The 263,755-nt window shown below is 48.5% G+C and overlaps 9 protein-coding genes across 14 annotated transcripts in view; 6 read left to right on the top strand and 3 right to left on the bottom strand.

Moving 5' to 3' along the window:
- The window catches only part of Anpep (alanyl aminopeptidase, membrane), a 25,602-nt gene extending 8,374 nt beyond the window's left edge, over window positions 1-17,228 (top strand). The window contains exons 5-21 of the mRNA XM_075952754.1: window positions 1,200-1,326; window positions 1,412-1,566; window positions 1,708-1,821; window positions 1,919-2,062; window positions 2,199-2,264; window positions 2,372-2,437; window positions 4,110-4,285; window positions 4,457-4,542; window positions 5,316-5,452; window positions 5,540-5,595; window positions 6,642-6,789; window positions 11,533-11,624; window positions 12,194-12,304; window positions 12,438-12,605; window positions 13,332-13,472; window positions 13,826-13,907; window positions 16,674-17,228. Coding sequence (XP_075808869.1) covers window positions 1,200-1,326; window positions 1,412-1,566; window positions 1,708-1,821; window positions 1,919-2,062; window positions 2,199-2,264; window positions 2,372-2,437; window positions 4,110-4,285; window positions 4,457-4,542; window positions 5,316-5,452; window positions 5,540-5,595; window positions 6,642-6,789; window positions 11,533-11,624; window positions 12,194-12,304; window positions 12,438-12,605; window positions 13,332-13,472; window positions 13,826-13,907; window positions 16,674-16,823 — 2,019 coding nt within the window. The 3' untranslated portion in view covers window positions 16,824-17,228. The remainder of the gene's footprint in view (window positions 1-1,199; window positions 1,327-1,411; window positions 1,567-1,707; window positions 1,822-1,918; window positions 2,063-2,198; window positions 2,265-2,371; window positions 2,438-4,109; window positions 4,286-4,456; window positions 4,543-5,315; window positions 5,453-5,539; window positions 5,596-6,641; window positions 6,790-11,532; window positions 11,625-12,193; window positions 12,305-12,437; window positions 12,606-13,331; window positions 13,473-13,825; window positions 13,908-16,673) is intronic.
- An 8,313-nt stretch (window positions 17,229-25,541) lies between these two features.
- Window positions 25,542-27,981, bottom strand: Mesp2 (mesoderm posterior bHLH transcription factor 2). Its single transcript, XM_075952468.1, has 2 exons — window positions 27,148-27,981; window positions 25,542-26,331 (listed from the first exon to the last, which is right to left on the bottom strand). The coding sequence occupies exons 1-2, from the start codon at window positions 27,979-27,981 to the stop codon at window positions 26,062-26,064; spliced, it is 1,104 nt and encodes a 367-aa protein (XP_075808583.1). The 3' UTR covers window positions 25,542-26,061.
- An 18,082-nt stretch (window positions 27,982-46,063) lies between these two features.
- Mesp1 (mesoderm posterior bHLH transcription factor 1) lies at window positions 46,064-47,382 on the top strand. Its single transcript, XM_075952461.1, has 2 exons — window positions 46,064-46,753; window positions 47,044-47,382. The coding sequence occupies exons 1-2, from the start codon at window positions 46,079-46,081 to the stop codon at window positions 47,107-47,109; spliced, it is 741 nt and encodes a 246-aa protein (XP_075808576.1). The 5' UTR covers window positions 46,064-46,078; the 3' UTR covers window positions 47,110-47,382.
- A 4,115-nt stretch (window positions 47,383-51,497) lies between these two features.
- Window positions 51,498-87,294, bottom strand: Wdr93 (WD repeat domain 93). 2 transcript variants are annotated; one of them, XM_075952477.1, is made up of 18 exons: window positions 87,149-87,294; window positions 81,922-82,259; window positions 81,170-81,362; window positions 79,578-79,642; window positions 75,061-75,139; window positions 72,238-72,353; window positions 69,720-69,758; window positions 67,005-67,040; window positions 65,569-65,653; window positions 62,146-62,317; window positions 60,440-60,507; window positions 59,882-59,968; window positions 58,355-58,474; window positions 57,229-57,442; window positions 55,187-55,250; window positions 53,910-54,066; window positions 53,374-53,578; window positions 51,498-51,784 (listed from the first exon to the last, which is right to left on the bottom strand). In XM_075952477.1, the coding sequence occupies exons 2-18, from the start codon at window positions 82,219-82,221 to the stop codon at window positions 51,688-51,690; spliced, it is 2,097 nt and encodes a 698-aa protein (XP_075808592.1). In that variant the 5' UTR covers window positions 82,222-82,259; window positions 87,149-87,294; the 3' UTR covers window positions 51,498-51,687. The 2 variants fall into 2 exon arrangements, with proteins under 2 accessions (XP_075808592.1, XP_075808593.1); XM_075952478.1 differs by lacking the exons at window positions 51,498-51,784; window positions 53,374-53,578; window positions 53,910-54,066; ... (5 more) ...; window positions 62,146-62,317; window positions 65,569-65,653 and adding an exon at window positions 66,246-66,319 and having other exon boundaries at window positions 87,149-87,239.
- Window positions 87,295-87,341: 47 nt separating this feature from the next.
- Pex11a (peroxisomal biogenesis factor 11 alpha) lies at window positions 87,342-94,030 on the top strand. The gene is made up of 3 exons (XM_075952758.1): window positions 87,342-87,535; window positions 89,849-89,964; window positions 92,115-94,030. Exons 1-3 carry the CDS (start codon window positions 87,480-87,482, stop codon window positions 92,681-92,683), a joined length of 741 nt encoding a protein of 246 aa, XP_075808873.1. The 5' UTR covers window positions 87,342-87,479; the 3' UTR covers window positions 92,684-94,030.
- Window positions 94,031-96,391: 2,361 nt separating this feature from the next.
- On the top strand, window positions 96,392-110,930 carry Plin1 (perilipin 1). Its single transcript, XM_075952405.1, has 9 exons — window positions 96,392-96,506; window positions 97,119-97,177; window positions 100,837-101,041; window positions 103,220-103,302; window positions 104,590-104,842; window positions 105,349-105,521; window positions 107,973-108,176; window positions 108,646-108,891; window positions 109,621-110,930. Exons 2-9 carry the CDS (start codon window positions 97,133-97,135, stop codon window positions 109,957-109,959), a joined length of 1,548 nt encoding a protein of 515 aa, XP_075808520.1. The 5' UTR covers window positions 96,392-96,506; window positions 97,119-97,132; the 3' UTR covers window positions 109,960-110,930.
- Window positions 110,931-117,282: 6,352 nt separating this feature from the next.
- Window positions 117,283-134,088, top strand: Kif7 (kinesin family member 7). 5 transcript variants are annotated; one of them, XM_075952499.1, is made up of 19 exons: window positions 117,283-117,375; window positions 118,793-119,144; window positions 121,195-121,395; window positions 121,730-122,123; window positions 122,255-122,774; window positions 123,340-123,456; window positions 123,945-124,160; window positions 124,912-125,051; window positions 125,452-125,567; window positions 125,698-125,847; window positions 127,206-127,408; window positions 129,259-129,456; window positions 129,642-129,767; window positions 129,922-130,098; window positions 131,052-131,267; window positions 131,895-132,101; window positions 132,687-132,885; window positions 132,979-133,125; window positions 133,218-134,088. In XM_075952499.1, exons 2-19 carry the CDS (start codon window positions 118,817-118,819, stop codon window positions 133,583-133,585), a joined length of 4,023 nt encoding a protein of 1,340 aa, XP_075808614.1. In that variant the 5' UTR covers window positions 117,283-117,375; window positions 118,793-118,816; the 3' UTR covers window positions 133,586-134,088. The 5 variants fall into 5 exon arrangements, with proteins under 5 accessions (XP_075808614.1, XP_075808612.1, XP_075808611.1 ...); XM_075952497.1 differs by having other exon boundaries at window positions 125,695-125,847; XM_075952496.1 differs by having other exon boundaries at window positions 124,909-125,051.
- Window positions 133,973-172,416, bottom strand: Ticrr (TOPBP1 interacting checkpoint and replication regulator). The gene is made up of 22 exons (XM_075952494.1): window positions 171,683-172,416; window positions 167,842-168,121; window positions 166,044-166,270; window positions 164,367-164,601; window positions 162,052-162,181; window positions 159,591-159,730; window positions 158,000-158,218; window positions 155,857-156,008; window positions 154,295-154,395; window positions 153,539-153,632; window positions 153,370-153,449; window positions 152,977-153,204; window positions 152,455-152,551; window positions 147,963-148,020; window positions 146,584-146,745; window positions 144,134-144,224; window positions 142,568-142,626; window positions 141,410-141,541; window positions 140,347-140,504; window positions 136,666-138,751; window positions 136,415-136,540; window positions 133,973-135,406 (listed from the first exon to the last, which is right to left on the bottom strand). The coding sequence occupies exons 1-22, from the start codon at window positions 172,343-172,345 to the stop codon at window positions 135,297-135,299; spliced, it is 5,628 nt and encodes a 1,875-aa protein (XP_075808609.1). The 5' UTR covers window positions 172,346-172,416; the 3' UTR covers window positions 133,973-135,296.
- Window positions 172,417-194,168: 21,752 nt separating this feature from the next.
- Rhcg (Rh family C glycoprotein) lies at window positions 194,169-211,144 on the top strand. Its single transcript, XM_075952631.1, has 10 exons — window positions 194,169-194,355; window positions 201,189-201,375; window positions 204,464-204,614; window positions 206,857-207,004; window positions 207,773-207,939; window positions 208,671-208,808; window positions 208,979-209,115; window positions 209,396-209,520; window positions 209,741-209,814; window positions 210,956-211,144. Exons 1-10 carry the CDS (start codon window positions 194,169-194,171, stop codon window positions 211,136-211,138), a joined length of 1,497 nt encoding a protein of 498 aa, XP_075808746.1. The 3' UTR covers window positions 211,139-211,144.
- Window positions 211,145-263,755: the final 52,611 nt, after the last annotated feature.

Here is a 263,755-nt window from a genome sequence, read left to right as displayed (position 1 = left end):
AGGAACCAAACCTGGGTCCTCTGGAAGAGCAGCAAGCACTCGGGCTCTAAACCTCTAAACTCTCTGCCTCTTAAGTTTGTTTTTTTTTTTCTGAGACAGTCTTTGAGTCTTCTGGTTGTCCTAGAACTCACTCTGTAGACCAGGCTGGCCTTAAACTCACAGAGATCTGCCTGCTTCTGCCTCCCGAGGGATTAAAGTTGTGTGCCACTATGCCTGGCCCCCTTTTTTAAAATTTAAAACAATTTATGTGTGTGGGTGTTTTGCCTATATGTAAGTGTGGGTACCACTGCCATGCCTAGTGTTAGGGTTACTATTGCTCTGATGAAACACCATGACCAAAAAGCAAACTGGGGAGGAAAGGGGTTGTTTGGCTTACACTTTTACATCTTAGTCCATTACTGAAGGAAGCCAGGAAGGAACTCAAGCAGGGCAGGAACCTGGAGTCAGGAGTGGATTCAGAGGCCATGGAAGGGTGCTGCTTATTGGCTTGTTCTTCATGGCTTGCCCAACCTGCTTTTGTATAGAATCCAGGACCATCACAATGGGCTGGACCTGCTCACATCAACCACTAACTAGGAAAATACTTACATTTTGCCTACAGTCCAGTGAGAAATGGAGGCATTTTCCCAATTGGGTTTCCTTCTCTTAGATGACTCTAACCTGTTGAGTTGACATAAAATCAGCCAGCACAGCCATTGAGCTATCTCTCCACCCTTCTGTTTTAAATTTTGAGATAGGGTCGACTAATGTACACAGGCTGCCCTTGAATTTGTGACACTCCTGCTCCTAAGTGTTGAGTTTATATGCATATGATATCATGGTTGGTTTTCTGTTTAATCTAATTGGTCTCCTTCCTGACTTATCAGGGACCTCCAACTCATTGGATTGTGGGATTCCACTGTCTACTCTCCTTGAGATCTCAAACCTGGGGCTGGAGAGATAGCTCAGTGGTTAAGAGCACTGCCTGCTCTTCCAAAGGTCCCAAGTTCAATTTTTAACAACCACATGGTGGCTCACAACCATCTGTAATGAGATCTGGTGCCCTCTTCTGGCTGCAGACAGACATACATGCAGGCAGAACACTGTATACATAATAAATAATTAAATAGATAAATAAGACCCAATCTCTCTCTCTCTCTCTCTCTCTCTCTCTCTCTCTCTCTCTCTCTCTCTCTCTCTTTCTCTCTCTCGTTCTGCAGATTCAAATCTGGGCTCGGCCCAGTGCCATCGATGCGGGCCATGGTGATTATGCCCTGAATGTGACAGGCAGCATCCTAAACTTCTTTGCCCAACATTATGATACACCCTACCCTCTACCTAAGTCTGGTGAGTGACCATGGGGCCTTCACGGGGAGGTAATGCTAGGATCCCCACCCATGCCCGCCCACTCTCACGTGTCTCCCCTCCACAGACCAGATTGCTCTTCCTGACTTCAATGCTGGAGCCATGGAGAATTGGGGGCTAGTGACCTACCGTGAGAGTGCCCTGCTCTTCGATCCCCTGGACTCCTCCATTGGCAACAAGGAGCGAGTGGTCACCGTGATTGCTCACGAGCTGGCCCATCAGGTAGATGACTGTGGGGGAAGCAAGAAGGAGCAGAGGCCTTGGAGTGTCCAGTCCTCGCTTGGCCTGTGCCTAGTAGATGCTTAGCTGCTATTAGTGATGGTAAGGCCTGTGACACTCAGCAGACTCGCGTGTCCCCTGCAGTGGTTCGGCAACCTGGTGACGGTGGCCTGGTGGAACGACCTGTGGCTGAACGAGGGCTTTGCCTCCTACGTGGAATATCTAGGTGCTGACCATGCAGAGCCCACCTGGAATCTGGTAAGCCACCATCCTGGGAATTGGCCCGAGGTGGGAGTGGACTGCCTAGGATACCCCTCCTGGGCCAGTCGCCTGATGGCATTTGGGGACTTTGCAGAAAGAGCTCATAGTGCAGAATGAAGTGTATAGTGTGATGGCCGTGGATGCACTCGCCTCCTCCCACCCGTTATCCAGTCCTGCCGATGAGGTCAACACGCCCGCCCAGATCAGCGAGCTGTTTGACAGCATCTCCTACAGCAAGGTGCTTCTTGGAGGCCCTGAGAGGCACGGGCTGTGGGGAGGGATCTATCCTGCAGGGAACCTCAGCACAGCCGCTGCTCTGGGGATGTCTGTCCCTGGTAGCTTGGCCTTCTGAACTTCCTCTCCTCCTACCCCAGGGAGCCTCAGTCCTCAGGATGCTGTCCAGTTTCCTGACAGAGGACCTGTTCAAGAAGGGCCTTGCAGTGAGTATCGCTCTAGGTGGTCCCTCGGCATGGTGGCTTTTCCCTCAGCACAGCCCTCCACAGCCCTGGGGATCACCTAGCCCTTACCAAGGTTTGTTGTTCTCCAGTCTTACCTCCATGCCTTCGAATACTCCAACACCGTTTATCTGGACCTGTGGGAGCATCTGCAGAAGGTGGGTAACATGCCTTCTCCACCAAAGTCCTAAGGGGACAGCATGCGTGAGACCGTGCCCAGCTTCCCTGTTCACAGTCCAGGCAAACTGTTGGGAGCCTCAGTGGTTCGTCTATAAACTGGGTGTAAAGATAAATCCTTAAAGGCAGTGGGTAAGGCCCCTGCTCACTGTTCACTTTGGGTTCTTTTTCTTCATTTTTTTAGTGGGTTCTCTTCAGTTGGTTTCTCTCATATTGGTTCTGAGGCAGGGTCTTTTTTCTGCATGAACAGTCGACTCCCTGTCTCACTTACGAGTGCTGGGATTGCAGATGCTTGCCAACATATTCAGCTTTTTATTGAGACAGGGTTTCTCTGTGTAGCCCTGGATGTCCTGGAACTTTCTCTGTAGACCAGGCTGGCCTTGAACTCGGAGATCCTCCTGTATTTGTCCCTAGAGCATGTCCTACTGGCCTGTGCCACCAGAGCTGGCCTACTTGATGTTCTTGCTTAGACACGCCATGGTGGGCCTCATGGGGTCACTTAGTGCTGAGAACATGAGCTTCAGGGCACCTATGTCCAAACTACTACCTCTATCCCCCTTCCTCTTCCTTATCTCCTTTTCCTCTTTCTTCTGCCAGAACTTTGGCATTTAACTGACTCAGCACTCCTGACTGCCCTGTGGCCCTCCCTACCTGGTACATCCTTGCATATACCAGCACCTTGGATGCAAACTCTGACCCTCTGTCCCTCCCTGCCTCACATTCTGTCCCTCAGCTTCCAAGCCCTCCTGTCTTCCCCAGAGGCCCCTCTCCTCCCTGCCTCTCCTTAGGGCTGGAGTCCACCCTGCACATGAACCCCCATCACTTTGTCTCCCCCCCAACTTGCCTCCCAGTCTTGTGTGAACTTTGCCCACCCCTCCTCAGCCCCACCCACCTCTCCTCATCAGTGTTTCCTCCTGAGCCCTAGGGCCCCTATCATCCTGCCCAACCACTCCCTGACTGCGGCCCCGTCTGTCTGGGCCCCAAGGCCATCTCTCTGTCTATTAACCACCCCCCATTCTGGCAGCTGACTGGGTGGTGCTTCATTGGATCCTTCCTCCACCACTTGCCTTCCTGCCTTCCAGCAAAGCTTGCTCCCTTTCCCTGTCTTCTGTGGCTCCAGACTTCCCCTGCCTCAGCTTTCCCTTTTGACAGCCCTGCCTCTGCCTGGCTTTTGGGGATTCGCGGTTTTAGTTACTAGCAGATGTCTTTGGCTTTTTGCTGTGACTATAAACGTGGTGCCCATGCATTTGGGAAAGGATGAAAAAGATCCACGAAGACAGTAACAAGGGCTATGGCATCCCCATTCCCTCCTATTGGGGGACCTCTCCTCCACACCCCACAAGCCCTGTCCCTTGGCCTGCCTGTGACACTGGGCACTGCTTTATCTCTCTCTGTTCTCAACATTCAGAAGGTGTCCTGGCCATGGGTCACACCCAGGGGTGTCATCAGTGTGGTGTCAGCTAGAGGCAGAGAGGTTCTCCAGCTCACTCAGCACTGGGCAGACAAAGAGAGGCAGCGCTGATTGGGGTCCCTTGTCCTCCGCTCCCCTGCCCTGTATTAGGGGCACCATAGACTTAGGCTGGCCATAAGGCTGCCTGGGTGTTAGGCACAGGAGGACGATGGTTTGTCAGCCACACTGTGTCCCTCAAACAGGCCGTGAACAACCAGACAGCAATCAAACTCCCAGGCAACGTGAGTACCATCATGGACCGCTGGATTCTACAGATGGGCTTTCCCGTTGTCACTGTGAACACCGCTACAGGAGAAATCTCCCAGGAACACTTCCTCCTTGACCCTGATTCCACTGTTACCCGCCCCTCCGACTTTAAGTGAGCACATAGGGTGACAAAGGCTTGGGTCCCAGGGAAGGGTGGACCACAGGAAGGAGATCATGTGGGGTCAGGAGCACGGTGACACTTGGGATCGACCTGAGAGGGGTACCCATGGTGTGTCCAAGAGTTGCCATCATCACTGACTGGCCTCTGGGTCTCTCACTGCAGCTACACGTGGATCGTGCCCATTCCGTTTCTCAAAAATGAAGCGCAGCAGCGGCAGGAGAGTCACTACTGGCTGGAAACCAAGAGAAGTAATCCAGCCCTATCTTATCTGCTGGCTCCTGGCCCGTGTTCTGGGAGGGGGGGTTATGGGAGAGCTGAGGGAAGATTACCTTCATTATTTCACTCCACAAATGGAGCTGATGCCTTTGTTTCCACTTCACCTTGCTTCTGTGTAGTCTTGGGCAAGTTACCGACCCTCTCTGGCCTTTACTTTCTTTTTTTTAAAAAATATTTATTTATTTATTTATTATGTATACAATATTCTGTCTCTGTGTGTCTGCAGATCAGAAGAGGGCAGCAGATCTCGTTACAGATGGTTGTGAGCCACCATGTGGTTGCTGGGAATTGAACTCATGACCTTTGGAAGAGCAGGCAATGCTCTTAACCACTGAGCCATCTCTCCAGCCCCAGGCCTTTACTTTCTTTTCTGTCAAGTTGACTACATCTGCTCCATTGAGCTGTGTGAAAAGGACAGTGATTGGCAAGTACAGTAAGCTGCCTTATATGACCAGGCACTGAAGAGTCGAAGGTGAAGGCCAATCACAGGCAGCAGAAAGGAAGGCACACAATTAGAAACATCCAGGAACTCTCTGACAGTCTAACTGTAGATTCTGGCTGGAATGACCAGGTGGTGGGCCAGGAATCAGGATCAGGTTCCATGCAAAGGCCCAGAAAGTGAACTGTGTCCTACACAGGCTACCCGTGGAAGTTGGCTAGGTGAGGTAGAGGCTGAGAGGAGGCTCAGGGTCCTTCATGACCTGGGCACACTCCACTCAGTCCTGCCCTTGGCCCTGCTCCACAGGCCAGAATGACACCTTCAAGACCTCTGGAGCCAATGAGTGGGTCTTGCTGAACCTGGGTGTGACGGGCTACTACCAGGTGAACTACGATGAAGGCAACTGGAGGAAGATTCAGAATCAGCTGCAGTCAGACCTCACTGTAGGTATCCCTCCTGCCCTGCCCCATGGGATGATGGGTCATCAGACCGCAGGGTCTGCCCCTTAGTCACTCGGTTTCCTTTTCTAGGCTATCCCTGCCATCAATCGTGCACAGATTATCCACGACTCCTTCAACCTGGCCAGGTGAGTGCCCTCCTGGCTAAGGCAGAAAGAAGCCTGTGACTGGACCTATGTTCTCCCTGCTGTTCTAGATGCCCACCAGGTGCTGTGCCAGGGGTCCCTAGAGCAGCTTCCTGGGGTCCCCACATGACCATTTCACAGAGAAGGATTTTGACAGCGTAAGAACACCTTACCCCAGGTGTCACAGCAGCCACAAACAGGCCCATCCCGCTCTACCGTCCACTTCCTCCCCACAGCCCCAGCTTTCCAGAGTGCTGTGTGCACACCAGACCTACACTTGGTGCTTTTTTAAAAATTAAAAAAAATTCTGGGCTGAGCAGGACAGAGCGGCAGAGCTTGGGCACAGCGATGTTTTTTGAACACTTTCTTTGTGCATGGTGAGGTGCTGAGCTCTTTGACATGAGTGACGTTCCCCAGAGACATCTGGGGACCCAATGCCCACACATGCATAAGCCAGAAGAGGGAGGAAGGGTCCCGCTAGAAGGATCTGGAGAGATGACTCGGTCAGTAAAGTGCTTGGCACTCAGCATGAGGACAACCAAGTTCAGACTCCCTGAGCCCATAAAAGCCTGGTGCAGCAAAGTACTATAGTAGTGTGCCATAACTCTAACACTGTTGGGGAGAGGCTGGTTCCTGGGCTCACTGGCCAGCCGGCCTCATGGACTCTGTGAGTTCTGGGTTCGGTGAGAGACCTGCATCTCAAAAAATAAAATGGAGAGTAACGGTCATTGAAAAAATATGATGAAGAGGCCGACGTTGGCTTCTAGCCTCCACATTCATAGAAGCATTCACACATACCCACAAGCACACACACACAAACAATTATTATAGTAAAAACTAAACAGAATAAGGATAATAGATGAGAAAACATGACTGACGGGGCCCTATTGGTGGCACCACAGAGCACCTGTGTCACCCTTTCCCCCATGGAAAATATGAAGGCATCAGGGGACCCAGGCTTAGATGTGTCCTTGAGAACCTGAGCTAGGGTCCCCAGGGTGTAGTTGGGTTGGGTGGGTGCTGACCTGGGCCTTCCTGTTTGTCTCCAGTGCTCAAAAGATACCCGTCACTCTGGCATTAAGCAACACCCTCTTCCTCTACAACGAAAGGGAATACATGCCCTGGGAGGCTGCTCTGACCAGCCTTAACTACTTCAAGCTCATGTTCGACCGCTCCGAGGTCTACGGCCCCATGAAGGTATGAGTTGCTACTTCCCGCGTCCGAGTTAGACCGCTGGGAAGGTTCATTACCTGTCCAAGCTCTTTCAAGAAAATAAGTAGGTGTGGGTAAGATGACGGAGTCAGAAGGATCTAGAAGGAACAGGCCCAGAGAAGGTTAAAAGAGTAGACACCCCACCATGAAGACAAGATTCCTAGAAAAATCTGCCCATTGGAAATATGGGAAGTTACTGCTTTGGGGAGGTCTGGAGAGGACATCGCACTGGAAGATAAAGGCCTGCCTGTCTTACCAGCCAGGCGCCTTAAACAGCTGTTGCCAGCAGCACTGGTCAGCACTGGTATGGATCTGACCATCACAGCCCATCCTCCCAGGCTGGCAGTAAGGCACTGGTCTTACAGGCTTTGACAGTTCATAGCGTGGCTTAGCTATGTGGAGCTTCCACTGGAGAGACGTCGGAGCTGGCTCAGAATGAAGTCACACCCATGGGATATTCACGGCATCCTTCATAAAAGAGCAAACAGCAGGCAAAGGAATTCTTGACCTGTCTGATAGCTGGTATCGGCTGAGTTACACTGCGGTGCTCATTTGGTGGAGTCTTAGCTCTGTAGACCACATTTAAGAGACTTGTTGTTGGGATTTGATTGATGATTGTGTGTGTATTTTGTATGTGTGGAGGTCACAGGTCAATACCATTTTGGCTAGCCTGTGTTTGTCCACTCAGAGCTGGGCTCCCAGGCATGTGCTTATATGGGATCGGGGATTTGAGTTCAGGTCTTCATGCTTGGGCAGCAAGCACTTTAGCTCCTCCCACCTTGCTGTTTGGGCTCACTGACCCTGCAGCCCAGCTCCTAGCCCTGGGATTGCAGGTCTTGGTGATGTGTCTGTGTGTGTTTGTCTTGTTTGTCTGTGTGGTGTGTATGTGTGTGTGTGTGTTCTGGAAAGTGAACTAACTTATGTTTGCATGGCAAACCCTGATTAACTGAACAAACTCCTTAGCCCAGTTTTTGGCTGTTTTTTTTGTTTTTCTCTTTGTCCATTTTTTAGATATTCTTTGTTGGTTGGCCTGGAACTCCTTTTTTTTTTTTTTTTTTTTTTTTTTTTTTTTTTTTTGAGATAGGGTTTCTATGTAGCTTTGGAGCCTGTCCTGGAACTAGCTCTTGTACACCAGGCTGGCCTCAAACTCACAAAGATACACCTGTCTCTGCCTCCCAAGTGCTGGGATTAAAGGTGTGCACCACCACTGCTCGGTTGGCCTGGAAGTCTTTAAAACTTTTACATTTTTTAACTTTTTAAAAGATGTACATATATATATATATTTATGTATTTTTTTTTAATTTTTCGAGACAGGGTTTCTCTGTAGCTTTGGAGCCTGTCCTGGCACTAGCTCTTGTAGACCAGGCTGGCCTCAAGCTCACAGAGATCCACCCGAGTGCTGGGATTAAAGGCATGTGCCACCACCGCCCGGCTTTATTTATTATGTATACAGTGTTCCGTCTGCACGTATGCTTACATGCCAGAAAAGGGCACCAGATCTCATTATAGATGTGGTTGCTGGGAATTGAACTCAGGACCTCTGGAAGAGCAGCCAGTGCTCTTAATCTCTGAGCCATCTCTCCAGCCCTAATTTTTAATTTTTTTGTGTATGAGTGTTTCTCCTGTATCTATGTTTGCACACCATGTGTGTGCCTGGTGCCCAAAGAGACCAGAAGAAGGTCTGGGGTCCCTGGAACTAGATTTACAGATGGTTATGATCCAACATGTGGGTGCTGAGAATCAAATTCTGGGTCCTTTGGAAGAGCAGCAAGTGCTCTTAACCTCTGAATCATCTTTTTTTTTTTTTATTTATTTAAAAGTAACCCACTATCGGCTTAGGATAGCAAATGCCTGTTTTGGTAAACGGAACTTTTTTGTGCTTGCCCAGGCTCCTCTCAAACTGGTGCTGTAGCACCATCACAATACCAGCATGCAGCATACGCCTGGGGTCTGGATGCCCTTTGGAGCCAGCTGGAGTGCTGTGTGGGCACCTGTGTTCCCCTGTCTAGGAAGGTTTTGTGGACTGATCCCATAGGAGGGGTCGTGCCTTTCCTGGTGTCTTCTGCCACTTCCAGGACTGTTGCTCGGGCCATGCACTAGGTCTTCTGATTGAGAGGCCCTCTGCTTCCTGAATCCCATGGCTCCCTTGTCTATTTTCTCTCAGGGAGTACATGGTCTTGAGAGTTTGGAGGAAGGATTTGTGAGGGTAGGTTTTCTCAGGCAAGTTGTCAGGAATGTCTTTTGTTCTGCTTTCACACTGAGCTGAGAATTTATCTGGATTTGGAAAATCTCTGAATTGGAAATCATGACCCAGAATGTCTAAGGTCTTGATCTGTTGACACCAGGATTCTCATGTTACAGTTGAAAAGTCCAGAGCTTTTGTCATTTCCAGTTCTTGGTATGTGACCAGTTTTCCTTCCTGGAACCTTCTGGGCTCTTCTAGCAGTCTTGGTGGGCCAGTCTGGGTCTTGCCAGCTTGAACACAGATGCGCTGTATCAGAACTATTTTATTGTCCCTCTGAAATTCTTTCCTGTCTGTTGTCCATTTCCGGTCTTTCTGGAAGTCTGAGTAATTCCACTTCTTTCTCTTGCTTTGGCCTGGTTTTTATGTCCCTCCTACTTTCCAGCTTGGGGACTCTTCACTCTCCCTCAGGGAGGGTCCCCCTCACCTGCGGGATGCTTCCCTCTCATTCCTGTCCCATACAGGGTCTTCTCGTCTCTCTTGAGGGCGGTTATTACAGGGCTTGTGGAGTCTCCTTTTCCCTCTGTTGACTTGTTTCCTCTAAGCTTTCTGTTTGTTTTGGTCTCTTGTCAAGTTGGAGGCTGAGAGGCAATTTTGGATATGAGGGTGAGGCAATAAACAGTGACCCGAAGCCGTACCAGAACTGGAACAAAAGGGCGTGGTGGTGCTCACCCTTATCCCAACACTCAGGAGACAGAGGTAGAAGGATCTGAGTGTGAGTCCAGCCTAATCTACAGAGCAAGTTTCTGGCTAGCCAGGGCTACATAGTGAGATGATGATGATGGTAGTGATGGTGATGATGGCAATGATGATGATGGTGATGATAGTGGTGGTGGTGATGATGGTGGTGGTGGTGATGATGGTGGTGGTGATGGTGATGATGGTGGTGATGATGATGATGATAAAGACAACAACCAAAAGGGATTGGAAGCACCATAGGAAGGTGGAAATAGCCATAGGTCCTAAATGTTCTCTCAGGATTGTCTGGCTTCCCTGGCATGGGACTCTGTTGTATATAGTGAAGTTGGCAGCGCCCACTCTTGGGGGACAAAGTGGCAACTGATGGAAACCTCTGCCTCTGACCTCCTTGTAACCCTTCTCACTGTGTGTGGTGCCCAGCACCCCCAGCCTCTCTGGTCCAGCATCTCCTGTAAATGAGGGCCAGCTGCCACTGGAGTTTGACTTACAGACTTGGATTCCAGCCTCTAGTACTCACAGCCCTAGTCTTACCCCAGGTTTTTTTAATTTTGAGCCTCATTACAGCAAGTTCTTTTTATGTTTTTTCTTCATTTTTTCCTTCCTTTCTTTTTTCTTTCTTTTCTCCTCCTCCTCCTCCTCCTTCTTCTTCAGATTTATTTATTCAGTTATTATGTATACAGTATTCTGTATGCATGTGCATCTGCAGGCCAGAAGAGGGCACCAGATCTCATTACAGATGGTTGTGAGCCACCATGTGGTTGCTGGGAATTGAACTCAGGACCTCTGGAAGAACAGCCAGTGCTCTTAACTGCTGAGCCATCTCTCCAGCCCCCCCTCCTCCTCTTCCTTCTTCCCCTCCCCCTTCCCCTCTTTCTCATTCTCCTCCTTCTCCTCCTCTTCCTCCTCTTCCTCCTCCTCTTCCTCCTCCTCTTCCTCCTCCTCTTCCTCCTCCTCCTCCTCCTCCTCCTCCTCCTCCTCCTCCTCCTCCTCCTCCTCCTCCTTCTTCTTCTGCTGCTGCTGCTGCTTTTTTGAGACAGAATTTATCTGTGATTCCTTATCTGTCCTAGAACTTGCTATGTAGACCAGGCTGGCCTGTCTCCCAAGTGTTGGGATTAAAGGTGTGTGCCATCACCGCCTGGCTAGCAAGTCCTTTTCTGCAAAAGCTTGGTGGGCAAATCCTTCATCTCTACCAGGCTGGGCCTACCTCCTTCCTCCCTTCCCAGTGGCCCTGTGTTGGCATCACAGCCACCACTGTCTCTCCTGTAAGAACAAAGATGTTCTTGGGGAGGGGAGAGGTTGATTCCTTTTACCATTGAAGAATGGCTTCAGTATGTCACAGAAGTCAGTCTGCCATATCAAATCAGAATCTGCAAAGGACTTTAATAACAGTGTGGGGCTGACATGAGTTAGATAAAAAAAGAACAGTGCACAGAATTAGTACAGCTAAGAAAGGAATGCAAGAATAAGAGGGGATGAACTTGCTGGCTTGGAAATTGTAGTTTGGGTCTGTCCGCTGTGTTTGCACATCTGTGTTCCCTAAATTGCTCACAATAAGAACAGGAAGGGAGACCTGGTGTTACAGTGATGGGTGGATGACGTGGGTTAGGACTGACCGGATTTGAGGAGAAAGAACACCAATTCAGCCATCTGAAACCTAGACTGAGGTGCTGGCCTTGGGCGCAGCCTGACTTCTCCCTGACTGCCAGTACCCACTGACGCCTGCAGAGACTGCCAGCCCAGGCAGGTGGACATGGATCCTTGACACTGCTCCTACATTCTTTCCCCAGAAATACCTGCAGAAGCAAGTCGAGCCCCTCTTCGAGCACTTCAGAAATAAAACCGGCAATTGGACCAATCGCCCAGATACGCTCATGGAACAGTAAGTGTGATTTTTATGAGCCCGGACCTCCCACATGACCTGAGAGCTGAGTACACTACCTGGAAGTGTTCTCTGGATCCTTCCATGTCTGACCACCAGCCAGGAAGAGAGCCCTCCTAACTAAGCGCAGGGAGCTCTCTTGAGAACCCACCTGGCCTGTGGGCTCTTTTAGCGTTTTGGGTTTTGTGGGTTTCTTTGTCACAGGGTCTTATGTAGCCCAGGCTGGCCTGGAACTTTTGATCCTCCTGCCTCAGGCTCTCAAGTGGTAGAATTACAGGTGTGCATCACCACCCTCAGTTTGTACAGTGTTGGGATCAAACCCGAGGTTTCCTGATTGCTGCAAACGTCTACAAATTGAGCTACGTCCCCAGTCCTAACTTCATTAACAAAGACTCAAACCGAAAGCCTGAGGCTACCTTGGGAACCCAGAAATCACAGGCAGGAAGAAAGCAGAAAAATCCCTAAAGAGTCAGGTGGACCAGAGTCTTAGGGCCCTGGCTGTGTGGTGTTGAGAGGTCTTGGTGGGGGTCCGGGCAGGATGTGCTAACCACATGTCACCCCTGGGACAGGTACAATGAAGTTAACGCCATCAGCACGGCCTGCTCCAGTGGCCTCTCAGACTGTAAGGACCTGGTTTCTAGACTTTATAATGAGTGGATGAACAATCCTGCTGTTAACCCGTGAGTGTTCCCTGGCTCCTTCCCTGCCTGTCCTCTTCTGCCCCTTGGTCTAAATAGAGCCCCTGGCCAGTCACTGGCTACTCCTTGCTCCCTATTCTCCATTGATCCTTTGCTCCCGACTCCCCCACGCCAGTATCCACCCCAACCTTCGGTCTACTGTCTACTGCAATGCCATTGCTTTCGGCGGTGAGGCTGAGTGGGACTTTGCCTGGGGACAGTTCCGGAACGCCACTCTGGTAAACGAGGCAGACAAACTCCGAACAGCCCTGGCCTGTAGCAGGGATGTGTGGATTTTGAACAGGTGAGGACATGGCCCCACCCACACAGACTCAGCCAAGCCTCTGTACTCCTCTTCCTACAGCCTGGCAGCTTTGTGCTGGTGAGGACAGAGAAGCTCAGACACAAAACATTAATAGCCCAATGACCACAGGCTTAGTAAGTGACTGAGCCAAGACTGGAATACAGGGTTAAGGTCAGGGTCGGATCCCTAACTCTTAACTGCTGTGGACTCTGCTGTGAGCATCAGGGCAAGGTCTCCTGCACCTCAGTGAGGTCTCTCCCACCCTGGTAGCCCTCTCAGAGGCCAGACCTGCAAAGTTCCAGAGACCACTGCTAGAGATTGTTTCTGATCCACAGGACACTCATGACCCCTAGATCCATGAGTGCTCCCTCAGCGTTAGTGACAAACCATTCAACTGAGTCTAGTTTCACGTCAAAATGAGGAGCTGCCACCCTACCTGGTGTGAGGGCTGCAATGGCTTGAACTTCTTCCTTCCTTCATCTGTTCTCGGGGAGATGTAGGGCGGCACATGCTTGCATGGCCACTGACCCTGTGACCCTGTGTAGGTGACTCAGTTTCCCACCTGCAGAGGAGGGGTAGCACTCGGGTTGCCCCACAGCCCTTCACACATCAAAGGGATGTTGAGCAACACAAGAGGCAGTGATTGGGTGTGAGACATCAGGCTCTCAATCCTGTATCATGGCACCACAATTCTCAAGTGGTCCCTACCCTTGCCTCCTGCTGCAGGTACCTGAGTTACACTCTGAATTCTGAGTACATCCGGAGGCAGGATGCTACTTCCACCATCATCAACATTGCCAACAATGCGGCTGGGCAATCTCTGGTTTGGGACTTTGTCCGGAGCAACTGGAAGAAGCTCTTTGAGGAGTGAGTCTGATTGGGGTGTTGAACTACCAATGGCCAAGGCTGGGGTTGCCGGGGTGATCCACACGCCTCCCCACCCCTGTGCTGGACTTTCTTACCTAGAAAACTGTAGCCAGGGGGAAAATCTCCGACAGGGACAAGGAGTCAGGGACCTACAGCCTGAGCTGTGTTCAAGACTTGGCTTCTGCATGTCCTGGCAGGGTCTCTTTGGGATCTTGGGGTGTCCATTTTGTTTAGTCTCCTTGTGTCTTCTTCAAAACGGATGTAAAATTCTATAGTTCCCTGACACTCGCAGAGATTGTCCCTTAGGTCTCTGCCCCTCCACTGCTCACACTCATCCTTCCCCCACCCCACAGCTACGGAGGAGGATCTTTCTCCTTTGCCAATCTCATCCGGGGAGTGACCCGGCGCTTCTCCACCGAATATGAACTGCAGCAGGTAAGGACCAGACCTGTCCCGTCCCAGGCTCTATTTGTCCCAGTTGAAGGTGGTGGTGTCTACTCACAGAACAAGGACCAAATAGAGAGACTTTGTATATATTAATGTTTCCATTTTAAAAAAATCTTGAATTTTAAAATTTAGTCATTGATTGATTGCCTAGGCTAACCCTTAGCTCCTAGCCTTAGTCTTCCGAATAACTAGGATTGTATACCTAGATTCCCTTATCTAAAAATTGAGTTACAATCCATGTACCATAAAATTTACCATTTTAGGTGCTTTCTAGTATAAGTTTGTACAAACCAGTCTTTGCCACCAGCTCCCCAAAGAAATCCTCTAGTTACTAGCAGTTCCTCCTCCTTTCTGTCCCATCCCCCTAGCTCCTGGCAATCACTCATCTACTTCACTTTTGCATTTCATAAAATAGAACCATGAAATTTCGTGACCTTTTTTTAAAGCAGAATTATGTAATATGTGACCCTTTCATGTCAGGTTCCTTTCATTTAGCATCTCAGGTTTAAAAGGTTTGTTCCTGTTGTAAGACGCATGGTTCCCTTGTATGGCTGAGTAGTGTTCCCTTGTGCCGATGCACCACGTCTGTTCCTCCACTCCTCAGCGGATGAGCTTTTCAGTTCTTCCTTTTCTTTTTTTTTTTGGCTTTTATGAACAGTGTTGCTGTGAACATTTATGCATGTAGTTTTATACAAACATGCTTTCATTTCTCCTCGGCGTATTGCTAAGAGTGGACTTGCTGGGTCATTGCTTTCCTTCACGTTTAGCTTTTTTGAATAAATGGCCAAAATGTTGTCCGGAGCAAATTTACTGTTCCAACATTCCTGCCGACAGTGTAGGATGGTTCTAATTTCTCAGCGTCCCTGGGCGTTGTTATGGTCTTTTCTGGATGAATAATGAGGGGAGCTTACTGGCCGTCGGCATATCTCTGGAATAACTTCTGTCCGTGTCTCTTGCCTGGTTTGAAATTAGGCTGCTGCCTTTTATTGCTGTTCTGTGACCGTTCTCTGTGGGTTTTTAATACAGCTGCATGGTTCACAAACATCTCCCCCCGTTCTGTGGGCTGTCTTTTCACCTTTGATACGTACATATTTCTATTTTGTTTTGTTGAGATGGTCTTACCATACAGCCCAGGCTGGCCTTGAACACACGATCCTCCTGCTTCTGCTTCCCACTTGCAGAGACTCTTTATTTATTTATTTTTGATTTTTTGAGACAGGGTTTCTCCGTAGCTTTTTGGTTCCTGTCCTGGAACTAGCTCTTGTAGACCAGGTGACCTCGAACTCACAAAGATCTGCCTGCCTCTGCCTCCCGAGTGCTGGGATTAAAGGCGTGTGCCACCACCGCCTGGCAGAGACTCTTTACTTTTTATGAAATTCAGTTAATTTGTTATTTTTCTTTGCTTATACTTGAGTGTCATATCATTTTAGGCCTGTGTGTTTTAAAGAGTTGTTTTCTTTTCTCATATGTAGAATATTTTAAAAGTGTATTTGTGGTACTGGTGCTTCAACCCAGGACTTGACATGAGAGCAAGCGCTGTACCACTAAGGTGCACCCCTACACCTTTGGTTTTGGGTTTTTTGTTTGTTTTCTTTTCTTTTTTTGTTTTTGTTTTTTGGCTTTTTAAGACAGGGTTTCCCAGTAGCTGTAGCCCAGTCCTGGAACTCACTCTGTAAACCAGGCTGGGTTCGAACCCACAGAGATCCACCTGCTACTGCCTCCCGAGTGCTGAAATCAAAGGCGTGCACCATCACACCTGACTCAGTTCTTAAATTTTCTGGTGCTGTTCTAAGGGGGCAATCGTGTCGCTTCTCAGGTTGTCATGGCTGTTCCTAGGTGTACCGCTGATGTAGTGGATTGTGAAACCTTGCTAAATTATTAGCTCTCACAATTTTCTTTTATGTCTTCTGGTCCTGGGTATGGAAGCGAGGGCTTCACACATGCTGGGCAAACTGTCGGTGAGAGGTACCTTAACCTGAGTTCTAACAGTTCTTTCGCGGACACCTTAAGATTCGGTGTGCACAAAACCATATTGTGAATGGATAGTAATAGTCTTCCAGCTGGGCGGTGGGGGCACACACACGCCTTTAATCCCCACACTCAGGGAGGCAGGGGCAGGCAGAGCTCTGTGAGTTTGAGGTCAGCTTGGTCTACAGAGTGAGTTGTAGGACAGCCAGAGCTACACAGACAAACCCTATCTCGAAAAACCAAAAAAAAAAAAAGTCTTCTACCCCACTTTATTGAAGTGATTTATTATTTTAAAGTGATGAGGGCCTCGATCAGGCTTGTGTGCTCCTGAGCTACACCCCCACCCCTGTATCTACTTCTTTGTAATAAATAAATAAATAATAAATAAATAAATAAAAGCTACTTAGGCATTGAAGCCACTGGGTCATCAGAGGGTCAGAAATTCCCGCAGTTGTTGCTCCTATGTGGCACCTTTCATTTGCTCACTACCGGGTTGAGATTCTTAAGCTGAAAGTCAGGGCCAACTCATTGGAATATTGTGCAATGGAGCCCGATACCCTCTTTACAGATTCCACCTGGGGCTGTGATTTCCCCACTTCTGTGTAGAGAGTACTTCTAGCCCCACGAAGTGGTGAGGGATTTAGTTCCTTATACAGGGAACAAGACACGGTCTCCATCCCCAGGGACCTGTGAGAGGGTGAGAGGATGAGAGACTGGGAAAGCCCCTCTCTTCTCAGGGCTGAGTTTGAGAGCCAGCCCAGACCTGACGCTTTGTTTTCCTGGCAGCTGGAACAGTTTAAGGCGGATAACCAAGATACAGGCTTCGGCTCGGGCACCCGGGCTCTGGAGCAAGCTCTGGAGACGACGAAAGCCAACATTAAGTGGGTGAAGGAGAACAAGGACACGGTATTCCAGTGGTTCACAGCAAACAGCTAGGAATGAGACCTGGACCTGAGAGCCACTTGGTCCCTGCGACACCAATCAACTCTCTCGGCAGTCTGTGCAGGGTCTCTGTCCTCAGCGCACCATACACCAGCATCCTACCCTCAAGGACCCTGTGGAGCCAGCCTTGCTTCTATTGGTCAGGCTGCTCTGACACCGCCCAGCCCTTGCCCCTCATGCCAACTCTGCCCCAGGCCCAGGCCTCTGGGGCTGATCTCAGGGAAGCCCAGCTTTGAGGCCAGATTAAGAAGACTTTACTGGACCAACGGCTGCCCGGATAGAGTCACCCTGCACACATTACCGCTTTCCCCACAGGACCCAGAACCAAAGAATCAACAGGGCACCAAGATCTATATATATTTTTAAGAGAAAATGTAAATAAAGAATTTCTAAAATCAGCTCGCAGACTTTTGTCACTCACAGTTGGGGAGGCTGGAGAGGGGAGCTGGGGGAGCATGCTATAGGGGAGTGGAGGAAGGAGCATGCCTCCTGGCCCCATACAGTGTCTTGCAGCCGATTCCAAGGACAAGTTTTTAGGGTTGGGCCCTGAGGAACCTCCTGGAAGTTGAGGGGGGTGGGTATGGTGGTTCCCACAGGATCCTCTCTACCAGATCTCAAGGGGGCAGTGTGCTGGGTGTGGCCCTCCTATTGTGGGCACTCAAAGAGACACTGGGCACCTGGGAATGGGGAAAAGGTATAGTAGAGACCCCAAACCTAAATGCTGAGTCATGACCTTGGGCATGAACCTCCTCTCCAGGCTCCCAGGTCGATTTTCTGGGGAACCAGAAGGGCTGGGCTGCTGGGTGAGGAGAACTTGGGAAGACTTGAATGGAGAGTGGCTGGAGCTAAGGACAGCCTCTTGTGCCAGACACATATTGGCCCCTGGGGATTGCAAAGGCGCAAAAGCACCAGGCTGGGCTGCCCGTCTCTATTTACAAATTTAAAAAATGAGCAAGCAAGGCACAGTGGCCCACTCTTGTTCCCAGTTCCCAGCAGACAGAGGCAAAAAGATCAGGGGTCAAGCTAGGCACAGTGATACACTCTTGCTCCCAGCAGACAGAGGCAGAAAGATCAGGAGTTGGAGACCAGCCTAAGGAAACCCTATCTGACGAAGGAGGGAGGGAGAGGGAGAAGAGAGAGAGAATTAAACATAATAAGCACACTGGGAAGTACTGATAAAGGGCCCCAGTGCCTCCCAAGTCCATCTCTGTCACAAGCTTTAGGAGTGAATGAATGAAAGAATTGGGGCAGCAGGCAGGAGGGGGTCATTCATAATTAAGTCATCTTAGTCCTAGGTATGGTATGGGGATCACTGCCTTTTCTGGTTCAAAACAATCCAAGAAGTCCTTTGTGCTTGAGAGGAAGGAGCTGGCTCTGTGTGAGGACTGACTCGTCGCGGACTGATTGTCTCTGAGGCTCTGCCTGCGACTGGATGAGAGCAAGACGCTGGCCTTGAGGAGAGGTGAGATAGCTCAGGCATCCCTCAGATGCTCGAGTGACTAATAGACCTGCGGGCAGAGTTCAGCCGCTCACATGCCACCGCGCGCGTGTGGAGGACAACTCTGTGGGGTTGGTTCCCTCCTTCCACTTTTACTTGGGTTCCTGGGATCAGACTTTGGCCACCAGGTTTGCAAGGCCACTGAGTCAACTCCCTGTCTCCCTAACTCTTTTATTTGTGTTTTGCTATCTGCGTGTCCAAGACCTTGTGTGTGTGCAGACGTGTGTGAAGGTCACAGGTGGTCTTCCTCTACCACTATCCACCTATTTATTATTTACTTATTTTTATTTATTTATTTGTTTAATTAGTTTTTTTTTTTTTGACACAGGGTTTCTCTGTATAGCAGCTCTCGCCATCCTGGGATTCCCTCGGTAGACCAGGCTCTCAGAGATCCACCTGCCTCCATCTTTCGAAGGTGTGCGCCACCTTCGTGTGCGTATTTATTTATTTTTTGTGAGACAGCATCTCTTACTGAATCCAGAGCTCACCTATGAGACCCGCAGTCCCTTCTGTCTCTCCCTCACAGAGCTGGGGTTATGGGTTTGCAACACTGTGACCAGCTTTATGCATGGGTGCTGTGTCGCTGAACTTGGATCCTCATGTTTGTGAAGCAAGTGCTTGACTGACTGAGCCCCTGGTCTGTCTCGTAGCTTTAAGGAAAAGGAGACAGATGGAGAAGGCAGGCAGGGCTAGTGGGCTTTTTTTCTTTTGTTACTGTGGGGTCCCAAGCAAGGAGTCAGTTCTTTTTGCCAAAAACAGTAACATAGCCCGGTTGTAGAAAGCTCACACAACCTTAGCCCAACCAGGCCCTGCTGGACGGTCTGAAGGAAAAAGGTGACTGACAGCCACAGGGGACCTTGGGACATCAGTTATTACCCACAATCATTACTTCCCAACAGGAATCCCTCTTGAAAATCAATCAATCAATCGATCGATTAGTTTGTAGCTCTGTATGGCCTCCAGATATAGATAGATAAGGCTAGCCTTGAACTCACAGAAACTGCCTGCCTCTGCTTCCCGAGAGCTGGAATTAAAGGCTCGTGGCGTGAGTCGTACCGCAGCTGTTATCTTCTTGGCTGCTTTAGTGTGGGTGTGTGTGTACATGTACACGTGTGTGCACGTGTGTATCCGCGTGTGTGTTGACCAGCAGTCCACAGTGAGTGTCTGTCTTTCTGGGTTGTTCTCCACCTTATGAGGGCCTCTGAAGTCAGTCTTCAAGGCTGAGCAGCAGCAGGCACTAGCAACTGAGCCACCTCTCTGGCTTGTCGGTGACTTTTTGACCCGGGAGCAGGAGGGACAGGAGTTTAAGGTCATGCTTAGCAACACAGCAAGTACCACCAACCCTAGCCTCCTCTGGCTCCAAGCAGCCCTCTTTCCCAAGTGAGAAGGGGGTAGTCAGGTACTGGGGTGGGGAAAGTTCCCAACTTCTCCCCTTCTATCTGCATATCAAAGGGCGAGGAGGGGCAAGATCCTGTGGCCTGGCCTTGGTGAGGGGCCCTGCCGGAGGCTCCCTGGGCTGCCCTAGATTAAATGTCCGGACTCCTTCACTCTGCACCAACCCTTCCTGACGCCAGTACCCAGCAGCCGTGGCTAGCACTTGACCTTCTGGCGTTCAGCTGGGGGAGGGGTCAGTCTCACTGTTTCAGGTCCCTGTGATATCACAGGGGAGAATTGGCTTATCAGCTGTCTATCAGCATCCCCTCTTTCTTAGCTGATGCTAAATGATCATAAACTATCTTAACCTGTGTTTTTTTTTTTTGTTGTTGTTTTTAATTTGACTTTTTCAGTGCTGTGGACCAAACCTAATGCACGCTAGGCTCGTGCTGCACTGTGGAGCTACACAGCCACACTCATCTCAGGTTTATAGATAACGTAGCCGAGGCCAGAGAGCTTAAGTCGTGACTCTGGCGTAGGAGCTGACCTCTGACTCGATCGTCAGAGTTAGTAGTAACCGAATCTTTTAGCTGAGCCAGAGTCTGTGACATCCACGTTTACAAGCTCCTGTTCCCTGTCTCCTTAAAATGCCAACATTCATAAGGCTCTGTGTGGCTGGAAGATGTCAGTCCTCTGAGATGCAGTTGAGATACCCAGAGCCAAAAGCCTGCCCACAGGAGTTTAGTTAAGGTCCCAGAGAAAAAACTCACTAGAATGCAGGCTGCCTATGGCCTGTCCAGCCTCTGCCTGCCAGGGGACAGACCATTGCAAGCAGGGATGAGGATGCTTCCAGCAGACAGCAGCAGTCCCAGGGGTCTCAGAAAGTGTGAGATTCAAAGACAAGGGATGGGTGGGGAGACAGGGAGGAGTTACAGCTTTGAGAGGCAGGGCTGAGCCTACCTGCTTCTGTTGTTCCAGAAGCATCAAGCTGTCTAGCCTCCCAGGAAACTCCAGCCTGGCGATTGGTTGGATTGATTGAGGTGCATGGTCCCCATAGGAGGTGGCCTTCGAGGAACACATGGAAGAGAGCTGTGGGCTGAGGCTGCCAAAATCCAGAGGATGTTTGTTTCCAGTAGCAACTTGTAGGTGGATCTTCTGCCTCTCCCACTCCCCGCATCCCTTTGGGCCTCCATGCTGGGGACTGAGGCAGGAATGATGTCTTTCTGTCCCTTTGGGAGCTCATCCTAAGCAAGCGTCAATCACAGGAAGCTCTGGCACTTGTCCGGTTCTGCCTTGAGGCCAGATCTAGGGAGACAGGTAGCCCAGGTATTATGCCCCGAGTCCTCTTGGGAAGGAGGGAGTGGCAGACTGGAGTCAGGTGCATGGTGCTTACACCTAGCTGGCAGCTATGGGAAGTTGCTTTCCTCCCTAGATCTCTTTGCTCAACTGGAAAATGAAGGCGTATTGGGCGGTGGTGGCGCATGCCTTTAATCCCAGCACTTGGGAGGCAGAGGCAGGTGCATCGCTGTGAGTTCGAGGCCAGCCTGATCTACATGAGTGAGTTCCAGGACAGGCTCCAAAGCTACAGAGAAACCCTGTCTCAAAAAAGAAAAAAAAGAAAAAAGAAAAGGAAAGAAAATGAACGGAAGAACTATTGAGTCCAATCCTGTCTGGACCTCAAAGTTCCTCTCTAAGTGGGACACTGTGCCCAGGTGGCTCAGTATCCAATTAGTTTGGGAGTCACCTGACTGGGTCATAAGTGCTGTGACCTGACTCAGCTACTTCATTAATTAAGCGGCCATCATCTTCCATCTGAGAGACTGGTGGGGTCTATTATGATCTCCACTACACATTTGGAGAAACAGACACAAAGGACTTCCATAGCTCACCACAGTTACTCAGCAAAGAAGAGTTGAGTGTAGTGTGCTCTGAAGTAAGCCTGTGTGTGAGTGTGCTTGTGTGTGCACACATGAGTGCATGCGTGTGTGCGTATGTAGGTGTGCTGTAGACTTTTTCTCATCTTTCCAGGATTAGTGACAGTCCTTAAGGACTGTTAGACCCTGAAGCTGGATCTAGACCACTTCTAACAGATGAGAGAAAAAAGAATAGACCTCTAGTAATCACCTAAGCCAGTTCTTCCTTTAGGAGAGGGGGAAACTGAGGCTCAGAGAGGGAGGGTGGAATATTCCTTTACACTGTGTGAATATGTGTCACTGTGATTGGTTTAATAAAGAAGCTGACTGGCCAATAGCTAAACAGGATAAATTTAGGCCAAACTGAGAATGATGGAAGGGAGAAGGGTAGAGTCTGGGAAAGTTGCCAGCAGACTGAGAGAGAAACAAGACAGGCACGCTATATTGAGAAAAGGTATCATCAAGACATGTGACAGAGCATAGATAAGAAATATGGGTTAATTTAAATGTTAAGAGTTAGCTAGGGCCGGGCGGTGGTGGCGCACGCCTTTAATCCCAGCACTTGGGAGGCAGAGGCAGGCGGATCTCTGTGAGTTCGAGACCAGCCTGGTCTACAAGAGCTAGTTCCAGGACAGGCTCCAAAACCACAGAGAAACCCTGTCTCGAAAAACCAAAAAAAAAAAAAAAAAAAGAGAGATAGCTAGTAACAAGCCTGAGTTATTGGCTGAATATTTGCAATTAATATAAGCCTCAGTGTGTTATTTGGGAGCTGCTGGTGGGACAGAAACTTGTGCCAACAAGGGAGTAATTTGCCTGAGGGCATGTCAACAGACAACTGGCTGCCATATAGGGCCAGGGTCCTCACATATGGGAGGCCTCATGTATGGTCAAGATCCTGGTCAGGGAATCAACAACTTCCTCCCTTCCCTCTCTCCACCTAGGCTGTTTGGTGACTTGTTTTTGATCCAACTGAGCTACATCCCCAGTCCTAATAGCTCTTTTATTTATTTTTTTTAATGAAGTGGTGAAAGGACCCAAGATCTCCCCTGGCCATTTCACCCCTCTGTAATCTACCTCTGTAATCTACTACCCAGGAAGGCTGAATTCCTCATTACGAACTCACAGGGTTCTACTTAACCTTTGAGATTCCCTCTTCAACTCTCTGCTCTTCCCCAGCCAACTCAAACATTGGCTGCTTCTACCCGCTAGTAGATCATCATATCCACTTGCTGAAGATGGCCCAAATCCAAGCGACAGGATTGATGGTCTAGAAACTGAAGAATGAAATGGTCCCCAAGCCCCTATACAATCCTTATCTTTACACATGGAATCTAGGGGCTGATTATGGGGCTCCCTATAACTTGCCTGATTTGTTGGGGAATAATTTTCACTGGCACTTAACAACAGGCTGAACAGGGGCCCCTTAGCACTGAGATTGAAGCCCCTTGCTGTGATTTAGATTTTGCATGTGCCCTCACAGGTCCATGCATTGAAGGCTTGGTGCCCTGGAGGGTACTATTGGGAGGTGAGGCCTTGCAAGAGGACCTGAGGCTACCTCTCTTTGCTTCTAGTTCCTGGAGTGAGTGCCCTGCTCTGCCATGCATTCTTGCGATGACCTCTGTCCTCATGAGGTCAAAAGCAACTTGATCTAGACTAGAACCTCCAGAACTAGGAACCTTTTTTTTTTTTTTGGTTTTTCGAGATAGGGTTTCTCTGTGGTTTTGGAGCCTGTCCTGGAACTAGCTCTGTAGACCAGGCTGGTCTCGAACTCACAGAGATCCGCCTGCCTCTGCCTCCCGAGTGCTGGGATTAAAGGCGTGCGCCACCATCGCCCAGCCAGAACTAGGAACCAAAATTAATGTCCCCCCCCTTTTTTTTGAGACAGGGTTTCTCTGTGTAACAGCCCTAGCTGTCCTGGAACTAGCTCTTGTAGACCAGGCTGAACTCGAACTCACAGAGACCCACCTGCATCTGTGGGATTAAAGGTGTGTGCTACCACTGGATGGCTAATGTTCCCTTTTAAATGTAATTACCTCTTGTGTTTTGTGATAGTGACAGGAAGCAAATGCAGTCCCTACCATCTAGTACCTCAGAATGGGACTGAATTTGGACACAGTTGTTTTAAGAGGGAATTAAGATTAAATGGGGAGGAGGGACTAGGGAAATGGCTCAGTCAGTAAGAGATCATTAAGAACCTCTTCAAGCCTGAGGATCCCCAGGACTCTTGTAAAAAGTTAGACATGACGGGTTGTGTCTTTAGCCCCAGCTTTGTGAGGCAGAGACAAACTGAACCTGAGGTGACCAGCCAGGCTAGCCCAAAGAGGGAGCTTCTGGTTTAGTGAGAGAGACCCTGTCTCAAGACTGTAAAGTGCAGGCTAGCCCAAACAAGGAGCTTCTGGTTTAGTGAGAGACCCTGTTTCAAAGCTGTAAGGTGCAGGCTAGCCCAAACAGGGAGCTTCTGGTTTAGTGAGAGACCTGTCTCAAGGCTGTAAGGTGGAGAGAAACAGTTGAGGAAGAGACAACCTTGGTCCTTGCTCTGGCCTCCTCATGTGGAGTGTGTGCACACCTACACATTCACATTCATACAACCCCCCCCACACACACGTGAGCACGCATGTGCACACACACACATAGCATGACTGGTATCCCTGTAAGAGATTATAACACAAATAAAAGGAGGGGGATACCTGGAAGCTAAGGGGAGAGGCCCCAGAAACAGCCAAGCCTGCCTGCACTTTGGTCTTGGGTTTTCAGCATCTAGAACTGACGTTAAGTCTCTGTCCTTCAAGACACCCAGTTGGTGTCTTTTGTCATGGAAGTCCACACAACTAAAACTGGGCCTAGCCAGAAGGGGTCACTCAAAATCATTTGAAATACAACAACAAGGGCTGGAGAGATGGCTCAGCAGTTAAGAGCATTGCCTGTTCTTCCAAAGGTCCTGAGTTCAATTCCCAGCAACCACATGGTGGCTCACAACCATCTGTAATGAGATCTGGCGCCCTCTTCTGGCCTTCAGGCATACACACAGACAAATACATAATATATAAATAAATATTATTTTTTTAAAAAAGAAATACAACAACAACAAAAAAGTTTTTTGAAGCACCTGGGTCTTTCTATATAGTTCTAGCTCCCTAGGAACTCACTATGTAGACCAGGCTGGCCTTGAACTCACAGAGAACCACCTGCCTCTGTCTCTGGAGTGCTGGGATTAAAAGCTTGAGCCACCACACCTGGCACCACATTTCTTTCATTTCTTTCCTTTTTTTTTTTTTTTTTTGGTTTTTCGAGATAGGGTTTCTCTGTGGCTTTGGAGCCTGTCCTGGAACTAGCTCTGTAGACCAGGCTGGTCTCGAACTCACAGAGATCCGCCTGCCTCTGCCTCCCGAGTGCTGGGATTAAAGGCGTGCACCACCATCGCCTGGCCTTTTTTTTTTTTTTTTGTTTTTGAGACAGGGCTTCTCTGTATAGCCCTGGCTGTCCTAGAACTCACTTTGTAGACCAGGCTGGTTTTGAACTCAGAGATCTGCCTGCCTCTGCCTCTCAAGTGCTGGGATTAAAGGTGTGCACCACCATCACCCGGCCATCACATTTCTTATAACTTTGAAAGAGCCCTACCTCACAGTATCTGGGCACCTAGTATCCCCATTCAGCCCTGTTTATCCAGGACGGCACACATGCACCCTGAAGCCATCTATCACTGTAGGTCAGGAGCTCCTGGCCCCTGTACCCAGGCACAGCAAACACAGTCAAACTGACAAGCTCATACCAATCTTGGCAGGCCTGGATTATAGAAGGGGGGCAGTGGCAGGCTCGTTCCCCTCAAAAGAAATACTTCCTTTCAAAAGAGCAATGAAAATGGAAGCTGATAAAAGAAAATCAGAAGCAAACAAATTTTTGTTGGCTTACTTTTTAATTATGAAACAAACATATAAGATTCCGGCCAGCTGTCACCAGCAAGCAGGGCATGGTCATGCTCTATTGTCCAGACCTAGAACACCCCATTCTCAGAGCAGCTTAGACTCCATAGAGCTCGGAGCCATTAGAACAGCAGTTCTCAAAGGGGGGAGGCAGTTTACAGGGGTCACCTAAGACCATCAGAAAACATAGGTATTCACATTATGAATCATAACAGTAGCAAAGGTACAGTTACGAAGTAGCAATGAAAACAATTTTACAGTTGGGGTCAGCATGAGGAACTGTGTTAAAGGGCTGCAGCATTAGGAAGGTTAAGAACCACTGGTCTAGGACACCTAGGAGTGAAGGGCACTGTCACAGCCCCCTCCAGTCAGGGAAGGTACCTACTATCTGTCTGTTCCAGACAGGTTCCATGAAAGGCACCACCTGGGGAAAGGGATTCAGGACTACAGAAAACTCAGAACGTCACAGAAGCCGCAGACGAAGGCACTCCCAACCAGTCCCGCCTCCACACTGACAGGCAAGGCCATTAGTAGAAGATATTCAGAGGGGGTCCCTCCAGGTCTTCCTGCCAAAGTTCAGGACAGCTACTGAGTTGCAGGCCTGAGCCCGGGGTGGGGCTGGGCACAGGGAGCCGGAAGGCTGGACCGGAACCTTGGTCCTCGGAGCTGGAGAGCGCCTCTGCATGGTGGTCCCAGCAGCCCCGCTGAGGTTGAGGCTGTAGTCTCTGGCACGAAGGGCGGGGCAGGAGGGGTGGGCTTCCCAGGGACAAGCAGGGTTCTGGAGACACGGAAAGACTCTGCAAGAGAGACAAGAAGGACTTATTCCCTGGCCACTGTTTGGAGATCTCAAACCTGGCTGTCCCCCCCCACGCCCCCTCCGCGCCCCGGAGTGCGGCTGGTGGTGTCTGGATGGCCCCAACAGGGCAGTGGGGTGCAGAGAGGTCAAGAACACTGGTTCTGGAGACACACTGCCAACCTTCAAATCCTAGCTCTGCTCCTCACTAGCTATGAGAAGTCTCTTCATCTCAGTTTTCCCACTTGTAAAATGGGGATGGATGCTAATGCTTCACAGGGCTGTATTAGAAGGGATGAATAATCAGACACAGGTAATGTACAAAGAACGGTGTCAGCAAGCACTGAGCGCTCAGTAAAACTCAGTCATTAATAGAATCTTTTATGGACCACAAGGCGTTCACAAATGAATAGACCTCAAAGAAAACACAAAGGTCCCCAACGCCAGAAGAATCTATTCAGGAAGTGCTGCCTGTACCCCCGGGGCTCAATCCTGCCCTGAACTTAGAATTTCCTGGCATTGCAACCCCTCATCTTCCACCCAGGCCTCTGTGTAAATCCGAGGGCCATCCTCTCTTCCCCAGGCTGTGGAGACTGTTGTAGAGCAGTGATGGTCACTGCGGAGGTGGCTTTAACATCCCAGGGACTCGTCTTCTCCCCTATAGCTGTCAATAAAGCTCCTTCCATCCTCCCCTTCACTAGAGAACCTGGGACCTGAAAAGTTGGAGACCCTGTACAGGCTAGAGACCATCCAGCTACTCTATTTGCAACCGAAGCCTGGGGACCTCCCTGGAGAAAGCGTCAGGAGCCCTAGGACCTACCTGGTACACTTCAGTCAGCTCTGCGGAAGCAGTGGATGGTGACCAGAGTCCAGTCTTGTTGCTAGGCTCTGGGGATGTCTGCACACCAGAATAGGCTTGGGGTGGTGTCCAGTGAGAGGTGTCGGGGACTCTTCCTAAAGACTGGTTCAAGGGTGACTGTATTTGGGGACAATAAGGAGGTGTCACCCAGGGATCCACGTTGGAGATCCTGCTCCCAAGGTTTTCAGGTGAAACTCGGGGTCTGGGACAAGCGGGAGGGGACACCCAGGACACCCCACTACTAATGGTTGATCCCAGGCCAGAGCCAAGCAACTGAGCCTGCGACTGGCCGCCGTCGGGGCACAGAGGGCATCGGTGAGAGGACGCGGTGTCTGCGCTCCGTCGGCGCCTGCTCTGCAGACTGTCCTCGCTGAGGCCCAGCACGGCCGACAGGTGGCCGATGTAGCGGATGGCCAGTCGCAGCGTCTCGATCTTGGTCAGGCTCTGGCCAGCAGGCGCCACAGACGGCGGCAGGAAGCGGCGCAGTTCTTGCAGCGCGCGGGCGAGCGTGCGCATGCGCAGCTTCTCCCGCTCGCTGGCGCTCTGCCGCTGTCCTCCAGCAGGCGCGGGGCGCGCACGTCGGGTCGCCGTCGGGGCGGCCTGGGCTTTGCTCGAGCTGCGGGCCAGGCCCGTGGACTGCGAGGGCCGGCGGGCGATGTAGCAGGGACACGATCCGGATGAATCCGAGGATGAGGCCGGGGACGTGGAATCTGAGTGCTGGGTCCAGCCCCAGCTCTGGGAGAAGACCCAGTGGTCGAGGCCCTGGAGGCTCCGAGGAGGGGGTGACTGGGCCATGGCTGGTGTGACTCTGGGAAGCTGGACCGGTCACCTTCAGGCCCTAACTTTTATCTGGACCAAAGGTGTGAGGTGGCCCCCTGCCAGGTTGCAGAGAGGTGTCAAAACCCACAGAGCCCAGGGAAGGTCTGGGCAGGGGGGGCCCTGGGAAAGCGGGCCCATTTGCGGAGGTGTGGATTCTGACCCCTTGAAGGCTCTAATTGAGGCCCCTGCTGCCGGGAAGTGTGGGAGGGACAATTCGCATCTGGATGGAGTTGCTAAGCTTCTCACTGAGCCCCCACCCGCACTCCGCCCAGCTACTGCAGCTCTGAGTGCCCAGGAACCCACCGCCGCTATGGATGACCGGTCCACGGACTGCAGGGTATCTGGCTGTCCCTCTTGCGCCTCCTTGGCCCACTTGAGGAGCGGTCGCCCTTTATCATTATCCTGTGATGAGCTATTCCTAGTAACGTTTACCCAGTGCTCTCGGGTGCGCTGCATGGGACTGGACCAGCGACAGGCCCAGTGGCAGGCAGGACATATTAGGGGTTTCCTCGGTCCCCACATTAGCTAATTTGCTGAGTGACACTAAGAAAGTCTTCTCATTGACCTCAGCTCTCTCTACCCCCTAAAAATGGAACCTGGGGGGGAAAGAATAGGCAGTGGAAGGAAGTGGGTATCCAAAGCTAATTATGCCTTGTGTCACCTCGACGTCATCTAATGCCTCTGAACTCGTTTCCTCCTCATCTCAGCAGTGATTGCTGCAGGGTGGCTTCTGACCCTGCTGGAATGGTCCTGAAAGCCTTGCAATGGGTCTTCAGTGCACCTGCTACTTATAAAGAAGGGAGTGACAGTCAGGTGTGGCGGCGTATACTAGTAATTTAGCATTGGGGAGTCTGAGGCAGGAGGATGGGGGGATAGTGTGTGAGGTCAGCCTGTACAACTCGTTAAGACCTTGTCCGAGAGCATTTCTCTTCTGCAGATACTGTAACCGGGGAGGGGGCTATAATCCAGGCACTTGGGAGGCAGAGGCAAGAGGATCAGGAGTTCACGTCCATCCCTACTTACACAGAAAGTTCGAGGCCGGCCTGGGCTACAGAAGCACCTGTCTCTAGAAACGAAAACAAACGAAGCCCATGTGCGAGCGTATCAAAGCGTTTATGGGCGCTCTTTTGCTGTTATGCAGGGCCCTCAACTTGCCTGAGCTCGTCCTTCCGGTGGGTGAAACAGGAGTGAGTAGGACGGCTGTGGGAAATAACTGAGTTAACAAAACCTAAGACGCCAGGCTCCCTCAGCGACACTTACAGTTTAAACAGGGCGCCCGTGTCCTGCATGACCTCCGGGAAGGGGCTAAATGAGAGCGCCTGGGACAGTTGGGCCTTGGCCACGGAGGCTGAGCGGTTGCCGCTGGGCCTTGAACCAAGAGCATTGTTTGATTAGGGAGAGGGGACATGGAGAACATGCCAGAAGGGTAAGACCTGGTGGTGGGATGACAGGGTGCTGCTAGGGCAGGGGTGTGAGGGCCAGGCACACCTTGAATGTAATTATATATATATATGTATGCATGTGTGTATATGTATATATATAAATATATATCAGTAAGTCAAGGTCAGTGTGACCTGAGTACTTAAGAGGGGCTGGAGAAATGGCTCAGTGGTTGAGAGCATTTATTCTTACAAAGGACCTGGGTTCGACTCCCAGCACCCACATAATGGCATATGACCATCTGTGACCCCAAATCTAGAGGATCCAATGGGCACACATGGTGTACATACATGCACGTGGACAAAATATTCATGCAAACAAAGTAACTAAATAAAAAAGCTTTAGTTCAAATAAATTTTAAAAGTTTCCAAGAACTGATTTAGCTGGCACAGCCTGGAGTCAATAATGGCCATGTAAAGGTTCCTCATTTCGCAAGTTAACTTTTTATCATGCGAATTACATAGCCAAATATTTCATGGCGAGAGATGGAACCCTGACAGATTAAGCCACCCCTCCCCAAGGCCCTGTGACTCTCCAAACTGACAGCTCTAGGTGGTCATCCATGGTCTAGCGCAGTCACGACATCTATGTGAACTCAGATCTCCTTAGGAAGTACACAGTACTGACTAGGTGTTGGGTCAGTTCCCTGGAACTCCTGAGTTGAAAATACTCCTCCTCCTCAACGTTGTGGAGGGCAGGGCCTTTGGGAGGTGACAGGGCCTGCAAGGGCTCTGCTCTCCTGACTGAATTTGACTTTGTTGAAAAGGCTAGTTCTCTGCCGTGCTCACTCTGTTTGGACTTGGGATGGCTTCTGCCATAGGATACAGCCCTCGCGGCATATTGGCGCTGTGCTCCGGAATGTCCCAGCTTCTAGAACGGAAAGACACAGTTTCTTTTCTTTCTTTTTTTCTTTTCTTTTCTTTTTTTTTTTCTTTTTTTTTTTTTTTTTTTTTGAGACAGGGTCTCTCTATGATGCAGCTCCAGATGGCCTGGAACTCATTGTGTAGACCTGGCTGGGCACAAACTTGCACCTGCCTGTGACGGAACTAAAGGCATGTATTACCATATCCAGCCTTTTTGGGTGTTTTAAATTTGAGACAGGGTCTCACTATGTAGTTCAGTTGAACCTCCTGGATTCGAGTTCTGTTTTCTCTTTTATTTCCATCTCTTTTGTTTGTTTGTGTTTCGAGACAGGGTTTCTCTGTGTTGCTTTGGAGCCTGTCCTGGAACTAGCTCTTGTAGACCAGGCTGGCCTTGAACTCACAGAGATCAGCCTGCCTCTGCCTCCTGAGTACTGGGATTAAAGGTGTGCGCCACCACCGCCCGGCTTTATTTCCATCCCTTGATTTATCTCATTGCTTCATTTTCTGGGAGATTCCCTGCATTTTAATTTCTATCTTTTGAGTATGGGGATGAACTCAGTGGTTGACCTTTTTCCTGGATGTTCCAGAACCTGGGTTTCATCCCCAGTACTGCAAACCAAACAACAAAACTGACTCTTCCTTTCTCTGTCATGTTTTGAACTTTCAAAAAGCTAATTAAAAAAAAATCTTAAATGTTCTTCTCACCTTCCCCAGACGAGGTCTCTCTGTGTAGGTCAGGCTGGTCTTGAACACACAGAGATATGTCTGTCTCTGCCTCTGCCTTCCAAGTGCTGAGATTAGAGGTCTGTGTTACTGCACGGTTTTGCCCTTTTTATAATAATTGTCTCTGGCAGGAACTGACTGGGGCCCTGTGAGAACACACTGATCCTTCTAAGGACAACCCGTCCACTTCCTGCAGGATACCACATCTTAAAAGTCCCCTCCATCTTCATGCATTGAGCTCAGGTTGGACTTAGACTTGGGACTGATTCTCCTGCCTCTCTCTCAAGTGTTGGAATTATAAGTCGATGCCAACAGATCAGTTTCCATGCCACCTCTAATCATTGCCACATTGAGAATCAAAATTTAGGGCCAGGAGGAGGTGGCACACGCCTTTAATCCCAGCACTCGGGAGGCAGAGGCAGGCGGATCTCTGTGAGTTCGAGGCCAGCCTGGTCTAGAAGAACTAGTTCCAGGACAGGAACCAAAAGCTACGGAGAAACCCTGTCTCAAAAATCAAAAAAAAAAAAATTCTAACTTGGGAACCTGCAGGGATATACTCATACCACATCCGATACGCCACAGCAGCCCTGAAAGTCTTCATGACTGACTGACTATACCCTTTTCAGTTTAAAACACCCTGATACGTTTTTTGGGAAACAGGTTCTCAAGTCCATATGTCTGTCCTTGAACTTGACGATCAACTCTCCTATATTCACCTTCCAAGCACTGGGATTACAAATACGTGAAACCACGCCCAGCTCTAATTTTTTTTGGGGGGGGGACGACAGCACATTTTGGATCAAGCTGCCTCATGGAAATACAAACTTACGGAAATGCTCCTGCCTCAGCTTTCCGAGTGCTAGGGTCACAAGTGTTAGCCGTCACTCTTTTTCCCTTAGCTATTTGAAAATATACAATTAGCAACAATTACCGGCTACGAGATAGAGCCTTAGATGTTAATTCTACCTGCCCAGCTGTGGCTGCTCCATGGATACCTTCATCTGCATTTGCATCTGGAATTTTAGACTGTGGGACTGGGATGTAGCTCAGTAAAGCGCTGGCTAAGGCCCTAGGTCAGGTCCCAGAACTGCAAAAGCGGTCACTTGAAATCTCAGATAAACATTTCTCGTGGTGTTTCTAATGCATGCCTCTCAAAACAAAAATCCCGCCGCCGTTTACTACTTATTTACTCGGGAGTGTTCTGCCTAGCCAGCTAGACATGCAGTCGCGGAATGCAGTGTGTAAACTGGCCTTATAATCTCCAGGAAGTTCTGAGTTTCTGACGTTATTCTACCCCTCCTCCGACCTGCAGAGCCAGCCTAAGGGATTTCCTGTGAAGGCATTTGGTGAACCCCGAGAGTCTACTGGCAGCACAGAGCCCCGAACCTGGTACGTAATACTTTCTCTTCTCCGGGCTAATTTGGCCCACGTCTATGGTGTGGGCTAGCTCCAGAGCCCAGGCCCTAGGGCTTTAGAGCATATTTCGAGAAGATGTAAAGCGGCCCAGCCAGACTCGTGAATCATAGGGCACACTCTATGTCGGCCTTATTTGTCCAGGGGTAGATGAATGTCTATCCTTCACCAGCCTCTATTTGGTACAAAAAGACCGTGTGGGTCAGTGGTTACTGCTTTGGGCTATAGCATGGGGCCTGGCTTAGGGCCCCAGTTACACCCCTTTCCAACTGGTTTGGGTAATTTAGTTTTTTTGTTTGTTTGTTTGAGACAGGATTTTTCTGCCTCCCAAGTGCTGGGATTAAAGGCTTTTTACTACCATGCCTGGCTCTACTTTTTTTTCCTTCTATGGCTCTGGTCTCAGGATAACCATTGGGGGAAAATCACATGGCCTGGATCACATAGCTGATGTACTTCTTCCAGGACATTCAGGGCCAGAAAATGAGTCAAGGGGTAGATTGGACCATGAGGACTCTGGTCTCCTTTGTATCAGCCCTGGCAGAGGGAAACGTTCTGGTCTCTGGAACTCTCAGCACTGACCTTGGTCCACACTCCTGTCCCCTCGTGTCCATCCTCAGCACACATTGTCCTGTGGTCCCCTGAGCAACATGCAGATCTGTAGGTGCTAGCCAGCCAGAAAAGACCAGAAATGGAGACTCAGGGGCCAGGTGGTGGTGGTGCACGCCTTTAATCCCAGCACTCTAGAAGCACAGGTAGATGAATCCCTGTGAGTTCAAGGCCAGCCTGGTCTACAAGAGCTAGTTCCACAACAGCAAGGACTGTTACACAGGGAAACCCTGTCTTGAAAAGCAAAACAAAACAAAACAAAAAAAAGAAAAAGAAAAAGAAAGAAAGAAAAGATATGGAGACTGAGAACCACTTCCTGCTGGGTGCAGGGTTCTCACTCAGGTATTGGAACTGTCTGCTCTTTCCCTGGAAGCCCTGGAGCGCTGGAGCCCTGGAGCCCTGGAGCCCTTAAGCGTGTTGTTCAACACAGGTGTGCCTGAACCTGGTATTTCCCCTGTGGTAATCTGTCCTAGGCCTGAGCCTTGCCCTCCAGTCTTCTCTTCGTGAGTCCCTCTTGTTATCTTCCCTGCTGTGTGCTGTGGCTGAGAAGGTTGGGGCCTGGGCCTCAGTGTCCTGGCTGCACAGGCTCCCCTCTTCCTGTGAGGGGAGGAGGAAGAGGCTAGATCAGGCCAGCAGAATCAGCAGAATGTTCGTGGTCTTCGGGAGTGTAGCAGACGCTGCTCATTACCCACACTCCTCCGCTTTAACCTGCTTTCTGTTTCCTTACTAACGGGATCTGTGATGCCGTGGCTGTTGGTAAGGCCTGGTATAGCCTGGTTTCTCCTGCACATTGGAAGACCAACAAGATGTCAGTGGTTTTCATTGGCTCAGTCTTCTGGGAGAACTTAAAAATGAAACAAACAAAACACAGGGGTCTTACTATGTTACCTCGACTGGACTCAAACCTGTGATTCTCCTGCCTCAGCTCCTGCCTAGCTTGTGTTGGAAAAATGCCCCAAGACTCGGAGGTACCATCCTGTGCTTATCCCCCTGTGTTCCTGCCTTTTTGTTTTCTACCTGAAAATTATTCAACGGCTGGAACCTGAGCTAACCAGATCATTCCAAGGCAATCTCAAGGGCAGAAACCACACACCGCACCAAGGATGGATGAGCCGAAAGAAACCCCATCCCTGACAACAACATGGAGTGCCCTGTTGCCTCTACACTGCTCACCCCTGAATTTCCTTAATGTGAAAGAAAACAAACCACTATGTTAAGCTGACATTTTTAGTGTGTGCTTGGCTTTCCTCATCAACAGAGGGGCCAAGTCATCTGGGTGAAGCTTGGTCAAGTGGATTCATATCAGAGTTAGTATTCTGGAAGATGCTGGGGGCATGTTCACCCGGAACAGGTCTCTAGTGATATATATGTATACCATAGGCTCTACAGCCCAGGCACAGATAGGTTCTGATCTTGAGCAGTGATATGGCTTGATCTAATTTAGAGTGAGACCCGTACCCAGGAAATGATGGCTGCCAGCCAGGATCCAAAGCCATCACGACAGGCTGGCCTGTGCCCCCGTTAGCCGCAGTTAGATGGGGTGCACAGAACCGCATGAGCCCTTGTGAGAGAGTTCAGATTCGGGAGGCATCGGGTGAGAGGCAAGCAGCGCCTGTGGAGAGGTGGTGCTGGGTGCCTTCCAGGTGCCAAGGGCACGGAAGCAAACCTCAAGCCATGCTGGAATTGCCAAGAAGGATGCTGGAGTTCTGACGCCAGCCCAGGCTATGTACCGGGTTGGAGGCTAGCCTAAGCTACAAAGTAAAGGCCTATCTCAGAAACCAAACCAACCTCAGAGGAGGGGCTACGGAGATGACTCTGTGGCTAAGAGCATGAGCTGCTCTCCCAGGAGACTGGCATTCAGTTCCAGCCCCTACATGGTGGCTCACAACCATGCGTAAATTCAGTTTGGATGGTTGTGAGCCACCATGTGGATGCTGGGAACTGAACCACGGACCTCTGCACGAGCAGTAAGTGCTGTTGACCACCAAGCCAATGTTCCAGTCCAGCCGCTGGCCACGAGCTGCCTTGTGAAAGGTGGAGTGGCCTGACCCTGAAGGCGATGGTGACGGGGGCCTGCAAGAGCTAGGCAGGTGACTGTCACAGAGTAGACTAGTGGGTCTGGAGCCGATGAAATTCCCCCCAAGGCCCAGAGCCAGAGAGAGGACCCTGGGGAGTGCCAAGTGGGAGTGTGCCGGGGTCCACCTGACACTGTCCCGCCCTGTCCTGGCCGTGCCTGGGGTCCGTGGCCCTGCTGAGCCTGGTGTCAGGTCTGGGACTCTAAGACCACCATCACTTTTGCCCTTTCAGCTTGGGTGAGGTTGGCACTGCGAGCCAGGGAACCTAGGTCAGAGCTGTAGGTGCTGGCCAGCCAGCCAGATCAGACTAGACTAGAAATCGAGGCTCAGAACTACTTCCTGTTGGAGTGGGGTTCTGGCCCATGTGCCCAAACTATTCACTGCTTTTCTTAAACCCCTCAGCCCTCCAGCATCCCCCTGAACACAGATGTGCCTAAACCAGGTTTCATTGTGCTAGTCTGCCCACGAGCAAGTGAGGCCTGTCTTGCCCTCTGCTAGTCTTGCCTTGTGAATCCCCCAGTCATCTGCCCTGGTGTGTGCTGTGTGCTATGCTACTTGCCTCAGACAGCAGGGAGACCCGGCTCCAGCCCGCCACCCTGTGCACCTTTCAACGGGGCCTCGCACACCAGGTGTCCTGAAGCACCTGGATTGTGCTTCCATTTCTGGCCCTTTGCAGGAGTGCATTAGGGTAGCGTGTGCACACACGTGGACATACGCATGCCCATGTGCATGCTTGCGTGTGTGGGTGGGGGGTGATGGTGGTGAGGTGTCTGGTCCAACCTGTCCTTGATGGCTGTACATACTTAGGAGCAGATCCAGGAAGCTGAAGCCCTGTTAGGGCTGGCCTGTGACTGTAAGTCTGGCTTCTCTGCCTCCTCCCATGAGTCTCCTGCCCCAGGGTGTCAGGCTGTGGGAAAAGGGAGGGCAGGAGGGCAGAGCACAAGCAGGTGGGCAGGGGCTGCAGGGCTGGGTGGTATTCTCATTACTGGCCAGTGGAGAGAGCCAGCCTGGGCTCCCTGTGGGCCAGGTCACTGGCGGCCTTCACACCTTCTGGCTGCCTGTTGACACGAAAGGCTGCCTCCCTCAGGGCAGAAGGTGTTAACTTGGGAACTGGAGTGTGCACGGGCCTCCAAAACAGGCGGCAGAGGCTTCTCAACACCCCAGAGAATCCTTGGGGCGGGAGCCAGAGGAAAGGCAGGGCTGTGTCTTTGGACCAGAGATGGAAGGTGTCCCTGGGCTCTGAGTCAGCCTCTTCTGGTCCTGGGATGCTGTGTTTGATGCTGGGCACAACCAAAGAAGTCCTGACAAGGCACCACCAGTGTCATAGGGAGCCCCAGAAACTGACAGCCACCAGGGCAAGGCCACAGAGACGCCCCAGGGTCTGGGTGTCTCCTGCCAGGATTCAGAAGAGCCATCTTAAGCACTTTTGAGTTCAAACCCCACGGCTCATCCGACAGTGTCGTTCTTGCCCACAGAGGTGCTATCATCTCTCATGGAAGGCCTCTAGAGCCAGACTCACAGGCGCTTTATAACACCAGGGGCAGGGCTAAGGGACAAGTGGCCTGCTCTTGAGTGTCACAGCCACCCTTGACCCGCAAGGATGACGCGACACCCGGAGCTCTTCTCACTGCAGTTTTATTCAGGACTTTATTCACAGCAATCTTTCTCCTCCTTCTTCTCCTCTCTCTCTCTCTCTCTCTCTGGACAAATCTCTCCCAGACCTTAAAAAGGCATGGGCTACCAACCCTGGATTGCCAGGTGGGCACTGCCCATAGGCCCACGCATATGCAGGGAGCTGATAATCATTACGTGATCATAGCATAGGTCAGGCCTTAGCCATCTCAGGAGTTGATTATACATCTCCATCAGGTGTGACTCCACGCAGCTCGCTACACTTGAGTCTGAGGGGGACCTGGTATGCAAGGGGCCTGAAAATCAGGAAGGCAGTCAGGACCTGGCTCCGTGGTAAAAGAGGACCTGAAACGGTCGATTTTCTGCAGGGAGAGGGGTTGTGGACAGAATAAAAAGTATGAGACAGACCTGGAAGTCAGCCTGGGTGGGGAGGGCCAGGGGTGCTAGAACCCCGGGGACAGAGTGGGGAGAGGTAGGACATGGTGTGGTTAAGCTGGGTGGGGTGCTTGATCTTAGGAAGGCCATGGACCCACGGGATATTTTTGGAGGGGGACTCGGAAGCGAAAGAGGCGGGAACTGGCTGGAGCTGGAACAGGGCAGGGTCCAGTGGGTCTGGGCCAGGATCAGGGCAGTGTGTGTGGAAGGGTGTGGATGAGAATGTGCTGGGTAGGCAGGGAGGGGCTGGGGTCACAGGCCTTGAAGGAGCTGGGGTCACAGGCCTTGAGGGAACTGAGGTCACAGGCCTTGAGGGAACTGAGGTCACAGGCCTCAAGGGAGCTGGGGTCACAGGCCTTGAGGGAGCTGTCTCACAGCCAGGGCTTGGAGCCCACCCTCTGCTTTCCTCTGCCCAGAAGGCTAAGCCAGGCAGGGCAACAAGGCCGACTGGAGGCAGCTCCTACCCAGGGCCAGCAGAGTCTGGGTTTGAGTCTCAGTCTCTGTGAAATGGGGGGGATGGAGCACGCACTAGGCACCTTCTAGTGTTGCAATGGAGAGAGGGACAGGGGTGATGGTGGGGTTCCACTCTGCTGGACAGCAGGGGCTACAGTGTCCGCCCTTTCTTTCTCCTCTCCCATCTTCTCCCTTTCCCTTCCCTTTTTTCTTTCTTCTACCAAAGAGATACACAGACCTTACAGAGCAGTAAGAAAGCACTGGGGAAAATAAGCGCCCGATTTCTATCCACCCAGGGGGAAGCTCTGCCTTGCATACCCTGTCTCAATTGTAAGTCTCAGATACTGGGATTAAAGGTGTGTGCCACCATGCCTGACTGGGGTGTGTGTGTGTGTGTGTGTGTGTGTGTGTGTGTGTGTGTGTGTGTGTGTGTGTGTGATTAAAGGCATGCACCTCTACCACTTGGTTTGTTTTCTGTTTTTAAAATATGATCTTATGGGGGCTGGAGAGATGGCTCAGCGGTTAAGAGCATTGATTGCTCTACCAGAGGTCCTGAGTTCAATTCCCAGCAACCACACGGTGGCTTACAACCATCTCTAATGAGATCTGGTGCCAACTTCTGGCCTGCAGGGACACATGCAGGCAGAACATTGTATACATAATAAATAAAAAAGTAAGAAAAAAAATATGATCTTATGTGGCCCAGGCTGGCTTCAAACACTCTATACCTGAGGATGACCTTGAACTCCTGATTCTTCTACCTCCACAGACACAGGCTGTGTGTGTGTGTGTGTGTGTGTGTGTGTGTGTGTGTGTGTGTGTGTGTAGGCCAGAGGCCGACACTGTCTTCCTCAACCATTTCGGGTTTCTCAGTGACTACAGAATTCTTGGATTCAGCTAGACTGACTGACCATGAAGACCTGGGGATCCTCCTGTCTTCACTTCCCTAGTGTGGGGTACAGGGGCATGATGTCTTAGGTGAGCTCTAGGGGACCAAATGCAGGTTGAAGCAAGTATTGTACTGACCGAGCCATCTCTGCAGCTCCTGGCTTTTTGTCTTTTTGTTTTGTTCCGTTTTTAGTAAGGTTCTAGTATATTTTCCATTGAAGGTTTTTCAAATTTTAATCCATTCATTTAGTGTGTATGTGTGTGAGAGTGAGTGAGTGTGTGAAAGAGGGGGAGGGGCATGGCCCATCTTGAGTGTGCAAGTCAAAGGACAACTTGCAGGAGTTGGTTCCCTCTTTCTACCTTGTGGGCCCTAGGCCTCAAACCTAGGTTGTCAGGCCTGGCAGTGAGCACCTTCTCCCACTGAACCATCTTTATGGCCCTGTATTTCCCTACAAAAAGCAGAAGAAAAGTAAAAATGCCATTGAAATAGAAGTCACAATTTAAGATTTTGTATATTACATTCTTAATTTTTAAAAAAGGTGAATCTTCAACCTAAAAATTTCTAAGCCTTGTGACTGTGCTACAAGACTGTCACTCAGGAGGCTGAGGCAGGAGGATTGCCATGAATTTGAGCCTATCTTGGGCTACAGAGTGATATTCTGTCTACACAAAGCTCAGTGCTCTACCGTGCGGTGGCTCCCTTGGTTTAGGCCACTGTATTCTACATGGTGACCAAACTGCCTGTGTCATGTTTGGAGACTGTATCCTGACAATCCAAGGACATGCGCACAATGAGCCTTGAGGATTCTGTCTCTGAGTTTGCACATATACACTGTAAACCCTTGCAAAACACACAGCCCTGCAGGCTGCTGGCTGTGCAGAGCTGTCTTACAGGCTTGGAGCCACAGTCTTCCACTGAGTGGCTGTTTCTGCATCCGAGTTTGTCGCTCAGCACGCCCACACCTGCCCCCTTACTCCTTTCTCGTCAGGACAGGTTCCCATCCAGAATGGCTGGGTAAGGTGTGTAGGAAAATGTTTTGAAACCTCAGGGCAGCCCACTCCAGCTCCAGAGATGGGTGGCTGAGGCCAGCAGCCTGGCCCCTGGCCACCCTCCATGCCCTCCCAGGGACTGGGATTGGACATAATCTGAGAGGTAAAGAAATCTGCGTCAGACCCAGGGCTGGCTCTGGACTTGTCTGGGAGAGGAACCTCAACAAATCAAAGGTCAGTCCACCAGATCCTTGGTTTTAAGAGCAAAGTGCTGACCCCACAAGGCCCTTCTCCTTTTTTCTTAGTCATGTGACAAGTCTAAGCTCCGGCCTCTTCCCCCTATTTGTTCCACAGCCCATTTGGCATGGCCGGAGACTCCAGCTCTTTCCTGGGTTTGATGCCAGGTACCCATGCCATTGAGACGGAGTCTTGGAGCTAGCTGAGGGCCTTGGTTAGCCCTGGAATGTGGTGTGGGATCCCCACTCCTGCTCCTGTCTGTAGACCCCTTGCCTGATGCTTCACTGCTGTAGGGTGGCGGGGGAGGGAACAGAGCTCCCCAAACCCTCCTCTTGTCTGAGTGACGCCCTGTCCCATCTTCCTTCAGGTGGCAGGTGCTGGGGCTTTGAGGAGCCCTCAGCTGCATTCCTCATGTTGGCAGTTGGCCAGGTCTGCAGATCCTCCTGGACCTTTCATGCTATTTGCTTGTTTGTTTGTTTCTCTGGAGATGGGGAGCCCAGGCTAGTCTCAAACCGACTGTGTAGCTGAGCATGACCTTGAACTCCTGATCTTCCTGCCCACACCTCCCAAGGGCTGGTATTGCAGGCACAGACTACCAAGCCCAGCTCTTTCTCTGCTTTAGCTGGACCTAGGGTTGTGTGTTCCTAATCTCCCTTCTCATTTCTCTGGGCCCCTGTCTTGCTTTGCTGTCTGCATATAAATTCGTTTTTCCTGCCAGGTCGATGAGCAGACAGGTTCACAGAGCCCACCCCAAAGGCATGGTTATCCCTCCTCACCCCCGCACTCTCCCTCACCCATCTCACCCCACCCTAAAACATAACCTCAGCTAGGATTCCAGCAAAAGTCTAGTGGCTGGAGGAAGGTTGACCTGGTCAGGTTTAAAGCTTCCACGACGTTCCGTGTTTGTAATCCCAGCACTCAGGAGTCGGAAACAGGAGGAATTTCCCAGAGTTGAGGCCAGTTGAGGCCAGTGTCGGTTATATATATAATTTGAGGCCATTCTGGCTTCCTTAGGAGGAGGAGACCTTGTTAAAAAAAAAAAAAAAAGCACCGACAGGGAAGTAGAAAAAGACAAGATGACCTGAGTAAATTGGGAGCATGGGGACCTTGGGAGAGGGTTGAGGGGAGCAGAGAAAAATGTAGAGCTCAATAAAAATCAATAATTAAAAAAAAAGCATCAACAAATAAATAGCTTTCAAGTGGCTGTACATCGCCCTCTGCTGGCAGCAACTGGGAAGGCACGAACGTAAAAACATCCAGGCGCCGGCAGAGGTCTCCACAGGGAGAGTACCTGATCCCTTTAGAAGAGGAAGCGAGGGGGCGTGCCACATTTCCTGCGTTCATACGTGTTTGCGTCTTTGCTCTGGGGATAGCTAGCTCAGATCCTTAATCCTTTTATAGCTCAGTTTCTCCTCTTTTCACCCTAAGGCCCAGACCCACCCCCAACTTACCTGGATGGGGGTCATATTTATGACCCCCTAAAGAGAGAGGTGATACCTACTCCCTCCGTATTATCAGCCAGCCTCAGACCCACGGGGCTTCTGGCATTTCCTCTTGAGCCTTTCCGGGGGTGGGGAGGGGTGATCTGCCAAATCTCTTTCCTCTTTTCCCACCCCCTCCCTCCTCATCACCCCTCTGCTGCCTGTGGCTGCCACTGGCTGAGCATCCAACTGGCCCACGACCAGATAATCAGATTATCCCGGGTCCAGAGTAATATATTCCAGATGGTGTGCCAGCTCCGTGGCTCCAAGAGCTAAAGGTGTGAGGAGGAGGCCCGTGGGGGTCTGGTTGGAAGGGCTCTCCTGGGAGCCTCAGGAACCTCGGGGAGCCTTATCGGCGGCCAGGCTTGTGGGGTGGCTGATGGGCAAGGAGGTACAGGGAGGGGGAGAGATGGAGGCCTCTGTTGCTGGGCCTTCTAAGTAGATGGGTCCTGAGTCATTTATCTGTGACCTAAGGAATGAAGGTCCAGAGGAGGGGAGGGGCTGGCTGCTCTCTGGTTCTTTTTCTGTCTCTGGATCTCTGGATTGGAGGTGGTGCTTTCGTTATTTTGAAGCAATTTTAAAAATATTTATTATTATTAATATATGTATGTATGTATGGACTGTTTGTGTATAAACACACACACACGCACACACACACACACACTTGCAGGTGCACTGATGGCATTCTTCAGGACTTGTAGGTCCTGAGGGTTGAGGATTGAACTCCAGCTGCCTGGCTTGGAAGCAAATGACTTGACCCAGTGAGCCATCTCACAGGCCTGGGGTTTTATATTCTTGGATTCTCAGGCTCCATCCTGCAGAACTTCTGGCTCATGTGGTCCTGGCCTGGCTGTGTCCTGAAACCTTTTTCTTTTTCTTTTTTTTTTTTTTTTTTGGTTTTTTGAGACAGGGTTTCTCTGTGGCTTTGGAGCCTGTCCTGGAACTAGCTCTTGTAGACCAGGCTGGTCTCGAACTCACAGAGATCCACCTGCCTCTGCCTCCCGAGTGCTGGGATTAAAGGCATGCGCCACCATCGCCCGGCCTGAAACCTTTTTCTTCCCATGTCTCCTTGGGGTTCTGAGATGTGAGGTTAAGGGCCTGCTGGGGATTTGAGGGTCCCCAGAATTAGGGGCTGCAAAGTAGTTTTACATAGCGCCTTTGATTAGCAAGGCTGTGTCAGAGGGGCTGGCGGGGAAATGAGGGCACTGGGGTTGCAGAGTGGATGGGAACCAGGATCCAGAATGAAGGCTGAGGTTGGACCCTGAGCCTGAAAGGGGGGGGCCCTGTCCTGCCTGTCCCCCTACCCGGCTGAGGCTTGAACTTTCACCTCTGTTTTGGTGGGGTGGTGGCAAGGCCTCATTTCCCAGCCTTACACATTGGCAACCAGGGGAGGCTCGGGCCAGGGGAGCAGCAGCCACTAGCTCTGGCACTTGTCAAAACATAGGTCCCAAAAGTGTGAAGGCCTTGGCCCAGCAGGGAGGCTGTATGGGCCAGTGCAGCCTGCAGAACTCATTAACTCCAAGCAGCTCCCAAATGAACCCGCTGAAGACAGTGGCCAGATAAGGAGATCAAAGGGGCAGAGGAAAGTGGAGGCTGGGACTGCCCTTGCGGCAACTGGGCCCTGAGGTGGTTTCCCAGAGACCATGGGGACAACTGGGGGGGGGGGGAATAGGAGGGAGGCACTCCACGAGGCACTTCAGTGAATTAGTCTGAGGACTCAAGACTTCAGGGACGGGTCGGAGACAGGTCCTGCCATCTGCCCTGCCTCTCAGGCAGTCCTGAGTCCTTCACTGGGCCTTTTAAACCCCTCCTTCATCTCTGACACCACATCTTATCCCCACTCACTTTGTACTTAATAAAATAGAGTTCACTTCAAAGCACCGTTAATAAGAAGCAAGCAGTAAGCAATGCTGGTCTGGTCTGGAGCAGGCAGGCAGAGGATCCAGAAGCAGGCTGGTCAGGGAATTGGCTATGCCCTCTGGACCGGGGCATCTTTTCATTTGAAACTATGTGTGTCTCAGCTTGGGCTAGACTATAAGGGTCAGGCACAAAAGCAAGTTCACAGCGTGAACCCCACTTCTCCACACCCCAGTAGAGTACTGTTTCCTAGGGTGTGACTGTGGGCATGTACCCTCTGACAGAGGGCAGAGGGAAGGATGGAGAAGTGTTTGAGGAGGCAAAGGGCAAAGAGATGGGAGTGGGCAGAGATGCCCAGAGAATTGGGTACCAATCCTTGGGGTCTTCACTGCAACAAACCATTACCCATCCAGAAGATGTATGGAACCCCTGGGAGATCTGAGATTCCATTCCTCTGAAGAAAGGTCATAGATGTAAGGCCAGACACCAGGTACTTGGTGGCCTGGCTGGAGAAGAGATGATGGTCATAAACTGTGCACTAGGTTAACGACACACACTCACACCCAAGGGGCTCGGCAGGCAAACCAGACACTTTGCTGGGTGCATGCTAAGCAAGTGCTCGACCAGCCCTATTTTTATTTTGAGACAGAGAGTTACTAAGTTATCCACGCTGGCCTTGAATTTACTCTCTAGCCTAGCAGGACTTTGTGGTTCTCCTGCCCATCAGGCGCAGGGCCTTGGTTCTGAGATACGCCTCAAACTCACTATGTAGTTGAGAATATTTCTCAATTCTCTCTGTGTGTATGAGCACCTGCGTGTCTTTGGTGTACTGCATGCACAAGTAATGTTCAGAGGCCAGAAGAGTGCAAACCCCTGGAACTGGAGTTCCAGACAGCTGTGAGTCACCATGTGGGTGGTGGGAATCGAACCGGGTTCTCCAGAAGAGCAGCCAGTGCTATCTATCTATCTATCTATCTATCTATCTATCTATCTATCTATCTATCTATCCATCCATCCATCCATCCATCCATCCATCCATCCATCCATCCATCTATCTATCTATCTATCTATCTATCTATCTATCATCTAACAATCTAACAATCATCTATCATCTAACAATCTATCCATCTAACAATCTATCATCTAATTATCTATCTATCTATCTATCTATCTATCTATCTATCTATCTATCTTCCATCCATCTGGTTTTTTGAGACAGGTTTTCTCTGGCTTTCCTGGACTCAGAGATTTGTCTGCCTCTGCCTCCCTAGTGTTGGGATCAAAGCTGTGAGCCACCACTGCCCAGCTGAGCAGCCAGTGCTCTTAACTACTGAGCCTTGTGTCTAGGCCAATAATCTTGATCCTCATCTTCTGGTCTTTCTGTCTTTACCTCCCCAGTGCTGGAGTTACAAGCAGGTGCAACTCCAGGGCTTCCTGCTGGCTAGGCGAACACTCTACCAACTGAGCCACACACCTAGACCTCTAGTAGGTTTTTTTTGAGACAGTTGTGTAGCCCAGGATAGCTTCAAATTCACTTTGTAGCCAAGGCTAGCTCAAACTCCTGAGCCTCTTGTCTTCATTTTCCAAGTTCTGGCATTACAGGCATGTATTATATGCCCAACTCCTTGAGACTATGTGAATAAGCATGCTGCATGTAAGTAGGGACAGTTTTATTTCTCTTCAACAGTTTTATTTATCTTTATATCTCTTTCTTTCCCAACCGAGACCTTCCATCTGGTACAACACTAAACAGGTGTGGAAGAGCAGACATCCTCAACAGCCAGGCACACTAGCTCACAACTGCAATTTCAACACTCAGCTGAGGCAGGAGGATTAGGAGTTAAAGTTCAGCTAGGTTATAGTTAAGTTCGAGACTAGCCTGGGCTACATGAGACACTGTTTCAAAGGGGGGGGCACTAGAGAGACAGAGCAGCAGCTAAGAAGAGCACACGTTGCTCTTGATGAGACCCTAAGGTTCAGTTCCCAGAAGCCACCTCAGGCAGCTCACAATTGCCCGTAACTGCGGTCCTGAGGAACGTGGCATCTCTAGCACAGATGGGTGCACATGTATACATATACAAAATAAAAATGAATCTTGGAAAAAATGGAAGACATCTACAAGAACCAACAGATAGCATCCTAGGAAACAGTGGGATTGCAAGACTGCCATGGACAGGGGATGATTCCTGCTTTTGGTTTGCTTTGAGACAGGATTTCATGCAGCCCAAGTTAGTCTGGATGATATATAGCTAGGACTGGCCCTGATCCTCCTGCCTCCACCTCCCAAGTGTGCCACCATGTCCAGCTCAGGGCTGTTGAGTTTTGCCAAACACTAGTCACACGAAAACTGGGAAACTGACCAAGCTCCCCATCTCGTCAAGACTAGGAATGACTTGTAGTGTAGAGTGCAGGCTCACCTTTCCCCCTGCTCAGACAACCCAGCAACCTCACCGACTGAGATCGTTTCTTCACTGTGCCTCCCAAGCCTGGACATCAGGGAAGGGCTACAGGCCACCACCAAGCTTCTGGGGAGGAATGGGCTACATTCTCTCCATGTCTAGAGGTTCCTACCCTAGTCCACAGTCGGCCAATGCAATCCAGAATCTCGTTATACAATTTGTAAATGAAAGTGATGGGGGAAAAACTGCATATTATAGGAAGGCGTACCCTAAACCTCGGAGTTGAACTTCCGTTCTCTGAGTGTTTATTTCTACTTGCAGGGCTGGTTCAACGCCCTGGGCACTGCAGGTCATAGACGCCTGTCTTTGTAACGCCCCAAATACGGCCCAGGTAGGATAGACTGAACCAAGCAAGGGGTCCTGCACCTTAGAGCCCCTGCTCTTAGTTCAAAGGGTCAGCCCCTGCCCCCACTCCTGGCCCGAGCCGGCTTTGATGTGCTGATGAGTTCTGGAAGGGGCCACTTAACACCTTGGGCTCGGGATAAAGCTGCCGCGGGGCCAACGGACCGGCCTCCGCTGCTATGGCTCAGCCCCTGTGCGCGCCGCTCGCCCAGTCCTGGATCCCGGGTCCCGCTCGTCGGCCCCCTCAGATGCCTTCCCACCGGAACAGCGTCTGTTCCCCGGCCTGGTCCTCGGACTCGTGGGACGGTGCCCAGGTCGGCAGCCCCGTGCCACCCTGCGCCCGCCCGGTCCGGCGCACTGGGACCCCCGGCAGGCGCGGGACGCACGGCGGCCGCCTGGGTAGCGGGCAGCGGCAGAGCGCCAGCGAGCGCGAGAAGCTACGCATGCGCACGCTCGCCCGAGCGCTGCATGAGCTGCGCCGCTTCCTGCCGCCGTCAGTGGCACCAACCGGCCAGAGCCTGACCAAAATCGAGACGCTACGCCTGGCCATCCGCTACATCGGCCACCTCTCGGCCGTGCTGGGCCTCAGCGAGGACAGTCTCCGGCGACAGCGGCACGCAGACGCGGCGTCACCTCGAGGCTGCCCGCTATGCCCGGACGGTGGCCCGGCGCAGTCGCAGACGCTCGGTTTGCATCTGAGTCCGGCCGCCTGCAGCGGGGTGTCGTGGGGGTCCCGGTCCGCGTACCCTGATCCCCGAGTCGTCGCGGAGCCATGGGACCCATCGTTCCTGTACGCTGAGACAGAGACAGCATCCTTGGAAAGGCAGGAGATGGAGCCCAGCCCCTCGTCTCCGGTTAGTAGCCCCTTCCTCGCGCCGTCTTGGTGGCGCCGCCTGCTGTCGGGGCGACGACGCACAGCCCCACAGCGCGGACCATCTCCTTGCTGCACCTCGGAGGGCAGCTGACCTCACCCGACCTCCCTAGCGAGCATCCCCGCGTTCCCTGGGTGCCCAAACGGGGTGGGAAGTGGGGGACCGGCAGGGATTAAGGTTGCTTTGCTCGCTCGATGAACCTGGAGCACGTGAGCGCTTGGACCTGGCCCTGGGGCAGGTGCTGACTGCGACGCTATTCACTCTTTCTGCAGCTCTTCAGCAGCGACGTGCTGGCTCTGCTAGAAACTTGGACGCCGCAGGAGTGGCCGCCAGCCTGAAGAGTCGAAGGGACATTGGATGACTGGCACCCTGTCTGAGCACAGAGACTTTTTTCCTTTTGCCTCCGCACCTTCGAAGCGAGTATTTCCTGGAAGAGGCACCAGCAATACCAACGTGGGCATTCCCGGGTTGGGAGCCTCATCTAGAACGTACCTTTTCTGCCCTCTTGGAAGGAGGGACCCATAGGGTAAACTCTCTAAAATGAAGCAGGAACAAGACTCTGCTTGGTGTATATTTATTTATTTGTGAATAAACCGTCTGTGCTGGTGTCATTTGGCATTTGTGTATCTGTCAGTCCCCTGTCCTGTCCCCTCACCCCGCCCCACCGCCTCCGCCGCCCCTCCACTAGAACCTCACACTGTAAGGCCCAGGCTGGCCCAAACTCATGCTGGGATTATAAGCAGGAACCCACATATCTTGCTGGAAGTTCTGCTGTGTGGTAGGAAAGCTAACGGGATTGTTGAGAGAGGGTTTTGTCATCTTCAGCCTGGAAACACAGGCCCAGAGTCCTTTCTTCTACCCCTATCCTGGTCAACCTGTGTCTTGGTTACCTTTGCGTATGTTTAACAAAAGCGTAAAGGTAAGACTCAGACCCACGTAGGGCCTGGGCATTGGAGGGCTCAGCCACGGGAGGATAGTATCTGTTCACTCTGGGCCACTGGGCTGCAGCACTAGGGGCGCTGCCCCTCCCACGTGACTTGGAGACATCAATAACACTGGTAGGAGAGCTGAGTTGGTGTGATCATGGTTCCTTGGAGGCCTGGGCTAGGGTGAGGTGAAGGAAGGACTTTGTTGATTGCTCACCTGTGCTGATGCAATTCAGATCAGGAAGAAGCAACTAGAAGAGAGGCACCTGGAGTTCATTAAGAGAGAGACTGGCATTAACCAACCAGGGGGTTGCAGAGAGCAGTCCTATGAGGGCTCTTGACTCCTAGTCGCGGCTACCAAGGGCTCACTCACAGGCACAACAGCTCTCTCTCCTCCTCAACTGTCAGAAATTTGGGCCTTGGTATTTGTTTTTTTAAATAAGCATTTTATTGAGATAATGTCCCCAAACTCCAGGTCCTCCTGCCCTCGCCTCACAGAAGTGCTGTGGTGACAAGCAGCAGCGTGTTTGTATTAAAAAGCACAAGGCGACGATTTTGGCGTATTCATAAGAGTTGTGCAACTATTCTCACTAATTTTCGAGTAGTTTTATATGGATGCTGTGGTGTACCTTTGATCCCAGCACTCGGGAGGCAAAGACCCGGGGTTTTAGGATGGGGAATTAAAGATATTAGCAAGTCTTTTCACAGATAAGTGGAGCTCATTGCCAGCCCCCTTCCCCGCAGAGGGCCTCTCCTCTGAGGGGCCTGGGAGCAGCCCGCTGTTTATTAGCACCTGGGTGTGAATTTTCATTAACAGGTCCCTGCTAATGGTGGCTGGGACACAGGATTGTCAGTAGAAAAGGGTCACCTCCCACTGCTCCCAGGCCCCTTCCCCGCTTCCTGGCCCAATCAGCACCTGGAGCAGACTCCAAGTGTCAGTTCATCATGAAGACCACAGCCCAGGAGGGCAGCCCCGAGGCAGATGGTGGGGGAGCCTGTCGCCCTGGTTCGCAGCCAACCTAAGAGGTATTGCAATTACAGGCCCGTCTTACTGATGGTGGGCAGCTGTGAGGAAGGATGAGGTTCACAGGTCCTACAGATGCCAAGTGTCTGCTTTGGGATTGACTCTGGACTCAACTCCTTCGAGTTCTTTACAAGGTCTGGAGAGGTCCAGACTCATTCCAGGAAGCAGGGCACATGCACATGGGTACCAACAAGGCTAGGGGTAGCCCATTCTGAATCCCGCTGGCTCCAGCTGCCTTTCTTCCAGTGAGGGAGCTGCTTTCTCCATCTAACCTAGTTAAGCGCACTGACTGCTTTTCCAGGGAAGCTCGGTTCTGTTCACAGTACTCACCCAGGAGTTCACAATTGTCTGTAATCTCAGTCACGGGCTGTAACTGGAGTCTGACGCCCTCTTCTGGCCTCCGCTGGTACCAGGCGCGCTTGTGGTAAAGGTAAAACACCCATACGCACTAAGAATAAAAATTAATATTTAAGCCATTGTTTTCTGAGGACATAAGAAGGATGCCGTCTGAAGGCGGGGCCAAGGGAGGGGGGTGGCGGTAGACAGTGCCCTCATCAGCAGGTGATAAATGGTTCCTGAGCAGACCCAAGAGTTTGGCTTAGCGTCAGGTAGAAGAGAAACGGGTTGATGGGGTCCTCGCAGAGAATGAGAAAGTGACCACCCTTAGACAAGCGGCACGTGGCTGAGATCACAGGTTTTCTGGCCATGCATGGTGAATAGGGGCCTTCTACATGGGTAAGGGTGCAGCAAGCTTGTGAAACCCAGAGAACTGGAGAGCTAAGGGTTAGCCTCATCTCGCCACAACGCCGTTTGTCCTGGGGGGGGGCAGGCCTTATGGCTTTATGTACACCTTCCCTCTGGTACCCGTCACACTGGGCGGGGATGCTGTATTAGGTTTCGTGCCTAGGTGCCGTGCGCATCACCCTAGCGCTGCTCTCCTACTGATGTTCCTTGGGGCCTCTGTCATCCAGGGGAAGACCCTCTCTTGGGACCGCCAGCTTCCTCCTCAGCGGATGGCACACTGAGCCCTCCTAGCCCGGAGAGGGCTTGGCCAGGTCTTGCTGGTCCTTCTAGATGCCACACCTAAGTCCTTGGCATTTCCAGCTCCCTCTTCCCTTCTACACACCGGAAGTAAGAGGGCCTGTGTCACTGGCAGACGTGACAGTGTAGTCGTAGCTGGCAGGACACTCTTCTCAGGATACCTTCCATTTACCTTATAGAGCTCTCCCTCCCCTGGGCAGATTGAAGTTTGGGGGACAGACCTCTATTGTCCCTCCAGGGATAAACATGCACCACAGACCCGTGTCACCTACATCATCATCTGACCACATTCAGGCCCAGAAGAGGCAGGCTTGGGACTCAGCTAGAGCCACAGGAAAGGGACATGAGCCGTGTGTGCTGTGTGCATCCTTTCCCAGGCCACTTTTGTGTACTGGGTGCCATGGATGTGGTTTATACCTGGGTACTGTGTGTGTCCTGCGTGCTCACCCCAGGCGAGAGCTTAGCTGAATGGGAATAGGGCTGAGAGAGATGCGGGGAAACTCCCATGCCAGGTCCACGCTCTTCCTGGGGCTCTAGAAGGGTCACTCCTAGCTGGCTGCTGTTCCAGTCAGCCAAGCCCCTTTGACTGTGACCGTGGAGGTAGGTGGCTGGCTTGCAGGAAAGGTGATTCGACTGTTGGGGGTTGCTCCAACCTGTATAACCTGTGTCTGCGCTTTCCTCTGTACATCAAGGGCAGACATAAGGGTTGGCGGATGAAGCACGCATGTCGCATGCCCCACGTGAAGCCTGGCTCTGAGCATTTGGGTCCTGTGCTGGGTTAAGACTGAAGTTCCAAGGCTTCCACCTCATCTCAAGGAAGCACTGTTAGGGAAGAGAGGGGCGAGAGAGGGAGGAGGGAGGGAGGGAAGGAGAGAGGGGAGGGAGAGGAGGGAGGGAAGGAGGCTGGAGGGGAGGTAGTAAAAGGAGAGGGAGAGGGATGGTAAGAGGAGAGGAGGAAGAGAGAGAAGAGTAGGAGAGGGAGGGAGGGGAAGGGGAAAGGAGAGGGGAGGAAGGCAGGGGCTGTGTACTGATTCTCTTTCCCACTGAGAGGACGGAGTGTAGTGTTATCCGGGGACATTTGGGTGGTCGGTGTCAGTGCCAGCCAGGGCAAGGCCTGTGCCCCACAAGACGAGGTGAATGGGAGCACAACGAAGTAGCAGCACAGACCGGGGTGGGGGGGATCCCCTGGCCTAGGGCCAGCCTGTGAGGTAGCCTCCTACAATTCTCATCATGACCACATGGTGTCCTCAGAGAAACACATTTCCCTGAGCAACAGGGAGTGTGGCTTTCCACAGGGAAGGGCGATTTCTGGAAAAAGAGACCCGAGCCTCTCTGTCCTCCTCTAGCGGTTTGTCTCCCACCAGGTCCCAACTCTCTGACCCCGCCTCCCATATCTGCGTGGTCTCCCCTCTACTCCGCTCCACTCTCCTGGCCCTCCTTCATTTTCCTTCTTCTGGGGCACCTCACCAGGGTCTTGGTCATGCTAAATATATACTTTTCCTACCGTGCTACGCATCAGGCCCAGGCCGTCAAAGAGTCTGTGAAGAACTGCTTCGAGTGGGTAAGGGTGTGGAAAGAGAAGAGGCCACACGGTAGCTGGCAGGCTGGCTGTCTTACTTGAAGGAAGTGACTCCCCTAGGCCTATGGAACTAGTGGTCCTCACTAGACTTGGGGAATCCAAGAGCTGGGCTCTGCTGGGGTCAGGGCTAGACGGCAATGATGAGCCACACGCACAGCAGCTTCCAGTTTCTTTATTTGACCGATACATCTAACTCCACGAGGATTTAATATTCGAGGGTTCTAAAATCTGTTGGCCCCGCTGGCTCCAAGGCTTGGAGTGTGGCTCTCTGTCACTGACCTTTTGCCTTGCAGGGTCATGGGGAGTGGCTGTCAAGGTGGAGGCTCCTGCGGAGGTCCCAGAGTGGTCACTTCTTTAAGTTTTCTTTCTGGAGAATAACGGAGTACCTCCGCAGCCGTGCCCACTGATCACTCCCTTTCATCTGGGTCTTCAGCTTTTGGAAGCTGAGGGCCACACAACCATCAATGAGAGCTGTCCCCTGGTCCCTGGCTGACCCTGAGCATTCAGGTGGGGAACTCTGAAAGATGACACACTGGCTTTATCTCTGTCCCTTCAGCCTGACAGACCTTTCCTGAGAATGGCAGGCCCGTTGCTCTATGGAGCAGGCCCAAGGAAGATGGGTGCCTAGAAGCCCATGTACAAACAAAATACCCAAGGGAATCATTCAGCCTTCTGAAGGGAAGCGATTGTACTGCTACAGCGCCATTCCTAAAGCAGACTGTGGCTCACAGCTGCAGAGGTCTGTGGTCAGCTTTTAAAAATGAGAATTCAGCCCGGCCAGTGGTGTTCCACCCACGCCTTTAATCCCAGCACTTGGGAGGCCGAGGCAGGCAGATCTATGTGAGTTAGAGGCCAGCCTGGTCTACAGAGCAAGTTCCAAGACTGGCTCCATAGCTACTGAGAAACCCTGTCTCGAAGGAAAAAAAGAAGAAAGAAAACAAGCCAAACAAAGGGGAGAGGGCATTCAGGGGCTGGGGGGGGATTCAGGGGCTGGAGGAGGGATTCGGGGGCTGGAGAGACTTCTGGTTCTGTTCCTGTAGTCTGTGTGGGAAAGGGTAAGGACAGCGGGGCGAATGGGGGCTCAGATGTGCCTGTCACCAGACTCTAAAGTTCCACCTCTGAGAACCTGGCCTGCAAGGAAGGCTAGCCCACTTAGCCAAGCAGCTTCCAGGCACTGTGTGGTGTGTGGCCTGTGCTCCCAGGAGCCCCTGGCTCTGGTCTGGAGTTAAGAGGACAGTTGCTGGCTTGTTTGCCCGTATGGGAATATGCTGACATCATCTCCTGAGGAGTCTGTGCCAGGAAGAGAGGGGAAGCCAGGAGGCTGCCACCAGGTGGAAAAGATGTTGAAGGAAGCAAGCTCGGGGCAGAAGGTGCACGGGGCCGTAGGCTAAGGAGCAGTTCTCAGCCTGGGACCTGGGCTAGAAATGCCCCAGCTAATTGCATGTTTCTGGCTTCTGTTAAGCTGCTTGTTTGCTTTTCTTCCCCCTGCAACTGCCAATCAAGATGTAGTTTTTCTGTGTCCATTGCCTTTAAAAGTTCCCTGGAAAATGCTTTTGAGGCTGATTTATGAGAAGTGTTTTTCTCTAAACTTAATACAGACTCTCAGTTCAGACTTTGGTCCTGCTGATTGGCCTCTGGGTCTCTATCCCCAACATATAGGTGTTTTGTTGCCTGCATGTCTAGGACCAGTGGAGGCCAGAAGAAGGTATCAAATCTCTGGTACTCCAGGATGGTTGTGAGCTGCTATGTAAGTGATGGGGATAGAATCTCGGTCCTCTGGAAGAGCGGAATCTCTCACTGGCCTAGCACTCACAGAGTGGGATAGGTTGGTTCATGTGGTAAAAACACTTCAGTTAGCAGTAATTAAATATGGAAAAGTTCTTAACCACAAACCATATTCAGTGACGGCTCACCAGACACCACCTCGTGGCTAGGTGGGGTCTCATCAGACACCACCCCACAATTGGGCGGGGTCTCACCAGACACAACCCCACAGTTGGGTGGTGGGGGGATGGGGGGCGGGGGATCTTACCTCGTCTGGAGATTCTGCTCACATCTTTTCTCCAGGGGCAACACCTGGGGGAAGGCCTGGTTACATTCCAAGTCCTTTTGAGAAATGGTACAATTTTTGGAGATATCTTCCAGGAGGGAATACTCCTCAAAATTGAAACAGAAAATAGAATCTGGGGTGCCCTCGACACCATCAGTATGTGTGGTGTTACCATCCAGGTGGGCTCCTGTGAGGAGAGGAGACCATTGTGTTCAGTGTAATTGTCTCTCCATGGGTGTAGGGTCTTCAGGATGTGGGGCTGTTCTCTGGCTATGGAGGCTGGCTTACCTGGCTTGTTTGGGGAGGGAATTACTTAATCATGCAGAACAAAGACCTTGCCAGCATTTTATCAAAGAACATTGTGGGAACCAGGCTGAAGTCTCTTTTGGCCTGGGACAGAGGGGGCTGAGGAGGCAATTGAGAACCGCTGCCAAGCTTTTGTGAGCGGTCAGGAAAGGTCAGGGAAGAGTATAGTAGACCCCAGCACTAAGTGGCTGTCCTCAGATTCCCTTCCATACCATGAAGCAGAAAATAGGGACGGTGTGGAGACACAATGAAGAGCGGCTTCCAGGGCATCGTCTGGTGGTGGTGTACGGGGGCCGCAAAGGCACAGATGACTTCAGCCTTGGTCACGTCCATGAGACTTATAGAGTGGTTCTTGGAAAAGATGAGCACCTAGGGAAGAAAGAGAAAGAACTCTCAGAGTTGGCTCTCACAGAAAGGCAGAGGGTAGAGGCCACATTGGGACTCTCTTCCTACCTCTTGGCATCTGCCCACTTCAGACATAAGTTGCCACAAGGAAAAATCTGGTTCTCAGTCCAGGGTGCTGCCCTCATTCCCTCCCTGCTGGCCCTGGGCTTTCGGGGGCCCTTCCTGCATGCCCTTGGGGTCCCTCTCTGACACTTATGAACTCATTCTCCTGGTCTTGCCTGTCGGGTCCGCTCATCTCCTGGGGACTATAGGGACCCAACAGGACACTAGCTTTGACAGTGATTACTAACTCCTGGTGGGCACAGAGCGGATATTTGTAAACTCATGTTCCAAGAGCCACCCTGGGCCTTGCAGAGCCTCACCCACTGCCACACCATACCAGAAGTCACAGCCGTTCTCACTAACCTCTGTCTCTGACCCTGACATGATTAGGGAGTCAGCAGAATGTGGCAGGACCAGCCAGCATGCCCATTCTCCAGTACACCCAGAGGCAGGTCAGCACATGGTTCTAGTTCCTCTTAGAAGACGATGCTCCCTGTTTCCACCTCTCAGTGCTGTGGGTCTTATTGATGGGAGGGATGCCTGCATCCTCTGCCAGCACACAAAGGCTGGTCCTTCCGCCCCATCCCCGCCCTCTTGCTCCTTCATACTTACTGACCTGAATGTTGGTTAGTACCTTTTGATACTGTCTTACTCAGCTTCTCTGGCTCTGCTGTCCCCTCCTGTCACACTCCCCTCCCCTCTGCAACTTCTGCATCAGGTGGTCCCTCCTCTGTTACATTACAAATTAGGTCTGAGGCAGCTGTTTGGTGCTGTGTGTCCTGATGAAGTGTGAGCGCCGTCAGGGTGAGGACATTCTCTTTGGTGTGTTAATATTTACTTGGTGCTTGGGATTGAATCTGGAGCCTGCTAACATTTACTCTGCTGCTGATCACTACCCCCACCCAGCCTTGGGGTTTCTCTTCCATATCCATATCCATTTACATATCCAAAGCAAATCCAATGCCTAGCATGCAGTAGGCTGGCAGCAACTGTTTCTGGAAGGGATGATGAACACACTTATAGAAGATGACCAAGGACCTACCATGCCAGGTAAGGCTGGGACCGGGGCCACTGTACAGATGGCTTCTTCCAGGTGCTTCGTGGGCCTATGGGGCACAAAAAGGACATTCATTCCCCTTCTGTAAAGGTTTGAAGCTTTTATTATCTTCTCCTAGGTATTATTTCCATTTTGTGTATGAGTGCTCTACATACACGCCTACATGCCAGAAGAGGACATTTGATCCTATTACAGATGGCTGTGAGCCACCACGTGATTGGTGGGAATGGAACTCAGAACCTCTGGAAAAGCAGCCAGTGCACTTAACCACTGAGCCATCTCTCCAGTCCCTAGAGAAACAGTTAATGTATACCAGTAGATATATGAAGTAGATATATTCATAGTAGCAAAAGAAACAAACAAATAAACAACAGAACCAGGAACAGTGTAGATACTCACCAGCAGGAGGCTGCTTAAGCAGCAGAAGATAACACAATGGAAACTGAACTGGATGGAGGTACACACATGTGCCCACATGTATAGCTTTCATGGTCAATGTGATAAAGCAAGTCAGAATAAACAGAATAGATAGAAAGCAAATTGAAGGCTCATAGAATATGATTCCACTCATAATTTCCTAAATACACACAACTTAATGCATTGTGTAGAGGCAAAATCATACAAAGATGGTAAATCCTTAAACCAAAGGAATGATAAGTAAAGGGAAAAAAGGTCTGATGGTGCACACCTTTAATCCCAGCACTCAGGAGGCAGAGGGAGGTGGATCTCTGTTTGAGGCCAGCTGGTCTACGATGTGAGTTCCAGGACAGCCAGGAGTGTTACACAGAGAAACCCTGTAAAAAAAAAAAAAAAAAAAAAAGAAGGAAGGGAGAAAGAAAGAATAGGAAAATTATGTGGAAATTGGGAAAAATCCAACCCAAATATTTAGCAGCAACTCTCCTAAAAACTGGGGCTGTAGAGCTGGGTCAGTGATTAAACACACTTGGTTTTCCAGAGGACTTGGGTTGGGTTCTCAACACCCATGCGCTAGCTAACAACAGCGCATCACTCCAGTTCCAGGGCATCTGAAACCCTTTCCTGTCCTCTGCAGGTGCTAACATGCACACAGTGCACAAACATACATGCAGCCAAGCGCTCATACACGTAGATAAAAATAAATTTTTATAAAAGCTAAGGAAAGCTAAGGAAACAAAAAGTTTCCCACTGTTTGAACATGGGCGTGGCCAGGGCACGTGCCTCTCTAGTAAGATCTTAGCAGACCTCAGGAAATCCAGAAGTGCGAGAAGCCTGTGTACTTTGCTGTTGCCCCCTCTCATGGATGGGCAAGCTTAGACCTGCATGTGAGGAGCCTCGGGCAGCCGGCAGGAGAGAGCAGGAGGAAGGGAACCGGTGTTTCCTGGTCAACAGCCTGCTGGCTTCCATGAGTGGGAGAGAAGCTATCCTAGGCCCTAGCCTGTGGATGATGAGCCCCCAGTGGCCTGCAAGCACCTGTGCAAGCTAGGTAAGGTCAGTGGAGACCTGGCCTGGGCTGACTGCAGGGGGTGATGCTGAAGGACTGCTTTCTGAGGCCAGTCATATCAGGGGAGATTTGCTATGTGGCAGCTGACAGCAACCTTCAAGGAGAGAGGAGGAGGATGTGATCAGTTCCCTGGGGAACAGGAGATGATCAGTTTCTGCTGGGCACAGACAGTTTATCTCATCGCGCGCACACTGTATGGATTCATTTATATGCATATAACATTAAAAAAAACATTTTTGAGACAGGGTCTCACTATGTAACCCAAGCTCCTTTGCTTCCTGGATGCTAAGATTAAAGGTGTGTGCCACCATGCCTGGCCTTATTTTTTTTTAATTTTTTTCTTAAAGATCTCTGGAGAAATTGGTGAAAGTTATTCTAGGAGAGCTGAGCCTCTCTGTGGTCACATGGCATGGGGAAGGGACAGTTTTTCTAGAGATCTGTGCCCTACCCACATGCCACTGTGCTCAGGCACAGGAGGGTGGCGGGTATGGCTGTGGGCACTAGGCAGAGGCTGCCAGTCTTTCCTGTCTGACCCTGAGCCACTGACCTCTCCACAAGCACCTCGCTGGTGGGCCCCCTGGTCCCGCTGGCTGTCACCAGGTGGAGGGAAGAATCAGTGCAGAGCACCACACACATCATTTCCGACTTCACGGGGCCTTCTGGATACACGTTCCGTCCTTCATGCACCAGGAAGAATCTTAGGAAGTGAATGCTTTGGCAGAAACACCCCTCAGGCAGAGCAATGACCCCAAAGAGGAATCCTGGGGAGAAAAAAATTGCTCTAGCTGATCAGAAAAGATGAGGTAGCAGCCATGGGTTCTAGTTCTGTGACCAGGAAATGTGTGAGGGGCATGTATCAGGTAAGGACCAAGTCAAGCAAGGTGCAGCCTCTGCAAAGGGGAAACCCAGGCCAATGCAGCAGAACCATCGCAAGGAATCTTGTGCCTAGAGAGGAGCTGGGGGATGGAAGACCAAGGCCTTGGCCTTGGAGGGGAAGAAGTAGCAATGGAATGGAGGATCTACAGCCCAGCTGACCTACAGCTGCCCAAGGGATGACACACAGCACACAGAGGATGTGGCTTTAGAAACTGTATGTGTGTGCAGCCAAGCAAGCATCTACTGATATCCTCCCCTTGGGTTGAAAACAAGCTGTTGGCTATGGGGCTGTGAGTCACTGTTGATTCACGATCCCTGTTGAAGCCTGGCTCGTGGATCCTTCCAGATGTCAACATCTCTGCATATGCCAGGCTGGACCAGGAACCTGGACCACTGCTAGTCTTGCTTTGGCTGCCTTCTAGGTCCCTAGCTCTAATACCAGCAGAGTTCCTGCTGGTTGGCATGGGGGCAGTACAGCATGGAAGAAGACCTGCTTTCTTTGAGAGCAGGGGCAGAGGCTGCAGGACCTCTCAGCCTGTGCTGGGAGCCATATCTTCCCTGCAGTGGAACAGGGGAAGCGATGGCTGGGTTCTCAGGACCTGATGCACCGCCAGGCACAGAACCAGCTCTCAATGACAACATGGCAATAGAAGCTAGTGTGTTCCAGGAAGGAAGAAGGGGAAGCAGGCCCAGCTGCCCCAAGAGGACTATGAACATAGATGAAGGAATCCCCAGCTCCTGGAGGCTCCCTGAGGAGACCCATCGGTGCTCAGTCAGGGGAGAGATGGGGAACTCACCTTCGGCCAGGTTCCACAGAGTGAGCACACCGTCCTCACAGGCAAGGGCCAGGTAGGAGGAGGAGCTGCTGATCTGAGACACTGTAATGCGCGCAGCACAGGGCCACACGTTCTCGCATTCTAGAGGGAAGAGACATTTGCCAGGCCCCGCCCCGCCCAGCGCCTCTACCAGGGGAATCTGAGGCCCAGACTGGTCTATCCAACGCAGGCTCTGAGCACTGAGAGCCCTTTGTCTAGACTCTCCACTTCTCTTCAGTACAGAGTAAAATAAGTCATAGCTAACATTTAGTGGCTATTTGCTGGCATGCGCGGGACATAGGCTTCTTACAGGTCACAGGTAGCATTTCATTTAACTTTCAGAAGAGTTCTATGCAGCAGATCCTGTTACAACTGCATCGCATAGGTAAGACTGAGAGATAAACAAGCAGCTTGACTAAAGGCCGTAGCCAATCAGTAGACAAGCGGGGAGGAGGGGGATTAGAAGCCAGGCTGTCTGCTAGAGGAAAGCTAGTCCTTCTGCATGCACACTTAACCCGACCTCTCTCTCTCTCTCTCTCTCTCTCTCTCTCTCTCTCTCTCTCTCTCCTCTCTCTCTCTCTCTCTCTTGAGACAGGGTATCTCTGTGAAGCTTTGGAGCCTGGAGCCTATCCTGAAACTTGCTCTGCAGGCCAGGTTGGCCTTGAACTCACAGAGATCCATCTGCCTCTGCCTCCCTAGTGCTGGGATTAAAGGCATGTGCCACCACCGCCGGGCTTTAACCTGGTTTTGGAAGCACAGCATGAATGTAAAAAGCACAGGTGCCAGGGGGCTGGAGAGATGGCTCAGTGGTTAAGAGCACTGATTATTCTTCCAAAGGTCCTGAGTTCAATTCCCAGCAACCACATGGTGGCTCACAACCACCTGTAATAAAATCTGGTGCCAACTTCTGGCCTGCAGGGACACATGCAGGCAGAACATTGTATACATAATAAATAAATATTAAAAAAAAAAAGCACAGGTGCCAGCCACTCAAGACCTTATCCTGAGCGGACTGCACATAAGGCTGTGTCTGTGGATGTGTCCGGCATCACTACCTGTATTATAGCTTCAAAGGGCTTTCCTATATTGAACCCTCTGGATTTTGCTACTTACAGCCAATACACTCAGCTTACAGTGATGTATATATAATATATATATATATAATACCTCAGTTTTGTTTCAAAGAAAAAAAATTGGGACGGGAAGCAACTGGCCTGAAACTGAACCTCTTACTTACACTGGGCTGGACCAAGCGCTGGCCTTCTGAAGCCAAACCCACTCTCCATTCACATCACATTCTGTAGGGCCCTGTGCACTGGACTCTGAACACTGTCACTACTGACAAGAAACATGACAGTCAGGGACAGACCCTGAGCACCCACTGAGCACCCCACTTCTGCCTGCACAGCTCTGGGTCCCTCAGGGCACACTCTGACAGCTCAGCTGGAGACACACAGGCTCTCAGAGCCCCGCGCTAAGGTACTGTCTCAGCCTCGGCGGTTAAAGTACCAGTTTTATCCTTCAGAGTTTTGTTCAGCGAATAGAGGAAGAAGTTATGACTGCCAGTCCAGTGTATGCTGAGGACAAGGGCTGCCCCTGGAGGTGGGAGAGAAGAAAGGGCGTTATTAGACATCAGGGAGCCTTTGGTTTGTGTCCCGCCTGTCACGTCTGGAGTGTTTCGTTCTAATAGGTTCCTCTCGGCAGAGAGATGGACTTCCCAGGAAGGACAGTTGGTACCTCCCTGGAGGCCATTTCTAGCATAATAGGCTACAGCTGCCTTTGGCTGCTTTACATCTTCTAGAAGACATCCACTTGGATGTCAGAGTTTGGTCTGGTTGTTACGCATTCATAACCAGAAGCAGTGTGACAGACGTATACTCACACACCCTTCGAGGGCGGCCTCTCCCTGAAGTCCTGTGCCTTCCATCGTAGGGAAACTGGGCTCAGAGACACATACCCAGACAGACACTGCCAAGCTACAGCTGGCAGCCTGATTACCACCTTCGCCATGTGGCACACCTCCAGGAAGCCCCCTTCCCAGATGACTACTGTCCCGCTCTCACTTACCTGGACAGATCTTGACATCCATTGGCACTGGGATCATGGAGTGAGTAAGGAAGTGGAATGTGGCCGTGCTGGGAAAGACAGACAGGAGTCAGAGCCACGTACACCCCTTGGCAAGAAGAGATCTGGCACAGTAAGTGACTAAGATCAGAATGTCTTAATTTCTGGGGATGAGCCTCCCAGATCCTCACGACAGCCGCATGTTGGGACTAAGGGGCCACACAGACCTTGGTCACAGATGAAGACAGTGAAGTTGTGGGTTACTCATAGGCCAGCAGGGTACGGCTGGAGACTCAGCCAAAGGAACGCCCCCCCTATACACTTTTAGAAGGCCTTGTCTGTCTTCAGAGGAGATCTCTTTTTTAAAAAAAAATATTTTTTATGGTTTATTTAACTTTATTTTATGTGAAGGTGTCAGATCTCCTGCAACTGGATCTTCAGACAGTTGTGAGCTGCCATGTGGGTGCTGGGAATTGAACCTGGGTCCTCTGGAAGAGCAGTCAGTACTCTTAAGCACTGAGCCATTTCTCCAGCCCCCCAGAGTAGATCTCTTAAAGGCCAGACGTGGGTGACATTCCATAAATGCTTTCTCACCAGGGGGTCACAACACTCAAAGTGTGCTGATAAAATGGCCCTTATTTGGAGTGCTTGTGGATTTTTATGGTATTCCCACAGCGAATAATACATGTGGTCCCTAAATATCTCCCTGGGCAGAAGGAACTAAGTGGGCACCATCAAGCCAGGCAAGGGTCTCAGCTCACAATAAAGGGCTGCCATCAAGGCTCAGCCTTCAGAATCTATATCCTGAGGTGAGGACAGCAAGATGGAGAGATCTCAATTGACATGTGAAAACAAGATTGCTCCAAAGTCATACATAGCTTCGAGGCAAGTTGGTTCTTAAAACCGCGGGAACTTCAGACACTGGGCTCAGTTCTGACCATCAGAACGTGGGCTTGCCTGCTGACTGAGGTGTGAGCATATGCTAACATACTCCAGCCCCTTCACTTTTTTTGTTTTGTTTTGTTTTGTTATCTTCTCTTTTTGTGCTTTTTCCTTTTTGGAAACCAGGAAGAGACAGAAAAGATGTCATGCACATATCTAACTCTATCTCATCTCCATAGATACATATGAAGCTCCTGCTTCTTTTCCCTTGTCTGAGGTGCTGGGCTTTGAACCCAGGCTTTGGACAGTGTTCTGCTGAGTCATATAGCTATTCCTTCTTTAACATTCTAGTTCCCAGCTTCCATTCTAGCTCTATTTAAACAAGCCCCATAGAACATTTTACAAGGATCTGCAGGGGCTGGAGAGAATGCTCACTGGTTGCGATCACTGTTCTAGAGCAGTTGGGGTCCCAGCACCCCTGTGATGGTAGCTCACAACTGTCTATAATCCGGTTCCCGTGGATGATCTGAGGCCCTCTTCTGATCTCCATGGGCACTGCATGCACATTGTACACAGACATACATGTAGGCAAACACCCATGCACAAAATTTAAAAAGTTAATTAAGTAAAATTAAAATAAACTTTTAAGAAGAATCTGCTGAAATTCTCCCAAGCTCAAAGAGGTTTTAGAGGGGGACTCATCCAGGATGCTTACACAGGTGCAGTGGGCACAGAGCCAGCTGCAGCTCTTCAGCTCTGCAGGAAGCAGGGCCTGGCAGCCTCCTCCCCCAGGCTCACCTGAATGGCTCCTCCTCCCCCATGCTCACCTGAGCGGCTCCTCCTCCCACTCCCCTTCCAGGTACTTCCTGTAGGAGGCACAGAAGATCTCCATGTGCTGTTCCCACTGCACATCCTTGATGAAGTGATTCTGCCCGGAGCCCAGCCCACTGTAGTCCTCTATCTTTGAAAAAATCTCCAAGGGGCTTTTAAATGTGGTACCTGGATTGAAGAGATCCCAGGATTCAATGAAATCCTGTTTCCCTTTGCTGGTTCCTTCAGAAGCCTCACCTCAGAAACCCTCAGTGGATCTGTGAGCCGGGGATCCAGCCCCGCCACCCTCTGCCTTTGATGCACAGGCTCAGAGAGTCCAGGCAAAGGACAAATGTTCTCCCTCTCTGCACCTCCAACCTGGCACCCCAGGCTTTCTGCAAAAGGGCCAAGGAAACGCCCATGGTGTGATAAGGCCTGTGCTGCTGTTTCTCCAACAAAGAAAGGCCCCAACCTGGCAATGACCATCACTTCCCGCTATTCCTACGCAGTCTTTGCCCTCCTCTGCATTCTAGAGCTAGGAGTAAAACCCAGGATCTCATGCCCAGCAGGCAATCACTCCCATTAAAACATTCCCAGTCCACTATGCCGTCCTGTGCCTGTGTGCATGTGTGCATGCGTGTGTGTGGTGTCTGTGTACTTGTTACTATAGGTATGTCTGAAGGCCAGAGGTAGACGACAGCTGTCTTTCCTTGATCATTCTCTACCTTTAGTCTTTGAGACAGGGTCTCTCAGTGAATTAAGCTAGACTGAATGGACGACTAGCTTCAGGGATCCATCTAGTTGCCCTCACGCCCTCCCAGTTCTGGGATTATAAGGCACACACCATCACACAACACTTTTTTTTCTTTTTTTTGATTTTTCGAGACAGGGTTTCTCCGTAGCTTTTGGTTCCTGTCCTGGAACTAGCTCTTGTAGACCAGGCTGGCCTCGAACTCACAGAGATCCGCCTGCCTCTGCCTCCCGAGTGCTGGGATTAAAGGCGTGCGCCACCACCGCCCGGCCACACAACACTTTTTATGTGGGTTCCGGGGATCTGAACTCAGGTCATCAGGTTTACACAGGAGACACTTTACCTACTGAACTATATCCCAGACCACTACTGTCATTCTTACACAGGTCTCTTGGTATTTACAACTCTTATCTATCTATCTATCTATCTATCTATCTATCTATCTATCTATCTATCTATCTATCTATCTAATCTATCTATCCATCCATCATCTATTTATCTATCCATCATCTATCTATCTATCTATCTATCTATCTATCTATCTATCTATCTATCTATCTATCTATCATCTCAAGACGTGATAGAGAGTGACCTTGAACTCAAGGTCCTCGTGCCTCTGCCTCTGTAAATGCTAGGATTACAGATTCATCTTTTTTTTGTTGTTTGTTTTGAGACGTGAAAACAGGTTTCTCTCTGTAGCTCTGGCTGTCCTGGAATTCACTCTGTGTAGACCAGGCTGACCTTGAACTCACAGAGATCCCCCCCCATACACTCCCCCAGTGCTGGGATTAAAGGCCCTGTGCCACCACTGCCCAGATGGTTAATCTTTTCTTAATTACTGCAGTTTTACAACAAACCTTTAACATTTTTATAATATATATGTATTTGCTTTATGTGTGTGTTGCCTGCATGTATGTATGTGCACATGCATTCTTGGTGCCCACAGAGGTCAGAAGAGGGGGCCCGATTCCCCGGAACTGGAGTTATTAATGGTTGTAACTGCCGTGTAGCTGAAGGGACCCAAACGTGGGTCACCTATAAGAGCAGCAAGTGCTCTTAGCTACTGCTCCATCTCTCCAGCCCTTGTAACAAATGTTGTGAGTCCTATCACTAATTTCTTTAAAAAATTTTTAATGACCTTTTATTTTCCGCATGTGGTGTTTGGCCTGCATGTCTGTGTCGCGTGTGCATGCCCGTGTCCATGGAGGGCAGATTCGGTGTCAGGTCCCCTCTGACTGGAATGAGCCACCATGTGGGTGCTATGAAGTGAACGTGGTTCCTTTGTGAAAACAACACATGTCCTTACTGCCGAGCCACATCCCCAGCTTCCACTAATATTATCTTTTTAAGTTAATGATATTCTTTGGCCTTTGCATTTCTCTCTGATTTTTTCCCAAAATAATTTATTTATTTTTATTTTATGTGCATTGATGTTTTGCCTGCACATATGTCTGTGTGAGGGTGTCAGATACTCTGGAACTAGAGTTACAGACCATCATAAATTCCCAGGCGGGTGCTGGGAATTGAACCCTGGGTCCTCTGGAAGAGCAGCCAGCGCTCTTACCTGCTAAGCCATCTTTCCAACCCTTTCTCTTTGATTTTTAACAGCTGCAAAGTATTCTTATGTATAAATTTTAACTAAAATAGATTTTACCTACCAGTCTGCTGTCCTTGTCAATAACACTATGAAGTCTACGGGTGTAGGTAAATATTTTTATTGGTATGTCTTTAAGACCATGTGGGTGCCAAGATACTCCATATTCTCCGCTTATAATGGTTCACTGCTTTCCTCTTCTTAGCCAGCTCTTACTTAACCTTCTAGACTTTGCTCCAATATCCCTTCATTTGATAAAGCCTTTGTTTATCCCTGGGCAGAGTGAGACGTTCCTTTCTGTTTTTACAGTCCTAAATGTTTCCAATTACTATACTTAAAATACCATACTGTGGCTTCCTTACACTCTCCCTTTGTCTTTCGGATCTCCATGCTTGTTTGCAGGCATTAAGCAAGAGTGATAATAACTTATATACAAGTATAGGAATGAGTTAATTCTTCCTAGCAATCTCTTTGATCTCCTAATTCTGTTTTTTTTTTTTTTTTTTTTTTTTTTTTTTTTTTCGAGACAGGGTTTCTCTGTGGCTTTGGAGCCTGTCCTAGAACTAGCTCTTGTAGACCAGGCTGGTCTCGAACTCACAGAGATCTGCCTGCCTCTGCCTCCCGAGTGCTGGGATAAAAGGCGTGCGCCACCACCGCCCGGCTCTCCTAATTCTGTTTTTTAAAGATTTATTTATTTATTATGTATAGTATTCTGCCTACATGTATGCCTGCAGCCAGAAGAGGGCACCAGATCTCATTACAGATGGTTGTGAGCCACCATGTAATTGCTGGGAATTGAACTCAGGACCTCTGGAAGAGCAGCCAGGGCTCTTATCCTGTGAACCATCTCTCCAGCCCCAATCTCCTAATTCTACCAATATACTGAATTCTTGTAATATTTGTGCTTCCTTTTGGTTTTTAGTCCTAAGGCCTCAGAGTTTAAAAATATTCCTCTTTAGAATTGTGCATTTTAATTAGTTATTACTGCTAATAAGTAGGAAACAAGAACATGAAGTAGGGCTAGAAAGGAAAACAAAAGGAGAGCCAACAGCAAAAAAAACAAAAAACAAAAAACAAGTGCTACCTCTTACTTACCTGTTATGGGCTTAGGCGGTTTAATCTTCATTACACAAAATGGAGGACTCAACTTAATGTCAGTTTTAAAACAAATGTTTAAGTCCTAAAATAAAGCAAAGGCACTATAAACTAACAAAGGAGATTATATGGAATCATTAAAATAACCACTCTTAAGGATGCCAAGAAAAAGAGAAAAATGAGCCGGGCGATGGTGGTGCACGCCTTTAATCCCAGCACTTGGGAGGCAGAGGCAGGCGGATCTCTGTGAGTTCGAGACCAGCCTGGTCTACAGAGCTAGTTCCAGGACAGGCTCCAAAGCCACAGAGAAACCCTGTCTCGAAAAACAAACAGAGAGAGAGAGAGAGAGAGAGAGAGAGAGAGAGAGAGAGAAAGAGAGAGAGAGAAATGAGAGCAGGACAAGTAGAAATAAAAAAGAAAAATGGAAAACTCAAACTTGCCAATAACAACATTAAATATAAATGCTCTAAATACTATACTTAGGAAGCAGATATATCAGTTCTGACTGCTAGGTGGATTCACTCATTCTTATATCCCTGTGTTATCACCAATATTTACTGAATATGCATAATGCACCAAGCACAAAAATAAGAAAGACACATTAATGAAAATACAAACTTCAACCATATGATGTCAAAAACAAACTTTATTTAAGCCAGCACTTGGAAGGCTGAGACAGTAGATTATGAGTTTGAGGCCATCCTGGGCTACAGGGCAAATTTAAAATCAGCTTCAGCTACACAGAGAGATGCTGTGTCAAATAGACAGAGAGAGAGAGAGAGAGAGAGAGAGAGAGAGAGAGAGAGAGAGAGAGAGAGAGAGAGAGAACCCTACTTCAATTCTCAGTTTAAATATAAATAAACATATTAAAAATAAAACTATTAAAACTGGTGGTCTATATTAACTCGAAATAATTAAAGGAAAGCAGGGGTGGCAGATACTAATGTCTGACTTGGGTTTCAATCAGAACAGCCTACTCAGAGCCAAAGAGTACATGAGTAAAGTTAAAATGTTAGTTTGTCGGAAAACATAGCTCCTCAAACAGTTCTGCATCTAATAACAGGGTTTCAAAATACACAAACAAAACCTCACAGAAGGGAGAAAACAAGTACAGCCATAGAGATGCCACTTCCAAATGATGGTAGGATGAAGCACCCAGACATGGAAGTGAAATACAGCGTGGATGTAGGAAGAAAAGTAAGAAGGATGCAGAGGATTTGAATCATTTGTCCAAAACAAGCAGAATTTACCATCTTTTCAAATGCATTTAACAATATTTGGGGCATAAAACAAATCTTAATAGACTTGAAAGGTGTCACACTGCAAAAAAAATCCAGTAAAATATTAACAAACTAAAACTAGCAAGCTGTGAAGAGTCAGTCTTGACGATAGAATAGCACAGGACTGGGGAGCTAGTTCAGTGATAAGGTGTTTACCTGGATTGTATGAGGGCTTTGTCTTGGTCCCAAGTTCTGGGAAAAAAAAAGCACAAATAATTCAGTAATGTTATGATCAAGAAAGAGAAATAGACAAAAGAAAAAACCACAAAGGAAACATTTACACACATATCTTTGTTGCTGGTGGTGGTGATGGTGGCGGTGGTGGGATGTATGCATGTGTTTTGAGACAGGGTCTTACATTTAGCTCTGGCTGTCCTGGAACTCACTATGTAGACCAGGCTGGACTTGAACTCACACTGATCTGCCTGCCCTGCCTCCTGAGTGCTGGGATTAAAGGCATGCTCTACGCCCAGCATCACACACATATCTTTATGAAATAGAATGCTTACATAAAATGAATTATCACCAAAACTGACTCAAAACATTGAAAAAATAATGGACTGAACAGCATAGAAGTTGAAAACATAATAAAATTCTTTGCTGTTAAGTAAGACCTCAAGACTTTCACCTAAGGGGAAGATATACAGCTTACCTTACAAGGAAGGCTAGCACATCGTGACACTGGAAGCTGAACAGAAAACTATCCAGACAAATTCACACAGAAACAAGAAGCCAGCTTCATGTCTCATATTTAAACTTGAAAATACCTGTGAACCTAGGATTATTGTGTGTGCGCATGTGTATGTGCGCGAGTGTCTGTGTAGATCACCCAAACAGAGCACACTACCGAACAGCTCAGCACAGGCTACGTAGCCAGCCCACGCTGGGTAGGTGTTTTTTATTTATTTGTTTATTTTTGTTTTTATCAATTTGACACAATCTAGGAGTCATTTGGGAAGAGAGACCTTCAGCTAGAAAATACCTCCATCTAGGCATTGCAATCCCTGACTTCAAACTCTACTACAGAGCTTCAGTACTGAAAACAGCCTGATATTGGCATAGAACAGGCAGGAGGACCAATGGAACCGAATAGAAGACCCAGATATCAATCCACACATCTTTGAACACCTGATCTTTGATAGAAGCAAAAAGTATCAAATGGAAAAAAAGCATATTTAACAAGTGGTGCTGGCATAACTGGATATCAACATGTAGAAAAATGAAAATAGACCCATATCAATCACCATGCACAAAACAAACTCTTAGCAAGCTGAGGCTGGAGGATCAGGCCCAGGCTGAATTAGACACAGGCTAATTTACTGCCTCTCTTCAACACTTTTAGTAGGGACCCTGGAAAGCCTAAGAGAGCAAGAACAAGAAACAGAAAAGGTTGTCAGGACTTGTAGCTGTGGTTATGTCTACAAGATACAAAGTTATTAGACAGCAAGCAAGTCATGAGAAGAGATATAAACGCTCAGTAAAGAGATCGGCAGGGCCAGGATGGGAGGAAGAGAACAAGGCGCTCACAGCCCAGCAGGGCCTACAGGGACTCACAGAGGCCTTCGTTCGGATGTGTGAACTCACTATGTAGACTAGGCTGACCTTGAATTTTCAGAAATATGCCTGACTCTGCTTCTTGAGCTTTGGGATTAAAATTGTGCACCACTGGGTGGTTGCAGTGCATGCCTTTAATCCCAGCACTCAAGAGGCAGAGGTAGGCAGATCTCTGTGAGTCTGAGGCCAGCCTGGTCTACAGAGTGAGTTTCAGGGCTGGTTCCATAGCTACTGAGAAACCCTGTCTCGAAAAACCAAAACCAACCAACCAAATAAATAAATAATGTTGTGCACCACACCATGTCTGACTTCTTGTCTTTTTTTTTTTTTGCCTCCCCAGCCCTGAACACTTCTCTCTGGAGGAGCCTCAACCATTGTTTACGTCTTGAAGAATGTTTCTTCTCTGAGAGAGAATTTCATGTACCACAGGCTGGCTTCATAATTGCTCCATAGTCAAGGAAGACTGAGAACTCTTGGTCCTCCTGGATGGCCCTCCCAAGTGCTGCAGGAGCCTATGCCTCCATGCTGTCAGCTAGTGAGCCAACTTTTCCAAGAGTGATGTTGCCATGTGTTGTTTAAGTAGCTTGAGACTAAGTGTAACTTCAAGGGTGGGAGAAAGGACTCTCACGAGGGACCCCATTTCAGATGTTTGTGGGTCCTCTGCTAAACCTTAAGAAAGGGTATGTATACTCCATGTACCCCAGCACAGGAAGTCTGCACCATCTCCCAAAGCATCACAAGATGAAAATGAACCCCACAGCTCTCACTTGACTTGGTGGACCACACTGTCACAGTGGCAGGGGCAAACCCAGGTTTCATGGGGTCCTCTTTAAGGCAAAGAACAAAATCAGGACATGGTAGTGTGTGTCTGGAATCCCAACACTGGGAGGCAGTGAAAGACTGATAGTTTGAGATCAGTGTGGGCTACATGGACACCCAGCCTCAAAAACAATTTACCCATAAAGTTACCAACCCAGAACACCCACAGCCACTCTAACCCACTGCACACGAGGGAGATTACAGCATAGGGAAATGAGAGTCTCAAGGGATGGCGATGAACAATACTTTGGGGGCTTGTCAGTGGTGGGGCTGGGGCTGAGCTCCTTGAGCTTCAGACAAACCTGCCTCAGGTCACATGGTTTGAGGCTGTCTTCAGTGGTTGTAAGATTTGCGATTAAGACCCAGAGATGCTGGGAGCAGGGCCCCAGCAGGACATGTTAGCAGTACACTTGATAGAGGATGCACTTTTCACTTACGGGCACGACCCCTTCAAATGCAACTTAGGTCTCTCTGAAGACCGTCTTTAAGGGTCCTTACCGTTTCCACACACTCTATAGCAGCAGGCTCAGGAGTGCTCTGAGGAAGGAAAGAGGAAACGGAAACAAATTTACAATAGGTTTGATGGAGGAAGGTCATTGGTTAAATTAAAAGAAACTGCTTGGCTCTCATTGGTTAGGAGATAGGTGGGAGGAGTAAACAGAACAAAACGCTGGGAGGAAGAGGAAGTGAGGTCAGACTCCACGGCTCTCCTCTCGCGAGCCCATGCTCCCGGCTCCTGGGCAGACACATGCGATGAAGCTCTGAAGCTCCAACCCAGGATGGACTTAGGCTAGAATCTTCCTGGTAAGACCGGTGCTACACAGATGATAAGAAATGGGCTAGTCCAGGTGGGAGAGTTAGCCTAGAAGATGCTAGGTAGAAATGAGCCAAGCAGTGTTTAAATGAATACAGTGTCCGTGTAATTATTTCGGGTCAAAAGCTAGCCGAGCAGGCGGCTGGGGTGTTGGGGGGCGCAGCCCCGCCGTTGCTCTTATTACTACATAGGTTTGATGTGTGTTCCTGACTCCCTGTTATCTTCAGAGATGTTCTTTCTCCCCTGGTCCCATTTTTTCTTTTAAGAAGTGAATTAACAAGCTGTGTATGGTGGCGCACACCTTTTAATCCCAGCACTCAGGAGGCAGTGACAGGCAGGTCTCTGTGAGTTCGAGGCTAAACTGATATACAGAGTAAGTTCCAGGACAGCCAGGGCTGTTACACAGAGAAACCCTGTCTGAAAAAAACTAAACAAAACAACAAACAGTAACAACAAAAAGAAGTGAATTCATGGCGTACACAAGGAGGTTCAATATCTGGGCAGTCCCCTAGCCTATAGGGTTTCAAGATGTGACCTTTAAGGTTGGAGAAAGTTGAAGTACTTAGAGACTATAGGTGTGGGATGAGTGGATCCGTTAGGACACTATTATAAAAATGAATGTTGGAGAAACTTGCAATGAGTATTTCTTTAATTTTTTATTATTTTATGTGATATATATTTTATTATATTGTAATTAATTTTTGATAAATTAAATTAAAATTTAATATCAAATTAAATAGTTCAATTAAAAAATTTAATATTTAAAGAAATAATTTAGTTTAATAATTAATTGACTTTTATTTATTTGTAAGAAGGAGCCTTGTGTGTGCCATGGTTGGGTTGTGGGAATCAGAGAATGACCTGTGGGAGTCAGTTCTCTCCTGCCATGTGGGTCTCAGGGGTCAAACGCAGGCTGTCAACTTGTCAGTGTGTTCCTTTTTCCACCGAGCAATCTTCATGGACGTCCTTTTCTTTTTTAAATTGACACATGTATAGAGCACCATGGGATGTTTCTGCACATGGTTATATTGTGTTGTGTTCCTTTTACTTTTCTTTTTTCTTCCAAGACAGGGTCTTACTATGTAGCGCTGGCTGTCCTGGAACTCACTATGTAGATTGGGCCGGCCTTGAACTCACATCCATCCACCTGCTTCTTCCTCCCGAGAGCTAGGGTGAAAGGAGTGTGCCACTATGCCCAGCAGCCTCTGTTGTGTTCCTAAAGTGAACATTTCTGATTTGGGAGATATAGCAATGATGATAACAGTTTATATTTAAGTAACTCCAAATATAACTTACAGTAAAAGATCTATCAGCTGGGTGGTGGTGGCGCACACCTTTAAATCCAGTACTCAGGAGGCAGAGACAGGCAGATCTCTGTGAGTTCGAGGCCAGCCTGGTCTATAAGAGCTAGTTCCAGGACAGGCTCCAAAGCTACAGAAATACAGTACTGTCTCGAAAAACAAAAAACAAAACAAAACAAAACAAAAGATCGACTACTGTTACATGCTGGTTGATTCTCAGTACATTAAGAAAAAAAAAACAAAAAACAAGTGAATACCCAGGCAGTGGAGGCAGATACTTTTAATTCCAGCACTCAGGATCTCTGAGTTCTAGGCCAGCCTGGTCTATAAAGAGAATTCCAGGACAGCCAGGGCTATACAGAAAAACCAAAAACTTGTCTTAAAAAAACAAAAATCAATCAATCAATAAAATTTAAAAAGACAGGCAGTGGTGACACACCCCTCTAATTCTAGCATTTGGGAGGCAGAAGCAGGCAGATTTCTGATCTTGAGAGTGAATTCCAGGACAGCCAAGGCTATACAGAGAAACCTTGTCTGTATTACTACACTCTGGGAGACCCTGAGTGGACCACAAAACCTTCAAGGATCACTTCAGAGCAGGAGAGGGAAAGTTATCTCTGGGGCAGGAATCAGAACAACCCCCCATCCCCCACGAAAGAATTGCCTGTGTGCCGTCTCAGGGGTAGCAACTCCAAGTCAAGAGGGACCCTGAAACTTGGGCTCCTCAAGATACCTTTAGTGACAAATATTCTATCTAAGGTAAATCAGTTCTGGAGACAGTCACTGTTCCTGCTGTCATCTGTCAAGCCTTTCAGTGGCCTTGCTATTTCCACGGAGGATTTAGGGTAGAATTGGGCTAAGGGCGGAGAGAAAAGCAGTGATTGAAAAAGCTGTTTCCTACCAGTTGCAGCTGCTTGGTTTTTTTCTTTGGATTTTGAGCAGACTGTGGGTGCTCCATTTCCTTTATCCAAGTCTCCTTGGGCAATTTATACACTTCCAGCCAAATATCCCCAGCTCCTGCGTTGGGAAACCAAACAAGCAAGCGTTAAGTAACTGCTAGCAGGCGAGTTTCAGCTGAAGAAGGTGTGTTTTCTCAGAAGTGCTGGCCTGCAGAGCCAGAACCTTTGCAGCAGGCACCCATGGAAGAGAGGCTTGCACCAACTGAAGCACTGGCTATGGCCAGCCCTCACTAACTGAGCAACGTTTGCATGGAGAGCTGACCCCTTACGCCACGGCTATCTAATGGAATCAGGGGCTTTTCCTACAACACTGACACAATGCATTTTTAATCAAACTGTCTTCTTTGCCAAGTCCCCTGATTTCTGTGCAGCAAACAGTCAGTTCTACTGGCAGTCTGCCCTAGAGTTGACATTGCCAGCTAGGGAAGGAAGGTGGCACATCTGATCACAGTAAGAGAGTCTTGGAGCAATGGAAAGGTTGGAATTCTTCCAGCCAACCTTTGAGATGATGATCTATGGGAGGCTATTGGGCCTTCTCCCAGTGCAAGGCCCAGTTGGGAGAGGTTGCTCTCCCACGAACTGGGTCCTGCCTCAATGTTCCATTAAGACTACAGTCATCTGGACACTTCCGGTTTCCAGAACCATGATGGAATAAATGCCCATCATTCTAAGCTGCCCACTTTGTGGTACTTTGTTGTGACAGCCCAAGAACATGACTGCATGTATGTTTGTACATCATGTATGTGCCTGGTACCTGCAGAGGCCAAAAGAGGGTGCCAGATCCTCTGGAACTAGTGTTACATATGGTTGTTCGCTGCCATATCAATACTGGGAATCCAACCTGGGTCCTCTGGAAGAGGATCCGGTGCTTTTAACTGCTGAGCCATCTCTCAGGCCCCTACCATGTTCTAAATTTTCTAAAATCTCAAATCTCTATCTTCCTCAAGCATTTAGTATTTGAGGGCCCGTAGGGGACAAAAAAAGTATAAATTCAGACTCATATAAAATATGTTCAAATATTTAAAAGCTGAAAATCAAACCACCAAACATTTGAATAAAATATGTTCTGTTTACACAGGCATAACTGCAGCTGGCAAGATGGGCTACAGGGGCTAAGACCGGCAGGTAATCTTAGATATCTTAATTCTTCTTAAAGTTTTACCTGCCAGATCTCTGAGTTTGAGGCCAGCCTGGTCTACAGAGTGACTCCCAGGATAGCCAAAGCGACACAGAGAAACCCTGCCTCAAAATACAAAGAACAAAACAAAAAAGTTTAGCCACCAATCTTAGCACCCTCTACACACGTCACAGCTGTGTAGCTTGGTGTTCTTGTGGGACTCCTAACAGTGGGAATGGGGCTGTTTCTGATTCTTTTGCCTGCTTTTGGGACCCCCTTCATCCTACTGTATTGCCTTGTCAAGCCTTAATATGAGGGGAGGTGCCTTGTCCTTATTGAACTTGGTATACTTGTCTGGTTACATCCCTGGGAAGCCTGCCTTTTTCTGAAGGGAAATGGAGGAGGAGTGGATCTAGGGGAGAGAAGAGACTGTGAGGGAAGGAAACTGGTCAAGATGTAATATATGAGAGAAGAGTTTAAAAAAAAAAGAAGGAAAGAAACAAGACAAAAAAGATATCTGTATCTTCTCAAAGCTGCTCCTCACATGTCTAATTATTATAACAGTGGTTTCAACAGAAGACCACATGATCTTTGATACTCCTGCCTCGGGAGACACCTACATCACCTTCCTCTGAATGCTGTCTGGACTTAGGGACTTGCTCCTTGAAGAGAATAAAAAGGAAAACAGTGAGCTAGGTAGACCTAGAGTGACAGCTACTCTGGAGGGTGAGGTAGGAGGATTGCTTTGCTTGTGCACAGGATTTTGGAGCCAGTCTGGAGGAACCTGTGAACTAGGCTAATATGAGCAAAGGCAAGTCAGCTGGGACCCTACAGTTCCTGAGACAGTGTGCTGGTTTCCCTAAATCTCAGCCTCAGCTGGGCCATGAGAAAAAAGGTAGACACCCTGAAGTGAAGGGCACCCAACTTGCTACTTGGTTGATTCTCCTGGAAAATGTCAAGATAATGGAAACCATGCAATGACCAAGAAGCTGTCGCAGGAGTACACTAGGGGGACATGTGACTCCATGCAATATTGTATCTTTGCCTAAAACAAGGAGAAAAAAAATAACAAGAAAAAAAAGCTGAAGCGATGGGAAACCTGGTCAGTAGGGGCTAGTCAGTGATCTAGTACCATTGTTACTTGGCTTTGTGTCCACACTCACGTCATAGGGTAAATGGAGGCTAGTGAAGAATAGGGAGGAACTATGTCTGGCTTTGCTACTGTTCTGGTTTTATTTTTAAGGCTTTATTTATTTCCTGTGTATGAGTGTTTCTTCTCCAGGAATGTCTGTACACCACCTGTGTGCAGTGCCTAAGAGAGGGTGTCAGATATCCTGAAACTGGAGTTACAGACGCTTGTAAGCTGTTATGGGGATGCTGGGAATCAAGCCCTGGGCCTCTGGAAGAACAGCCAGTGCTCTCAACTGATGAGCCATCTCTCCAGCCCTTGCATTTTTTTAAAATTGAAAGTTATTTATTTTGTTTGTTTGTTTTTTTGAGTCAGGGTCTCACTATGTAGCCTTACATGCATGATCCTTCTACCTGAGCCTCCCTGGTGCCACCACACATATCTAAATCTAGAATTAGTCCTAAATAAAAGGGAGAGACACAGATCAGAACCTCCCTCACAGCTTTTGGGTGAGCTTGCCTTGGAAGAGGAATGCAGCGTAGTCCCCGGTCTGAGAGAGTTCTGTCTTTACACAGCTGCTTTGCTTGCTGGCATCATCCTGAAAAGAAGAGATGCCGAGAGAGTGAGGGCCATGCTGGGGAGGAGGGATGCAGGGGTTCCTGTGGGGCACACCTGGACAGGGGTCCTCAGAAGCCTGCCATGGTGCAGTGCCACCCATCATTTTGCATTCCCCATCTCTGCCCAGGAACGGGACAAGACAGCATGTGAAGAAATGGGACTTGCTGTAGACACCGTTCCTCGTGGGTCATGGGATGCCATCTGATGTGGTTTGCAAACCCTAAAGTCAATTATTCAGTTTAGTCAAGGTGAGATCTCTACGATACTGAACACTGGTGCTTGTTGGACAAGCCTCGAGCTGGAATAGAGCAGAAGCTGGGTGTAGCCTTGGAATAAAGCTCCTTCAATCTGGGGCCAACTGAGAGAGGCTGGGAGATGGGTATGCTACCTTGGAGGAGCTTGAGAGCTACTAATAAAATAAGGCAGCTAGACTAGTTTTATTGGTGATCTCCTTAATTTGTTTAAAGAGTAAACAATTTTTATTTATGTATCTCCATATCTATCAACTTACAGCAGAGATTTTGCAAACCTACAAAATGAAAGTGGCATGACCAGCCCCCACGTGGCTCTCATGATGCTCCACTGTACCCGTACCAGGCTCCATTGGGCTACAGCGTAGCTCCACTGTGACATAAAAATGCGCAATCGTGACACCATAATACAGCACTGTTACCTCAAAATGCTGACTTGTGCCAACACAATGCTTCATGACAACATTACAATGATGCATTGTGACATCTCAACTCTTCATTCTGCAATCTTAACGCCGTTTGTGATGTCACAGTGCTCCACTGTAGACATAATATTGTACTGTGCCACCACAATGCTGAATTGTTACAAGATAATGTTCTATTGTGTCATTAGAATGTTTCATTGAGACATCACAGAGCTAAATTGTGTAATCAGAACGCTGCACTGTGGCATTACGTCCATTGTGTGATGACAATATTGTTTTTGTGTTATAACGATCTACCATACAACACAAGTTTGCATTTAGACATAATAATTCTGCATTGTGCCATTACAATATTCAATTTTGTCACCACACTGCTGCATTGTGATGTTATAATCTCCACTGTGACATCACATTGTATCCCAACTGATGTCACATTACTTAACTGTGCTGTCACAATGTTGCACTGGACAATTTGTGATGTAAGGTACATTAAAATGCTTTCTTGAACCATCAAAATGATGCATTGTGACATCACTGTCCTGCACTGTAACATCACAATGACGCATTGTGACATCACTGTTACTACATTGTAACATCACAAAGATGCATTGTGACATCACTATCATGACTGTAACATCACAAAGATGCATTGTGACATCACTATCCTGCACTGTAACATCACAAAGATGCATTGTGACATCACTATCCTGCATTGTAACATCACAAAGATGCATTGTGACATCACTATCCTGCACTGTAACATCACAATGACCCATTGTGACATCACTATCCTGTACTGTAACATCACAATGACGCATTGTGACATCACTATCCTGTACTGTAACATCACAATGATGCATTGTGACATCACTATCCTGTACTGTAACATCACAATGATGCTTTGTGACATCACTATCCTGCACTGTAACATCACAATGATGCATTGTGACATCACTGTCCTGCACTGTAACATCACAAAGATGCATTGTGATATCACTGTCCTGCATTGTAACATCACAATGACCCATTGTGACATCACTATCCTGCACTGTAACATCACAATGACCCATTGTGATATCACTATCCTGTACTGTAACATCACAATGATACATTGTGACATCACCGTCCTGTACTGTAACATCACAAAGATGCATTGTGATATCACTGTCCTGCACTGTAACATCACAAAGATGCATTGTGATATCACTATCCTGCACTGTAACATCACAATGACCCATTGTGACATCACTATCCTGCACTGTAACATCACAATGATGCATTGTGACATCACCGTCCTGTACTGTAACATCACAATGATGCACTGTCCTGCACTACAACAATATTACGTTGTGAGTCCACAAAGCTCCACCATGCCACTGGAATGCCCATTGTAGCATTACACTCCACTGTGACAATTTCCACTGTGTCATCATGATGTTGCATTGTGACATCACAATTTTAGTTGTATTTATTACCGTCCAAACCCAAGAAATTGGTAATTTTTATTTAAGTTCCCCTAATGAATTCCTAATTAAAGCTAATTACTAGTCAGTTTTTCAGTTTCCTCAGTTGCCTCAGTGAGGATATTAATATCTTTCACAATTGCTATGTTCAGATCACAATCAAAAGAAAGCCCATCAGGCACTGTGGTGCACACCTTTAATCCAGAGACACGCTGATCTCTCCAAGTTCAAAGCTGACCTGGTCTACATAGCACATTCTAGACCAGGCATGGCGAAATAGGGAGACCCTCTTTCAAAACACAAAAACAAATAACCAACAAAAACTTCGAAGTCCATGGGTCTGGAAAGACGGTTTAGCTGGCAAAGGGCTTGCCATGCAAGCATGAAGACCCGAGTTTGGATCCCCAGCATTCATGTAAAATTTGGATATAAATTGTCAAAACATAAAGTTAATGATGATGACGATGAGTTGGGGGAGGCAGTGTATGCCTCTAATCCCTGTGCTGGGGAGGCAGAGAAAAGAAGACCCTGAGCTTGCCTCTCCAGGTGGTCAAATCAGTGAGCTACACACAGAGTTAGTGAGAGCCTGTGCCAAACTAAGGTGGAGAGTGGTTGAGGAAGACACCAGAAGTTGTCCCCTGGCCTCCACATGGGTGCATGCCCATCTGCACATACATGTACACACATATGAACACACACAAGTCAAACTGCGCTTTAAAACCTGCAATTACTATGGTTTTGAGAACTTATTAATGAAAAAAATACTGAGAAGTATAGTTCTTTCTGAATGTCACAGTGGAGACACCAACTCCTGAAAGTCATCTTCTGACCTCCACATGTGTGCAGTGACTCTGCTCTCTCTCTCTCTCTTTCTCTCTCTCACATGTGTACACAAACACACACGTGTACACACACAAAATCAACTTCTGCTATTTTCCATTCCATGATATATGCATATGTACATATATGTATATATATATTAATGTGTGTATCTGTAAGAGTATATGCCATGTGTGGTGTGGGTGCCCAAGGAGGCTAGAAGAAGGTGTCATATCCCTGGGCTGGCATTTCAGGATGGCCTGATGAGGGACTGGGAAGAGCAGCAGGCACTCTCACTGGCTAAGCCACCTGTCCATCCCCTGCATTTGCATCCTTCAACCCCTGCTATGCCCAGGGCATTTTTATGGCTCAGTTCTAAGGTTCTGGAAGTTGATGACATACTCTCACATCCCTTAGTGAGATCATATCTGTCCCTAGACAAAACTTCCATCCCGTCTCCCTGACTGTTGTGAGTCTCCAAGAGCTTCACAGAGCCTGGCAAGCATCACCTGACTGCTCAGTTACCATAGCAGCCAGCATTTCCCAGAATCCATGGCAGTTGTAGACTAGAGTTTCAGGGAGTCTTTCTTGGCATGGGATTCATTTTCTTGCTCCTCCAAAGATTCTGCTCCCTTTTTTGCATCTCCATCCTTGAGCAGTTCTGGGTTAGTCACTGCCATTTCTACACTGTACTCTGGGGCAGTCCCCACCTTACTGGCTGACCAGAAAGCCAGCTAAAAGAAAGGCTTTAAAAAAAATCTAGGATAGACAGTTATTATTAAAAGTAATTTAAAAATTTCTAGAGGTTGCAACACCCATAGGTTTGCGATTTTCCTGCCCCAAGATGGAGGTGTTTGCAACAACCATCTGGGAAAGAAAGTTCATCTCAAGTACAACCCCAATGCCATCTGGGACCGGAGGAAACTGGTAGCAGCCCACACTGGTGTCCATTGGAGTAAGATCGGTCTTTAAAAGTGGAACACAATTTTTAAGGACCATATGTCTCAGGAGATCATAAATCCATGACGGGATAAAGCAGGTGCTTTATTACAGAAAGAGGGGGGTTTGTTTCCCCTGCCCTGCCCTGCCTTGCCTTCCTCTCCCACCTTCTCTTGACAACTATTATGGATGCCCATTTTAAACAAGTCACATGAATTAAAAACTTAAATGCAGGGGGAAAAAAGCAATTTTAAAATTGTGTGTGTGTGTCACAGTGAGAACTGAAGTCAGAACTCAACTTTTGGGAGCCTGTTCTCTCCTTCCACCACGTAGGTCCTAAGAACGCAGGTCATCGGGCATCAGGCTCTGCAGCAAGCACCTTACCATCTCGGTCCCATTTGGTTTTAGTACAGTTTGATTTGCTGCAGCTTCATACATCCTGGATACAAGCCTTTATCAGTGAGTGCCTTGTGTTGCCTACTTGATGTTCCCCAGCCAAAGGTGAAAGAACAGGGACTCACCATTTCATTGATGGCTTTGATGAGAAGAAGACTGTCTTTATACAAGTAAAACAATCTCACAATGCCTGAAACAGGAACATAGAGACTGTGAGCCCAGGAAGCCAGGCGGGGTCGGGGCATAGTCTCTGCCTCTAAGCTCACTGCCCCATGCGGCCTATGCTGCTCTGATCCCCCAGCAGTCCCCACATTACCTTAAGATCCTCAGTCTTCTTTCCCACCCAGACCCCTCCTGCCTAGCTAGTGTTACCCACATTTCCTGGAGGTCTCCTGTAAGCAGGCCAGTCACAGCACTCCCAGTCCCTTCTTCACACTGCCACCCAGCTGTTTGCTGTGAACCGTTCCATGAGCCTTAACCCCCTAGGCTCCTCGTGCAATTAATGCTGTTGAGTTCAGGATGCAATTGTCACCTACAGTAACTTCTTACCTACCTCCCTCCCTTTCTTCCTTTTTCCTTTTCTTTCTATCTTTTTTTTTTTTACTTTTTACGTTTATTTAGGAAGTTATTCATAACCTGCCTTTGCACCCATGATACAAACTGACCACATAGAGGTGTTTGGCCCACTGTGGGTGAATCTAATCCATCCTAATAAAGATTCATGGGACAGGTATTCTGTGACACTGTACAAGGGTCCCCAAGGCAGTCTGCTTTCAGATTCATCAAAAGAAGATAACACAGACATGAAACTATCTGTATAAGGGATCATAATGAATATGGCTTTTCCTTTATCCCAAAGACCCTGTGTTTTGCCCAGCCAGATATCCTGCAGGCATCTCAAATCTGTGTGTTCAGACGGACTTTTTCAATTCACATGACCCGAAACCTTATTCTCCTATCATTCTTACTAAGCTCATCCAGGTATCCAACGCAGGGAGGAATCTTCACTGCCTGTGCTGCCCAGTACGCCTCCTTTACCACAAATAGGTTTAACGTTAGGTCTTTTTGGTAGGAAGGGTAATTGAGATAGGCTCTCATGTAATTCAGCATGGCAGGAAAACTATGTAATGGAGGATGACCTTGAACCGTGCGAGTGCCAGGTTGCATGTATGAACGGCTACTCATCACCTTGTCTATTGTATTCCCCTTTCCATTTTAAGAAATTTAATTTTTTTTATCAGAACTTATTTATTATGAGAGGGGGCACTCATGCCACACAGGCATGTGACAATCAGAGGACAACTTGCAGGAGCCAGGCCCCTTCTACCAGGTGAGTGCTAGGGCCCAAAGCACAGCACAATAGCAAGGCAATCCTACCAGCCCTCTCATTTCATTTCTAAGTTTTTTGTTTGGAGCTAATTTTATTCTAGAGGAAAGGTGCAAAAACAGAACCAACACTCCCTTGTATCTTCCACCTCACTTCAGTTAAATCCACAGCTTGGACCATCACAGAACAATTTTTCCTTTATTGACCCGTCCTGGCTCAGACCTTCAAATTTCTTCAGATTTTCTCTCTTAAATGAAAACATCAGTCCTTCCCACAAGTCTCCCCTCACTCCTCCCTCCCCCCCCTCCCCCCATACTTGAAAAAGAAATTAAACTGAATACCAGTCTACAAGCACTTATAAATTAATCTAAAACTGAAGAAAAACAATACCTATTTCATCCACAGGAACAATAAGTACTTCGTTGCCCAGATCCGTGGCCCAGATGGAAACAACATCAACCTTAAACTTCTCCCAAACATACATTCTTTTGAAATTGTACAGATTATAGATGGAGAATCCTTTGACTCCTCCAACAAACAGATAGTCTTGTGAAACAGCCATGCCGCCAGGCCTTTTGCTGAGCTGGGGAAGCACAGACATAAAAGGACCAAACTGAGTCTTTCCAGCTGCCGATGCCATCGAGCAATCTGAGCTAACTTTTCAAAGAGAGCTCATCGTAGGCACAGCATCGCCAAATGTGTGCCTGTTGAAAATGCTTGCCGTAAGCATTTCCCTTTGGGGGGCAGTAGCCAGGGAAAACAAAAGTTGAGACTAGATAGATATTCTGAACGTAAGCACACCTACAGGTCCTCTGCTGTATTAAATCTAGTGTCCTGTGGGAAGAACAACATCTGAGCCACTGACAGGCCTCAACTGCCAAGTATGGAGGGGGCCTGATACATTAATGAAGCTTTTCAGTGTCAATAACACAGCACAAAGGGCCTTAGTGCAGTCAGCTAACCATAACACCCCACTGCCCGCAGACCACTGCCAGCTTTTTTTCTTTTACCAAAAGCAACATGCCTACTATCTATTAAAAAGGCACATGTGCTGTTCATAGAGCTCGGTAGGAATTCCTCCCTTCCCTGAATCAGGCATTTCCATTAACATTGAAATGAAAACCAGGCACCCTCATTCATACCTGGATCTCTGTGACTGGAGGGTAGACAGTGGGCTGGATGCGGTTTTTCTCAGTTTCCCGGACAGCTTCTCTCTCTTGGATAATTTCCCACGAGTGGTCAAACAGCTGGTTCACTAGCTTGTTGATCATTCGGTAAGGCTGAGGCAGGGAGTCCAGCTCTTGATCCACGTCCCTGAAGACAAAATCCTTTTCATCATCCTTAGGCCAGTCTGCCTCTGTTGGAGAGGGAATCTCCAGTGGTCCCTTGGCAAACACAGACAGCCTGACTTTCTGAGCCTGACTTCCTTTCGAGGATGACATCTCAACAGGTGGCAGTGAGAGCTTCTGGGAACTCCAAGCTGAGAAGCAAAGCGAGAGGAGAGACTTTGAGAAGAAGGTAAATAAGAAGCCAGGCTGTCTCAGACGACTTCCTTATGTATCATAGGATTGCTACCACATTCCAGGGATATGGTCTTCATAGTCACGTGGGCATCCGAAGGGACAGGTACTTCCAGACTAACCCATGATGATGTGCACTGATGTGGAAGAATTTGTCATTCTGTTGTCCTTCTTCCCCTCCTGATAGAAGTAACTATCTTGTGTTCTAAACCGAACCCACTTACAGCCAATACCTTTCCCTGGTTGTCTGCCTTTGCAGATGGCTCTGGTTAAGCCACTGAGTCTCCCTCTTTCTCTCTCCTCAGGACCAGTCAGATGTAGCTTAACACTTCCAATCTTGGTGGTGTAATGTGTTCCCTCATCAGGAGCTTTGTGGGTCCCATGCCCCGTGTCCTGCATCTGTGAACTTCTTCAAGAGTCTACAGAACTATCTCGGGCATGGAAAGACAACTGACTAAAAAACCTGCAAAATCAGAATAATTAGATATTTCTAAAGTAGTTATAACTTAGCATCTCTTCTCTATATTTCTGTATGAAGTAGAAGACTACGGGAAGGGAAAAAATAATCTGTATTTCAAAAGCTTAAAAGTTGTGTACCATTCTGTGTAAAAGAGATTTCAAATGTTAATTACATTTTCCTACTTATTTGTGTGTGTGTGCTCACATATGTGTGCCATAGTGCATGTGTGGTGTGGTGGATAGGTACGACTCCCATTGACCCCCATGTGTTTGAATGTTGGCCCATAAGGAGTAGCATTACTAGGAGGTTTGGTCTTGTTGGAGTAGGTGTGACTTTGTTAGAGGAAGTGTGTCACTGTGGGGGCGGGTTTTGAGGTCTCATATATGTTCAAGCTATGCCCAGTACACAATCACTCCTGCTGTCTGCAAATTAAGATGGAGAACTCTCAGCTTCTTCTCTAGCACCACGTCTGCCATGTCCCTCATGATGATTGTAGTAATAGGGGCGGCGGCGGGGCTGTGTCCCCAACACCCCAGCCGCCTGCTCGGCTAGCTTTTGACCCGAAATAACAACACACAAACTGTATTCATTTAAACACCGCTTGGCTCATTTCTACCTAGCCTCTTCTAGGCTAACTCTCGCACCTGGACTAGCCCATTTCTTATCATCTGTATAGCACCAGTCTTACCGGGAAGATTCTAGCCTAAGTCCATCCTGGGTCGGAGCTTCATAGCGTGCATCTTCCCTGGAGCAGGGAGCATGGCGTCTATCTGAGGCGTCTGCTCCAGAGAGGAGAGCTGTCGAGTCTGACCTCACTTCCTCTTCCTCCCAGCGTTTTGTTCTGTTTACTCCTCCCACCTATTTTCTAACCAATGAAATGGGCCAAGGCAGTTCCTTTATTAGCCAATGACCTTCCTCCATCATTTCCCTTTTTCGATTTAAACAAAAAAAAAAGGAAGGCTTTAACTTTAACATAGCAAAATTACATATAACAGAACAGTTATCAAGTAAAAATTACAATAATCTTTATCATAACTAAGGAAAACTATAACTATAGCTAACTATTCTTAACTCCATCAAAGACTCCAGAAAGATACAATAAGCAAACAAGAAAAAAAGCAACTTTTAAAACTCTAGAAATGACAGAGACATCTCACTGCCTGGACAGTCACCCAAAGTTTCTCTGTACCGTTGGGGCATCCATCTTCAGCCTTCAGGCCCATGGTATCCAGCAGACATTTCCATAAAGCAGGAAAATTCAAAGTCAGTTCAGTCACTATCTGTTGTGTCCTGCAGAATGTCTCGCAGACTCTTTCATGAATCAGGAACCCCGAAAGATCATCTCACATTAGGCAAGTTCAGTAGTCCTCTCTGCGGGTTCTTTGTGTCCAGTTTATGCAATAGTCCAGGCAAGAGCAGTTTCTTGCCCAAATGGCTATCAAACTCCATAAGGATCCTCTTCGATGCCCATCTTCCTCTTGAAGTAGATTGGTGCTGCCAGGAGCAGAGTGTCTCATTGTCATGAAAAGTCCTATATCATAAATGATGGAGGAAGGTCATTGGCTAATAAAGGAACTGCCTTGGCCCATTTCGTTCTAGCCCTTACTGGCTAATTCTGATATCCCGATCAACCCATCTCTAATAATCTGTGAGCACCGGTCTTACCGGGAAGATTCTAGCCTAAGTCCATCCTGGGTCGGAGCTTCATAGCGTGCATCTTCCCTGAAGCAGGGAGCATGGCGTCTATCTGAGGCGTCTGCTCCAGAGAGGAGAGCTGTCGAGTCTGACCTCACTTCCTCTTCCTCCCAGCGTTTTGTTCTGTTTACTCCTCCCACCTATCTTCTAACCACTGAAATGGGCCAAGGCAGTTCCTTTATTAGCCAATGACCTTTCTCCATCAGATGATAATGGACTAAACCGCTGAAACTGTGTGCCCAATTAAGTGTTTTTCTTTGTAAGAGTTGCCATGGTCACGGTGTCTCCTCACAGCGACAGAAACCCAAACTAAAATATATGAGAGTTCAGGGAACAACCCTGAGGAGTTGGTTCTCTCCATCCTCATGAGTCCTAGAAATTGAACTCAGTCATTAGGCTTGGTGACAAGTGCCTTTACCCACTCAACCATCGTGCCAGCCTGTCATGGCTTTAAAAAGCATTTGATGACAAAATTATGAGACATTTTAAGATGCTTAACTCAGGGCAGCATAGTCTTCTGTTGATAAAGTAGCTGTGGTCTATGGGGGTCCTATAAAGACCCTGCTGCCATCACGGTCTTTCCCTACATGCTGGAGTGCATATACGATGCTTCCAGTATGTGATGGACAAGGCTAGCTGATACAGGGGCAAGGACCACTTGAGGGCGTTAGTGAGGACAGTCAGCTAAACTCACACGGAGCAGGGACTACTGTGGTTTCTTTAACTAGCTAGACTAGACAATCTCATAAGTCACAAGCAGTGGATAGAGCATTCAGAAGGGTCTAGACTTGCTAGTGGGAAACATAAGCCCAAGAGGGAATTGTTGCATCAGAATCACACACATGAAATGATGTATTAGAATGTAGAAGGCCAAACAGCCTTTAACAAACTTTATCTCAGAGCAAAGATTAAACGGAGAGAGAGAACTCATTCACGGGTTAGAAGATTCATTTTGTTAAAATGTCAGTTCTCCCTACATTGACTATACATTTGTTATAATCCATATGATAATCCAAGCTGGCATTTTAAAAAAGAAATTAGAAAGCAACTTGATAAGGCCGGAGAGATGACTTTGCAGTAAAGAACGTTTGCTATTTTTTAAGAGGACCCAAGTTAAGTTCCTACACCCACTTCAGCAATTCCCATTCCAGGGGCTCCAATGCTCTCTTCTGGCCTCTGAGGGTACCAGCATGTACAAGGCAAACATGTGTGTGCATGAACACACACACACACACACACACACACACACACATACACAATTAAAGATAAAAATAAATCTTTAAGAAAAAAGAAAAAGTGAAGCCATGATGTGGGATGTCTTTCCATATGCTGTGAATATGTGCTGCTTTTATTGGTTGATGAATAAAGCTGCTTTGGCCTATGACAGGGCAGAATAAAGATAAGCAGGAAATCCAAGCAGAGAGACAGGGAGAAAGAAGGCAGAGTCGGAGAGGTGCCAGCAGCCACCAGAGGAGTAATAAGCCAGTGTATTGCCAGTCACTGTCATGTGGTGATAATCAGATTATTAGAAATGGATTTGTAGTGGCTTAGGGCTAGCCACTAAGAAGCCTGAGCCGTCGGTTAACAGAATATAACTAATATTAAACCTCCAAATAATCATTTCAAAAGTGGCTGTGGGGTCTGGTGGGTGGGAGAGAAACTGTTTCAGCCTTCAAGTCTTAGGGATAGGTCTGGGGCAGGTAATAAAGATAAGAAAAGCAGAAAAGGGGAAAGCCACCTTATTTCGTGGCTATAGAGAACAATCTTATAAAATTACTTGCAAGCGGCTACTTGCAGAGCCTTGAGTCTTCTCACTGGCTCTCTGAAGCTCCAGTCCCACCCTCTCTCACCACGTGGCTGCTTAGCAACCTCCACTGTGAAAAAGCACAGCTTTCTCTCTTCATCATCTCTCTATACCTGGACACTTCTGAGATTTACACTTTGCCTGCTCTGTTGTTTTTCTTTCAAATGCTCAATAAAATCGCCTTCCAGTCTCCTCCCTAGTCTAACCCACAAAAGGGAGCCTTGATGTCTCTGGAAAGAGTGCCAGCCAAGGGAGGGCTGTGCACTGTGGCCCAGGTCGCTGCAGGGATCAGTGAGGTGAGGTACAGCTGTCTAGAGACGTGTCACTGAGAGGTCCCAGCAGAGATGCTTTCAGAGAAGACTGGCAACTCCCACGTTACCCCATCCTGAGAAAACACCTCTGGGGGATCCTCTAAGAAGGCAGGGTGACATGACTGAGTCTGTGTTTCAGCAGAATACTCCCACCCTAGTCAGCGGAGTCAGAGATGGGAGGAAATAATGGGAGATGAGAGAAGCAAACAGAAAAACAGGGAAGGGGGAAGGAGGAAGCAAAGGTGAAGAGAAGATTACAAAATATAAGTGAGGCCCCATTTTCCAGTTCCACAGCAGCGCGATATCACTACGATCTCCTTCGCCTGCACTTTGTTCATGTTGAGCCTAAAGATTCCCTCAGGAAAGAATCATTAGGGTTTCAATACTCCTAATAGAAAATTCTCTCACTTTTCCCCACTCTCCAGCTAGAAATACCCTTTAGGACTGGCTTATCTCTGTCGCCTGCATCACGTCAGGCCAGAAGCAGGGAATTGAGGACGCCTGCGGTCTCCAAAAGAAGACTTCTGGGTCCTCTGCCTGAGAAGACCATTCAGCGTTCCAGGTGGGGTTCATGGGTACCTGAGCACACCGGGACGCCCGAGGCAGGGAGCGGATTGACCCACTCAGTGCCTCCACCTGGAAATGAGGCGGGAGGAGGCCACTACAGCTGAACTGGTGAGACGTAGCTTTGCCCGCGGCTTGGCATCGCCTTAGCAACTACTACTTCCGGTCCCTACCGGAAACCTAAAAAGCCGCGCTTCCGAAGGTGTAAGTCCGCCCCCGTGTGGGCGGAGAGACCCGGTTCCGCCCACTCCACGGCTGCCCTGTCCCCGGCTGTCCCCTGGGACCCGCGGCGCCCCAGAGGACCCACGAGTGAGCCGGGTGCGACGCGTGGCCGTGGGTGGCAGCCATGGACGCCTTCATCCGCTTAACCAACCAGAGCCAGGGCCGGGACCGACTTTTCAGGTGAGTCTGGTGCCGTCGGCCTCCACCCCTGTCCGGTCCGGACCCAAGATTTCCTCCTCTCCTGGGCTCGGAGAAGGAGATAACAGCCCTGTAAATCGAGGCACGAGGACGCGGCCAGCTCCCACTTGAGGGAGTTGGGACCCGAGTCCCTCCTCCTCCGAAATCCAATGGGGCTGTGCGCGCCCGCCACCTCCGTGACAGCAGCCTATGACAGCAGCTTATCTCCTGACTTGTCCCCAGAGAGGGAAACTGAGTCCCCAACGGGCAACATCTTTCCTAGAGATTTCTTTTCGAGAGAAACTTTGGGTTTCTTTTGTACCTAAGGAAGCAGAACCCCTGCGGCTTGGAGCGCCAGATGAAGTACTCATGGAAAGACAGTTGTATCTTCTTTATCTTCCACTTGGGCTCAGCCTGTGTCTTGGAGACAGAGAGTTAAGAAGCTTTGTAAACTGTAAGAAGTACAGTGGAAAAAAACGTTTGGTCGATACTTCCAAAGTACATGGTGTGGTTTTGAAAGCACCCATGAGTGTTTGAAACTAATCCCCCTTCATTTTTGTTTTAAAAGAGAAATTTGTCTGAGTGGTGCTCAATGACCATTTAAAAGGAAAGGAAAGGAAAAAAAATAGTTTTATTTAACAGCCCTTTCCAGGTGTTTGTGTTCAACCTCTAATGTACACTAAACATATAAGAAAAGCCCTAATAGACTCCAGGAGACCAACTGTAGAGCTGCTCAGCCCCGTGGAGGAGACACTTTGACCTCCCAATTTCACATCTAGGGAAACTGAAGCAGGAGGTTAAGAAGAACGGAACTGCAGAGCCGAGAGATGCAGGTCCACACGGTCCACTCTAGCGCCTGCCTCTTAACTTAGTTATGCTGTCTTGCGTCTGACTTGATAGGTTTTCAAAATGATTGAAAATATACATGCTGCTCTATCAAAAGTCAAAACACAGAATTCTGTTGTGCCCAGAATGTACCCTGCCATGCCTTTTAATAAAATAGTAATTTTGGATGTAGGTGGACAACAAAATTTTACTTCCCAACCCCTTTAAGGATCTGTGTAACCATAAACAAGCTAGCGTTCCTAAACTAATGCCTTGGTTTCAGACCCTCTCCTGTTAGACCAAATCTGAGAGAGGAGGATGTATTGACATGCACAGTTTGAGCCCTTTGGCCAGAAGTGGCTTCTGTCTTCTACTCTCCCTTCTTGACTTCATTACCCAGAAGTAACTCATCATCATACCATTTTGGGGAGGATTTATTTATTTATTTATTCATTCATTTATTTATTTATTTATTTTGGAAGAATCTCACTCTGTGGCCCAGACTGCCACCACAATCCCCTTGTCTCAGCCTTCTGAGCACTGGAATTGTAGGCACAAGCCACCAGCCCTGTGCCAGTTTTGCTGAGAAGAACACTGATACCCTACAGGGACTCCGGTGCAGTTCTAAGACAGCAGGGACCAACCAGCACCTACTGATCTTCGTTTGTTGTTGTTCTTTGTTTTGTTTGAGACAGGGTTGCACTCTGTAGGCCTGGTTGTCCTGGAATTCTGTATATAGACCCGGCTGGTTATGACTACCTTCCTCTACCTCCTGAGTGCTGGGAATAAAGGTGTGCACTAACTACCACACCTGGCCCAGAACCTGCTTTTATTAAGTAGGCTGCAGATGCATTTGGATGTTTGTGATTCTAATTTATGGTATTCGTGGCCATGTCATTGTTATTGTTACCATTGTTGGTGTGATAATAATCACTGTATTGAATGTGCAGTATTATTAAACAGCTGTATGTAAAATACTAGTTGGTTTGAAGGACAAACACTATAGGTGCTGATTTGTAGATTGGTGTGTCTTTGGTCCTTTAGTCTTAAAAACTAAATATGGAGACTGGTTTTTGAGATTGTGTCCTGTCGCATAAATAGTAAGTTTAAACTATGTGGTAGAAACGATCATTTTGGAAATCGGATCTACCCAGGGGCAGATAGCGAATTTGGACCTTCACGGAGCTGAGAGACATCTCTGTGCAGCTTTTCACGACATCCATCTTCCTGTGCCAGCAAAGGGCTTTAGAGTCCTCTTTCCTAACCTTTGTGTTACATTTCCATTGCATGTTCACCCTTTGGCCCTCCTGTGTAAGGACTATTGCAGAATGTTGCTTTTGTAAGAGCTGCAACATGAGAAACCTTCCCAGAAATTTGGCCTCAGCACGATGTTTCTCTTTGCTTTTAGAGCATATGTTCCTCCTTCCCTTCATGAATCAAATTTTATTTGCTTTGTAAACCATTTTCCTCATTTATTTTTTTCCATTTCAGAGCCACTCAACACGCATGCATGTTGCTTAGATATTTGTTAGAATCTAGAGCTGGCAAAGAGGCGGTGGTAACGAAGCTCAAGAGGCTGGAGTCCAGTGTGAGCACTGGCCGTAAATGTAAGTACCTGTCTCTCAAGGGACAGCGGCTTCTGGTTTAAAATCCTTAGCCTCGGCCCCTGGAATTGACAACGTGCTTTCAAGGTCTTCATTTCCACTCGCCCAAGTCTACGGTGCAGCTGGCAGTAGTCCTGCTGGGGCTCCAAGGCCGAATGCTTTGCTGTGGGCCATTCACAAATGTCTTCCTCTGGTCGCATTTGATGCCATACCATAGCCTCCTGCATAATCTTAGCCTGTGGGGCACACGGTGTGCTGGTTCACTTCAGTTCTAAGAGTGTCTTGGCAGTGCCCACATGAGCTTCAGTCTAGCATGACCCCTGCAGTTCTGTAGACCAGGACAGCCATATCCTAGCGCACATGCCTTTTCCTCCTCCAGTGAGGATCCGTGGGGGACCTGAATGGACACATTCTCTTAGTGTGTCAGGTAGCTCCACGTGAAAGTCAAAGAGTGATGGCAGGGGTTTTCACCCATGGCTACACCCTATCAGTCATCCTGGGAGAGCCCATGCTTCTTATAACAGTTGCATGCCTGACTCCATTGTGTGATGCAAAGCAGATGTTTCGACAGTAGATCAGCAGATATACTAGGATGAGATGTAGACCATCCCATATTGATGAGTTGTTCGAGTACCTACTTAATAAGTGAGCATTCCTCAGCTTTATGGGAGAGATAAAATAACATAAATCCTATTTAGTGCCAAATATGATGGCTGGGAAAAAAATATTTTGAAGGAGGTAGGATTTGAGGTGTGGCTGGAGAGACAAAGGACTCTGAAAGGGAGGTTTCCCCTAGCAGAGGCTCAGGACTGCTAGGTGCTAACTGTCCTGGAGCGTCAGTGTCAACCCCAAAACCTGGTTTGGCAGAGAGAGAAGACTTAAATAGTCAACAAAGTTGGGTAAGATTTCTGGTTGTCTTTGAAGGCTAAGATTAGAAATTCTGTAATAAATGCTCCAGAATGTCATTGCTGAAGTGTCCCCTAGAGTTTCACTAGTCTTGAGAGGCCAGAAGGTACTTACCCAGTATCATTCAGCCAGCTGGCCCACGAGCTGGAATGAGAACCCGAAACCCCGGTTTTGAAACAGTCATTTCATATACTGCTCCGTGCTAGTTAAAATAATGTCAAGTGCTCTTCTGAGATTGTGTTTGGAGGGTAGCTGCTTCGGGCAGTTCCTAAGTCCAGGAAATACAGGTGACCCCCAATTGACTAATGCATGCTTATATAAGGGCATACATTGCAGTGGTTGGCTAGTTTATCTAGGTGCTCCCTGTGAGTCCTGATCACCGTAGCCCCTCAGTCCTACCATTTCTCTGTGCTCTTCGTCCGTAGTGAAGGAAGATGAACTAGAATGACCCTCAAATGATACTGCTGCTTTGCCTAAGGCAGCCTTTTGATGGTGTCTTAGTCACTGTTCTGTTGCTGTGAAGAGACACCATGAGCAAGGCAACCGTTATACAGGACAGAATTTAATTTGGGACTTGCTTACAGTTGCAGGGACTTAGTCCACGGTCATCATGGACGGGAGCATGGCGGCAGGCCATGTGGTAATGGAGAGTAGCTAAGAGCCAAGAGAGAGATCGGGGGAGAGAGAAGAAGAAAGAGAGAGAAACAGAGACTTTGGACTGGCCTGGGCCTGGGATGGGCTTTTGAAACCTGAATGCCCACCCCTAGTGACACTTCTTCCAACAAGGCCACCCTTCCTGATCCTTCTAATACTATCAAAGAGTTCTACTCCCTGGTGACTAAGCATTCAATTATGAACCTGTGGGGGCGGGCAGCATTCTTATTTAAAGCACCACAAATGCGAAATCAAATGTGTAAGAATGTTAAGCCTGGAACTCGTGTTAAGTACGCTTGCTTCTAAAGTGTAGAGGTTAATACTCAAACACAGTAACACACACCCATGATTAACCTGGTCTGGAGTATCCTGGAAATGAATGTTAAGGCACACCTTGGAATGGGGGTGTCAAATTGTAAAGGTCACTATCTTTTGGGCTTTTCAGGATCACGGTAGGGCTCCTTCTTTCCTCAGCTAGGACTGTGAGCCTCAACTGCGATCAGCTGCTAAGTTCTAAATCCTTAACTCATCTCGGGGCTTCTGCCTCCCATTAAGAACTAATTAAGTACTGATCCTGTGGCTTCTTTTTACAGGGTTCAGACTAGGCAATGTGGTTCACGCCATCCAGGCAACAGAACAGAGCATCCAAGTCACGGACCTAGTGCCCCGCTTATGCCTTACGCTAGCCAACCTGAACCGTGTGGTTTATTACATCTGTGACACTGTCCTGTGGGTGAAGAGTGTGGGTCTGACCTCTGGAGTCAACAGAGAAAAATGGCAAATGTGGGCCACCCGCCACTACTACTACTTCCTCCTGCTGAGCCTGGCCCGCGATCTGTATGAGATCTTGCTGCAGATGGAACGAGTGGCCCGGGACAGGGCCAAGAGAGAGAAGTCATCCCGGGACCCTCCTGGGTACAGCGTGGTCACTGAAGACATGGACTGGCTCCAGTCCTTTCTCCTACTCCTATTCCAGTCTCTGAAGCGGCATCCCCCCTTGCTCCTAGACACAGTGAAGAACTTGTGTGACATCCTCATCCCTCTGAATCACCTCGGGATCTACAAATCCAATCTTGGTGTCGTGGGACTGGGAGGTCTCGTGTCCTCCATGGCCGGGCTCATCACCATAGTGTATCCTCAGTTGAAACTGAAGACCCACTAGGTGTTTGGAGGCTTGAAGGCTAACAGCTTAGTGGAGCAGACGTCTGTTTTTGTCCCAGGTTTCCCTTTGCTTGTTTAATCATGTGAGAAGTGGGACCAACAATGGCGTGTGCAGACCGATACTTTGTTTATATGCTGCAGTAACTTCGGGATTTCTGAGTATTTTCCCTTCAGCTAACATTACTGAGTATTTTTATATGCGTCGTAAGAGCTTAATGTTTGCTGAATGAATAAAAATGGAAAGGAAAGAAATCATAGAAGACCCAAAGAAACTAGAACTGTGGATTGGTTTGTATGGGTCCTTGATTTCATCAGAGTGGGAGCATGGCACTCCTGGCTCTGGTTAAGGCCTCCCTTTCCCTCCCATCTGTTATTCCGACCCCTGACCCCACAGGCGTCGGTGTGGGATGGAGGGGAGCTGGGCTTGGAGCCTCCTAACCTGTTGGCCCTGGCCGTCGCTGCAGTGTGTCCTTACTGTGTCCAGAGGTAGACTCAGGGAAGTGTCAGGACCCTCGGGGTCTAAGTTGTGTCTGGGTGGAATGCTCAGGTAATACTGCGGGTCAGCGAGGGTGCAGCGGAGGAGACGGAGGTGAAGGTGGATGGAAGGTCACTGTGGTGCCTGTTACAAAGTCTGTGACAGATGAGGAAATTGACACTAGCAAAACTGAAGTCAGAGGTTCGTTCTGGTTCTTTCCAAGGTGATTCCTCTACCATATCATAACCGTCAGCAGCATTTCCAGGCTCAAGAGTCCTTTGCCTTTTGCCCCTTGACATGCCCCACCCCCCAACACACATACACATTCCAGGCCTGGAACTTTCACTGATGGTTTCTGTCTTAGTCTGTGAAAAGAAAATCTAGACTTAGCCAGATTGATTTTATTTAAAGCTACATAACAGTTGGGGCAATTCCACAATAATTTTCATCAAAATGTGAGAATTAAAAATTTCCTGTCTTTGAATGTAAGAATGTCAGTTTTCTGTGATAAATCAGGTTTACTCAGGACAGCGGGGGGGGGGGGGGGGGGGATGGGAAAGAGCAGTAGGGCCAGTGAAGAGTACATGGGCACACCGAGGAGTCCCCGCCACCAGGCGGCTGTGACAGCACCTATAAAGCCATATAAAACCATCATTTAAATGGAAATGAGAACCACATACTGAATAACCGCTTCCCGTGAATGTGACGAAGGTCCTTGAAAAGGACTCGGGTCCTTGGCTCTCTGTTTTTAAAATGGGTGACAGGAGAAAAGTTTGGGGGAATCCGAGAGAAACTAGAGTGGCTAAAACAAGACATGTCTAAGTAGCTACTTGTACGGTAACATCGATTATGTCTAATAAATTTCTAAGCAGAGTTGACTGCATCTGTGAATGTGTCTGGGATTGGAGTGTAGAGTAAGTGAGCTGAGGAAGCTCGGGGCTGGCAGGTGCAGGCTGGGAGGACGGCACAGGGACTATGGATGTCAAAGCTCTTGGTTGAAAGGTTCCCTTGCACACTGTCCAGACCACCCCTGCCAAGGTGCTCCACCGTAGCCTGGCCATGGCTGCCTAGCTTCTTCCTGGAGAAGCCTGCCTAGAGTTCATAGCAGTGTGTTGCAGATATTGGTTTTGGTCCTTGGGTCTTACACAGTGGAGAGGATGGTGGGCGGGTTGGGAGCTACCATCTCTAGAGTCTGTAAACTCCAACTCCATAGGGCCCTGCTACCTCATCCTTGTATCATTCCCCTCTACTAACCTCTCCTCCTGGGTCCACAGTCCTGAGGGGCTGCACAGACCAGCACACTCACAGCTGAGCAGTGCTGCTGAGGGCTGGCTCCACAAGTGTCTGAGTGTCCTGTTCAGCTTGGGGACCCGCCTGTGCACAGACTGGCCAGGATTCCTGGGCTCCTGTAGTGGAGGGAAGGGGCCAGCATGAGATAGCTCAGCGCCTTTCCATCCCCCAGTACTGCTGGATAACTGCCCCTCCCCCCCTTCTCACCTCTCACCCACTTTCTAGAATCCCAGTGGAAGCAGTCAAAGGACCAGCTTTGTCAGCAGAGCTGTTAGGCACAGAGCCCTCTAGCCCCTCTGGCCCAGAGCCACCGCCCGAGAAGGCAGACTGCCCTTTAACCTGGGCCGTGTCCAGATGCGAGCCTTCCAGATCATTTGTCCTGGACCTTGAAGTGAGAGCAGAGGCCACTTTACACACACGCGTCCCTCCTTCGCCACAGCTGTCTTACAGCCTAAAGGCTTAGACCAAGGTTGATAAGTATCAAAGGCTTCGCTTATCCATTACCTCTTTTGGAAGCTCCTCGCTCCACATTCCTCCCTTTCCTGACATCTTGTTCCCTGGTTTATTACACGAAGGATAAAATTTACTACCAGAGAGATAAATCTGTATCTATTTCTCATATCCTTATTTTTTATTACATTTATTTATGTATCGGTGTGTGTGTGTGTATGTGTGTGTGCGTGCGTGTGTACATGTGACTCAAGTGTCACAGCATGCATGTGGAGGCCAGAGGACATCTTGCCAGAGTCAATTCTCTCCTACCATGTGGGTTCCAGGGACTGAACTCAGGTGGTCAGGCTTAGTGGCAGTCACCTTGACCTGCTGAGTCATTCTGCTGAACCTACCTCCTGGTACTTTTCTGTTCTGTTATCCACACTAACTCAATAGAGTCAGCAACATGCAAATCTGCTAATTAGGAATGATATTTCGTGTTGTCCTCTCATTTTGATATAAGAGGCCCTTTCTAGCTGGTCGGAAGACACTGGTTGGGACCACGGTGTTCCACCTACTTTAATCAGGAACTAAAATTTGAGCTTCCTATGTGGAGGAAGGAATGACATGCACTGATAGTTCTTGACTGTCTGGGTGCTATTGGTTGGCAAAACAAAACAAATCCAAACTCAACACCATCACCTCTGCAGACTTAGGTGAACAATGATTCTCCTTCTTCCTGTTCTGGAGGTACCTTAGGCTAGGTAAAGTTTCACCCCGCCCCCTTTCCTCAGTGCTGAAGATCAAATCCAGGGTCTTCAACGCTAGGCAAGCGCTCTGAGCTCCGCCCCCTAGCCCCTAGTGTGTTGAGTCAAGCTCTTGCTCTGTAGCTCAGGTTGCCCTCAAATTATCAATCCTGCCTCAGCATCCTGAGTGCTGGGGTTACCGGCACGTACAACCAGCTTCAAAATGTTTTCTTTAACTTTCGAGATTTACAGAGGTCAAAACTGTTCTCTCAGAGCCCAGATTACTGCAGACTCAGCTCTATCTGGGCTTCTTTTCTGGGAATTTATCTTGATAGTCATAGACTAATACAGTAAACTGAACCCCATCCCTGTGTGGGTTTGAATCGTGCTGTTCAACAGTCATCCTTGCTAGCAAATAGCAAAGCATGGGAGACACTCTATGGGAGTACGGTTGCATAGAAACTTTTGGGGGAAGGGACCAAAGATTGGGGACAGGGACAGAATGGCATGGAACTTTGATCTTAGGGGTTTAATGGCACAAATACTAGTGCCTTCTTTATGGAAAGCAATTTTTGTCCGTTGAAAGCCAGAAATATTCTGGAACTACTGTCTCGGGGCTCTGGCACAGGGCTCCATCAGCTCTGTGAGCAACCTTGTCATTGGCAAAGCATCCCCCATAGAAGCTAGGGTGAGCCCAGGGGACATCCTGGGTCAGACAGCTATGGCAACGGGCCGGCCCAGCTTTCTCTTCCTCCTTGCCCTCCTCCAATTGGGAGGTCTGAGAGGCATTGCCCAAGATTCCCTGGAGTGGCTGGAGGTGCTTCTGTGGAGGAGACTTTCCATAGCTGGGGCTTCTGAGACTGAGGTGGCCGTCCGCTGCTGTGAGTGTGGGGGTTCTCGGGTGTCTGCCTTACCCTGCTGCTTTCTGAGTGTTAAAGGGGAAGGGGCTGGGAGAAAGAGCAGATGGGAAAATTCCGAGGGGCACAGTGCTCTGCAGGGAGACCACTGAGGCAAAGACCAGAGCAGAGCGGCCATGGGCTTACCCAGAAGACAGTTCTCTGGGAGGCTTACCTAGCTGGCAAGAGAGGGAAATGGTAATTAGCTAGAATTTTGTCATGAAGAAAGGACTAGACTCTACCTGACACTCATTCTTCAGTCTCTTTGGGACTCTGACTTAAGAGCCCCAGCCTTCATCCTAAACTTTTTCTCTCATTCTCTCCTTATCTGTATATAATTACCTGCAATTTCTTTTATCTTGAGGCCTTAAAAAAAAAGCAGACATCAATTTTGAGCAGACTATGGAGCTCTTTTTGAGCAGAATAGGAGACTCGTTGTGTTGGGGCTCCAAGGAGTGGCTCTTGTATGGGACATTCGTCCTCCACCTAGGGCAGCTGAGCTCCCGGATGGCTGGCGGGTGGCTGGGAGAGGTCGGGAGTCGCCCTGCGGACTGCAAGCCTGTGGGCTTCTGATGGACCTGGGACTCTGCTTTGCAGCCTGAAGAGTAAGGATGGCAATGAACAAGGGCCCGACCCTGCTGGATGGAGACCTCCCTGTAAGTAACCTGGCCTCTCATGTGAGACGGGGAATGGACAACCAAGGGAGGGGAGCGCAGAGAGGGAGAGCCAGGGAGCCTCAAGCAAGATGAGTCTGCCTTACTCTCTCGACTACTCCTGCCCTTGCCACCATTAGCAGGGGTATTTGGGGGAACTGGGGGAAGAGACGATGCCTATGAAGGTCTAAGAGCCTTGGAGAGAAGGGTAGGAGGGGGAACTGGAGAAAAGAGACCAGGCCTACGAAGGTCTAAGCACCTCGGAGAGAAGGACAGGAGTGTTGGCTGGGGGTTAAAGAGAGACAGGGCAAGAACTCACCATGCCTTAAACCCCAAGGCAAAAGTGCACCACTCAGGAGGACATGCATGCCATACGGAACCCATGCATTCAGTGGCCCTGCAAAGCCCTCACTGCCTGTGCTGCCATGCATGGGAATAAACAGGACACACAGTGTGTCCATCATTCATCTCTGGCCTGGTTTTCACCATGATTTTAAATAATTCTGATACTTTTCTAGGCCCTTGATATGTTTTGCTAAAACCTCTCTGATTTGGGTACAGTTCAGATAGTTATGAGCCTATCAGAGACTAAACTCATCCTTAATTAGACTTTACTGAACCTTCATTCTGGGGATAGCTGCCTTGTTTTGTACTAAACCGTAACAGGGGTGAAAATGGGTTGCAAGAAACGCTAAGTCTTTAAGTTAGTTGTTTGTTCCATGCCCAGCCTGTTTTTCCTTTAACCTTGTCCAAAACAACCCTTGAAAGTACTGTCCAAAACATTAAGGAGAATATTTCCTCACATTCTCCAAACCCCTTTCTCTTTCTGATATCTGACTCACCAGCAGAATGATATACTAAAATAATATGGTTTCTTTGTCCCAGAGCCCAAACTGTTCTCCTTGATGGTTCTGCTAACTTGTCCCCCTGCAAGTAGAGCCCGTCACAGGGTGCATCTGAAGTGATACAGAGCTGGAGCAGAGGGGTCAACCCTGGAGAGCTGGCTTGTATTACTTTTTGAATGGACAGTTCTTAACATTCACAAGACTAGGCAAAAGGATACAAGGTCCCAGGTAGTTTTGACTCATTGGCCAATCTGCCTCATCCTCACCCAATCGTTACTTTATTTTATCTTAATTTATTTGGAAGCAAATTCCATATAGTCCATTTCAAACCTGACTTGGAAACAGTCCAATATGGTGAACATGCTTCTAATCTCAGAATTTGGGAGGTAGAGGCAGGAGAACCAGGTGCTGGTTATAGAGTGAGTTTAAGGCCAATCTGGACTAGATGAGACCCTATCTTTTTCTTTGAGACGGGGGTTCTCTTTGTAGCAGTTCTGGCTGTCCTGAAAGTCACTTTGTAGACTAGAATGGCCTTGAACTCACAAAGATCTGCCTGCCTCTGCCTCCTTGTGCTAGGATCAATGACACGTCCCATCACAGCCAATGAGACCCTGTCTCAGAAATATACACACACTAGGCAGTTTGGATGCTCACCTTACGAGACCTGGATAGAGGTGGGCGGTCCTTGGGCTTCCCACAGGTCAGGGAACCCTGATTGCTCTTCGAGCAGATGAGGGAGGGTGACTTGATGGGGGAGGGGGAGGGAAATGGGAGGCGGTGGCAGGGAGGAGGCAGAAATCCTTAATAAATAAATTTAAAAAAAAAGAAATACACACATACACACACACACATATCAAATCAAACCTGACTGACTACCTGGCTCTGCTACTTACTATCTGTGTGATCTTGGGTAAGTCAAATCTTATCTCTGAATCTCAAATACTTGAAACAGCAAATGACTGTTAGGAATGAGATCAAGGCGCCCTGACCAGAGTGCTGGAGCATAACGACCTTTAGTAAAGGTCGCTTCCTACCACACAGCCAGACTTTAAGATTGGACTTTTTCTCCTCTCTAAAGCTTAATTATGCAACTGCGGACAAAGCAAAATGCTTTGGTAAGAGTAGGACATCCCAGTAAGAAGAGAGGACCACAGTGCACCCCAAAGGCTCAGACTCACTGGAGTACCGGCTTAAGAGAGGCTGTGTCAGATCCTAGAGTGTCATAAGGAAAGGGTCACAAGAACATCGTGTGACACGTTTATAAGCTAAGATAGAACGTGTAGCTGTTTCCTACGGAATAGGACCTTTGCAGGATGTCACTGACTGGAAGTGTGTGAAGGGCTGACACACAAAAGCTGAAGGAGATTTGTTTAGGGTTGTTCCAGTGGGGCAGGGGCGGGGTGTGGAGGCAGGCTTCAGCTCAGCAAAGTTACCCTGCAAGGGCACCAGCCGCTCTGTGAAGGCATCAAGCCCACCAAGGAGATAGCCAAATACAAGTCTAGTGAGACTTTCTGGAAAGGATTCTTGCTAAGGAGCCCCAGGAGGCCTCAGATCTGCTAGTCTGTGTAGTCAAGAAGAGCCCATGGGCAGTGGTGGTGCTCTCCACTAATCCCAACACTGGGAGGCAGAGGCAGGCAGAGCTCTATGAGTCTGAGGCCAGCCTGGTCTACAAGAGCTAGTTCCAGGACAGGCTCCAAAAGCTACAAAGAAACTTTGTCAAAAAAAAAAAAAAAAAAAGCTAGTTCCAGGACAGGCAGGGCTAAAAAACAAAAAAAGCAAATGGACGGATCTAGGAAACATATTGAGTGAGGTAACCCAGACCCAGAAAGACAAATAAAATACGTACTCACTCATAAGTGGCTTTAATCATAAAGCAAAGAAAAACCAGCCTACAATCCACAACCCCAGAGAAACTAGACAACAAAGAGGACCTTAGAGAGACATACATGGATTTAATCTACAAGGCAAGTAGAAAAAGACAAGATCTCCGGAGTAAATTGGGAGCATGGGGATCATGGTAGAAGAGGGAAAAAGGGAGGGGAGTAGAGGAAAATATATAGCTCAATAAAAAAAAATAAGCAAACAAAAAGTAAAGAAGAGCCTATACTTTCCACGAGGCACAGCTCCTTGTATGGCTCATGTCTCCAGGGTCAAGCTTTCACACAGGCGCTGGGAAATAGAGGACATTCTACTGGAAGAAAGGAGGCATACATGCATAATCATAGCAGGGCTGCGTAAGTAGGGACAGCCCAAGGACAGACAGAGCCACAAGGGAGGAGAGTCAAAAGCTGGTCTTGGTGGAGTCAACACAACAGTAGTTCAAGGTCATCCTTAGCCAAGTAGTGAGTTCAAGGCCAGCCAGAGCTACTTGAGACGCTGTCTCACAGAGGAGGTGAAAGTGAGATAAGCAGAAACGGGTGTGGGAGGGATGGGCAGCCTATTCGGCAGTGGTCCAGCACTTTTAGACCTGGGCCCAGAATCTCAGAAAGACCATGAAAGTGTTTAGATGAAGCGACCAGTTGAAGGGGGACTCAAACCCTCAACAAGTACATCAACTTGGCAGTCAGTCTAAGAGGGGTGAGCTGGAATTTGGTTTGGTCCCCAGAGAACACAGGTCGCCTCAGGAGTTCCCCAGAGTCTAGGTAGTGACCAGGAAGGCATTGCAGGCAGGTTTTCATTTTCCCTGCGGGCTCCCTCATGGTCCCATGACTGAGTGCTTCCCTTAGACCTGAGCCATGTATGACCTAGCTAGGCTCAGTTTGTAGGGAGGTTAAGTGGGGGTGGGAGGCTCTGACTCTTTTTTTTTTTCCCTCACAGGAGCAGGAGAATGTGCTCCACAGAGTCCTGCAGCTGCCTGTGGTGAGCGGCACTTGCGAATGCGTCCAGAAGACCTACAACAGCACCAAAGAAGCCCACCCCCTGGTGGCCTCTGTGTGCAATGCCTATGAGAAGGGTGTTCAGGGTGCCAGCAATCTGGCTGCCTGGAGCATGGAGCCAGTGGTCCGCCGGCTGTCCACCCAGTGTGAGTTCTCATTGAACTTGGCAGCAGCCTGCCCGCCCACTGATAATCATTGCGTGTCTGCCCGCCTGCTTGTCAGTCTGTCTGATCATCTCACAACTTGTTTATCCACCTCCCTGAACAACTTCCTGGTCGTTTTGTCTGCAGAGATAGAGGTATAGGTGCAGCTCTCTTTGTTACTATGCATGCCTCAACTGTAGCCCGGCCTAGGGCATCCTAGGCTAACAATGAGTCAAAGAATTTTCAAGGGGAAAGAAGGGTAGAACTATGTGAGCAGTGGTGAGAGGGGAGCCTGTGGCAGGGCAGCTAGCTAACCCGACTCCAAATACAGCAGAAAGAGCAGTGTCATGAACCGGCGGAGTCTCAATGAAAGCCACTGTTAGCAGTGCACAAGGGCACCAAGCAAAGATGATGGTGGTGAAGATGATGATGATGGTGGTTGTGGTAGTGGTGATGGTGATGATAACGATGATGATGGTGATGATGATGATGGTGATGATGATGGTGAGGATGATGATGGTGGTGATGATGATAGTGATGGTGATGATGGTGGTGGTGATGATGATGGTGACAGTGATGATGATGGTGAGGATAATGGTGACGGTGATGATGATGGTGGTGGTGGTAATGGTGATGATGGTGATGGTGATGATGATGGTGAGGATGATGATGATGGTGATGATGATGATGGTGATGATGATGGTGATGATGATGATGATGGTGATAATGATGGTGAGGATGATGATGGTGGTGATGATGATGATGATGGTGGTGGTGGTGATGATGACGATGGTGATGATGATGATGATGGTGGTGATGATGATGATGGTGATGATGATGATGGTGATGATGATGGTGATGATGGTGATGATGATGATGGTGATGATGATGATGGTGATGATGATGGTGATGATGATGATGATGGTGATAATGATGGTGAGGATGATGATGATGGTGATGATGATGATGATGGTGGTGGTGATGATGATGGTGATGATGATGGTGATGATGGTGGTGGTGATGATGATGGTGATGATGGTGGTGGTAATGATGATGGTGATGATGATGGTGATGATGGTGGTGGTGATGATGATGGTGACAGTGATGATGATGGTGAGGATAATGGTGACGGTGATGATGATGGTGGTGAAGATGATGATGATGGTGGTGGTGATGATGATGGTAATAATGGTGGTGGTGACGATGATGGTGGTGGTGATGATGATGATGATGGTGGTGGTGGTGATGATGGTAATGATGATGATGGTAATAATGGTGGTGGTGATGACGGTGATGGTGATGATAATGGTGATGGTGATAAATACCACAGGCTCTAGGCTAGCCTTCATGGATGCCCTCATTCTGTCCAATCTGAAGACAGCCAAAGTCATCTGAGCTCTTTGCTGTTTCAAAGAAATATGAAAGAGTATCTATAAACACTCTTTAAACCCGCGCAGTCTGTGACCTCGACCATACAGGCTGCATTCTCAGCAGACCATGGGCAGTCTGCCCCTGGAAACATCTGCATCCCGGGGCTTGTCCCACTCCTCTAGGGCAACTTCATTCTCTTCCCCATGGCTCCTTTCAGCTGCAGCCATCTTGACAGCTGGGGGTTAAATCTGGGTCTAGGGACAGTCTGGAACTGCTCTAGCTGTGGCTGAATCCATCATCTCCAGGACTAAGCAAGCCCAGGCCTGGTCCCCCTGAGCTAGTGCCAGGGGCCTGGTGCCACCTGCCTCACTCCCACATGCATTCTCTCACTTCCTCACAGCCTTCCGGAACACGGGATGGGGAGTCTGGGAGGAGAGAGTGCAGTCTTTGGTGGCGCTTCATAGAGTTTCCACCTCTGCCCACTCCAAATCTGCTCATCCATTCCCGCTTTGCAAACACAGAGGCTGACGGTTCTGGCTCCTGACAGGAGGGGGCAGCAGAGAGCTGCTGCCCAGGGTCCTAGGAGTGAAGTCCTTGTTCACTGAGCAGGTGTAGGTCTTACTGAGTCCAAAATGACCCTGCTCTCAAGGAGCCATAAGTACATGGGTACTAAATACAGCAGAGTCCAGATGACCCGGAAACAGCAGAGCTGGGATCTGTGGGCCCCGATGTGCTTCCTTTGAGACAGAGGCCACTGTTATTTCCTCCGGAGGGGGCAGAGATCATCCCAACACAGCCTTTCCCTCTCAGTCACAGCTGCCAATGAGTTGGCCTGCAGAGGCCTGGACCACCTGGAGGAAAAGATTCCAGCCCTTCAGTACCCTCCGGAAAAGGTGAGTCCTCCCTCTTCCATGATGCTCCATATACTCCACTGTGACCTCCTCTCAGGAAGGAGAGCAGCCAACGCCCTGGCTGTGTAACTTTCTGTGTTCATGGGGTGAGCACCCTGTTAGGCAGAGGGAGACCCCTCTTCCTCTTTCTGTGGGGTCAGGTAGAGTTGGGGTGTCTGGTATAGCAGGTATATGCCTCGGACAAGCTTAGACAGACACTTTCAGGGTCCTCAAGAGGGAGAAAGGGTTAACCCCTATGTGGTCCCTTCCATAATTGCTCAGTCTTCTGCTACTATGGCCGTGGGATCTGGGACTCCGAGGTCTGGCACAGGACTATGTGGTGACAACAACTACCAAAGCCACCAAGTCCACTCACTGGGATCTCGGGGTCACATACACAGCCTTGAGATCCAACCCTTTATAGACCGTGAGACGAAACAAGTCACTTCCCCCGGGCCACATCTTTATCTCCTCCTATCCAGTACTGGCTTCAATAATGCCCATGGCCTCATCTACTTTACTGACCAACCACCAGCCTGTCCTACAAATCTCCCCTGAGACCTGTGCCCATGTCCTGCCCTTGTCAACAGTCGCAGCGTGGCCTTCATAGAGCCCTCTCAGGTCATCCTTGAGGATGGGGCTTGCTGCCCTCATTGTGCAGATGAGTAAACCCAGCCTGAGGTGGAGGCCACCAGGGGCAGGCCTGCTGGTCACCTCCTCTCTATTGCCCTAGACCAAGTCACGGAGGAGCTCCTGGGGTCTCAGAAGGAAGAAGGCGAGTTACTCCAGCATAAAGCTTGTCAAATCTGTCAATCAGTGTGAACTGTGAGCTGAGGGAAAGACAGAAGAGGGAGGCGAGCTTTTGAAAGACGGGGTGCCTTATGTGAAGGAGGGTATCAAGACTGGTGCCACCAGGGGAGCTTTGGGGCTATCCTTACAGGATGGATCTTCACTCAGTGTAGAGAAGCCAGGAGACCACAGCCAAGGTGGTCTTTTTCTTTCCCACATATCCACATATCTCTGCCGGTCCCTGCACCCTTTTTTTTAATTTTTAATTTTTCAGTTTTTAGACATGGTCTCACACTGTAGCCCAGGCTGGTCTAGAACTTGCTTTGTAGCCAATGATAACACAAAACTCCTGATGATCCTCCTGTCTCAGCCTCTAGCTCTTGTATTACAAGTGTGTGTCTGGTTGCCTGGGTCTTTAAATGGGGCCCTCCAGAGAACTGGGCTCAGGGCCTGTCAGGAAATCCACACAGCTGACTGTCTCCCCACACACACACTCCTCAGCTCGCCTCTGAACTGAAAGGCACCATCTCTACCCGCCTTCGAAGCGCCAGGAACAGCATCAGCGTGCCCATCGCAAGCACATCCGACAAGGTCCTGGCCAGCTGCGAGCTTGCCTTGGGGATGGCTAAAGAGACCGTGGAATATGCTGCCAACACCCGAGTTGGCCGACTGGCCTCTGGAGGGGCTGATCTGGCTCTGGGCGGCATTGAGAAGGTGGTAGAGTTCCTTCTGCCACCAGCCAAGGAGGAGTCAGGTAACTGCCCTTCAGACTGACTGGCTACCACTCAGAACCTGAGGATCAGTGGGAGACCCCAAGTCTTATCGCCCATGCTCTGAGATAGGGAATGCCCCTCGGAATCTCTAGAGGAGCTCAGTTCTTTGCTCCTTCCACCCTAGATGTAAGAGGGAGAGGGAGCTGGCATTGGCTAGCACCAGTGGGGTCATGGTTGGGGGTTGTGGTTGAAGTAAGGCAACCGCTTTCCAGTCCAAGGCACCATACTGAGGGCATTTTCTAGTCTTTCAAAAATGTATGTGTATGAGTGTTTTGATTGCATGTATATGTGTGCCCCATGTGTGTGGCTATGGCCTGCAATGGCCAGAGGAGGACACTGGAACTGGAGTGACAGATGTCCGTGAGCTACCATATTGGTGCTGGGAACTGAACTCAAGTCCTCTACTGAAGTGACAAGCGCTCTTGACTGCTGAGTCAAGGTCCCTCCATCCCTTTTCGATCTGTTTTCTTCCGTATCTTTTATCTAGCCCCCACTTCTGGACGGCAGAGGGATCCAAAGACTCCCAAGGCCAAACCGAGCCTTGTGAGGAGGGTCAGCACCCTGGCCAACACCCTTTCTCGACACACCATGCAGACCACTGCCTGGGCCCTGAAGCAGGGCCATTCTCTGGCCATGTGGATCCCGGGTGTGGCACCTCTGGTGAGTGTCTGCTTATAACTCTGCCTGGCCCCGCTCTGTGGGTTTCCTGGTCCCACTATCTTGGGAACATCCTTCAAGCTGGGCTAGAACCTTAGACATAAAGACAGGGATCTTAAGAGAGTGGTGGCACATGCCTTTAATTCTAGCACTTGGGAGGCAGAGGCAGGCAGATCTCTGTGAATTCAAGGCCAGCCTGGTCTACAGGACAGCTGGGGCTACACAGACAAACCCTGTCTTAACAAACAAACGAGCAAGCAATCAAACAAATAAATAAATAGGATCTTGAACTAATTGCCCAGGCTATGGGAGAAGAGAAAGAACAGGACACAAACTGAGGGGTGGTCCTGATCCATCACCCTCTTCTGTCTCCCCCACCCTCTCTAGAAGTCTCCCTGACTCCCAGTCTTCATGACCCCAAGTGGATCTCCCATCCAAGTACTAACCAGGCCCGACCCTGCTTAGTTTCCGAGATCAGACGAGATCGGGCGCGTTCAGGGTGGTATGGCTGTAGACCCAAGTAGGTCTCTTATGTGGGCCTGCCCACCCCTGTTTGCTATTAAAACAGTAGAAGGTGTCACCCATGAACTGTTAAAAATAAAAATTACGGGCTGGAGAGATGGCTCAGTGGTTAAGAGCACTGACTGCTCTTCCAGAGGTCCTGAATTCAATTCCCAGCAACCACATGGTGGCTCACAGCCATCTATAACGAGACCTGGTGCCCCTTCTGGCATGCGGGCACACATGGAAAGAATGCTGTACACATAATAAATAAATAAATAAATAAATAAATAAATAAATAAATAAAATAAAATAAAATAAAAATAACAAAAACCTGTCCAGTGGATGGAAGTTCCAACAGCTCTTGCCCCTGAGTCTCCCTTTGTAGGGGCTCCTGACTTCCCCACCGCACCCAGACCACCTCTCCTACCCCCACCCCCTCACCCCCATGCTCAGACCACCTCCCCACTGCACCCAGGCCAAGCTGCGTCTCCACTCATCTTGATGCAGTTAGGCTGCAGATTTTGGAAATAAGGAACTTAGCGAGAAACTAAGAGGAAAAAATAATGAAAGAAAAAAGGAGAAAAAAACCACTAAAGTCAGGCACGTAAGTGCGTGCTAACGATCTCCGCACTTGGGAGGCAGAGGTGGGAGGATTTCTTCAAGTGTGAGACCAGCCTTGTTGACAGAGTGAGTTCCAGACTATCCAGAGCTGTATCCAGACCCCATTTCAGAAGACAACAAGAAAAGATCCTCCAACAAAAATAAACAGAAAACCAGAGACAAGTAAAACAGAACGGAGAACATGGAGAAAAGGGCTGCAGCTCAGTGGTAGAGCCCTTGCCTAGCTCACTGGAGGCCACGCACCCACAGAGCTGGAAGATGAGAAATCTCAGGAGTCGGCAGGCAGTGACTGCTTTTCAGTTGTGTGAAAGGTCTTTTTACTTTATTTTTAAGCTTTAATTGACTAATTTTTTTGAGATGGGTTTATTCTGTAGCCCAGGTTAGCCCTTATTTTGTGGCAGTCTTCCTGCCTCAACCTTCCAAGTGTTGGGATTGCAGGTGTTGCCCATTACACCTGGCTGTGAGTGATTTTACTTATTACTCTGTGTGTAGCCCTCTACCCCTGCTGAGATAGGGATGGATGCATGCTATGTTGGCGTGGGGGTGATGGCACCCATCCCAAGGTTAAAAGATAGCTCTCGGGGGCTGGGGCTCTTGAGAAGCAAGACAGGAGGATCCCTGCAGGGTGAAGGCCAGCCCGGTCTACATGGTGAGTTCCTGCCAAACCAGGGTTACACAGTGAGACCTTGTCTCAATATATGTATACATGAACCGAGGTTGGGGCTACAAACTCAAGCTTTGAATAGAAGGGCCTCGGATTCCATCTCAACATTAAAAAGAAGAGAGAATAGCCAAGATGAGTGTGTGACTGTAAAGTCAGAGGGGACCACAGACTGGGGAATACAGATGGAAGAGACTGACAAGAATCTTTTGGGATGTTGAGATAGTCTCTATCTGTTATGGTGACATAGGGTGTGCTTAGAAAGTCCCAGAGTTCTATGCTAAGGATGTATGCCTTCAGTTATAGTTATTATTAGTTAAAATGCTGGGGAAGAGGTTAGCTAGATGGCTCGGTGGTTAAGAACACTTGTTGTTGCTGCAAAGGACCCAGATTCGATTCCCAGCACCTACATGGTGGCTCACAGCCACCCATAACTGTAGTTCAAGAGAATCTGATACTCTCTTTTGACCCCTATGGGCACCAGGCACACAGGTGGTACACATGTATTCACATAAAATAAAATAAATAAATAGAAAAAAACCAAATAAACCCAAGACCCCATGGGGCCAGACCCTGCTCACCACCCCTGTCCCTGTTCCTCTGTCAAAGCCTTCCAGCCTAGGGGGTCCACCCACTGAGCCCTCTGTCTGCTGGCCATTCTCCCGCAGAGCAGCCTGGCCCAGTGGGGTGCATCAGCAGCCCTGCAGGTGGTGTCCCCGCGGCGGCGGCAGAGTGAGGTGCGGGTGCCCTGGCTGCACAATTTAGCAGCCTCCCAGGATGAGAGCCACGACGACCAGATGGACAGCGAGGGAGAGGAGTCAGATGAGGAGGAAGAAGAGGGATCAGAGGCTGAAGAGAACGGGCTTGGAGAGGTGATGAGGGCGCTGAGTGCTTAAGGCCGCACAGCCCGTGGGTGGGGCTGAGAAGCGGAGAAGCTAAGTAAAATAAAGGACTCTGTCCCCAGGTCACCCCCAATCCACAGCCAATTAAGTATTACTGTGTCACTCAGCGGGCTTCACAACTCCCAGAAAAGTAGGCGGGGGAGGGGGGATTGCTGCTCCATTTTGCAGATGAAAAGTTGGGGTGGGGGCGGTGGCACGTTCAGAGAGAGGAAGTGACATGCCCAAGGCCACACTACCCACAGCTAGGGACAGAATCAATCAATCTCTCTCTCTCTCTCTCTCTCTCTCTCTCTCTCTCTCTCCCCCTCTGTCTGTCTGTCTGTCTGTCTCTCTCTCTCTCTTTTATGTCCACATTTCCCCTCTAGCTCTGGGCTGGTGGTTAGGGAAAGGATCAGAGGAGTTGATGCAGGGCAGGGGCTAATGGTTCTCTGGCCCGCAGGTAACAGCCCTGCCCAACGCGAGAGGCCTCCTGGGTGGGGTGGTACACACCGTGCAGAAGACTCTCCGGAACACCATCTCAGCAGTGACTTGGGCACCCGCGGCTGTGCTAGGCACGGTGGGAAGGATCCTGCACCTCACACCAGCCCAGGCTGTCTCCTCCACCAAAGGAAGGGCCATGTCCCTATCGGATGCCCTGAAGGGTGTTACCGATAACGTGGTAGACACTGTGGTACACTATGTGCCGGTGAGTCCCACCCCAGGGCCACCTTCTCCCAAGGCAGATTTGTCAGAAGGAGATGCAGGACACCCCCGCCCTCGCTTCTTCCAGCCCCGTGGAGACCCTTCTCCAATCTTCAGTACTCAAAACCTTCTTACAGTCTGATCTTTGCCAACCCAGAGCACAGACATTCATAGCCCTGGCCTCAGATCTCTCCCCTACATTGTGCCTCTCCGTTGATGATGGAGTCACTGGTCTGTGAGTCCTTAGAGGCTCAGACCTCCCCTTTAGCTCCGGAGGAAGGGCCTGGCCATAAGCTTTCAGGGCAACCTGCACAGTAGGCTGTGCATTCTAGGGAGAGTAGCTGGTCCTAGGTCAGTTCTATCAACAGCAGCGCGGGGTGGGGGTGAGGGGAGCCAAGACTAATACCGTCTTTTTGGGAATCCCTGACACGCTCTCCAAAGGTTGAGCAGGGTGAGCAGGCTGAAGTAGAGCTTGGTGGAAGGGGAGGGGCCCCTACAGCTGGCCAGGGAAAGGTTACTCAATCAGCTTCAAGGAGAGGACTCCTCCCACTACTAGAGGCGACCAGAGTTCTTAAAACCTCAGGGGTCTCTCGGATACCCCCCCATCCTGATGGCTTACACCCCAGTCTGCGCCCTTGTGATTGCCCCCCCCCCGGGGGAACTAGGCCAAAAGCTATAGAAAGGGGGATGACTCCACGGAGAAGGATCCCTAACCAGAGTGCCCGGCTGTCAGCTTCCCAGGCTGTCCCTGATGGAGCCCGAGAGCGAATTCAGAGACATCGATAATCCGCCAGCAGAGGTCGAGCGCAAGGGATCAGGGGCGCGGCCAGCCAGTCCGGAGTCCGCGCAGCGTCCGAGTCAACCTCGCGGTGGCTTGCGCAGCGTGCGGGGGCTCAGCGCGCCCTCCTGCCCGGGTCTGGACGACCAGGCGGAGTCGTCTGCGCGTCCAGGCTTCCTGGCCATGCCCCGGGAGAAGCCTGCGCGCAGGGTCAGCGACAGCTTCTTCCGACCCAGCGTCATGGAGCCCATCCTGGGCCGTGCACAGTACAACCAGCTGCGCAAGAAGAGCTGAGCGACCTGCGTCCCTGCTCGCTCCGGCGCCACCCCATGGAAGGTTCGCCTCTCACCAAGGAAACAGAAACCACACTTCTAAGTGGGCCTCTCGGTCAGGGTGGCTCCTTGGAAGCCTGAGCTACATCCCCACGATGCTGCACACATTTCTAAAGCATCCTTTGGGGGCTTGGCCATCACAGGCAGTTTTTAAAGGGGCACCAGAGTAGCGGGCGATTTTCATGTCATGGCTTTCTTTTCTTTTCCCTTCTTTTCTTTCTTTCTTTTTTTTTAAACTAAAAAAGTAATTGCTTAATTCAATTTCTCACTTCTGTGTCAAAATTTGTGGCAAAATGACACCTGACTGGTTCTAAAATTCATATCCTTTCTCTGTGAACATTTTTTTTGGTAGTGGGTCAGTTGACAATTTCTTTTCTATTCTTTTCTTCTCTTTCCTCCCTCTCTTCCCCCTCTCTCTTTCCTCTTCTTCTCCTTCTCCCAAGTAGCACAGGCTGGGTCCTTTTCCAGTACTAGGAGATGCTGGCTCTGGCCTGCTCCCTCTGAATGTCAGGAATTCCTGGTGCTTTTTTTTTTTTAGCTCTGAGCTTTGAGACCCTCTGATAACCTGGCTCTCGGCACACCGCTTTAAAAAGAACAACGAGGTGCCAAAGCCCTTGTGCGCTCATTTAGATAACAGTTCAGACTTGTGTCTCTCTTGCCTGCACAGTGGAGCCTCCGGTCCATCCTCTATAGCCCCAGCTCTTGCTCACAGCCACGGTTCTCTCTCATCACTCCTGCCTTCCACCTGTGTAGTCACTGTTGAACGCTGATACCCCAGACGCTGGGAGCCGACAGTGGTCACCTTTAACCTAACAGCGTATACTATATAGAGCACATATCCATAGCCACCATCCATTCCAAATCCCATTTTTGGAGAATATCAATATTTGATCAATCTAGGGAATTCATAAATACACTTGTAACGTTCAAACATTGCGAGGTGTGTGTTTTCCTTTCTGGATTTCTCAATTCTCTTTTATAAAAACAGCCGCATGCCGGGCAGTGGTGATGCACGCCTTTAATCCCAGCACTTGGGAGGCAGAGGAAGGCAGATCCTGTGAGTTCGAGGCCAGTCTGGTCTACAAGAGCTAGTTCCAGGACAGGCTCCAAAGCCACAGAGAAACCCTGTCTCGAAAAACAAAAACAAAAACAAACAAAACCAGCCACACTTCAGTTTCTTATGCTTCCTTCCAGTTATAGGCTACGCTTGGGCAAGCACATGTGTATAAACACCTATCTTTGTTTACACAAACCGTGGGTGGCATCCTCCCTGGCTTTAATCCCTCATTTTAAAATGCTTATTACACTTTTTAAAACGGTTTTTTCTTCTACTTTACATGTACGAATGTTTTTCTCACATATATGTGTCTGTGCAGCAGGTGTGTGCCCGGTGCCCATGGAGGTGAGAAGAGGGCACTGGATCCCCTGGCACTGAGTTATATATAGGTGGTTAGCTGCCTTGTGGGTGCTGGAAGTAAAATCCTGGTCCTCTTCCAAGGCAACAAGTGCTCTCAAGCACCGAGCCATCTTCCCAGCTCCTCAACTGTACATCCTAGCCATTTTTTTTGTACCAGAATCAGAAGCCCTATGTTCTCTTTTGAATGATAATCCAGAATATGAAAGTAATAAGAATAATTTGGTGTAGCTAGCTTCCTAATGATGAACTTATAGGTTGTTTCTTTTTTCTTCCCGTCTGTAAACAATAAGACTGGGATGTAACTCAGTGGTAGAACATATGCACAACGTGTACAAAGCCCTGGGTTCGATTCCCAGCAACACACACTATTATGTGTATATGCATAAATCTATGAACAAATTGTAATTTGTAACCATGATATTCTTTTTTTGTTGTTGTCTTGTTTTTCGAGACAGGGTTTCGCTGTAGCTTTGGAGCCTGTCCTGTTACTTGTTTTTGTAGACCAGGTTGGCCTCAAACTCACAGAGATCCGCATGTCTCTGCTTCCTGAGTGCTGGGATTAAAGGCATGTGCCACCACCATCCAGCAACCTTGATAGTCTTTTTTTTTTTTAAAGATTTATTTATTATACAACATTCTGCCTCGATGTACGCCCACACACCAGAGGAGGGCGCCAGATCTCAATACAGATGGTTGTGAGCCACCATGTGGTTGCTGGAAATTGAACTCAGGACCTCTGGAAGAGCAGCCAGTGCTCTTAACCTCTGAGCCATCTCTCCAGCCCAACCTTGATAGTCTTGATGAAATAATATGTGATTTCAAAATCCAATAATTTCAGCTATCTTTCCAAAGGAAACTCTATCTTATTCAGTTATTGCCATCCGCTGCTGTATAAATGTACGCAAATCATTAGGTCATGTCTGTTATTCCTTTTAGACATTCATATATACAACATACTGTTGGGATCCCTCAGACCCATGAGTACCTCCTTGGCCCCTGCTCTGTGGTATGTTGACCCCTGGTTGGCAGACCTCTGCTGTAATAAGTTCTATACTTTCTTCCATGGTTTTGGAATTTTTATTTTTTATTTATTTTTTCGTAAGATTTATTTATTAATTATGTATACAGTATTCTGCCTACATATATCCTATAGGCCAGTAGAGGGCACCAGATCTCATTACAGATGGTTGTGAGCCACCATGTGGTGGCTGGGAATTGAACTCAGGACCTTTGGAAGACCAGTCAGTGCTCTTAACCTCTAAGCCACCTCTCCAGCCCTGGTTTTGGAATTTGAGGATGCCAAAAAATAGGGAAGGGGAGAGGACAGTGACATGCACATGTGAACATGATTAGCACACCCCTCCTAAGTACACACCACACTCAGGAATGTCCTGCACTTGAGTGGGTTTGGATCTGGCAAGAGGAGTTCTTAGACACTGGTGTGCAGGGCTGTGAAGACAGAACCCATCCATCTCTGGCAGAGATACGCGGGCAGCTGCTGGAAAGTGACACCAGGCCTCTGGATGTGCAGAGAGAAAGGCAAGCTCCTCCTAACCTCCCTATCTGTTGTAGGCATCCCCATCACCGTGGACCTCCCCCCTTTCTAACCTTTCTTACCCAAGTTAGACCTCCCCATCCACCCCGAGATTCCACCCACAGAGCTGCAACAAAGCAAAACAAATTACAAGAAGTCCTACTATATTTCTTGAACATTCGTAGTTCCCCTACTGTGAAGTGGCGTCAAAACTTTTAAGTATTGTCCTCTTGGTAACTTATTTTCCCCCTTGAGGCTTGGGCTCTGCACGTTTTCCCAGATAGCTATGATTTAGTGGCTGCATGCACCACATGTGTCTTCCTTCGAATTATGAATTTGTTTTTCATCTTTATGACTGCTTTTAAACAAGCAGGGGTTCTTTTTTTTTAAGTTTTGATCTGGCAGTGATGGCAGACACCTTTAATTTCAGCACTCAGGAGGCAAAGGCAGGTGGATCTCTGAGTTTGAGGCCAGCCTGGTCTACAGAGTTCCAGGGCAGTCAGGGCTACACAGAGAAGCCCTGTCTTGAAAAAACTGATGATGATGATGATAATAATAATAATAAAAATATTAAAATAAAAGTTTTTGAATTATACATATAATTCACACACAGACATAAGTTCATGTCTGTGTGTGGGTTTGCCACTTGAGTGAGCTACCCCAGGAAGCCAGAAGATGGTGTCTGATCTCATGAACCTGGAGTTACAATTGTTTGTGAGCTACATGGTGTGGGTACCAGAAAGCAAACTAAGGCCCTCTACAAGAGCAATATGTGCTCTCAAGCACAGATTGATTTAAATTTGATTTATTTAAATTTAGTCATATTACCATATTTTTATTTTATAGTTTGTAATTCTTAGTTACAACTTTAAAATTATTCTTTACCACGAAGTCATTATGCTATTGTCACAGGGCCCCAGAACTTCGTAGGCCCTAGACCTGCGCACGACGGATACCGTGATGGAAGTACCGCATAGGCTTGGGAACCCAGCACGTGGCAGCTACGCCTGCCTGCTAAAACAAGAACGAAGACCTCATCCATCAGATCCTGTAGTTCTGAGAAAGTCTCTAAATGCACTAACCTTGGGTTTCGGCTTCTGTAGTTCCACTTCTGGCTAACTGTTGTTGCTAGTTAAGGTGTGTCAGCCAGGGATGTGGGGTTTCTTGTGTGTTGGTTGCGTACGCGCGCACGCGTGCACATGCGCCCACCCTGAGAAAGACTCAAGACTGCACTTGGGTCCCAAAAACACCTGGTGTAGTCACCAGCTAGCTATTAAACACTTTCTATCAGCTTAAACCTACGTCCACGTGATCTTTCCCTGTGGAAAACTCACAACACTGTCTCTAGTATTTCTCCAAATAGTTTCATAATGTTGTTCTATACATTTGATTAATTTTAAAACAGGATTTAAGTGAGGAGTCAGTTTTTCCATCCATGTGGAAAATTGCCTGGAGGCCTGCGTGTTTCCCAATCACTTCACCCTGGAATTTTTTTTGTGACTGAATACTACAGGAGAATAGAGAGTTTCTCAGAGGTCAGCTGGAAATTTCTGACCTGTTGTTGTTTGGAGCCTAGTTGGAGTCAACAAACTGAGTTCTATTTGATGTCTCAGGCAGCCTGACTTGCTGCTGCTGATCAACATCCTGTTATACAAGCCTAACTTTTAGTATATTCTTTTTGTTTATTTCTACGGGATTATCTGGGTCATATGTTCCAGTGTTTCTATCTGCTTAGCCGTCCCCACACTGCTCATCAGCAGGAGGGTCTTTGCATTTCCATATAAGTAATAAAAACCCGCTAGTCAGATCCTCATGGTCTTTAGGCTATCACACTGTCAAAGCATCCGGATTCCTCCTCCTTACTTCCCTTCTTCCTTCCTCCCTCCTTCTCTTCTTTCCTTCCCTCCTTCCTTCCTTCCCTCCCTCCTTCCTTTCTCTTTCCTTACCTGCCTCTTTCTATCCCTTCCTCTTTATCCTCCTTTTCCTTTCCCTTTTGCCTCATCATTCCCTCTCCTCCTCAACCCCCCCTTTCTTTCTTGGGTCTTATATAGCCCAGGCTGGCCTCAAACTTGATATTCAGCCGAGACTGGCCCCAAACTCCTGATCCTTTTGCCTCCATCCTCCCAGTTCTGGGATTGCAGGTGTGCACCACCACACCTAACAGAACCCAAATTTTCTGACCACAAAAAAAAAATTATTTCAGTTCTTGACCTAGTATATGGAACCAGCTATTTTGAATTGAGGACAGTGATAAAGACCACAGTTTGAACCCTGGGACAGACATACTAGATTGTGCCACATTGGGCTTTGGTGGTAGACATGAAATCACCACTTGCTCAGTGGTAAGGGTTGGGCAAAGGTTACTTCTTTGTAAAGTCATGAATTGGGATTGACAGCCCCAGAGATGCGTAACACCACAGGATTCTTTTTTTTTAATATTTATTTATTATGTATACAACATTCTGTCTGTGTGTATGCCTGCAGGCCAGAAGAGGGCATCAGACCTCATTACAGATGGTTGTGAGCCACCATGTGGTTTCTGGGAATTGAACTCAGGACCTTTGGAAGAGCAGGCAATGCTCTTAACCTCTGAGCCATCTCTCCAGCCCCCCACCACAGGATTCTACAGTTTTACAGTAACAGAAGCAGCTTCAGTGTTACCTTCTCGGTAACTTAATTACTGTAATTGCCATTATAATTATAGTCATAACTCCTCTGAAAAATGCGATGTTTCATCAGTCACTATCGCCTTGTGCGATGTTTATGCAGGTTTAGCTTCCGGCTTCTTCACATCCAGAGTCTGGATGAATCTCATTGGTTGTCTCCGTGGCAGGCTGCTTTGCATTTTGGGTCATTCCTGCTCAGGTCTCCAACTGGTTTAGAATATTTGGGACTGACAACGCAATTCTATGGCGTGTGAGAGAACTCTGCACTGCATCTGCCTTTTCCAATTGCTTTCTCTCCTCCACTGAATTGCATATGGTAGGAAGCGCCACAGCTTCTGGCATGTGCACCTAACAGAGAGCTGTCTGGTGTCCTCCTGGCGGCCCTTCCTTGCCCAGGAATCAGCTGGCTACCTGCTCTTATTTCAAAAGTCTAGGCTATGGGTCTGGCTGACTTCTCACTATCTATGCCGTCTCCTGAGCACCTGTAGGCCATCGCCTTGCCAGTGATTAGCCCAGGAATAAACAGACTTAACCATGTGACATACAAGGACTGAAGGAAGAACATAGGGTCCAATTGCTTGATCCCCAGAGCCGTGCACACCACACGGTGCTCCCTCCTTTCGCTGGGTGCTTAGCGTCTGTAATGGCAGCAGATCATACACGTGAAAGAGAAGGTCCTTGGTACTATTGCCCCTGACTCCTCCTTCTGGGGACCCCTCCCCTCTCCTCTGCTTATACCACAGGGTCTTTGTTCTTGTCATTTCAGGCTGTGTTTCTTCCATTTGGGGCTGAGAGTTTTCTCATGTAGATCTGGGAGAGCTGGCAATTTCTAAAGCCTTTAATTATGCTGCCCGTCTATAACGGGCAATCTTCTGCGGATGTACCGCATTAAAAATCACTGCTATACCGGAGTTTTCTTTGGTGTTGTTTTAAGTGACACATATGTATTCTGAGATGGCGGTGGTTGTTTGTGGTACTTGGGATGGAAAGCAAGGCCTCCCTGGTCTAGGCATAGGCCTTACTACTTCCCGGTTTGGTGTCTTGACTTCGTATATTTGTGTTTGTTTTGAGACAAAGTCTCACTCTGTAACTCAGGATGGCACTGAATGCCTCCCTGTCTCCCTGCCTTAGGAATCCCTCAGAGCGCTTGGATTGCAGGCTTGTGGCTCCCATCCCGTTTGGATTCCAGTTCTGGATTAAACATTCGACAATGCATGGTGTTTTCAATCCCTCTGAGGTCACTAAGATGGCCACACCTGTATCACCTCTCTCCATGATATGTGTCCTTTGACAGTGACTGTAAAATGCATTTTGATCTCAGAAATTTTAAAATGTGACAAAGTTAGTTTTAGAATTGAAGAAAGGTAGGCTTTTGCTTTTGTTGTTTTGTTTTTAATGAGGAGGATGGCTTAACGCTGGGTGCAGAAAGAAAGAAGTGAGTCTTTAAGTGAAGGACAGATGCCTAGTGTGGATTTCGGAGACTTCGGAGAGTCGAAGAGACGCCACTGGCTGCTTCTCCAGGCCCGCCCCCTCTGGCCTAGGCCCGCCCCTCCCCCAGCCGAGGGCCCGCCCCGCCCTGTCTGCGGGCCGACTTGGAGGCGCCCAGCTAGCGCCTCCGCCCCCGAGCGCCAGGGCAGGCGGAGTTGAGGGTGAAGGGAGGGATGTTTGGGGGGCGGGGGTCCCGATGACGGCATCGGAGCGCGCCGCGCCGGGGCGCCGAGCAGGACCGCAGGTCCCGGGACTGCGCTCGCACCCTGGCAGGTGGGTGTGGGTCAGGAGAGGGTGGAGGGCGAGGCGGGGCGCACCCGGGAGGCGCCTGAGCAGCGCCTCATCGGTGCTCTCCAGCCTGCCCGGAGCTCCTCACTGGGCCGGCCTGGCCAGGAGGAGCAGCCTGCGAGGGTCCGCGTTTGTAATTGCTTTTGCAAACTTTCCGGGAGGGCCTGTTCCCAGTGGTCGATCGCGCGGGTGGAGTTGTCAGGACTCCTTTGAGGCTCGGGGCGTTGATTGTGGGGATGGAGAAGCCTGGTCTAAGCTTCAGAGCCTTACCTGGAGTGTTACTACCACTCCAGATAGTGTTATCACACCGCCAGACAGTGTTACCTATGTGTACCCAGGTCCGGGTACCTAACCCGGACCGAATGAATGAGCGGTTATACATGTAGCGAGACTAAACAGTAAATACCAAAACAACAAAGTGCAGTGTGGGGGTACTGGTGACTAAGGAATGTGATGAGGAAGGGGGATGGAGCTCGGGGGGGGGGTCATCACGGATTACTGGGTAGTGTACTCTGCTGGGTGCTGGCGATAGGATTCAAAACAGAGAGGGTTCTCGCTTTCCATCTGGAAGGCGAATCTGGCAGTTGCATCTATGTGGTCAGTGTCTGATGTGGGCAGCTCAAAGGTCTGTCTATGGTGGTGGTGGGCACGGAAAAGAGCAGTTTCCCTGGCCCTGTGCAAAAAGTGGGTCCAGCTCAAGCGTGGGTGGTAACACAGAGGTTGCTGACCTGAGAGGTGAGGAGAGGCACGGTTGTCCAGGAGACGGGGAAAGTGGAGTTTCTGTTCTAAGCTTCCTTTATTGTTGGTGGTGGTGTATATAAAAAGGAGACTGCTGTGATTGCATTTTTGAAAGTTGCCCCAGGCTGTGGGTTTGGAGAGGGCAGGGAGACTGAGACTCAGAAGGCTGACAAAAATCATCCCTTCAGGATGTCCGCAGCAAAACAGGATTAGGATAGAGCTTGAGGTGTTTAGGAGATGGATTTAGCAGAACTTAGTGATGGGAACTTACCTTGGAGGATCCGATGGCTTCTTTGAAGAAACGGGCAGGCGTCGAGCAGTCTCGGAGATGGACAGTGGTGGACTGTGTGAAGCCTAGTGGGTATCAAGGTGAAAGAGTTCCCTGGTGTGGTGCCCTGTGTGTGGTTCGAGATGAGGTCACAGGGGAAGGGGTCCGCTGGAACACTAAACCCCGGGGTGCGAAGTGGTGGGGCCTTTTTTTTGGCCGGTGGAGGATGTCAAGAGAAGTTACTGTGTTAAGATGGTATCACCGTTTGTGTGGCAGATGGGTGCCAGGTCGAGCAGAGGCTCTCAACTTTGAGCACCCCTGAACTGGAGAGTCTACCCAAGGTCTACAGCTGTGTGGTCTGGTCCTGATGGCAAGGGTCTTTCTTCTTCTCTATAGATCCAAGAGCTGCCCTCCTTCAACATGGGGCTGGAGGCCCAGAGGCTGTCTGGAGCTGAGGAAGCCCCGGTGAGGGTGGCCCTTCGAGTTCGCCCACTGCTGCCCAAGGAGCTGCTGCATGGTCATCAGAGTTGCCTGCAGGTGGAGCCGGAGCATGGTCGAATCACCCTGGGGCGTGACCGCCACTTTGGCTTCCATGTGGTACTGGGAGAGGACACCGGACAAGAGGCCGTGTACCAGGCTTGCGTCCAGCCCCTTCTCGAGGCTTTCTTTGAGGGCTTCAATGCCACCGTCTTTGCCTATGGCCAGACAGGCTCCGGGAAGACGTATACCATGGGGGAGGCCAGTGTGGGTGAGTGACCCGTATTGTGCCCATTTGACCACTTTGAGGGGCCTCAAGGTCTTCCTGAATTTCTGCCCCCCCCCACCGGAAGGTGACATGCTGAGGAGGGAATGAAGATTTCCTAGACAGAGATCAGCACTCCATAGCGGGACCAGCCATGCCAGCTGCTGGGAAAGGCAGGAAGTGTGGGTGGAGTTGTGGGTGGGTGTCTTTCTCGAGATGAGATAAGATGGGTTTTGGAATCGTAACATAGGAGGGACAAGGCAAGTTGGCGTGTCTCAGGGCTACCAAGGTCTAGGAATCTGTGTTGTAGTCAAAGCAGTTGAGATTGGAGCCTCTGCATCCGGGGAAGATTCTTGGGGCCAGTTCCAATGGGAGGAATTCCTCCTTCTAAGTAGCATGAACTATTTTCTCTTGTCTTTTGTGGCAGAGTCTTGATATATCTGAGGCTGGTCTGGAATTCACTGCATAGTGTAGGCAGACCTCAAACTATCAATTTTCTGCCTCAGTTTCCCAAGTGCTAGGGAATTATAGACATGCACTACCATACCATGCTCAAAACCTTTTTTTTTTTAAAAAAAATGATTTCTTTTTATGTGTATGAATGTTTTGCCTGTATGTATGTATGTGCACTACATGTATGCTTGGTGTCTTCAGAGGCCAGAACAGGGTACCAGATCCCCTGGAATTAGAATAACAGGAGGTTGTGAGCCACCATGTGGGTGCTGGAAACCAAATCCTGGTCTTCTGCAAAAGTAGTAAGTGACCTTAACCCCTCAGCAACCTCTCCAGCACCGTGTACTTGTTTTTCTACACACTCATTTAATTCATGAGCGCTCCAACTCATGAGTTAGTCAACCTGTTTCCTGATATTATCACAGTAGGGGTGGGGATTTTAACACATGAGTTTCGGGGAGACATAAGAAGCAGACCATAGCGTTACAAAGGTATAATCGTTTATTATATGGAGAAAATGCCGAAAAATACAAAATAGCATGTTTGATAATTGCCTCTTTGAGCATTTTCTCTGTGGAAATAGTTATTCTTTAAACAAGAATTTATTTATTTTTTATTTATTTTTTGTCTTTCGAGACAAAACTGTGTAGTCTCTGTGTAGTCCTCACTGTCCTGGAACTTACTCCATAGACCAGGCTGGCCCAGAACTCAGGGATCCGCTTGCCTCTTCTTCCTAAGTGTTGGGATCAAAGGCGTGTGCCACAATGCCCAGCTAAACATGGCATTATTTTATACTTATTCTTTTCTAGCCTGTTTTATTTTCTTAATAATATGCCATAGGGCTGCAGTTGTAGTAGCTCACTGGTAGAGTTGCTGTCATGTTTCAGGTCATGACTTTGATCCTCAACACCACATACGGGGACGTCTACACTCAGATGAATAATATTTCATGGTAAATGCTCATGGCTTATGCGATACCACACCTGGCAGCATCTGAATTTTCTGGCCACAAAATAGTATTTTAGTTCCTGACCCTGATATGTGGAACTATTTACTTTGAATTGGGATAGTGATAAAGACCATAGATGTATGTGTCTGTGAGTGTGTGTGTGTATGTGTGTGATGAATATTTATCGTTAAATATCATTCAGTCGTGTGTGTGTATTGCTGTGTATTGAACTTGGGGTCTCACATGTGAGCAAGTGCTCTCTACCACTAAGCCACAACCCTAGTCTTTCAATCTCCTTTTTATTTAGTAACTTCCTGGCATTCTGCTGTGAATATATTTAAGCAAACTTCATATGGGATCTTAGGATGAACACTCTGCTTCCTTGAAGCAAACTAAGAGCCCTTTAGTTAGCTGTGTATGGGCCATGCTAGTGACTTACTGGTCCCAGGGTATCTGATATCTGTTGGGGCTGATGAAACCATGAGCGGTTGCTCGAATTCCCTAGTTCTGTCTAGCAGTCATGGAGCACCGCCTACCAGAGGCTGTCTGTCCTTCTTGGTCAGCCCCATTCTCAAGCCGATGGTGGGGTGTAGGACACTTGGGCCAGGTTTAGCTGGGCGGATGGCAGCGGGAGACTCTGTGCTATCTCCCTAGCCTCCCTGCATGAAGATGAGCAGGGCATCATCCCAAGGGCCATGGCCGAGGCCTTCAAGCTCATTGATGAGAATGACCTGCTGGACTGCCTGGTGCACGTGTCCTACCTGGAAGTGTACAAGGAGGAGTTCCGAGACCTGCTAGAAGTGGGCACTGCCAGCCGGGACATCCAGCTTCGGGAAGATGAGCGGGGAAATGTTGGTGAGAAATCTTGGGGACTGGGAGTGAGGCCTGTGGCAAGGAAAACCTCAGGCTGTTCTGACAGTGGGCTTGGCTTACCTGTGTGGGAGAGACATTCCATGAAGGAAAACACCATCCAGGCCCTGGACGCTTTTTTTTCCCCCCTGCCTCCAGTGAGTTGAATATATGCTTCTGTGTCCAGAGTGAGAAGCACTAAGGTTAAGTGTGGGAAAGCTGGGACCCTTGGCATGAGTGGGTGCTTCTGAGGGAGGAAGAACAGGTAGGAGCCCTGGACTGTTGTGCTTGTCTTCTAGCTGTCTATAGGAGAGCCGCTCACAGTCTTCTGTGTCCACAGTGCTGTGCGGGGTGAAAGAAGTGGACGTGGAAGGCTTGGATGAGGTGCTGAGCCTCCTGGAGATGGGCAACGCGGCGCGCCACACAGGCGCCACCCACTTCAACCGGCTCTCCAGCCGCTCACACACGGTCTTCACTGTGACCCTGGAGCAACGGGGACGGGCTCCCAGCCGTTTGCCTCGACCCGCCGGCGGCCACTTGCTGGTCTCCAAATTCCACTTCGTGGACCTAGCAGGCTCTGAGAGGGTACTCAAGACCGGCAGCACAGGCGAACGGCTCAAGGAGAGCATCCAGATTAACAGCACCCTGCTAGCGCTCGGCAATGTCATCAGCGCTCTAGGGGACCCTCAGCGCCGTGGCAGCCACATTCCCTACCGCGACTCCAAGATCACCCGGTGAGCTGGCCCATCTCTCTGGGCTCGGTTGGGGTCATGGAGCCCTCCAGGAAGGGTGGCTTTGTCACCTGATCCCAGGTGAGTATTCACAAGAGCTCAGCCGCTGATGCTCAACGTCCTCTGGCCGCTAGGATCCTCAAAGACTCCCTGGGAGGGAACGCCAAGACGGTGATGATCGCCTGCGTCAGCCCCTCCTCGTCCGACTTCGACGAAACTCTCAACACCCTCAACTACGCCAGCCGAGCCCAGAACATCCGCAATCGCGCCACAGTCAACTGGCGGCCCGAGGCCGAGCGCGCCCCCGAAGAGCAGGCGGGGGGCGTGCGCGGGCCGCCGCGACACCGCTCGGAGACGCGCATCATCCACCGCGGCCGGCGCGTGCCCGGCCCCGTAGGGGGCTCCACGGTAGCGGCTGCCGGCCTGGGCGCCGAGTGCGCGCGCTGCCGGGCCCGCACCAGCGCCGCCTACAGCCTCCTGCGAGAACTGCAAGCAGAGCCTGGGCTGCCGGGCGCTGCTGCCCGCAAGGTGCGGGACTGGCTGTGCGCTGTGGAAGGCGAGCGCAGCGCCCTGAGCTCTGCCTCTGGGCCCGACAGCGGCATCGAGAGCTCTCCAGCCGAGGACCAGACGGCGCAGGGGAACAGCGGGAGAAAGGTGGCCCTGGGGTGGGCTCGGGGTAGGGATCGAGGGAAGAGGGTCCTTGCTGGGCGGTCCTGCCTGTTAACAGTATATTCGGGGTTCATTGTCAATTCCTTAACTTTGGATCTGTTAAACAAGGATATTATAAGATCGGAAGGTGTAACAGGTACCAAGCACACTAGTAAAGACCGAGGTGTTCTTAATAATATAACATAAATAAAAACGTGATCTGTGGGAATAGTGACCACATCTCTAATTCCAACCCTGTGAAAGAGGAAACATGATGATCACGAATTCCAGGCTAGCCTGGGCTATATAGCAATACCCTAGCTCAAAACTAAAGTGCTATTAATAATAAGCAAAATTTAAAGCATTATTAATAATGGCGGGAGATGGCTCAAATGGCGTACAGAGAGAACGTAAGGCTAGATGGGCCAGGAGCACCCTTTGCAAGGCAGCTCTCGGAACAAAGCGGAGAGTAGGTCTGGGTGAGCTGGGGGCAGGGCAGAGAAAGAGTTGGGGTGTCCCAGTGCCTTAGCAGGTCTCATCTTAGCCTAAAGCTTTTTTCCTTGCCGTATAGGGAGATGAGGGGGCCCAGCAGCTGTTGAGCCTGCAGAGCCAGGTGGCCCGGCTGGAGGAGGAGAATCGAGACTTCCTGGCAGCTTTGGAGGATGCCATGGAGCAGTACAAACTGCAGGTAGGATGCTCTTCCTGCAGGAGGGAGGGAGAGTTTCCCAGAGTGGAAGGGAGTTTGTTTGAATGGGGAACTGGGGCAGGGGATGCTGGTGAAGGGATCTGTAGAGATGGGAGGTGCCCGGCATAGACAGACGCATGGGGGTGAGGGCAAAACAGAGAAGGGAGTGCGCTGACTGCCTGGCACCTCAGCCCTTGCATGAGGGCAGCAGGGTGTTATCTGGGAGTCTGCTCATCAGGTCAGCATTATGCTGGGCTCTCCAGTCGGGGGCAGGGGAGGCATGCAGGCGTGGTGGGAATGTGATGGGCACTGGATATGGGAGCTTGAGTCAACCAGTGTAGTTAGTATGTTATTCAGACAGAATGGGATCCAGATGGGGTCAGTGGTACTCAAAGGCTCAGTTTCATCCCAGAAGGTGAGATGTTCTGATTGGGTTTTATGCTGGTCAGCAAATATCCCTTGGCATCCGTGTCCCCTGGACTGTCTTGCAGAGTGACCGCCTGCGAGAGCAACAGGAGGAGATGGTGGAACTGCGGCTCCGGCTGGAGCTGGCACGGCCTGGTTGGGGAGCACCAGGGCTCCTGCAGGGCTTGCCTCCAGGGTCCTTTGTGCCTCGACCTCACACAGCCCCCCTGGGGGGTATTCACGCTAACATGCTGGGCGTGGTGTCCCCCACTTGTCTTCCTGGAGAAGTTAGCTCTGAGCAGGTGAGGAGATGTCAAGGCTTGGAGCAGGGTCAGGGCAACACTGGGGTGTGTGTCCCTTGTTCGTGTCTCCATGGGACCAGCTGTGAGTTATAAAATCCCTATTTTAAGCACCCCGAGAGAAAGGGCCAGAATACAAGAGACTGTGGGGTCTCTCAGAAGTGGACAGGGCCAGTGAGCATCTTGAGACCGCTGGAGGAAGGAGACTGGCGACGGCAAGGTGGCACCTTGTACTGAGGATGGAACTCTTAACGTCTACGGGTGGCTCTTTGCAGGCTCACTCCTCCACAAGCTCTGCTCTGTCTCCCCAAGGCTTGGTCCCCTGCCCGTAGGTTCTGCAACTTGGGGTCTTTTGGATAAAGTTGATTGAATCCTGTGCTCTTCAGAACTCCAGCTCATCTCAGCTCTGCGGCTGTAGAGGGCTCGGGCTGGATGGGAGTATGTCAGGTACCCGTCATTCTGGCGGGGCGTCAGTGGTGAGAAAGGGCTTAGGTTCACATGAGCTGCCTACTAGAAAGGGCAGGTTGTCACCCGAGGAGACCCAGATGCTGGGGGATCACATCCTTCCTCGAGGACGAGACTGCTTCCCAGTGTGTCCCTTGACAGATCTGGAGGATGAAGACAGGGCAGAGGAAGTTGAGGAGAGGAGGGTGTGCATGGCTGGACACACCCCAGCAACAGCCTTGGGAGGGAGATGGCTAGGAGGATGCCCCACAAATATTCTCAATCTGAGTCCCTAATGTTCCCCTAGCAGGTGGCAAACGGCAGGGAGGTCAAGGCGGAGGTGCTGGCCCAAGCGGACAAGCTGGGAAGTAGCTCTTCCAGTACCTCAGAGGAGGAAGGGGAGGAGGAGGAAGAAGAGGAGCCACCCAGGCGGACCTTACACCTTCGCAGGTGAGGGAGACCCAGTGTGTGGATGCCCAGGATCCGCTTGGGGCTGCGCTAAGCTGTGGGAGACTCCTGGTCATTCTCCCAGTGGTGGTGTGAAGGCCTGTCACATGATAGAAGGCGCTTGCCTGTCTCATGTTCACCAGCCCTTGGGGGACTGCGAGCTCTGGTTGGGGAGGCTTCACTGGGGTGCCTGTGAGAGGAAGTGCCCAGGCCTCCTGCTGCTCAGTTTCCAAGGTGATCCTTGGTACATCTTCTAAGCTCTGCTCCTGACTTCTGGCTTCTACCTCATCCTGATCCTGAGGGTTGGAGGGTCCAGAGGCTCCCCCCCCCTCGGCCTAAGAGGTAGTAGCTAGGCTGGGTTAGGAGCTGGGGAATGATACCGACTTCTGCTTCTGCCTTCCAGAAATGGGATCAGCAACTGGAGCCAGAGGGCAGGGGTCCGGTCGGGGAGCCCACCTGACAGGAAGGGCCCAGAGGTCTGCCTAGAAGAGTCAGCTCCTGCCAACCCCGCTCCCCATGGTAAGCTGGATGGAGAACAGAGAGGATCCTCTTCCCGTCTCTACTCACCCAGGAGCCCCTCCGTACTACCCTTCTGCCTCCTCCACTCTTAGTCAGGGTGCTCCCCCTAACAGTCTGCATGTCGTAGCAGTTGGTGGCAGCAAGGTCCCAGTCCAGCCCCGCCAGGCTTCAGCTGCCATGGCCTCGGAGTGGCGGCTGGCTCAGGCCCAGCAGAAGATCCGGGAACTGGCCATCAACATCCGGATGAAGGAGGAGCTCATTGGTGAGCTGGTCCGCACAGGTGAGTGGTGGCATTGGGGTGGTTCCTCCTTGGGATGGTCCCCATTTGCCCTGCATTCTTCCTATGCTGCTTTGGAGAGGGTTTGGCAGCGTCCCCGTTATCAGCACAGGCTACAGGACCTAGGTCTGAGACCCAACTCAGCCTCTTCTAGCTGTGTGGCCTTCAGCAGGTATCATAACCCCTCTGCTTCCTCTTGCCTGAAGGGAGTGATGCCTGAACCTGTTTCATAGGGTGGCTGTGACGGTGAAATGATGCCACTCTGGTGGCATGTCTGCCCTCAGTAAACAGAGCCCCTTACTTCCTGACCTGCTGTGTTGGAGGTGCTGAGACCAGTAACGCTCGGTCCTCGTCACACAGTATAAATGAGAACCCACTCCCTCCAGATGGGCCACATCAGATACTGGTAATGAGCTGAGGAACAGGGGATAATTTTAAGTGGTAGCCATTTGATAGGTTTTCAAAAATTTTTTTAAAAACATTTTTATTTATTCTCTATCCCCCTGCCGTGTGTGTGTGTGTGTGTGTGTGTGTGTTCACGTGCCACAGTGCCCCTGTCAAGGTCAGGGTAATTTAAACTTGGACCTTTTCCTGACTAACCGCCATGCCATGCTCCTGTCGTTTTCTCTCCTTTTTTTAGATGGTTTTATGTAGCCCCAGTTGGCCTTAAAGGTGTTGTGTAGCCAGCACTTGGGATTACAGGCTGGCTTGTGTATTTTGTGCAGTGTCGGGGGTGAAGCTGCAGGCTCTCCTCCACATTAGAAACTCCTGTTCCCTTAGTACCAGGCACTGTCTCCTGGTGACCCAGAGGTGTTGTTCAGCCTCATTGGCTTGAGTTGGCCTTCCATACCTGGGCCCTGGGCAGGCTTGGCTAGCTTCGTGGGCTTCTGAGGTCCCCCTTCTCTCAGCTCTGAGTCATCCTGCCAGAGTGTGTCTGTTCACTCCAAGCAGGGGTGTTTTTCCTCTGTCCTTCATATTTCTTGCAGATTGAAGCTAGAGATATATGCAGTTTCAGGGTATATATTGATTTTTGTCAAGCATTAGCTAAAGTTAAAACTTGCTCATTTGGGTCACTTCTGTGAGCAAAACTCATTTAAAAATTGAGTAGGGGGCTGGAATTCCAGCACTCGGGAGGCAGAAGCAGGTGGATCAGAGTTCAAGGCCAACCTGGTGAACATAATGAGTTTTGGTCAGCTAGGACTAGAGGCAGGGTTTGTGTGTGTGGGGATGTGATTTAGCGAATGGATTAAAGAAAGGCTGGTGTGAGGGCTTGAAGAAACCCATGTAGTGTTCCAGCCCGGGAAACAAGACTCTGGAAAGGGGTCTGCCTGTGCCACCGTCTGGGACCCGCTTTCTTCCAGGAAAGGCAGCCCAGGCCCTGAACCGCCAGCACAGCCAGCGCATCCGGGAGCTGGAGCAGGAGGCCGAGCGTGTCCGGGCGGAGTTGTATGAAGGGCAGAGGCAGCTTCGTGAGCTGGAGGGCAGGGAGCCCCAGGATGCCAGCGAGCGGTCCAGGCTTCAGGAATTCCGCAAGAGAGTGGCTGCAGCCCAAAGCCAGGTGCAGGTCAGTGTTGAGGTTCCCCAGCGGGGGGGGGGGGTCTCTGGGAACAGGCTTGTGGGCCTGGAATCTGTATGTACTGAGATCCTTGCCATCAGCCCTAGCTGGCGGCAATTACTCCTAGGCTGGTGCCACAGGTAAGCTGTAATAAGCTTAGCTTTCCACACGACAGGAATAGAGAGGTGGGTGCCGCCTAGCGACCAAGGAAGGGCGGTTGTCTAAAGAGAATGTCCTTTAGCCCACAACGCTGTCTGTGCATGCATCCCAGCTTGCTCTTCAGTCCTGTCTTTCCTGTTTGTCAGTGTGTGTGTCCACCTGACCCTCATTCATTTAGCTTGCTTGCTTTTTTCTGGGAAGGAAACCTAAGGCCTTGAGTATTACAGAAGATTGCCCAGACCGAGCACTATCCCCAAGGCCGGCTTTAGCCTTCCGCCAGATGACTGCTCACGTAGCTGTGTGTGCCCGTCTTTCACATCATCCCCTTGAGCAGCTCGTGCAGTTTTTATTCATTCGCTAGTGCTGCGAGAGCGGATTCTCACACTAGAGGCTGGACATCCAAGTTCAAGGCCTCCACAGGTCTGGTCTGTCCAAAGTCTCCTGAGGCTTGTGGATGGCGGTCCTCTCTGTGTGTCTGCCTTCCTGTGCCCCTGCGCTCTTGGTGTTTCTCCCTCTTTTATCGAATGCCTGGATGCTAGTTTAGGGTCACCCTCAGGCCTCCACTTCTTGAAAGGCCGCTCCATGTCTGAATACCATCCCATTCAGAGTGTGGGGGAAGACAGCTCAGCCCGCAGCCCTGTCCGTCCTAGCTTTTCTCTTCAGACGACCCCAGCTGCCTCTCCACCCACCCATCTACCCTCTCTCCTCTTCCCTCTTTCCTTCTTTTCTCAGTTCCAGCCCAAGAGGTGATCTGGTAGAATGGCTGAGAATAGGGGCTCTGGAACCCGCCTGGCTTTAAAACCTGCCTCTTTTTGTTTGTTTGTTTTTTGAGACGGTGTTTGTGTTACCCCGCCTGTCCTGGAATTGAGATTGTAGACCAGGCTGGCCTCTAACTCACAGAGATCTGCCTGTCTCTGCCTCCCAAGTGCTGGGATCAAAGACTTATTTTTATGTGTATGAGTGTTTTGCCTGAATTAATAGATGTGTAACACGTGTGTGCTTGTACCTGTAAAAGCCAGAAGAGGGCATCAGAGCCTCTGGAAGTGGAGTTACTGATCGTTGTGAGCCCATGGAGGTGCTGGGAACCCAACCCAGGGTTCCAGCAAGTGCTCTTAACCCCTGAATCTCTCCAGTCCCTGGGTGTAGGTTCTTGATCAACTCCCCTAACCTCCCTCTCTGTGCTTGTTTCCTAATCTATAAAGTGGAGATAATGGTCATACCAATTTTCTTTCTTTATTTTTGAGTGTATGTGTAAGGGCATCACAGTGTGTGTGTGTGTGTGTGTGTGTGTGTGTGTGTATGTGTAGTTCAGAGAACACCTTTTAGGAGTTGGCTTTCTCCTTCCACTGTCTGGATCCCAGGAATCAAACTCAAGTCAGTCACCGGGCTTGGCAGCAAGCATCTTTACCCACTGAACTATTTCCCCAGCCCAGAAGGCAGACTTTATCATAAGTCTGTTAGATCAGTTACTATGTACCGAGCACCTAGCACAATTCACCCAAAGAACAGCTGAAGTTGTAGTAGCTACGTTATTAGTATTCCGCTGTCATTAGTCTCCTGTCCACCTACCTTTCCCTCCTTCCTCGTGTCCTCCTGTTCACCCACCTGTTGACCCTGCCCACCCTTGCTAAGTGCTAAGCACTGCGCCAGGCTCCTTACGAGCCCCGTGCCTAGCCCTGTGGCTGCTCTGTGGGTCCCAGGTTCTGAAGGAGAAGAAGCAGGCAACTGAGCGGCTGGTGTCACTCTCGGCTCAAAGCGAGGCCCGGCTCCAGGAGCTGGAGAGGAACGTGCAGCTCATGCGGCGACAGCAGGGGCAGCTTCAGAGGCGGCTCCGGGAGGAGACCGAGCAGAAGCGACGTCTGGAGACAGAGATGAACAAGCGGCAGCATCGTGTCAAGGTCAGGCTCTGGCTGGCCGGGTGGGTGAGGGTTCCCACTACTCACAGCTACACCATCTTAGAAACAGAGGGGTCCGTCAAGAGCTTATAGGAAACTTGAGGCTATGAGTGCAAGACATGGCCTTTCCAGCAGGCCTTCTCCCCACCGTGCTTCTTCCTCTCCTCACCGGGCTTCCTCCCCCCCAGGAACTCGAGCTGAAGCATGAACAACAGCAAAAGATCCTGAAAATCAAGACGGAAGAGATTGCGGCCTTCCAGAGGAAGAGGCGCAGTGGCAGCAATGGCTCCGTGGTCAGCCTGGAGCAGCAGCAGGTGCGGCTGGGCTGAGCCCGTGTCCCCATGAGATTGGCGGGGAACCTGCTCGTTGCCACTGTACACTGGGGATTTGCTGTGGGACCTGCTGCTTGGGTAGTGGCTCCAGCTCGAGGTGGGTACTGAGATCCCCGCCTCCCCCATGGTTCCTCAGAAGATCGAGGAGCAGAAGAAGTGGCTGGACCAGGAGATGGAAAAGGTGCTGCAGCAGCGGCGGGCACTGGAGGAGTTAGGGCAAGAGCTCCACAAGCGGGAGGTCATCCTGGCTAAGAAGGAGGCCCTGATACAGGAGAAGACCGGCTTAGAGAGCAAGCGCCTGAGATCCAGCCAGGTGAGCCCCCACCTCCACTCCCCCACCCCCGCCACAAGATTCCTGGCCAGGTGAGGCCCTATAAGGGCAGTGTGTAGGTGGGTGAGGTTCTTCGAAGTGATGGTCTTGCCAGGTAAGACAGGGGAAGCTTTGCCCTCTGGGGTGTATCCTATGGGTTCCCAAGAATCCCAAGGCTTTAGGCTGTTTATGATACAGGATCTAGCATATGGGACAGTGGTGCCCATCCCATAGTCCACTTCACATTTTGCAAACAGCTTTTTGGTACCCACGTGGGCAAAATGAGGAACAGGTGTAGGAAATGGTATGGCCAAATAGATTCCAGCTTTGGGGGAGGCAGGCTGTGGGTCCATCTGTATCTGCCATGGTTACCTCCTCCTTAATAGGAAGTCCAGCTGCTGAGCCACCTTGTTCTTCTGTCAGAAGGGATCAGAATGTGGCCAAGAGAATTCAGTGGGATTATGTCACACCCAAATCCAGGCCTATTCTAATCCAGGTGCTTGGGTCAAAGCCAGATTCCTGAAGGGTTATGGACACTCAAACTAGGGTTCCTGTCCTTGCCATCATCGAATACAAGAGATCTGAGAGGCTTAGGGGTCATTAGGTGATCTCTAACATCCCTTGGACACAGTTACCCTTGCTTCCTCCCACATGAGCCTCCAGGAAGGGTCAATTTCCCATAGTCCCATACTCTCCAGCCAAGTCTCACCGATAGCCTCCTGTGCACAGCAGCTTCTTGATACTAGTCTTTTCTCTCTGCTTGCACAATCCTCTGGGCCATCTCCCCCACAGATGACCCTGAAGGGCCCTGCTCCCTAAGTGAGCATCAGGGTTACAGGTAGGCCAGGGAAGGACCCACATCCTTCCTAGCACCTAGTGAGCCAGCCAGGCCCTTTCTGTGTCCTCTGTGAGGACAGTGCCTGCTCCTTCTCTGATCACTGGTGATGCTGCCTCAGGCCCTAAACGAGGACATCGTACGCGTGTCCAGCCGTCTGGAACACCTGGAGAAGGAGCTATCTGAGAAGAGCGGGCAGCTGCGGCAAGGCAGCGCCCAGAACCAGCAGCAGATCCGTGGGGAGATAGACACCCTGCGCCAGGAGAAGGACTTGCTGCTGAAGCAACGCCTGGAGATCGACAGCAAGCTGAGGCAAGGAAGCCTGCTGTCACCCGAGGTATGGCCACTGGGCGGCCACCCAGCACTGTCCCTATGCTTCAGCTCTCTGATCAATCCCTTGTCCACCCGTCCTTCTGCCACCGTCGACCTCCTTCCCTGGCTTGTCAGGGCTGGCCCTGCTGCTTTAGGACACAAGTGCCCTAGTGTGTGCTAAGCCTCGTAAGGTGGAGTGAGATTGTCCCTTGGGCCCCCTTGATGGATGTGGGACCCCATGGACTTCTCAGCTCCCTTCCAGCAGAACTAGACAACTGTGCTGTGCTGTATACAAAACGCTTTTCCTTCGAACAGCGAAAGCCTGCACTGCATAAGCTTATCCCCGGTTGTCCGGGGTCTTAGGCAGTCCCAGCAGCTCTGCTTTCTGGAGCTCCCCGAGCTTCTCCCGAAGGGAATAGAGGTAGCTTCCCTTGAGAACTCAGCCACACAGCATCTTGTCTGTCACGCTGTGGTCAGGCAGACCTGGTGCTGTTGCAGTGAGGGGCACTTCTGCTATGTTCAAGACATTCTCGGGTCGAGGGGACACGGAAGGCTCAGCTGTGTCTATGCGTTGGCTGTTTTATATCTGCCCAGGACTCTGTTGATAAGGAAGCTTGGCACCCCTCCTCCATGCATACACCTGTTTCTTTAGGAGGAGAGGACGCTATTCCAACTGGATGAAGCCATCGAGGCCCTGGACGCCGCCATTGAGTACAAGAACGAGGCCATTACATGCCGCCAGCGGGTGCTGCGGGCTTCGGCCACCTTGCTGTCGCAGTGTGAGATGAATCTCATGGCCAAGCTCAGCTACCTCTCCTCCTCGGAGACCAGAGCTCTGCTCTGCAAGTATTTTGACAAGGTGGATTACCAGCACAAACCCTTGCTTCTGCTTCCTTTAGCTTGTTGCTAGAGGCTCTGCTGGCAACTCCAAAACGTTTGTCCCTTCCTCCCAGATGAGGAGTCAAGGGCAGGGTCCCCTTTACTTTCCAGTCTCTTTGAAGTTATCTCAGTGAAGCTAGGACTCAGTTTCCTCTCCCTTCTGGTCTGAAGGCCCTGGCCCAGACCAAACAAACAGAGAGGCTGTTTTTTTGTTTTTTTTCTCCCTAGGGATATGTCTTGAGGTACTTTTGGTTGATATTTGGGAGGTGAGGAGGGAGGCCCCACAACCAGGAATCACCCAGCCCCAAATGCCTTATTCTTTGGTTGAGAATCCTGGTCTGGGTGCAATCCCACAGTTCCACCGTGTACTCTGTGGTGGGGAAAAGTTTGTGGTAAGTTCCACCTGGACAGCCAGCTCCAAGTGTTGGGAGTTCACTGTCTATAGTACTGTGTGAGAGGCAGGAAAGACCCGGTGATTTCCTGGGGACCACGTTTACCAACTGGCTAAGGATTGCTTGGGGAAAGACAATGGTGTAGTGGCTGAGCCTGGCTGGTCTGGGGACAGGTGGTGACACTCCGAGAGGAGCAACACCAGCAACAGATCGCCTTCTCGGAGCTCGAGATGCAGCTGGAGGAGCAGCAGCGGCTGGTGTACTGGCTGGAGGTGGCACTGGAGCGGCAGCGCCTGGAGATGGACCGCCAGCTGACCCTGCAGCAGAAGGAGCACGAGCAGAATGTGCAGCTGCTCCTCCAGCAGGGCCGAGGTGAGGGCAGGGGAGTGCTGGCGCTCTGACTGCCTCTAGGCCAAGATGCCCTGCCCACAGCCCTCACTCCTTAATCCTGTCTCTCCACACCAGAGCACCTCGGCGAGGGCTTAGCAGACAGCAAGAGGCACTATGAGGCCCGGATTCAAGCTCTGGAGAAGGAACTGGGCCGACACATGTGGATAAACCAGGAGCTGAAACAGAAGCTCGGGGCAGGAAACACGGCAGGCCAGAGCCGAGGTAAACACTGGTGCTGCCCTGTGAGTCTGCCCCACTGGGTTTGGGGACATCTATGTCTTCTTCCATGTCTGACAAAGATGCTGTTCTGACAGGTGGGGAGAGGAGAAGCCTCTGCCTGGAAAACAGACAAGGCCTTGGAAATGAAGATGGGCTCCACCCAGCAGCTCCTGAAGCTCTCTGGCAGCCCTCCCTTCTGGAGGGGGCGCCCCGTGCCTGGGATGAGAGCAGGGACTTGGTCCATGCCCCACTACCCCTGACATGGAAACGCTCAAGCTTGTGCAGCGAGCAGGGCTCCTCTGAGGAGCTGAGGGCCCGTGAAACAACTGAACCCCCAGGAGGGCGGGTGCTATCCGTGGGTGAAGCGGGCCTCTCCTGGAACTTTGGACCTTTGCCTAAGCCCCGGTGGGAACCCCGAAGAACCAGCCCATGGATGATTGATGTCAGGAAAAACCCCCTGTAGGCCTTGGTCAGGCCCTGCCTCTGACTGCAGTCCTGCTGAGAGGCTGCCTGTTGGCTTCTGTGAAGGACAGCCTCACACTGTAAACCCTGTCTCATCTTTACACTAATTGGAGTCAGCAAATTCGGGCTGTAGCCCAAAAGAACCGGACTTTCCCCCAGTGTGGTACTGGGGATCAAATCTAGGAAGTCTTTTTCTTTTTGAAATACAAACTCCTGTAGTACCTGACAGCTACCTTCCATTTGTGGGACACAGCTGGAGATCATCCAAGGCTTGATGACAACAGGGTTAAAGCTTTGATGGTCTTGTGTAGGTGGGGAGCTAGGAAAGTTATTACCATTTTTAGAATTTTTAAAAATATCATTTAATAATAAACAGAAATAATCTCATTATAGTTTACATCTTCAATGTGTCCACAAGACTCCTGAAGGCTGGTCCTCAGCGAGGCAGTGGAGCCTATCGGAGCTGGGGTCTAGTGAAGTTAGGCTATTGGAGAGCATCCTTGACGGGGGTACTGGAGTCCTGCTCCTCTTCTCTACTTCCTGGCTGCCTCCCTGCCAGTGCACAGGTGGACAAATAGTCATGAACTTTGGCCTCGGAAAGCTTGAGCCAACTTGAAGCCTTTTCTTTATCAGCGGTATTGGGAACTGAACCCAGGCAGACACTCCAGGTCTGCCTTTTCTTCATTTTTAGTTGTTTATCTCAACCACACAAAGTGAACATCTCTGAAAGAAGAAATGGGAGTTTTCACTTGGAATCTGACAATAGGAAGCCACAATAGGGTTGACCCTTCTGGAAAGACTGAGAAGGTACCAAAGCAGCCCTCACTACAGATGAGGCTCCTGCCAAGACTCCACAGCAGGTGGCTCAGTTGATTACAGGTCAACCCAGATGCCAAGCACATACCTAGCTAAGACCCCTGCCATGATGTGGCTGGCTCTCCAGGCAGACCTACAATATGATCACTTTGGACCATGGTCGCAATTACTCCCAGGCAAAAACACTGAACGCTAAGTAGCCAGGAGGACTTTACTGTGACCTAGCTTCTGGCTCTAGTCTTTACATACAGGTCTTAGTTAATGAAGTACCGCGTGTGTCAGGGAACTCAAGCCTACGGCAAGTACCTCAAGGGACCCTATCAAGGGTTCTTTTCTCCATTTCAGTGCGGCAATGGTCCTCTGACTCACCGAGGTCAGGGCATGGAAGCACTGGAGTAGGACCTTGCTTGGTGTCTAGACTGCCAGGCTGCTCATCAGATTCCTAACCTTCCCCACAAAGGCCAGTGCCTGGCCTCAGATGAAGTCCACGAGGCATTCCAGTGGTAAGCTCAACAATGACTGGGGAAAAGCCAAGGTCCTTGATGTCTTTTTGTTGTTTTTGGTACAGGGTCTCATATAGCACAGGCTGTCGGTGTACTTGCTGAGCGGTCAGACTCTTCTGAGCTTTCTGCCCCATCTCCCAGGTGCTGGGACTATAGGCCTAGTACCACACCCTGCAAAGCCCCCAATTTCTTTAACTCCACGGGAGACCTAGCTGCTTGTGAACTTTCTCAGTCCCATTAAGTTCTGGGCACATTGCTGGGATTGGTGGTATGAGCCTGGCATTGTTTCCACACCCAGAGAAAGCCACTCTGGAGTACCGCTCCAGGAAGGCAAGGGATCTGGCCAGGCTCTGTGCTCCTCATTCTGAGTCCTCCAGCTGTGTTCTACCAGGACTAGCTAATGAGCTTCTTCCTCGTGTAGGTTCTGAAAGGCCGTCTCCGGGACAAGGCTTGGCTGAAAGGAGACACTTCGGTAGTGGAGGGGAACACATCCACATCCTCATCTAGGGAAAAGCAGAGGTCAGTGAGGCCTGAATAAAAGACAGCAAGCTCATATCTAGGAAGGTGAACATCCAAACTGGCTAGGCTCCCACCAAGCCAGCAGATTGCGTAGGATCAAAACTGCGTGCCATTATGATATGGACGGAGGGGGGAGGACCTAGGACTTACCACAGGGCAGGGAACCCTGACTGCTCTTTGGACTGGAGAGAGAGGGGGAGAGGAGTGGGGGGAAGGGGAGAGGGGTGGGAGGAGGGGGAGAAGAGTGGGAGGAGGGGGAGAAGAGTGGGAGGAGGGGGAGGGAAAGGGGAGGCTGGGAGGAGGTGGAAATTTGTTTTTTTTTCTTTATTCTTCTTTTATCAATAAAAAAAATTTATGTAAAAAAAAAAAAGACAGCAAGCTCTAACCACAGAGGGTCTTACAGGAGGGGACTCAGGAGTGTCGCCTACAGTTTTAAGGGATATGTGCAGATGGTGCTGGAATTGCCAAGTGCCCCAACGTGTGTCCACACTTAAGTCTTTCTTTTAGGTCGGATTAGAGTTTATGTTACTTTGCATGGCTGAAATGTTTTGTGAGAAGAGAGCCACCCAAGTCCCTCACCACAAATGTTTCTAACCGTTGTCTTGAGTAGCTAGATCCTGTGCTTTTACGTAAGGGCCAGAAGGTGGGGAACCTAGGGTCTGATGGCAGAGGCCGACAGAACTTACTAGTGATGAAGGTAAAGGAAATGTGGACATAAACCGACTGTGAGAAAGTGGCTCATCACTGTCACTTGTGCTGCCCAAGCCCAAGACTACAGACCAGCACCACTCCCAGCAACTGAATTAGTTTGGGAGGATTTTGCAGGTTTCTCTTCAGGCGCCCCAAGTTCTACCATGAAGTCTCTGGGAAAGGCACATGGCACTGCAGGGTCAAAACCACCTTCCCACACTCTGCACTCTCAAGAATCTTGCATGTCACTCACAGGAAATCCCTGCCCTGGTAAGCACCCGGGACCTTTAACAGCAGGTTACCTCTGCCATCCTTGCTGTGAGAGGACCGTGTTCTTCCCTGGAACAGCAGCGGAGACTGAGTCAGGGCCTGCAGACTACTGGCAGAGAGGCTGCTCCGTACCATGCAGCCAGAGGGTGGGGTGGAGCCTAAGGAGAAGCCACAAGGTAAGTGTAGGCCCACAAGACTCCAGGTGACCCACAGCTCCAAACACCTCCTCACCACCCTGCCCAAGAGAAAATACACCACATGTTGGTTTGAAAACTACACTCACCAGAAACAAACACCTCGTCTTCCCCTACAGAGCAGACTGGCGGTGCACTCCAGTGTGGAGACCACTCTCTGTGATTGCTAGCTTGGGGGTCTTCACTCTGGGAATCACAGACCCTTTTGACATCGTATTCGGCTTCTTCCTTGGCAGACTGGTGTCTCTTTCTGGAGCCTAATCCAAACTGTCCCCAGGAGAAGGCTTCCTCAGCCTTAGACACACTGTCTTTGGGAGGTGTCTGGTCTGGCAATTGACACACCCCCTCTAGTTCAAAATCCTCCAAGACAAGAGCCTTAGGGAGGTCACCTTCAAGGCTTTGCTCCTTTCCCTCAGCCTCAGGCTCAAGCAGTGATGAAACCCCAGGGAAGTCCGCACTGGCCTCGCCTCTCCCAGCACAGGGACCAGCACTGCAGTCCACCGCCCTCTTCCTTCGGGGCCAGTCTTTGATAATTTCAGGAGTGGTCTTCCCACTTTGCTTGGGGGATGGTGTCCAAGAAACCCCGACATCTGCTTGAAATGGAGAGGGGGTGCTGGGCAGGCAGCGCGAGGGAGTACAAGACTGGCAGATGAAGGTTTGCCCCCCAGTTTTTCCAGGCGTGCTGTGTGAGGGGCGGAGGCAAGGGGGCGACAAATAGGTACTGGAGGACTTGTTGGCCTTGGGTATGCTAAGAGCAGGGAGGGAACCCTCCTCTTCCAGAGGGCTTTCCTTTCCTGGAGCCTTAGCTTCCAGAAGAGCTCCAGGGTCTACTTTTTTAATTCGGAGTTTGGGAAGGCCAGATGTTTGCATCTCCAGCTCAACCTCATAGGTCTGAGGGCTGCCAGTGGCCTCCAAAGTGTGTGGGCTCCCCTGTTGGGCACCAGTCTCGCTCTGCCTTCTGCCTGCCAAGCAGGTGTAGGCCAGCAGCTCGGGGGAGCTGGACACAGAGGAAGGGACAGGTGGAAGAATCCCAGGGCCAGACACAGAAGGAGGCTCATCAGCTCGTGTGCTTTTCCGCCCCTCACCTTCTTCCCCTGGTAAGATGCCACCTTTTACCTCATGGCTCTCAAGGCTATGGAGTTGGGCTTCAATCAGAGGATGGTGCTCTGTGTCACCTGCAATGAGCACAGGAGAGGATACCTGCCAGGCATTCCTGAAACCAGTGCCCGGGCAGCTCTGTCCTTCAGAAGATTGAGATTGCTGTCCTCCGGAGCCTACGATGGCCCCTAGGCTGGCAGCTGCCTCAAGCACTGGAGCAGCAGAGGGTCTGGGCTGGCACTCTGGGAAGTCTTCAGGACGGGAGGTCTTTCTCCATTGTCTCCTAAGCTTTGATGGCGGAGAAGGGGGGATGGAGTGGGAGGTCATTCTCTGTGGGGTTCTGGGTGGAGTTGAGGGAACAGAGTAAGAGACAGATGCAGCTGTGCTGGGTGATGTAGGAGAGGCTGACAAGGATTTCCTAAGCTGACGCTGGGAGCCATCACATCCAGAAGTAAAGTGTTCCTCTGGAGAAAGAGGTAGGGAAGAAGGAATGGAGTCTGCTGGCTTCTTTGGGATTTTGACGGCTTTCTCCTCTATTTTCTGTGCAGGTTCCTGTACCTGAGAGGTCCTGGGGAGAGGGAGCTGTTGGTGCCTCTGATGCTCAGGTGTGCCAGCGAGGGCTATACGTGGAGGTGTTCTAAAAGAATATCTTACAGGGCTTAGACACTGACTCTGGGACTGGACAGTCAAGGGAGGTGGGGATGCTGCACAATAAAGGCCCTTTGGACTGGAATTCACTGAGTGCAGCCATGCACAGTCCGACAAGCATCGAGGAGGTTGGACATCTTCATCTTCCCCACTGGGTGTTCTGGGCAGTTCTGTGAAGAGAGGAGAGGTTTTGTCTGCTGCAGGGGAGGCTCTTTTTTGGGGAGTGGCTTTTGATGCCAATGGTGAGCTATAACCACGTGGGGAGTCTGTTAAGGATGCCTCAGAAATGGCTCGCTCAGCCGGAGGTATTTCTGTAGGGGAGTTTTGTAATCTTTCTGGAGTGCATAGTGAAGTCTGTGCCGTATGAGGGAACTTTCTTGGTGTAGTCTTAGGAAAGCTTGGAGATTTCTGGTTACTCTTTTTGGGAGTCTGAAAAGATAAAAATGTTTATTTCAGAGCTTGAATATTATAATCTCTATTCTCTAAAGATTAGTCTTAATAATCTCTAGACCTCTAGAAAACCAAACAGGAGATTTAAAGTCAGCCGAAAGAATGGCCTTAAGTTGGAAATTAGAAGTAGTGACCTGTTTCTGTTCCCAAACATTCCTCAGATTTTACTGGAACACTTTTCCTCCAGTCAAGGCGGGAGAGGGGGCAGTAGAATATACATAGCAACAATGATGTCTCAGAAAGGCTACTCCCAAACCCCAAATCTCCTTCTTTCTTGTTAACAGTGTAGCTAAAAACTCTACAAGGTAAGGCAGTCAATGTCCATCTTTCTATAACATGACTGTTTCAGGGGAAGCCCAGGCTAACTGGTTTTCATGTTCAGGGAGTTGGCAGGGACATAAAGAAAGCACAGTGGGAGCTGTGTAGCTCAGCTGAGGGCCAACAGGATGGTCCAGTAGGTAAAGATACTTTCATAGATGCCTAACTTTGATCCCTGGATTCCTCGATAAAGGTAGGAACAAAGAACCAGTTCCAAAAAGCTACCCTCTGGCCTTCACACACATGCTATGACATGTGCACAGCACTTTACATACCACACACACACAAATAAGTACTAATTTAAAAAAAGAATCAGCATCTGCGAGGGAAGGCAGAGACTGTAAAAGTGGGGCAGCGGCGGTGGGGGAGTGGGGAGGGACACGGACTTGATTTCCAGAAAACAATACAAACAAAAGCGGAAATATGAAATTGGGTAGCTTTCTAGGTCCAGTCTGAGTAGCAACAGCATCAAGTGGGGAGGGCTCAGGCCCGCATATGGACATAGGGACGGCCCTGGGGAGAGTGGGCATGGTCACGTAGCCCTGTGGCATCCTCTAACAGTGAAGTGGTTTCAATGATTTTCAAAGAAAATGATGATTTCTGAATGCAAGGGTTCTGCTCTAGGAAAACTCAGGGAACTTTGCTTTTAGCAAGGCCAGATGGCAGAGACCAGCTTGATCCAAATGGAGGATGGCTAATAAAATGCTCTAGGTGAACTGAAGAGGGCAGGGCTGGGGGACGGAGGCAAGCATAAATGTCTGTACTAAGACATGCAGGACTTGATTCAGTGGCTTCGTCCTGAGAGAGACATGAAGAGCAGCTGCCAGTGAAGTGGGACTGGATGGAAGAAGCAGTAATCATACATGTGGTGGACACAGGCAAAGGAGCAGAGCAGTCAGTAGCTTCTATCTCCTCCTCACTGCCCTCACTGCCGTGACTCAGCCAGACCTGCTGCTTTAAACCCCCAATTCCCAGCAACCATTCATGAGGTTTAAGCCAGCCACCCAAACCTTTTTTTTTTTTTAAAGACAGGATTTCTTTACACAGTCTTGATTGTCCTAGAACTCACTGAGTAGACCAGACTGGCTTCAAACCCAGAGATCTGACTGCCTCTGCCTTCCAAGTGCTGGTATTAAAGACATGCACCACCACACCCATCCACACCTTTTATTCTCTATAGATCCCCAGTTTTCTTTCAGCCATGTCTCTATGTTCCCCAAGACTGTACTATTTTAAACACTAAAGAAATTTTATACCTGGTAAGCTGTAGAGATCTCAGAATCCAACATGCTTCTTGAGGACTTCCTAATTCGGGCTGAGCCCTTCTTGGAGGAGCCAGTTATCTCAGATAGTGCCCCAAAAAGAAGTGTTTTAGGAGACTGAATATTTTGGATTGGAAAGTTTTCTCTTTGGTCTGCAAGTAAAAAACAACATTTAATTCTTCCTCAAGACTTGCCCTGGCAATATGTTTTGGGGGGTGGGGTGAAGACAGAGTCTCTCTATGTAGCACTTGCTGGAACTCACTACATAGACCAGGCTGGCCTCAACCTTGCAGAGATCCACCTGCCTCTGCCTTCCCAGTGCTGGGATTAAAAGTGTGCGCCACCATGTCCAGTGCTCCCAACATGATTAAACAAGAAAAATAATGTTTAGCGCAGTTGGGGTGGAGAATCCCCACTGATGATGCACATAACTGCAATGACCACTACCTTCCTGGATTAAAAAAAAAAAAAGATTTTATTTATTTTTATTTTATTACATGTTTAAGTGTTTTGTCTATATAAGCCTGTGCACCACGTGCATGCAGTGCCTGAGGCAGCCCAACAGAGTACTGGATCCTTTGGAACTAGAGTTGCAGGTGTTAGTAATAGTGAGTACTGGGAACTCCAGTCCTCGGTAAGAGCAACCAGTGTTCCTAACTACTAAGTCATCTCTGTAGCCCTGTATACCTGGATTTTAACCTTATTTTAGAAAATGTAAGCAACTGAAATAACTTATTTTTAGTATAAATATATTTTAGTATAAATGTAAAAACATTATAGTCAAGCTAAAAATGGAAAACAGAATGAAGAATAGACAAACTGATAGTACCCACCCTCTACCTGGGCAACTGTTACCTACAGCAGCTGTTACCTACAGCAGCAGCGTGGGTGACCAGCTGTAGGAATCCAAGGAGGAATGGCTACAGACCAAGGATTGCTATCTTGCCATCACCTTGATTACTGACTTCTAATCTTAACCTTCTCAAACATTGAGAAAATATCAAATTGCATATTCCCTTTCCCAGAAGCATTCACTTGACAGACGGGCTCACATTACCTGACTTCTGCTGGAATGAGTGGAGTCTTTGCACACTTCGAGACTTTGGTTGAGACACAGAATAGAAGGAACCAGAATTTGTTCTGCTAAACGACAACTGTTTGATTCGAGGACTTCGTCTCAAACTTGTTTCTGCAAAATCAGAAGCAGAACTGGTAAACAGGAGCGATTTCAGACTCAGCACCTCCCTCCCCAGTGTCTGTGTCGCAAGCATCAATCTGTGATACCAGATTCAACAATGGCTTTTAGAGGCATCTGAAATGTCTGAAAAATGCACAAGAGACTGATACACAGTCCCACCAAGGGGGTAGAACACACTGACCTGTGAGCTTCCTCCTTTACAAGTCTCATCAATTGCCACCTCTAAGTGTGACAGAAAGAACGAAAAGTATAAATAGTGTGACTTTTGTATAAAACCAAAGTTTGTTTGTTTTCTAAGACATAATTTATCTGTTAAGTACCTCTGCTTGCCTTGGAACTCTCTAAGTAGACCAGGCTGGGCTTGAACTCACAAAGATCCACCTGCCTCTGCGCTCAAGAGTGGTGGAGCTGCAATTAAAGGCATGCACCACCACGCCCAGCTTACTTAGGTTTTCTATATACACATTACATAATATTTTTGTCTAGGAAGAATACACACTAAAATGTATTTAAAGTATTTTTGAGTGCTGGAATTATCAAGCCATTTTTCTGCCACAAATACTTAAACAATTTAAGGAAGTAGTCTTTGAGCTGGGCGGTGGTGGCTCACGGGAGGCAGAGGCAGGCCTGTGAGTTCGAGGCCAGCTTGGTCTACAGAGTTAGTTCCAGGACAGCCAGGGCTGCTACCCAGAGAAACCCTGTTGAAAAGAAGGAAGGAAATAAAATTTTTTTAAAAAGTGGTTTTGAACACCTGCTCTTATTAAGATACACTTTAAGTCACAGCGCTCTATATAACATGGAAGTTGTATCCTCACACCAAGCCCTATTTCTAGTACGTAAAAGTATTTATATTTCTTCCCAAAAAATTTAATACATTTGCAGTAAAGCAACATTCACATATGCTAGATCCAAAGCCAACCCTGTTTCTGTAACTATTTGAGGATATGCTGAGTGAAAAACACAGAACAGCTTTTGTGGAAGTAGGTAGAATGCAAAAAGAGTAGATAGCACGCTCACCATCCTCTTTCTCAGGAGATTCTTCAACTACGTGAATATCAGGACCAGGATCAGAAGACCTTGAAGAGCAACAGCATGAAGGTCAATAGCACTCAGGATTTACTCAGGCTCATCAAGTAAGGTGCTTGCACCAAGCCCAACTTGTGTTTCTATCCCCAGGAGCCACAAGATGGAAGGATAGAACCAATTCTAAAAAAACTGTCTTCAACCTTCACATGCTCTCTGTCATGCAAGTACACACACACACACACACACACACACACACACACACACACCACAAATACACAATTAAAGTAGAACACAACAAAAACACAGTAAAGACAGAATATATCTCAGCAAAGCCACAAAAGTCTTGGGGTTCGACAATATTAGCACTGGTGAGAACTCTCATTCATAATCATTATCCCTGTGAGAACTGAGGACTGAACTGTGAATCTTGCATAAGCTAATATACACCATCAAGTTATGCTCTCTCTCTCTCTATATATATATGTGTGTGTGTGTGTATGGAAATGGTTAGAATTTTTTAAGATAAAAAAATGTGTGCTGGAGTTACAGATTGCTACAAATTACACTACGTGGGTGTTGGTGCTGGGGGCTGGGAATTGAACTCAGGTCCTCTGTAAGAGACCATGTACTCTTTTTTTTTTCTTTTTTTTTTTGTTTTTTTGAGACAGGGTTTCCTCTGTTTAACAGTTATATGGCTGTCCTGGAACTTGCTTTGTGCCCCCAGTGCTGGGATTAAAGGCATGCACCACCACTACTCGGGTGTGAAATGTATTTTGACAATGTCAAAATTAGTTTTAAAATAGAAGAGTTTTTTTTAATTCCATTAATGTATTTTAAAGAAAGTACAGCTAAACATTGTACAGACACAATGGAGAGTAGGCATGTTTATGGAGTTTTAATAGCCATCAGCTCATCAAGGACTTCCAACTTTCATTCTCACAAATTCCCCTGTAACTTTCACAAGGATGTAAAATCTGTATACAATGTCCAGGCGGAGTTGTGATAATATGTAGTAGATATATTTTTTCCCTGTTATTAATGAGCTGTGGGAGGGGCAGTGAGCTCCCTCGGCCTTATTTGTGCTGCTCGTATCTCAGACTGGGTGTTGTAGAAGCTGACAATAGATACTAAAAGGTCGATACAAAATTTACTGCCAAGTGAGATGGCTCTCTTTTGGAAAGGGGCAGTAATTATCCTAGTCCAACAGTGACTACAGAAAACACAAGCCTGGGATGTACCTCTCTCAGCAAAGGCTAACTTGGCTCTCCAGCCTTGCCTGGCAGGAAAAAGGACCCACCTTTCCCCATGTCAGCAGGTGACTGCTGAAGATCCATTTAATAGAATACTACTTAACACAAAAGGGACAAACTGATACAAGCAGTGTGCGTAAATCTCAGAATTACTTACAGCCAGTGAGAGAGGTCAGAGCGCAACAGTGCATATAGCTCTACTGTCAGTAAAATATAAGCAACAAGGTAAAGAATTATCCAAGAAAGAGCTGCCTGTGGGATGGTGCTGAAGGTGGCCTGACGGGGTCTGGATTGGGCTGTCACTCACCTGCCCTTGATTTGTCTGTGGAGCAGTCGCCTGGAGATCTGCTTATGGACTGGGGTCTCGGCCACACTCTTAGTCAGCAGTTTGTGATAACCTAAGATGCAAAAACAGTGTAAACTATAAATCTCACTTAACCCTCTCAGGCAGCAGCAAGGGAAAGGGAGCAGTCTGAACTTATGTGTGGCTTATTACTGGCTATAGAAGATGTTAAACTGAGCTAGAGTCTATACCTTCAGGGCTCATGAGAATGGAGTAATCTTCAGCTCTGATTAAAAATGATACAAGCCGGTCCAGCACTCAGGAGGCAGAGGCAGGCGGATCTCTGTGAGTTTGAAGCCAGCCTGGACCTTATCTCAAAAACAAACAAACAAACAAAAAACCAAGCCAGAAGTAGGGGCACAGCTCAGTTGGAAGTCCTGAATTCAACCAATAGCACTGAACAAAACCAAGAGGCACAGGCAGCAAATTCCAGCACTCAGGAGGCAGAGGCAGGAGCAACAAAACTGATCCAAAGGGGGGAACTAGAGACAGGGAGGGCTTTAATTAAGAATGAGGGAGGAGCGGTCAATACAGGAGAGGGAAGAAAGAGGGATAAATAATAGTAAGGATGATTGAAAAGCCATAGAAATCATATTATATATTTACTTAAAATTATATATAAAATATGTGTATATATGTATACATATATATATATATATGAAGCTGTGCCACTTAGAGAGATATTTTGGACACAGGACTTAAGGATTTGAACTGGATCTGACCCAGAAACCTCCTTTCTGAGAACTAGCTTTTTCTTGCACTGGAAGTTGCCATGAAAGCTGCCAAGGGAAGAAGGTAATCCACGGTCCTAATCAGCTGTGAAGCCTATGAACTGTAACAGTGAGCAGCCTGGCAAAATACCCCTAAGGTGTAATAGGCACCTGTCTTGGTAGTAAGTAACCAACAGCTGTCTAGTTAGACTTAAGTCCCAGTCAACTCAGGCCTGGTAGAGAAACCTACCAACTGTCTACGGCTAGTGAGATCATGGGCCTTCTAAATATCTATCCTTATACCCACAGGTAAGTAGAGCATTCACCTCTTATCAAAGGGGCATCTCTTTGCAGCTAATGGAGACCAATACAAAAAGCCACAGCTGGCCAAAATGCCGAGAGCAACTGACTGTGGGGTACGTTGCCCAAATTAGTATATCCACAATACAAACCACAGACCTGAGGCTTGGGGAACATCACCAAAGAGGGGGCAGAAAGATTAATAAGAGCCAGGAGACAGAAAACCTGCTGCAAATGACAGAGAAGCTACATACATTGTACTTCAACAATTTGGATGAATAAAAACTGAACAATGACATCAACAGACACGCTAACACAATCTCATAGATTCTTTGTCTAGGCCTAGACAAAGAACTATGGGCAACTAATGGCTGAGAGAGAGGGAGAATATCCCCCAAAGAGGATAACCCCTACAAATCGAGGGGTTATCTAATACCAAGTGTTCAGCACTAAACTCATATATACATAAGCAACACTAAATGGACTCCGCAAGTTGTATTTATATATTTATGTGCATACATATGCATACACTTACTTACGTGTGTGTGTGTGTGTGTTTAACAGTAATAATTTTTAAAAAAAGAGACTATGAATCTGAAATGGAGTGAGGGGTTGGAGGGGAGAAAAAATAATGTAATTATATTTAATTTAAACATTTCCAAAAGATAAAAATAATTTGGATAAAAAAAAAAGAGAAAGGAAGAAATCAAAGGTCTTAGTAATATAACAAGCTTGAGGCCAGCCTAGGTTAAATGAAACTGACTCAAATTAACAACAAAGAAATACAGATGCAATAAGAAACTCTGTAAAGGGATTCAACCACATGTGTTAGCAGGCAAAATAATCAGTGAATCAGAAAAATAAGGCTTCCAAAATTAAACAGCCTGACCAAACAGCCTAAACAGAAAAAATAAAAGTAAAAATGAAGAACTGAGGCACCCGTGTACACTGTACCATCATGTATGTGACCACATGTATCCTGAGAATTCTAGGTGAAAAAAAGTGGCAGAAAACGTTTCTGAAGAAATTGTTAAAAACATCCTCAATCAAACGAAAGACACGAACCTAACTGCTCAAGTTTAATGTACTCCAAGAAGGATGAGCCCAAAGAGACAACTTATTGCCCACACCCTACAAATAGAGGCCCTGTCTTAAAACAAAACCAATGACAAAAATTTTTAAGAAAGAAAAAGAAAAAGCAAGAAACTAAAGCCAAAGTAAGCAGAGAAAGCAAGGCTAGAAAGTCAATGAAGAAAAATTCAAGTTTCTCCAAAAGATAATAAAACTAGCAAACCATTAGCTAAACTAATCCAGGAAAGAGCAAAAGACTCAGATTACTAATTTGGGAATAAAAGTAGAAACAATGTTACCAGCAAATTTGTTACCAACTGTGTTTGTGGTTACCTTGAAAAGTGCTACTTTTGGTCTTCTTGAAGCTGTTCTGTTTGTGGTGCAGACTCTCCAGGGCTGATACAGAATGGCTGCGAGGCAGTCCCCGCTTCAGCCCCCGCTTTGAAGGAGAAAGCATTTCCTCATTGAAGAGATTTCTGCGGACTTTAGTCACTTCTAAGAGCATTGAGGGGAGGGAGACAAAGAGATAAAAAGCATTATGTTGGTGTCAATTGACAAGGGATCCAAACACAGAGCTGCTTAAGGAAGCCACTCTGTAACGCTGAGTATTAAAATGATTCCCCTGGATAGCACTCTTCTGGGGATCTCAAAACTACTGACCTTACAGGTTCCAAAAGTTTTTTACACAGGATTTTCAATGAGGTAGAGGGCCAGTACCATTTTTTTGTTCATGGATATACAGTTATCTCAGCATCATTTATTCAATGTAATTCATTCCTCAATGAACTGCCTAGAATTATTAACTGAAATAATACAAGCTGGTGTGTTTATTTTAAATGATGGGTACAGTTTAGCAGCAAAGCCATCATCTAATCTAATCTTCAACTTTTCTTCGTGGGAAGTGTTTTTTAAACAATGAATTTAGTATCTTTACTTATAGATTTATTAAATGTTTCTATCTGTTAGCACTAGGGAGTCAAGGTAAGACAGCTCTCTGGCTCCAGAGGCCAGGCTGGTTCAAATATCAAGTGCCAGGCAGCCAGAACTAACTAGTAAGAACCTATTTTAAAACAAAACAAAAACATATTAACTTCAGAGAAATAGTCTTCAGCAGATATAAGCCCCTAATTGATTATCTAATATTAGATGGCCAGTCCTGAAATCATAGACATATAAGCAACACTGAACAGACTGAGAAGTTTGTATATTTATATGTTTAGGTTTGTACTCCACATACATATAACAATAACAAAGAAAAAGAGACCATGATTTCCAAAGGGAAGGGAAGGCTCATGAGCAGGACTAGAGAGTGGAAAAGGAAGGATAAAAGTGATATAATTATATTATAATTGTAAAAAATAAAGAAATAAAATTAACTTAAGATCCAAGCAGGACCACGGAGTGCACTTTGACCAACATGTTAAACTCCTTTTGTCTAAAACAGTGTCATTGCCTCCCTCACTTTTTTTCTTTCTTTTCTTTTTCCTAATTTTGGATTCCACGATAATGACATTTTAAAATATTTTAAGTCAGTGATTTACATGATGTAGTATTTTAATTTAGGCTATATGAACTATCTTATTCCCCCCAAACAAGGATTTGGATGTATTTTTTAAACCAGTGTTGATATAGAGCTGTAACTTACATTAAATACATCCAATCAAAATAAATTTGCCAATCCAGTGAATAGGTGTTGAAAACACAAAACACACCTTGACCCGTGTCTTTCCTTGGGAGTGATGGCTGTGCAGAAGCAAGGTGAGAATTCTCCTGGAAATGAGAAATGAGGACGATCAACACAGGCATTCGTTCAAGATAAAAGCTCAACCTGAAACTCTCTGACCTTTGCAATTCAGAGAGATCCAAAGGAAATATGCACTAAAGTACACGCTCCAGAGACACCTCTGCAACAGAGCAGTGATCCAAAATGAGAAGCACTGTGACCACACAAAACAAAAAGAGCAACAGTGAAATCACACACCCAACCAATGAGGGTTTGAAACCACACACGGGAGACTTGTGTATACCACCTTAGAGATGGTGATGGGGAGGGTTCTGAAATTCAGAATAGTAAGTATGGCAGCTTAAGTCTATTGCTTCTTTGTAAACAAGAGTTTCTATGTAGTTGGGGTTGGCCATGTAACAATCCTCACGCTTCAGCTCCTTATACCAGGAATGTGTAAGGGATGTGCACATGCCCAGCTCGGATGAAATTATTTTTAAGGTCCATGTAGATGTGGGTCCGTTATGAACAAACATAAACTGGGGATGTCTGTTTTAGGTATACACAGAAAAGGGTCTAGGATTATACAGACTGTAACTGCTGTTACAACTTTTGAAGACTGGATAGAGAAGAGATACTGTTCAACTTTTTAATGATGACCTAAAAAGGTGAAAGCCATACAGATTGATTAGGACATGGGACTCTTAACTTTTCTCTATCAAACCTCTATTGGCTTGGTATTCTAGTAAAGAAGTCAAAACTCCAAATTCCAGGTGCATCTAATAAGGGAATCCTTTCTCAAAATTTTCCTATTTGTTATTTTTTCTTTTTAAAGATTTATTTATTACTTTGTGTGTATGAGTGTTTTGTCTGCATTGTCTGTATGTGGACCATTAATGTGCCCACGGGAGGTCAGAAGAGGGCACTGAATCCTCTGGCACTGATCTATGCATGGCTCTGAGCCACCATGTGGGTGCTGGGAATTGAACCTGGGTCCTGCACAAGGCAGCCAGTGCTCTTCACCATGAAGCCATCTCTCCAGCCCCATCTACTTGCTGTTTCAACTGTGCCATTTCTCATAATAGTTGAAGAATGGAATACCACATATGACATGTAACTTTTTTTTTCTTGATTGCACTGGGGATTGAACCCAGAGCCCTGAAACAAGCAAGGACTCTTCTGTATTGACACATTATTAACATTTTAATCAGCCCTTTGTAATTAACCTTGTTTATTAACCTCATTCTTCCATTTACAAAGGAAAACTGAGGCTGGAATTTTGGCTCGGTGGTTAAGAGCAATAGCTGCTCTTGCAGAGGACTCAGGTTTGGTTCTCATTACCCATAGTGCCACTCTAGTTCAGGGTATCTGATGACCTTTCCTGGCCTCTATGGATACTAGGTATTCACATGGTACATTTAAACACACACACACACAGTTAAATCATGAACATAAATAAAATACACACAAAGTGAAAAAAAATCTTTTAAAAAGAGAAATGAGAAAAGAAAGAAAAACTAGGAGAGTGTATCAAGGAGGTACTTTTCCCAATCATTCTAATAGAAACGAATATCTGAGCCTGCTCAACAGCTATCATTATCTATGGTACCAACCGGCATGAAATAATTCTATAATCAATATCAAATTCTGATCTCCATAACTCTGCTCTGATATTTTTTATTGTTTATTTTTAGAAGCAGGGTCACACTATGTAGCCTTGGCTGGCCTGAGACTCATTAGGTGGGCCAGACCAGCCTCGAACTCAGTGATCCATCTGCCTCTGCCTCCTGAGCACTGGGTCCAGTCATGGCTATCTTGGACAATATAAAATAAAAATTTCAAAAAATGCTAGAAAGAGTAAATCACGCTAAGGGCAGTTTAGAAATGAACAACCACTGCTGTAGCAGATGCTTCAGAAGCAAGTTCTCAGACCTGCCCTCTTCTCAAACAGTTCGTATTCCTAAGCTTCACTGCATCTTTATTCTCCCGTCTTTCCTCAGCGTGACGTTAATCCCAGCTAGTAAGCAGATTCTAGGTATACTGTTTTGTTTCCCTGCAAGCCCTTATTATGCTGCCACAGGAAAACCAATTACCACCAGGCTTCATGACAGTGGTCATCTTTATCTACTCCCCCACCCCCAAACTACTACTGAAATGAAATGTAACACATTGATTCTGGGAGATAATCAAACACCTATTACAATCATATTATTTTTCAATAACATTTTCAGTGTTGTTTTATAAGTTTTGTTATGTACATTAAAAACTTTGAATTTATTCTTGCTTAACTTTTTATTTTTTTTTAAATATTTATTTATTTATTATGTATACAATATTCTGTCTGTGTGTATGTCTGCAGGCCAGAAGAAGATACCAGACCTCATTACAGATGGTTGTGAGCCACCATGTGGTTGCTGGGAACTGAACTCAGGACCTTTGGAAGAGCAGGCAGTGCTCTTAACCACTGAGCCATCTCTCCAGCCCCTTGCTTAACTTTTTAAAAAGACTTATTTATTTATCCATTCGTTCGTTCATTCATTTAGTCTTAGGCTTTTTGAGACAGGGTTTCTCTGTATAACAGCCCTGGCTGTCCTCGAACTCACAGAGATCCACCTACTTCTATCTCCCGTGTGCTGGGATTAAAAGCGTGAGTCACATGCCTGGCCAAGACCTATTTTTATTATTTTCAGTTATGTGCATGTGTGTCTGTGCAGGTGTCCTTGGAGGTAAAAGGCACAGGATCCCCTAACACTGAAGTTACAGGTGGCTGTGAGTCTTCCCAGTGTGGGTTGTGAAAACCAAAGGAGTCCTCTGGAAGAGAAGCAAGGACTCTTAACTGAGCCATCTTTCCAGCCCCAATTCCTAGCTTTTCCTTGCTTTCTTCGTTTTACTATCACTATCATTGTCTTTGTTTGTTCACAGATGTGTGTATTTCTGTAGTGACAGGTCCACATGTGTGCACGTGGAAGCCAAAGACCAACTTAGGGGTTCCTTTCTTAGGTACTATCCACAATTTTGTTGAAATAGGGTCTTGTACTGGCCTGAAACTTAAGTAGCCTAGGCTAGCTGTCTAGCAGACCCAGGGATTTGTGAACTAACTCAGGTCTTCATGTTTGCTTAACCACTGAGCCATCTCTCTAGTCCTATTATTTTTTTCTTTTTTGTTTTTTCAAGACATGGTTTCTTTTTTTTTTGTGGTTTTTCGAGACAGGGTTTCTCTGTGGTTTTGGAGCCTGTCCTGGAACTAGCTCTTATAGACCAGGCTGGTCTCGAACTCACAGAGATCCGCCTGCCTCTGCCTCCCCAGTGCTGGGATTAAAGGCGTGCGCCACCACTGCCCGGCTCTTTCTTTTTTTTTTTTTTTAAATATTTATTTATTTATTATGTATGCAATATTCTGTCTGCATGTATGTCTGAAGGCCAGAAGAGGGCACCAGACCTCATTACAGATGGCTGTGAGCCACCATGTGGTTGCTGGGAATTGAACTCAGGACCTTTGGAAGAGGAGGCAATGCTCTTAACCGCTGAGCCATCTCTCCAGCCCCCTTTTTTTTTTTTTTAAGATTTATTTATTTATTATGTATACAACATTCTGCCTCCATGTATGCCTGCATGCCAGAAGAGGGTGCCAGATATCATTACAGATGGTTGTGAGACACCATGTAGTTACTTGGAATTGAACTCAGGACCTCTGGAAGAGCAGCCAGTGCTCTTAACCACCGAGCCGTATCTCCAGCCCTGGATGTATTTTTTCAACATGGGTTCTACAGATCAAATTCAGGTTCTCATGTTAAAGCAAGAAGTTTATTGACTGAGCTTCTATCTCCCTCTACCCCCGTCCGTCCGTGTGTGTGTGTGTGTGTGCGCGCGCACGCACGTGTGTTTCCGTGTTTGTGTACGTCCACGCAGCAGTTCTGAAGACTGAATTCAGGCTGCAAGTACTAACTCAACTATCACCCTAGCCCTTATTTTGTTGCTTTTGTTGTTGGTTTTTAAATTTATATTTCTTTATTCCTTTGGTTATAGTTTCATACATGTTCACAGAAATATATTCAACATCAGTTTAATATACCTAAATCCAAAAGTCCAAAATCAAAATGGCACTAAAATCCAAAGGTTTTTCTTTCCAAAAGATTTGTTTATGTATATGGGTGTTTTGTCTGCACACCAGAGGAGGACAGCAGATGCCATAGTAGCACAGTCACAATAGGCTCTGAGTCACAATGAGGGTATTGGAAATTAATTTAGGACCTCAGGAAGAGCAACAACTGCTCTTAATCATTAAGCCATCTCTCTAACTCCCAAAGATTTAAGAAAAAAATTTTTTTTTGATTGTAAATATTCCATAATCCAAACCCTGAAGTGTCATTTCAGATAAGGTACCAAAGCTGTCTTCCCACCCGGAGAAACACCGCCTTCCTCTTCAGCGTCAACCCTAGCCGCAGAGAAGCCGCTAGCTCTTAATCAATGCCATCACTTACATTTCGCGTAGCTCTCTTGGACACTTTGGGAACTTCAATTTGTCGAAGAGTCTGTGAAATCTCTGCAATGCTTTTATGTCTTATTAGTGCATTTTTCCTTTTAAAAATAGAAAACACACCAAATAAAAGAAAGATGTAGTGAGGCTTGCATGAACCCAGCATCTAAAATACATTGTTTAAGTGAGTTCTAGTTAGTTATCTTGTATTTATAACAAATCCAGAATTAAGAGAAATAACTACTACAGATTCAGCTAGCTAATAACAATGACAGGCAGCAAGGGAAGTGTTATAAATAAGCTAAACCTTAATCTTATTTCAGAAGAGGTTCCTAGCTCTTACACACCCCTGTAGACAGTAAAGGGCTTTGCATAAAATAAATAAATAAATAAATAAATAAGTACCACCCATCGCCTGAGTAAAAAACATAAAGTGTCAGATGCTACTTGGAGGAACTCCTGAAAATTATGTCTGTGGTTCTGATACAGGGGCAACTACCAACTCAGCACATTAAATGAACAATACCTTCTCTTCTTGGCTGATCTGGTCCGCAGCTCCTCCAGCTGCTCAGACTCAGTGACGCCTGACACCGATCTGTGAGCACTTGATGAAGGAGGTGGTGACTTACTCTCTAGAGTCATAGAATCATCACTAAAAAATTCTGTAGGAAGGACTCCAGCCAGCTTCTGAGGAATCTTTAACCCCAGGCTGTGGTAAAGTTGTCCAATTGTCCCCGGGATGGAGTCAATATACCTGTGAAGTATACTGGTTAGATACAGAACAGATTCCCATCTTATCCTCCCTATCCCTCCACCCAATCTGAAAAAAAAAAAATGCCTTTGTAATCTTGTAATTCTAAGACAGCACCATGAGGAGTCCTCAGTAACAATTTTAAACTAAGCCAGTAATCAAACTTACAGTCTCAAAATCTCCTCCAGGAACTCTGACAGGTATGCTGAGTCCTTAGTGAGACATACCATGCGCAGCAAATCTGTCACCTGGAAGAGGTTGCAGAAAATTACCATAGCCTCTGCTGGGAAGCAGAAAGCGCGGGCACATGCTCTCAGGGCAGCAGCCATGGACTCACCTCCTCCACTACTTGTTCCACCTCATCTGTACTTTCCAGTATTGAGGGGCACTGCTGACACAGCTCCAGACGAAGAAACACCTGAAGCTGGCACCTGGAAGAAACAAAATATTTTGTCACATCTCCTTGACTGTCGCTTACTGGAAACTCTTTCTCTAAGCAAAGATGTATTTACATAAGAAGCAATGACCAAGAACAGGGAAGGCAGCTCAGTGTCAAAGCAGAAGCCTAGCATATACCACCGAGCCATGGACTCAATCTCCGGTACTAAAAAAAAAGAGGGGGGGAGCAGTAAGTGGGTGGAAAAACCTGGAGTGTAGCCCAGTTGGTGAAGTGCTTGCCTAGCATGCCTGAGGCCTTGTATCTGATTTCCAACACTATATAAACTGGGCATGGTGATGTACACCTGCAACCTCAATACTTGTAAGGAGAATGAGGAGTTCAAGGCTGGCCTCAGCTACACAGCAGTTTGAGGCCAGGCCACGCTCCATGATGGAGTCTTTTTTTTTTTTTTTAAAGTAAAGAAAAGAAAGAAAAAAAAAAAGGAAAGGAAGACTAAGTCCAATAAGAAATCTAGTGCTTTCTCTAAACACTGGTATACCTGTTAGGTAACAGGTGACCCAAACTGCCCCTCAGAACATCAAAAAGATCACCAACAAAAGCATGCTTGAGTAGCTGACAACATTAAACTGTCCCAAGCTAACCTGAGAACTCTGTTTTGGAGTAGTAGTAAAATTGAACAAAATGGTTGCTTACTCTCTGACTTTGTCTTCTTTATCCAGTTTCCCCCCATGATTCTGTCGGAGAGTTTTGCTGGTTTTTAAGAGGCTGTTGTTCATATGATTCAGGCAAACCACCTGCAAATACACAATTTTTTCATATTAAATGTTACTCATTTCTAGTTTGCTGCACAGTTGACTGTTTTTTCATCTGAATGAAAACCACTGGAATGAATGTTTTCCTTTGATGTCAAGAGAATGCAGGTTTAAAAAAACAAAACAAAACAAAACAAAAAACCAACCAAACAAAAAAATCTATGTGTACCCAAGTAGACATAGCAAGCCTTTAGATGTCAACTATTAAAGGAAGGTTCCCTGAGCTACAGACATTCAACAGCTAAGGTTAAGAGCACAAACTGCTGGTACAGAGGATTCCTAGTACCTATGCTGGACTGCTCACAACCATCTGTACCTTTAGCTCTAGAGGATCTGATATTCTCTTCTGGACTCTGAACACATAGCACTCACATGTTTATACTACACACACACACACATACACACACACACACACACACACACACACACACACACACACACACTTTTTTCTTTGAGAGGGTTTCTCTATGTAGCCCTGGTTATCCTAGAACTTATCATGTAGACCAGGCTGGCCTGGAACTCACTGGATCCTTCTACCTCCAAAGTGCAGAAATTAAAGGAGTGGATCATCGCACCCAGCGATAAACACTTAATTAAAAAAGAATAAGGTATTCTAAAACAGTGGTTTACAGCACTGCTAAAGTTACGTACAGAGTTTTTTTAAAAAAAACAAATAGATGCCCAAGTCCTAATACAAAGAGACCTGGAGTTAGTCTGTCAGTCTGAAAGGACCAGACACCAGCACTGAAAACAAAACAGCAGGCCTGAAAAGATAGCACATTGATTAAGAGCAGTGACTGTTCTTCTAGAAAATGCAGGTCTGATTCCCAGTGCCCACACAGCAGCTCACAAATGTCTGTAGCTTCAGTTCCAGGGGCCCTAATGCACATGTGTACAGACATATGTGCAGACAAAACACCCATATACATCAAATATAAACAATAATCAACAATAATAAACCGAAACAACAACAATTGATTCTGAAGAGCAGCTAGGGTTAAACCCATTAGTTTAATTCATGTAGCAAACACACACACACAAATTATAGCACTTTCATTAGGACAAAAGTCCACTTTCCATTTTATCAGGCTCACATTTCAAAATCTGGAATTATATACAACCCTTTACTCATCATTTAAAAAAATTATCTTTATTTTATTTTACAAGTCTGGGTGTTTGGGCTGACTATACATCTGTGCACCATATGCATGCAGTACCCAAAGAGGCCAGAAGAGGGAATCAGATCAGAGTTACAAATGGAAGCCACCATGCAGCTCGGAATTGAACTTGTTCCTCTGGAAGATCAGTCAGTGCTTTTAATCACAGAGCCAGCTTTCCAGCCTACTAATAATTTTCCAGTCATGTAAGCATAATGGAAATTCTTCAAGGTACATGCACCAACTATCAACTACGTTGATGACAGCATCATCCATACGTCCTTACTTCTACTTCCTTGACGTCCTTCGACTTTAGGAACACTTTAATGGTTGAGACCATATTTTGAGCACATGAATACAATGTGGTTTCTCCTGTAGCCACAGTCTTGTGGTATTTTTCATGTATGTAAGACATCAGCTCCTCTTCAGTTTTAAAGTCTGTGAAAAAACAAAAAACAAAATTTGGTTATCATACTCTGATCAACTCTGTATCATTTAAAGGGTTTATCAATTGGGAAGACAGACTTTTGTCTCCCAGGAAAAATCTAACTATGTCTGGTCTGGATTGCCATGGCAGACACTAGGGATTATTAGCATAAAGTGTATAGATGCTAGTAATAATGTTAAACACCCCACAGCGCCTAGCACAGGCCAACTAGAAAGGATATCTCATTCAAAACATCACTAGTGCCAAGGCTGAGGAAGAAGAGAGATTAGTGACTATGTCTAAGGCTTTGTAAATGTATAGAATAAAAATTAAGATCAAGAAAAAAATTTTAAAAATGTCTTTGTTCATTGACGACAAGATTTTCTACACAGGAAATCTGAAAAAACTAATAAGACAGCTCCTGGAATTAATGGGGGATTATAAAAAAGTTGTATTTTAAACAAAAGCTAACCTACAAAAGCCTGCCACTTCCCTAAATATTAGCAATTTATGAGCGGAATTTGAAACTAAAACCACATTAGCAGGGATTAGTAGATAAGGCTCAGTGTTAAAAGCACTTGATGCTCTTGCAGAGAACCTGGGTTAGGAGCCTAGCACCCATCTGGTGGCTCACAACTCCCTGTAACTCCATTTCTAGGTGATGTGAAGCCCTCCTTTGACCTCTGCAGATATCAGTCACACATGTGGTACAAATACATAAATGCAGGTTAACTCATAAATACAAATAAATCTTTATAAACTCACACACAAATCATTAATCATTTTTAACCTGCAAAAAAATGGAATATCTAGAAGGAAGGAAAAACAGAAAATCAAGGCAAGACTCAGACACATAGTGGCTTGAGGTTAGCGTAGGCTACATGAGAAGAAAAGCTAAATAAATGGAATGTTCTACCAACATACTGATGAGAGTGTAAAAGGTAAGTCATAGATTTGAAGAAAATATCTGCAAAGGACATCTGATAAAGGTTCATTATTCAAAATATGCAAAGACTTCTTAAAAAAATAATAAAGGCTAGTAAGAGGGATCAAAAGTTAAATAGTCTTGCTGCCAAGACCGATGGCCTGAGTTTGACCTCTAGGATCAAACTCACATTGTGGATGGAAAGGACAAGCTCCCACTAACTTCCATGTACACTGCAACATGCACACACCATGTATATACACCATAACATACAATATAAATGAAAATGTTACAAAAATTATTTAAAATTAAACAATATGGCCACCTGAGGGCCACAGCTCAGTTGTAAGAATGAGAACCTGATCTCCCAGCATCATTGTTTTAAAAGACAAATGTGGTGGACCACGCTTATAATCCCAGTGCTGGGGGGATGGAGACAGATAAATCCTTATAGCTTACTAGCCAGGCTAGCCCAGCCTCTCAGCAAGCTTCAGGTCAATGAAAGACCCTACCTATCTCAAAAAAAAAAAAAAGATTGCTGGGTATAGTGGCAAATGCCTGTGGTTCTAGCACTGTGGAGGTGGATGCAGGAGGATCAGGAGTTTAAGGCCAGGTTCAACTACATAGAGAGCTTGAAGATAGCTTCAGCTATGAGACCCTAAGTCAATAAAATAAATTAATTAAATACAAATTTTAAAAGGGTGGATGGCTCCTGAAGGACAACCAAGGCTGTCCTAGTCTGGTTTTCATTTCTCCAGATTATCTCAATGTCCCACCCCCTCACCCATTTCATTTTATTTATTTGTATATTTATTTACAAGAGGTTTCATATAGCTCAGCTGCCCTCAAACTCATTACACAGATGACACCGAACTTTTGATCCTCCTGCCTCTACCTCCCAGTGCTGAGATTGTATGTGTGCACCATCACGCTCTGTGTTATGTGGGGAATCAAACCAAAGGATTCCATGAATGCTAGGCAAGCACTCTATCAACTGGGCTGGACTCCCCAGCTTCCAGCTCTCTTATATAACAACACAGACACCGAACGCTCTAGAATGAATAAATGAATGAATACCCTTAAGTTTAGAACTTCTTAATGTTCTTCCTCTATCTTCCGATTTCTCTCCTGTTTTCCCGACAGCTGTCTTTTGGAGGCCTTTCTCCACAGCAATGTCTGGACTACCGTCTGGGTGTAACTTCTGAGCCTTCACATTTAGCCTCGCCACATTCAGCATCTTCAAGGAGCGGGACATGGTATTCATCTTCTGTCTCACTGGAGTTCGAGGGATACCGCCTGCCAAAACATCAGCGTGGAAAGTCAACTTTTACCTCTATGGAATCAAGAACTATATTATGCTGTGTGTGTGTGTGTATACATGAATGTATGTATACATACATATATGAAAGAAATAGCTCCCCTCAGAAATTATCTGAACTAGGTAGTTCTTTTATCTGCTTCTTCCTGTAATATAAACAGGTCCTTTTTACTGAAGTTTAGGGACTAAATAACTCAGTCATTTTTTTTAAGATTATTTTATTTTCATGCATAAGCATTTGCCTACATCTGTGTATATAATGCTTTTGCCTGTGTATGTGTGCGTTTCTAGTACCCAGGGAGATCAGAAGAGACCACTGGATTCCTTGGAACTGGAATCACAGATGGTTGTGAGCTGCCATGGGGTACTGGAAACTAATCCTGGGTCCTCTACAAAAGAAAAAAGTGCTCTTAACTACTCAGCCATCTCTCTTGAACCATCTCAATGATTTTACCCAAAGCAAATACCAAGCATGCTTCAGTTTGATGTTGCTCAAGAGACAGTGGTGGTGAGACTTTTCTTCCTGGTAGTGCTAAGGATGGAGCCTATAGCTCAGGCATGCTAGGCAAGTAAATGCCTTTTCTCAAGCACAATTTAGCAATCTGCATCAAAAGCCAATTTTCTTATTCTTTAACAATGACAACTCACTCCTGAAAACTCAGAATTTATGCATGATATATATATGTGTGTATATGTACTAGAGTATTATTTGTAATGACAGAAATTGAAAACAATCTACATAGTCAACAACATGAGCGAAGCAGAATGATTAAAAAGGCAAAGCCAGGAGGCTGGAGAGATGGCTCAGTGGTTAAGAGCATTGCCTACTCTTCCAAAGGTCCTGAGTTCAATTCCCGACAACCACATGGTGGCTCACAACCATCTGTAATGAGGTCTGGTGCCCTCTTCTGGCCTGCAGACATACACACAGACAGAATATTGTATACATAGTAAATAAATACAAAAAGGCAAAGTCATGTGGGGATGTAGCTCTAGGGGAAAGCACTGCCTAGCATGCCTGATGCCCTAGGTTCATGCCCCTAGCATGGGGTTCGGAGAGGCAAAGTAACTCATGAGCAAATACTTGTAAATAGGGAGTAAAAAAGCTGTATTGATATTTCTATTATAATAAAAATGAGGATGTTCAATTCAGTAGCAAGAACATTAGTGATTTAATCTAAACTGAATTAATACTTTCAAATTTGAAATATAAAAATTTGCCTTTAGTTACCATTTCAATCTTAATTAACTTTTTATTTCTTTTTTAGAAAGTATAATAGTTTTAAATATAGTCTCAAAAGGAAAAAGGAAAAAAGACTGCCTCAAGAAACAGGCTTTCTAAAAGCATACGTTTCTTTCTGCCACGGTCTTGATTAACTTCAGTCGATTCTTCATGAGATTTTCTCTGGTAGAGTTCAGAGAGGCAGTGAATTAGCTCACTTTCAGCTTTGGAGGATTCTTCATTATCAGATGAGGCGGCCTGTAATAACCTATAAGACAAGATACATAGTATAAAGACAAATTCTAACTTTCCAAACCACCAGAATCAGAACAGGTACAGGGCTATCAACTTCATACACGCCTGCTATTCTTCAGCAGACTGACTATCCCATGAGAGCTGGAAGGTAAAGATCTGTCTCCGCCTTTTTCTCTTTCTAAAATTTTGCTGTTAATTTGGAAATATGAACTTTTTAACCAGAAAAACAGAGAAAACAGTAGAAAAAGGTAAGAATGAACCTAGCATCAAGATTAGAGATAGCGAGGTGGTGGTGGCACACGCCTTTAATCCCAGCACTAGGGAGGCAGAGGCAGGTGGATCTTTGTGAGTTCGAGACCAGCCTGGTCTACAAGAGCTAGTTCCAGGACAGGCTCCAAAGCTACAGAGAAACCCCGTCTTGAAAAACCAAAAAAAAAAAAAAAAAAAGATCTCTATTTTCTACGTTGTAAATTTTATAAAAATGATGTCATTTTTTTGCAATTGCTCTTATTCAACATATTTTTCATTTGCATATAAATATCTCTAGTTATTCATCTTTAAAAGTTTTATCAAAAGTATATGAGGGTTAGAGAGATGGCTCAGTGGTTAAGAATGTGCTGTTCTTTCATAGGACCCAGTTTCAATTCCCACATCTCTATCAAACCATCTCTATCTCCAGTTTCAGGGGACAACTCTGGGCCCCTAGGTTACCTTCACTCATGTGACATATCTATCTGCAGACATACACACCTAGATAGAATTTATCCTGGGTTTTACCATTCTAATAATTTTAAAGTGCTTTCCATATTTTTTAATTTACTGTTGTGTTTTCTGAATGATTAAAATCTGATTTGATCTTTTGGCTATCTTCTCTGCTGGCTCTCATGCCACCCTTGTTTGTTATCTGCCACATACAGCAGTCACTTTCCAGGTTCTCTTCTGTTTTGGTTTATTTGTGCACTAATGCCACACTGCCTCATGAACTAAAGTTTTACAGAAAATCTACATGTCATGGGAGGAGGAACTTTTATTTTGATCTTGGATTTTGTTTGTTTGTTTTTTGTTTTGTTGTGATAGGGTTTCTTATAGACTAGGCTGGCCTTGATCCGTTCAGAGATCCACACGTCTCTGCCTCCTGAGTGCTGGATTAAAGGCGTGCACCACTGCCGCCTGGCAATACTGATTCTTTATCCCTTCTTGTACTTGATTCTTATTAACTGGTTCTTAAATTTCTCTTTAGAAATTTAGTCAGTGAAGCCTATGTTTCTTAGTCAGTGTTCTATTGCTGTGAAGAGACACTATGACCATAGCACCTCTTTTAAAAGAAAGCATTTTGTTGGAGCTGGATTACAGTTTCAGAGGTTTAGTCCATTTTATCACGATGAGGAATAAAGGTGCACATAGACAGACATGGTAGCTAAGACTCTCTACATCGAGAGTCACAGGCAGCAGAAGAAACACACGTGCCATGGTGCATATGTAAAGGTCAGAGGATAACTTGCAGAAGTTACCCCTTCTTCCACCATGTGGTTCTTAGGATAAAACTCAAATCATCAGGCTTGGCAGCTTTAGTTACTGAACCATCTCAGCAACAAGTTTGCTTAATTTCTGCTTTCATTGACACGTAGTTCTAAATGTTTCCTGCTGCCATATATTTATACAGATAGATAAACAGTGTGGTGTTTACATGAGAATGGCCTCATAGATGCACTCACACTTGATTGTTTGGTCCTCAGTTGGTAGACTATTTAGGATTAGGAGGGGTAGCCTTGTAGGAAAAGGTGTGTGACTGGGCTTTAAAAGCCCACACCAGGTCTCATCTCTCTCTTTACCTGCCTCCAACTTAACGATCAGATGTAAGCTCTCAGCTACTGCTCCAAACCATGTCTGTCTGCCCGTTGCCATACGCCCCACCATGAGAGTCATGGACTAGCCCTCTGAAACTGAAAGCAAACACCTAATTAAATCCCTCTTTTATGAGTTGCTTTGGTCACAGTGTCTCTTCATAGCAATATAACAGTGATTAAAGGAGATAAATGTGTTTATATACTATGTATTTATATTTGACTGAAATATTACTCTAAACGCATTTAAAAGTTATCCTATTTTTCTATTCTCAGAAATTTACTTCATTTAAAAAGTGCCTTTTAGTACAAGAAAATAATACAGTAATGCAAAATGCAGAGAGCCAGCATACTGCATCAAGCTGGCAAATCTGCAATAGTAAAACATGACACTCAGTTAATTTAAGAGTAAGCTCCCTTATGACAAGCCTGTTCACATCCGACTATTGACTTTAATAATCAATATTCAAAAAGATGTATAAAGCTTTACCAAAATGATTCCATCAAGTCTGAAGTGGCACCACTGATGTTAGAGAAAGGAAACCACTTTTCCATAAGAGCTGGACTCCAGGAGCTGGTGCGACTAAGCTCCTGCTGGGCCCACTCTGGAACACAGGGGGCTAAAAGGACAGAAACAGAAGAAGACATCAGAACCAAGGAGAAAATTCAATTCTTTGTCCCTGGACTGACTCCCTCTCTCCAAAGGACACGTAAATGCTCATTGTTAACAACAACCGCCATTCTGCATCACCGACTCCTGCAGGTCAATCTTGTCTGCGATAAGGGTGGGAGGGGGTGGGGAATACAAACACAATTTGAAGCTTTTTGCTCCTATTATTCTCACAACCTTTGATCTTATTTCTGAAATATTCCTCTAAATGCATTTTAAAATTGTGCTATTTTTCTATACTAAGAAATTTACTTCCTTTTAAAAGTGCCTTTTAGTACAAGAATAAATAATGTACTAACATAAAAGCAGTCTAAAACCACAGACCAGAACCACCATATTGCATCAAGTTGGTAATTCTGAGACAGTAAGATGCGACGCCGAGTTAAAGAAGAGTAGGTTCCCTTAGAACAGGCCTGCTAGAGGGTGTTTGGAGCACCAGACCAAGCTTCAGTAGGACCTCATGAATAGGATCTTATCAGGATAGAGAATGGTGGGGAGCCTGGACAGTGAGGCATCACGCCAACTTACGTACTCCACGAAACTGAGCCATGCTAGAACACTCTGGCAAAATACTCAGAATGCTGTTTTACAGTATTCTAAATAGCTTTCTGACCTGTTTCTAAAGACTTTACAAATAGCCTACACACACTTGACAAATAAGACAATGACACAGATACAAAATAATCCATTGCTTTGGTTAATATGTATTATTTCAAATATGCTAATACATCATCCTACCTAAAAAGCAACAACTGAATTTAGAGTGAGTTAACATAAACACAATAGGAGAACACAGTACTATCCACTGCCCTCTTCCAGCCCACACTCTTGCCACTCGGCAAGAACACCAATCCCAACCTTTCCTTTTCACTCCTTTCCACAGCAGCATCTTTACCTCTTACTTATGGAATGAAAAACATGCACTCAGCAGTTTACTTATGAATATAGTGCACCTTTTATAAAAGCTGTCTATTAATTATATTACCGTGTGTGTGTGTGTAACAATGTGCACATGGAGATCAGGAGACAACTTTGTAGAGCTGGTTCTTTCTTTCTATACATGGGTTCCAGAGATCAAACTTAGATTCTCAGGCTGGGCAGCAAGTATTCTTAGTCCCTCTGAGCCATCTCCACAGTCCTCACAGTTCTTTTTGTAATTTTATTTGTCTGTGCACCACTTTGTGAAGTGCCTGTGACGGCTGTGAAGGCACCCATGATCTCATTACAGATGGTTGTGAGCCGTATGTGGGAGCTGGGAATTGAACACAGGTCTCCAGGCAGCAGTCAGTGCTCTTAAGCACTGAGCCATCTCTCCAGCCCTCATGCAGTCTTCTCCACCCCAAGCTTTAAAATTAATTTTTCAGTGTATAAAATATAGGTTTCACTGTATTTTCATTCATTTAAATTTTTTTCATTGGGACTTTTATCATGCATCATTGAACCCTGTTCATATTTATCACCCCTTCCTAACCTGTCCCAATTCTGCTGTTCCCCTTCCCACCTTCAAACAGCTCTCCAGCTTCCATGTCACATATATATGTATGTATACAGAAAGACAGGGCCCGCATGAGAGAAATATAGAATATTTTGTCTTTAAAAAAAAAGAATATTTTATCTTTTTGTACATTGTTATTACCCATGTCCCTCCTGCTTTTTTTAATCTCCTTCTACTTTTATGTCCTATGCATCTACATGTATAGTCATAAACTATATAGTAAGAGTCAAGCTTCAAAAAAAAAGCCAGGGGCCGGGACGGTGGTGGCGCACGCCTTTAATCCCAGCACTTGGGAGGCAGATGCAGGCGGATCTCTGGGAGATCGAGGCCAGCCTGGTCTACAAGAGCTAGTTCCGGGACGGGCACCAAAGCTAGAGAAACCCTGTCTCGAAAAACCAAAAAAAAAAAAAAAAAAAAAGCCAGGCTTCATCTTATGATGACTTTCAAAGTGTTCTATAGAGCCTTCAACTGGAGGCCTTCGGGATTTCTAAAACTAGAAACTTAAACTAACTATAGCTTATAATAGGGCTTGCTTTTTATCTGTCTTACAACATCCAAGGGTTCCGCTACATGCATGATGGAAAGGGCTGGAGACTGCAAACCACCTCATGCCAGGCTAATTACTGGTGGGAAAACTTACCAGAAGAAACAGGATCTTCAGATAAATTATGAACCTGATTTAGTACACTATCTACAACATCTGAGAAAAGGGATGCCTTTTCCTGGGGACCTTCAGCCGCAGCTGTCTGGAGAAAATGTCTTTGAAATTCAGCTTCTTTGGCTCGGAACACTGTGAGAATCATAGCATTGGCAGAGAATGGGGAAATAATTCCTGTGATGGGGGGCCAGCCTTCACCAGGATCCACACTGGCAACCTGCAAAGAAATGCTAATTAGTTGAGACTATTATTGTCAATATGCCTAAAAGAATATAGCCTACTAGGAGACAGAACAATAGTTGGCTAACAGTGGCAGAAGAGAACTTACAGTTACTAATTATACAGTCCCTAAATCTCAACCTATAAGAAAAAGTTTACAGTGCCAGTAATATTTACTATGTGCTTATTGTCTCTGCATCCTTCCAATTGTATTTGCTTTATTTTAATAGTGAGAAGCAGGAAAACAAGATTTATTCAATTGGGAAATAGAATAAAGAACTCCTGGCCCACTTTCTTCAAGTCTAGAATATGGCAACCAAAGTAAGCACAGCTATATATACATGCATTACACGTTTGCCGAATCTTACAACCACTTAATTTAATGATTATCACTTCCACTTTATAGGATGGATTGAAGCTTAGGAAAAAGCTCCTTGTTCAAGGTCACCTGTTGGTGAGAGAAAATGCTACTAGGTACACCTGACTTCAGAACAAAGTACTTCACTGTGAGGCAATACAATCACTGAAGGATTTAGCCAACACAACATCTGAGCAGTAGAGCTGAGAACTAATCCAGACGCCTGACTCCCCAAGCTTGTCTACCTAGTATAACCAAGTTTTGTATCACATTAGTAATAACACAATAAAGTGTTCTTTCCACTGGAGCATGCAACTCTTAGGACAGTTCCCACAGATCTAGAATCTTCCTCTAGAATCTTTTACCATAGGATCCAGAATAAAGATATTTCCCTGAGATTACAAAGGCAAAGAAAAATAAGGAATTTGAGAGTAATTTCAAAATAGGCATCATAGTTGGGTGTGGTGCTATACAGCATTTATCCTAGCACTGGAGGGGCAGGGGCAGGCAGATCTCTGACTTCAAGGCCAGTCTGGTTTACAAAGTTGAGTTCCAGGCCAGCAAGGGCTACAAAGTGAGACTCTTTGTCTTAAAAACCCAAAGCAAAAAGAACAAAAGAAGCCACCATTTTAAAGTCAAAGTTGGATATATTTGTGTTCCTTTCAGAAGACAGTTCTAAGTTTGAATACCTATTCTTAAGTTATTATATTTAATTTTACATTATACAGCTTTTTCTTAAATAGATTAAAATCAAAGTATATTATAGAATATTTAATAAATAGTGAGAAACCACCCATCATCTCATTCTCATTCAACACTCATTGGGTCAACTACCTTTTCCCTATGTAAACTCAGGTTCTTTAACTTAACTGGATTCATAATGTATGCAACTTCACAAATGGTTTCTTCACTAATAATCATCATTTTTGCTATGCTTCAGTATAAACAATATTATTTGAAAAACACCACCAATTTCAGTAAGAGTGTATCAGGTAGGCGATCCTTGGCATTTTGTGAACAAGCTTATCTCACCTCACCAGTGTGCTATTGACAAGAATCCCTCATGTGTGGAGGACACCTACCAGATGGAATTCTTCAGCAGTCAACCTGCTTACCAGCTCCTGAAACAACAGCCTTTGAGCCCCTGGACTTTGTAGCATCCAGTTGTCCGTGCCTAACTCGCTACTCATTGAGAGAGACCACTGGGCCACTGAGCCTGTTAGAAATATTTGGATTGGCTTCTGGAAATGTCTCTGATGCATGGCTAAGGGCTCTAGGGAGACTGTCCATGTTTCTTGAATTTCTTTTCCTGGTAGAAATAAAGAATATTAAAATTTTAATGTATGGAATAGTTTCTAAAAGAGATTTCATAGCAAGAATGAAAAGACAGATTTCTAGTTGAGACAGTGGGTAATGTCACTCAATTCACACTTCAACCCTCAGTCTGTGGTCTACAAGCTATCAGAGGAGGTACACAATGGGTACCAGAACTTCTCAATCACAAAAAATAAGACTCCCTGACTAGTGTGGTGGTAAATGTCCATAATCCCAGCACCCAGGTGCCTGAGGGGGAAGATAGAGTGGCCTAGGCAGCCTGGGCTACATACTGAGGTCCTGTCTCAAAGAAGACTCAAAAACAGAACTGGAAGAAAAAAAAACCCTACTTTGGTAAGATCAGAATATGGTTCAGTGATAGATAATTGCCTAGCATGTAGGCTCTAGGTTCATTATCAAGGTACCAGATAGAAAAAAAAAATCTTATAAAAACTGTATTATATATTATCTTCATAATTCTAAAGGCTGAATGGTAAATTGCTTAAACAAATGTACTCTTTAAATTTTTTTTAAATTTATGTGTTAGAAGCCGGGCGGTGGTGGCGCAGGCCTTTAATCCCAGCACTCGGGAGGCAGAGGCAGGCGGATCTCTGTGAGTTTGAGGCCAGCCTGGTCTATAAGAGCAAGTTCCAGGACAGGCTCCAAAACCACAGAGAAACCCTGTCTCGAAAAACCAAAAAATAAATAATAAAATAAATAAATAAATTTATGTGTTAGAGTGTTTATTTATGTGTATGTATATGTACATACATGTGCCTAGTGTCCTCAGGTCAGAAGAGGATGTTGCATCTCCTGAAACTAGAGTTACAGATGGTTGTGAGCCACCATGTGGGTGCTAGGAACCAAGCAGGTGTTCTCTCCAGCCTCCAAAAATACTCTTAAAAATTCTTTAAACTGGCCAACTCTTGACTCATACACCTAGAATCCCACTATTTAGGAGGTGGAGGCAGTATGACCAGCAAGCAATTCAAGGCTAGCAAGTCTGAAACCAGCTTGAGATCTTACCTCAAAAACAAACAAAAAACCACCAAGAAAAAAAAAACACTAAAAGTCCTTAAGCTGCGCATAATTACAACATAGTTTAAATTACCCATCTCTATGCAGTATTTCCCTGTGAATACAGATATATTCAGAATGAGCTTCACCACATAGTAAAATCATATGGGAAAAAATTTGTGAGGTTGTTGGTTTTTCCTGGTAACAAGAACTGTTTGAGGATTTTGTAACTTATTTCTTCTGTAATCATCCTCTTTTTATATGATCTCTAATTTACCAGTTTCTTCTACAAGGCAGTGTGCTTGGGTATCTGAACAATATCACCCTTCTTTTTTGGAAGGGCTGAAAAGTTCTTGTGAATGAGCTTGTTTCTTTCACACGTGCACTGGCAGTCCTACAATTCAGTCTTCCTGTGGTGTCTATTTTGCTTACGGATTTTTAAAATTCTTTCAGTGAAACTGAGTACTGGCTATAGGAAATGCTAAAGAAATTGGAAGTATGCCTTGAGGAAAAAAAAAATAAGATTCTTTTAAAAAGCTATTTGCTTACCTTTAACAGGGAGAAACAATGTCCCTGCAGTCTGGGGAAAGGAGGCTTCATACTCAGGAGAATTATAGAGTAAGCAGTTTACAGTGGCATCTATCGGCAGAGCTGAGATCCACGGGGAGAGGTGAGGTTCATGTGACAGCTTGCCACCACTCTGCAGTACCGTTTCCCTGACTTTAGTAAAACCCAGGCTCCAGGTTTCGGATGGCAAGATGGTGCCTCCTCCATGGTGGAGCAGTTCACAAACTGTCCAGTACCCAACGTGGTCTGGGGAGGCCCACAACTAAAATGAACATGACAAAGAGCTTAGGTTAGTGTAAATTAAGCATTTATGAATAAACTAGAGGAAATTGGGGAAAAGTTGATACCAACATTAAAGGGTCAAATTATACAATTAATGTGCCTGTTGAACCAAGTACAAATAACGGTTAGCATCTATTACTACACAGTCATAATTACCACATAACATTCCTTCAAGAAAACAGAGTACCGGGGAGATGACTATCAATAAAGAGCTTGCCTTATAGGTGTAAGGACTTGAATTCAAACTCCAGAACCCAGGTTAAAAAGCCAAGCACAGTGACACATGCTTTTAATCCTAGCACCCAGAAATAGAGTGTTTATCTTTAGGGCACACTGGCTGGCTAACCTACTTGGTTGAGTTCCACTTGAGCACACCACCCAAAATTGCCTACTGCCCTCCTACACACATGAAACACAAATGAATATAAACTACACAGAAAGAAAAGATTCGTTTTTTTTAAAGTAGCCCTCTTTTTAGTGCTTTTCCTGTTTTATTTATATGCATATATCTGTATAAGTATATGCAGTGTATGTGGGTGTCCTCAAAGGCCAGCTAACACTACGTACAGTTATGAACTGCCCAACATGGGTGCTGGGAACCAAATTCAGGTCCTCTTAGGAGAACAGCAAATACTCTTCAGTCCTGGGTTGCTCTTCCAGAGGACCCAGATTCAATTCCCAGCAGCCACATGGTACCTTAAACTATCTGTAACTCCAATTCCAGGGGATCTGACACCTTTTTCTGAACTGCAAGGGCACCAAGAGCACAAGTAATTCAGACATAAATGCAGACAGAACACAACCAGTCCAAGAATGAAACCACCTTCATGTTTGTAAAAATGACACTTCCATGGACTTTGATGGATCAACTAAACGTCACAGCACTTGGGAGGCTAAAGCAGGAAGACTGAATTCCAGGACAACCTGAGCTATACACCGGTTTCAGTTTTAAAAACAAAAAACACAATATATTCTGAAAGTTTTCTTTCAGTTGTGCACACCATCTAAGTGTTGTAACAGCAAATAACAACTAATTCATCAATTAATCTGTTATCATACATGCAGTTCACTGCTATATGGAAGGAAGCAAACTAGCTCAGATATCACTGTTACGACTTTTTTTCTGCCAAAAGGATAGAAGCAAATCTATTGAAACTGCTTCAGCCAAGACCAGCTTGGAAAGGTAGAGTGGGGCTGTTTGCAGATGAAGGCAAAGCTTAATAGAGCATGTTGACTTTTCATTTACATGTGTTAAGTATATATATATATATATATATATATATATATATATATATATAATTTATCATGTGTATGTATATATGTGTATAGATATATATTTATAATTTATTATTATATGTATATAGGTGTTTTTCTTGAATGTATACACCATTTGCTTGCCTGGTGCCATTCAGAGGCCAAAAGAGGATGTCAGATCCCCTGGAGGTAGAGTTACAAAAGGTTGTAAACAGGGAGCAAGGAGATGGCTCAGTGGTTAAGAGCACTGGCTGCTCATCCAGAGACCCAGGACCCAGGTGGAAGCCACAACTGTTAACTCCAGTTCCAGGGGATTCAATACCTTCACATAGACATACAGGCAGGTAAAACACCAATGCACATTAAAAAGCAGGGCAGTGGTGGTGTGTGCCTTTAATCCTAGCACCTGCCTTTAATCCCAGCACAGGGGAAGCAGAGGCAGACAGATATCTGTGAGTTCAAGGCCAGCTTGGTTTCAAGATGGCCAGGACAACGGTTGAAACCTTAGCTCAGAAAAAAAACAAAAACAAAAAGCTGTAAGCCTCCAGGTTGGTGCCGGGAATTGATTACAGATCCTCTGAAAGAGCAATCAGTGTTCCTAACTTTAGTCATCTTAACACTTAACATAATTTTTATTTGTTTTTGCTTTTTTTTTTCCAAGACAGGGCCTCACTGTGTAGCTCTAGTGAGTCCTGAAACTCACTACATAGACCAGGCTGGCTTTGAACTCAGAGATCCACTATACCTAGATTTAACAAAATGTTTTCATTAGACCTGGAGGGATGGCTCAGCAGTTAAGAGTACTGGCTGCTTTTCTAGAACCAGGTCCACTTCTTGGCACCCACATGGCAGCTGGCAACTACCTATAACTACAGTTCTAAGGAATCTGACACCATCTTCTGGCCCCTGTGGACATACATGCAGACAAAACACCCATACGTAAAATAAAGCCAAACAATTTTGATTAATTCTTGGAGAATTTCTTTTAATGTATTTGATCATATTTACCTCCCATTTTTTCCCCCCTAAATCTTAACATTCTGGATGATTATTGCTGATTTCTCATCTCTAGTCTTTCTATTTCACCAGCTCCTGGTTTAGAGCTGTGTATTCTAGGAAGTGGAAGCTCTCCTCCTGTTTAAATCACTGTCCAAATCTTCTCATTGAACAAAACAAAACCCAGATTCAAGCCAGGCCTGGTGGAGTAGCACTTCGCCTTCCCAACTCTCTGTTCTCCCCAGTGCTTCATGGATCCCCAGGTCCTAGTCTTTCTATTTGTAATGTACAAAGTTCATTCCCAGCTCACACTCTTCTCTAAGTCTGGGAATGTTCTTTCCAAGCTTTCACGGTCTTCCTCATTCACTGTCCAATTCTGCTAGGAAAGGCCTTCTTCCCTAAGGACACCTCTAACACAGTAACCACCTGCCTGGCCTCACCCAGCCCTTCTTTTCTTTGGAGCAAGTTTTGAAATCATCACTTATTTGCTCATCTGTTTAAGACATCTTCCACACTAGAAAATAAACTCTATTTTAGGCCGGGCGGTGGTGGTGCACACCTTTAATCCCAGCACTCAGGAGGCAGAAGCAGGTGGATCTCTGTGAGATTAAGGCTAGCCTGGTCTACAGAATGAATTCCAGGACAGGCTCCAAAGCTACAGAGAAACCCTGTCTTGAAGAAAAAAAAAATAAAGAGTATAAACTCTATTTTAGCGGCTTGTTAATTCATATCTTTAATAAATAATGTAACAGAAATAAAAATTAAACTTTATATTTTCACCTTATAATTTTACATATATACATATGAAAGTTACCAGGAGGTCAAGGTTGAGATTTTTGTTTGCTTGCTTTTTTTGAGATAAAAATCTTTCCATGCAGCCTAGCTAGCTGTGACAATCCTGCCTCGGCTTCCCATAGGCCATCATCATTCCAGGGCAGCCAGGACAACACAGAGTAACCCTGTCTCGGAAAAACCAAAAAAAGAAAAAAGATCCGTGGCCTGGCCGAACCAAACTTCCACATGCTGGAACAAAGTACTGTGCAGGAAAATTAAGTACGCGAAAGCACACAGCTACCAAAGCGCAGAGGCTCTTTCACACTCGTACTTAGTAAATACCCAGAATCTACTCATTTTGTTGGAGAAAACTGTCCCTCTTTGGGACCCGCAGGGGTTTCCTTCGGAAGGGACGCGGGGTCATGATGCACCGTTCATTTTGGGTCTATGGCCCTCTACAGAGCCTCCAAGTTCTAGCTGGCGGGGAGTCCCGGATCCGAGACTGCTCTCACCTTACCTTGGACCGCTCGGTGGTGTCCACCCAGTACAAGGTTATATTTCGGGCGATCATGACCTCCTGGACCCTCTTGGGCAGCACCTTCTCCATCACCTGCCTGGGGGTTAGCGGCACGCGTTGGGCCTGGGCCTCGCACCCGGACACGAACTGCAGCAGCTCCCTCTGCGAATGCGGACAGGGCGCCAGGAGGAAGACGGCGTTCCCAAAGCCCCCGAGCGCGGCCTGGGCCTCCCGGGCCTCGCTGTCGGCGTCCAGCAGTCTCCGGCCGCTGCTCCGCAGGATGGGCTTCGTGGGAGACGTGATCTCCGGCCGATCCCACTGATAGTCTAGGAGCGTCTCCATCAGGGCGCCGTGTGTGTGGGTGGCCCTGGGCGTCGGGCCGGGCAGGTGGGCGCCGGGAGCGCGATCCCCGAGCCTGGCCTCCAGCTCCTCCTCGAAGTCTTCCCAGGAGCGGCTCCCCAGCTCGCGGAAGTCAGACACGCGGGAGGGTCGGCTCCGGGCCCCCTGGGAGTCGAAGAACTTAAAGGCCCAGTGGACCCGGGCCAGGCCGAAGCGGCAGCTTAGGTAAGTGAGGAGGCGCAGGGCGGCGCGCCGGGCCGGGCCGTGGCGAGCGGCTTCGCCCGCGGTGTCCACCAGCAGCAGCACTTTGTGACAGCAGGCCATCTTCGGCCGCCACCGGGCTCAGCCCCGGACGCGCGTTGCCCTCCCCGAGGCAAGGCACTCTGCTCAGTGAACCAGCGCCATTGCCCGCTTCTCTAAGGCTCCAAAGCCTCCCGCGCTCCGCGACAGCTGCCGCTATTGGAGGAGCTAGTTCCCAAGCTTGCTTCTTATTGGCTGCGAGCTGAACGTAAGTTACGTAAGCACTCCTATTTTTAACCCTAACTGGAAGGAGTGTAGAAAAGCTCCGCTTGATTGGTGGAGGATGTGACTGTGGGCGGGGCGATGAATTCCGGGGAGAAACTCAATCCTTATTGGCCTGAGCCTTCGTTTTAAAATTTAAAGAGGCGGTACTTCGGGGGCGTGTGCGTGTGGGAGGCGGGGCTTGTTTCCTGGGACCCCGGAGCCTGGGCGGTGTGTGGGCAGGGGTTTGGCGTGGCTTGGGTCAGGCTTTCTTTAGACTACTCTGAAGTCATTAGAGAACAGAATCCGATGACGGAGGCTTTAGTTTTTTTCAATAAAGATGAATTTCATAATCTCCACTCTCGGGAGGAGAAGGTAGGAGGATCAAGGGTTCCAGGCCAGCCGGGCAACAGGGAGTACAGTGGAAGGGATGTGGATCCCGTGAAGGACAGGAAGGCAGGGGAAAGGTTTCCGGAAAGGAAGGGAAGTGACAGAATTCGGTATACAGACCACTAAAGGAGTCAAAATAGAAGCAGTGAGATCCACGAAGAGTCTGCAGAACATCTGGGAGGCTGTCTTACAAACTAAGGAAACAACCAACACACCAGAGAGTACCTAAGTCAGTTCTTTGGGTGCAAAAAAAAAAAAAAAACAAAAAAAAAAAAACAGAACGTCTATATTCCCAGAACCTGCCTTTAAAAAAATATCTTAACCCTCATCCATTCAATAGATGCTAGTGTTTTGTGGCATTTTGTTTTAAACTTGTTTTTTTTTTCTGATTATTGTGACTTTCTCTTGTATCCCAAACAGGCCTCAAATCGGTGATGTACCTTGAACCTACCCCGCCTCCGCCTCCCCAGTGCTGGATTGCAAGCATGCCCCTATTAAATTCTGTTTATGGGGCATTGGGAATCAGATCCCCAGCTTTGTGCATGCTGGACAGCCAAGCACCTGTACCAACATCTCCAACATCCATAGGTGTTTCTTTTTCTTCTTTTTAATTTATACATGTTGGGGGAATGGTTGCTGGTGATGGAACCCAGGGCCTGGTAAGTACCTGTTGACAATGCTCTCTCTCAGCCTCACCCCTGGCCACTAGATTCTACTTATTTTATTTATTTATTTTTAAATCTTAAATGTATGAGTGTTTTGATATCATATATAGGTACCATGTGCGTGCCTGTGGACAGAGATCAGAATATGATGTTGGATCCCCTGGAACTGAAGTTACAGATGGTTGTGAGCCACCATGTGGGTGCTGGGAATTGAACTCCGAGCTTCAGCAAGAACAAGTGCTCTACACCACTGAGCCGTCTCTTCTGTCCCTCATATGAGTTTTTGTTGTACCAGATTAAGGGGATTTAGAATTATCTGATTAACATAAAATTTCTTTCCAAAAGAGGCCACATGGCCTTGTAAAATTTCTGTAATAAAGCCACATATTAATGTTAATAATGCAATCACAAATCAACACAAAAATAATGAATATGACACCATTCCTAGAATGCCAACCATATTTTGAAGAAAGAATAAGATAACTTGAACAAATCTTATACTTAAGTTGTCCAGATAAGATTTGGAATTACTGAGACTGTTAAATTTTTGTTAACATTGTTCTATTTTTAATAAAAAAGACATTGACATGCATCTCAGATTGGCCTGTATCTCTCTCTCCCTGGTCCTCCTGCCTCAGACCTCCAAGTGTTGGGATTACAGTGTGTACCACCATGCTGGGTGAGGGCCTTTGGAACAGATTGTTTTTCTTATAAGGATAAAAAACCATGGCCCTTAACATAAATGTGTGTTGTACTTTGAAATATTAGCTGGGCATGTTGGCATGTTCTTATAATCGAAGCACTTAAGAGTAAGTCTGAGACAGGAGAATCCAGAGTTCTTGAGCTGTGTTGCAAAAACTCTGTCTTAAAAAAAAAAAGATGAAAATGCCAATGGTGGCTTGCCTTTAATCCCAGCACTGGGGAGGCAGAGGCAGGTGGATCTCTGTGAGCTCAAGGCCAACTTGATTTACAGAGTGAGTTCCAGGACAGCCAGAGCTGTTACAGAAAAACCCTGTCTCAAAAAACAAAACAAAAAAAGTATGATTAGTTGGGCATGTAAAAACGTCTTGCTACTTATTTATATTATTGTTTCTAAGTTTATTTTACACTTCATTATATATGTATTAATAGAAAAGAGCTGAGCATGGTTGCACTGTGCTTTTAATTCCAGCACTCAAGAGGCAGAGACAGGCAGATCTCTGAGTTCAAAGCTAACTAGGTCTACGTAGTGAGTTTTAGGCCAGCCAGGACTACAGTGTGAGTCCACACTATGTTGGGTCTCAGAGAGGTGGGAGGTGGGGCTGGAGCAATCGTGGTAAAGATCAGTTGTTGCTCTTCCAGAAGACCTGGGTCCATTCCCAGTATGCATTGGTAGGTAGCTCACAACCATCCATAACTACAATTCCAGGAAGTCTGATGCCCTTTTCTGATTGCCATGGATACCAGACATGCATGAAGTGTGTATACATACATGTATGAAAACACTTCTACACATAAATATTTTTAAGTCTCTACACATAACTTGCTGATTAAATGTACATATTGTTGGGAGCCGTGCGACCTAGTTTCAGACCAGTATTTGAGTACTTGTCCACGGGTCTCCAGATGAGGCACAGCCCTCGGGGACAATCTCACTCGGCAAGGACCAACAAGTGGACTATGGTGCAGAATACTGCCGTGACCACATGGCCTGTATGCTCTCTTCTCTCTTGTAATGTTGATGATTCTCTTGGTGGTTTTAATGTCATTTTGTCGATCATGCATGGGACAGATGTGATCATTCCTGGAAATCCCATTTTTTTCTCAAATATTTTCCCCTAAAATTCTTTGGGAGCTGATGTTTCTCAGATTTCTTGTCTGGGAATGGCAGCTGTCACTTCAGACCCTGGGAGCTGTTCTGATTCTGATAGGAAGATCACCTTTATTTCTATAAATATACTTTCAATGGGATTGTTTTGAAAATGGGTGCCTATGTTTATCTCCTTTAGTTTTGTAAAGACAGGATCTGGCTCGGTATTTGGCCAAGCTAGCAAAATGATAAGTGTTGTTTATGATTTAAAGATGTTTCGATGTAAAAGTTGGGAAAATACATACTTGACATATTTATTTTTGCTGGAGGTTAACATTCAAAAATAAGAAAAACTTGTTTGTTAGTATGGAAAAATACGCTCGTTTCTCCAGATAAATAAAGACGGCTAGAGCTATTCAGGGCGATCCACTTGTGTGAAATTCATCTGGTGGTTGGACAGTTCATTTCTTAGCACCAACACCCCTTCCCCATCTCAGGACCTGAATCCAGGCTGTGGCTGGACCACAACATATTTTGGGGATATAGATTCAACACCTTTCTATGTGTATTTTGTTTAAAGATATAAGTCTGCATATAAGCCTACATGCCAGAAGAGGGCACCAGATCCCATTATAGATGGCTGTGAGCCACCATGTGGTTGCTGAAATTGAACTCAGGACCTCTGCAAGAGCAGCCAGTGCTCTTAACCTCTGAACCATTTCTTTAGCCTCTCTGTATGTTACTTTTAAAAGATTTCTTTTATTATGTTTAATCATGAGTAGGTATTTTTATCTGCGTATGGGCATGTTCACATGAATGTAGGTGCCTATGGAGTCCAGAGGCTTCAGGTCCCCTGGACCTGGAACAGTTGTGAGCTGTCTGATGTGGCTGCTGAGAATTGAACTCTGGTCCTCTGGAGACCAACAAGTGCTCTTAACCAGTGAGCCATCTCTCCAGCCCCTCTAATGTGTTCTTAAGGGGAAACATCAAATAAACGTGGAGACAATTGGTCTACACTTTATGGCAGTGACTTTGGACCAAGGTTCCTGGGGGTGCGGGGAATGTTGAACCACGGTTCTGTTAAAGATACTAACAGTAGCTGCCCACAGATTGCAGGCTATGATAATAACTTCGAGGTTTAGGCCCTGAAAGATGATTTAAAAAAGTAGAGGAATAAGGAAGCGATGGTAAGGAGGGGGCAGAGTATCAGGCTCTAATCAGGCAACGTGATTAAGATGCCAGCTGGACCCCCATGATGATTTGTCAGCTTGATGCTACCTAGAATCACCTGGGATGGGTATCAGTGAAGGACCGTCTACACTGGATGGGCCTGTGGGCCAATCTTTGGGGGGTTGTCTTAGTGAAGGCAATGAGTGTGGGAAGAGCCAGCCCATGATGGATGGTACCATTCCCTAGGCAGAGGGGCTTGGACTATATGAGTGAAGAAATTCTAATGGGCGCCAGCAGATGGGCATGCATAAATTCGTTTCTCTTTGCTCTTAACTGTTGACTGCCTCGAGTTCCTGCTGCCGTAAGTTCCTGCTGTCTTGAGTTCCTGCTGCCTTAAGTTCCTGTTGCCTTGCCCTAATCTGGACTTGTGAGCTAAAAATAAACCCTTTCACCTCCTAAATTGCTTTTTGTCAAGCTATTTATTTTATCGCATCAGCAGAAATGAAACAAGGCTAATTCCCCAGGTGGGAAGGCTTCAGGTGTGCTGTTAGATAGGCGAGTATAGAGAAACAGGGAAAAGCTGGGGCAAAGAGGTAACTTGGAAATGATGCGTACCTAGCTGCCATTTAAAGTCCTACGCCTGGATGAGCTCCCCTAGGTGTCTCAGCGCCAGGTGAGGGGTCAGGGGACGGACTGCCATCTGAGTTGTGGGTGTGAAGAATGGCAAGGACAGGTGCTTCCCGATTCAGATAAGAAGGCTGGCTACACAGTCCTCATGGCTTTGATGACCAGTAAAATGAATCCTCAGTCAGTAAATTGAAAATCGGTGGTAATACGGACCTTCAATGATGTTACAAAGCTTTTGGCTTCGGTCGGGCAGAGCTAAGCCACTAAGAGCTCCCTTGGGCAACCTTGGAACATCCAGACAAGATGGAGTCATGTAGATATCCATGTCTCAGTGTCAGAACCTAGACTGGCATTTCCCAGCCACAGTTTTTGGACAGCTGAGTTTTTCTTGAGCTTTGAGATGACTAGGGCCTGCTGGCCTACTCCTGCTGCCCTGAGGAATCGCATACACTTGTGTGTGACAAAGTACTACTGCTACAATGGCTTGGGGTAAATTTGAATTTCAGACTAACATTAAGAATAATAAAACTGGGCGAGAGCTCTGTGGTTAAGAGCACTTGCTCTCGGAAAGGACACAGGTTTGATTCCCAGCCTCCACATGGAGGCGTCCCGCCTCCTCAGGCAGCAGGCATACACATGGTGCACTGACGTGCATGCAGGCAAAACACCCATACACACAAAATAGTAAAATAAATTTTTAATAAAATTTTTATTAATTTATTATGCATATATGCCCGCCCGCCAGAAGAGGGCACCAGATCTCATTACAGATGGTTGTGAGCCACCATGTGGTTGCTGAGAATTGAACTCAGGACCTCTGGAAGAGCAGCCAGTGTTCTTAACCTCTGAGCCATCTCTCCAGCCCTAAAATAATTTTTTTTTAAAAAAGGACAATAGATTAAAAATATTCTTTTTTTCTGATCCAGGGAGATGAGTCACTAACCTGGTGACTGGAGTTCAATCCCCAGAACCCCACAGAAAGCCAGAGCAGTGGCTGCCTGCAATCCCAGCACTCCCACAACAAAAACGGGAGGCAGAGACAGGAGAAGCCGCTGGAAGCTTGAAGGGCTGCTAGCTTGAAATAACAGCGAGATCCTGCCTCAACAGGCTGAAGGAGAAAGCTGCTCCCCAAAGCTGTTTACACCTGCCCATTCGACCAGCAGGAGCTGTGATGAAACTTAATCTCACTGACTCAGAATGCAGAGTGCTTAGGTAGGAAGTGAGATCTTCAAAGGCCACCCCAGTGACCTACCTCGGTCCACAATAAAAAAAAAAAAAAGCCACCACTGAACTTGGGACTAAATGCTCAAATACGTGAGTCTGTGTGGACACTTCATTTTCAAGCCGTAACAAGTCGTGTCTTTCTCTTTGTAGCCTTACTTAGCAGAATGCATATTCAGTAAATTGCGTTAAAATATTACCAAGAATTTATTTCTCCTGTTAGAATAGCAGGCCGATATCATAAAGTACCACCAGGGGGCGACGGCAGCTCTCCATCACTGGCTCTGACTTCTGTTTCACACAGAGCTGCTTGACCTTAATTTGCCTAAGAAAAGCAGAAACCAGGGGTTTATTGAGATCCTCCCCGCACCCGCGACACCCCTCAAAAGACCTTGGGTGACTGAGAGGCTGCACCTGGGACACGTGAGTCCCCTTCTTTTGGAGAAAGCTGCTTCCTTCTCTCCCCCACAAATAGAAGAGAAATCAAGTATTTTTAGCACCTAGTGGGACGGTCGTGATTCTGGTGCTATTTTCTTCTTCCTTCTACAAACGAGGGAACTGAGGCTCAGACTAATTCTCACAGCTAGCAAGAGAGGCCCAGGACTGGGTTTAGTCTCTGCTGAAGTCCTCACTGCTTTCCCCGAAATACGCGGACCCTCAACCCTCATCTTCCCACCGCCATCCAGCCAGCATCGGGTGGGCATTTAGTGCTCCCGTGGCTGGCAGCGGATACTAGCTAGGGAAGTTGTGTCTCATCCCTCCTGACTGCACGCCAGCAAGCCTGTGTCATATGCCTGTCCCCACCTTTCCTGAACGAGAGCATTATCTACGCTGACCTTTGAGAGCTCGAGGAATTAGGGGCCAGGACTGTGTAACTTCAGGCGCCTATGCAGAGTAAAGTGCCAAAGCCTAAAAATGGGAGGAGCGGCCATGAAGAGATGGCTCAGCACTTAAGAGTCCTTTTGCTGATCTTCCAAAGGACATAGGTTCGAATCCTAGCACTCACATGGCAGCTCACAGCTGTCTGTACTCCAGTCCCAGGGGATCTGATGCCCTCTTCTGGCCTCCTCAGGCACTAGGCACACACATGTTGCACAGACTTACTTACATGCAGGCAAAACACCCATACACATAAAAATGAATAAAAATTTATTTTTCAGTTGCGTGAAAGAGATTTCTCAGTGGTTTTTAACTTTAATTTTTAGTTTTCATGTGTATGTGTGGACATGTGCATATGAGTGCAATGCGCTCGAAGACCAGAAGAGGGCGCTGCATCCCTTGGGGCTGGAGTCACAGGCATTTGTAAGCGACAGGATGTGGGTGCTGGGAGCAGAACTCAGACCCTCTGTACACTCTCTACTGAACCTTCTCTCCAGCCCCTCCAACCTCGAGACCGAATGCTTAGAAGGGACCTGGTTTAGTTAGACATCTGATGGTGCCACCTTTAAATTCTTAAGCGTATTGCATTTTATTGTATTCGTTGTTATTATTTTGGGGGTTTTGAGACAGGATCTCACTCTGTAGCCTTGGCTGGCATCAGTCATCCTGCTTCTGCCTTCCATGTGCTGGGATCCTAGGTGTGAATCACGATGCCTAGTGAAGGAGATGCCCCAATAGTGGGGCTTCCTCCCAGATCCCGGATTAGACACAAACCACACTCAGACACCTGAGCCGTGGCCGTAAACTCTTAGAAGGAAGCAAAGAGAAATAACATTCTTTTTTCTTTTTGAGGGGGGAGAGGGAGTCCTGCTTGTTTGTTTTGTTATTTGTTTCAAGAGAAGATCTCTTCATTATGTAGCTTTTTTGTTATTGTTGTTCTTTTGTTTGTTTGTTTTTGAGACAGGGTTTCTCTGTATCAGCTCTGGTTGTTCTGGAACTCATTCTGTAGACCAGGCTGGCCTCGAACTCAGAGATCCACCTGCCTCTGTTTCCCGTGTGCTGAGATCAAAGGTGTGTGTGTGTGTGTGTGTGTGTGTGTGTGTGTGTGCCTGGCTGAGAAATTGCATTTAATGAACACTTTCTGAATACAGGGCATCAAAGACAAGAGCATTCATATTTAATTCTCCAAAAAACCTACAGGGTCTTTTAAAACCCGCCATTTGTACAGCTTGAAATGGCTAAGTAAATTGCTGAACGTCTCATGGATGACTGAAGGGACTCCCACTTCAGGGTGGGAGGGGGATGGGGGACATTCTTGTAAGCTAAAGGCTTGAGACTCTGCTCTCTTCTCAACCCCACCCCCTCACACTCCAGTGGCACTCACTGGGCAAAACCTGTCTGCAGGCTGGTGGTGTGGTCCCAGACTCCCTTGGCCCTGGCCCTCCCTTTCCTGGCCAGGGGAGCAAGCTGTAACTGAGGGCAGCGAGGCATGGCCTAGTCCTGCCTTATCACCAGACACCCCTCATGTCAGGTGACTGTAGACATGACCTAGAACATTGCGGCTGTTTATAGATATGGAGATTCAAAGGCTACAGGGCTAAAGGCCTTGGGGAGGCGTCTCCTTCTGGAGGCCACCAGGAGAGGGGCCAGAGTAGATGGGCGGCATGGGATGCCTGAGCAGAACTGAAGGTCCTTATGAGACCAGAGCCCTCTGAAGCCTGTCATACTGCAGAGCTCCCATCCTGGCTCTCGTCAGCCCCCGGTCCTTCCCAATAGAGGACACGTTTACTCCAGAGGAAGGGGCTTAAATCCCTCTTGATACACTAAAGGGGTTATAAAGGCTCAGGAAATGAATGAGCTTCTGGGTGTAGTCTGTAATCCCGGCACTTGAGAGGTGGAGGCAGAAGGAACAGGAGTACAAAGCCATTCTTAGGTAGGTAGTGAGTTCAAGATCAGCTTGAACCTCAAAACACTAATATATGTTCACATTGTTGCAAACCACCGTCTCGTTCATCTCAGGAACTACTTCAGTATTCCATACCACATATCCACAGCTTAGAAACTCTGAGTTTCTCTCTCTCTCTCTCTCTCTCTCTCTCTCTCTCTCTCTCTCTCTCTCTCTCTCAGATGAAACTATGATATGGAAGGCCAAAGCAGTTTTGAACATGAATGGGGGTTGGTAGTTTTGCAACAGTGTGAAAGTATTTATTTACCCCTGAACTGAGAGATATCCTTAAAATGATGAAAAACATCATCTTTATCTTACATAATTTTTATTGCAATTTCAAAAATGTGGCGTTGATCAGTTTTCTCAGTGGTACAGCCCCTGCCTGGCATGCCTGAGGCCCCAAGTATAGTTCCCAGAACTTGGAAAGTTTGAGGAAGGGAGAGGAAGAGGCCAGAAGGGAGGAAGGGGTAGGGGAGAAAAGGACCTGGGGTAGGGAGTGGGGGAAAAGAACAGAAGGAGGGAGGGAAGGCTTTCAAGATTCACATACAGTATTGCAGGGAGGAAAGGAGTTAAAGATAAAACTGACAGTCTTCGGGGGAGCTGGTGGGGATCCCTGAAACCTGTGAAGGAAGGTGTTTCCAGCCAAAGGGAGACTCAGGGCAGAACATGGGCTCTAGCCAGATTCAGATGTAAGCAGAGGCATTAGGAAATTGTCCTCCCCAAGCCTCTGGCTGCGCATCCCAACTCCCCACACCTTCTCTAGCTTGGAGAGTTAAGTCATATTTGGACAGGGTCCTTTGAGAAGTGCTACCCACAGCCATAAAAAGGAGGCAAAATTTAGACCAAAATAGGTCCTCTTCAATCAGAGATAGCATCTACATCAAAATATTTTAACATTTTTATTTGAATTCAAAATTACATGTTGTTTCTACTATTGTCCAGCTAAAGACCGCATGCCAAAACCAGCGAGAGTGATGGTCATTGCAGTGTCTGTCTGCTGATTTCCAAAATGCCAGTCATTTTATTTTGTTTTGTTTTGTGTGTGTGTGTGTGTGTGTGAGAGAGAGAGAGAGAGAGAAGGTGTCCAACCCAGTAATAAATTAAATAAATGCCATTGTATAAAAGTTCAGATATTACTGTTATAAATAAAACAATGGCTATAATTCTTCCATTGACATTTTTTTAAATTTATTTATTATTTTTATTATGTGTACAACATTCTCCCTCCGTGTATGCCCACACGCCAGAGGAGGGCACCAGATCTCTTTACAGATGGTTGTGAGCCACCATGTGGTTGCTGGGAATTGAACTCAGGACCTCTGGAAGAGCAGCCAGTGCACTTAACCACTGAGCCATCTCTCCAGCCCCTTCCATTGACATTTTGATATATGTTTTTGATATATGTATCTGTATATATAGCTTCATGTTTAAAAAAAGGGTGGGGAGCTAAAGAGGTGGCTCAGTGGTTAAGAGAACCTTGGCCATTCTCTTCCAGATAACCCAGGTTATCAGTGGGCTCTTAACCCACTGAGCCATCTCTCCAGCCCCCAAGATAATTGGTTTTTTTTACAAGCTAATTAAATCACTTAAATCCTTGAAGACCACCACCCCCCCAACAAATCTAACCTATAAATTGACCTCAAAAGTTATTAAACGGCCGGGCAGTTGTGGCATAGGCCTTTAGACCCACGTCTTTGGGAGGCAGAGGCAGGAGGATCTCTATGAGTTTGAGGCCAGCCTGGTCTAGGACAGCCACGGCTACACAGAGAAACCCTGTCTCGAAAAACAAAACAAAACACAGTCATAAAAGTTAGTTAATGTTTCCGAACACAGTACATATGTTTGATGGACATTTATCTAGACCATCACTTCTTTCTGTAGCTTTCCTTTTACACTTTCTCAAAGTGGAAACCTAAGGCCCTGACTCTAGGTCTGGAGTCCCGGGGAGTCCCGGGGCCTCCCAGGGCCAGGTTAAGGTGATATACAGCAGAGTCCCTTGGGGAAGCACAGAACAAGAGCGGTAAGGATATTGCTGAGCCACAGGCCTGTCCTAGGCCACTGTCATTCCTTAATGCACTCCTGTCAGGTGGGAGATATCTGCGGCGACATATGCCAGAAGAAAGGAGTAAGCAAGGTAGAGGGGGAGCTGGGATTGAACGCCAGCGGCTGACCCATCCTTAGAGGTTTCAGAGCCCCGTGCGTCCAGTCCTGAGTCCTTTCGTAGGCTACTGCCTAGAACCTTGTTTTACAGAAGGGAAGCTGGTCCAGAGGATCTGCGTCTCCAAGTAACCCAGTTAAAACACCACTGGGCATTTCCCGACCCTGCTTCACCACCCACTGACCACGCCTCCGCACCGTACTCCCTCCCTCTGCTTGTTCCCCCTCTTCTCCCTCACCTCTCCACCTTTTCCTCCCTCTACCCTGCACCTGCTCAGGGCAGGAGAGAGCCCGCAGGCCGCTTTCCAGATGCGATAGTCTCAGGTGGCTGCCTTTGGGGCCCGCAGATTTTACCTTATCGTGATTCATCAAACCTTTCCTGCCACTTGAGCTCCGACTCAAGGTCACCTCCAGCGGATTCCTGGCCCACTTCATAAGACTTCCTGCTACCCATACCTGGAAACCAAGACAGGAAGGTGGGGGCCTTTGAAGAGCAGAGTTCTAGCTTGGAGCCTCTGGAACAAGCGTAGCCAGGCTGTGAGAGTCCCAGTAAGTGTGATCCTGGATAATTGGGGCTTCCTTCGAGGCTCTGAGCTGAGCCTCATAGCCCAGATGGGTTATTTCCTCTTTCTGGGCCTCAGTTTCTCCAACTGGAAAGGCTGTGGTGAGAACAGTGCTCTCCAACTAAAATCCTTTTAAGGGTGAATGACTTGGTGGCTCATGGCTTTAAACCCAACCTATCAGGAGACAGAGGCAGGTGGATCTCTGAGTTCAAGGCCAGCCTGATCTATGGCGCAAGCTCCAGGACAACCACAGCTACACAGAGAAACCCTGTCTTGAAAAAAAGAGTGACTATGTCGTCCACTGCCACAGCTCTATTAGGTTTGTGACAAGTGTTTACATAATTTTATAAATTAAATATATATTTTTCATTATATGATTTATAATTATGCACAATTATATAGTCTGCACAATATGACTGTATAGCTTATATTGTTTTTTCTTTAACTAGAAATATTTATTTTTAAAATGTAATTTATTTTATGCGTATGGATGTTTTGTTTGCATGTATATTTGAGAACCATGTGGGTGCCCAGGACCTGAGGAGGCCAGAAGAGGGCATCAGATCTCCTGGGTCTGGAGTTACAGACAGTTAGGAATCACCATCCATGTGGGTGCTAGGAATGTCTAACCCGGGTCCTCTGAAAGAGCAGCCAATACTCTTATCTGCTGCCCCAAATCTCTCCAGCCCCAAATGTTATATTTTATTTAAAAAAAAACCTTATCTATATACTATCTTAGGATTTCTGACGCTGTGATGAAATACCATGACCGAAAGCAAGTAGAGGAGGAAAGAGTTTAATTGGCTAACACTTCCACATCATTGTCCATCACTGAAGGAAGTCAGGACAGGAACTCAAGCAGGGCAGGAACCGGGAGGCAGGAGCTGATGCAGAGGCCATGGAGGGGTGCTGCTTATTTGCTTGTTCTCCTGGCTTATTCAGCCTGCTTTCTTACAGAACCCAGGACCACCAGCCCAGGGATGGCACTGCCCACAATGGACTGGGCCTTCCCACATCAATCACCAATTAAGAAAATGCCCTACAGGCTTGCCTATAGCCAACCTTAACAAGGCATTTTCTCAATAGAGGCTCCCTTCTTTCCAACGACTCTAGCTTGTGTCAAGTTGACAGAAAACCAGCCAGCACATATACTTATGTATTAAATATAATTGCTTGCTTTGGCTAGAAATATAAATCAGGCCTGGTGGCACAGGTCAGTCATACTACCTACTTGGGAGCTTCAGGCAGCAGGATTGGAAATTTAAAGCAGCCAGGTGAGCTAGCTACAAGCTAGCAAGACCCTGTTTCTAGATATGAAGGAAAGAAAACGGACTGCGCATGTAACTCAGAGGTAGAGCATGTGCTTAGTGGCATCTGAGAGGCCCTGGTTCAAAACCCAGATGGCTCAGCAGCTCAGAGTGCTTGCTGCTTTTCTAGAGAACCAGAGTGCAGATTCCAGCGCCCACATGAGGCAGCTCACAACCACCTGTAACTCCGGCTCCAAGGAGCCCGCCGTTCTCTTCGGGCATCCACACGTGCACCGTACACATATGTTTGTTTGTTTTTAAGAAATGCTTACAAAACCATGCCCTGCCATCTCAGGAAGAATCCCACCCATTGCTTAACAGGAGGGATAGGGAAACCAAAGGAGGGCAGGGTGAGGAAGGGATCCTGTGTTCTCCACGGTGCTGCACACTAGGCTAGTAAGTGTGCCTGAGACCTACGACGGAACAATTAAATCAGAAACTTCTCAGTGTGGACCTGGCAGGTGTGGAGTCTGGTGCTCCCAGGTTCAGGTGAATCTGCTGTGCCCTGGGGGTCAAGAGCCACCCTTTGAGGTCAGTGCTTCTGAGTCCCCTAAAGAGCTGTGCCCTGGCCGGGCGGTGGTGGCGCACGCCTTTAATCCCAGCACTCGGGAGGCAGAGGCAGGCGGATCTCTGTGAGTTCGAGGTCAGCCTGGTCTACAAGAGCTAGTTCCAGGACAGGAACCAAAAGCTCCGGAGAAACCCTGTCTCGAAAATCAAAAAACAAAAAACAAAACAAAGAGCTGTGCCCTGGGTCTCGTTGCAGACTTTACCACTTATTAAGACGATGCCAATGCATTTTTTTTCTTTTCTTTTTTTGTTTTTTTTTTTTTTTTTTTTGGCCAATGCATTTTTTATGGCTATGTTCACAAACCACCATTAACTTCGTTGCACAACACAAATCTCTTCCATTCTTACCGTTCACAATAAGCCTCGCTGAGTGGGCCTCATGCTACATCCAGAGGCTCCAGGGATTCGCAGGGAAAATCCTGAGTGTCTATCTGATGGGGTTTTCTAAGGCCACACGCTCATTCCTAACTCATCACTATGGACTAGACTATAACATGTCCTAACCCTGACCAGCAGGCCTAGAATGAGCTTATTGTCAGGGAAGAGGGTGGTGGAGCAGAAATCACCCAGTTCCCGGTTAGCTCATTCATTCATGAATTCAAAGCACTGGAGACCTTAACTAGTGATAACCTCTGATTTATAACTAAATTCCTAGAAGTTAGAGAGTTTAAAAAGTATGGTGTGAGCCTACAATCCGGGCTGAGCTCTGCTGGCATAGGCTATATTCCAGACGTTTCCACAGTGGCCTGGCTTCCAGGCCAGGAGTGACAGGTTTTCCCATACCTCTACCCTGTTGCCTTTTAGTTCATAAGAGGGTTTGATAGTCACACCCCATATGTGGCTTTGGTTCAGTGGGTATTGCCAGTGAGAGGCACCTGGAACTAGAGTTGTGTGGGACTTGGCAGAGCCCTTGACCTCGAATAGGTGGGAACGGGACAAATGGAACGCCTCTGTTTATGTGTCCACAGTTACAGGTGGGGACAGAGGCCAGCTATGGAGTAGCCAGTTCTAGGCACCCTGTAGAGCCCAGGAAGGCAGGACCTTCAGGGTTCCTCCATGCTCTGGCTCCTTACCTCATGAGGAAAGCGGTAACTAGTTTTCAGGTCTCTCAGGCCATAAGGCTCCAAAGAAGATTTCTTAGAATTCTGGTGGGTGGCAGTCAGCTGTCACGCCAGAGTGACCGTGTGTCCCATTTGCCTGGGGCAGTCCTGTTTGCACCTGTTGTCTCCGTGTAATTATTAATAGTTCCCCTTCTCTGTCCGCTTTAGATGTTGCAGGCCAGGGGTCCCTAGGTAAAGCCCTTGTTCATCCTAGACTGCAAGAAGTTGACAGGAAAAGCTTGCCCAGGAGTTGGGGACAGGAGTCCTTGTCTTGTCCTGTTGCTGCTAAACTGGGGGACTTTAAGCATGTCCATTTTTCTCTCTCGTCTCAGTGGCTTCACGTCTAACTTGGGGGGTTAGGTGGGATAACCCATTATAGGTGGCCTGAGAGTGAGATGCTATCCCGGGTGGGGCGGGGTCCACTCAACCCATAGGTCAATGAGTCTTTGACTCACTGTCCTCCAGGAACCCACGCACCTCTCTGTGCCACGGCTCATTTGTGTCTCCCAGTTTCTCTCTGTCTGGGGCTCCAGGCCAAATGGGACCTGATTGATGCCTGTCTGCCCACCTCTCCTCCCCTTCTTTGTTCCAGCCAGACCATTATTTTTTAGCCTGCACTGTATAGCTGGGTGTAGCCTGGGACAAAGAGCGAAGTCCCCAGCAATTTTCTCTCTGTATCCTTCCAGGCGATAGAGTCAGGGCTGTCACTTCAGGGATGTTGCGTTAAGTGCCTGGCTCATGTAGAGATTCTCCAAGGCATTTATGACATTTACTTCTCTGTCTTGCTATTGACTACCTGGAGAGCCCAACCCCAGTCCTCACAGGGTCGTTTGAGAACTAAGGGGAGTGATTTACCCACGTGAAGCTCGGAGGCTTCCTTCCTCTAGCTCTCTGTCGCTGGAAGTTTCTATGAAAACTCATTGCTTAGTTCCACCTTAAATGCCCTGTTCCACCTTAACTGCCCTGTTTCGCTGGTCTCAGAGCTAATGTGTAGGATGCAGCAGTCTGGACGCTTTGAACCCTTTAGACGCAGCTGCTCTGGAGATCTCTATCCCAGCAAGGCCAAGCTGCCAAGCTGACCTTGAACTTCCTTCTCTAATTCCCAATCCTTCAGTCCTGATTTTAGGAGTTTTCCTCAAGCAGAGTATTAGAGAATATCAGCTTTACGATCTAACTCTCAACTAAATGGAGTCTTACCCCTTCTGAACCAAGACATCTTTTTTTCCCCCTCTCTTTGAGAGAGGGTCTCACTATGCAGCTGTGACTGGCCTTGAATTTACTTAGATCTGCTGATCTCTTCCTCCTGAGTACTGAGATTAAAGGTGTTCTCCATCACATCTGGCCTGATGCTCTCTCTCTCTCTCTCTCTCTCTCTCTCTCTCTCTCTCTCTCTCTCTCTCTCTCCCCCCCCCCCCAGTTGTTTTTCGAGACAGGGTTTCCCTGTGTAACTTTGGAACCTGTCCGGAACTTGCTCTATAGACCAGGCTGGCCTCTAATTCACAGAGATCCACCTGCCTCTGTCTCCTGAGTGCTGGGATTAAAGGCATGAGCCACCATCACCCGGTGATCTTCTTTTTGGCAAAGGAGCAATTGTCTCTGATTCTCAGAACCTGAAAGGCTTCCTGAGGTTACAACCTCAGGCCTGTGAGAGGAGTCAACAAATGTTTATCCTGTTCTCTTCCTGGTTGCTAAGAATATGCAGTTTTCTGTGGGGCAAGATAAACAAGCTAGGAAGAGTCTTTAGTTTGTCTGCACATAAATGAGTCCAAGGCTGAAGCTGTGGCTTGGTTGGGAGAGTGTTCCCCTAGTGTATCCGAAGCCCTGAGATCAGTTCCTACCACTATAGAAACAGGCATGGTAGAACCTACCTGGAATCCCAGCACTCAAGATGTAGAGGCAGATGAGGCTGTAGAGATGGCTCAGTCTGTCCTTCCCAAAGACCTGGGTTCGATTCCCAGCAGCCACATAGCAGTTCACAGTGGCCTGTAACTCCAGTTCAAGGGAATCCGATGCCGTCCTCTGACCTCCAAAGGCACCAGGCACTCACGTGGTATACATATATGCAGGCAAAACACATAAACATCAAATCAAATTTAAAGGTTAAAAGAAGAGGTGGTGGCAGGAGGGTCAGGAGGTTGACATGCTTCTTTGCTACTCAGTGAGTTTGAGGGTCACCTGGGCTACAGGAAACCTTGTCTCAAAAAGATCAACAGTGCCTTCCACACTTAGCTGCTCGGAGAAATCATGCTTGTGTTCATGATTTCATGGATCAGAAACCTGAAAAGGAACCCAGGGCAGGGCTTGCCATCAATCTCCACGCAGTTACAGTCAGATGGTGGCTGTCATCACCCGAAGACTTAACTGGGCCAGGTGTACGCCGTGACTCACTTCCATGACTGACAGCTGATGTGGGCTATTGTCTGCAGCTCCATCCGAGACTGTCAACCAGACCCCTGCAGAGACCTCTCCAGGATCCTCTCCCGTTAGTTAGATTTCTTACAGGGCTTACGATCTACGATCAAACCCTAGTACTGAAGTGGGTAGGGGTGAACCTGAACTATACTTCTCTTTAGAGGGAATAACAAAGTTGTCATTGGCTGTTGTGTGAGACAGAGAAATTATTGAGGCCATCTTCATCGTATCTCCCAAGTCTTCTGAACTCAGGCTTTTGTAGCTGTCAAGATTCTTGTGCATAAGCCAGACAAAAAGTGCTGGTTAGGCCGGGTGATGGTGGCGCACGCCTTTAATCCCAGCACTCGGGAGGCAGAGGCAGGCGGATCTCTGTGAGTTTGAGACCAGCCTGGTCTACAAGAGCGAGTTCCAGGACAGGCTCCAAAGCCACAGAGAAACCCTGTCTCGAAAAACCAAAAAAAAAAAGTGCTGGTTAGTGAAGACGACATGTGGAGTGGTTTTTGGGTTCCCAGAATTAACAGAGGCTGGACGGCCAGGATGGAAGCTGGGCCAGGACCGAGGAGCTTCAGAAGGCTGGGCAACAGGTACCCCATAAAGGAGAAAGCTTATGGACTGTCCTGTCTAGCACAGGCCCTTACTGAGGGACATTGATGGTTAGCAACGTCTATGACCCCAGGGCCCAGCTTGTTGACAGCAGTCTATAAAGAGGGAAGCTGAAGAAGAGCAAACTGATTGGTTCATGACACACTGCATTTTAACTGGGTAAGAAAGGGGGTACCACTAGGATCTCTTAAAAGTTCTGTTGGCCTACTGTGGAGACTGGGCATAGTGGGAGATTCTCCAAAGAAGGTGCTCTGAGGGGCCCAGAGAGATGGGCGTCTGGATATTTGCAAATCTCTGTGTTCCCTAGACAACCTGCAGCCTCGGACAGCTCCACTCCCACCTCCACCTTATCCCCGTAGCATATGGTCATAATGGTCATATGTGCTAAAGGCACAGCCCCTCAAGGAGCACTTCATGGAGGTACGACAGCTTTTTTTTTCCTCTCAAGACTAAAAGAACTATTTTTAAATTTTGTAATTATAGTTTTAATGTTTGACTAGGCCATACGGCCAGCGACAGAATATTAAAAGGAACACAGCAAGGCCGTCTGGCTCCCACTTCTGTCCCCTGCCTGCCTACTCATTTAATCCTCTTTCTCCCCTACCTGTCCTGATCGTAGCGCCTTGGGTATGTTCTTTTTGGCATTTTTCCTTTTGAGGTTTTATGGAACTCTCTATGTAGACCAAACTGGCTTCAAACTCACGGAGATCCACCTGCCTCTGCCTTCAAGTGCTGGGATGAAAGGCGGGCGCCACCCCGCTCACACTCAGCTTTAGGTTTTATTTTAGTAAGTCGGTGTTGAGTTCATGCACATCGTTTCTCACCACCACCACCCATCTCCAGAACTCTTTGTCCTTGCAAAGCCTTGGGGATGCCCATTCGTGCCCAATGGAGTCCTCAAGCCCAGAGGGACTAAGAATTTTCTCCAGGTCACCCAGCAAGGGGAAGAAGACAGCATGTCCAAATGCAAGGTCTGCCGTCTTTCCACCATTCCCCACTGACGGGCCTTGAGTCTTCAAAACCCAGGCATTATTGTTCCCATTTTACAGGTCAGTAGAGGTGTGAGGGGGTAACATCCCCAGGACTGAAAAAGTACCACAAAGCTTTGTGAACTGTTACATATCGACTTTCTAAGTAAGTAAATGCTTGTGGTACCTGGAAAGTTTGCGCAGCAGAACCAAAACTCGCCAGCCACAAGGTGACATGATGTTTTTGTTGTTAATTTAAAGGGACCTATGAGTAGAACGGCCCAGAAATGTGACCAATGAAAAAATACCACCTGATGATCGTGTCTTTCTTCAGCCTTGAGTTTCTGGTTCTCTGAATACATATATTGGCTTCCCTAGCTTGTCAGATGTAGTCCCTCTGTGAAGATCAATGTCAAAGGGCTCTCTTATGCTCCCTGTGAGGAACCAGGCTGGCCTGTGACTCTAGGTCTGTCCCGTGGACACTCCCTAGGGCTCTCTGTCAGGATCCTGAGCCTGGGCCATGCTATTCTGGGTCCGTTAGGCAGCATCTCAAGTAGAGTCCAGGTTCCAGTCCCACAGGGATGCTAGGGACTCTGTTAGGGGTGTGGGTCAGCCAGTGAAAAGGGGCCGCTATTAGAATGAGTGCGACATCTCTGCTTCCTTATCGAACCTTAAGATGGTCATCATAGATCCCTGCTAGGCCTGTTCTCAGAGGTTGTACTTCCAGCCGCCGTTTCTTCTCCCCCCCCCCCCCCGTGGCTGTTCTGTGGCCCCTAGAGGCCTGGGGATCTAGCTGGACGCTGCAACCTTCTCTTCAGTCCACTGGTCTCCATTGCTGTGTGCTTGGGTGTCATCCCCAGTGAGATGTGCTAGCCTGACTTCAAGCCTCTTCCTTCTCTGGCCATGGATCACAAACAGCATGGTAGGGTCTCAGCCTTTGCAATAAGACGGCCAGGGGTTTGGATCTCTGGTTAGGCCCTTAGCCTGCCCCAGAACTCAGTTTTCACTTCCAACATGTGTCTACAATATTGTGAATTGTTGTGAATTTAAGGGTATGAAGGAGAGTTTTTGCCGGCAAGGCTTCTATGGTGTCTGGCTATTTTCAAACAGGACAATTCTCTGCTGAGGACTGGGACCTGGTGACCCATGCTGGCATGGCAGAACCCTCGGAGTTTCCAACACACTGACACCTATGGGCAAATATGGTCTTAAGTCCGGTGCTGATGTGGGGTGTGGGAAGGGACCCCCCCCTGGAGTGTGTACTTTGTGTGGTGGGAACTTCCTCGGGGAAATCTAGTGATGTGTCTTTGATTCCAGCCTCAGTATCCAACGGTAGAAACTGGCTTGGTCAAGCATGCTATTACCCTGCTGAACCTGGCCGATGACTCAGCTGATAAAGATGCCTTACATCAAGCCTGAAGACTTGAACTAGATCCTCCAGACCTGCATGGTGGGAAGAGCCAATTCCCGCAAGCTGTCCTCTGGCCTTCCCATAGCGTGCTACAACACAGGCATGAACATAAACAAAATGTAACAAAAGGTTATTAGTTGTTTAAGATTTATTTTTACTACTTTTAATTAGGAGGTGTGTGTGTGCACATGCGTGCAGATGCCTTCAGAGGCCAGTGGCATTGGGCCCTCCAGGAGTCGCAGGCTGCTGGGAGATACCAGCGTGAGCGCTGGGGACAGCGCTTGGGTCCTTTGTAAACTCAGTGCTTGTTCTTAGCCACTGGGCTATCTCTTCAGTACTAAATGTTGTTTAATCAAAAATAAATAAAAAGGATTTTGGAAAGTAAGTGTGGTGGCTCAGACGTGTAATTCCAGTACTTGGGAGGTCGAGGCAGGAAGCCAGCCTTGGCTAATGTGTGAAGATGCCGTCTCAACACCACAACAAAACAAAATAAGATAAACAAACCACCACCAGAACCAAAGCTAGACTTTAATCTCAGTACCCAGGAAGCAGAGGCAGGCAGACTCTCAGAGTTTAAGGCCAGCCTGGTCTACATAGCAGTTCTAAGACAGCTGGGACCACATAGAGAAACCCTGCCTCAGAAACAATGAAATAAAAAAAAAATAACAACAGCAGAAACCCAGGTTTGGTGGCAGAATGCCTGTAATTCCAGCACTTAGAGGGCAGAAACAGGAGGTCCACTGTAAATTCAAGGCTAACACAGTGAGTTCCAAGTCAGCCAGGGCTACACAGAGAAACCCTGCTTCTACAAAATCAATCAATCCATCAACCAATGTAAATAAAGTCGTTGAAAAGAGTCAGAGAGATGTTTATTTATGAACTGCTGAGTAACCCAAACTATCTATGAATATTACAGAGTGAAACGATCTCTCCTGAGCCTGTGTCGTCTCTAACAAGCTTGAAAGGCTGAACTTATATATATACAGACACCAAGATTCCAAGATTGCTTCTGCATGGCAGAAAACTGATGGTTTCTATCTTCTTCCTTATGTTTTTCTGTACCTTCCACCAAACTGCTGTGGCTTGCGATAGTTTCTCATAATTCCTTTGCTTTTCGTTGATGCATCCCCTTTATATTTTGTGAACTGAAAAAAGAAAAGGATGTTAAGTGGCGGTGCTTCAAGCCGGTAATCTCACCATTTGGGAGGCTGAGGCAGGAGGACTGCCAAGTGTTCAAAACCAGCGTAGATTATAGAGGTAGAGTGCCTCAAAAAGGATGGGAGTGGCTGGGCTGTGGTGGTGCACGCCTTTAATCCGAGCACTCCGTGGGGGAGGGGCAGAGGCGGGCAGATCTCTGGTAGTTCCGAGGGCAGCCTGGTCTACAGAGCAAGTTACAGGACAGCCAGAGCTACTCAAAGAAACCCTGAGTAGCAAACAAAAACAAAAAACAAACAAACAAAAAAAACAAAGCAAAACAAAACAAAAAAAGGATCAGAGTGGTGGCGATGTGGGTAGTGATTCCAGTTTTCAAATTCTTCATTCTGATCTGGATGAGCGGTGAAGCTCTTCTCGCTCTATTCACCCAAACAAGGGAGAAAAGATTAGGCATCGACCGGACGCGCGGAAGTTGGGACGTTCTACTCTCTTCTTTCAGTCTGCCTTTGCTCCCCTCCACCTGGAGCTATCAGGGGCGCTGGGCTCGGGGCCGCCCCGCGGGCCTCTTGCCGGTTGGATAGCGCCCTGGGCGCGAGGGCGGCACCAGGGTCAGCTGTTCCGCGTCCGCCCCTCCCAGTGCCCGGGTCCTACAAGTGTCGCCCCAGCCTCCCTAGCCTCGGATCCCGGCGTGCGGAGCGACCGGCAGGGCAGAGCATGGCTTTGAACACCAACCTCCGGGGGCGGCTGCCCGTCATCTGCCTGGTCCTGCAGGTGGTGATGGTGGTTCTCTTCGGCGTGTTCGTGCGCTACGACATCCAGGCGGATGCCCGCTGGTGGTTGGAGAAGAAGCTCAAGAACATCTCTAGCGACATTGAGAACGACTTTTACTATCGCTACTCAAGTAAGTCCTATGGCTGGCAGTCTCACCTGTAGAGTCTCCTGGTGGTTCCCATTGGACGACCGCCTGACTGCTCTCCGCTTTAGGTCTGCCTCTGCCTCTGGAACAGGATGGAGATGAAAGGGCGATACTGCCCCACAGTCCCGAGCTGGCCCCAGAGTAGGCTCCGCACCAGGGCACTCTCCTACCTCAGCCTGGGAGAAGTGGTCATACGTGCTCACACTTGCTATGGAAATCTGAGTATGGGCACTCAGCTGGGAGAGGTGGGCTGCCTTTTTTTTTATTGGTGTTTGGTTAGTTTGGGTTGTCTTACTTTTTATTTAACTTTCATCTCTCCCAACCATCAGACGCTCCTATGTCCCTGTCCTTCTTGGTCCTCAAAAGCCAGAGTTCCACCTCCATTAACCAACCAGCTGATGACCTGGCTCCCATACACTTCAAATAGGGGGTTGGTCCAATGTCAGCGGTCGCAAGGATAGCATGATGACCCTCCACTTTTGTTATGGAGACAGGTTTCGTGGGCCACAGGTGGTGTTGGGCCAGGAGGTCATAACACCCACCCCCTTTGGCTTTGGAGAAAAAGCTGGACACCCTTCCCTGCCCTGGGATTGTCTGCATCCATGATATTGTGGTTAGGAGTGTGATTACAGAGGCTGGAGAGATGGCTCAACAGTTAAGGACGCTGGATGCTTTTCCAGAGGACGGGGGTTTGATTCCTAGCACGTATGTGGTGGCTCACAACCATCTATATCTGCAGTTCCAGGGAATCTGATGACTTCTTCTGCCTTCTGTGGGCACCAGACACACATGTGGCACACAGACACTCATGCAGGCAAATCCCTCATACACATCAAAAAGAAAACAGAAGAAGATGATGAAGAAGGACATGGTCCTGGAATGACATAGGTTTTTTTTTCTATCATGGCTCTGCTGCTTTGGGGGTGCTCTCAAGCAGATGGCAATCATAAAGGACCCTAACTTCCTTCTCCACTGACTAGGGGTGCTGGTGGGAGTCACCGCACAGGAGGGGTGTGAAGAAGTACTGGGAGTGTGACCCTCACTTTATAACAAAGCCATCAACCTCAAGAGCACTAAACACAGGCACGTGAGGACTTCAGGCATCTCTGAGGGCACGGAGAACTAGCCCAAGGTCACCCCAGGCAGCCTGACCTTGGACTGCCAGCCCAGGGTCTGCCAGTGCCCTGTGCTTTCTGAATTTCCACGCTGTCTACCGGCAGCCAGTGACAATTCTTCTAACAGCCGGCGCTCATGTGGTCATGGGCCATTGGTTTTTGAGGGGACCCTGAAGCTCTTCTCCAACAGCTGCTGTGTCAACCTCTGTTCCCTCTGCAGCTTGTATGCTCAGCGGCAGGGCATCCTCTGTGTCTGGAAATCAAGGGGCCCCCGTTCAGGGCTGTGTGCTTCAAAAGAGGTCTTGACAGCTGTGGCTTCAGAATTCACAGGGTAAATCTCCCGAACCTTCCTCTTCTGTGTGGGGAAGCAGGCGAGCGTAGGATTCATCCTTGTCTTATTCCGTCTCATCTCCAGCTGTCTTGCCCACATCTGGGCACCAGAGCCAGCCCCATAGAAAAGTACGAGGGAAAGGCTTCCTTTCGTGGGCATTTGTAGCTCTTGGGCTGGCAGCACAGGGCATCGAGACCCCACAGGAAGCTATAGAACCTCACACCTCCTAAGAAGGGGTGCAGTCCTCAGTCTCCCCAACTCCTATACTGTCCCTCTTCACCCAGCCACCTGTCTTCTTTTCCATTACCCCGTAAGTGTTTATCTAGAGGGTCACCCAAGGGTGTTGGCCGCAGTGTTGGGAGCAAGACATAAACCCTGACTGTTCCAGTGAATTAGGATTTATGGTCACTCTAGACAAACAAGTTGTATATCCTCTGCTCCTCAAGGACTCCTAGATTTATTGGGAACAGAGCACTGCATGTCAAAACACCCAAGGCCAGTGGTGCTGAGCTCTGAGCAGGCAGTCCATCTCTGACAATGAGGAGAGATCAGGGTAGCCAAGGGACCTCTGAACGAGAAGCCTAGGAAGAGGGATGAGAGGTTAGGAATGGCCTAAGAGAAGGACTCGGAGAGAGAAGGGGGAAATGCTGAGGGAGAAGGGAACCCTAAACACCAAGGATGCCCCCCAGTTGCCCTTGTCTCTAACTCCATGGGGGGGGCGCTTGCCCAGAAGCAGGAAGTGGGAGGGAGCTGTGTTCCTTGGCAAGCACAGGAAGTGCTGTGGTGGCTGAAATAGCTCCAGTCAAGCATGGGATCTCTCCTTGCTCATCACTACCAACCCTCAAGGGGAGACGTTGCTACTCTCCCACACACCCCATTTCACAGATGAGAAAACTGAACATATAGTAGGCGTATCTCACACAGGTCACCCAGTAAGAAACCAGGAATCCAGGCAGTTACTCTGGCGTCTGAGCCTATCCTCTTGGTGACTCTCCCACCCCACATCTCATCCTTTGCCTCTCCCCAGCATGGATCTTTGAGTTGCTAGATCATGGTGACTGTGGTTAGACTCGAAGGAGCATGATGCTTCCTGGCCAGATCTCCAGGCCCTGGTTTCTGCATGATCAGGTGATTCCAAAGGGTGGGCCCTTGTGGTTCTCCTAGTTCTTGGCTTGTAGCCATCAGCACCCATTCAGGGCGTGCTGTGGGAGCTTCATCCCTACTCAAGGGATCAGTGGAACCTGCCTGGTGTCTCTGGTTTCTGGAGCAGGTCAGCACCAGGGCCTGAAATCAGCATCCCCGGCCACAGCCCCTCGCAGACAGCCGACACAGAGCTAGCTGGGAACCTACTCTCCTGTTCTTGGAGATCTGAAGTGCCACATCAGTTGCTGAACGTGAAGCCTCCTCCTAGCTGCTGTCGCAGCCTCAGTGACCATGAGCTCTGACAATGGAAGCTGGGTCAAGGAGGGTCACCAAGTCCTGACCACAGAAGCTTTCCAGAGACCCAGAGGGAGGTCAAGATGTTTTAGAAATGGGCCTGAAGTCAAGGATGCCCAGATTTCCCACGACTCAGAGCCTGTCTCCTGAGGCCAGAGCCTCCAGGCACGCCTGGATGGATGATGTATACACCAGACTCGGTTTCATCCATCAGAATTCATTTAACCAGAGAAGGCAGCAGCATAGCCTCATGATGAGCCTCTCAGTGAAACATCTGGGTCAAATCCCTCACCTGGCGACCTAACCTTGAGCCTCAGACTGCCTCTCTGTGCTGTAAAGTAGAGAGTATCTCAGAGGAGCCAAGGCTCTCAGGGTGCCGTTTCCTAGTACCTGCAGAGACCAAAGGGTTTAGATCCCGTGGAACTGGGGTCACAAATGATTATGAGCCATCATTCCATCACTTAGGTCCTGGGAATTGAACCCCGGTCCCTTGTGACAGCAGCCAGTATGCTGTATTCTTGAGAATATCGTGGAGAGCGCCCCTTGGTGCTCGCCTAGGTGTTAAGAATGCCCTGGCAGTCAGCACGGGCACAGCACATCTTCCTGCAGCTTTCTGGTCTAGAAGATTACACAAACAAGCAAACATACAACTTCACTTTGTAATGGGACCGGGAAGGAAATGAGGGTACCAGGAGGGGACAGCCTCCCTTAACGTAGGTGGTCACAGCTATGTGTAGTGACACACAGCTTTAATCCCAGCACTCGGGAGGCAGAAGCAGGTGAATCTCTGTGAGTTGGAGGCCAGCCTGGTCTACATGGTGAGTTCCAGGACAACTACAAACTGAGACCTTGTTAAGAAAAAAATAAGTATGTGGTCAGAAAGCTTCTCAGTGAGGGGGCATTATTCTGAGAGAGGCGTTTGCTGGCCATTCTTTAACAGTCCTCTAGTAAAGGAAACACCCAAGCCCCTGCAGTGGGACTGGGAACCAGAGGGAAGCAGGTGGCCTGGCAGGTCCCTGGAGCTGACTTTTGTTTCTCTTTCAACTTTTTCTTTGGAAATAATTTTAAATTTACAGACGCTGCAAAAATAGAGAGAACACAGAGAGACACAGTGTGCTGCAATATACTTTATTTCAGGTGCAGGCATTGCTCTTTCTCCAGCCTCACACACACACACACACACACACACACACACACACACACACACACACGGCATGCATACACACACGGCATGCATACACACACACTCATACACACTCGCACACAGCATACATTCACACACACAGCCTACATTTACATATCCGCACGGCTTACATTCACACACACACACACACACTCACACAGCATACATTCACACACACTCACACGGCATGCATACACACACACACACGGCATGCATACACACACACTCATACACACTCGCACACAGCATACATTCACACACACAGCCTACATTTACACATACGCACGACTTACATTCACACACACACACACTCACACAGCATACATTCACACACACTCACACAACATACATTCACACACATTCACACACACACTCACACACACACAACACATACTCACAGCATACATTCACACACTGCATACATTCACACACACACACACTCACACACACATACAGACCCATCATGAATCACTTGGAGGGTCACTCACATTCCTCATAGTCTTCTTCCCTCAGAACAGTAGTAAGGAGCACTCACTTCCAGATCAACAGTACTCAGCTTCATACATCCACCTGGGTGAGGAATCTTAACCCGCCATCAATACCTAATTATCTCGCTAACCTAATAACTTTTTTTTAGATCTTCCCCATACTCTCTGCCAAACCAAGCGTAGATGTATTTATTAAGTATAATTGGCATATCTTTTAATCTGGAACATTAAAAAAAAAGCCTTTTCTTCGTTTTCCACGACTTGGTTAATTTTCAAGAGTACAGCTTAACCACCATCGTTTTGTTTTGTTTTTGAGACAAGGTCTTACTATGAAGCAGAAGCTGGCAGTCTTCCGGGCCAGTCTGTCAAGTGCTGGACTACCAGGCATGTGCCATTGTGCCCTGCCTCAGCCTCAACCCCTTTCAACAATAGACTCCTCCTTCTGTGCCCAATTGTTTTTTCTTTCTTTTTGCCCAATTGTTTTTTCATTATTAAATTTGTTCCTGTAGTCTGAGGGAGAGCACCCTATGGGGGATATCAGGGGCTACCTCCTTTATAGGATGTCCCATCTGGAGGCACACAATGTCCTTCTGCCACCATTGGACATGTTAATTTTTATTTCCCCTGTTAATATGTAACCTAATTTTTCCTCTGTGCAATTACTATTGTTTGTTCCTCCCTTGAGAGCAATGAGTCATTTGTTGGCAGAATCTTTAAGATGGTGCGAAGCCCTGCTCTTCTTGGAATTTCCCCCTGCATTAGCATCACTCATGGGGCTGCTGCTGTGAAAGCAACCATTTCTCCAATCCCAACTCTCTACCCAAATTCTAAGCAGAGTCCTCAGTGTTCCATTGCGGACAGAGTCCTCTTTGCTCCCTTGTCCATTTTTGCCCGTTTATCATCAGCATGGACTCGTGAATTCCTGTATGTAAATGATTGTAACTTATTATGAGAAACCATTATTTTGGTGCTTAAATTGCCCCAGATGAGGCCAACGGGAGCCCTTCTGTCTGGCTCTTTGTGTCACATGGCATCCACAGTTCCTTTGTGTCCTATTTCTATTAGGTTTTCACTGTCTGAGCTTTTTTTTCTCCCCAAGACACTATGCCAAGAACTCTACTACACATCTGTATTTTACCTCTGCAACATATAAAATGTGCTGCAATCCAAGTCTGTTTGATAACAGCTGTCCATCCCGAAAATGAAACACTGGTGTTCCAACTTCTCCACTGCATGGTTGGAGGATGTGCATTTGCTATGGGGAGTGGGGTGGGGAGAGATAACTCCTCCCACTGCATGGTTGGAGGCCATGCAATTGGTGTGTGTGTTGGGGGAGGAGTGGGGGGGGGAGAGATAACTTCTCTCACTGCATGGTTGGAGGACATGCATTTGCTGCAGGTGTGTGGTAGAGATAACTCCTCCCACTGCATGGGTTGGAGGATGTGCATTTGGTGTGTGTGGGAGAGAGAGAGAGAGAGAGAGAGAGAGAGAGAGAGAGAGAGAGAGAGAACTCCTTCCACTGCATGGCTGGAGGAGGTGCATTCGGTGGTGGAGGCAGAGGCAGGGTGTGGACATGATAGCTGTGTGCACTAATGCTTGGCCTCCCGAGGTCCTATTTATTCAGATTAGCTTTGATTCTTCTCCCCTGAGGGAAAGGTTACAGTGGAGAGGGGGAGACTACATTACCCAAGATGATCTGTTCTATAGACTCTGGACCCAGAGTGTAACTCAGCTTGGCCTCCACCTTAAATGCCCAGGGCCCGTGGAAGAAGCTCATGGATAAAGCATATGAGCGAAGGCCCTGCGTTCCACAACCCAGCAAGGCTGGGGGAGGGGGGGCGGGACGGGTGGGCGGGAGGGGAGGGCATGTGGACCAGCAGTGTCATCCAGATGGAGGGTGGAACAAGAAAAGTGTCATCTCCCAAGGGTGCGCTCAGTCATCTTGATCCTATTACCCAGAGGTCTAATCTGGAGAGCCACCGCTAGTCCCCTGGCTCCCTCCAGAGAACCTGAAGATGAAGGTAGTGGCTATTTATTTATTTAACCCATCAAGAGGCATCTTGTTACGGCCACCCAGATGTAGTCTGGTTACCCAGAAGAAGGGAGCAGGGATGAGGGGAAGAGGGAGGTCAGGGCTCCAGGTTCTGTCAGAGTGGCTGAAAATACAAGAGCTGTCCTAGGCTGTGCTGGCCTGTCAGACTCAAAGCCATGGTGGGCCTTCTCTAGGCAGCAGAGACCTTCAACTGCGCCCTCCCTCCCGGCAGGTTTCCAGGATGTGCACGCCATGGTCTTCGTGGGCTTCGGCTTCCTCATGACCTTTCTGCAGCGCTATGGCTTCAGCGCTGTAGGCTTCAACTTCCTGCTGGCAGCCTTCGGCATCCAGTGGGCGCTGCTCATGCAGGGCTGGTTCCGCTTCTTTGAAGAAGGCCACATTATCCTAAGCATAGAGAAGTGAGCCCGGGAGAGTTTGAGGGGAGGGGCAGGCGGGATGGACCCGTCTGGGTCCGGCAGGGAGGGCGGTTGGCAGTGGTGGGGTGGACCCTAGGTGGGGAGGACTCTGGGTGGGGAGGGAGCACAGGTGGACTGGGAGGTGCTCACTAGCTGGTTTTGGCTGGGGGTGAGTCCTGGGGAGAAGGATTGAGTGGGCATGGCTCAGGAGTGGGGATGGGGTCGGGGTCTGGATTGGGATGGGTCCTGTGGTGACAAAGAGGGCCCTACGGGTGGGTGGCGAGAAAAACTGGAAAAGGCTCAGAAGGAGAGGCCTAGCGGGATGGTAGTGCAGGTACCGTGAGGGAGAGGCGATGGGAGTGGGGGGGGGTTAAAGGGAGTGGGCAGGGACAGGAAGACAGGAAGAGGGCAGTGGGCTCTGAGGGTTTGGGGTAAGGTGGCTCTTCCTTCAGTACACCTTGGTCCGGTGATAGACACCTGCAGCTGTGCTACGCACATGGTTTTCTTATCGCTGCTCTCCAGATAAGAGATTGTGCATGGCCGGGCGGTGGTGGCGCACGCCTTTAATCCCAGCACTTGGGAGGCAGAGGCAGGCGGATCTCTGTGAGTTCGAGACCAGCCTGGTCTACAAGAGCTAGTTCCAGGACAGGCTCCAAAACCACAGAGAAACCCTGTCTCGAAAAACCAAAAAAAAAAAAAAAAAAAACAAAAAAAAGAGATTGTACATAATGTTATCCAGGTACCGTGGGAGGGTCTCTCTCCCATGATGGAGGATAGTCTTTTCTCCAGAAGAGGAAGGAAGAGCCCAAGCCTCCCTTCCACACACTGAAATGCTCTGAGACAATGCAGCCCCAGGGACCCAGGAGGGCGGCCCAGATGCCTGAGCTCTTCTCAGAGGGTTCCTTGCTGGGAACAGCAATGAGGAACTCAGCCAAATGGAGCCCCCTCTCTCCTTGCACGCCACCTCTTCTGGCGGAATAAGAGCTGGAAGGCTGGTGTGGGTTTTCAGGGTGGGGCACCAACCTCTCCTCTCACCTCCAGTCCTCTAAGTGACTCCTGTGATAACTTCTCAGTTTGATGAGTGTCACCAGCCCTTTCCCACCGGGTACCTCCCTCTCCTCTTTAGAGAAGTGGCCAGTGACTGACACACGGAAAGAAACAGGAAAGACAATGGAGTAGATAAACTGCCTTCAGTAAAATCTGTGACATGCACAAAACAGCCTCAGTACCATAGGCCCAAAGCATGAGTCTACCTATTATATGTCTAATCAGCCACTACGGTAGAATGGCTGTGACACATGAGAAAGTATACCATTATTATCTTTTTTTTTTTTTTAAAGAGAGGTTACAAACCCTGAGTTAGCAAGTTCGAGGTGAACTACTTAGTCAGCAAGCTGGTCACTTGATAAATAGAGTTTGGGCAAACTGGATTTGGGGGATTAGATTCCAGCCAACTGCCCTGGAGCCGATGTTGGGAGCCCAAGGCTAGGATGGGTGTGTTGTTGCCAGACCTAGCCTGTGGGTTTATAGGTATGGATATACTTCTGGCATCTGCCCTGGCTATGCTCACCTGCCACACTGGGGCAGTTCTCCTCTGTGAGCTCTGCTCGGGCCTCCCCGAGGCCCCTAACATGTGGTAGCCAGATCCACCTCCTGGGTGTCGATGGGCAGAAGCCCGGCTTTTCTGTTCTTGCTCTTTCTCCCCCCTGAGGGGCACCTCCATCAGGTGGCTCTTTGGGATGCATCTGGAGAACTCTGGCTAGTCACTGGGCCTCGCTGAGCCTTCGTGTCAGAGTGATAAAATATTGATGATGAGAAGTACCCACCTTCTGCGGTTGGGGGAGATGATTCAGGAGGCCACGTGACTGCTTACTCAGTAGCCCATCACCCTTTCAGGCAGATCCTGCAGACACAGTGCGGAGCAAGGCTAGCAGTGGTGGGGGTGGGGGATGGGACATTCTCTAAATATCCTCTGGAGAGGTCCTGCCTTCATTCCAGAAACTGGACCTCGGTAAGATTGTTTCCCCCTGAGTCTGTGTTTTACACACACCCTCACACATGCGGGATCTCTGTCTTCGACAGCCTTGACAAAGCAACCCTGTTCTCCCTACACCCACCCCACTGACAGCTTCCATGGTCTCATGAGCTGCACTGGAACTCTGCTTGAGAATGCGGGGTTGCCTTGCTGCCAGCAGGGGACAATACGCCCCGCAAAACAGGAGGTGGGCAGAAGCAGGGTCTCCTGCAGGTGTAGGCATTGCGTGGCTGCAGTAGGTGACCATGCCTCCTTGACTCCCTTGCTGCGGTGGCTGAGCCTGGGCATTTCAGGATTGAGGGGAGCCTTTGTGCCACCCTTTGCCCCATCCCTTTTTTGGGCCTTTCTGCCTCCTCATTATGCCCAGCACCACGCTAGATCTTTACTTCCTGTGGGAAGGTCCTTCTGTCTCTTGTGTGGACGCTGACCTTTCCTTGTGGGTACAGTGACAAGGAGGACCCAGAAGGCCATGGCAGGGCAGGGTGAGTGACTCTGGAGGGAACACAGTGTCAGGGGCAGGGGCCACATGGGAGGGACTGAGGAGGGCTTTTGGCAAACAGAGACAATAAGAGGAGGTTCTGGAAAGGCAAGCAGAAGACAGGGGACAGGGTTGCACCCTAAATACGGGGCTTGTTCAACAACAGTGAATGGACCACTTGGGTTCCCGAGCATAGAGCCTACAAGACTGTCAAGGGAAGACACGACGCCCACTGCTACACAGGAGCCTTCTTGTGGAGGAGAATAGTATTTGATTACTTTATACATTTCCAAGCCTCCTCTTCTACCTTTGAGCCCAGCCTGAAACACTCCCTACCCTATGGGAGGAATTTAGACCACCTTAAATTCCAGTCAGTCACAGTGCCATTTTGTTTTAGCAGGCTTTTCACTGGGCGCACTATGCATGTATGGTCCTAGCTAGGATGAGCCCATTATCACAGAGAGTGAAACTGAGGCTCAGGAGGATTAAACCACCGGTCTCAGTCCACAGAGGACCAAAGGCTTGGAGTGTCGCTTCTGGTTGTAATTGCAGCTCCTCGCTGGTCTGTCTCCCGATAGCATCATCGAAGCTGACTTCTGTGTGGCGTCTACCTGTGTGGCCTTTGGGGCAGTTCTAGGCAAGATCAGCCCAGTCCAACTGCTTATCATGACCTTCTTCCAAGTGACCCTCTTCGCAGTGAATGAGTACATCATCCTCTACCTGATAGAGGTAAACAAAACTTACTTAGAAGCGGGAGGGAGACATTGGGAGAGATAAAGAGGGAGACAGAAAGAGAGGTCTGTGGATATACACAACCTGGTGAGTTATTTAGTTTCCTGCCTCAGTTTCTTCATCTACAAAGGAGGAATCATGATGCTACCCTAGCAGAATCACTGTCTGTCTAACACATCTGCCCAGCATCTGGGCAGAGCAGGCCTTCTCTGAATTTGGGTTTTTGTCTTTTTTTTTTCTTTTTTACCTCCTTTCTTTCCCATCAGATGGGAAGAGTGGGACCTTCCTGCACATACTGGGGCATGCATCCATCCCCCAGATCTTTCTCCCAGGAGAAAAACTCAGTGTGTGGAGGAGAGATCTGCCAGGAGGGATCCCAGAGAGGTGACCCCATACAACTGCACTGGTGGCAGATGCCGCAACCTCAGGAATTGACGTTCACGTGGCGAGAACGCTGTGCTTTGGGTTTGGCTGAGTCCGTGCCCTGGCACACAGCCCCTTAGACATCTGCCTCTCAGGAACCTGCCTGATGCCTCGGTGTGGAGGAGCATATATTATTTGACTCCCGTATGCATTTCTGAGCCCCACCTTCTACATTTGAGCCCAGCCTGGAACACTCCCTACGCTGGGGGAGGAATTTAGACCACACTAAACTCCAGTCAGCCACTGTGCCTTTCTCTTTTAGCCCTCAGCCACCGACTCGCTCATCTCTGACTCTGTTCTCCACCAGAAGCCCGAGCAGGCTTCTCAGCAGACACGGAGGATAGCTCCCCGCCCCCCCCCCCATTGAAAACTACCACAGCTTTCATTTCACTTAGGATACTTAAGGCTCTGCAAATTCTGGCTCCAGCTTCCTCTTCCTCCAAAACGCAGGCTTGGCTCTGCCACCAGGGACTGCTTTTTGTCGGGACCTCCTTTATACCCCCAATTGCATGGAGCTTGATCCTGTCAAGAACCTCGCCCTTGCTGTCTTCTCATCCTGAAACAGCCATCTTTATTCTTTTCACGAACCACATATCAATTTAAATGTCACTTCAGAGAGGCCCTGCATGCTTCCTTCCGTGTGGTCCCCTCCTGGCCCTAGCATGGCTTGGGCCATTGCTTTGCCTTGCATGGCTCTTACATTGTTTTTCGTCTATTTTTCTTCACAGCCCTTGGGGGCCTGTTTGAGAAAGGAAGGTTGCATGTCTGGATGCTCTCTGCCTTAGCACCTGGCCAGTGCATCAGACATACTTAGATTTCAGAGTCTGCGGCTCTGTTGAGCTAGACGGAAGTCTATAGGCAGAGGGGAGCGAGCCACACTGAGATAAGCCCCAGAATTTACAATTCAGTGAGGGGTCCAAGCAAAGAGGTATTGAGCATGCCCTGTGTTAAGGATTGACCGCCAGGGCTAGGCAGCCCAGCAGAGGGCGCTACAGAGCATATGCCAGGAGAGCTAAGGAAGCCAAGGAGAGGACACAAGGAAAGGGCCCTTGCATTTTGTTGGCTAGCCAGTCAACATCCCTACCTCCCTCTGCTCAATTGGTTGCTGTAGGAACTGTCTTAGGGTTTCTATTGCTGTGATGAAAATCTGCTTGGGGGAGGAAAGGATTTATTTTGCTTAGACTTCCATTTGACAGTCCGTTATCAAAGGAAGTCCTGGCAGGGACCTGGTGACAGGAACTGAAACAGAGGCCACGGAGCAATGCCGCTTCCCGGCTTGCTTCTCATGACTTGCTCAGCCGGCTTTCTTACCCAACTCAAAACCCCCCTACCCAAGGCTGGCCCTCCTACATCAAGAAAATGCCCTACAGGCCGGGTGATGGTGGCGCACGCCTTTAATCCCAGCACTCGGGAGGCAGAGGCAGGTGGATCTCTGTGAGTTCGAGACCAGCCTGGTCTATAGAGCTAGTTCCAGGACAGGCTCCAAAGCCACAGAGAAACCCTGTCTCGAAAAAAAAAAAAAAAAAAGCAAAAAGAAAATGCCCTACAGATTTGCTTATAGACCAGCTGGATGGAGGCATTTTCTCAATTGAAGGTTCTTCTTTCCAGGTGACTCTAGTTTGTGTCAGATTGAAAAAACGAACAAAACACACACACACACGAAGAAATAAGGCAACAGGGACAGGGAACTAGGCTCTGTGTTCCACAGCTAGAGTCATGAGACAGCTAAGCGTGTGTGCATATGTGTGGGGTGGAGAGTACTGTGAGGAAGGAGGGGGAAAGGGTACCAGGCCCTGACAGGCCCCTTGCACTCCAGGCAAAGGATGCAGGGGGCTCTATGACCATCCACACATTTGGCGCCTACTTTGGGCTCACAGTGACCTGGATCCTCTACCGAAAGAATCTGGAGCAGAGCAAGCAGAGACAGAGTTCAGTGTACCACTCGGACCTTTTTGCCATGATTGGTGAGAACGAACGGCTGTTCTGTTGGTGAGGGCAGCCATGGTGGGGGAGCTATACCAGCTGCTATGATTGGTCAGACGGCCGTGAGTGGGTAAGACCAACTAGGAGTAGCTGGAAGGCTGCCATAGAGAGTGAAGGTCACCATAATGAATGAAGAGCGGAACGCCCGTCACGAGTAAGAACAGCCATGCTGGGTGAGGGCCACTATAAATGTGCGAGGGTCTGCATGGTGGGTGAGGATTGTCATGTGCATCCCTGGTCTCCACATAGTCAGTGGGTGGCTGCTGGTTCTTTGGGAGGAAGGGCAGAATGAAGTGCCCTGTAGATACTTCTAGACTCCTGGGTGTCCAATTCTCTCCCTCCTGGAATAACCCAAGGCAGACGGAGTGGAAAAAGGAACTTGTGATGTCTATCAGACCCAGCCCTCCCTTCCATCACCCTGTAGACTGAGAGACAGTAGTGCCACCAGCTAATCTGTCTACAGAGGGGAGAAACTCTCCCCCACGATGTTCTAAGAATAGGTGATGAGTAACCAGTCCTAGGGTCGGGGAGACAGAGAAGGCTTTGTGACGTGGCGTGGGAGGCCAAGTGGGATCTAGGTGAGTTGGGCCAGGAGGATCTTCCAGAAGGAGCACTCATGAGAGTGATTCTTATAGGCTGGAAGCAACCAGCCATCTCTCGAGCTGAAAGGCAGAGCCTCCACTTGGGCTCTGTGAGCCTGGCCTAACACCCCCTCTCCTGGCCCCTGGCCTGCATATGTTCTGACCCAGGCACCCTCTTCCTGTGGATATACTGGCCCAGCTTCAATTCAGCCAGTTGCTCCCACGGAGATACCCAACACCGAGCAGCCCTCAATACCTACCTCTCCTTGGCGGCTAGTGTGCTGACCACAGTGGCAGTGTCCAGTATCATACACAAGAAGGGCAGGCTGGACATGGTGAGCAGGGGCTTCTGCGGGGAGGTACCTATCTGACTGTCTCTCTCTGCCTGCACCTCGTTGTGGCAGGCAGCTTCTAGATTGGCACACCCAAACCTGGATATTCACAGAGGGCCATCCCTGCCAAGTGTTCTTGTCTTCTCCACAGCCTGAAATGCTATCAGCTGTGTGTTATAGCAGGCCCGCCTGGCAGAATTGCCCATGTGCGTGCGGATCCCCCCTCACACACACACACCCCACCGCCAGGTCTTTATCCTCCTGACACCACTGGCCTCTTGGGCTTTTTAAAGCTGTACCAGTCCCCACACTTAGAAGAGCCAGCAGCCCAGGACCTGGCATGGCTGACGAAGAACATGGTAGCAGCTGGGCATGCGTGGGGGCCCACAAATCCCTGGTATAGATACAGCGTGCACTCAGATACACCCACAGACCCACAGGTCGACATGGAGAGAAAGGGAATGGGCAGATGGGTTTCAAGGGTCCATGGGCGTGTCCAGCAGCACACTGTCTCATGGACACAGACCATGTCCAGGCCTGCTGGGGGTCGTGGATGACTTACTTGCAGAGCACACAAAGCAGCTGTGTTCGGCTGGGGCCAAGGCCAACCTGCTCCTGGCCTGCTGAGGCAGAATCTGAGCTGTTCCCGGCTCCCAGCTTTGCGTGACGTGTGAAGGCAGGCCACGCTCGAGGAACAGAGCTGAGAGCTTGCACACTTTGTCTACCCTGCCCAGGTGCACATCCAGAATGCCACACTTGCAGGCGGGGTGGGCGTGGGCACAGCCGCGGAGATGATGCTCACACCTTACGGCGCCCTCATCGTGGGCTTCTTCTGTGGCATCTTCTCCACCCTAGGATTTGCGTACCTATCGGTGAGGACCCTAGGGCTGGGACTGGGGATGCTGTGGGGGTTTTGTTCCTGAAAGCAGGGAGAGGAAGAAGGGGTGAGGCCTAGGGAACACTAGATCTGTGTTTTTGAAGGCCTCCCGTGCCCCTGCCACAGCCACGGCCTGAGCAGCACCACCTTCCCTCCTCCCCGCAGCCATTCCTGGAGTCCCGCCTGCGCATCCAGGACACATGTGGCATTCACAATCTGCACGGCATCCCTGGCATCATAGGCGGCATCGTGGGTGCCGTAACAGCAGCCTTCTCCTCTCCTGATATCTACGGAGAGCCAGGGTAAGTGTGGAGAAGGTGTGAGAAGTGGGGTTTCCCCCTTTGTTCTCTATTCCTTCTTTTTGTGGGACCCAACGTGTCTTCCTCCTTTACCCTCTTCTTCCACTCTAGACCATTCACTGGCTTCTCTCCCCACCCTCAGACCTGCCACAAGGGTCCAAGAGAGGAATAGAGTAATCGGGATGGAGGAGGCTTGGGGTTTCAAGAACACATGGGTGGGGTAGCAGTAATCAGTTCCCTGGCCTCTCCATGGGGTCCTCACTCATTCCTGTCTCTGTCTCAGGCTGCTCCATTCATTTGGCTTTGGGGGCTATAAGGTAGACTGGACCAAGAAAATGCAGGGCAGATCCCAGATATTTAGCCTCCTCCTGACCTTGGCTATAGCCCTGGTGGGCGGCATCATTGTGGGTGAGTGAGAGTGGTTACACTAGAAAAGATGGGGTCCTGGTGGGGGACTTACTAAGGGGAGGGACCCAAGAACATGTCTCAAGGGTGGACCTGGGTCTCCCCGAAATACCTGATACCTGTATTGTCAGCTGTGGGACTGGGAATGTGGGGTCCATCTGAGGGAAGAGGTTGGGGTAAACAAAGAGGTTGTCCTGACCATTGTGTCCTCCGATCTATTTAGGGCTCATTTTGAAATTGCCATTCTGGGGACAAGCGGCTGATGAAAACTGCTTTGAGGACAGCATCTACTGGGAGGTAATTTCTAGAGACTGGTCTCTATACAAGGACAGCTAGCTGTACCCCCCACCTTGTCCCTATGCAAGGATAGCTAACTATACCCCAACCTTGTCTCTATACAAGGATAGCTGTATTCCCCATCTTGTCTCTATACAAGGATAGCTATACCCTCCACCTTGTCTCTATGCAAGGATAGATGTACCCCCACTTTATCTCTATACAAGGATAGCTGTACCCCCCTCACCTTGTCTGTATACAAGGATAGCTTTACCCCCGCCACACCCACACCTTGCCTTAACCTAATCTATGTAGGGCATGGTGTCGCCTGTAAATTGAAGACTTTTCCCTACCCGTCTTTCTTTCTTTCCCCTGGGGACCCCCAAGGGGGCCGTGTATACCTTTCTTTCTACACACTCTGGGAGTGGAGTCCACAAGCAGCCTACCATGGGGCCTGAATCTGGCGTGTTCTAGTCATAACTTTCAAAGTCTGTCCCCGACCCTAACAGCAGCGGTGTCACCTAGCAATCCTAGCCTAGGGAAGAGGCTGAGGCAAGAGGATAGGCACAGGTCTGAGGCCAACCTGGGCTGCAGAGTGAGGCTCTGCCTCAACCAACAGAAAAGCAAAGGCTGGGGCTCTACCTCAGTTGGTAAAATGCTCGCCTATGCATGAGGTCCTGAGTTGGATCCCAGCACTACACTACCCCTGGGTTGTCTGCCTGGGTCATGAGCCAGCTTCCCAGGGGAAGGGGTGAGACAGCTGCGGGAAGGCAGGGCTGAGCAGCCCCACCCTTGCCTCACTTGCCAGATCTGTTTCCCGTCTTTGCATTCCTTTGTCCTACTTTGGGATGCTACTCTAGCTCTGAGAAGCCACACTGCTCATCTTTCAACCTCCCCCCCTCATGTGCTTGTAAGAGTCTAGAATGCAATCTGAATTCTATGCCACCCAGTGTTTGTTCTTGCCTTGCACCAAACAAGCACCTGAGCACCCTGACAGGGCCGGTTCTGACAGGGTCCTTCGCAAGCTATAAAGGAATGTTTGTGTCATGCAATTTTTAACATGACCACAAGATGGCACTCGCCACACAGTGTTTGCTGCCTTTGGCTCACCCCAGCACCTTTAGTTCCACTAGGCATACTGGGTCCTCCCCTCTCTCCACAGATTCCTGAAGAGGTGAACACTGTCTACATTCCTGAGGACCTCACCCACAAACATCCTGCTCCTCCAGTACCTTCGTTACCCTTGGTACTTCCAACGCCTTCAGCATCCTTGGTTGCTCCAGTACCTCCGACACCTCCAGTATCCTTAGCAACTATAGTACCTTCAGCATCCTTGGTACACTAAGCTCCCAAGGCACAGGTGAGAAGCAGGTAGGCCTTCTCTTTGGGGGATGGTGCTCTGGTTCTCTCACCAGAGGCCCAGGTCTCAAAACCAGATGGAAGCGTGAGCTCTCCTGCCCCTGAGGTGGGATAGGCAGGCTAGCCTGGAGGAGCACATAGAAAGAGACCCAGCGACGCACTTGACTTTGTGACTGCTTGCTGCCATGTGACTTGGAGACTCTGTTCAACCTAGAGATCGAGCTTCAGTTTCCTCATCTATGATCTGGCTTTACTTGGTTAGATCAGGCTAAACCTTCCTCCTTCCCCTCTACAGAGCACAGTGTATTGATGGGGTACTGTAATACCGACCAACTCTTGAGAAATTTCCACAAAGCAGGGTAATTGCTCATATCCCAAGCATGCCTGAAACTAAGAAGTATCCTCCTGCCTCAGCCACGTGCTGGAATTACAGATATGTACCATCCCAACCAGCCACCCCCAATCCCTCCCCCCCCCCTTTTTTGTTTTTTCGAGACAGGATTTCCCTGTATAACAGTCCTAAATGTCCTGGAACTAGCTCTTGTAGACCAGGCTGGCCTCGAACTCACAGGGATTCACCTGCCTCTGCCTCCCGAGTACTGGGATTAAAGGTGTGCGCCACCACCTCCCGCCCCCCCCAACCCCTTTCAAAGACAGGATCTCAGGTACCCCAGGCTGACTTTGAACTCACTACACAGCCGAGGATGACCTTGAACTCCTGATCATCCTGTCTTACCTCCTAAGTGCTGGAATCACAGGTGCATACCACCACACCCCGTTTAACCAATGCTGGGCTTCAAACCCAGGACTTTGTACATGCTAGGTACGCACTCCATCAACTGAGCTACATCCCCGGCCCCCTTCTTTCTTTTTAATAGCTGAAGAAATTAAGGCACAGGCCTCAAGCCGCATGGCTAACAAGTGGGGGAACTGGGGTCTTTCAAGATCATTGTCATTGATCCTATAAACAGCTTGGAAGTGGCTGAGTCTAGGGTAAAAGGCAAGGGGTCATGTCAGGAGAGAAGATTTTGGGGAGTACCCAAGCCAGACTGTGTCCATTGCTGCTGGTGTCCCCCTCGGTGCCTGGAAACTGCAGCAGGCCTGGTAGGGACACCCTACCCGCTGTTGTCCACCCCCCCCCTCTACAGGCTTTGCAGACTGTCCCCAAGCTCTGGAAGGAGGTGGAGCGACCTAGCTAGGGATTCAGGAGCAAGGGCAGCTGAAAGGCCTGCTGACCTGGACCCAGCACCTCCCACACCCCCTTCATCCCAGGGGGCTTGCCTGAGAACTGAGGAATTCCGACAACGTGAGCTCCAAGCCAGGGTCAGCTGCAGAAGGTCTGCCCCTGCCTGGGGTCACCATGCTCAATAGCCTGTGGAAAGCAGCAAGGACAGTGGCTGGGGCGGGAGTGAGCTTGACCCTCCAGGGGGTACCACTTCACGGACTCTTCCAGCCCTGCCTGTTCCCCAACCACAGTTCCCATGCTCCTGGGGACCCCAGACCACTCTGTCCTGTGTAGTAAATAAATGTTGTTGATGTTCTTTGTAGAATGAGTGTGAATTCTCTGGTAGGGCCCCTGTGAGAGATATATGGATCCAGAGAACCTGGTCCCCTGCCTGGCCCTGACTTTTGCCCAAAGGGCCACTATCTCTACAAGATTTTCATCCAGCTTGGGAGGCCCTGGGGGGCTCAACCCGGCTGCATTTTATTTCTCCAAGCACCCTTTTCCCCTTACATTAGTGGTCCACCCTGGTGAGAAGGCCACTGACTTGCTCTGGGTGCGTTCCAGCAGGCTAGGGAGAAGGAGGCTCCCCTTCCAGTCGGTTTTCCCTAGCCCTTCCCTTCCTCTGCCAGGCCAGCCCCACCCCTGCTGTACAATGGGGAAAGTTTCGGGTCCTTAAATTCCCAGCCTTGCAATGGACAGGTAGACTACGACAGACAGGAGCGTTTGGAGAGGCAGTCTGTGGATGGGCGGTAGCCTGGTGGGGCTGTGGAGGCGGAATAGTTGCTAGAAGAGTAACAAGGGGAGATAGCGCCGACAAACTCACGGACAGGAATCAAGTTTGCCTTTAGCTAACAGAGAGGGGAGGGGAATGTGTGGAGACTTGAGTGCAAAGGAACCCAAATCTTTTGTGGAGCAAAGGTTCCTGGGAAGGAAGGGAAAAAGAGAGGAAGGGACCGGTCTCGACTGCCTCCAACTCGACTCGCTCTCCCCGCCTCCCTGGCAATTCACGCGTACACGCGCATACACGAACACTCAGGGCTCCGTGCCCCTTTACGGAGCAAGGGGAGGGGGAGGAGAGAAGGAGGAAGCTGAAGTGCCACCTATTCATGTTCCGCGATGTAACACCCCTTATTTTCCATGCTGGGTAAAGACAAAAACCCTTTACAACCTGTTTCTGGAACTTGTCAGCAGCTGCCAAGAGAAGCATGTTAATTAAACGTCGGCAAAGATGGAAGCCGGAGGCCCCGGCTCTAATTGGACAGTTTGCTTCACCGGATTGAAAAACATTGTGACAAAGGAGGAGGTGCGCGGCGGCTCGGCAGGGGGACGGGGTGGCTGGGGAGGGGGGCGGCGGCTTTGATTCCAGCTGATCGGCCCGGCCCCTCCCCCACGGTCTCGCGGTCCCGCCCCGCGGGTCCCTGCAGGGCCAGGGCGGGTGCAGGGGCGGGATGTGGGAGGGGCGCAGGTGGTGAGGTGCAGAGGCGGAGTCTGGGAGGGGACAAGAAATGGGGTGCAGGTGGCGGAGTGCAGGGGCGAGGTGTGGGAGGGGCGCAAGGGACGGGCTTGGGGTCTGGGAGGGGCAGTACAGATGGCGGGGTGCAGAGAGCGTGGGAGGATATCTGCGAAGGATACAGGGGGGCAGGATCCACCAGAGATGCAGACGGTGGGGTGCCCTTGGAGTGGAGAGAGCATGTTCCTCCAGAGGGCCTTGGGTCTCTATGAACCGTCTTCCAAACTGATGAAAAACCAATGGTGAGCCAGGCTTCGACGGAACTGTGGTATGACGCTCCCCGTGATCCCCTGATCACAGGGCTTGGACACCAAGGACAGAGACTGACAGGCTTCTGCCCTCGGGCAACATCAGGCTGGCTGCCTTGGAAGCGATGCCCAACCTCTTTCTGGGAGCGAGCTGGGCAGAGGTCGCCTCAACGTGATGTGAACAGGATTGAGGTCTCACGACGCTGTGGGCTAGGGCATTGTACCAGAAAATTGGGCTGTGAAGGTTCCCAGGGAGCTCGCAGGTCCACTAGGGCTGCCCTGCCAAAGTCCTGCGGATGTGTTTCAGGTGCACTCCTCTGTGTGCACTGAGCACTAAGCTGAACACTGTACGGAAGGCTTCCCTCACCCACCTGGTCATTTAACTTTCCAACAACCCCGACAGAATGCCTGTAGTCTTCCAGGCTTACCACTGCTGGGGAAACTGAGGCCGAGAGAACATAACACCTTATGTAAGGTCACAGTGGTAGGATGGAGAGAAAAGGTCTCACTATATAGCTCAGATTGGCCTGGAATTCCACATCTAGCCTGCCTTGGTCTCCCAAGTATTAACGTTCTTTTTTGGTTTGTTTTTCAAGACAGGGTTTCTCTGTGTAACCCTAGCTGTCCTGGAACTCACTCTGTAGACCAGGCTGGCCTCAAACTCAGAGATTCACCTGCCTCTGCCTCCTGAGCTCTGGGATTAAAGGTGTGTGTGCCACCACCACCCAGCCCAATAAAAGTTCTTAAAGATAGCCTAAGGTGAGACATGGGCCTCTGATTCTGAGGCCTGCCCCGGGCACTTTTTCCAGGCTCTCCGACTCCAGGCCCAGCCTTCAGTGCCCCATTTTCAGGATGTTCTGAACTGTGTGGGGTTCCTACATGCAACTACTGTTCTTATTGTGCGTCTAGGCTGGGGTCCCCCAAGGATGGTGCATCAAGTTGGAGGTTACCCTGGAGGGTCCCACACATGTATATAAGCCTTATGCCCTAGAGAGGGGCACTCAGCTGCAGTAGGGAAACACTGGGGGTAGGGGGCCAGGCTGAGGCTGGTGACAGGCAGCAGCAAGGATGAGAAAAGGCGCCATTGTCGCTGGGCCAAGGGAATTAAGAGATCCCAATTGGATATGAAGTGCTTGGAGCATTGACTGGCATGAACTGAGTTCCCAGATGGGGCTGGAGCAGACTGCTCTGTGTCCAGATTGCCTGCTGAGCCTAATCCCCTGGGAGCCAGGCCCCAGGAACCCAGACAAAGCTGCTGGGGAGACAGTCTGCTTTTGCAGGGGTCCCTGCAGACTAGTCCTGGGTGCTGAGAAGGCCACCTAGAGGAGGGATGGGTGGGCGATGGGTAGTTATACCTGAAGGAGTGTGCACAGCTGCTCTGGCCTGGGTGTTGTATGTATGTAGGATGCTTTAAAAATAGGCAGCCTAATATATCAGTGTGTGTGCGTGCATGTGTGTGTGTGTGTGTGTGTGTGTGTGTGTGTGTGTGTGTACTTGAGGGTTGATCGAGCAGGGTGCTCAAGAGAAGCCCTTCAGAGGCGGCTGGAGGGGCTCTGCAAATTGTAATCAGATTAAGGGGACCAATCACTTAGGGCTCTTGAAAAGGCCACAAGGTCCCTAATCAGCCCTGAGCGCCCCAGCCTACAAAGCCCCGGAGGAACTCTGCAGGAGCCACCCTCTGGGGGGCCAAGGGGTAGGGGCTTCTTTCTTCCCAGTCTTTGGTAATTATGTCAATTTGCTAGCCAAATTGTTTGCTCAAGTGGACAGGGGGGCATGTGCCCCATTCATGTGGTAATGTGGGAACCAGCAGGATTCCTGGCTGGGAAAACAGGAGGGACTGGGACCTTTCTCCGGGGAGCAGACAGGGCAGGGGTATGGGGTGCCCAGGTTTTTGGGGCTCCCCTCACTGGTATAGGGCTCTTCCCTCACACTCCTACCTCTGACTATGGAACCCTAGGCCCACATTAAAGAATCCACTGAGCTACCTACCTCTCTAGGGCCTTTATTTAACACATTCCAGAAACTTCCAGCCTAGATTGTCCTCTGGGGAGACCTGAACTAGTGGGTGAGGTTGATGATGGGGAGGGAGACAGGGAAATGGAGAGAGGGTTGGCTAGGCGAGGCGTCCTTAAGAGACCTTCATGAAACTGGGCAGGCAGCAGCTGACTGGCTCCCTAGTAGCACAGGCTCAGACTTGAGCCATTTGTGAGAGACAGGAGGGCTGGGAGATGGAGTTTTGGAGGATGAGTTCAAGCGGGACTGATGGCGTCAGGCAGATCCAGAGGTGGATGGAGACTCGGAGGAGGTTCTTGCTGGTTTCTTGAGCCTTTATGACTGCAACTGTCAGCATGCCATAGGCCCTCATTCACAATCCAGAATCCAGAGACGCAGAGAAGCTAAGCCGTCTGCCCAAAGCTGTGCTGCTCATGGCTGAGCAGCAGAGATCTGAGTCTTCGCTGTCCCTCGGCCCCACCCCGCTCCATGGACTCATTCTTCCCTTCAAACAGGAACTATGTCCCTGTCCGTGACTTGGATGAGACACTGAGACTTTAGAGGCCTGAGTTGACTCAGGTAGGAAATGATCACAGGGACTTTGAACACTACTAACACACCGCCATACCCTGTGGTATGTCACCCTGCATGGGGCACACGGAAAGGCCAAGTGTTAGACCCTGCACTTAGGGACAGTGCTCACTAAGAACAGTAATGTCATCGGGTCCAGACACAGCACACGCACCGCCTGCTTTCTCCTGCCTTATGGACTCCCAGAATCCCATTCAGTGCCTAATCACCCTTCCCATCTGCCCTGGATCTGGCGTCCCAATGCTATTGTTTGGCCCCCACTCCAGTGCCTCCTAACTTTCCTTTCCAAGGCTGTTAGAATCCGTCTGCAAGGGGCTGGGTACAGGGAGAGGGTGAGGTGAGAAAGAGACCTCGGGAGGGGAGGGTCACCAGCCAGGGTCACGCCTGGGGACCGGGCCAGGGCCAGTGTTTGTAACTGTAGGGTGGCCAGAAGTCCTGTCTGCTTAGAACAGATCTGAATGGTGGCGAAGTTACTACAGCCTCAGCTGGGTCAGGGGCTGTGAGGCCCAGAAGTTCTAACCACTGGCTTCTCCAGCCCTGGTCAGAGAAACTAAAACCCAGAAATTAGTGGCTTCCCTGGAGAGGAGCTAACTTCTCTCAACAGCCAACATGGGAGCATTGCTTGGTGCCAAGCTATGCTAGGCATGCGTTGTACATTAACTTGACAAATTGTCATAATCTACGTGGCAGGGCCATTATTATACTCTTTTCACTCCACAGAGAAACAAAACAGAGGTTGAATAAGTGTCCCAAGACCCTAAAGCTAACCGAGTAGCACACCTCTGGCCTCCCACCCGTCCCTCCTGACAAAGTCACCGGGAACCCGTGGATTTGAACAGGAGAGCGGAACGTACAGATCTACATCCAGCCACCCCGGAGGCCGTGTTCAAGCCGGGTCTTGAAGGACCAGTGGGAATTTCTGAGCAAAGGATTGTGGGTGAAGGAACCAGATTCTGGGAGGTGGCAAAATATCCATCTCAGAATGGATGGGGTGAGGCCAGAAAGAAAGACAGAAACCTCCCTCACCAGGGGTGAGTTGGGATCTTACAGTACTGTCTAGGCGGATGAAGACGGGAGCTGTAAGCAATCACGTGACTGAGAACAGCACTCACCGCTCATTGCCAGGCAGTACGCCAACCTCGGTTCCATCCAGTCCTAGAGATTAGTCACCCTGCCTTCGCCCTCAGAAACTTCACGTAAGCTGTGGCCTTTGTCTGGAACAATGGCTCTCAACCTGTGGGTCGTGACCCCTCTGGGGTTGCATATCAGACGTTTATATTACAATTCATAAGAACAGCAAAATTGGGCTGGAGAGGTGGCTCAGTGGTTAAGAGCATTGCCTGCTCTTCTAAAGGTCCTGAGTTCAATTCCCAGCAACCACATGGTGGCTCACAACCATCTGTAATGAGGTCTGGTGCCCTCTTCTGGCCTGCAGACATACACACAGACAGAATATTGTATACATAATAAATAAATAAATATTTTTTAAAAAAGAATAGCAAAATTACAGTTGGGAAGTAACAACGAAATAATTTTATGGTCGGGGGTCACCACAACGTGAGGAACTGTATTAAGGGGTCACAGCATTGGGAAGGTTGAGAACCACTGGTCTAGAACATTCTACTTGTCATGCCCCATTCCTACTTGTGTCCTCCTTACCCTTGCCTTTCCTTCACGGTGCTCGTCAAGTCTGAAGTGTAGCGTGTTTCTTTGTGTGGTCAGCCACCTGTCAATCTCTCCAGGGGTACGTGTACTACGCCAGGACAGGTAGCTCGTCTGCCAAGGCTGAGCCTGGCGGATTGTGGAGCTTGATCAATACTTGCTGAGTGAAAGAATGACTAATGGGTGGATGGGGAGGGTGGATGGGGAGGGTGGGTGGGGAGGGTGGATGGGTGGATTTAGTTCTTCTGTACTGGGAGACTAAGGTCAGAGACCGCAGAGATGTCACTGTACGATGCTCTCCCAGGTCACTCAGGTCATCACCGTGCCAGCTGTGAACACGGAGGGCAGGCCGTGAACACAGGCGGTAGATGTGTTGAACAGTGTGGGCACTGTAAGGCAGTACTGACAGCAGGTGAGTCTACCGTCTACAGCATTTCTTCTTGTTCTGTATTTTGGTTTTTCGAGACAGGGTTTCTCTGTGTGGTCCTGGCTGTCCTGGAACTTGCTCTGTAGACCAGGCTGGCCTCACACTCAGAGATCCGCCTGCCTCTGCCTCCCGAGTGCTGGGGTTAAAGGCGTGCGCCACCACGCCCAGTTAGCACATCTCCTTGATTTGAGAGTAGACTCAGTAGACAGACAAGCAGAGGCCCCTCCTGCAACTTTGAATTCGTTTTTTCAACCTAGTAACGCTTGCTGTCTTGTGCTGAAAGAAGTCAAAAGCTGTGCTTTGAGTCGGGGAAGGAAATAACCACAGAACAAACTAATCAGGGTGATGGGCAGTAAATAAAAGAGGGTAGGGCTGCCATCCTTGGAACTTGCTTCATGCCCTTGGGCATGAGTTGTGTGGCCCTGGCATTCCCCTTATTTGCTCCTTAAAAACGTCAGCAGAAGTGTTTTTACCATATGTGGTATTAAGGCTTGCTGTGATGAAGACTCATTCAGAACCTCTTAAACAAAGACTCAGAGCCAAGGCTCCGGGGCTATAGCATTTCTGAGACTCATTGTCACCCAGGCCAACTAATAGAGAGAATACTGGCCGTCCCATTATAAGGGTATACAGGGCCTTTCATCTTGGTACAAAATCTCGTTACAAAACTACATTTCCCAGCCTCCTCTGTAGCTCTCTTGTAACCACATGGCCAAGTTCTGGCTGATGAGAGGTCAACACAACAGGTCAGACTTCAGAAAGGAAGCTCCTTCCCTCTTCCATGGCAGAGCAAACAAGCTGGAAAGAGTTGGGGCTAGAGAGATGGCTCCATGGGTAAGGCCCTTGCCACTAAGCCTGATGACCTGATCGTATCTTCAGGACCCACATGGTGGAGGGAGAGTTATCAGTTGAGTGAGTTATCACACATGTGCCCACCCCCACACAAAGGCATTAAAAAAAATGGTTTTGTTGTATTTTAAAGATGGAGAATCTGAGCCCTTGATAACTACGAGGGTTACTATTTCAATACCCAGATTTTTACATAAGAAAAAATGCTTTTAATTATGTATGACCGTTTGATTCCTTTTGCCCTCCCAGACCAGCTTCCAAGTTGATATTGTGTTAAATATTCCAACTGCTGCTGGAAGTGGGGTGACAAGACGAGCTTAGGAAGGGGATTGTGGGTTGGAAAGACAGGTCAACATTGTGAGCGTTCACGGCTCCTACTTCCCAGATTCGGATGTCTAAGAAACCACACTCGATGAGTCCATTGTCTTTTTGCTTCTCTGCCCTTTTTCTCTCTATTCCGCAGGTTGTGGGGAAAAGAGAACCCCTCTCCCCTTCAGCGTTTGAAGGCACCGTGCCTTTGTGTGTCAACCTTCTCAACACTTCTGGAGGCCTCGGCTCTGGGAAGCAGGAGTCAGGAAGGTGGGAAGGCTACATCTGCTTTGCAGGAAAACCAATGAATCAGGATGACCACGGGCAGAGCAGAATGCCCTCACCTTACCCAGGATGGCCATGGGCAGAGCAGAATGCCCTCACCTTACCCAGCATGGCCATGGGCAGAGCAGACTGCCCTCTAAACCAGGATGGTCGTGGGCACACCAGACTACCCTCTGAACGGGGACAAAGGGAAGGGTGGGAACTGAAACCTTCCTTGGACTGAACAGTGGGTCCTTCACAGCGTTGCTAGAGCGGTGGCCAGCAGCTTAAGTGCATTCTATGCTTCTTATTTGGTTTTGTGGGGGTTGTTCATGTGTGTATACATACATGCATGCATGTTTATATGCACTTGCCAGGGGTAATGGGTGTGTCTGGAGGCCAGAGGTTGGTGTTGGGATGTCTTTGCTCAGTTGCTCATTTTTTTATTTTTATTTTTGGGGACAGGGTCTCTCACTGAACCTGGCTATTTTGGCTGAACTGGCTGACCAGTGAGCATCCAGGATCCTGCTAGATCCATCCGCAGGGCTGAGATTACAGACGTATGTTGTTGTGCCCGGCTTTCCTGTGGCTTCTGGGGATCTGAACTCAGGTCCTCACACTGTGCAGTAAGCATTGCACCCTCTTAGCCATCTCCCGAGCCACAAGTGCACTTCACTTCTTTTTTTTTAACTTTATGTGTATATAGATGATTTGCCAGCATGTGTGTCTGTGCACCACACTCATGCCTGGTGCCTGCAGAGGCCAGAAGAAAGCGTTGTGTTCCCCGGAACTGGAGCCACTCCCTCTATGGGCACTGGGAATGGAAACCAGGTCCTCTGGAAGAGCAGCCAACGTTCCTAACTGCTAAGTCATCTCTACGACCCAATTACATGCACTTTTGACTTAGGATATTCTCCATGCACAATGAAGCTCTCAGGTTGCAACTCTAAGTCAAGAAGTACATGTACGTTATAAAACACATATGTCCACATATATCCACATGGCAGGTACTTGAGGCTTCTCTTCTCAAACTCTTTCCTGGTTTTCAAACCATTTCAAAATCCTATTTCCTGTTTGCTACTTGGGTAGAAACTGTGGCTTGCTTCTGATCGCTATACCATAACTAAGGTGATGGGGTGTAGGTGATTCCATACATGTGGCTGTGTGGTAGAATCACACAGGGTTGTGGCATGCATTTTCCTGGAGTCTGTTACACCCTTGCTGATTTGGATATGGCAGACGGCCATGCTGGGGTCTAACTGAGAATTGCCTCCGGAAAGTCAGGGGATCGACCAAGGGGTGAGCCCTCAGTCCTGACAGTGCGGTGAGCTGACTGAGCCAAAGGCTGCATGAACTTGGAAGCAGAACCTCCCCCAGTTGGGCTTTCAAACGAGGACCCCATCTGTATACATTTTTTAAAGATTAGTATTTGATGTGTGCGGGTGTTTTGTCTACACGAGTGTCTCCTTGAGCACACACCTGGAGCGGATAAGGATAAAAGAGTCAAGATAAGGGTAAAAAGAGCCAGTTGTGTTGGCGCACACCTTTAACTCCAGCACTCGGGAGGCAGAGGAAGACGGATCTCTGAGTTCGAGGGGAGCCCGGTCTAGGACAGACAGGGCTACAAAGTGAAACTCTGCTTTAGAAAACAACAACAATAGCAAAGATAGGGCTTAGATAAACAAAGGCAACCTGACTCCTTTCCTGGGTCTTTGCAGATGGAGGCAGAGGTCTAGCCTCATGGTTGGCCAATCTTATGTTTTCTTACTGAGGAAACAGCACAACTGGGTCACAGAAGAGAAGACTTGAGATGTACTGACTGACATCTTTTGAGTGACAGCCACACTGTGCCTGATGCCAGCTGTCACCAGGTTTCAGTTGTGTTAGTCAGAAGATCCATCTTGCTGCTTTTCTTGTCTCTCCGTACAGTAGCCAAGCCCGGAACTCAAGAAACCTGACACCTTCCCCACAGTATCCCCCTTCCCCCCCATAACCCAACATTTTCTGGAAAATCTTTTCCACGGCTGGGCAGAGGAACCTCACGATGCGTCAGGTGCCTTAAAGACCGTTCACCTATCTGATCCCATTTGATCTCAATGTAGCCTAGGCTGACCTGGAACTATGTAGCAGAGGATGGCCCTAAATGCCTGCTCTTCCTGCCTCTACCTCCTAAGTGCTGGGATTGTGCACCACCGTGCCCAGGCATGACCCTTTTTGGTCTTTTCAGTCAGCCCTACACAATCATAACGTGTCAGGCTTGGAGTCTACATAACAGAAAACCCATGGGAAGCATGAAAACCTCTCATTTTTTCCAACCTACAAAATCAAAACTCTGAGAATGGAGATGGACAATTTGGGTTTAACCCGACTATTGCTAATTCTGAGGCATGAGAGGCTGGAGAACATGGCCCTAATTTACTAATTTCCCATTGAGAGGCGTTTACGTCTTTTCCAGTTTCTTTTACTAGACTATGGCCCTTTTCATATTTTTTACATTCTGTGAGGACATTTTCCTCTCAAAATTTTTTCAGATTTATTGTTTCTCTTCCCCTCTTCTCCTCCTCCCCCCCTTCTTCTTTCTCTTTTCTCACCCTCTCTCCTTCTCCCTTCTCCCCCAGCAGGTGGAATTCAGACATGCTTGGTAGGCCAGCTCTCTCCCACTGATCCACACTTCCGGATCTCACAATGACTTCCGAAGAATGCTGTGATCTGCTTCTAAGTTTTAGTCACAGTGGCACTGTGTTGGATATGTCTTACTTTGGGACGGACTGGCATCTTTTTTTTAAAAATATTTATTTATTTATTATGTATACAATAGTCTGTCTGTGTGTATGTCTGCAGGCCAGAAGAGGGCATCAGACGTCATTACAGATGGTTGTGAGCCACCATGTGGTTGCCGGGAATTGAACTCAGGACCTTTGGAAGAGCAGGCAACGCTCTTAACCACTGAGCCATCTCTCCAGCCCATGGCATCTTTTTTAAAAAATATTTATTCATTTATTTTTTTATATGCATTGTGTGTTTTGCCTGTGTGTGTATATCTGTGTAAGGATGTCAGGGACTATAGTTACAGACAGTTGTGAGCCACCATGTGGGTGCTGGGAATTGAACCCTGGTCCTCTGGAAGAGCAATCATTGCCCTTAACCTCTGAAACATCTCACCAGCCTCAGGACTGACGTCTTAATATCGAGTTTTCTCATCAAATGCTGAAATCCTAGAAATGTTAAGGATGTCACATAGCTGTAAGTCAACTAGCCAGGTTTGCCATCCTCCTGCATGTACACAGGACATAGGGTGTGGGCTCCTCCTTCCCTCTGAATTTTATGCAAGTGAGAGCCATGATCTTGAAGAATCGGGCATGTTCATCACGGAGGAAGTTTGTCTGTCATGCTGGCCTACAGTGGTGACTCCGTTAAGTTTATGGCTCCCTTCGAGAGCAAAGAAGCTTGTCCCAAGACTCTCCTAAACACGCTTCTCTCGATGTTCCATGGGCTGTGAAACATTTAAACCATCGTCCCTAAATTCGTTGGCATTCCTCCCTTTCAATCAGAGTGAGTGAGCTCCTGGGCCACAGAGTAGGAGAATAGTGGCTCTGGGCTGGTTTACAAGCCCACGTCTTAAGAGATGCTGACTTCTGCCTCTGTTTCTTGACCCCAGCCACTATAGCAGAGCAGTCAGGGACCCAGACCTACATTCCTAGGCTGTGACTAGCCATGAGGACAGGGCCTGGGAATTGGGTTCTTTGCTCGAGTCAGATCTGAACCATGGCAGATGTGCTGGGCAAACACTTGTCAGTCATCGTTTTCAGTTCTGAGGTAGTGAGACTGCCACAGACCACAGTGCTAAGGGGCGTATCATTCGCTGCCTGAATCAGACACTGATGTGGGGATTGTGGTCCCTGTAAATGACTTACACCTTCTAGAACCTTCTCCCTGAGGCTACCATAGGATTCTCCTTCCCTTTGACAGGGACTAAAGCAGGCTCTGCCGTCAAGGACAACAAAGAAATGGCTGCTGTGGGTCCTCAGAGTGAGGAAGTGGCCCTTTCCTTTCCTTTTAAAATTTAAAGTCACACTAAAGGTAATTCTGACTATATACTTGTCCATTGGTATCCTTGAAGGATTGATTCAGAAGCCCTCCACATACATCTATTGACGATCTGATCCCTCCTATAACATGGTGTCATATTTGCAAAGACAAGGTTTTTTGAGTAGCCCTAGCTGTCCTGAAACTAGCTCCATAGACCAGGTTGGCCTCGAACTCACAGAGATCTGCCTGCCTCTGACTCCGGAGTGCTGGGATCAGAGGAGTGCACCACCAACTGCCCTGCCAGGTTTTTCATTTTAAAACACTCTGAGGATAAATCATTACATGCACTTCAGTTAAGTGTGTATAAAATAAATGCCATTCTGAGTGGTTCTTCCTCTGCCTGCCTCCTCCCTCTCCCTCTCTCTCTCTCTCTCTCTCTCTCTCTCTCCCTTCCTCCCTTTCTCCCTCCCTCCCCCTCATCATTTTGAGCCTCTCTCCCCTTGCTTTCCTCCCCTCCCTCTGGCCCTCTCTGGGTGTGTGTGTGTGTGTGTGTGTGTGTGTGTGTGTGTGTGTGTGTGTGATGTGGGTCAAAGTATCCCGAGGGCACCAGCACAGACTGCCATTAACCTGTCACTGCTGCCCCCAGCTGGGAAAACAGAGGGTCAGGGAAGGCAGGAATTGCCTTCTTTGGAGACAGGACAGCTCTGCCACTGCAAGTGACAGCAGAAGCCAGCAGTGAGCTGCAGGCAGAACTGCATCTGGGAGCCAAGGGAAGGGATCCGGGTAGTGCATTCTCTTTTGACCTCTGGATAAGGAGACTGGGGAGATTAGGGAGGCTGAGACCACAGTCAAGTTTCCTCCTCCTGTGAGACAGGAATGGAGACCTCAGCCAACACATACCAAAGTCTGAACTTAGCAGCACCTAGTAGAGTGTGCTCACAATCCAGGGGCTTCATATCATACAATAGCATTTCTGAATTTCACATTTTAAAAACGGCTTATTTGCCGGGCCGCAGTGGCACACACCTTTAATCCCAGCACAGAGGTGGATCTCTGAGGCCGATCACACCCCTGGGCCAGCCTGCCTGATACAACTAACTCTGCCACTTACCAGCCGTGAGACTTAGGCCCGCCAATGCATCTCTCCATGCCTCGGCTCCTAGACTTGGCAATGAAGCGAAGGTTCTATCCTGGAACACATCTGGCTCCCTGGAAGCTAGGCAGAGCTGGGGACCAAGGCAGGTGGCTTTGCCTTCTGAGTTTACCAAGTCCTCAGGAATGTGCAGTCCCACTGCCCACTCGAGACCAGTACTGTAGAAAGCTGTGGTCTGCTCCTCTGCTTTCCACCAATCCTCTCTCCCCTGCCTAAACCCAGGGTCCATGCTATTCTCTGCACACATCTCAGTCTGGTTTTCAGGGCACAGGCCTCGCAGGCCACTGGCCCAGCGCATCCCAACAGGATCTGCACAACCCACACTCATGAAGCCTGATTTATACCCCTCCCCAACTCCTGGAAAGTATTTCAGCAGAGTCTAGGCCATGGTTCTCAACCTGTGGGTCCCAAACCCTTTGGGGGTCTTGTTATGATTTATGGCACCAGTGACCCTGGTGGATTCCACTGCAGGGGAAGGGGTGTGGGGGAGACCACAATGGGTAAGGGGACAGACAGATATGCACCATGCAGAAAGAGCTTGGGTGTGGAGAGTTTATTTAGTGGGTCTTGGGAGGGTATAAGGGTAGGGGAGATATGGGGGAAAAGACAGAGAGAGGGAAGAGGAGAGAGAAAGAAGTAAAAGGGGGAGGGAGACAGAAAGCTGCCTCTTTGGAGTGGGAGGGGGACACAACATAGGTAGACTGGGAGTGGGCAGAGCTTGTCTCTTAAAGGGACAGGGTACCCAGGTGACAGGGCAGACCAGCATAAAAATCATAACAGGTCTCATATCAGATATTTATATTATGATTCATAACAGGAGTAAAATTACAGTCATGAAGTAGCAATGAAATAATTTTATAGTTGAGGATCAGCACAGCATGAGGAACTCTATTAAAGGGTCGCAGCATTAGGAAGGTTGAGAACCACTGGAAAGGAAGAAGCATGTCTTCGGTGAGCTTCTCTGAAGAAGCCATGTCTGTCCTGCAGACTGATGTCTGGCAGACGTCCTGGCCATGGAGAGGAGGATGCTGCAGATGGAGAGCCCAACCTGACCCTTCCTCCGTCCTTGTTAGCAGCTGCTCACTCCCACCTCTGCCTCTGTCGCTACGTGTTTATTTACCTACTCTGGAGGCAGGATCTCAGTGTGTTGCTCAGACTGACCTCAACCTCGTGATATAGGTTTTGATATCCCTGCCTCTTGGACGCTAGAACACACCGCGAAGCCCTTGGCCTCACAGCCTGCTCTCTAGTAAGGACACTTCTGGTGCGTTCTGCAAACCTAGCGGATGTCCACCCTCCAGCAACGCCAAAGCTAAGTGATACCAGACACCATCAGAATCCAGCTCTGCAGCTCACTTACAGAGTGCTTGGCTGGCTTGAACAAGGACTGGGGCTGATCTCCAACACTGTTCACACTAGAGTTCCCAGAAGAAGAAAAAAAAGTCTCACTTATTTCAAATGTTCCTCAAGACTGATTAGAACCTCAATGTTTGTAAAGAGTTGGGATGTTGCTATCCAGAGATCCATCTGATTTTGTCTCCCCATCCTGGGATTGAAGGTGTGTGCCACCATCCCTGGCCTCTAATGGCCTAGCACTGCACTCTGATCTTTAGGCAAGCTTTGTTTGTTAAAACACAAACAAAATATCACTACATTTTCAGCCCTTCCACCGATAGAATTTTAAAATGTCTTAGTTTATGACTTTGTTTGTTCTGTTACTATGAAAACTTCACGAAACTGTTACCAAACAGAAACATGAAATTTGGGGAACACGAACCCGCTTTCCCGCTCTATCCTCATGCATATTTGGCTCCAGATTGCTCTATTGCTCCCTTGGAAGTGAGAAATGTATGGTTTGGTTTTTTTTCTGCTGACAATGCAGAAGCTGCACACCTGGGATCCCAGCACTGCAGGGGCTGAGGCAGGATGATTAGAAGTTCAAGGTCCTCCTCGGCTAGGTATTAAATTGGAGACCAGCAGGGGCTAAAAGGTTCCGTCTAAACAGGTGGGGGACAAATTGGACTCTGCACACAGGGTTCCCTTGTTCAGTCAATGCCAGTAGACACCCTGCTTTACAACACCCTTTTATTCTGTGGCTGCCAAACAAAGCCACGCCACCTCATCCACAACGGAGCGTGTTGTCCAGAACAACCTACAGCTGTGTTTCCCAATCAGGGTTCTTTGTACCTATTCCAGAATGAACTATTCTGTTCTCTTTGAAACAAGAACTGCTTTTGTGTGGATACATTTCAGGCTTCCTCACCACCACAGACCCTGGAGACCCTGCTCGGCATCTGGGGCCACAGCCAGCACTGACACAAGCCCTGTGTGATCTTGCCTAGCTCATCCCCAGATCCTCTGGAGTACATGAGGGGTGTAGACTCAGCGGTTCCCAAGTTCTCTTCTAGCCTTGCCCAACCTGCCACCCCCAAATTAGGGCGTGAACTCCTGTGCCTATCAAAGGAAGAAGAAAGCTTGGCTGACCAAGATGGCCCCTGTTTGCAAGGTTGGCTGAGATCAGTCGGGACAGCCCTTTGTAAGCTGGGGAGGAAATGCAGAGGTTTTCCCACTCTTGTTCGAATGAAGCTGTGCCCTTGACCTGTTGAAGACTTGAAAGAGGAAACTGAGTTTGAGTTTTGAGTCCACCTGAGCTTGTTTAAGGCCCTGCTCTGACCACCCACCCACTGGGTGACTCTGGGCACTCAACCCTCCCCTTGCCGAAATGATATGCTTCTCCTCTTGGCTGTGGTGGAAAACAGGAGAAGGCCTGACTCCTCCGTTCCTCGGTAAGTGTTCCACGGAGGTTGACGTCTTTCCTAGCAGTTCCCAGGAGCCAGGCCCGGGCTGCCACGCAGGGGCAGGGGTCAGGCCTGGAGGCAGACTGTCCCGGTGCCCCCAGCCAAGCCGCTGGCGAGTCTGGCGCCGCCGCTCTCGGGAGCAGGGGCCCAGAGCTCTCTCCTGAGCGTCTGGACGGGCCGAGGAGGCAGACGAGGCACAAGTGACAGCTGGGAAGGTTTAATTGCTCCTTAGTGGCTTGGGAGCACCTCCCTCCTTTGCCAGCGATCTGCATTTCAATGTGGGAAGAGTGGGAAGTAGGATGCTGCTCAAAGGGGTTACAATGATTAATCATTTAAAAAGCAAGATCTTAATTACAGGCCGCAATTTTTGCTATTTAAGGAGTCCATTAGTTGCCAGAAAGAAGAAGAAAAAAAATTAGCACAGGTTATTCTCCTCCCAAAGTAGAGTGGAGCAGGGAGGGGCAGCAGGGGGAGGACTCAGCTGCTGCTTTGGATGGGGTGGGGGGCAGGGGTCCCACCCCTGCAAGAGGCCTAGCCAGAGACAGGCCCTGGGCTATCTAGCAGGAAGTGGAAAGCACAGAGACCCGAGAAGGGCCAGCTAGGCAGAAGCTGGAATTCCACCTGTGGGTGCCCCTGGAGGCCTCCTCAGCCCAAAGGCTGGTGGGATCTACTCCTCCCCGACGCCCACTGACCCCTGACTGCCTGTGTAGGATGTTGGGTTAATTACCAGGCCTTCCCCTCTGACCTCTCTGTGAGTTTAAGTCTTGTCTGGGCTCTCAGTCCCCAGGGTGAATGTACAAAGGGGACTTGGGGTGGGGGTGGGGGAGGGCTGCATTGAGTGTTAGATAAAAACAACCAAGTTCCTTTAGTGGATTGATTTACTGATCCTCAGTGGGCTAAAGGGTCAGAAGATCACGGTTCCCTGACGCCCCAGCACCCTTCACATTGAGCACACCTCTCTCTGTCCTCGTGAGGAAGGGAGGCCCAGTTCAGGAGGCTTAGCTCTGCGCTCTACGTGATGGAAAGCCCCTTTATCCATCCCAGAAGAAGGGAGAACCAGTCTCTACTTCTGCTGCCATAGGAATGTCAGCTCCCACCCCAACCCTGGTGTGGATGTGTTGGATCCTACGAGTCCCATCAAAACCTTTAGCCCGCAGGAATGAAAAGCAGAAAGCCAGCTGCGCAGGGCTTCCTTCAGACTCCCCCTCTCCCCACAACAGCCTAGCCCTAGAACAAACTTGCAAACAAGTTGGGAAGTTTACCGGCCCATTCCAGGGAAAGGTTTGTTCCTCACAGGCCTCCTTGGACTGGGAGGGAAAGAAATGGGATCACGCCCATAAACCGTCGCCCCTGCCCCTGCCAGACTGATTAAATGCCTCTGAGCATGTGTGTGAGCCTGGTGGGAGCCTCGTCTGTTCTCCTGCACAGTCCCCCAGAGGGCAGGCGGCTAAATTGGATTTGGTGATAATCCTAAGAGTTTGAGGGGGGTTGGAGGAGAGACCCCGGTCACAGACCAAAAATGTGGGTTTGAATCCAAAGTAGCTAACCTGGGTTCTTGGTGACTCTGCCCTGTTCTCCATGTTTACCGTCTTCTGAACCACCCACCAACCTCTTGGTGGGGGGACAATGTTTGTCCTTTTAATTGGCAGGCTACCTCCTAGGGTAGGAGCTGGGCAGACCTCCCTTCCCTTCCACACTGATTAATTGTATGGTTAGGCACCCAAAACAAGCTGGGCCGCATTATTTCTGACGCCGGCTCTTTTCACTGGGCCCTGCCTTGAGCCGTGATAATCAGCGGCTTTTAGCATGTCACTATCTTGGCACTCTTTACTTAGACCGGGAAACCGCACCAAATGTGACGGAAATAATAATTTTATTATCTGTGTCAGCGGACCCGAAAGCTGGGGAAATGAGCAGAGAGGGTCCTGTGGGCAGAAGCTGGGACGGAAGGAGGGCAGGATGCTCCAGCCTCTAGAAGACGCTTTCTGCTGGAGACAGGTGACAGGCAGGGCCCTGGGTGTGTGGCGAAGGCTCAGAATGTCAAAGACTCTCCATTGGTCCATGAAGAGGTCATAGATTCAGATTTCTGACCCTCTTGAACTATGTCCTGTTTTCACTGCCTCTAATAACTGTCTAGGTCTGAAAAGTGCTCTGATTTCAGAGAATTTTGGAGGATTTCCGGGTACCAGTATCCCTTCTTTCCTGACAAACGCGAGTCCCGTCCACCAGTCCAGGTCATGTCTTTTTGTGAAAATTGGGAAAGCGCGCCCCCTTGAGGCAGATGTAGCCTTTGCAGACACACAACTTCCAATCAAGAACAGGCGGGATTTTTAACCCACGCGGTGGCGGTGCTGCTTCCTTCCCTAGTCTTCACGGATGACTTGGAAACAGGCAAGGTGTTCCCTGGTCCACGGGACTACTGCTGCGGCCGGTTCTATGGTCCTTCCAAGGTTTAAAACCCAATGAGATCTCCCAGAGAAAACATCCAATCAGGCACCAAACAACCTCACAAAACCCAGCCATAAAGAGCAAGTGTTTCTCAGTCAGGCCAGTTCCGGATCACAGCCGGCCCAGAGTGACACCTGGGGTCTGCGGGAGGCAATGAGGACCCAAAGTCTCTGCCCCGCCCCGAGTTTCTTCCCAGTCCTTGCACATGGGCAAGGCCAGATTACCACTACAGCCTGTTTTCTTGGGGTACCCTAATGCCACAGAACCTGAAGAACGATGATATGGGCCAGGCATAGCCGGCATCCCCAGACATGGGGACCCATAACTGCTCTCCTTCCACAAACCCGCTGGCTGCCCCAGGAGGGTGGGAATGGGGCTGTTCCTCACCAGGAGATCCACAGCAGGTCTGGGCCTGGAAGCTAGTAGAAAACCAAATGTTTGTGTTCTTTTAATTGCATTTTATTTATTGCGTATATGTGTGGAGGTCAGAGGACAGGTCACCAGGCTTCTGGGAAGATGCCTTGCCATGCTCAACCATCTCACTAGCCCATGCTGTCATTTATTCGAATGTTTAACAGTCCCCAAATGTCCCAGGCACTATTCAACAGCCCTTGGGCTGTGTTAGTTACGGACAAGGATATTCTCCCCTTCTGGAGCTTATATACAATGGGTGAAAAAAGACTAACAGTGTACTGTCTTCATGATTGCCCCCATGTGCTCTCAGGGGTGAGGATGAGCCCAGGAGGGCCCTTCTCAATCTCTCTTTGCGTATAGAGTTAAGAGGTCAGTGCAGGTCAAATAGCATCCTGGCCTTTTTCCAGACAGACGAAAGGACTAGAATGCCCACCATCCCCCTGAAAACACAAACAAGACCAGCCACTCCCAAGAGGACTAGCAGAAGAAGCTTCCCCGTGCTCCCTGCACCTAGAGAGTCTGAGAAGACAGAAGCCAGCTGTCTGCAGCCTTGGCGTTCCGGCTTTCGTCCCTATGGGATAGGTAATAACCAAGACTTAGGGCCAAAACCCCTACTGGGTTTTGAATCTCTCTTCAGAACTTGATGACCCTGAGGAAGCTAGCTGACTGACTTCTTTTAGCGTTGGCAGTTTGCTCGGAGGGTGATCCTGGGAGGAACAGGGGCAGCGGTGTGGGCCTCGGCTTGCATGCTAGCACCCATTGGAGGAGAAAGCAGCTGAGGATGTAGCTCAGGCGGCAGAGGGCTTGCTTAGCATCCTACACACAGCCCTGGGTCCCTTCCCCAGCAGCAAGGAAATCAGATGTGGTAGTGGGTGCCTGTAGCCCCAGCACTCAGAAGATGGGGCAAGAGGAACAGAAGTTTAAGGCTGTCCTTGGCTACATGCAGAGTTTGAAGCTAGCTGGGCTACGTGAGACCCTGTCTCAAAAGAGGGGAGAAGGGAAAGGGAAGCGGAGGAAGGAGGAGGGGGAGGAAGCTGTCCGGTTCCTTCGCTGTTTTCTCTTGGCAATCAGTCCAGTTACAAGGGCCCTTCTCATATACCCTCTGCCTGTCTAGCTGTGCCCTATCTATGCTCTGGTCCCCAACCCAGCCCTTCCCATCAACCCACCTGGGCAGCGGACACCATGCTCAATGTTCTGAGGGGCTTCCTCCTAACGTTAAGCCTGGGAACTGCTCTCTGTGTGTCCAGGGATGGGTGCCAAGGGAACAGTGGGCCTGTGGTCTGTGTGAATGGCCAGACTGGGGGTGTGGAGGAGGGGAGGTAAGGGAGGGTTCAATGAATAGATGTTGGGCATAGAAAAAGAGGATATGGGTCCCCAGCTGCCTAGGAGGGGGCAGAAGGCTGCGGTCCAGGAGCCTGGGAAACCCTCTCCCAGCCAGGCCACAGGCAAGGGTGGGAAGTCAGGGCCCGAGGGGGCTTTGTACCCTGCACAATTGCAGCCGCTCTTCTGGATAAAGGGGTGAACAAAGGGGCCTTCGGAAGTGGCCACGCTGCTCAGCACCCGGGGAGGCCCCAGGAAGCCACAGCTCCCTGGCTGCCCACCCAGGCATCTTCCCAACATCCCCCCACTGCCTGAACCCCGGGGGCCAGCTGGGCCCCAGCCACCGGCAGCATAGGCAGCTGGCCCAGGCATTGGTGAGAGCTGAGGGAATCACCCTCCACTGTGCAGGGCCTGAGGAGTTCCAGAAGAGCCGCAGTGGAGGCAGCTGAGGGGAGAGGGGCTGCTTTCTCCTTTTCCGGGACAGTAGCAGGACTGATTGCCGCCCTGTGAGCTCATTCAGCATCACACTCAGATGAAGGACAGATCTACTTCCGCCCTCCTCATTCCCAGGGAGACAATGGTTTCCAAACAGCAGGCAGAGGCTGAGAAAAATCTCCCCTAATACCACCTTAGGCTGTGGATCCAAGCTCCCAAGCTCCCTGTTCTTGGCCAGCTGGCAGGCCACATAATCATCTCATTCTAGGGATAGGAATTCATGGGAAGTGCTTCAGAGTTCCTCAGCTCAGAGTTGACTCAACCAGCTTCATCTCCCCACCAGAAGCGGAAGCCAGAGGACTGCTTGAGCCAGGGTTCAAAACCAGCCTGGGCAACGCAGTAATTCTGTGTTTGTTGGGTGGGTGTGCATGGCATGAGAGAGGATGAGGATTTACCCCTGACATACGTGATCTGCCTTCTCAGTGGCAAGGACCACCAATTCTCCATTAGTTATGCTCTAAAGCGATCTCCGTCTAACCAGCAATCTTAGCAGCAGACTGTGTATTGGGGGTAGAGAAATGGGGTTAAAGTCATAGGTGATACCCACCTATGACTTGGGAAGTGGAAGCAGGAAGATCGGGAATTCAAGGTCCTCCATGACTACATATTAAGTTCAAGGTCAGCGTGGGATACGTGAGACCCTATCTCATAAAAACAGAGAAGGGGAATGGTGTGGAAAGAGACCCATGGCATGGGGGAAATAATGACTCCTTCTACAGTCCCCACACACACTTTTGTGATAGCTTTATATGGCACTGAATGGAGCTTGCACATACCCATTGCCCAGTGTCCTCCTACCCCTACATTTTCACACATCTGTGTAAATCCTTCACAACTGAGGAATCAGTGTAGGTGTGAGAGCATGAACTAAACGCCAGACTTCCTTGTTTTTTTTTTATTTTTATTTATTTGCTTATTTGTTTTGCTTTTTCAAGACAGGGTTTTTCTGAGCCTTTCCTGGAACTAGCTCTTGCAGACCAGGCTGGCCTTGAACTCAAAGAGATCCACCAGCCTCTCCGAGTGAAGGGATAAAAGGCACGTGCCGCCGCCACCACCACCCGGCCCTTGTTTTTATTTTCTTACTGCTCAGACTGCTCAAGACGGAGTCTTATTCTGTAGTGTAGGCTGGGTTTAAAGAATCCTCCTGTCTCAGGCTCCGAGTTAGCTGGGACTAGAGAGCCATACAGACTACCACACCCTGTAATACTTCCCTGTGCTTTTCTCCATAAATATGGTTGGTCCAGCGTGTCAGCATTTAGCTTCCTCTTTTGTTTTGGTGTGTGACTTTTTATTTACTTGCTGTTTTGTTTTAGTGTTTTGAGACAGGATTTCTCTGTGTAGCCCTGGCTCTCTTGGAACTTGCTCTGGAGACCACAATGGCCTCGGACTTGGGGAGCCACCGGCCTCTGCTGCCCAAGTACTGGAATCAAAGGCATGCACCACCATCACCAGGCTTATTTGGGTTTTTTGAGACAGGGTCTCTTGTAGTCCAGGCTGGCCCTCAAATTTACTATGTCCCTAGTGATGACCTTGAATTTCTGATCTTCCTCCTCCACCTCCCCAATGCTGGGGTTCCAGGTGTGTACCACCACACCTAATCTCTGTGGTGCTGGGAACCCAGCCCACGTGTGTCAGTCCCTTTTCCCCTTTCTGTGATAAATTACTCTGACAGCAGTGATCTAAGGAGAAAGGGTTTCTTTGGGCTCACAGCTGGAGGTCCAGTCATTACGGTGACAGGACCCTGCCGTAGCTGTTGGATTGCATCCCACTGGAAGCAGAGAGCAGTAAATGCTAATGCTCGGCTAGACTTCTCTTGATTCCAACCCAGATTCCAGTCTATGGAGTGCTGTGGCCCACAGTTAAAACATGCCCAGGGCTGTAGAGGTGGCAATTGCTGCTCTTCTGGAGGACCTGGGTTCAATTCCCAGCACCCACACGGCAGCTCACAACTGTCTGTAACTCCAGTTCTGTGGAATCCAACACTTTCATTCAGGCAAATATGAAGGCAAAACACCAATGCGCATGAAATAAAAATATTAAAAACATATGCCTCCCCATCCTAATTAATCTAGATAAACTGAGGCTTGCCCAGAGGCTAACCTAATCTAGATAACCCTCAGGGGGATGCACTAGATAATTCTAGACCCTGTCGGGTTGGCAGTCATCACACCAGGGCTTTTTGTACACTAGGCAAAGACTCTTCCAAATGAGCCACACACAGCAGTCCAGGTCCCTGGCTTTTAATACACATAAGAACAGTAATGATATTCTCCATCGGTTCACTTTAGTTCATTTCTATGGTGGAACCAGAGTTAAAGAACATTCTTACCTAAGTCAGGTGGTGGTATCACGCGCCTTTAATCCCAGCATTCAGGAGGCAGAGTTCAAGTTCCAGAGCTACACAGAGAACCGCCCCCACACACGCATTAAAAAAAAAAAGATCAAAAATCAAACTAAAACAACAACAACAACAAAGCACCTTCTGCACTTTCCCCTGTGGGAAGTGGATTTGCTAAGATCATTAGCATATGTGGAATTCCCAAAGCAGAGCTCCGGATCAGAGCCAAGATTCTGTGCTCTCTTGCTGATTTGAAGCCTCTGAAGTCCTGTGCCCTCCTACTTGGCACATCCTGTGGATACTCACACAGGCCCATGTAAGACTTTCAGGCAGAACAGAGGCTAATGCTGAATCCAGAACTCTGACCCTTGGAAGAATGGGAGGCATGACAGTTTTCCCTCCGAGCTGAGTACTGGTATCTGGCTTCTGGGTCCCAGCCCACCCTGGAAGCAAAGAATTAGCCAGGCCTCCCATTGCTGTAGATGGAAGTCCCATTAGAGCTGGTGGCCAGGATAGTGCCCCCTTCTCCAGGCAGCTGGCAGAGCCTGCTAGGTCCTGGGCATCTGAATATCCCTCAAGACAGACACTGGAGTCTGTATCTAGACGGTCTGCGCCAATATCCACCCCCACCCAGAAAAAGCAGTCTTTCTTCTCTGCTGGCCAGATCTGAGACTTCCAAAAGACCATCGGAGGCAGCTAGGCTGCCCTTTTGCTCAGGAAACAGACGTCCTGGCTACCCTTGCCCTTCTCTTCCTGAGAACCTTCAAGCTGGAAGGCAAGTGTTTCTGAGGGCTACCCTCCCCTTGGTGAGGCAGACTGCAGGCTTCCCACCTGCCCACCCTCTATCCTCCCCCCACCCATGGCTCTGAGTGGGAAGGACCTTCAGCAAAACTCCTGCTGCTGCCCTTGAAAGGGGCCTGCACTGAAGGCCGATTCGTGGTAATGTCAGGAGGAAGGGACAAGAGTCCGCATTGAAGACAGCAAAACAGAGCCCCAGTGGTGACGATGAGCCCAGGCTCAACACACAGGCTGGGTGTCAGATGCCAGTTTAGGATTTTTTTTCTCATGCGGCTCAATTGTCTTTAAGGGTCCAGGTTTCAAGCTCTGTGCTCAGGAGATCCAGGGTCTTTTGGGGTCCTATGAATGAGCAAGTACAGGGATAGCTGGGACTTGGGAAAGACTGCCACCAGGAAGACAACTCTAGAACCGTTTTGGTGTGACTGTTGGGCAAACCAGACCTTGGGGTGCCCCCTCACAGCAGGCCGGCCCTGGGAGAACCTCCACTGGAAAACAGGGGTGGTGGCACCCCACCTAATAGCCACACTCCAGGCCAGAGAAGGAGCCAAATGGAGATCGCAATGTGTCAAGAAGATAAGCACAGACAGGCACAGAAGGGTCAGCTACCACGAGCCTCCCAGACAGCCAAAGCGGGAACAGAGCTCACAGGAGTGAGCACACAGAGATAACAGTGGATGAGCCTTTTTCAGAACACTGTAGTCGGTGTCTGACGCCCGTGATCTCACTTAAACTGTCGCGTAACACGTTGTAGGCAAACTTATGAACGCACAAAGACAGAGAGACACACACAGCGCCAGGTCAAAGACAAGCACTCCACCTCACCCCATCCCTGACCCAGACACACACAGAAAAGGAATCTGAGCTACCAAGATAAACAGACAGGGTTGTCCCAAACACCAGGGGGCAGGGCGGAGTTAGCCTGGGAGCCGGCCGGTACCAACAAATTGAAAAGCAATAGGAAAACCTAGGAGGGGAGCCCATGCTTCTAGGAGCACTTAGGAGGCTGGAGCAGAAGATCTCAAGTTCTAGGCCAGCAGGGGTGACATAGAGAGAGCCTGTGTTACCATTTCCCAACAAAACAACAACACTCATCTTCAACTTGGTTTTGTTTTCTTTTTATGTTTTAGTTTACTAGAATTATTTATTTGAGGATCAGTTTCTCTGTGCAGGCTTGGTTGTCCTGGAACTCATTCTGTAGACCAGGCTGGCCTCGAACTCACAGAGATCACCTGCCTCCGCCTCCCATGTGCTGGGATTAAAAGCATGCGCCACAACACTCAGCAAACTACAGATTTTAAAGAATTGTTTTATTTTATTGCATGTATTTGTTTTTTTTTTTTTTTGATTTTTTTTTATTGATATAAGTAGGATAAAGAAAAGAAAAAAAAAACAAATTTCCACCTCCTCCCACCAGCCTCCCATTTCCCTCCCCCTCCTCCCACTCTTCTCCCCCTCCTCCCACTCTTCTCCCCCTCCTCCCACCCCTCTCCCCTTCCCCCCACTCCTCTTATTGCATGTATTTGTGTATGTGTGTGTGAGGGGGTGGTATGTTCACATGTATGTGGATGATGCCCTTGGCACTGGGGTTATAGGAAGCTGTGAACTGTCCAACGTGGGCTCTGGGAGCTGAATTCCTTCCCTGAGAAAGCAGTACCTGCACTTAACTGAGTCATCGCTTCAGGCCTGGGTTTTATTCAATGTTTTTTGACATTTGTTGGGCTGTGTGTGGTGTGGGACTCAGAGGACAACCTGCAGGAGCTGCTAGTTCCTTCCACTGTGTGGATCCTGGGCATAGACTCAGGTTTTCAGGGTGGGTGAGCCGTCTTCCCTGTTCCTTTGTTTGTTTATTGTTGTTGTTGTTTTTCTTAATCCATTTTTTTTCTATATTTTTTTTTTGAAGTAGGGTTTCAGCTCTCCCAGTCTGGCTTCAAACTTGTTCTCTAGCTGAGGATGACCTTGAACTCCTGATGCTCTGGCTTCTGCCTTCCTCGGCCGGGAGCTGGGAGCTGTGGTTTCAGTTTGTTTTCATTGGCCCTTGTATTGTCAATGGCAATGCTTTCTTTGTTGTTGCTTAAGAATTAATTTTTAAAAAAACTTATGTGTGTCTTTCGCCTGCATGTATGTCTGTGGACATGGGCATTAGATCCCCTAGAACTGGAGTTACAGACAATTGTGAGCCACTATGTGGATGCTGGGAATCAAACCTAGGTCCTCTGGAAGAACAGCCTATATGTTTAATTGCTGAGCCATTGCTCCAGCCCCCAGTGGTAGTTCTTTAGCCATGTCAATGAAAAGATGCTCCTCCTTCCTAAATCTTTCTCTTAGTCTAACGTACTGAGGTCTTCATGTTTCTAAAATTGTGCATGTATGTATGTATGTATGTAAGTAAATGTGGGTATGTATGCTTATGTGTGTATCATAAAGTTTACAGTTTTAAACATTTCTTTTCTTTTTGTGATACTTTGACTGTGTGTGTGTGTGTGTGTGTGTGTGTGTGTGTGTGTGTGCGTAAGAGAGAGAGAGATACACTGGGATTGAACTCAGGGCTCCGTATATGCTAAACATGTATTGTGCCGCTGAGTTGCTACCTCAGCCCGACTTCAATCACTTTAAAGTGTCTAGAGCAGGCCTGGGGATGTGGTGCACTGGGACAGCACTCGCTGAGCAGTCAAAAGGCCCTGGGTTTGAACACCAGCCCCAGGTCCCCAGGACCCATATATAATGCAAATTTGGTAGCATTAAAATCATTTACGGTGTTTTATAATTGTCACCACTATTATTGTGGGGGACATGTGTGTGCCATGGTGTGAGTGCTTGCATGTATGTATTATTATGGGGGCATGTATGTGCCATGTGTGTGCATGCACATATGTATGTGTTAATGTGGGGGCATGTGTGTACCATTGTGTGGGTGCTTACATGTATGTATGTTATTGCGTGGGACATATGAGTGCCATAGTGTGAGTGCTTGCATGCATGTATGTGTTATTGTGGGGAGAGCATATGTGTGTCATAGTACATATATTGGAGTCAGGGGACAACCTTGTGGCATCTGTTCTTTCATGGGTTCCATGGATTGGATTCCAGGCTTTGAAGCAAGTTCTTTGTACCCACTAAGCCATCTTGATGGTTCTAACTTACTTTTATTTTAATAATGAATATGTATGCTTCATATAGGGAGGTAGACACATGATCAGGAATACAAGTCCAGCTTCAATGGCATATCAAGTTTGACTCCAGCCTGGGTACACTAGACTATCAGAAGAGGAGGAAGAAGAGAAGGAGGAGAAGGTAAAGGAGGAGGAGGAAGCAGGCAGGCCTGCTGATCCACATCTTTAATTCCTCCACCTGTAGACAGAAGCAGGCTAATCCTGTGAGCTCAAGGCCAGTCTGGGCTACCTTGGGAGCATTGGGTCAGTTGGGGCTGTGCAGTGAGACTCTGGCTTAGAAGAAAAAGGAAGAGGAGAAAGAGGAGGAGGCAGAGGGGTCTAATGGTTGGAATTTTGAGCTATTTTTGGTATAATTTGTATTTTCAAGCCCTGGTTTAGTGAAATTGAAATTTTAGAAACAGAATCTGAATCCTTCTTTTCTTTTTTTTTTTTTCGATATTAAATCTTGAAACAGGGAGTCGGGGGGGGCAATGTATAGCACACACTGAGGACACGCAAGGGCCTGGGTTCAACCCCAGGAACTATATTTTAGAAATATAAAAGAACTTGGGATACAAACCAGGGACAGAGTGCAAAGGGAAGCCCTGGGTTCAACTCTAGCACAGAAAAGTCTCAAATGGGACCAGAAAGTGAGTTCTGAGGCTCTAACAGTTTTGCTTGGAAAGTACAAATAGTAGGTTATACAGAAAACATTTAATACATTTGAAGAGTATGTTTAAAAACTGAAGTTTCAGCCGGCTGCTGGTGGTGCACACCTTTAATCCCAGCACTCAATAGGCAGAAGCAGGTGGATCTCTGTGAGTTCAAGGCCAGCCTGGTCTACAGAGCAAGTTCCAGGAAGGCTCCAAAGCTACAGGGAAACCCTGTCTCAAAAACAAAACAAATAATCCAGGAGTTTCTTATTTTCAAATGCTTACTCTTCTACTCTCAAATTTCAATCTAGCATTGTTTAGTACAGGGAAATAGCAAGGTGTGAGTACGAGCCTCCTCTCTTTATCACGACATTAATGTCAGGGGCTGGAGACATTCAGTGGTTCAGTGGTTATGAGCACTGGCTCTTCCTTTAGAAGACTCGGATTCAATTTCCAGCACCCACACAGTGGCTAACACACGGCTATAATCTTAGTTCCGGGGTAGTCAATGCCTCTAGCACTGTGCTTGCTCATGGTTCATAAACATACATACAGACAAAGCACCCATACACAAAACGTAATAAAAATAATGTTTAAAAAAGCATTTCATTGAAAAGCACTTGGTCATTATTTTCCTTTTGTGCTATAATTATTTCTTAGTATATTAATTTCCCAACTATCATAAGTTCATACACAAAATTCAGTAAAATAATATTTTGGCTGCCAGCCATTTATAGCTATTCATTTGTGATTATTAGTGTCTATAATTTTGTCTTATATGGAAAAATAAATGTGGTGCTAATGGAAAGGAAAAGCAAAACCAGAACACAAGCAAAACAAACCTGCTTCTGAGCCTCACATGGTGGCACAGGCCTGTAATCTCAGAAGACAGGAAGTTCAAAGCCGGCCTTGACTGTATGAGATTCTTGCTGGCTCAAGAAACCAATAAGCCAAATCTGCTTGGGTGTATGTTAGGCGCGCGCGCGCGCACACACACACACACACACACACACACACACACACACACACACCACCTACCAAGGCACAAATCTACCAATCACTAGGTAGGTGCACCGACGGCAGTCCGGATGGTGGGAAGGTGGGTTACAGGGCCATATACCTCGGGTATTTGCAAACAAGGAGAGATCTTGGGTAGAAGGGTTGCATGGTGGTTCTTCTAGGAGACTCCCAGATAGTACAGCCTATGATCAAATGTCCCCCAACCCCCACTCCTCTGTTCAGTGCCTGTTGTACTTCTGAAGTCCACCACGATGTGTCGCTGTGACAAAGCAATCGGATCCCACTGCTTCTCAGAAGCCCCTGTGGGTGTGTGTCTTTCGTGCGCCTGGAGAGCGGGCTCTGGCCAAGATTGCACCAGGCGGCCCAGGACTGCGCAGCCTGGATGGTCTCCGGACTCTGGGAAAAGATCATGAGGATTTTCAGTCCTAGACTAAAGACCCCGCGGGGCCACACACTGGAAGAGAGGTTAGCTACACTCCTTGCGCGGGGTGGGGGTGTATGTGAGGGAATAGTCAAGTTTAGCTGGATGAAGGGACTCACGCCTGTAAAACCAGCACTCCGGAGGCTGAGGCAGGGGGATAGCAAGCTCCAAGCTAGCCTGGGCTACAGAGAGCATTTCCGCTGGAGCTGCATAACAAGAAACAAAACAAAAAAGAAGATGAAGAGACTATTTATTTATTTGCTGTTGACATTGCTTTTAAAAAAAGAAAAAGAAGAGAAAAGAAAAGAAAAAAGGTGCAGGCAGAGAGTGGTGGAACAAGCCTGTAATCCAAACACTTAGGAGGAAGCTTGGATGTTCAAAGCTAGACTTGAGTTTGAGGCCAGCCTAGGATACATGAGATGCTGTCTCCAAAACACACAACAAAAACATAGGTGTAGGCGAAACATTGGCACACATAATAGTTTTTAAAAGTCAATATTTTCAAAAGCATAGTGGTGAACACCCTTCCAATAAAGAATCTGTAGCCTGGTGAATTTTGTAGAACGTATAAATGAAAAATACACACACAAAAGAATACTGGGCTTTGGTTTCCTTCAGGATTAATCCAGGCTGAGCCACAGAGCATAGGTAGAAAAACTTTCGTGTTTAATTTTGAGCCGTTTGAGGAAAAAAAAAAACCTTCTGAAAAGGGTACTAAACTAAAATTATTAAATTGATAATTGTAAAGTACCTAAAATTAAACTGACAGGGACTGGAGAGACGGCTTGGCAGGTATGAGTGCTTACGACTCTTCCAGAGGACCCAGGTTCAGTTCCTAGCACTCATATCTTGTGGCTCACAACCACCTGTGGGGCCATATCCTGGGGATCCAGTGCCTCTGACCTCTGAGGACGACTACACTTACATGCACACAGCCATGAGCAGACTTCTATCACAAACATGGTTTGAAAATAATAAGAACAAAAAGTTAGAATTAAGCTCCCTTAGTCGAGCATGGTGGCATAAGTCTTTAACCCCAGCTCTCAGGAGGTAGAGGCAGGTGGATCTCTGAGTCTGAGGTCAGTATGGTCTACAGAATGAGTTTCAGGACAGCCAGGGCTACACAGAGAAACCCTGTCTCAAAAAAACAAATAAAATAAGATTAAGCTAACTTAAGAGCTGGGTGGGGTGACTTGGAGAGACAGAGATCAAGACTTCTGAAGCTACAGATTCTGGGGCCAGGCAGAGGAAGAAGGACAAGGTGAAGTCAGACGGCTCCTACGTGGGGACCAGCACTGGGCTTGGTTTATGTGTTCAGGGGCTACAAAATATATGCACATGAAAAACTGAAGCCTGGAAACATCCAGATGAATAAAAGTTTAATATAATGCAGACAGATGCCCAGCAGGCAAATGCTCCATAACCCAGAGCTATATGTAATGTGTGGTATAAGTGGATATTTGTTTGCTTGCTTTTTAATGTGTATGTGGTGTTTTCCCTGTACCAGGTGCATGTGGTACCCCTGGAGGCCAGAAGAGGACACTGGATCCCCTGGGACTGGAGTCACAGACAGTTGGGCACTACCATGTAGGTGCTGGGAATCGAACCTAGATCCTTTAAAGTAAAGCCAGCACGCTTTACTGCCGAACCATCTCTTCAACTCTGTAAATTTATTTTATTAATAACACATTTGATGTTTTTGGAGAAGGGATACCCAAAAGAGGGGAGGAGTAGATCCTGGCTATACGGAGGCTAGACCAGTCACCAGGGAGCATAGACTCACATCCCTACCAGAAGCAAGTTTCTGGGGTTTCAGATACTCCCAGACATCCTCACAACAAAGCCTGCCCTGGCCCAGGTGATGAGCAGCAAGAGGGAAATGTGGGAGAAGAGTCGTGTGGAACAGTAGCAGCAAAGAAACACCTGGCCACCATGATGTCCAGACCCCTTCCTAAGCAGAAGCACAACAATGGAGGGGTGCTGTGATTTCTAGAAACTTCCTGCTAATATATCCAGCAGGGTTCAGTTCGTAGGTCAGATTTTTCACGTGTATTTCTGTATAGTGGAACAGAAACACCCTTTACAGACACACTCAGAACTGTGTCTCCTAGGTGACTCTAAGTCATTACATTGACAGTGAAGATTAACTGATACAGGACTGGGTGATGCAAATCATCTGACTATATTACCCAAGCTGTCCACAAACTCCCAGATTCACGTCATCTTTCCCCAACCCCCTACAATTATTTGGACTACATGTTCATGCCACAAGGCCAGTGTTTGGTTGTTTTATGGTTAGAACTTTATGTTGGTAATTTTAAAAGGTTTTATTTATTGGGGGCTAGAGAGATGGCTCAATGGTTAAGAGCACTGACTGTTCTTCCAGAGGACCTGGGTTCAATTCCCAGCATCCACAGGGCAACTCACAACTGTCTGAAGATCCAGTTCTGGGGGATCTAACACCTTTATACCAATGCACATAAAATAAAGTTAAATAAATCATAAGTTTTTTAAAAAAGATTTTATTTTTTTTGATTTTATGTTTATAAGTGTTTCTGTCTGCATGTACGTCTGTGCGCCATCTGTGTGCCTGGTATCCCCATGGCCAGAAGAGAGCATTGGATCCCCTGGAACCAGAGTTACATTGTAGGGTGCTGTGTAGGTGCTGGAAATCGAATCCATATCCTCCCCAAGAGCAGCAAGTGTTCTTAGCTGCTGAGCCACTTCCCCAGCCTCTTTATTTATCTTAATTCAATATGTGAGTTCTGTTTTCTTTAGCTTTCATCAGGACAGGAATATTTGTTGTGGGTAGGAAACATTGAATCGGCAGGATTAAGAATGGCGGTTTATGCCGGCCAATGGATGGCTCTCCCCTTTGATAGTTATGACTCTGTGGTTTGGTGGAACATAAAACACTCTTTGAGGGAAACCACATACCCTCAGTGACATTGGTGGCTACTGGCAGCCATCCTGTGGTCCTCAGAATACTCCTCTGGAGGTGGAGGTACTTGCGGTCGAAGTTCATGGCCATCTTCAGCTATTTGTTGGGTTCAAGGTCGTCTTGAGCTAAAAGGAAGGAAGTAGGGAAGGAAAGAGAAAGAAATGGGCCTTCAAGGGCTGCCTCTGTAGAGAGGAACAAAGGACAAGGGAAGCTCAGATAGGTAACTTGTTTTGTCTGATTTTTGTCTTTGCAGTTTGAATAGTTTGCAATGTGCTCTAAAAAAAAAAAAGATAAGATAAGTTACAGCATCCTGGAAAAGCATTCAAGACGTCTTGTTATCTTGACGTGATAAATTCAGGTTTCAGACTCGCAGGTACAATGCGACCCCTATTTTTGCAGAGAAAAATGTGTGACACATCTCCATGCACAGAGGAATGTTGCATTAGTTGGTATTTTCACTGCAGTTTATTTGACATTTTTCTGATAAAATACAAACAGTAGAAAAGGGCACAAGCACCAAAGTCCATGTCCCCTTCTTGCTTCTTCGAATCCAGCTCCCTGTAGCCTGTGCTTAACTTATCACATGGAGAATGTCATCAGACATCATGTCTGAGCTGCGGTACGATGGGAGAGTCTCGTTCTGTGATTTCCTGGGACTTCTCGTTTTCATCAGTGCACTTATATTGCGACAAGGAGAAAAAAACTAGATTTTATTTCTTTGTGTATACTGTATGTACATGTATGTGTTCTTGGGGGAATGAATTCATGTACACATTCAGGTGCACACTGAACACATGTATGCAGAGGCCAGAGGTCAAAGCCAAGTGTCTTCCTTAGTTACTCTTCACTTCATTTAGTTTTTTTAAAAAAATAATATATTTATTTTTAATTTATGTGCTCCGGTGTTTTGCCTGCATGTGTGTCTGTGTGAGGGTGTTAGATCGTGGCGTTACAGGTAATTGCTACCTGCCATATAAATGCTGGGAATTGAACCTGGGTCGTCTGGAAGAGCAGTCAGTGCTCTTAAACACTGAGCCATCTCTCCAGCCCCAGCCCTCTCCACTTTATTTAGTTTTAAAGGTTTGTTTTTATTTCACACGTGTCTGTGGTTTGCCCGCATGTATGTGTGTGTACCACATGCATGCTTTGTGTCCTGGGAGGTCAGAAAAGGGCACTGGACCCCCTGGGACTGGAGTTGTGGGTGGTTGTGAGCCACTGTGTGGGTGCTGGGAACCAAACCCCAATCCTCCAGAAGAGTAACCAATGCTCTTAACTGGTGAGCCATCTCTCTGGCCTCCCCACTTTATCTTTTGAGACAGGGTCTCTCATTGACATGGGTTTAGTTAGATTTACTGGCCAGTGAGCTTCGGGGATGTGCCTGCCTCTGTCTACCCAGCCCTGGGATTGCAAGGTTCATCAACACACCTGACTTCTCACATGGGGGCTGCAGGCCTAACTCAGGTCCTCGTGCTTACATGGAAGGCACCTTATGGATTGAGTCATCTCCCCCAACCCCTGAATTCTATAAAATATTTTACTTTTTTATTATTATGTGCATGGATGTTTGCAGTGTCTGAAGGCCAAAAGAAGGTATCAGAACTGTACTTAAAGGTGGTTGTGAGCCACCAGGTAGGAATCAAACCCAGGTCCTCTGGAAGAGCAGTCAATGCTCTTATCCACTGAGCTGTCTCTCTAGTCCCAGCCCCTTGATTTAAAAAAAGAAAATTATTTATTTTAATTTTATGTGTATGTGAATTTCTCCTGCACGTATGTAGATGCACTGTGAGGATGTCTGGGTCCCATAGAGATCAGGAGAATGGCACCAGGACCTCTGGAACTGCAGTTAGGGACATTGTAAGTTGCCATATGAGTTTGGGGACCAAGTCCAGGCAGGTCTGCCGCAGGAGCAACAAGTTAAGAGCTGAGCCATCTCACCATCTTCCCTCCCCCCAACCTGATTCCACCCCCATCATGAAACGGGGTCTCACTAGGTAGCTGAGGCTGGCCTAGGTGTTGCTATCTTCCTGAGACATGAGGTGGGTATCGCCGTGCCTGGCTCAAACACAGTACAGTGCTGCGAACGGAGACAGGCTTTAAGCTTCTACCCTTTCTCAATTCAGTGCAGGAGAAATCAGCTTCGTGTGCCCCCTGTTATCACCCACTGCAAACCCCTCACCCCACTCAATTTGGGAGGCAGATTGGGTGATAAGTCCACATTTCCAAATTATGGGAAAAGAGCCCTGTGCCACTCTGAGCAAAATCCCTTTCCTCTCTGGCTTCCGTGGCCTCATGGCCTCCACCCTCCCCCACCAGTCGGCTTTCAGAGACAGGATGAGTGTCACAGGGACACCTGTGGCCTTGCTGGGACTCAGAGGGACTCAGCCTAGGACTTGCCCTCTGCCGCCTCCCTCAGCCAGAACTGTCTGGAAATGGGTGTGAACAAGGAGAGAAGGGAAGCCAGCTAGTTCCCTTTCCCAGAGATCTTAGGTTAAAAACGTCTGGCCTAGTTAAAACCGCACCTTAATGAGGCTTCTTTCTGGCCTAATTGTCACCATGGCAATGACCCCCGGTGGCCATCTTTAATTAACTTGGAATCAGAGTTGCCAAATGAGCTCCTCCAGTAAATTGCTCAGCAGCCCAGGCAGTCACGCGGCCCCTCCTCTGTCCTCTGCCCTTTCTGCTCCTGCACATGGAGGATGATGAGGCGAGAAATTCTCAGCCTGGCTTTTCTCTCCACCCTCTGGACCTGCCCGTCGTGATGAGGGGAAGAGCTCAGACCCAGAGCCGTGAGAACAGCAGCGGTAACAGCGGCACAATGCCAAGTCCGTCACACACGTTATCTCCTTCGGTCTTCACGGCGATGCCAGTCAGGGTGGATGCATTATTACAAGGGATTGCCTTTTCCTGATAAGGAAACACGGGCACGAGAGGTTAAGTTGGTAACTGGCAGATTTGGGATTACACCCAGGTAGTTAGGTTCCAGGATCGGCACCATAACGCCTCTTCTGGAGATGAAGTCCCTGGGCTCACATGTTTCTTTGGAGATGGAGTTGAGACTTTCCAGCTGCGTGACCTTGGGCCGCTCACTTCACGTCTGTAGCGTGTTTCCTCTCTTGGAACAGGGACTGTTAAGCATGCCAGAGGGTGGGCAAAGACCCGAGCAGCAGTACCAGGTCTACCCAGCATTCTCAATACCACCAGAGCCTGCTTGCACTCGGGAAGCCGAGGCAGGTGGATCTCTGAGTTCAAGGCCAGTCTGGTCTATAGAATGAGTTCCAGGATAGCCAGGACTACATAGAGAAACCCTGTCTCAGAAAAATAAAAATAAATAATTTTTAAAAACTAAAATCAATAAAGAGAGGGAGGAAAGACCACTCTGGGTGCTGAGTGGAGAAAGGGCGGAAGGGACAACTGGAAGCAATGAGAGCCATTAGGTGGCTGCCGGTATTTGTTGCCAGATAGTAGTGAATCATTTAACCTGTGTCTCTGAGCAGGAAGGGGGGCGATGGTTGAGCTACAGATGGCCTGGCTTGTAGATGGATCCGGATCCGGCAGTGCAGACCTGACTTTCAGCACCATACTAGGTGAGTGTAGTTCTGTGACCTGAACCAGATTAACCAAGCCTTCCAAGTTCCTCGGACCCAGGCATCTTGGGGATTGAGCCTTGGTATCCTCCTTCGCGAAATATTTCACCTTTGAAAAACCATTTGCTGCCTTCTAAAGTGAAGAAAATACTACGTTCAGCCTTCAAAGGCCTCTGTGAGCCCACACAAGCTCCGCACCTGGGGAATCCGGGATGCAGTAGGGTGGGGGAGAGCACAAGGTCACAGTCTCTGATCTAGATCTGTCACCTACAAGGCTGGAGAACAAAGTCAAGTCTTCAGCGGGTTGTGGGACGGGTGGGTGGGAGAGTGCTGGACAAAGTCTAACCACAGGGCTTTCTGTCCTGCACCGTGGCCCGGCAGATCTTCCAGAGAACCCCGTAGTTTTGTCGCCCCACACACCAGAGGCCACATCCTCCCTCCAGGACAGTGGTGCCTCTGAAGAATGCAATCCGGGAGCCTCTTTGCCCGTGGCCTCCCCTGCTCACAGCCTAGTTCTGATGAGATTCCTTCTCTGGCGATCAACATGATTCCTCTTCCAAGTCTGGAGAGTGCCACTGGGGCTCCGGAACTGAAGAGCCCACTTAGTTTCTTCTCTGGAACCTTCTCTACCGAGGTGCTGAGAGCAGGGTTCTAAGACCTGTAGAGTTTCTGGATTTCATGCTCAGAAATGACCTCTAGGCTTCTAGTCTCCAAAGACATGCTTTCTCTCAGCTTCCCTGTGGAGAGGGGAAAGGGAGCAAGAGTGAGACCCCAGCTTTAGCCATTCCCCTCAAGTCACCCCTGGGAACCCTCCTTGGATAACACCTGTGCCACAGTGCTAAGCCTGCTGCAAATCAAGAGTTCTCTGCCAATGTCCAGATCTGCACATGACTCCCTAGTCAGCATGCTGACTGACTCCTTGGCCAGCACACTGACTGATTCCCTGGCCAGCACACTGACTCCCTGGCTAGCACACTGACTCCCTGGCCAGCACACTGACTACCTCCCTGACCAGCACATTGACTGATTCCCTGGCCAGTACACTGACTCCTTCCCTGGCCAGCACACTGACTGACTCCCTGGCCAGCACACTACCTCCCTGGCCAGCACACTGACTGACTCCCTGGCCAGCACACTACCTCCCTGACCAGCACACTGACTGACTCCCTGGCCAGCACACTGACTGACTCCCTGGCCAGCACACTGACTACCTCCCTGGCCAGCACACTGACTGACTCCCTGGCCAGCACACTGACTACCTCCCTGGCCAGTATGCTGACTTCCTGGTCAGCACGCTGACTCCCTGACACCACACCTTCTCCATTTCCCTGGTGTTTTCTGCACTGGGCTGGGTACTGGTACTCACTCACTTTGTCCTTAGAAGTCCCTGAAATAGATCAGGTCCCTGCTTTGCAACTACCCTATCCTTAAGGGACAGAAGGTGACTACACAAATAAGGTCATGCCCAAGTCAAGGTTTCTTGGTGTGACTGTGAAGACCTCAGACCTCCGATGAAACTTTCTCTCTTGTCTCCATGACTCAGTAAAGTCAGTTTTTTTCTTTGATGATCTCAATCTTAGTTTGTCTACTTTTGAAATAGGGGACAATCAAGTCCCTCCCAGGAGGGAACCAGATATGAGTCACTGATCACAGAGCCAGACAATAGCCTCTCTCGGGAACAGTTTGCCCAAGAAGACACCTAGACAAATCTTTTTCAAGCCCCCAGCCAAGATACTCCCCAGAATCTTTCTGGACCCTTTTGACTTCTGCTGAGCCCCAAGTAACCATTTCTTGTTGTGAGCTATTCAATCACACTGTGAACCCTGAGTTTATGTTTGCATTAATTAAATAAAATCAATCTTGGGTCAGGAGGTGGAGCCAGCAACTAGTAGACAGGAAGTAATCATAGAGAGCCAGAGGGAGTCTGGAAGACAGATAGAGAGATGCACAGGAAGTAGTAGGGAGGGACTTTGAGTGTGGTGTTTTCATTTTGTTTTAGGTTTGGCAGAATGGAAGGACATGATCTTTCTGGGAAGATGGATCATCTAGTTGTTCCTCAACCTCTCTGAGCCAGGAGGTTTCCACCCCAGCCTCTGACTCCCGAGTCTTATTGATAAATAGAATGATGCAATAGAGATTGGATTAAAAACATTTGGTGGCAGTTGGCAGGAGGTGGATCAGTGGGACATGAGTGTCCTGCCGAGCCACTGCCTGAGAAGTGGGCCAGCACCCGAGGAGCTGCAATTACTGTCAATTACTGGCTGAAACAGCAGTGGATTCAGGTGCAGCCACTGTGCCGAGATAGAAACAGTTTCTCATCTGCAAAATAGGCAAGCCCGCTTTACAGTTGGGGAGAGTGAGGCCTGGAAGTCAACTGTCATACCTTTCTCCGTTTCCCAAAAACAAGACCCCTCGCAAGAAGCCTCAGCCTTCAGCCAGTCACCATCGGTGCCCCTTGTCACCCTTAGGAACCTTAGTTGTTGTTACCGTTTTGAGACAGAGTCTCACGACGGGTTTGGAACTCCTGTGTCAGCTTTCACACAAGTGCTGGCATTGACAGACATTGTACTGCTATGTCTGGTTGGTCTCAGAAACTAATTCTACAAAGGCCTAAGGAGCTACCAAAAAAGACCTTTTACTCACTGCCCCAGGAACAAAATGTCCATGCCCCACTTCTTCAAAACACTGGCTATTTCACCCTAGCACCAGGAGAATGAGACTTCTTTATTATTTTATTTTACTTTATTTATTTTTGTTTTTTTGAGACAGGGTTTCTCTGTAGTTTTGGAGCCTGTCCTGGAACTAGCTCTTGTAGACCAGGCTGGCCTCGAACTCACAATGATCCGCCTGCCTCTGCCTCCCAAGTGCTGGGAATGGCAGCGTGTGCCGCCACTGCCTGACTTATTTTTATTTTTTTAAAAAAGAAAACAAACTATCTTTTTTTCCAGAGACTTCTCTGATGAGGGAATAAATAAATAAATAAAACAAAGCTCCAGCTATGCCTCCACCATGGTGTCCAGATAGCCTTCCACAAGGAGTCTGCATATTCCAAATGGCTGGTATGTTAGCTCACTGGGTAGGAGAGGTTAAATAACCCAGCAGGAAATGTGGAGCTTGAGAACTCCAACCCACATATGCCTGAGCATCTGAGAGGGCAGGAGCCAGGTTCTGGATCCTGCTGGACAAACGTGGGAGAAGGGGAATTGAGAGTTGAGAGAGAAGGGGTCTGAGAAGGGTTTCCCACGGCCTTAGAGCCGGAGTCATTGTGTTCTGTAACGCCCCCCACCTTTGCACATGGGGAACCAAGCAAAGGAGTCCCTTTGAATTGTCTCCCTCCCAGATTCAGATGCCAGACCACACCCTGCCTGGGGCATACCTGTCTGCTCTGCAGCAGGAAAAGAAAAGAAAACAAAACAAAACAAAAAACCCGCTACCATCTTTTGTCCTTCCACGTCTCTCTAATTCTGTCATTTTTAGAAACCGAGAGGCAACTGATTTTTAATTAGCTGAAATGATAGACTGTCAGGGGCTCTGGTATTTAAAAACATCTGTGAAAACAACCATTACATCGTACATATAGCTGCCCTCATTTTGGCATGTATGCATACCAGGGGCCCGGATTAGCTCTTTCCACCGTCCACCTGCCAGCGCCAGGTAGTGGACAAGAAAACCTGGCGTGGGAAAAAGTAGGACGGGAATGACGCCGTCAAGCCACATCCCACACGGCAGCCCGGACAGTGTTGGAGTTGGGACTGTGCAGGGGTGTGTAAGGGAGAGAGCCGGGGGCGGTTTTCTCCTCCACACTGCAGCACGTGGGGACAGTTGCGCCGCACCCCCATCTGTGGTGGGTAGCAGAGTGGTGGGTAGCAGAGGGTGTCTGCTCTGAGCAGACACTAGGGCGCTACGAAGAGACTATACCTTCGGCTAAGAGCAGGTCACCAGCAACTCCACAGGGTGGCCTGGGGACTGTCTTCAGCTTTGAACTTGCAGCAGCCCGGGCTTCTGCAGGCCCAAAGCCAGGCCGCGCTGCAGGGAAAGGGCCCTCGAACTACGGAAGTCTGACCTCTACATTTATCCTTCGACACCTCACTTTGTTACTGGAGCCCCCGACTTCCCTGCCTTCCTTCAGATACTACTGCACCCAGTAAGTGATGGGTCAGTGTCATTTTCTGGGCCCTTTCCTGGCGCCTGCGTGCTTCGGCGCCTTGGGCTCCTCCTGCTGGCTGCTGCGGAAACAACCTGAGCCAAGGCAAAAAGCTGGTTGGTGTTTCTCCGACTCCCTCTCCGGCTCTCTCTCCCCTTTCCTCTCCCACTTCCTCTCCTTCTCTCTCCCTTCTTAACCACCAATCCATCTCTCCAGCCCCTCTGACCAAGGTTTTATTTTCATATAACTTTATTACGGATGCAAAAACTAAAATTAAAAGGTGCTCAGATTGGCCCTATACATACTCACTGAGAACGCTAATATTAAACAAGTACCTGTGAGAAAACGTGGCTAACACTAATTAAACACTTACTGCATATGAGCTCTTGTTGGACTCTATATTAGCACACTTAATCCTCACAACCATCACATCTGGGTGGGACTATGACCACCCCCACTTTAAAGCTGAAGACATTCACACCCTCAAAATCAGTACCTAGGGTCACACGAAGCTAGGAAAAGGTTTTAATCCTGGGTAATTTCTAGAGCCAAGGCCCCAATCTCTATAAAATACGAAGAAAAATTGTGACAAAAATAAAAACAAAAAGCCAGGTGGATCTTCATGAATTTGAGGCCAGCCTGGTCTACAGAGTGAGTTCCAGGGCAGCCAGGGCTACACAGAGAAACCCTGTCTCAAAACAAACAAAGAAACAAGCAAGAGCTTTTCATAGTGTCGCATGACTGCATGTAATTCCAACACTCAAGAGACAGATCGCGACAGGAGGATGGCAGGTTTGAGAGTAGCCTGGTCTACACAGAAAGTTATAGGTCAACCAGGGCTATATAGCATTAAATTAAATTAAATAATTAAAAAACACGGGGTTAAGAGCAGTGGCTGCTCTTCCAAAGGACATGGGTTCAATTCCCAGCACCCACATGGTAGCTTACAGCTGTCTGTAACTCCAATTCTAGGGGATCTGACACCCTCACACAGATATCCATGCAAGCATTAAAAACAAACAAATTTTAGAAAGTAATAGCAAACACATTAGAAGTAGCTTTTAAATACCCCTTATTCTCTAACTAATCCTTTGTCATTTTTCCTACAAAGAGAAACAGAGGAATGTTTTGTTCAAATAGAGACGCTGGGGTTTCAGTGACAATATGTGCCACGAGCAGTTAGAGCGTGGCAAGGTCACCCACATTTCCAAGAGAAGACAAGCCTTAAAAAACTTTCAAATGGGTGATGGAGAGGTGGCTCCATGGCTAAGGGTGCGTAATACTCTTATTGAGGACCTGTCCGGTGTCTCACAACCATCTGTGTCTCCAGATCAAGGGGACCTGACGTCCTCTCCTGACCTCCTTTGGCACTGGCATTCACATGCACATACTCACACACAAACACATGCACATACCCACACACAAACACATACCCACACACAAACACATGCACATACCCACACACAAACACATGCACATACACAAACACACACACATACCCACACACAAACACAAGCACATACCCACACACAAACACATGCACATACCCACACACAAACACATGCACATACCCACACACAAACATATACGCACACACAAACACATGCACATACCCACACACAAACACATGCACATACCCACACACAAACACATGCACATACCCACACACAAACACATGCACACATACCCACATACAAACACATGCACATACCCACACACAAACACAGGCACATACCCACACACAAACACATATCCACACACAAACACATGCACATACCCACACACAAACACATGCACATACCCACACACAAACACACGCACATACCCACACACAAACACATACCCACACACAAACATATACCCACACACAAACACACGCACATACCCACACACAAACACACGCACATACCCACACACAAACATATACCCACACACAAACACATGCACATACCCACACACAAACACATACCCACACACAAACATATACCCACACACAAACACACGCACATACCCACACACAAACACATACCCACACACAAACATATACCCACACACAAACACACACACATACCCACACACAAACACACACATACCCACACACAAACACACACACATACCCACACACAAACACACGCACATACCCACACACAAACACACGCACATACCCACACACAAACACACGCACATCGTTAAAAATAAGCATGCAGCTGACTGCACTTGGGAACTGACCCACTTATCTTCAACACTTTCTACCGAAGTGGGATCATCAGCCTCATCTTTGGTCCTGGGGATCTGAGTGGGCCCCAACAGGCTGCCCTCACCATGGCCCTGCATATAGCTCTGGCTTGGGCTAAAGGGCTGTGGTGTGGGTCCCCTGTAGGAAAAGGTGCCCCTGTGAGAAAACTGTGGACAACACAGGGACACACGCATAAAGGCTTAGAGTGGAGAGAAACCAGAGATGTATTCTATGACTTTTCTCCTGGCCCTGACCTTTCTTGCACCTCGTACCATAACTGTATATTAATAGCGTGCATCCCTCACCATCGCACTCCAAGCTCCGTGCGTAGGATCTGACACAGACTAGAAGCTGAATTCATTGATACATATCCCCCACAGCATCCGTGGCTTGAGATCACCCCATCTTTTTTGTTTGAATCCTCACAGAAATGGGGCATTTATTGCTTGCCTCTGGAGCTGTTTCTCCTGGGTGCCACTCAGAAACTTGGTTTGCTGAGAACACCTTCTGAACTTCTCCTGTGGAAAAGCAGAAAAGCTACTGACCGGCCAGATAGCCACATGCCTGCCATTTATTCTTAAAGCCTAGTTCAGTGGAAATGCCCTAAAAGAGTTTTCCTTTTCCCAAAGGCATGGGAAATCTGGGGTTCAGAGAAGAACTCAATCCAACTGGCTTTCTTTCTTTCTTTCTTTCTTTCTTTCTTTTTTTCTTTCTATTCTTGCATGTCTGGTCATAAGACCTACCCTGGAAATGTAACCACATTTTGGTTCCATAGCGTTCCATAGTATTTTTCTGTGTCAGTATGAACAGACAATGTTTACAAATCCACGCATGTATGTGCATGTCGATCTGTATTTTAACACAGGCTAACCATAGGTTTAAGAAGGAGGCCAGATGTATAATTCAGAGGAAAGTGTGGAATCACTTCAGGGTACATGAACTGCCACAGATGGTCTGGGTATGAGTGTGTAAGTATGTGTGTGTGTGTGTGTATGTGTGTGCATGCTTGTGATTACAAGCAACACTCTCCTCAAGATGGTCCATCTGTGTGTGTACACCGACAAGACACACCGCAATTCCATTCTATGTTTGAAGGATGTGCATGTGACATGTATGTACATTTGCAACTCTTTTCCTACTTGGTTTGTGACAATGTGGTCCTGTCCTGAGCATGCATGTGCACATATATGCGCTCACATACATGTATTTACAACAGAATCCTAAAACTTGTGAAAGTAACTATGACATGTGTGTTTGTATGTTTAAATGTAAAGTCGTTTCTAAGTGAGATCCAGATGGCTGTAGAGTTATGTGTACACTCTAGTTTACTACTAAGCCCACAATCCTGTGAGTATATACGGGTCCTCTGCCACAAAAGGCTGAGCCAAGCGGGTCCTGGGGCTGGCTAAGCACCTGGGGAAAACCTGACCAACCTTTGTCTGGAGCCCACTCCCTGTGGCCTCTAAATGTCTGCTCCTGGCAGGATCTCAGATGTCCCTGATCACAGACTACCTTCCCCGAGGAGTCCCTTTAACTCACAGTCCCCTTTCCATCCAGGGGGCTGAGAGTTGGGGGATATTCATCTCGGGGAGTTTTTGTTCCGCCTCATGAAAGGCCTCAATGGCTGGGAATACCATTCTAATTACGGGGAAGCCCAGCTTATGTAGGGGATACAAAGGGCTGTGGTCTCATAGCAGGTCCTTCCATCCGTCAAATAAGGCAGTCTAATGACGGGGTGAGAGCTGTGAATGCCTAAAACAAACTCAAAAAGGAGGGAAAATAAAGCCGCCGGGGGCTTAAAATATATTAAATTACCCTGAGTGGGAGCTGTGGCTTTGCAGGCACTGGTTGGAGTGGCTGTCCAGGCCGTGAGTCCTGCTATTCACGTGGGGGAACAGGGGTCAGCAGGTCGGGTGGGGAGGGGCTCCTGGAGCCCTGGCTCATTCTCATGCTAACACCAGGGACATGCTGCAGGCTTACTGGGGTGGAAAACAGAAATGAATTTGCCATAATCCTCCTCCTCCTTCTGCAGGCCAGAAGCTTTGCCTAATTGCAACCCTCGGAGCCTGCTGGGCTTTGGGACACAGCCACACCCTGGAGCCAGCACCCCTTGACCCTCCCACTCTCTCTTTGGGGCTCAGGGATGAGTGTGCTCCAGGGTTCATCTGAAGGAGCGGGAAAAACAGAGAGTGGGGGTCAGTGGGCCGTAGAGGACTAGGGATAGAAATCTCTCTCTCTCTTATACACACACACACACACACTGTCTGAAGAGTTATTCCCAGGTCACAGGCACTCCTTCACACACGAACACAGATACAAATATCCTTTTATTTTCCCTCTTCACTCTCAGCCTGTAGCCCAGGTTAGCCTGGAACTCACTATGTAGTCCAGGCTGGCCTTAAATTCACAATTCTCCTGTAGTCTCTGGAATGGTAGCATTACCAGGTGTTAGCCACCACCTGAGACACCCAGAGTCCTTTACAGACATTCACGCTTAAGACACATTTCTCCCCAAGTGAGCATATGCTGCCTCTGAGACGTGAACACACACACACTCACACCTCCAAAGGTGACCCAGAAGCATGGGCCTGGTACAGGTCTCATTGTTTAACAGTAGAGGATATTGGTGTTCAGATGACAGCTGAGAGGAGGCTTTTTGCCAGCCTTAGCTGAGTCAACACTAGACTGTTTATAATTGCTACAGGACCTTGGATAAATCCATCCCAATTTCTGGGCCTCAGTTTCCTGCCATTAAAGGGGATGCTCAAGTAGGTTGTAGAGTACATACACGTAGCCTCAGTCCTAGGGAAGCTGAGGCAGGAGGATGGGGAGTTCAAAACCTGCCTGGGTTACTTAGTGAAACCCTGCCTCCCATCACCAAAGAGGAGCGATTACTTGAACCAAATGTTCTAGACAAACTCGATCAGCTCAGAAGAATTAACAGGCATCACATGGATGATACCTTCTGGCCCTCCCTTGCTTCTGCACACTTCGTGTGAACACATGCACACACTGCTGGCACGCGCACCCCTCCACAGTGCGCCTGACAATGGCTGCCTTCAGTGTTCACGTGGTTATAAAAAGATCTTCGGTGGAGCAGTAGCCAGCATCCTTCCTGCTGTACGTGGGGACGCCTCCTTCCCACCCACCTTCAGGCCTTGCTTCTGTAGCTTTGTCCAAGAGACTGCCAGTTTGGGATACAGGGATGACAGGTTTGGCCGTGAATCATCGAGCCCCACAGTGTGGCGCCAGGGACCCAGGAAAGGCATTCAAACCCGCTCCTTTCTTCTCCCAGGGCGCCCTCTGCCGGCTGACCTGTAACAGAAGGTTCTGGAGGAGGCCGCTCAAGCGAACACAGCTGCGGACCTGACTCGAGTCCGAACAGTGAAATCTAGGCAGCTGCGTTCTCTGCTCCGCTGGGAGAGGAGCTAGCACAACCAGAGTGGAACCAAGAGCACAAACCTAAACGGAAGGGGAGCTGGGTACTGCAGCCCTTTGTTTTTAAGGGCTTCTAGGACCACCCTGCCTCCTCCATCCAACGCAGATTGCTAATGGGTATGTAGGGCATCAAAGCCGGGTTTGGGTAGAGTGTGTGTACCAGGAGTTGGCCCTGGCTGCTGATCTCTGGTGTGTTCAGAGACGCTCCAGGCAGCCTAAGAAAGGTCGTGAAAAGCCCTTGAAAGAGCAAGACCCTACTTCTTACCCACCCCAGACGGAGAAGGGCAGGGCTCAGAAGCTTGCAGAACACTGACCTTGGGTGGTGAACCAGGGTCTAAGGAGACCACAGCCAGTTCTCTCTGCTAGCAACGCCTGTGCTAACTTTGTGGAGAATGAGGGCATTGTCCTACTCTACAGGTGAAGACCCTCCCTGCCTTTATCCCCAGCTGCCGCAACTGCTCTGTGGGCATCATGTAGCCAGAGTAGGGGCCCTAGCAATCAAAGGCAAATGGCTTGAAGACAAAAGCCCATATGTAGGCTGAATCCTTTTAGGAAAACTAGGGGGGGTTTTAGAAGGTGATGGGACAAAATGACAGGTTTCTTTTCAACCCCATTTAGAGGTTCAGTACCAGCACCTCATGACATAACCATGTTCAGGGGGCCACCATTGCTCCGTGGGCAGCGTGAGAGAGCCTCTGCAACCCCAGTACTTCTTTCTTGGCCCTCACTAAGGCTACAACAGGCTGGGGCCCAATATAGGGCCAGTGAAAATTGGGAAAGAAAGGCTGTGTTGTTGAGACATGAGGAGGGTATTGGCTTGAGCTCAAACGGAGACACCTGCTCAGGGACTTTTCTATGTGACCCAGGTCCAAGAAGGCGCTTCTTCAACATGCCAAGGTTTCCCAGCAGTGTGCCACGCCTCTGGTCCAGCTGCCCCACCAGGTGGAGTAACCAGATCTGAAGCTATCCTCTGATCTGTTCCCACTGGACTCCACACCCTGGCCTTTGGGAGAGTGAGGCTGGTTTCTTGAGGGACAGCAAGGGTATGCACCAAAGGTTTGACCCAGAAAGCCAAACCTGAGCACTGGAGGGAGCGGCTCAAACCTCTCAATGCTCCCACTATGATCTGAGATCCAGCCATTGCCCTGGAAGGGAAACACTTAGTTCCTGCAACAATCAGCCTCCCCAGATCCATAGATTTGTGAAGAAGTAAAGCGCACACGCTTACCGTAAGACATTCCAACATAACACATAAGGTTAACTAATTTGGATTCCCGAGTCCTCTCTAAGAGTCTTCTCCAAATAAGTAAGGTGCTGTGGGATTCAGGCCCTGAACCCCTGGGGTGGACACCAGAGGTTTTAAACCTATTTCTACTTTTAAGCCTTTCTTCTAAAATCATTTATCCCTTCCTTGTCTGTCCTCACTCCAATCCCCAACCCCATCAACTACCACCAGCTAATGACAAAGAGAAACAAGAACTTGTTGTTTTCTAGAATATTCCTCAAATAAATTGCTGTGTTTGAGTTTCTGCTATGCTGACTTTGTTTCTTTGGCTAGGACTGGACAGAACCTGGAAAGTCTTGTCTCTGCACCCAGGTGGAAGTCTGGGACCAGCCAAGGACTCCAGGACAGCCATGGTTCTCCCACTTACCTGGAGGAGCCTTCAGCAGGCTCCCTCCCTCACCTAGTCTAGGCTTGTGGACCACCATCAGATTTTCCCAGACTAGGTCGGCTCACCACTGACCCACTGACTGCAGTAACCACAGAACGGCAGAAACCCTAAAGTCCTTCCTAATGCTTGGGAGGGATCTGGAAACTGAAGCTGTATTCAGTGTAAAAGGGGAGCTCTAGGAGTCCCCCAATTTTGCGCCCAAGGTTTGCATATCTGAACATCCAGAGCTTCCAGACTATGGAATCCCAGCCTGGCCACCTCCATGAGCCATGCAAGGGTTGAGCTGCCAAGCTGGGCTTGGTATAGGGGCTCTGGGCTGGTGTTTGTAAACACAGAACGAAATCGGGAGAACCGAATGAAGACAAAGCCGCTTCCCTCCGCTCATTTAGAGGAATCTCCACTTAGCAAACACTTTCATTTTCAGAACTGCTCATGGTTGTTTGCAGGTCTGGAAAAATCGCTGTGCTTCAGGACGAATTCCATCCCGGGAAGAGTCCCCGGAACAGGCGCCAGGCACACAGAAAGCACAGTTGTCGGCAAGAATGTAAGGGTGGAAAAGAAGCACACCCCCAGGATGTCAACCGGCTACTTGCGGTTTACTATCCTGCCTTCGTGTGAACCTAAAATGCATAGTTGTTCTCTTCAGCTTTTATACCCTCTAGGAGGCAAGCAAGAATGTATTGGCAGGCTACCCCTTCCCAGCTCTGTGCATTCTGAACCCTCAGTTGCAGTCGGGGCGCAAGCTTACTTATTCGGTGCAGCCGGGTTCCTGGAAGCGCCACTCCACCCTCTCCCTCGCAACTGGCCTGGGTATTTGCAATTGTGTTATCCAGATTTTTATAGTCTCTATCACAAATGCCCTAGACTTAAGAGCCAGATCAAAACCTGACGCCGGGGGGAGGGGGAATATGACCATACAGTGAGGCACCCAAGTTGGTAGGAATGTCTATAGGACATCTCAGACCTCTGCCTCCAGTATTTTGCCTAGTGTCCAGGGAACCCATTGGGCAGCGTGTCTGCAGGTTTATTCAAGTACGACTTGCAAAGCCCCTGTGGCAAACACAGAGCGGTGCTGACTTTTCCTATCAATGGGAGAGACGCAGGCTATTGACCCAGCGGCCTCCTCCTCTCGGCCTTTTGTCGCGGTTCAATCACGCACTTACCGGAAGAAAAGAGAGTTTATTTTAGCTTGGAGGAGCCTCGTGTTGTGAGTGAGTGAGTGTGTGTGTGTGTGTGTGTGTGTGTGTGTGTGTGTGTGAAGGGTGGGGGAAATTCTGCAACCAGGACTGTGCAGATGGGTTGAGGATAGACACTTTCAGAAAAGGACCAATTTCCCTTTCACAATGAGCGCTAAGTACCTGACAAATGGGGCTGGTGTTTATTCATGAGCAGGTACTTTGGAGATGGCGATTAGAGCAGCCGCCCGAGCTGCCTAGCCAAGGTACTTAAAGCCGGGCAGGTGCAGCTCGGCGCGCTGCCCCAGCGCACAAAGCCCGCGGCCGCCACGGCACGGAGAGGGGGCGGGATGCGGGGCGCGCGGGGCCGGAGGGCGCGCCGAACGCTGGCACCTTAGCCCTTTGTTCCTCTTCTGGAGCCAAGGCCACATCACAGAGGGGCGCTCCGAGAAAACCTCCCCTCTAATTACCAGGAATTTCCCTCCGACCCTCCTCTGGGAGCCCAGCCGGGCAGCTCTCGAGCTGGAGGCCGCAGAGGCTCGCGGGATCTGGCCTTGCGTTTACACGAATGTCGCCTGGGAGTTAACTATTGGCTAACCAGCTAACTAACTGGACAACTAGGACGGGACGTGGAACCCAGGCCTGGGAATCCGTTCAGGCACCCGCCGTTTAGGCGCCACCTCTGGCGGTGCGGCCAAGCTCGGGCTTTCACGTTTTGTTTCAACTCCAAAGGGAGAAAATTGGGGTCTGTCGCATTCTCCAGTTTGCTGGCGCCAAGGTCGTGGGACAAACCCGATCTTGCCCTCGCCGCTGCTGCTGCGGAATCCCTAAATACCACTAGGTTCAGCGCGACCTCGCCTAGGCAGAGCGAGCTTGGCGGGCGCCGACCCCGGGCACAGAGCGCTGGCTCTCCTGTGCTTAGACACGGGACTGGTCATAGATCAGCCAAGAGCAGGTCCCGGCCTTGGCTGGGCAATCTGTGTGTGGCAGACCCCAGGCTGCGAGGGTGCTGAGTGTTAGTGATGTCCCAAGGTCGGAGATACCAGTGGTGTGCGTCCTCCTGGGGCCTGTCTGGATTGCTTTCTGTTGCTGTTGTTTTAAATCGTTTTGAAAAGCCTGCTAAGATAACTTATCTCCAGACCACAGAATCAGACAGGAGAAATGGTTTTCAAACAAGCTAGGCTCCCCTTAGGGAGAAAAAAATCTTTCAGGATGATAGGAAACCAAGGGGCAGGGAACTGATGTCACCCACCACCAGGCAAGTTTTTACATTTCCCATCGCGAACAACCGGATAGCTCTCCCTTCGGAGGCACACTGTACATAGTGACATCCATCAGAGACTTTTCTGAAACCTTGAGGTTAGAATAAATTATAGGGATAGGGTAAACCTGACTCTCAGGCGAATCCGAGATCCTGACTGTGAAAGATAGAGCCGCGAAGAACAGTAGGAAGGGAGTTCCGAATGCCTAAGGCCTTAACTGCGCAACCATCAGCTGCAGGCTGGAGAGAGGCGAGGAAGCCACCATGATCAAGGAAGAAGGGTTGTAAGAAAGGAAACGCTTCCCCTCAAGTCTCCTGTTAGGGCCTGAGACAGAGTTCCAGGGTGAGTTCTCTCTGGGTACCTCCTGCGCCAAAGGGACTCCAGGATGAGGGATAAAGGAAGTGCCAGGCAAGCCCCAGAAGGAGATGAACTGTGCTTGGCCAATCCCATAAGAACAGCTTTCTGCCCCGACAGGCTTAGGTAAAAGTTTTGAGGCCAGGAGCCTGAGACTCCTCTGAAGTTCCTAGGCTAAAAGGATACGCACCCTGCACCACTGCGTGCAGGAAGCAAATCAAATCCTACAGACCCACAGACTGGGGCTGCCAGATCCCAGGCGCAAGGTCACCCCTACTTAGGGCCCCAAATTCAGGAACTAAATGAGAGTTAGATTGGAACCAGGGGAGGTAAACTACAGATATATGCCAAGATATATATCTTTCAAGACTTTTTTTTTTTCCTTCCTGAGGCAGGGTTTCTCTGTGTAGCCCTGGTGGTCTTGGAACTCACTTTAAAAACCAGCGATCCACTTACTGCTGCCTCCAGAGTGCTGGGATTAAAAGCTTGTGCCACCACCGCCTGGCTGCTTCCAAGACTTTAAGGCATATCTAATCGATATAAGTTTGCTCAGGACGAGGACCGTTGGTACCAACATCCTGAATGATTTCTTTCACATTAGGATTTTTTAAAAATCCTAGCAACATAATAAATACATTATATTATAATATCATATAAATAATGTTCTTAGCGAAAGCAAGACGATGGGATTGACTGGCCAGTCCTCTAAGGTTATTTTTCTAGGAGAGTTTTGGGCTAATTCTTTTTGGGGCAGATTAGTTTAGGGCCTGGGTGGACGTCCTTGGGTTCCAGCAAAGACTCATTGAGCAAGGACAGTTGCCACAGGGGCTTCAAGTGTCTCCCTCACTCTATTGAGTTAGGTAGGCCTCTTGACTGGCCATGCAAAAGTAGGGGACAAAAAGTTCTTTTGAGTTTAGCTCTTTAGATAAAACCCAGCGCTCTTAACTTTAACCCCAGATTCAACAGAGGCAGAAATCTTTCACCCAAGAATAGTTGGTCTATATTTGGGGGTCACTGGAGCGGAAGAAAATACGTTTTCTTTACTCTGGCTCTATCACCGATACTGTGTTTTGGCTAGGTGGTGATATGGCCTCCATCTCTGCCAGGAAAATCCAGAAGACCCAATTAAGAGGGCATCCAGCTTTACAAACGGTGGAAATCATTGCAGTGGAAGAATTCTAAACAGAACGCACCCCACCCCAGTTCCCTCCTCGCTGCAGCCAGGGAGTCTCTAGGGTTGAGGTAGGCTGAGGTAGAACCCAGGCGGGTCCTGCCTCCTCCTTCCCCATCCTGTACCCTCTGGACCCTCTCCCATCCTCTTTCTGAATTTGGGCTGACAATGATTCTCTGGTCTAAAACTCAATTTTTCGAAATTATTGAATTGATGTGGAGTAAGCAGGACCCCCAATTCGTCTTCCCCTTGGTAGAGCACCTTCACCCTCTTCTCCTACACCCCCATTCTCCTTCACCCACCAGGCTCCCCTGGGAGGTGTCTTTGTCTTCCTTCAAAGAATGGGAAATAAAAGCTCAGAGAATGGATAGAAATTCAGGCCTCCCCAAGCATGGGGAGACACATAACAATTCGTCCTGGCATTTCTGACTTCAAACTCAGGTGGGCCTTGGCATTTTCTCCTCCTTCCAAAGAGGATAGGGCATTTCCCGGGAGGGGGGACTCTGATTCTC

Source organism: Microtus pennsylvanicus, chromosome 18 (genome assembly GCF_037038515.1).
Source record: "Microtus pennsylvanicus isolate mMicPen1 chromosome 18, mMicPen1.hap1, whole genome shotgun sequence".
NCBI classification, from domain to species: Eukaryota; Metazoa; Chordata; class Mammalia; order Rodentia; family Cricetidae; genus Microtus; species Microtus pennsylvanicus.
The sequence above is the reverse complement of the archived record's forward strand: the minus strand, read 5'-3'. Positions and strand labels throughout refer to the sequence as shown.

Excerpts from the sequence above, each read along its gene's own strand:
- Mesp2 (XM_075952468.1), bottom strand. The coding sequence starts at position 27,981 with ATGGCCCAGTCACCCCCTCCTCGGAGCCTCCAGGGCCTCGACCACTGG. Across the intron at positions 26,332-27,147 it reads AGCTGACTGAAGTGTACCAG|AGTCTTTCCGTGTCTCCAGA; the intron begins GTAGGTCCTAGG and ends TCTCTCTTGCAG.
- Mesp1 (XM_075952461.1), top strand. The coding sequence starts at position 46,079 with ATGGCTCAGCCCCTGTGCGCGCCGCTCGCCCAGTCCTGGATCCCGGGT. Across the intron at positions 46,754-47,043 it reads AGCCCAGCCCCTCGTCTCCG|CTCTTCAGCAGCGACGTGCT; the intron begins GTTAGTAGCCCC and ends CTCTTTCTGCAG.
- Wdr93 (XM_075952477.1), bottom strand. The coding sequence starts at position 82,221 with ATGTCATCCTCGAAAGGAAGTCAGGCTCAGAAAGTCAGGCTGTCTGTG. Across the intron at positions 79,643-81,169 it reads TGTTCCTGTGGATGAAATAG|GCATTGTGAGATTGTTTTAC; the intron begins GTATTGTTTTTC and ends TTCCTGTTTCAG. Across the intron at positions 58,475-59,881 it reads AACTCTGAAGGATAAAACTG|AATGCGAGAACGTGTGGCCC; the intron begins GTACTTTAACCG and ends TCTTCCCTCTAG.
- Pex11a (XM_075952758.1), top strand. The coding sequence starts at position 87,480 with ATGGACGCCTTCATCCGCTTAACCAACCAGAGCCAGGGCCGGGACCGA. Across the intron at positions 87,536-89,848 it reads GGCCGGGACCGACTTTTCAG|AGCCACTCAACACGCATGCA; the intron begins GTGAGTCTGGTG and ends TTTCCATTTCAG. Across the intron at positions 89,965-92,114 it reads TGTGAGCACTGGCCGTAAAT|GGTTCAGACTAGGCAATGTG; the intron begins GTAAGTACCTGT and ends TTCTTTTTACAG.
- Plin1 (XM_075952405.1), top strand. The coding sequence starts at position 97,133 with ATGGCAATGAACAAGGGCCCGACCCTGCTGGATGGAGACCTCCCT. Across the intron at positions 105,522-107,972 it reads TCCCGGGTGTGGCACCTCTG|AGCAGCCTGGCCCAGTGGGG; the intron begins GTGAGTGTCTGC and ends ATTCTCCCGCAG. Across the intron at positions 108,892-109,620 it reads CTGTGGTACACTATGTGCCG|CTTCCCAGGCTGTCCCTGAT; the intron begins GTGAGTCCCACC and ends CCCGGCTGTCAG.
- Kif7 (XM_075952495.1), top strand. The coding sequence starts at position 118,817 with ATGGGGCTGGAGGCCCAGAGGCTGTCTGGAGCTGAGGAAGCCCCGGTG. Across the intron at positions 123,457-123,944 it reads TGGAGCAGTACAAACTGCAG|AGTGACCGCCTGCGAGAGCA; the intron begins GTAGGATGCTCT and ends ACTGTCTTGCAG. Across the intron at positions 129,768-129,921 it reads TCAGCCTGGAGCAGCAGCAG|AAGATCGAGGAGCAGAAGAA; the intron begins GTGCGGCTGGGC and ends ATGGTTCCTCAG.
- Ticrr (XM_075952494.1), bottom strand. The coding sequence starts at position 172,345 with ATGGCCTGCTGTCACAAAGTGCTGCTGCTGGTGGACACCGCGGGCGAA. Across the intron at positions 152,552-152,976 it reads AGATCAGCCAAGAAGAGAAG|GAAAAATGCACTAATAAGAC; the intron begins GTATTGTTCATT and ends TATTTTTAAAAG. Across the intron at positions 148,021-152,454 it reads CCAAGAGAGCTACGCGAAAT|GAGAATTCTCACCTTGCTTC; the intron begins GTAAGTGATGGC and ends TCTCATTTCCAG.
- Rhcg (XM_075952631.1), top strand. The coding sequence starts at position 194,169 with ATGGCTTTGAACACCAACCTCCGGGGGCGGCTGCCCGTCATCTGCCTG. Across the intron at positions 208,809-208,978 it reads TAGGATTTGCGTACCTATCG|CCATTCCTGGAGTCCCGCCT; the intron begins GTGAGGACCCTA and ends TCCTCCCCGCAG. Across the intron at positions 209,521-209,740 it reads GGTGGGCGGCATCATTGTGG|GGCTCATTTTGAAATTGCCA; the intron begins GTGAGTGAGAGT and ends CGATCTATTTAG.